We start from the raw sequence: 233,958 nt of genomic DNA, 5'->3' as shown, positions 1-233,958 counted from the left end.
GTAATCCTTCCCCAATATTGTAATTCATAATAACTCCTTACACTTTTATAGTGCATTTCTGGACACTCCACTCACTGCTCTTTACAGGTAATGGGGACTCCCCTTCACCACCACCAATATGCAGCCCCACATTGATGATGCAACTGCAGTCATAGTGCGCCAGAACGCTCACCACACACAAGATATCAGTGGGAGGGAGAGCAGAGTGTTTGTAGTGCACAGAAAAACATTTTTTTTAATGTGAAACATGATCTTCAGAAAGCAAAGGACTATGGCATTATCCTGGGATCACCTGCAGTAACGTGTTAAACCTTGGATTCACATTACAAAATAGATGGAATTTACAGGTACGCGCAGCTCCATATCTGCCATTATCTGCGATTCAGAATGAGGCAACAAAAGGTGACATGAAGCGGCCCTATTACACTGTAAGCAAGCAGACTTGTAAATACTGTACATCTCTTTTACTCCAACAGAAATATTGCTCTCCACTTCAAGACAATTTTGCCGACAAATACTAACATGTCAGATCACGTTAGGACGTTTCTGCAATGAAGTGTCTGCTGCACGATCTGTACGTATTCACTCGCACTTCGCATTACATTAGTCATTACAGTGACTATGACTAGTGAGCAGGAAGGGCCGCTCACGTCACAATTCTCGCAAAACCAGCAGTTTGCGACAACATGGCGACCATCTCGATTTTGTGCTTAATTTGGAATTTGTAAAATTTCGCAATACCATCGATTAATTTATTTTGTTACCAAGGTTTAATAACTGGTCTGAGAATTTGGGACTGCAGTTCTCTCGTTAAAGAGAGGCCCTGGCAAATTTTAGTTCAGAAGAGTAGGGGTGCTGCCCAGCGTCCTGTTTAAATTCCACTCTTATTATAATCAATACGATTATAATTCTTATCATCTTCAGATTGTGTTAACCCACTGCCAGATTTAGGCCTCTCCCACAGTCAGCCTTAAGCATCTGCCCTCTTCTGTCCACACCCAGATCATCTGCTCCTGCAAACACCTTGATTTCTTTTTGTCCTCTTCAAGGTCTTTTTCTCTGTTGTTTTTTGTCTCATGGGGCTGGACAGGACCATGTCTTTCAACACACAAGGGTCACATTTATAGCTCAATCCCTCCTGCAATGAATAGGTCTGTACAAAGTTAGTCTTTTACAAATTGTAGCATCAGAACTCTGTAAAATAAGAAAGATGGAGGTCAAGTCAAAATCTTTTCATCCCTGTTGTTTAAACCTTTACCACATAAAGGATAAACTGGGCTCCTGGGCAGGGTGAGAACAGCAAAGTCAGCTCCCAATATTGTCTTGCAGCCTAAATTTTCCAGGGTTGCTCTGCATTGCTGCCACCTTCACCAGGATCAAAGACATTCTAGAATGGATGGATGGTTAAAGTTGTCCCTAACCCAAACCCCAAAATATGATGTCTCTTCAGGGCACAAATTAAGAATTTGTAAGCCAGAATGTGAACACCTCTTGGCCATCATGAAATGAAAAATGGTATCTCGTAGGTTGTGAGGAATACTCAATCTTCATCACTTTCGGCTCCAATCAAATCCAGCATAAGAAAGTGAATATCGAAGAAAAGAGTACTATTAAAAGCATGCTGTGAAAGTAATAGATTTTAAAAACAATCAAATCCAGGATCATGTTAGTTCCATACTTTTGTGTATTAGTTGTACTTCTATAGCAAAAGCCACTTTTTTTTTCAGTGTGATGTTTTTTGATGAGAACAGAAAATTAAAAAATAGTTTTGCTTACATAACTAGAAGTGCCAGTAAAAGGGTTAATTTTTTCTTCCACATGCAAGAAAAGAAAAACCCTTGGTGCATTTTATTTTTTAGCCAGCAGTAAAACACCTGATTCATATAGGATAAAATCTGAGACAAATTGATCATACTATTACTCAGCTGATATTTTTGGTATCATTTTCTGTCTAGATCAAGATGTAACTTAAGGAATACATGAAATATTAGAAATATACCAGAAAATACAATAATACCTTGTAGACACTGTTTTTTTTTATTTTCACCATTAGTCTGAAACTGCAGCTTCAGATCAGCTTGATGTGTTTCTTTATTACCAATGACATTTTCATACAGACAACTCGGTATTTTATCACGTCTTGTTTTTTTAAACGTAACTGAGGTTGACATTACCGCATAAATCAACATCCATTGTGCAGGCAGAAGAGGATTCTTCAGTGAATACTTTTAAAATGCAAGTTACGTATTTGATGTCAACATTCATGACTTGAAACTTTATTATCATGAGGTATTTGGGAATTGTCTTTTTCCACACTATTTGTTCGACAGCCTGTTGTAGAACAATATATTGGATACAATTTCAAGCCTTTTACTAAGATAGCCAAAAACATTGACACATGTATATCATTACATGGCATTCAGGAAATCATTCCACTGAAGTTAATGCTCTCCCTGTGCTTCTTATTACATATCTTTATTAAAATCAAAACAATAAACTTCACTTCAGCACTATTGTGTTGAGACAGCATATAAGACTTATTTTCTTCCAGAGCACAAACATCCATCAATCTGCAGTCCTATCCTACGAGGGTTTTGCTTTCAGCAGAAAATGTTTCCCCTTTAATAATTGTTTTTACTGCTGTAAAGTCCACAGAGACCTTGGTGTAAACAACATTAGAAGCATGATTGTTTGGGGTATTGGATCTCGTTGTATCATTCCTCTCATAAATACAGTGTGTAGGAGAAACCACTGGAAATAACAAACCAATAAGGAGCTGTTAAGAGCTGAAAACACCTGCAGTACAGCTACCGTTAAGGACTGGACTGTCTTGATAAAGCCTAGTCCATACACACAAACTTTGAGCACCTGGTAAAAAAGCGTTGTTTGTAAAAGCTCCATGAAATAGGCGTCACAGTAGTGACCATCTGCAAGTACTGTAGGTGACTATGCCACCTAGCAATTTTAAAGATGCTAGGACCCTTCTCCGTACACAGCTGGTCAGAATCCCTCAGAGCTACCAGTGTACCCACAGGCCAGCACAGTGCGGCTTTATTCCTATAACTACTTACAATTACAAAACAGGCAGCATTGGGAACAGCTTAAAAAAAAGGAAACAAAAAAGGGTAGCCATAAAATACCCATTCAGATGAAACAACTTAATAACATAGTCCCCTTTAACCAGAGGAAAACAAAAGTCCCACACAGTCACACAGTTCCCATCTCTCTCTGTTTCTTGCCAGCTTCCAAAATATAAACCATTCCCAAATCACAAACACAAAAATTCACACCCTTCACCCTCTGTACTCTCCATGGCTTCTTAGTCAACTCATTCCTGCCACATACCCACTCTACCTTTGACCATACTGACAAAAATAACCTTGGGGCAAGCCTTACAGTGAAGCTTGTCTTGGTAATATTTTCCCTGTCCCGATAGTCCAGGAACAGGGTAAAGGAGAGGGGTACAAAGTAACCCCATAACCTCCACTGGCTGAGGTTTATATCTTTTCTTCTGTGGTGTTATGTCTAAATGAGCACATATGACAGACAGACATAAACAAGTGGGGCCTACCTGAGGAACCAGATGTAAGCAGATGACCAGATGTCAAGGGTGTCCCCCCTTCCTTTTTCCTTTGTCTTGGCAGCAAGACCTTAAAAAGACAAAGAGAGTGTGGACACAGAGGAAAAACACTCCATACCCACCAGAAATACTGGCCATTAGAAGCACAGCTCAAGTAATTACAGCCCTACTCCCACTTCGGTAACTCTGTGACATAGGTCAGAAAAAATTCTGTCTTTCCGAGAGGGCTGGCAATTAAATTCAGCTAAATGGATTATATTCCATGTTCAGTTAATTATTGCTGAAATGTCACCGATTCTACATTACTATTAGTTTATTTGGCTGACATTTTCATCCCCAGTGACTTAAATTTGTTAAAGAAGTGGGTATTTCAATGCAGCAGACTAGGTTACTGAAAGATATAACGGCATTACACTACTCAGGATATGGTTAGACCAAAGCCCCTGCCCACTATTCCGCATTTACAGAGGAGCTGGGGACTACATTGTTAATAGCAACGGTTTTATCTTTTCACGTTTAAGTTTTTCTTGTTTGTGAGTTAAATGAAATTTTAGAGGCAGGCAGGCCACTGTTAAAATTGAAGCCTAATATTCTGTGACAGCAAGGTTTTCCTGGGCCAAGGAACTGTGGTTGTATCTTCTTTGTCTTTTTTTTTAATTTAGTAAAAGCTACTCCATTGGAAACTCTTTGTTCTTTGGAAATCTTCAATCAACAGCAGAGCCCCTGTATTATTGTGACAACTCTCCTCAGCAGGGTTTTTTTGACAAAAACAAACTGGCACCCAGAAAATCATTTTTTTGTGCTTCCCTTTTGTATGCTCGTTTTTTTACGCATCTATTGAACTGACGTTGAATTGACTTAATCACTTTGAGTTCTACTGGGCAAGAACTTAAATATAATAATAATAATAATAATAAAGCAATCTTTCAGTTTTTGCAGTAACAAATCTAAAAAATCACATTTACACCAATAAAGCAGCTATAGTATCATAAATAATATTAATATTTTTAATAAAAATAAAATAATATATATATATTAGAGCATAGTGGTGAAGTGGTTAGCCTTGCTGCTTTGCAACACAGGGACCCTGGGTTCAATTCTGGACTTGGGATGCCATCTGTGTGGAGATTGCATGTTCTCTCTCTGTCCATGTTGGTCCTTCTGGGTGCTACACTTTCCTTCCACACTGCAAACGCATACTGATGGGAAAATGGGCTTTTCCCAGGTTTATGTTTATGTGTGTCCTGCGATGGACTGGCGTCCCATCCAGGGTGTATCCTGCCTTGTGCCTGTTGCTTGCCAGGTTAGGCTCCAGCTCCCCTACAACCTTTTGGTTGTGATGGATAAAGCTGTCAGAATAAGGATGCATGGATGAATATGTTTTAGAAGAGACAGGAAAAATATTTTTGTAAGTTCAATAAATTAAAAGAACATATAAAAAGAGATTAAGTAACAATGGCCTCCAAGATATTGTAAATATGTCACCTTTGTGTAACTTAAATCATCTTCATGCTGTTTTGTATTAATAAGGAACTGTGTTTAAATTGACTCTTGACTGAAGAGAAAACTGCATATTTGTTACACAGAAGCAAAACCCTTTGCATATTAAAAATCCCATCTGCACTATAACTCCCTTAATATTTCACGCGAAGTTTACAATATTAGTCTGTGAAAGAAGGGCAAAAAGACTTGAAAGATTCCTGCTAAAAATCACATAAGTCGCTGTCACCCCAATCAACATACAGTAGTGCGATCGCAAACAGCTGCAAACTTGTGCGAGTAAAATCTTGGCAAGGGATTTAAACACTTTTCTAGACGATGCAAAGTACTCAAAACTCAATTTGATACAAACTAGCTGTTAATCTGAGCAACGTCTAAACATTATATAAGAGCTCTGTCGCTTGGAAATATAAGCATTGTGTACTGGAAGAACAGAAACTGCCCATTCCTTATTTTATCTTTATGATAGCAAGTCGCAATGATTGATAGCTTTTACAGTACGTATATAATTATTCGAGGTACTTGGGCTAGAACTTGATTTTTAATTCTCCCATTGATTATTACCGTTGAAATCCGCCAAATAATCAGGAAATGTTTAACGGGTTAATTTTCATTTTCATGGATCTCAACCAGCTGAATTTTCCTATCCTGAAGTCAGGAAGTAACGGCTCCCTACAGATTTAATCGGGGACGAAAGTCATGTGACACATATTATCAGCGTGCTGATTGGCTGTTACACTGAACTCGTTTGTTGGAATAGGTTTGTGGTTTATTTTGTTCGTATTGTAGTTTTTGTTATTCTGTTATGCATAAATTAAAAAAGGATTCTGGTTTGCTGTGACTGGTTTTGAGTTGTTACGTTTCTGGAAGTTGGTTTGCAATAGGTGCTGCTACACTGGACCATGTGCGCAGGATATAGTCGAAAAGGATCAAGTTGTATCAAAGTCTATATGATAAACATGCACCAAGATTAAGGGTCGTTGGACACATTGCCTTTCTGTAGTATTTATTGTTGTGTAGGACAACGCTCAAAGAGTCCTTTCTCCTTTCTGTATGCTTCAGTTAATTTATTTAGGAATTTCATTTTACTGGACAAATTAAATTTAAAGTAACCAATTTTGTACTAGTATTAGGGAATTCTAAGTCCCAGAAATATATACAATTACATAAGCTTGGGATCACCATAACTGTTAATTAAGGTTATTGAGAGGAGATGTTTAGTGGCAGTTTTTCGTTGCCCCTCGTTTATTTAAACTAAAAAAGTAACAAAGTACAAAGGTCCGTCTCAAGGGGTGGGAGGATTCTTGTGTGTAGTGCTGGCGGCAGGGAGCAGCGCTGAGGTGATGAAATAGCTATCTAACTCGCCTGCACAAACAGACATACTAATCGCCGTTGTTGTTAATGCTATCGGTGCCTTCAGGTGTCTCAATGGTAGCATCCTTGTCGTCGAGATCACCGTTTCTTTTTCGCTCCTGGTTTTTACAACGAACCTTTCCACAGACCCTTTAAGTGCCAAATTTGCATCCTTCCTCTTCTGCGCCCAATTTCTTTCCTCGCACACACTGCAGTATTTTGTCCCTATCTCTGACATTTTTCCACCGGTTAACTTTTTTCCCAAGCTCGTTTAGTTATACCGCGATAACTTTTAGCTTGCAACAGATGGCCTATGACGTAGTGAGTGCGGGACACGCCTCCGGTTCTGAATCAAGTATCTGTTCTCCCACTAATTTTAGATTTCATCTCGAGTTAAAATAAAAGTTTTGTGTGTCTCTTTATTAAAATATTTAAACATGTATTTATATTTGTATGTATGTTTGAAGCGGGATTCGGGTTTGGGGATTGGGGCGGGCTGACCAGCACGGGGCCCTGGGCGACCGCCCCCTTCGCCCCCCCCTTGAGAGTACACAATACCAGAGACCTTAGCCGTCTTGGAAAAATGTATTGTATGTGAGGGAATAGTGCAAAAGCTTTTCTGTGTGGATTTGATCTGATACAAGGACAATAACAGAATTCTACATTGAGTCCCACAAACATTATGAATGGTTTATTACTGAAAAAAAATGTTTTTTTTATTATAATTAAATAATGTATTGCAGTACAAGAAAGGAATACAATTTAAATCTCTTCGACTTTTACATTGCTATTCTGCACCTCACTTGGCAGGCTGAGCATGTGTTGTCAATGGAGTTACTAGGTTATGTGTGGCGTAATCCAGGCATGGTGATCTCTCTGCTTCTCGCTTTGCTCCTCGTTCTGACACCTTTGGCTCGCAAAGCTCTGGACTCCCTCCATGACCTTGTTTCTCCATCTGGTTCAGTCAAGGGCCATAATCTCCCCGAAGCTACTATAGATGCTGCATTTCTTCAAGTTTACTTTTGTCATATCTTTCAAATGCGTGTGTCCTCCTCTGGTTGCCTTGGCTGAGCTGGGAGAAGAGAACCTTCTGTGGGAGTAGCTACTCTGGCAGCCAGATGACCACCAAAAGCTCCTTCACCAGGCCGAAGGAGCTGATGGTGGATAATCACAATTTCAATATTTGTGGTGCCTGTTTGAAAAACAACACTGACGCTGGGGTGTCTGTTCTCTCAGCTGATATTTCTGCCAACACAGTTGCTGGTGTGACTCCAGTCCTTTTACACGTTTCTCGGAAGCTGTCCATGTTTCGGTCCTGCGCAGTGAAGTCGGAACAATGACTGCACAGTAGACCATGAGCGCGGTTTCATTTTTAATGTTGCAATCCTCAAACAAGTGCTTCCATGGGTGGCCAAAAGGCAGCACTTGCAGATTTCAGGTGTTGCTGGATTTTGTAATCTATCTTCTTCATCGAAACAACTCACGCGATATGGGAAACGGTCTATGCTCTTTGGTCACTCATCATGAATCACAATCAATGTGCAGCGACATGTATATGTGGAGATCCCTGAAGGACATTTTTGGTCCTTTGAATGTTCATTTTAAGTCCCATCTTCTCACAGTATATACAGTATATGATAACAATTATCTGGATATACATTTCTGTCAAGCCACAGGCTGCAGCATCATCAGTGTACAGGAGTTTGAAGGCATGGTGGTTGTAGTTTTGGTCCTGAGTCACTGAAGGTTAACTAATTTATTATCCATTAAGTAAGTTAGCTACACTCCAGTGAAGAGCTCAACTGTTATCCAACGGAGCGTGGCCACCAGAAATACTGAAAATAGAGTTGAGGCAATGCCACAACATTGTTTGACTCCTTTTCTGGATTTCAAAGGGCTATTGGTCTTATCAATTATCTTTGGGTTCACAGGACCATCATCATCATCTGGAACCACGATCATCATAATCACACTCAACAGGGAGGTACAGTCAGTGAATGCGTGAAGATCGCAACTTCTAGCTTCCAGTCACCTTTCGCAATGACAGTCAGGTCATTGGTCCCTTTCTGCTACAGGAAATCGCAGAACATTTTAAATTACTGGAGAGAAAGTGAAACCCCTCTCCCTTCATCACTTGGCATTTAATCTCTAATTCAGTCGCTGTGCAAGAACACAGGTGTGAATGCAAATGGAGGCTTCCCACAACTTAAATCAAATGCAGAGCAGCACAAATGTGAAGCATTTTTGCAGCCTGTGTTGATCCTTGACTAGCATAACACAATATATTGCTCACAATCCTGTCTCCCTTTGGTAAATATTTACATTACCTGTTTGTTCAGATACGAAGTTCACAGAGCAGCTTTGTTCATAATGATTATTGAATGATCACAAATATTGTATCTCATGACTTCATGCAAAAACATCTGGTTCTCAGACATTTTTAAACAGATTGCACACAATTATTAACCTTTATGATTTATTACCAGTCAGTATTGATGAAAAAAGAAAAGCAGTGTTTTGCATGTTCCAATAAGAGATGTCTTTAGATTGGAAAGAGAAGCAATAAAAATATAGGAGAAGGAGGTAAGAAAAGGGAACTGAAATTCATGAATCATTTGGCATATATATCACTTTGACATTTAGTAGTTGACATTACTAAGCAAAGTTACTAAATCTTTCCTTGCGTTTATATTTGTGTGAGCCACCAAATACATAATTCAGTTTATATATTTCTGTACAAAGGGTGTGCAATTCTGTCTTTTGTCATAAATGACCAAAAACAACAAACAGTAATATTATTCATTACAATTGATACATAAATGCATTTAACACAAAGCAGGGAATATTACCTCTCCATTTATAATTCTAAATCTCATATAAAAGATATTTACAATACTGATAGCTAAGTCACTGCTTTTCTTAATTAACCTTGTGTACAGAAAACAAAATGCAGACAAAACTGCATTATCATCCCCAGGAAATGTCTAATGTATTTTGTGCTTGTCCTTCAAATCTTATGATTCTTTAAGTTTCAGATTAGTTTTGTACTAGCTGGAGTATCTTGGCATACAATGCAGAATCTACAGTTTTGTTGTGGAGTCTTCACATTTCCTTGCACAATTCAGATTCTCACTTTATGTTCTGAATTTTTTCACATCAGCCTATAATGGGAAAGCATGCATGGTTATGAAATGAGTAAGTATTGCAACATCCTAACAGTTTAATTAGTATTTGAACTCCAGTTTCAGTTATTTGATTGTACCTTACACACATTTGCTCCTCAGGTACTGGACCTTTTGTGGGCAGAGTTAAATGGTAAAAATAATATCAATCAGCAAAATTAGTTTTGTAATTGTTTGAGTATCAGTTTAATATTACAAGACTAAAGAAGGTTTTACATTCTAGTCCAGTTGTTATTGCACTGAGAAGATTTAAGTATAACTCCATGTGTAGTGAATGATAAGTTTGTCTCAACAGATGATTCAAATCTGCTTGGCTGAAGATGGTCTCATGAATACAAAGTAGTCCGGACGTCAAGAATGTTACTGTGTGAGGGAAAGCAGAAGTAATGTTTAAGAAATGGAACATAACAAATTGACAGAAGGCCATTTGGTCCACTTCAATGGTTTGTTTGTTAATAGGTACTTGATCCAAGAATCTTCTCCAGCTGCTTCTTGAAAGAAGCCCAAGTACTGGAGTCACAATGCGGCAGGGAATTTTCTTCCAGACTTCCACAACCGCCTGTGTGGAGAAGTGCTTCCCGTCCTCTGTTTTGACATTTGTGTCCTTTGAAGATGTCTATTGTCTATTGGGCTGACTTTATCAATGTCTCTGGCGATTTTGAATACCACAATCAGGTCATTTCTATTCATGCCTTTTCTATTCAAATCTAAAAAAAGATTTAGTGCTTTTAGCCTGTCAGAACAAGCCTGGGACTGTATTTAGTCGTTGTTCCCCAATCTGATTCCAGAGCAGTTGTATTTTTGACAGGAAGTTAATTGAGCAATATGACTTGGACACCGTTTTTCTCCTTAACTCTAGTTTCTAATCTTTATTGCCAAATAAGAGACACTGATTTATTAGTAATATCACTTCACTGCAACACAGGCATGGGATTTGTATTTAAAATAAGACTGCATGGTTATTTTTGCTAGGGATAGCAAATTCTCATCCTGTACTAGTTTACATAGTCTAGGCAAGAGATACTGAATGACAAAGTTCATTCGGCCTCAGCTGTCTGTGATTTAACATCATTTCCTCACTTAAACATTATAAATACTATACATACTCCCATTCTCTCTCTCACATCAAGCTTTTATATCCATCCTCCACTCCATCTCCACTTCTGCGGCTGCCCCTTGGTTACTCCTCACTCTGCATGGGGGTTCACACCTCTTTGATGGCTAGAAGGTTCACTCTCAGACAAGTGGATTAAACCAAATTATTGTAAATTAAAACACTCAGTACCTTGGTACCTAAGGTGAAAGTAAAAATGTTAATGAAACAGTGCTTGAAAGGATTGTGGGGTAGCAGCTTTACCATATGAATCAATTAACAATGAAAACCCAAAAATATATGAGCACACCAAGAGCATGTGCAGGCATACAGTTTCATTTGCTGGAGAGTAAACACACACACAGGCCTATACAGGTAGGTCTTCATTAATATTTTAAACCAGTATTGATTTTGTCTGTAAATTGTTTTCTGTAAACTAATTTATGTTTTTTTTAATAGTTTGACTTTATTGCAATTTATAAAGCTAATGTATTCTGTCAAATAAGTTATTTGAATGGGATATGACAAGAAATCAGAAAATGTACTAAATTTACTCTCACAAAGTCTTTAAAGCAATTAGCAAAGTGAGAGATTTTTCTACTATATCTCCTTGGATGGAAACTGGAGATTGGCTTAATAAATGTTAACTGTTGTTTCTACAAAAGCACTTCTACGTTTAAAATGTAGTGTCGTTACTTGACTTCTCTTGTGTCTGCTCTGGTCTGGTCGAATAATTTACAAACGCACGCCTAAATTAAAAGCATTATTTTCAAAACAAAGATGTTTACTTTTCGCTGTACAGTGAAGTTATTATTACTACCACCTCTACAATGACCGTGAAACGTACAATTAACATTCCAGTTTTTACCACCTGTGCAGGTGCAGCATTTGTAGCTGCCGTGGACAAATAATTCCGCATCCCCCGTTTAAACAACATTTCCCAGGCTTCACATCTGTTTTGCACACGGTTTTGACTTTACAGGGTGTGGCTGCCTTGAAACACAAAAGTTTACTTTGCTGGCCTCTGACTAGTTCTGTAGACCGCCGCCCTCCATCACGCTGCTGAATTCTTCGTGTTGGAGCAAAGCTGAATCGGCTCAACTCTCGGTAAGTTTACAAGGTGTACTATTTCTAATAAACGAGCCTTTTCCTTTTTCGCTTTATTTTCACCAAGAAAAGAAGCGTTTTCGAAACTGAAAATGAGTGAGTTACACATTTAGAAAACTTGAATTGGGTGAACTGCCCCTGCACTTGCACTTGAACGCAAAGTGCGTTCTGTTAAGGATGCCTGTAGAGAAACGATGGTACCCATATGATACCAGTGGAGTTTGACGTTATTGAATTAATATCCTGTAAATTCTCCAGTGATTAAACACAGCGGTGCAGTACCCTGTTCATACGTGACAAAATGAGACTGACATGATCACAGCGAGCTCGTTTGCAGTGATTCAAGTTCAAGTTAAAATCGAGCTACGGAAAGGAGATTTAATAGATAACTACTTTGTGCTGTTTTGGAATCGGTGCTTAATTAAAGCTAATGTACTAAAATATAGAATTATGTATTTTTTTGTTGCTTATCTTTATTTTTTTAACTAGGTAACTTGTGCCTGAACAACTGGACGATACATCAGCAAAATGGTGAGGCAACTTTTAAAAAAGTTTTATTGAGGTGCGAAGACAGTTGTTTATATGCAGGACGCTTAAACTGTAAAGCAGTCGACATTATTTGATGCTTTAATAATGTACCAACCCACTGGGGATGAACAGTATTTTTGGCTGATTGATTCCTTTGTCAAACCTTATCTTTTCATCTCTGAACAAATGTAGTTTCTTTAAAATTGCATGGTAGAGATTGCTTAATAAATTATCATGTGTGTGACTGTATAGGAAAACTGTACAGCTGGGATGGGTGTTGGAGAAATCAAATTGGGTTCTTTGCAATTTGACTATAGTATGTTGATTTCTTTAAAACATGGCATTTTTCTGATTAACTAACTGTATGTGTATCATAAAGCGATTTAACAAGCAAAACCCATTCTGTCCCCAGTTGTAGACTCTCTTCTTGTGAAGTTGGGATACGCTGGGTTGCCCTCAAATGAGTAAACGTATTCATCATTTCCTGTAGCCTGTTTTTTTGGTGGTGATGGATATCTTTTCAGCTTTGCAAATCAGCAGCCTTTTCCTAGAGGGAAGAAAGATAGCACTTCTCGCTGAGAAAGACCACTCACTCTTGACCTGTACTGTGCCTCGTTTTCTCTTCAAGACTAGACATTTCTATGTGTATAAAAAATGTTAAAATATGATGCTCTAAGAGGTGGAGGCACTAAGAAGGAGCTAAAAACAGTTTGATACCCTGAATTTAAAAAACTGATCAATACATGTGTGCACCTTTCTAACGGTTTATAGATTTATTTTTATCCTTTTGGTGGAGTCAGCTTCCTATTTGGCCATAATGATTTGAAGGCTGTGCTTGTAGTGTGTGTGACTCATTTGCGTGGGCTGTCTGCCACATAGGGTGGCGCCAATTTTATTCAGGTTTCCAGCACTTTCCACGTGAGCGGTTGGGATTACTTATCTCATTACTCTGTGCGGAAGAGTCTCTAATGTAAACACTCTCCCTGGAAACGCAGGGCTGGGTCTTCTGCCTCATTTTCATGACATGTTAATTTGGTGCACAAACAGCAAATGAGGAATGGAAAAATAACTCCCCAGCGTCTCGCAGTGCGGAGTAAGTTGAAGCATTCCATGAAATCTCATCTGAAACCTGGAAAATGCCACAAACAAAACATTGCTTCCCAAAATCAAAAACGTTTTTAAAAGTCTTTTAAGTTTATAATAAAACAAATTAGACAGGGTATTGCCTTAAAAGGCATGTCTCTTTGAAATTAATAACATAGATGTCATATTTTTGTTAGGGGTAACACTGCAGACAAATGTGAATACTAATTGTAGACAATCGCAGAGTATCACACGCAGGTAGTAAGTTAGGGAAAATGGAAAAGTAATCTACAAGAGGGTTTTTATGAAAAAGTTTTCAGTGTTTACACCTTGCGTCTTTTAGATTGGAAGCTGTGGGAATACAATAATAGTTAAAAGCTGTTAAGTTAATAGTTAAAAGAAATAATTAGAAGCAGAGTAATAACTTTTGAATTGAAATCAAAGGATGTTTAAAATTGTACAATTACTATTACTAACACTTCATTTAGAATTCTGTGTTGTACATCATTTTTGGTCACCATGTTATAAAAAAATGATATTTCTGCTCTGAAATCTGCCCATCGAAGAGCAACCTGATAAAGATAAATTCCTGAACTTGAAGGAGTGTCTTACACTGACAGGCAGAAAAAAAATGAAGACTTCAAGGGGACCTGATTGAAGTATTCAGAAATTTCTAAGGCATTGATAACATCAATGCAGTAAGTGTCTTTAGAGTCGAGAATGAAACATGATCCAGACAACACGAGTGGGAACTATGTGGAAGTGTATTGAAAATGAAGAGTTTGAGGCATTTCTGACAAAGTATGAAAATAAAGGAACCAGCCCTGATGCTGGAGCTGATAATCTGGGTTCTCTCATGAAATGGCTGAATGAGATCCTCAGATCCATTAGATACTAACTACAAAATGGTATTGGCTAGATGGGCCAAATATCTTCCTCTTGTTTGTTTCTTATATAAAGACGAGATCTGCTGGGTTCCAGCTTGAGCAGAGATTGGTTACATTAAACTTGCATTCTCTTTTCACTGCTCCAGAAATTCTCTTAAACATAGAGTACAGTTCAAAGGTTGGTAAAAGATTTAGAAAAAGAACTGCAGTTATAAAGTTGTAATTATCTATTTTCACATTTTCTCCTGGGCATCTATTCAGTTCACTTCTCTGTAACGTATTAAACATACTAAGGAGGAGCTTGTGATAAATGAAATTGCATCAAAACATAACTCTAGAGTTGTGGATGGTGTCTAATCATTCAGTTTTGGCGTCTTGCAAATAAACTACTGCCTTTTCTATTAGTGTGTATTAGTTTATCTACTGTAGAGAAGTTTATCTAATATGCTCACATGGAATATATACAGTAGATAAGATGTAGTCTTCTGTTTTTATATTCCTGTCGACAGAACAAATAAACTAATAAATATCAAGAACTCTTGTCTTTACACCAAGGATCAGTCACTGCTGCACACAAACCAGTGAAAGGTTGCTGTTTGGCTATTGTAGCTTCTTTGGTTGCTAGTAGGTGTGTTAAAAGCATGCTTGTGTCTTGATGGAAACTAGGGTATCAGCTTCTACAGCATAGCTGTGTGTTGATTTCAACAAATCATCGTTCTTTAAAAAGTTTCCCGATCCTAATTTTAAAAGCACTTCTACTTAATTTCACTTGTCCTCTGCTTCTGACCTCACTGTCCAACATCACTGTCCACCACTGCCCTGTCCTGATTTTTGATAGTGGGATCAAAACACCCCAGAATTACAGTATAACTACAAGATGGTATTGGCTAGATGGGCCAAATGTCTTCCTCTAGTTTGTTTGTAAAGAGCAAACAGTTGTCGGTTGAAAAATTGAAAGCTTCCACAAAAGGCCCCGCCCGCTTTAGTCATGTGAATGACCTAAAGGGAAATGAATACATGGGGAAACCAGAATGCCGTGTTTGGAGTTCAGTGGTCAAGTAGTTTTTGGAGAAGAGCAGTTAACTATACAGGCACATTTTTAACAACCTGGGGACCTGCTGTAAAAGTGCTATTGGTGCGGTGGCTCTGGGGCTAAGGATCTGCGCCTGTGGCTGGAAGGTTGCCGGTTCGTGTCCTGTGGCTGCCAGAGGAATTTAAAAGCTTCTACTTCGTGGGAGCCTATACGCTAATTTTCCTTGATGATCTTAAAACGTATGCCCTTCTCATTTTTAAAGTTTTTTTTAGATGAATTCTTAAAGATTACTTTAATCTGCCCTCAGTCAATGGAATTGACCAGGGAAGATAATACCATCAGGTATGATCTCTTAAGATGTGCTAAAACTGTATTTTCCAATTGTGCTGATAGTGTTTCTAACTTAGGTTAGTGGGTCGCAAGCCCCTTAAGTTTAATATGGCCTTTTAGAGTAATATTATTTTTAGTCTTATGAAAATTGGTGAAATGATGTAGGTTTAAGAGCATATTGTGTTTTTTATCAATTAAAGTAAAACGATGATTTCTGACAAGCTGATACAATAGCTAAAATTAAAATACTTAATTATTGCATTATCAGAAGTATTTTTACAAGGACCTTAGATTGCAGATTCATTTCATTCCACCAAGCACCTGCTGTTCCCTGATCCTTTGGTGTCATTATAATTCACTTTAAGGGGAGTTGCATTACAGTCATACAGTGTTACCACAAGTACTGTTACTGCAGCTTATGTTACAACAAACTTGCGTGGTCAAGTTGATTAAGAGGCGTTAATGACCTGTCGCATTCAGAGGAGAGACGTCTGTTTGTTTGTTTGTTTTTTTGACTGGCACAACCCAAAGCAAGTCATGCCTCATGAGCTTTGTGCATTAGATTCTGCATATTACAACTGCCTTTGAAGTAGCAAAAGTACTACCTGTCTGGCTGAATAAAATAAGAAGAGTGTGATAATGGTCAACACACATTAACAGTGCCTTAATCAGTCACGTCCTTTTAACTTAAAAAAAACTCACAGTTGCGTCTTTCTTAAATGGTTGATATCTACTTTGACTCCTGTTGCAGTGTGAAATTTTAGTTTAAGTCTTTTTAGTTAAAGTTTTTGGATGTTTTACAAGGGGAACGATACTTTACGATAAACAATGGAAGAAACGTTTCAAGTTGTGAAGTTCATCCCCTAAATTAGTGACCGCAGATCCACTTCCTCCACACCCTAAATAGTACAGCCTAAGGTATATGGCAAATGGCAAAAGAAAAGTACAGGTAATCAGCTTCAAAAAGAAAGCAAAAAGCAAAGATGGAACAGTAACAGAAAAATCGATACATTAACTTAAATGGAATAATGGTAAGTAGAGTAAAAAGTAAGAATGTACAAAGGCAGCAACATAGCACTCAGTTGCTTATTGTTGTGACACGTAGAATACATCTGCAGTGTGTGATAAAAAAAATCTGAATTTGGCTTAGTCTGCAGTATGCATTTATACACTGTTCTTATACTTCTTTGTGCTAGTTTTCAGTATCTTATTCCTCGTTCTTTGATGGAAGCAGCTTTGAGTGTATTCAAGATATTGGGTTTCCTGACAGCTGATAAGATTTCAATTGGATTCCAGGCAGGTGATTGGGGTGACGAGTCCTGCAGGGCAGATTGTATCTGCAAAGGGGTCTAACACGGCATCTCTTTTGCATGTGTTTTTTCTGTAAGCATTAAAAGATCATTTCTTGTTGATCTGAACAAATGCCCTGTAGCTGTCTAAGACTGCTGTTGGTCATTGTCAGTGTAATTAAATTACTTGACTGAATGCACTATGTTCTTGTCTAGCCGTCCGTTGACTTAATTAAAACCCATCTGCCTTGAATTCTACTCCTTCCTTTGCTTTTCCCTTGAATGTATTGGTGCAAATGATTACAAAAATACAAAGTGTGGGGTTAATCCATGAACAAATTGAACTGGCTTAAATTCACACATACTCATTTGCATACTAGTTGGTAATTATGTGTTCTAATCAATGTCATTTAGTTTCAAGCATCTTAATTCTGACAAAAACTCAAAATACTGAGTTTGTCATTTATGTCTGTCTTAAGGTTTGGTATAGTCTGAGTGCTCAAGCACTAAAGCACACTTTTTTCTACCGTGTTCGTCAGTGTTAACCTATTTCTGAAGGAGTATATGTTCATCTCAGTACTTATTGTTTTTATTAGTACTTATTCGGCAGCCAGAATCCTGACCATGTCCAGTACCATGTCACATTACTCCTATCTTGGAGTCCTTGCACTGGCTTCCTGTCAAATTCCATGTGGACTTTAAAATCCTCATGCTCGCCTATAAGGCTTTGCAAGGCTTGGCACCTCAGTACCTGTCTGAACTATTATCACCCTACTCCTCACCTCACAACCTTCTCTCTTCTAATTCTGGTCTCCTAACATCCCCAACCCCGTCTACATTCTATGGGTGACAGGGCCTTCTCCTGTTATGCCCCTTAGACTCTGGAACTCTCTCCCCAAGGATATCAGAGAGTCACCTTCTCTAAACTCCTTCAAATCCAGACAAAACCTTCTTCTTTAGAAGAGCCTTTACTCAACTGGTTCCAGTCTTTACCCCTCTGCTCCTACAATACTTAGTACCATCATCCACGGTCTCCTCTTTGTATTGTAATTTGTGTTTTATCTTGTGTATTCTTCTTCTTGTTGTTGTCATTCTGTAAAGCGCTTTGAGAAGCCACCTTTAAAGGTGCTATATACAGTAAAATAAAGTATATTATTATTATTTAATTTAATTCGATTTGGATTGATTCGCTTCTGAAACCAAATGGGCTGAGTGGGCCAGAGGGCCTCGCTGGGTTTTTATCCATTCTTGTGGAGAGCCTCTTGTGTAACACTCCTCTATACATATCTCTGTGAGGAATCCATTATTTTTTTTAGATGTTATGCATGCAGTGCTGGTGCTGGTGGCTTGAGAGGCACTACAGGAATAATCTACTATTTCTTTACTTTTAAAGTCTAAAATACTGTTATTGTGAGTATTCAATATTGTGTCTTAGTGCATTCTTCAGCAATGTACAGGTTTCCATCTTGACAGCAACACAATGGGAACACAACTGCCTGACATCACACACACAAAAAATTATTTTCCACGTCCATGTTAGTTTTGACCTCTGCTGTAGATTCTATTCAGACTGTAAGATTGGCCAATAGACTTTTCCAAGTCAGTGCTCGTGTGAGTTTTGCAATACTATGTTTAAGGATTGGCGTTTCTTCTGAAATGTATGTGCCCTACCCTGTATGTGTGTTCTTTTAAATTCCAGACTGATTCCTCAGTATCTGAAAATCTTTGGTTGTTAACATGGTTTTCGAACAATGTCATTTTCACACACAATAGTTTTTTTTTCCCAGATGTGGTATTCCAGTGGAACCTGTTTTGCTTGTGCAATATTTCTGATACCTTTGTGTAAATCAGTCCAGGTCAGAGAGAGGAAAGAGGCACCATAGTACTTATTTTTATGGATTTTATGGTATAAGGGTGCTTGGCTACTGTTTTCAGTGGTGCCAGGCAGAGACTGAATCCACAGGCACAAGTTTTATCACTGCCTCGGTCAAACGAAGCAAGCAATGCAATATTTGTATTTCCACAGTCACAATTTATATTTATACAAATGTATGTATTTTATATATTTTAAATGTATATAAAAGTTAAAAACTGTTTATGCTGATTTTAAGATTAGTATCGTACTCTTTTGTCAAGTTCAGTGTAAAAGTTAATATCTTGGTGTTTATAGAATTTTCTGAGCTTGGGAATATTCTTGACTGTTGATCAAGAAATGTGTAATTTTATTTGCCATATAATAAAACTGTAGAAATAAGCTGTATAATTAGTGAGTGCTTTTCCAAGTTTGTTGTTTTGTTTAAAACGTTGTTCACTAGAAGAAAGCTATCAGCCATTGACAACAGAATTCCAAATTCAGAAAATTATATTTCTAAATTTGGAAGATTTCCTTCCTTCCTACAGTAGCTGCTGTTGGACAGAGAAGTCCTCTTTTTTTACATTAAACTTAAATCTATTATAGAACAATATATGCTTGGGACTGTCTCATTTCTCTGAAGAATGAAGGATATATATTTTTCTTTATAAATTCAACACACTTTTACAATGTTCAACCATTTGCATTTTTTCTAGGACACTTATTTTGACGTTTTAGAAAAAAAAAGCCAAAGAAGTGGGTGTAATGCATCCTGTTTATGAATGTTGTGCCACTGGGGTTAATTATATACACCGTATATTTAGCTTGTCATGTTTAAATTTTCATCTCAAATTTTTGCATTTTTCATGCAAATTTGTGTAATAGCCTTGACCTTTACTACCTGCTTTTCCTTTTCTCCCCCTGTTATTGATATCTCTCTCAGAATCAACATTTTTAGTTCCTGGACACATAGTGGGGTGTTCTGTTAAAGAATACAAAAAATGTAACCTTTAGAATTAACCTCTTGTTACATAAACATGTTCCTTTACAAATCACGGAACGATAACTTAAATCCTTCTTGGTCTGTGACTGCTGAAATCAATGCCTGACTTTATTCTTTAAACGTGTGTGGATTAGCGTTTTTCCGTGTGGAGGTGCGTGTTCTCCCAATTCTCCATGCAAAAAGTTTGTAAATTACAGAAGGGGTTATTCTGCCAGCTAGGATTTCAGCAATAAAATATCCATAATGAGTTTGTCACTGAATCAAATATTCTTCAGAAAGCCTTGGAGGTAAAAGTGCATCATTAGTAGCAAGTATTTAGTATTTAATTTCTCTTCTATACTTCAGCTCTTGTTCATAACACACAGATTTTTATTCCTAAGACAGTTAAAATGTAGTTTTGATAGATCCAAAGTCTGATCCAGTTATAAATACCTCAGTTCGATTCAATATCTTTTATTAATCCCTAGAGGGGCAATTTAAGCAGCAAGTGGTGCAACTTAAAACCCATAACAATAAAAACATATTGCTAACAAAAAAGTTTATACATGAATAAAAACAGCAAATGAGCCATAAAAGTGATTGAAAGTAACAGTGTGTAATATTTAAGAAGGTATTAAAGCACATGCACGTTTGTAGAGGGTGGTCTGTTCAATATACATCATATTGATAAGATTTGTTTACAGTAATTGTATAGAAGCTTGATGACCTCTAGAACAAAGGTAAATTTCCTTTTATTTGTCTTATTCTGTGAACAGCAAAACTGTACTGAAGAAAGGAAAGGTCTGTAAAAGAGCCCTGTTTGAGCATGGCTGTGAATTTTCCAGAACTTAATTTTCCTGTACTCAGGAAATGCTTTTGGTTTTTGTGGAAAAAGTTGGAATCTGCCTCCTCATGATCAGAATTTAAAGCTCCTTGAGAGGAAATACAGACCAAATCCATTGAAGGTGCGCACAGCAAATGCTGTTTAGTATAAGAGCATTTCTTTGGAAGGCGCATGTCAAAGTGTATATATAGATCTCATACACTGGGCAACCATATTATTAAATGCAGTAAGCACAACACTGTACACTCTTAAATGCTCAAACATGATGGTTACGTGTCATCAAAACAATTAGAAGCTGTCTATTTGCGCCTTTTTGCATGTGCTATAAGTGTACATATTTGTTTTTACAGGCTACAAAAGGCACTGTGAAGCCCTATCCCAAATTTGATGCTAATGCAGATGCAACGACTCTGTACAAGGCGATGAAAGGACTGGGTAAGTTTCATCTTCTGTGTAGACTGTGTTCTAGTTTTTTCACAACATATCTGAAGACATTTTTTCTACAGTGTTTACTTTTAGTGTTAATGTCCTCTTAAAGCAGCTTAGTAAAAATCCCTGGGCATGTTCCTCTGTTCTAATATTTACTTTTGTAGTTCAAATAAAGTGGAAAAAAGACACCAGGTAGTTTTAAGCAGGAAAATATACTAATTGTATTTGTATGGTGCTCTTCATCGCAAACAATCCCACACTGCTTTGTGCTTTGCACATAGGAGTACATTTTATCCACAACTGAACTACAGTATTCAACTGAGTGGTACCATTGTATACAGCAGCCCCACTACACAGCAGATCAGTAGAGCACAGAAAAATGACGACCAATTGTTCAGGGGGTACTTTGGTTAGGCCAAGGAGTGAGGTCAAGTCCAAAGTGCAGTTAGTCTGGATACTGGTGAACACCCCTATTGCCTACAAATAATACCATGAGATGTTTAATGGCCATGTAGTCAGGATTTTGGCTGAATGTCGCATTGCATGACAACATGCTTGGGCATTAGTCCCAGTAATTCTACACCGGAGGGAAGATTGCTATCTACTGTACTTGTCCACCGGCACCACCTACTGATTTTCTTTAGAGGTTTCATCCCAGTACTAGCAAGGCCCACCCTTGCTTCATGAGAAGTTCAGACTGCTCTTCAAAGCAGTAGTACTGCTGTTATGTATGTCATATGAATGACCCAGATTTATTACATAATGTCTTCATTTTTAGATTGTAAGAAAACTAAAGGAATAGCAGATGTAATTTAATTGCTGACGGATTGTGAGGAAGCAGTGTGAACCCTAAACATAGCTAGTGTCCTTTTATGAGGTTATCCATCATTCAGGAGAATAGCTCTGCTATGAATGCCTAACAGGACTCATGTTCTCTCTTCTTACAGTGATGTGAGTAAAAATCTTTGTCAAAGCCTTTAAGTATTTTAAAGCCTGTGTGTGACATATAAAAAAAAAAACCTTGTTTGAACTGATTCCAGAGCAGTGATATACATTTTTTAACAGGCAACCGAAACTGCTCAATACTGTCAGTGATGACTTAGCAACACTGTTTAATTGAACAGTTGAATTGTAGGGTAAGGAGTGTAAGGCGTTGCTTTTTTTGTTTTCCTACAGATGAGGATGTTGGCAGATATAAATACCTCAAACCATTTCAACAGTAGCTTTCTCACAACTGGAACAGCCAATGCTGTAGCCTTGGTTGTCTGCTCTCAATATTTCAGTACCAGCCGCTGTCCTCATAATTACTGTATAGGTCAATTATTCTGACAACCTGGCTCTTCAAGATAAGAACTTCATGTTAAAGGGGAACTGCAAGGCTATTTTTATATTTCGGGGTTAGAAAGAATCAACATTGTGAGTGCGTCTCAAACCACAATGAAAGTAAAATGTGCACAGTAACTTGTAAAACCTCCAACTTACATCACAAAAGACAAAATTTCCAGGTATGAGCAGCGCAATGTTCTGCAATTCAGAACAAAACTTCCAGTGACCTGTTGCAGCCTTATTACATTGTAAAGAAGCAGGCTTGTGAACAACTCTTTTAATCCAATAGAAATAGTGCTTTCGACTTCAAGAGGGCTTTGCCGACATATACAACTTGTTAACTCTGACTGTAGATCATGTTGGAACATTTCTGCGGTGAAGTGTCTGCTGCACAACCTGTGCTTATTCACTTGTACATCACATTACAGTAGTCATTACAGTGACTAGTGAACAGGAAGGGCTGCATCACGTCACAATTCTCGCAAACTCTCAACATTATAGCAACCGTCAAGAATTTTCCCAAAGTTCACGATTTTGTGCTTAATTCAGAAGTTGTGAAAGTTTGTGATACCGGCAATGAATTTGTTTTGTTAGAGACTTAAAAGCCGCTCTGAGAAATTGGGACTGCAGTTCCCCTTTAACTGTCCTATCCCATTGGTAAGCCTTAAAGCTGCTCCAAAGCAGCTTTTGGCCACAATTGTATGTTTATTGACTTTACAGATATGACCTTGGAAATTCAGTGTTCATTTCCTCCAGAACAAACAAACGCTTGAGAATCAGTTTGGCAGACAGGTCACGCATGTTAACTTGCAGAAACTCGAGTTTAGCTTAGTTTACATGTAATGATCAATTGTTTTAATTTAAATATTTGTGAGATATGTGAAATACATCTGTCTTTAAATATTTTTAAACTTTTTTAATCATTGTAGCTATATAGTGTAGGTCCTTTTACAGAACTGTTATTTCTACTGTTGGTTTTCAGTACTGATCTTTGGTACAGAGGCACTACAGGAATTTTAATCCAAGTACACTTTGATGTAAACAACTTGCCTGTTGCTTTTCATTTTCTTAATACATGACTTCATTTTTTCTCTTTTGACCTGATAAGAGTTGAATTCTTGTTTGCCCATGTTTAAGTATATTGAATTATTGAACAGTATAATTCAGTATAATACACAATATACACATTTCCTTTATGTTTTAAGAGCTGAAAAGAGAAGTCTTCAAAAAGAAAAATTGAAATATATTCGCTGCGATTAGGTTGGAATAAAAACCAGGAGAGACAGAGTACCCCATAGGATCATTGTTACAATCCCAAATGTCTAGGGGTATAGGGGTGTAACATTTAGAATAATTCTTTTGGAAGCAGGTGGGTGTTGGTGAGGGACTAGGAAGCATGATAACAAGGGTAAGGAACTAGAGTGGTGCCAAAGAAAAGAAAATAACAAACAAAATGGAGCTGGCTAGGAAAGTGAGGGAAAGCTAACCTGACTGCAAAAGAAAACCCGAAACACCCTAGCTAACCTCCACTGACTACCCAAAACCATACAAGACAGATGGCACTCACCCGTACTAAACTAGTGAACTAATACAAAATCAACTAAATGTGTAAAGTGTACCCAACAACCTAAACTAACCTTATACACAAAAGTGAACCAGGAGGACAAATAAGGGAAAACGAGAGTAATCAACAGGAACAGGGTACAAAAGAACACAAAGGTTGAACATATAACACATTAGGGCAAGGTAATGGCAAAACAAGGATAAACACACAAACAAACGAAAGTACAAAGAAACTAACAGATAACCAACAAAACGACAAAGTTGAAGCTATACGAAAATACACACACACAAAGCAAAACAAAGCAAACCAACGAAGCCGAAGCAATAACCAAAAGCGAAGCAATAACCAAAACCAAACGGGACCGAAGTCAAACGAAAGGCCTCTCCTTGCTGAAAACCTCCATGTTATATGCTGAATAAGATGTGTTCTGATTGGCTGAGAGCTAATTGATGATGACGTCATACTGAAAGTGTGGTGTAAAGGTGGGCCAATGGGGAAGGGAGAACAATCAATGGTCAGCAGTGTGGACATAACAGAAAAAATACACACAGAACACACACTGGGACGTAACAATCATAGAATAGGATCAGTCACATTGATGAATCACTAAGATATCTTTCGGAACTTTTTAGGGTTAACTATTATTACTCGCCCTTGGCTTGTCTTAGTTATACGTTGTTAGTTTTTCTCAGCCAATCACCATACATGTGAAGCAGAATAACTGTAAGTGTGATCTAATCAGTGGAAACATTTGCTCATGTTTGGAGATGTAGTCCAGCTGCTAACAGCTGTAGCCAGAAGTACCACAAGCGTATACCGTTCATTATGGTGGAAACTCGAGGCAGCTGCACAGCTTTCACTGACTAACGTTTTCCTCTGGACAAAGTATCTGTGGGCTTGAGGATGGCTTTGAGCAGTTTTTGTCTACGGGAAGTACTGCGATTAAGTAAAAACTCTGATGGGCACTAATGCAATGGAAGTCAGTGCAACGTGCATACATACAATTTTGCAGGCAAATGTTCTTGTAGGCTTTAAAACAGCAAAAGCTTTTTACTGCAGGCAATTTCAGTAATTTCACAAACCATCACTATCGGTAAGTGAAAATTCTAAACTTAAAATATGTACTTGTATGATCCAATACAGATTAAAATTCTCTGATACCTACGTAAAATATTAAACGTGTACAGTTTTTAAAACGAATTGCTGTTATAAACGACAATGCTATTTTTGGTTTTTTATTTTAAAAAAAGCTTTTTTGAACACATCTCTGTTCCCATTCTGAGTCCAGAAGGTGCTTGTTATCTACGTGTTCTTACTGGTAATGTAAAATGGTGACCCATATCACCATTGGTTTCCCAATGTGACCCAATGTGCGTTTCCATATGTGATGACTGTACACTGTCTGCAGGTTTTCATCCCAGCTTAGATTTGAACTACATAGATCCTTATTGTGTTGCCTGGACCAATTTATACTTAAAGACCGCAGTTCCTAAGGTTTTAATTTTGAGAGCTGCTTGACTGTGGCCTTCCAGGATCAGGATAGGACAGCTGATGCATACTTTGTACTTAATAATTCCCCCCCGATCACCCTCTGAGACTATATCCTATGTACTTGCAGACTCATTCCATTCATTAGCACACATTTTCACCTGCCTTGCCCATTTTCAAATTCTCTTTCTCTTGGTCTGCTGACTCACTTCCCTTTGCTTCACATTTATGCTCCCTTTCTCTTTCTCCCTCATATCTGAAGAATGCCTCAGTGGGGTTTTTCTGCTTCTGAAACCTCTGCTTGTCCCTGTCTCAAGGACTGTTAAATTGTCTCAGAACTACAGAGGCTTTAATGTATCTAAAGTTAAATGTATCCATATATGACTGTATAAAGTGGCACTGTAGATATTTTACTGTCAGATGTCTTTTGCTTTGGAAGACAAAATGAGATGGTGCAATGAGCATGGAAAAACGTCCAGTCATTTGGAAACTGTGAATGGCACATCCGCTGCTCTTTATCTGAACCTGGCAGACATACTTGAAATGCAAATGGACTAATCTCTGTATTGAGCTGTTGAAGCCTCTCATTTCATTTGTGTCATTCAGCAGCCCTGTAGGGTGGTTAGGTTATGCTAAATGGGCAGTCTACCACAGCATTTTCCTAAAGTTTTAGACGTTCATTTCCAGATAAATCAAACAAATGACCTCAAAATATGAGCAGGTGTTTTGAATGGATCATAAAGCTCAAATCCAAGTAGGGACTATTGTAAATTTAGACTTGCTTGCAGTTATCAAGTTAATTAAATCCTAGAAGTGTCACAGGTACACACACAATTTCTCAATTTATACCTTCTAAATTAAATTTGCCTTGAATATCTGGCACAATACATTAACATAATAATACACTTTATTTTAAGTAGTGCCTTTAACAGTGGCTTCTCAAAGCGCTTTACAGAATAAATACAGCAATAAAAAAATACACAAGATATGCATGATGACAATACACAGAGGAGGCAGTAGATGTTGGTACTGAATACAATAGGAGCAGAGAGGTAAATAACAGAACCAGTTAAGTAACGAGTTACGTACGTAAAGTTAACTGGTTAGGTTAACTTAACTGTTAAGTTAAGTAAAGGCTCTTCTAAAGAAGAAGGTTTTGAGTCTGGATTTGAAGGAGTTTAGAGAAGGTGACTCTCTGGTACCCTTGGGGAGAGAGTTCCAGAGCTTTGGGGCAAAGAAGGCCCTGTCACCCATAGAGTGTAGACGGGCTTGAACATATAAAACAACTGTTGATTTTTTTGGAGTATTTTCTTACTTTTTTCATTTTACCACATTGGCACCACTGGGCCTCTATTCAGGTGAATGTATTTAAATCTCGTTATTCAGGTACGGATGAGGATACTATCCTGCAGCTCCTGACGGCTCGGAGCAATGCTCAGCGACAGCAGATTGCCGCAGCCTACAAGACCCTGTATGGAAAGGTACAGAGCTTCCTTTGGCTGCGAATATGTTCTGAACATTAGCTTGCTGTTGTGGCTCTGAGTATTAGTCCCTTCAGGACTGGATCTGTCAGAACTACAGAAATGAAACTAAAATCTGGCAACATACAGCTCTGCAAACATCTAATTTTCTTATCTACTGTTTCTAGAACCTGTGATACTTTAATAGCTGTAACATGGCTTAATTGATTTTATTTAACAATAAAGCAAAAAGATCCATCCTCAATTTTAATACAACATCAAAAAAGACCATGGAGGCCATTTAGTTCTGTTGCTCTGCAGTCCCATGGCCAGTAACTGGGAACAAGCCTTCTGAGGATAAATCCTTTTGATCCTCCTCTAAATTGAAAGGGACAATTAAGAGTGGCCTATCTAGCCTAACCTGTGTGTATTGAAAAGTCATATAAGTGTGGTGGGAGTGCAGGTAGACTCCACCCAGACAGATGATTTATCTAACTTTTTTTTCCATTGTATTTAGATTTCTACTCGGAATCTGTGAGGCAGTAGTGCTGATTACTGTCAGTCACACTCTATTATTGTTAATATCGCACATCAAACTAGCCCTTTTAAAAATTGTTGTCATGAATTTGTCTTGTGTAACGTGTGCTTTTCTGAAATAGAAAGTACATTGTTTACCCTTTCCTATTTTATTTTATTAGGACCTAATTGGAGATTTGAAATCGGAACTAGGTGGGAAGTTTGAAACGGTTGTCGTTGGTCTAATGACTCCACCGGCTCTCTACGATGTTCAAGAACTCAGAAGTGCCATAAAGGTAAGCGACACCTAATTTCCTTTTGGAAAATTCATCTTCAGAATATTTCTATTTTCTTCAAAGTTTATGCACTGTAGGAGAAAACGTGTAACTGTGGCTTTGAGACTGTAATAGGTGAAAATGATTGTTTCAGTTCTTTTAAAAAATACCAAAACTTCTATTTAACCCTGTTCTACACTTTGAAATAAACATCCATGTTTTCAGAGAAACTGCAAAAGATACTCCTCGTTTAGTGTGAAATTTGCTTCTCTGAATGCTTTTCACCAGCAGTGTTCTTGCAAGGGAAATTTAGAACAGCAATGGATAAGTAAGAAAGGTCTCAGCAGCATTTTAAAAATATGGCCAAGAGATTTTGACTTTTTTTTCAGGCAAAAATGTTTTGGTAATATAAAAAATCCAATTTTAAGCACAGCTACTAAAAAAACCCAACAGAGACTGGAAGAGCTCTTTATGAAGTCCAGTGAGATTTGTTAGGGGGGTTTTCACCCACACCTTTTGTATTCCTTCCAGAAAACATTACCTTCGCATGGTGCTATGTTTTGTGAATTTATCACTCAGTGCTGTATATCATATCTTATTTGGACATGAGGTGAATCTAGCACTTCACACTCTAACATTAATGATTTTTTGTTTCTCCCTTTGTAATTTCAAAAATGCTCAGGAATCATCCAAGCAGTTTGTTGTAGAATTTTGTAGAAAATTGTAGAATACCTACCAATTACAAATACTATTAACAACACTGCTTTTCTATTAAAGTTCAGTGTCACACTGTACAAGTAAATGAGAGTAAGTGTAGAAGCAAATAGCTGCATCATTAATTCAGGTGCACTGAATAGCAAGGACTACAGCTGGCAAATGTCAGCCATTATAAACTTGCAAGGGGAGTTGAAAGGCACTGTATTTTTCACTTGAATTTCTTTAGACTGAATTACAATAACAGCCATTAATGAAAAGACTGGTTGTTTCCTGCAGTGGATATGTGGCCAGATGCCCAGGTATTTGCCAACTGTTTTGGCTAATAGCTTCCTTGTCTGTAACTTTTCTTTGGTTCTATAAGATATTTTCCCTCCAAAACGTCTCTCATATCTTATGTTTCCACAAAAATAAGAGGTATTGGATCAACTTAATCAGCCATTTATGGTAAACAAATTGCTTGAAAACGGAACTTAATTTTTGAAAATATTATTACTTTTGGATAAGCAAATGCTTCGCGGTTGCTTTAGGTACTCACTTGACTTTGGATTTGCGTTTCCTGTACCATAGCCTTCTTTTTGAAGCCTGTTTACCAACTGAGAAATTTTATTCAGTTTGCTAGAAGCTACTTTCTTCTTATCACTAATTGAAAAAAAGAAACGACCCTGTGGATTGGAACAAGATTGAAAAAGCAGGAAAATCACATCTTGCAATTAGGTTTTTTTAGGTTCCTTTTGCGCTTGACTTAAATGCAAAGAATGAAAAATGAGATGCTCAGCAATGCAGATATTCACAAAATATTTTAAAGAGATCTTCAGTAATTTGCACTTGCTTGTTTCCAGTGCGCTGCTGCCTTAGTGGATTGAAAATAAAACAAAAAAGTTGCGCACAGTTTCTGGAGTATACAGTATCTCCAGGACTTTTCTGTGGTGGTTCTATTTGTAGTCACCAGGCAGTAAGTACATCCTTAAATAACGATTATAGGGATGAAAACTGAGGTTTTTCATTACTGGAAGCTCTGTGGAGCACTTTCTAACTGCAGTCATTTTCCTCAGGGTGCTGGGACTGATGAGAAGGTGCTAATAGAGATACTGGCCTCCAGGACTGCAAAGCAGGTCAAAGACATCATCGCAACATACAAACAAGGTAAAAGCTGCTCATAGTTAGACCAAAGAAAGGAACCATCTCAATATTTCCCAGTCAGCTGAGCCATAAGCCACAAATGGCACCTCCTCAATCTCAGGAAGTTTGCTCAAGTTTTAAAACTGAAAACCTTATCTGCAATAGTGTCCAGTGTCCTGAACAATGACTGTATGTTTCAGTCTGTTATTAACACTCCAATTTAACTAATTATCTTAATTGGAGCCATTTGTCAGTTCTTCTCAACTCCTTAGGTCATGCAGTTTTAGTACATGACTGGATTTGAACACGTCTCTCGCATAGCACAAGTCCAAATATTGGTGCTCTCATTTGCAAACTTCGTAACTAATAACAGATCATTTTACATTGTGAAGTAAATTGCTGTGGCAAAGTTTGGGTTTAATGACCATGATCTTCGGCACCGCTGCACTGTTCCAGAGTATGATGCTGACCTTGAGGAAGATGTGACTGGAGATACCTCTGGGCATTTCAGGAGGATGTTGGTGGTTCTTCTCCAGGTATGCTCTGAACCCAAGCTCATCCGAATTGTAATCTGTACCTCTTCTAACCCAGTGTTGCACATTCCTAGGCTTTTGTGAGCTGATTGTCTTTGTGTCTGTCCTCAGGCAAGCAGGCAGGAGGGAGTCAATGCTGGATGTATTGAAAGTGATGCCAAGGTAAGCAGAGAACCCTCTACTGCGGGTGTTTGTATCAGGGGGGTAATTACAGAGTGAAATGTTTTATACCTGTGTTCCACAGTGTTTTGGTTTAATTTGTCTGAAATTGTGCCACTATGCACCAGTGAGTTCCACAGTACTGTATCCACCCTGCGAATGTAATGCCAAATATCCATCCATTTTCTGAATTGCTTTCTCTAGTAAAAAGGCTGTGGGGGAAAGCTGGAGTCTAACCTGACAAGCAACAGGCACAAGGTGTAATACACCCCAGACAGAACACCAGTCCATCGCCTGGAGCACACCGTCACGAATGTACTCGCACTCACACCAGAGCTTTTATTTTATCTACTGAAGCCAGTTAAACACTGCTTCACCCTGCCGCCTGTACCATATATACTAGAAATGATTGAATTTCTTTAGTTCTCGTCTTGTCCAAATTAAATGTGTGAATTAAAAGCTTTGTTTGCTCAAAATCACCTTGTTAAACAAATTTGTTTGTGCACGCACAATACAGTATTAAAAACAAGGACAAAACTTCAGCTCCAATCAACAGTCCCTTTATTTATGTTATTTTTTTAAAGCGATGCATTTTTTAAAAAAAGATTAATGTCAGAATAACATAAAAGCATAAGCTGTTTTCTTGATGTAGCCATGTCCGGTCTGTCCTAGTCCTGCAGGGGGAGACGGCTCTATACAGTTCAGATTGGGACGTTCTGAATTAGCTTCTGGTCCGACAGGATCACCAATGCTATCTTAAAGTACAGAACTGGGAGTGAACTGCAAGTCCTCATGGCGTACTGTCATTGAAGACTGAAATTAATTCTGTTGGGCAGCTGCATTTTCCCAGTGAGAGCTCAGCTCCCGGGATACTGAGAAGCGTGCTAAAGCAGATCACGGGTTTTGAAGCAGCAGTGGTTTTCAGTCGTGTCAGCAGTGTTGTTGCTGGAGGCACTAGTGTGAGGGGAAAATCATTTTTCTTGTCACAAGGTCTACCAATTTGTTTTGTGAGCTGCAGGTAGTTGTTTGAGATCTTCCAAAGTGCTGTAGGTCTGTATATCATTTCTTTCATTGGTAAGGGATTAAGGCATCTAAATTGGACTTTTCCTACAAATTACACAAACACTGTGCACCTCAATGTGTTTAAGGTAACTGAGGGAACGTATTATAGATTTAAGGATTTAGTCCAGCTCTTAATCCAAGATCTGCTGACTTGTCGTCTTACTCTGCTAAAGCCCAGGATCCACTCAGTGAGCAACGGAGCCTTCCTGGGTTCAGCTCCACATCTTAGGAACTAGTCACCTAAATCCATTAGGACCAGTGCTTAGATGTTCAAAACCCATTTTAAAGACCTATCTTTTTACTCAAACTTTAAATACTTACACTATATTTATATTAATATCACATACACATACTTTGTGCAGCGGTACACTGCTTAGTTTTTGACAAGGGCTTATAAAATTCTATTACAATAATTGAGATAAATCCACAGTCCGCTGATTTGGGCTTTCTTACTGTAGTGAAAGAACAGGCTCCGCACAGTGGGCAATACAGCCTTCTTATGTGCAGCCCCAAATCCATTAGAGACACTGCTGACGTTGTCAAAATCCATTGAAAGACCTACCTTTTCACTCAAGCTTTAAATATTTATATTGCAATGAAGTACACATACTGTGTGATGTTGTACACTGCATAGTTTTTTAAAAGGGCTTATAAAATCATCTTAAATTGAAATAAGGATGTTGGAATTCAGAGTTTGTTATAGTCGTCCATCAAGTAATAATTTCACATGAAAGTTTCCATCTGATTTTCAGTTGCCTCATGCAGCTTCAGATCATTTTAAGAAGCCAGAGTAAGATTACACATGTGACCCTGCCTCTCATCATGGGGTTCTGAGTCATTTCTTATGGTATTTGCAGTATCAGGATGGTATTATGGTATGGTGTTTCCTATGGTATTAGGAAAATACTAGCCTTTGCTCACTGACTTTGGGGTTTACATGACTAAATGTAACGATTGTTTTGGCTCACTGAGCTTGTTCCAGTCATGGCTCGCCATGCTGCTTTTGTGTTAAGAGTTTTAGCATTTTCTAATTCGGGATGGTAGCAGTTTGTCTGGTCTAGTACAGAACACTGAACACTGCTCCACGCCCAGTCTTTATATAATTTGCTTAGTTTGTACTGCCATCTTGTGGTGAAATAATTCGTCATTTACTGTAAATCATTGTTGGAGGTAGGAACTGTATCAGCAGGAACAAGTAGAGTTTGTGGAAAAGTACAATAAAAATGCCCAAGGTTTTGACATTTGAGCACTTTTTTAGTTGTGTGTGGGGAGTGAGAGAGCAGGAATCTGAGGATAACTAGAAGAAATCAAACCCAGTGTGAAAATGGGGAGAAGATTATTTTGGCTTTATTATTGCTTATTGCAATACAATAAGCAAAAAAAAAAACCTGAGTCATTTTAAGAACATGCTGTTAGAAAATTACTAATGTCACATGTAAAACCCAAATTAATTTGAGTGTTCTTGTGGTTTTGGTTTGCTTTAAAAGCTGTTAAAATGTTTCAGGAATTGGCATAGGTTTCCTTAATTGTGAAGTTTTACTGCTTAGCATTGCCAAGTGGACTAAATTTAGAATGTAAGGTCTTCCTTTACATACTGGCAGCATCATTAGGAAACTGGTATAAAGATGTAGAGCCAATTTAAGATTTCCATGGAATTATCAATAAGTAATTTTGAACAGGAGAAGGCAAATAAGCAGCTATATTTTGTCCTGTGAAAAGAGGCGCGTATTGTCAGCTGTTTTTCTTCTGTTCTTATTACTGCTTTGATCACCAGTTTCACTGCTTAGTTAACTGCATATGATTTCACCAGATTAAGTCGATGAACATTAAGTTAAAGGGTGTGAGTGGGGAGCTGCATCTCTGTACGCTGACTGCAAAGGGACAATACAGGGCTAGTTCCACACTATAAGGTAGAACGAAGAAATGTTGTTGAGCTTTCCTGAGATGTGAGCTCAGATTTTAAGAGGCTCGACCAATATGGAACTTTGTCCTGACCGGGGACAAACCTGATGTTATTTTGCTCCAGACCTTGTTTGCTGCTGGGGAACAAAAATACGGCACTGATGAGGACCAGTTCATCACCATCCTGGGGAACAGGAGCGCTGAACACCTGAGGAAAGGTGAGGGATGGAAGCCCCTGGTCTTCTGGGGGGCGAGGCGGGGGGGTTATCGTCTCCCACCTGGGGTTTTAACATGAAAGATACCGACGTGCTTGTGTGCGTTACAATTTCTATTTTACTGTAAAACGGGTTTGTCATTTCTGTACCCTCACGGTTGTGCTGCACCTTCTGTTGAAACTCCCTTCTTTTCCTGTAATGATCTCAAAAAGCAGTAATGAATTGACATAACAGAACTGACTTCCATTGTCTATGGTACTGCTGTAACTTAAATCCCTTTCAGATGAACTTGTCATTCCCCGGGACGTAGTTGCTTAGTGTAAGATCTTATACAAACTTGTACTTACAACTTATGTGATTAGATTTCAATGTGTAGGAGCAAGTCTGAATACTTCATACTTCTGAGGACTTTTAAAGACACTTTCTTAGTGTATGATAGTGATTATGTTGGGAATCTTAATATCTTGAATTTGAGATTCAATCCATTGCATTTAATAAGCTTCTGAGCTTTCTTGGTAATTCACTAAGTCACTTAACGCAAGTCCTGTGACGTCATTTTGCTGATTCACACGGGTATTTGATGCTTGATAAAAACAGTTGAAGTGCCATTTCTGTGTTATATCCTTTTCAGTGTTTGACCAGTACATGAAACTGTCTGGGTATGAAATTGAAGAAAGCATCAAAAGAGAGACTTCTGGGAGTCTGCAGGAGTTGTTGCTGGCTGTTGGTAAGAACAAGTTTCTGCACAGCACTGTGCAAACTTTATTACACATTTCATACAATGAGTGCCTATCGCAGTTTTCATTCCCTTGAATGTTAAGACCTTTGAATATTGACAATACAGGACTGGCAGGCAACGTTGTTTTTAAGACTCGGTAACTTGTCATTTTTACTCTAGTTGTGGAAGATGTTTTTGTCTGTAGTTCAGATAGAATTACATTTATCCTATTCAAGGTTCAAAGATGGCAATAATTGCTGTTTGCTCCAAGTTGTCTCGTTGGGTAAAATGTAAGTGCAGGATGCTTTGCTTGGCAAAGCCTGGCTCATAGCTGACCTCTGTTTATAGTCATGTGTATCCAGAAGGCCTCTGAACAGCTGTCCGAGTAGTGTCAGGCTCGGATGGGTTCAAAATGACTCAGAATTCCTTGCTTCATTACAATTGAACCACTCCAGGCCACCAACTCAATAGCAGCTGGTCAATTCATAGGTATAAATAAGAAAAATTCTAACATGTTCTTAATATTCTTAATTTTGAAGTCTAAGCTTAAAATACTCAACAAGAGCATCGTGTAATAATGAAATTACTAACAGCTGAGGAAGGAATATTTGCAATTTACAAAGTCTACCTGTCTAAATTATCTTGATATAATGACACATTTGTCATATAATAAAGAGGGGTTCCTTCAAAACTGGAACAGTAACTAAATTCCAAAACTCCTCTTCTGTAGTGGAACCTGTTTTTGAACTAGATCAAATTGGACAAAATACATTTGTTTTCCAAGCCATTTGTTTCTCTTGAACTGCAATTATTATGAATAAGAAATTGAATAATATTTATTTTCTGTATCCATTAATATACATTTTCCCTTGTAGTCAAATGTGCCAGGAGTGTACCTGCCTATTTTGCGGAAAGTCTCTACTATGCATTGAAGGTAAATACTTTCTGATTACCTGTACTGATTGTAAGCTGAAATTGAATTAAAAACTTCACATTAATGAATCAGACATTTGTGACTTCATGATCCCAGTATTTTTTATATATTTGTGCTTTGACATTAGTTTAGGATACTTGTAGAAGTGGTATGTTTTTTATGGTTGTATGTGTGTGTGGTTTTAAAAATGACTTGTGCTTCTAATCTTAAAGGGGGATTCATTATAACTAAAACTGCAAGATGGAGACAATCAGCTTTGTCTTGAAGATAATGAATTAGATTCCAGCTTTAGTTTAAGGAAGACCAGGTAGCAGACAGCCTGATCCTGGAATTTTCTTAGAAATTTTCCCAACTAGTCTTTTACTAAAGTGGGCTTTAAAAAGACATTATTCAGCAGTTTTCTGACTGTGAGCTGCAGGAAAGAAATGCCAAGATGGGCCCAGTCAGTTATCCATCTGTACAATCTGTACAATCCATCTTCACCACAGGATTCCTCTCCAATGAGCCCTAGACTAAATTTAAGGACAGGAGTATTTTTATGTATTTGTAGAACTGCTTATGTTTTTTTTGTAAATCTACCAGGCAGTGTTTTTTACTCTTTCTGGTTTGGTTGCACTTTTTGTCATGTATTTTGTCTCCTTTCTAGCATGAGTTTGGAGAATCAGAATCACCTGTGAAGTGCTAAATTATGAAAGCATTCCTTCTTAAACTTATAAAGATTTGCCCCATTATGAGTCCATTAGAGTGGGGGATCTAGTGCTTATGGTTATGCTCTGTAGGCATTACCTATTTAATTCTCCAACACCACAGTGTTCATACAAAATTCAATTTGTCCTTGGTATTCACTGAGCGGAGAGGTTCTGTAAGCAGAACTTTAATAGATGGATCATATTCAAAATGGTGTTAGAATGGACTTAAGTATTTGACTAATCCTTAGATGTCTCTTTAACCTCCAGTGACTACTACACCTGCTCTAACAGAACACTTTATTTTTTTTCCATTATTCAGGGAGCTGGGACTGATGACAAAACTTTGATGCGGATCATGGTGTCCAGAAGTGAAATAGATATGCTGGATATAAGGGCTCAGTTCAGAAAGATGTTTGCAGCATCTCTTCATTCAATGATTCAGGTAAAACAGATTAGCCTAGTTAAAAACCTTGAAGTTCAGATAAAGGATCTAGCAGTTTTCCTTGGTATGAGACCTTTACTATATTAAGTTTTATTCATACCATTTATGAAATAAGAACAAAAAGCAAAATGAGTCATGGATTGGTTAATGAATGATGCCATTCTAAACTGCTCTGCTCTAAACAGCAGAGCAAAGTGTTTGACATAAGAGTTTCAACAAACACAAGTGTCACATTTGCTCATACCTCTTAGTGTTCCTTTACATATAATCCAACAAAGCACACATTCAATAATGTACTGTTCTTCAGGAGTACGCTAGTAGCCTCTGGGACTATAGAAGCCTATCAAGGTTTCTTGTTTCATAGGAGTATAAAAGGCAGAAACGCACAAAAAGTGTTCAGTAGTAGCATGTGTCATGTGGCTAAGGTCAAAGAGCTTTCTTAAGAGTAAAGGAAAATGGATGTTGAACTCTGAAAGTTAATAAATTTCCAGCATAATATCCAATACTAAGACATTTAGTATTGTTGGTACAGTGGCCACCCTACCAGAAGAATGACGTGAGAGTATTGTGCCACCACAGGCTGTGATCCAAATGGTTCTGGAGGCAATGACTGGGCAACGCAAAATGGCATCTTCGGAATCCAAACTACTATCCAGTGTTTCCTGTTTGAAGGTGGAATTCGTGACTAGGTTGCAAAGACGCAGCCTCTTTTCAGACTCAGATTATGCTATGTACATGTCTTACGGTCTGATTAAATGAAAATTGATTTTTTTTTGGACTTGCTCATCAGTTGGATATAAAAATGGTTGAGAAGACGCATCTGCTGTGAAATATAGAGGGATTGGGATTGTTTTGTATCTACCAGTCCTGAAACTATTGTTAACATGGGGTAATGCATGAGCTCCAAAACGTGCCTGGACATTCTGGCCCAAATCTTGGTTTTTTTCCCCCATCCGCAAGCTTGCGTGAAAGAAGCATCTCGGTATGGTAAGGTTACAAATCAAAACAAAAGTGGTTAACCACACACTGTACAAGTTAACTTCTCGACTGGCCACCTCAGACTCCAGCCCTCAAGGAAGATTTGTGGATTGAACTCGAAATGGAAGTTCGCAAACGGGAAAACCAAAGATTCTAAAGAATTTAGAACAATTATGCCAGTTCTACTGGTAAGAAGTCCCCTCTCAGAAGTGCCTGAGCCACATACTGTAGCACACTGCCACACTGCAGGAGGATGCTGATCCATGTCGGTATAATTCATGCCGGAGGAGGATTTAAAAAAATCTAGCTACATAAAACTTGTTTGTAGGTCTAGGTGCACATGAAATTTGTGGTAATTTATTGCGAGTACTACAGTATTGATTTCTTAAGCAAGATATTATTCAGTCGTGTGTTGATATTCATTATGTTTTTGGTTCTTATTTCATCAAGAGTATGAATAATTCCAATAGAGCACTGTATATATAATTTGCTATATTTTTCTTTAAAAATGAACTCATCTGTTTGCTTTAAACATGTCACTTTCCATCTCCAAATGTGAACAGTCTTGGTTACAACGCACCAAAGGTACTACTGTAAGTAGTGCTGTCAAAATGATAGTTTACCTTTTAGTGTTGTCAAGAGTCTTTAGTTTAGTCCTGTTAAACTGTTTTACTTTTGGCATTACTTTGCAAATCTCTCCATACAGTTGCACAGTGTGATTCATAGAAGCCAGTGCTCACCTTGCGTTTGTCTTTCAGAATGACACTTCTGGGGACTACAGGAAGACCCTCCTCCTCCTCTGTGGGGGTGATGATGCATGAGGAAGCTACTATAATAGTAAATGACACTTAGCAATATTGAAGGCATATCATTGCTTGCACATTGTATGGACCAAAGTGCATAGTACATTTTTGCTCTGTTTCTGTTTTTCATTTTAGTTTGTCTGCAGTGCTTGTTTAGCATTAGATTGTTAAAATATGAAGTCATGTTTTAAGTGTACAAAATGGTTTAAAGCTGCAGACACTCTGCAGTATAAACCATTTGGTTTAGAGGTCATAAACATAGTGAAATGCTTTCCTTTCTGGCACTCTTTTTCAATTCTTCTTTTAATATACACGTACATGAAATACATTCAGGTTCAGCACTCCTTCCTCTGTTTCCAACGTTAAATGAAGAAATTAAGTCACTTCTATTCTGAATTGTGGTGCTTCTTGCAGTCGTCATATTAAACTGTATCAGAAATGCAACAAATTAAAAATGTTTTCAATCAGTTGCTGGCATTGTGATCCTTGAAAGAAAAGTAGAAAACTGATGGCTATAAGATAGTAAACCTTTACTAATATTGAAAATGTGCATGCAAAAAAGAAAAGTACAAATAGTTGTTCTTAACTCTTATAAACATGTAATTAAAACATACAACTATTTAATGAACCACATTTGCCCTGTTAGTCGAATTTACTTAAAAATTTAAATCTTATTAGCTCATACTGGCATTGCACATGACGGCATGATTTTGTAACAAATGATTTTCCAGGTTATATCTGTGAATACCAGTTACAAAAATAGCCTCTAGTATTAAATGGAGAATTACTTCAGTTATCTAATTTTATGATCATATTGAATCACAAATGGAAGTGGTCTTCGAGGACAAAAGTTAGAGACTCGTTCTCTTTTGTGATTGAGATGTTGATTTGACAACCAAACATGACCGTTGTTTCAGTCCATCAGCTAAGACATCGCCACTAGGTGGAGCCATAGAGCCGTGGTCCTAAGAATATTGCTGCACATTAATTCGACTGGAGAGCCATTTTGCAGGCAGAGTAGAAAAGTTGGACCTCTAGTGAAAAGGAAAGCTAACTGCTGCAGTGTTTTACACTGAGGCTAGCATTCTCTTCTCATAACTTTGCTGTCATTGGAGCATGGTTTTAAATTTTCTGACAAACATCTGCACACAACATTTAGAAACAAATTCTAAATGTGTGTGCCACTTTACAGATCTTCAGGGCAGATTAAAGTTGGCCCAAATTAAACTGAAATGAATTAATACAATTAAAACAGGATTTCTAGCCTATATTATGGCACAGGAAGATTTTCAGAATACAGTTCAAGTGACTTGTTTTTTTGGTTAACTACAGTACTTGTCAGATTGATCAAGCTTCTTTTCAAACCTTTAATTTAATTTTTAAAGCCCTGCTTCTTCAGAATCAAAATTTAGCAGTGTGAATCAGTCAACAGTAGCAAATGGTAGGGATTATAATACGATTATGACGTGAGTTAGCTACAAATTAGAATGATGGCTCTGGATTCTCTGGAAGTTAGATGTGATGCTGTACTTACAAAATATATGTTTTAACTAATCCAGAACAAGGTAGAAAGCAGGCCAATAACAAGGTGATTCCTCAGATTAAGTACTGAATATAGGATGTTCAAACTCTTAGGCAGGTTTGGCATATGTGAAGGAAGTGGGTGTATTTCCCAGCTCTTCAAAATTAAAAGAGCGATGCAACTCTGTATATCCTAATACCAGTGTGGAGTCCCACCACAGGGCAAAAAAAATTTCATTGTCGAAAAAATAAGGGCTCGTGGGATACTCTTTATTACAAACAGAGATTGTGTATAGGAAATCCTGGCTCGATTTTATAGAGACATTCACCGGGCAGAAAAAAATTCAGGTGGCATTCTGAACTTTGTAACTTCCCTTGGCACCCACACACGGTAGTCTTCATTGTTGGGGTGTGCCTTGAAGTGTTTGTCATTGATTACGATCTAGCATGCCCAGCCAATAGAAGACACGATGTACCTGCAAGTTGGGTCAGACCATATCAGTCCACAGGAAACCGCCCTGACGGCTCCACCCACAAAAACAGTAACCTTCTACAAAGTAAGAATGCAGGTGAGGCTCTATGATGAATGGTCATGAGGAAGCAAGTATCATGTACTGTTCTGTACAGCACAGACCTCTTTTCAGGTACAAAAAGAACAGTGAGCAGACTTCTAGATGTTCTGAGCACACCCAGATGTCTGCTCCCTGTTCTTTTTCTATTTGATTGCCAAGAAGCCTTTCTCAACCTGAATTAACAGTAGTGCAGGAAAAAAGTTGTGTGCTAGAGTTCGTGAAAACGAGGCTCTTTTTGTTGTCAGAATGAAGCAGAAACGGTCATTGATATTTTATGATGTTTATAGCAAAGACATGCTCAAAGTACAGTAATAGATTAAAAGTAATTTTCCATTTGTTGTTGGAAACTAAATCTCATTATAAAAATAATACCTATGGTTTCATGTTTATTACAAATCTTGGACTATCTGGTGCTAATTTAAGTAACCAGGGCGTTTGTGAAACCACTCCATAAAATCAACGGCCTTGTCTTTGCAAGCAAAACTCTTGGAAGATTTTCATTTTATGGTAAAGTACCTGCACCTGGTGATAAGTGATGTTAGGGTGTTAGAGGCTGATTGGAAAAGAGGTTAAAATATAAACAGTTCTCTAAAAATCTGTGTTGATTTGCCAGGGGGCTGTTTGATAGGGTCCGTCACAGGACAGACAAACACACACTCGCACCAGGGCCAATATTCCCAGAAACCAATTAACCTACCAGTATGTCTTTGGACTGTCTTGAGAAACCCACTGAAACCTGGGGAGAACATACAAACTCCACACAGACAGCAGCCCAGGACTGATCCCACGGCCCCTGCACTGCAAGGCAGCCATGCTGACTGTTTTGGTACCGTGCTGCACCACTGCTATCACAATTTATTAGGAAATGAAAGTATTGACAAAGCACAGCCCTCACCATGAACGTGACCTAATTTACACATGTATAGTTAATAAGTGATACCACAACCACACACTGTGATACAACAGGTGTAAAAATGTGTTCCCCAAAGCTGGGCCAAATTAAAGGCTGTGCTACAGTATGTGACACTATTAATCTTCAATTCTAAACCACAATATTGGAAATTTGTGAATATAGCTATAATACAAATGTAGGAGGGTAGTTTCATTAGCAACACAATATCACAACCAGTTCAGAGCCTAGCTTTGGAATGCACAGCCATTTCCAAATGCTATAAATTAATCTCCAGCTTGCCTCCAGGACACATCACAGGGTGGTTCTCCATCCACCTCTTTATTTACTGTACATCAAGACGTAAAGCACTTTTATCATGTATTTAAACTTGGTTTCACAGGTTGCAACACCTCAGAATTAGCCTCTGGGTGCTGCTGTTCAAGTGTGAACTTGGTCAAATGAAAATGTCATTTTAGATAATGGGTGTTCTTTGCAATGCTATTAGTGGTTTTTTTTCGTATTGGTCTGTGGGTGTTCTGATTAGGAATTACAGTATTAGTGGCACAGTAGCACATCGGGTGAAGCACAGATGTAAATGCATTAATATTGGTAGTACAGCTGTACTTGGATCACACTGCTGCTACTTACAGTTTTTAACAGCTTTGCTCACTTTAGTATTAAATATCCCAGTGCTAACATTTTAATGGCAACTTTGATCAACAGTTTCCAAAAACAAAAACAGGGTGCATCATGTGCTGTTGGCCTAAATCATATATTTTGCAAAATGTAAAAATGTTTGTCATAAAATGAGGTTCGTGACAATGGTCGATGGGCACAATGGTCATGTCAAATGATGTAACATGTAAAAAATGGTTTTGTCTGACACAGTTATTTTTCTTTTGACAGGTAAGTCCTGTCACAAAATACCTTAAGTGTTAGACAGGGACAGATTGTTCTTGTTTCCAGCAGTCTCGCCTAGTTTCCGTTGAAAGACCTAGACTTTGCACATGTTTTCTTATTAGCAGTAATCAGGTGTAGGTGATTGCTATGTTTTGGCCAAACGTCTGCAGGTTAAGAACATAAAGAAGATTACAAATGAGAGGACGTATCTAGTCTATTTATGCTCGTTTTGCGGTAAGCTCATCCTGCTCTTTTCTTCAAAGAAGTCCGGATCTGTACTTCAAAGGCATTTAGGTTCATGCGATTTTCTAGTCTCCCACACCCCCTTGTGTTTTTTCTCTTTTTTTAGTTTTGAACACTTCTGTGTAGTTTTTACTTTTTTCCTTTGGTTCACGTTTCTCTCTCTGTGTTCATTAAAAATCCCAGGGTGTTTCTCAAAAAGAATAGGGATGTAATCCTAGCGTCCTGGCCTTATTTCTCTTTGGCCCTTACCAATCATGGATTCTTAATAACCCCCATCTATGAATTGGCTTCATTATTCTGCTCTCCTCCCCACTGATAGCTGGTGTGTGGTGAGTGTACTGGTGCACTATGGCTGCCGTCGCATCACCCAGGTGGGGCTGCACACTGGTGGTGGTGGAGCGGAGTCCCCATTACCTGTAAAGTGCTTTGAGTGGAGTGCCCAGAAAAGCACTATATAAGTGTAAACAATTAATTATAATTATTATTAATTAATTATAGTGGCCAATATTGTACACAATATTAGACATTTTTATCTTTTTAACTGTGATATGTTTTCTGTATGATTATGTTAAATATTTCTATCAACTAACAGCAGGAGGTGAACACACTTTGTTTTACAGCAAAGTATTTTACGCCCCTGAATAAGGCTGTCCCTAAATAAAGCTGAGCAAGACCTCCCAAGCATCAAAATGTTTCTTTCCTCTTCTTTTGCCTTTTTTTGTTCTGGAACCAAAAAATCACAACTCTGCTATGTTTTCTTGTGTATACAAAAATATAGGAGGTCTTGTTGTTTTGACTTTCTTTAAAATGCCAAGTAAGTCATGAAGGCACTGTAATATAGATAGTAAAGCACCAAATGATTGTTGGAAAGATCAGGCTGCATAAATATTTACTTGTTTTTTTACAGCAAGCATTTAAAGTTTCCAGTCCTTATGAGAAATATTTACCAAAAAGGGATGAGTAGAAATCCTTTCTGCCCGCTCCTGTTCTGCTAAACACGTTAAGTCATGTTCCTGTTAAAAAACTCCAAAGAAGAATTCCCTTCTTTTGTGATTTTTTCATGGGTGTTTCCTGTCAGAAAAAAAAAAACAATTTCTAGGAAGGTATCATGTTGTGTTTTTTTAGTTACACATATACAATAATTGTATACAGGGATTGCTTTAAATATTTTTAGTGTTCAGTAAAGGGGACATTTTTGCAGAACCTGATAATTCTGAGACTTCCATTCTGCCAGAAATGTCAGAAACATGATTTCTGGAAAGGATTGCTGCAAACCCAGAGATGGACAGAGTGTAGTTAACATACTGTGTCTTTAGAAGAAGGGAAGATACCAGAGCACCTGGAGAAAACCCATATCAACAAAATGCAAACTCCACAAATGCATACAGGACAAAGAGCTGGGGTAAACCAGTGCTTACTGCAATACTACTATGCTGTCCTACCTGTAACCATACTTAAAATTGGCTATCCTAAAAAGCTTTAGATAAAAAAAAAACACTGGGTACACTGGGTTATCAGTGTGCTACAGTGCTAAAACTGCTTTATAGCAAGCTGCAAATTAACAGATCTGAGTGCAATGTTTTAAGTAAAATGCAAAATTAGGTTCTTGAATATTTCATGTAAGCTGAACCATTTGTAACCAAAAGCACCAGGCTTAGTGTAATTTACCAGTCTTTATTATTTTTGCTGCTCCACTCATGGTTACTCCCTTTCTGTTTCATTGGTATTTGACACGGTTGCCTTCCATTTCTTGCTAATTGATTGAGTAGACTTTGCGCACAGAGATATTCATATTATTTAAACCCTTTTCCAGAGACAGGTGTTTTTATTCTGCAATCGTAAGAACCCCTATTAGTGCACACAGCCAGAGGCCACTCAATTAATAAGGTAATTTTGTGCACCTTTATTAGTTTGCCTCATAAAAGGGTTTGAATACATATGCCATTGCGACTTCAATCTTCTTTTCAATGAATTATTTACTTCTTGCTGTGTGTGGGGCAGGTTGTGTACAAAACACACATTCATCGCTACTTCAGAATACTTCAGAAATTATGGCAAGCTTTAAAGCAACAAAATGTGAAAACTGTGCAAGACACTGTAATTAAATGCTATTCAAACTAATTATTTAGGTCAGGTAAAAGGAATTAAAGAATAAGGCCAGATAAAGTAAATTAATTTGAGACGTGGAAAATAAAAGATCTGCCTGAAAAGGCAATTAAAAAAATGTGCCTTAGGAGGCCAAAACAATATCTGGCACTTTTGAGAATTTAGACATCCAGGAAAAGCAAATTGAGAGGGACTGTTAATGTCAGGGAAGGTGAAAACAAAATTATGCAATGCTGTAAATAATGCTGGATTTTTTAAATGAACATGAGCACATGCATCCATAAGCGAATAAAATATCCTTTAACAAAAGATGGTTGTTCCATTTCATTCCACATCACAGGTCTAAGTCAGACTGTGCCCTTCTCCAGCTGCAGTTGCTAGGAGCTCATAGAAAATTTGACAGAGGGATCTGCTCCTTTGGCCAGAAACCTCCACATCTCTGTGAGGTACTGTATCAGTCCATTTAGACTCAGGTATGGTGGCTTCCAGTAGCTTGAATGGTAGAAACAATTGACTCTTTTCAAAACTAGAAGAACTTCAAGAGATTGTTGAGATAATCTTTTATTTAGTGTGGTTGTAGAGAGAAATGCAATTTATTATTCCATGTTGGAGTACACATAGCGAAAAAAATAAAACAATAAACTTTGAATTTTATAAAGAAACCTAGAGTTGCAGGATATTAGTACTAGGGAAGACACACACCTTTCATCATTACTTGCACCCATCAGATTTTAGTTTTTAATAATCTGTCATTCTTTGTCCTGTAAAAAGGCTTTTGTATTGAAATGCTGTTAAATATATTTTGGCGCATTTAGCGGGTATCCATTCAGTCATGTTTTTGACATTTTTTAATACTCCAAATGCAGACCTTTTCATTAATTCTTTGTGAAGTCTGGCTTTGGTTGTGGAATTTAAAGTTTGTAAATCTAAGATGCTTTTGAGAGCAACCTTAGAATGACACAAATTGTATTCAAAAGACCACTTCTGGATTCAGGAGTGTCACTTCCTGTGCAAGACTTTATGAGTGTTCTAACACAATCTCAAAAACCCACTGTTACAAAGTTAACCAGCAGGATTTCAAAGATTCTGTTAACATCTTCCTCAACAAAGCCTTAAATAATCCAAACACTGTTAAAAAAGAAAGCTTAACAACTAAGAAGGTGTGAAAGTTGTGGGCATTCCTAGACATTAGTCATACATAACAGATTCTTGAGGTAAAATAAAATAATGAGTGCTTTCTCAACAGGTTTTACTAGCTTAATTAGCTTGCTAATTAGTTTGATTTCTAAATCAGACCCGTATGGATTGCTCATGTACTCAGAGGCAGGGAAATGCTATTTCACTGAAAGTTAGCCTTTGAAGACACCTTTGAAGCATTCTCTATAGGGAGCTCTTTTTAAAAATATGATATTAATAACTTCCGACTGTTCTAGTTAAACTGCTGTTGATTAATCTGAATATCCCTCCTCAGGAGAATATTTTACATCAGGATATACAATTACTGCTCAGCATGCAATATTTATGTGAGTCGTCCAAATGTATAATTAAAAAAAGCATTCAGATAGTAAGCAAGATCACTTACATATCTGGAACCTTAAAGGTGAAAAAAATGGCAGAATTTGCTTTCATTGGTTGTATAGTTTGGCCTTGATTCTTTAAAAGAATCATTCTAGGGCTTACAAAGTGTAAAGTCTGAGCAAGCTGTTACAGATTCCATGTAAATGTATACATTTGCTGTATTTTACAAGGAATAAAACAGGAACATCAACAGTATTTTAATAGAAAGAATTATAGGCAATAACATGCCATCCATCCATTTTTTAACTGTTGAATCCAGTACAGTCTTTCAGTGGAGCTGGAGACTATCGCTGCAACCAATGGGAACAAAGCAGGATACACCCTGGATGGGACACTAATCCATTACAGGGTGCACACGACACAAACCCAAATATGCACATACCAGGTCTAATTTTCCCAGACGCCAATTTACCTACCAGTATGTCTTTAGACTGTGGGAGGAAACTGGAGCACCTGGAGGAAACCCACATGAACACAGGGAGAACATGCAGACTCCACACAGATAGCACTCCAAATTTGGAACTAAACCTGGGACCCATCGCTGTGAGGCAGCAATGCTAACCAATGTGGCACTGTGCCCCAGAGAATATAATATTAATTTTAAAAAATGATATATTTTCGTACCAATTGTTAGAATTGCTTACTTGCTTATTTGGACAGCTGGTGAATCTCAGGGACTGAATTGATCAGCACTGCTGTACGTGGATGTCAAATTTAGACAAAGCAGATTTCAAGGAGTCTTCTGCTGAGATAATGTGAATTTTAAAAGTCCCTCAAGGCAATTTACAGTCCTTTAAAGGATGGCTTTTATGAGATATTGGTTCTTATGGACTAGGAATCAAATGAGAAAAATGAAATAATTTTCTTTCTATTTTGGGTTTTTTTCCAAATGCAAAAACGTGGTTCTTTACTGGAGTGGTACAGACGTAGTGCATACATGCAGTTTTTTATGCTGTCAATAACCTCAATCATTTAAAAATGTGTTGCGAAAAGTGGGGTTGAGCATACACCAGTTTCTGTGGCTTGAAGAAACTGAGCACGTGGGAAGTTGAAAAACAAAACAATAAATTACTCCATTTATTACATGAAGCTTTTATGACAAGCTTACATAAAATAAACTAAAACTGTATTTTAATTAAATTAAATGGAAATCCACCTAATTACACTCTAACAGTTTATAATCCAGCTCTGGAAGTGCTGAATTACTCACTGGCAAGGAGTTGCCAACAATCAGGAGGTTTAGGCTGTTTGTACTGTTATTGGTTTTTGAATGGCATGATCGCTCATTCACTCCAATCACGCTCCACTGTCAAAGGAAACCATTCCAGCCCCCTGCTGCGTGGGCTTTAAGAAAGAAACAGAAAAAACGTGTTTTGCCTGGCAGTGGCATGCCTAAGAAGTGTAAACTACTGGTCTCTGTGGCTACGTGATATAATCAGTTTACTTGGCACAGGTGACAGAACATTCCGGAGTACAGGAATTGTATTGAATGGAATGCACTGATTTCCAGTAATTAAAGGGTGTCGTTGCATTAGATTTTATTAAATACTGAAAAATTAGGAAAGAGTCTGTGAAAGAAGCTTAAAACCCTATGAGTAGTTCTTTGTTTTTTGTACTTCACCTGAGTGAGCAGACTAGTTTAGTATTTCGACAGCAAAAATGGGCAGCGATACATAATTTTTAAAAGACTTCATGGGGCAGTAATATGTTTTGCTGCAGCAGGCATGTCAGAAAGGAGAAATCATGTTTTACATTTTGAGAAATAGAGAGAAAGTCGGCCTTGTCCCCTGACTGACTAGATGATTTTTTGGGTGCTATTTGGACTGTACTCTGTTCTGTACTCTGATTTGACAGTTTTGAGTTCTTTTCTAACTGACCAAGTGGCATGACTTTGGACAATATATTACGTGCGAGTGTAATCTTTGCAGTACCAGTGTGAATGAAAAATGTGGGGGTGTATCTGTTTATTCACATACAGTATTTTCTTTTGCTTTTTAATACTTGCAGAGACTTTTGTTGAAGATCATAACTGAAAATGTGTTGAAATTACAAAATGCACAACAACAAAAAAGCTCTTTTTTTAGGCTGAAAGTTAAGGAACAAACAAGGTATGTTATGAAAGCAGGACACCGAGATTGTTTTAAAAAATTACAGTATGATGCATGATAGAATCACTAAATGCGTAGGTATATATCAGATTTAAAAATGTACAGATAAAATATTTTCTTTCATTTTAATCTCTGATCTAGGAGATAAAAGATATGTACTGTATTTGCTGAGGGGGTGTCTATTTTTTCAACCTGCCTCCAGGTACAATGGAAGATTGTAAGTACAATCTAAGATGGTGTGCTAAATGTGAATTTTTTCTACTATGTCTTGACTGAGAATACTTGCTTCAGTCAGCAGAAAGTATCGGAAAGATGCTTCTATGAGGCGTGGAAGAAGATATGAAGCAGCATAGTTTATACTTTATATTTTATGTCAGCAGCTGCACCTCACGACTGACAGCCCACTGAAGCTCAGCAGGTGTGAGCCTGGTCAGTACCTGGATGGGAGACCTCCTGTGAAAGCTAAGGTTGCTGCTGGAAGAGGTGTTAGTGGGACCAGTAGGGGGTTCTCACCCTGTGGTCTGTGTGGGTCCTAATGCCCCAGTGATTGTGATGGGGACACTATACTGTAAAAAGGTGCCATCCTTTAGATGAGAAATGAAACCAAGGTTCTTACTCTGTGTAGTCATTTAAAATCCCAGGGCGTTTCTGGAAAAGAGCAGGACTGTTTCTCTGATGTCCTGACCCAATTTCCCCCCCAGGCCTTTACCAATCATGGCTTCCTAATAATCCCTATCTGTGAATTGGTGGTGGTGGAGGGAGTCTTCATCACCTGTAAAGCACTTTGAGTGGAGTGTCCAGAAAAGCACTATATGCTGTAAGTGTAAGAAATCATTAATTATTATTATACATTACAAAAACAAAACAGTTATTCTTTGCCTTTTCCCATCAAATGAAAAGTGGTGCAGGTTTTGTTTGTTGAATGCATTAGTTACACCATTTTGGAAATCCAAGTGCTTAAGGCAATGAAAAGCTCAATGTGTAGGATGTACTCTTACAATGCTTCATGACTCATCAGCCCAGAATGCAGCTGGTGTAGGAACAGGTCTCAATTGAGGGAGTGGCTAGATTAGGTTGTAGCAAAGCAAAGCTACAGTATAGAGACTGAGTCAGTTTAAGAAAATCTCATGTGAAATTAATCAAATGAGATTTGTTAACAGTTCGTCTTAGTCAGACTATGTTTGTTTAAATATGAAGGGTGTGTGACATTCTAAATGTCATGCAAAATGGATGTTTCAATCAGTAGTGTGCAACTATAACTTCTATGACTACATTAGATAACTATAGGTGTCTTTCACAAACAGGTAATGGTCACTCACTTAGCAGAAAGTGTGGAAGTGATGTCAAGTATCGTGATATTTAATTTGAGGAAACTTGGGTAATAATGGTCCAGTGATTAACACTATCCTGTTTTTAGACACAAGACTGTTATAATCACAGAATACTGTATATTGCAGCTAAGAGCCAAGGAAAAATAACTCACTTAATAACTTAAATTAACCACAATCACCCTGAAAGGAATAAATGTAATAAACAAGTGAAAAGCATTACATTTTTTTTACAAAATCCCATTCTCTGGAGGATAAAGAGACCAATACCAATTTATTGTATCAGCAATATCAATCAATAACAACAAAACTATAGTCCCTAAGTAAGTAAGTAGTATGCTATTTATTTTGAGCCATAACAAAAATGTCAGGAAAAAAACACTTTGAGACAAGAGCGAATTCAAGACTGTACCCCGTTTAAAGGATAGCAGGAGTGGTTTGGTGGCAGTGAAATTCTGGAAATTTGGGGCATCCGAAATTCTCGGATCTAAAGATATAAAGCTGTCAACATTCCTGAACAGGAAGTAAAGGTTTATTCCACGCTGAAAAGAGAAGAAAAGAAACACGTTTCGGTAAAGAGAAACACAACGTTTCTTTAAAGAGAATATGTTTGACACCTAAAGAAGGCTTCACAGCTGAAACGTTGTCTCTTTTCTTCTCTTTTCAGCATGGAATGAATCTTTACTTGTTCCTTTGCAGCCTGCGCATGCTGATGTAGCTACCTACTTGAAACATTTCCGAACAGTCATTTACCTCACTCATATCATCTTCACTTAACAATACTTCGCTTATAATAACTATAATAGTTATACTGTAACATATACTATAATTTATTTTCTAAACATTAACTCAAATATCCTTGATTTTGAAGTTTTTTTTGCTGGCTTGAAGTATCGTTCATTTGAACTACGTTTATTTGCATGATCTGAAGACATTTCCAAAGGCTAAAGCAACTGGATTTTGTGTGCTCCGCCTTTACATATTCACGAGATCTGTTTGGACAAACCAAATTCAGGCCTGTTTTAATATTGTATGCCTTTGCCAAACGAAAACTGAATGGACTGATGCAAAAGTGCAGTTTTATAGCCATGTGACATCAAGAGGAGGTTGGTTGTAGAGCAAAGTTCATTTTGCTGGTAGTTGAGTTGTTAAGAAAATAATATAAAGTTAATTTTTACTCACAATCAGGGAAACCATTTGACTTGCAGTTTGCCTCATGGTACAGGTTTGCAAATGATCTCACTTTTTATGGTACCTGTTTGATGATGCAATAACACCATTTATAGTTATCGGTGCCTTGATTCAGTGAAGGCAGGTTTATTAACACATTGCAGTAATGTGGATGTACACTTTCTGCCTTTTAAAAGGTTAGTACTATAATTGAATAAATATCACATCACCTGAATCCCTTTTACCCTTTACACAAAGAAGTGCCTCCTGCTCTCAGTTTGAAATCCACTTCCATGTAGTTTTTCATTTGTGTTCTCTCGTTCGTATATCAGTGTTCATTCTGAAGAAGTCTGCAGATTGATTTATAATAGCTCATTGGTTGCTTTCTCATAATTAAAGGTTCTACAGAATTATTAATAATCACAGGTCTTGCACGTACAGTACAAAAAAATGCAACAACTATAAGAATCACCAGACCAACAGAAAGATATCTCAGATATTGCCTGTTTCACAAAACATTAAGGTCATGCCAGGCAATACACTCTCAACTTGAACCAAAACCCAGACAGTGGACTTTCAGCTTCGCCTTCTATAACTCGTCTCTAAGTGGAATGTGGGTGAATATGTGCCTAATGTCTAATAGATTGGAAAAACTTGTTTAGATAGCAATATCCAACAAGCATTTGGACTCAGAATTTTTTCCTGAAAAAACAGTCAAAACGGGGTTACTGTGAAAATCTCACCACTTCCTGCAGTGAGACAGGTATTTGGCAATGTACAGTATTTCTACCCTAGCAAGTTCTTCCAGAAATATCTGCATAGCTTCAATGATCCCAAACATCTGACATTTTTACAAATTAGTAAGAGATGCTTAAATGAAATTACTGCACACGTTCGATTTTAGGTCAATTGCTAATATCTTCACTAAATATTTTTTATTTCAACACAAGCATTCAGTTTTACACACATTATCTTTCTGACCTTTACAAGAAAATACAATTTTTCTGTTTCAATTTATTGAATTTGAGTGAAGGTCATCATTAGCAGGATTCACCTGTTGGTGAAAATCAGTGTTTTACAATTGTGGTTTCTAAGAGACATTTATGCACACTTTTGTATTGACAGAACCGTAGAGCCCTCTCTCACAGTGAACAAATTGTTGCACATTTCAGTCCTGGAGTGTTTTCTTGTTTCCTCTCATATATTTTATTACTAGTGTATTAATCTGTGTTTCGTAGTTACACTTCTGTAACAAACAATTCCAAATACTGTAAACTCTAATTTCTAAGAGGTTGTATAACTTGAATTCCAATATACATGTACATATGGCAATAATCTCCTCTACTCTCTACTCTACAGGAGTGGAAACAGTGGTTACTTTTCAGAAAAAGTTATACTTTTTTGACAGTTTGAGGACATATTTTATTTAAAGGAAAGGAAATTAAGGAAACAAATTAAACAGGACCTAGTGCTTATTTTATATGATTAAAACCCTGGCAATTTACATTTCTAAACTGGAATCCCGAACTGCAAAGTAGAGTTTAATAACACCTCCAAAATATAACATTCGGTTGTGAAAGGCTTTCTATGTTTTGGTGTAGTAAAACATACTGTCTTGATTTGACATTTTTACATTTCTTTTCCATTGCAAGTCTGAAAGAGATTATAAAACACAAAGGAACTGAGACATGTTGTTTCTTGCATTAAGGTTAGTTTTTTTGCGCCCTTATTTAATAAACAATTACTATACAAGTCAGTTTTTAGCCAGTAGCAAATTCCAGAAATACCTTCACTTCTGTAGGAGGTGGGTCTGACCAAAGCCTTTCAAATCCAATTAGAACAAACTTTATGGAACAAGGGATCTACTTCACTAGTTTCAGCAGCACTGAATATTTCACTTGCAAAGTGAAGGAGAATGTTTTAGGTTTTTTTTGCCTAAAGATCTTAGAATGGGTGAGAAACATTTTATTGACCTTATTGTTTCACCTTTATTAATTTTTTTTAACATCTTAGCTAGGGAGATTGAAAATGATAAACCAGAAAAATGGCAACTATTGTGTTAGGCAGTGTAGATTGAGTCATATCTTTCACCTCAGTCACTGTAACTTTCTTCTCCACTTCAATCTTCCTTGTTCTAGCAATTCCAATCCTAACCACTACGTGGTTTATTGGGCCTGATATAACGATTCTAATAATCCCCTCAAGGCTGGGGATTCAGTACCTCCAGTTCGCAAACCAGCTGTTGATAAAGAGGTACTTCCTATTTGTGGTTTTTAGCGTTTTAATACAGGTTCATATTTCTGTCCAGGAGGAGTCTCTGTTACACTGTGCTCCTCATACACCAATTTGTATATCATACACAAGATTTGTCGTGTAGATATAGGAAAGTCAGGGCTACAGAATCATTGCTTCCAGTTGGGAAACTAAACTACAGTACTTTCTTGTTTTATCTATAAAGCCTTGTTTCCTAGGACGTGTTCTGACTCTTCTTCAATGATTACATTCTTCACGAATAATATTAATAAACCAGTTTTTAAACTCTGTTTCATTATACTGCACTAGTACAGTGGAATACACCCAAATTAAAAAACAAAAAAACTGTTTTGACAGTGCATTTCTTTTAAGCCAAATTTCTAGATTTAAACAGAACACACCTTGTGAAATACTCACTTTTCATTTATTTACAAATCAGAAGCTCCATATTGCATTCAGAATTAAATTAGAGGTTTAGTGAGCTATTACTCTGCATATTATAAACTGAAACTGGGAAAAAAAGGATAATCATTATTCCCACATCAGTAACATATACATTTTTCCTTAATCAAAACACTGAATGCCAAGTCACCATGTCCAGAAAACTCTACTATGTTGTAATAATCCAGCCACGTCATTTTTGTTTATATTTGGTTCAGAAGTTTTACAAAAGTCTTCCTTAAAGAGAATATGTTTATGACAAATTATAACTGATTGTTATAACAGGTGAGGCTCCATTTAACCGAGAGGTCAGTCAGGGTTGGTAACTCGACACACAGTGGTGGAACAGTGTGGATCTGCAACAGGCAAGACACAAATACAAATAACCCCTAATCATTACAATACTCATTTACTGGACAAGTCACCGTTTTGAACTAAAAATGTCTTTTTGTTCCCAAATCTTAAAGAAGGAAAGAGATTGAACAGGTATGTAAACTGAGCGACCTTATCTAAAAAATGCAGTCATTTATCATCTTTCCATGTTCATGTGACCTGTCAAGTGTTGGTTAAGAACATACATTGACCAACATGAGTAGATCTAATTTGTAGTTCATCAATTTCATTGGAAGGGAGTGAATACTTTTGCAAGGCACTGTAAGACTAGGAATCAGAACTCTGGGGCTCTGGCATACATCTGTGGCACAGTGGAGCTTTCGTAACCTAGCTGGATAAATTCTTGAGGGGTTCAGATTTAGACTCTTCATGTTTGTGGAGACACTGAATTGGGGGGTCTCTACACGAAACTAGGGTAAGTGTGACTAGAATTTGTGGATATGGATTACTTAGCTGAAGAGGTCTTAAAAGGACTGACGCTCAAATGGATTTAGAGTATCAATTGTAAATGTGTCTTGAGCAGTAGACCACCCACCGATAAGTAACGATTTTCTTTCAAATGCATCACGTGAAACACAAACTGTCCAGTAATCCAGGATACCCTTATTTGTTGGTATCCATGGAAATTTAATGAGAAAAATGCACATAGGAAAGAAAAATGGTTAATTAGATGCTTGATTCAAAGAAATGTTCTTCTTGTGGTTGTAGTTATTCTAATCCTGCTGTGATGAAAGAGCTTTTGAGTTGAAACTATTATAAATCGTGTGCATGCTTGCCTAAGACAAGTAGACATTTGTAAAGTTACAGGCTTAAATGCAAATGAAAGCTTAGGTAAAGGAATGTGACAAGAGTAATTTACTACTGGGTAATTTGGGATGCTGTTTTGTATGGAAAGAGGTGTATGTATTATTCCAGTTAATGAAGTATCTATCTGCACACAGAAACAGATAAATTCCATATTCTTAACTGTTCAGTGGATTCACTTACAGTTTGAATGCATTGGTGTTTTATCAAGACCTATAAGATGTACAGTATGAGGAATGAGGAAAGTTTTTAGCTTGAATGAACAGTATTTACAACAAATCTAATGGTGTATTTAATTCTGGAATGTGCTTTCACATGTTCAGGAAATTTCAGGTTTAAAGCTTTTAGAAAAGATGGTTTTAATCAAATGTTTTCTGCAAAAAAAAAAGTTAGAACCAAGATAGAAAACACACTGGACTGATTCTAATATTTTGATAATTACAACATATACTTTCTAAAATGAAATCTCTGTTTTAGTGGTAGTCTTGTGTACATTTACAAGGCAATTTTAAGGGCTTCACACACAATTTTAAGGGCTTGAAACACACAAGGAGAAGAAGGTGAGATAAAGTTTTCTTAACACGCCACCTGGCAGCTGTTTTTATTAATCAAACTACAGTAAACTTCTGCTTCAAAAGAAACCTTTACAAGGCACAAATTGCTTACAGTCACGCCAAAAGCCAACACAGTGTGTTCCAATGTACAACGCCCTCCCTAACTTTCACAAATGGAAGCAAACTTAATTATTTGTAATTGCATTTAGTATTCTCAGCAAAAAATGGCTTACACTTAAGACGTTGAAGCCGAAAAAGCATATTAAATAATGACAAGAGGGTGAGGAAATGTTGCAAACCATTCACAAAATAAAATGAAATAAAGCTTTAGAACAATATAGTTTCTGAAAAACGGTATCTCATAAAATGTCCTATTTAACAAGTGGGGTAAAAAAAAATCTTTTTAACACAAGTCAGTTATATTGTGTTATTCAGAAATTGATACATTAAATTAATTAGATAAATTATGTAAATATATTTTAAGATCATTTTGCATATATTGAATGCTTCACTGATTTTGTGTATTTCCTAGCTTTAATATAATGATGATATCTATGATGATACTGTGCAGTGCCTTAAGATTCTACCACAGATTTGTTCAATAATCAGTCTCAGCTGATCAACAGAGACTTCATTTCGTAAGAGCAAGAAAGAGAAGTGGCACACTGGAGCAGTGGTTAGAATTGCTGCCCCACTGAGACCCAGGGTTTAATCCAGGACCTGGGGTGCTATCTGCGTGGAGTTTGCATGTTCTCTGTGGTCCACTGGGTTTGCTCCTAGTGTCCCAGTTCCCTCCCACAGTCCTAACACATTCAGGTAGGTTAACTGGCTTCTAGGAAAACTAGCCCTGGTGTGAGTGTGTGCATGTCTGTCTGTTTGTGCCCTGTGATGGACTGCTGTGCTGTCCAGGGTGTACCCTGCCTTGCGCCCATTGCTTGCTAAGATAGGATCCAACTCCTCTGCAACCCTGTATTAAAAGAAGAGTTAAAAATGGATAGACGAAGAACTAAAAACAAGAGCAGCAGAAAGTGTGTGAGAAGCTTGAAGGAAACACTCTCTCAATGAGAGTAAATAGGGGTCCATTAGAGATGTAGATCTGTGCCTAATGAATTAGAATGAGGTAAAAGGTTTTGTCTCAGTTGCATTTGTTTCTAGACTGAGGACACAAATGTAGAAACAGATCTCTACCAAAATTCAGCAGGACTCCAATAAGAAGGAATTCGAAGAGGAATGGACAAAAGAAACAATACCAAACCTCCTAAATGAGAGCACGCCCTTTTTAATGTGTTTTACAGGAGTGTGGGAGTATGGAAAAAGCTACCCAATAATGTTTTGATGCTATTAACTTGGCTTCTTTCAGCTGATTTGGTCAAGCAGCAACAAACTACTCATGTTCTTCAGCTAAAACCTTTAAAAGGAACATCATGTAGAAAGAGAAAACAATTCTTACAAAAATGTTTCAAGATAAATGCATTTCAAAAGGGAATTTATATCCGGTTCTTTCAGCGTTGAGATAATCAGACAATTCAATGATAACAGAGCAAGATTAAAGACTTCAAGATGTGCGTGTGTTTAGAAGTGGGTGACATAATTCAAAGTTAGAAGCAGGTGCACTTCCCTCCAGTTTAAATATTATGAAACTGATGTTCAAAATAAAAGCAGTTGCCACAAAACAGCAATAGGGGGTCAGTTCTAAAAACAGTCTGCAGTTTCCAGTCATTCTGGAAGATACCCACCCTACATTTTTCCTTACAATGTGCAGATTAGTGCTGCTGTCTGCTGGTGAATTCAGTAAAAATTAAAATCTCATTTTTTCTAATTTAACCTCTACAAGGAAATAGTGTTAAGAATGATGGAATGTAAAGTGCTATTATTTTTATATTATATATATTATTCTACATAAGACTTACAGTAAATATCTCCAAGAGATGAGGAGGTTTGTGTGTACATGGTCAAAAGTATGTTTCTCAAACTCAAGACACATGTTGTTCAGCATCTTCATCGATCTAAAAAATGTGGCCTACATTATATAAGTATGAGGCTCTAGGATTGATAAAGGCTCTCTCGATCTGATGTTGAAATATCCCCCACCCAATAATAAATTACATTAATCAATTTTTATCATAAAAAGGTGGAAAAATGACAAAGCCCTAGTCCAGTTTGTCTTATTGGCCACCTGCTTCTAAACGTCATTGGGAATACCTGCCCTTTATTGATGAATTAAGCAAGAAATATGTTCAATCAATACAATTCTGGTCCATGAGGAATAAAAGTACTGTACTTGGATTTTAAAATGAAATCTAATTGATCTGTAAGTAACATATGCATCAGCGGCTTTTTTGATCTCCAGCTTTCCAGAAGCCAATTAATCTACATACAAACTCCATGCAGAGAGCACCCCAAGAACAGAGCTCATGTGAGGCAACAGTGGTGTCCTAGGCTATACGTGTAAGCCGATCTTTTATCACTAAAACACACCACCAAAGTGTGAATAAATAAAAAAAACTTTTATTTTTTGAATTTTTTACAAATTTATAAATACACAAGTACAGTTTATGTAGTTAAAAACGAAAACCAAGTAGAAAAAAAAGACAATGTGCCAAAATTAATTTAAAAACAGTGCATTTTTCCATCATAAGCATAACATATGTACAGTTTATATTTGTCATATAACGCCACATATACATTTAAAAATGTACTGTATAGGTGAAAATCGGTAGAAAAAATAAACATTTCTTAAGAACGGCTGCAAGAAGCCGTTTACATCGCTAAGGATGTCACTGGCGCTGACATCCGTGACAGTGTCCTACACAGTCTCAGCAGTCCTCGCTCTGTACCATGGAGATGAAGAAATTACACAGGGAGCTCCAGGTTTCGCTGCAATACTCTTCGGCCACTTTCTTCTGGTCAGTGTTTTCTGGGCAGTTCTTTTTGCCTGTCGCAGACGGCCCCTCTGTGGTAGTTTTAGCGCGGTTCTCCTTGGTTTTCGAATGAGTTTCCTCCGCTTGCGACGAGGTGCTGGGACTCAGCTTGAAATGAGCGTCTTTGGGGGCTTTCTTGCACATCCCCGCTTTGATCAGGGCCGTGGCGTCTTTGCACAGGTTCTTCTGCTTCTTCAGCGCTCGGGAGATCTGTTTCCAGTAGGATTTGGGGTTGGAAGCGAACTGCGGACAGGCGGAGGGTTTCGCGGTGTATTCGCACGCCACACTGGCGTCACCCTTACCGCAGCTGACGCTCAGGGTGCTTACGTCTCCTCCCGCGGCCAGCCAGGTGCACAGCGCCTTGTCCTTGGTCGGGAACTTGCCCTTCATCACCTTGCCCGCCTGAGCTTTCTGACCCCGCTCGCTCTTGTCTGTGGGGGCTGAGGGCTGTTTTTCGGGCTGCGCTGGAGCGTTCCCGCCCGGCTTTTCTTTGCCCTCTTTCTTCCTCTTCCTGCCTTCATCTTTTTTCTCGCACTCGGCTACCAGGACCATCTGAGCGATGCAGGCAAGGACCAGGACCAGAGCAAAACTTTTGAAAAGCCTCATGTTTTCGTCCGACGTCTGGCGATAAACCTGTAATAATAAATAAGAATGTTACAAAAACTACACACAACCAAACCAGCAAGACTTTAAAAACGTTAATTGCGTGACGGAATGTCATGCTTTGGTCCCTAGGCAGTATCACTGTATATACACTATATATAACTATACTTTGACACCTGAAGAAGGCTCCACGGCCGAAACGTTGTGTTCTCTTTCTTCTTTTTTTCAGCATGGAATAAACCTATTACTTGTTCCTTTGCAGCCTACGCATGCTGACGCAGCTACCCACCTGAACTACTATATATAACTATGCTATTCTAATTATGCATACTATTTTTGCTGAGAGGAATTTTAAAATAAAAAAATTGTAGTTATTCAAGAATATACTGATTGCCATCAAAGTTCTTCACGCACTGAGCTTATTTTGCGTTCGTTTCGCAAGAAACTAAAAAAATATATTTTTTTCCAATTTTTCGTAGCGATAGAATCTGGGAGAGAAACTGAAACACGACACACAGAAAGAAACGCAGCTAAACATTGAAGTACTAGTTGAAAGCCGACCTACCTGTCAGTGGGAGAGCGAGGCAAGGAGTAAGATGGACTTGATCTAGTACACCTGATCTGCGCGCCGGTGTAATTTATACACCAATGTCACGCCTATCGGTACCTCCCGATCGCCAGATATTACAACACAGTGCGATTCCGGAATCCTCTTTCATACCTCAGCACATACCACGCAATGCTGGAGCCGAATCGCTTGTGGTGTTCAAACAAGCTGTTACACATCAGATGAAAGAAGGGTGAAGTGGCCGTCATTCGGGCATTACGGTAACATGATACAACATGAAAGAAAATGCCTTTTTTGGAAGCAGCTTTGATGTCACGTCGCTTCTCCGGTTATACATAACGTGGGTATTACGACTCAAAAGCGCTTGAGGCCGAGGATTTGTAAAGTAGGGCGCAAGGTACTGTATAGCCACGCTGGATACTCTCCAGCTACCCTGCGTATCACCTGCCACCTGACTGCTCGGGCAGCTTGAGGTTTTGCATGTGACTTGTAAGTGAATTAGAAACTTCCGGATCCTACTCCTTCTGAAAGAGGTTTAGCACTCCGGAGTGGAGTAGCGCTGGGATACTTTGAAATTTCTTTAAACGTCGCAAAGCGCTTTATAAAAGTAAAAGTGTACTCTGTAGAAAATCTCCCCAATAAGTAATCGTCACCCAAGAGGGACGAGAAATCTCGTCATTTAATATAGTGGACGAGATATAGTTATATATATATAATATATAAATTCCTTTAATATAGTGGTTCTCACCCCTGGTCCTGGGGGAACGTGTTATCGGTTTTCATTCTTCTTGATGCTTTCACTGATGAGTTAATTATTCTGCTTCTTTAGACTTTTATTTAACTTCTTTCTCGTGTTAGTCCTGGGTGTCAAAAACACCCGACTTCAAGGCTACCGTTTCGAACAACTTCAGCTCACAGAACCTGTACGTGAAATAAATACATAATCATCTCTGACGTTTGCACAATACATAAAAATGAGTAAACGCTTACCTTTGAAAGGTGCAAGCTGTGGACAGTCATAACTCCTCGCACCTTATCCAAAATCTTGACTTTTCCCGCGATTGTCCCGGACGAGTTTCGTTCTCCACACTACTCCTTACGTTTCAGGTGCCTTGCGTATAGATGTCAAACTGAGCGTTAAGAGAGATGAGACCAAAACTAAGTACAAAAACGGTCAAGAAAGGCAATGACGACGATTTCTCTGAATGTCGGCAGCGACAAAGTACCCAGAGAGTGAGAGGGGTCGCTCTGCAGGGCTGGAGACATTACTGTAAGATTCTTGAACGCCTTGTAAGTAGCAACATATAACCGAGCCAAGTCATGTTTTCCGTGTTCGACAGATATTTGTTAGCGCTGATTTTTTACCGTATATAATTAAATCATAAAGAAAGGATTATTGTACATTAAGTGCACTACAACAATGTAAGACATACTATACAGATGTGCTCTACATATTAAGTATACTGTATGCACTCATTTCAAAACTAATTTAGACTAATACTGTAATTATTTTATGTTTTCTATTTGCAGTTAGACTTAAGGTGTTAAGCCGCTTCTAATGCCGTTGTCATTAAGCAAATGTATTCTGATATGCAGTTGATAAGATAGTGGCGATTAATCAAATTGTGAAACTCTTAAAACATAAGCATATGCAGATAAAGGTGTATTACTGTACGTAGCTGGGCTAAAGTTTAGTTACAGTCACAACATTCCACTGTAATCACAATTAGTAATGAAATACATAATCACAGTCGTAACTTACTACATATCTGCTTGCAATACACTTCCACGCATCTTGGGCAAAGAGGAGTACAGAATATAGTGTACACGTGTGCAGGTCCTCACCTGACCCAGTATTATTTACACATACTGTACAGTACAATGGCCTAATCAGCAGATTGGAACAAAAATCATGAACCCAGAATAATGTTACTGCTATTAGATAATCTGCGTTGTACTCTACTGTTGCGGGGGTAAGGAAAGGTTCAATATCATGTGGAAGTCAGCTTCTGTTTAGTTTCTATCTGTTCTAAACCTGACTTTCAGTGCCTCGTTAAATGTGACAATAAGTCAATTGGATTTCAATCTGTAATAACCCGTATTCAGTTATATTTTGAGCTAAAATTGTTCTGCTTTCTGAAGTGAAGGGCAATATTATGGATACCGGTCAAGCTGTGTAATTTGTAGATGCTTTTTAAAAAGAACTCTAATTTGTTTAGGTAGAACCTAGCTTTTGAAAATCCATTTTGACAATTCCCTAGTATTTTGATGTGGGTAATCCTCTAGTTTAGATCTAACAATTGTTTCCATTACCTTACATGCAATAAACACTTCTTGGTCTGTAATTACTTGGTTCTGTTGTGCCATCCTTCTTGGACAAAACAGTAGCAGTTTTCTAGTCCTTGGGTACTACCGCTATCTTGATAACTGCTGAAATAGTTCTTTATCTCTTATTCCTTGAGTATAAGTGGTAAGATGCCATCAGGCCCTGTGGAATAATTCATTTCTGAATTATTAATTTGTACTATTTACAATAAAATAATATTAATTATATTTACAATATAATAATAAAATTGTCAGCAGAGAAGTACATGACAAGTATATGAAATACATCTCTTTCTTGTTAATATTTAAATCAGAACTTTGTTTATCCACTGCCTAAAGCATGATATTGACTTCTTTCTTAATTTCCTTTTATGGTCTAGAAGTTTCTCATTATTGTCAATTGTGCTTTCAATTTTGTGGTAATGAAATAAGTTTTTATTTATTTTAGCAGGAACATGTCTGTTGTACTCATTTTAGGAAATCCTTTCTTTTTCCTTACATTTTCCCCCAATTGATCTGTTGGGAGCTGTGTCCTTGTACTAGGATGCTCTCTAGTGTGTTCATGTTTTCATTTCCAACCATCGCTCTGATAATTATTTGAGAAGCCATCTGCATAAGTGGTCAAAATGAAAGGTTTGTTTACAAATTGAGGATTTAAAGATGACCCATACAGTCTCCTGGCTATTCAGGACCTGTGTTGGCCACTCGTGGCTTAGTTGATACAGGCCAGCATTGATAAAAATTCAAGAGTTTGAGAAAAAAAAGCATTGTAGTTCTTGACATTTAATTCACTGTGCACACATGATATCTAGAATCATTCTGTATATCACTCTAAAATGCCGTTGAAAGGCCTGCTTTCAAGTCCTTTAGTGTTGTTTCACACATTGTATTTTTCTGTTGCCAAATGTAGTAGCTCCACACAGCGGAGATATAGAGTGTTACAGTTTTCCAAAAGGCAGAAAATTATGTTATGCAAGTAATGGACAAATTATAAAACCAGACATAAAACTGAATGTCACATTTTATGTTATGACATTAGAAAAAGTAATGTTATTAAACTCGGTACAATTCTTTGCTATGTACAAATAATGTTTAGGGTTAAGGCATTTTGGCAGGTTTTCAGTGTAGGCAAGAGCCCAGTTTTGTGTAGAGTATATAAGAAAAGTCTTTCTAAATGAATAAAACAGCAGACACAGTATTATATTTTTATTTTTCATGAAGGCAAGAACTTCAGATGAAGGAAAATCATGAACTTGCAGAATATAATTAGAACACACAAGTCTTTGTTTTCCTTCTGGGCAAATTACCCACTAGTTTACTTGCTCTGTTTCTTCAACAGAGCACGGCTTTATAACTCTGTCCATTAATGCAAAATTTCTCCACTAAAGCCACAGTGTAAGAAAATCAGTCATGGCAGCTATGGAATAACCACAAGAGACAGACCCACAATGTCATTTTATTTGATTTACTTGTGTTTGTAATTCTTTCCCATTTTTTCACAACAGCACTTTATAAAGTAACATAGAACTTTGGGAGACAGCTTATGAGTCAAAGGTGCAAACATAATGCCACAGCAGAAGCAATATAAGCTCTTGTTAGTCATATTAACCCAAGAAGACATGGCCCTTTGAATGAATTCACACAGTGTGACACAGTAAGCACAGAAAGTGTGTTGAAACGGACTAAAGCTAAGAATATACTTGGTATTTGACGTTGAGGGCTTTAGGTATATAAGGTAAGGTGTTTAGAGTTAGCAACTCACCAGGACTGTAAACTTTTAGGTTGTGGATTTCAGGAGTTTGACTGACTGAACCATTAGCTCCTACTACATTGTGCTAACATACAGTATGATTTAAACAACTGATTATTAGGAGATAAAGACAGACAATAGAACAGACAACTTTGAAATGAGTGGAAATGCAGGGGTGAGCTTATGACGGATCATTAGCAACGCATAATGGAAAAAAACTCTATTGGCAAAACAGGCAAAATTCAATATTTGTAAACAGAATGAGATTATGCTAATGAAAGCAAAACGATCCGTTTCCTCTCAAGAAAAACGACCTAAGTTTACAAATAGTTCTGCACTTTGAAGTCTTCTTTGCAGGAAAATCTAACCTACGAAACAAAAAACAGTCTTTCAGAATTTACTCATTACATTGTGTTTCTAAAAACTCCTGTAGATGGTGTACCCGATTGAATGTTAAGAACAATACTAAATAGCAGATTTCAGGGTCATTTCACAAGCTGTTCGAAGGTATGGGAATATGAATACTTTCAGATGAAAACTAAAAATCAATTACAAAAGTAGCAATTTCAAATTAACTCCACTGAGACATAAGGTACCCTAATACCCTTCATTTTTGTTGTCATATTACAGCAATGAAAATCTCTTGAACAGTTTAAAAAAAGCGACAACATTTAAGACCAATCTGAAATCTGTCGATCGATATAAACTATATTAATTTAACAAGAGTATACCGACATTTTAATGAACTTCACACCAGTTTAACATGGTATTGTAAAAGTAAATTTTGTTGTTCTTATTGGAGGAAACAATAACATTGCTGTTTAAATCAATGAAATGTGCATTTCCCAGTACGCCTTACCTGGATATTTAGCCCTTGAACAGGTTGATAAAATAAGCACAGACCCCTTGAAGGGATTCCCAGCAATACTCTTGTGCCATCTTGTTGGCATCGGCTTCACTGCTGGGCACCAGAGTGGGTTGAGCCGTCGCGGTTTTGGGGGGCTTTGGGAGCTTTTTCGCTGGTTTTGACTGTGCGGGCTTTTCCTGAGCAGTCTTGGCCGGTTTCTGCGACGCCGGCTTGGGGCCGACTGCTACTTGCTTCATGTGGGCGTCAGCGGGGGCCTTCTGACACATGCTGGGCTTCAGCACGGCGGTCCCCTGGCAGGCGTGGGCCGTCTTCCTGAGCTCCGAGCTGATCTGGTTCCAGTACTGCTTTGGGTTGGTGTTGAAGGAGCGGCAGACGGAGGGCTGGCCCACATACTCGCACCAGTAGGACTTGCCTTGGTTCCTGCACACGACCCTGAGCTTCACCTCTCCCTGGCCACCCACCGTCATGGCACAGGCATCTTTGCTCTTGGTGCTGAAGCGGATTAGCTCTTCCCCGCCGCTTCTCTTGCTCTGTCCGGCAGCCAGCCACACGCAGCAGGCAACACACAACACTGCACGAGCCCAGGCCTTCATGCTGCACTAGATGGCAGTGGTCTAGGTTTTAGCCTCCCTGAGCACCTCGGACTGAACAGAACTGACTGCAGGTTCCCCGCACTATTTATAACCTCGCTACACAAAGAAGTCATTCAGGTAACCCGCCATGTTAGCCCCTGAAGAGGGCAGGCGTTAGTGCTTGCAATTTATGACTATAACAAAATCCAGTCAAATAAACTGCAAACTTTAATGAAACATCGCCTGAATTAGACAAATACATAAATACTAATTATATACCTAAAAGCACATTTGTAATGTACAAAGTGATGCAGACAGCTCAGGTAGGAGCATACGGTTGCTGTCAAGAGGCTGTAAAAGTTTAGTTGTAGCGGTATTATAAACTGATGAAATTTGTTTCTCTCCGTCTGGAGCACGTTAAACCTGTGCTAGCTGGAAAGTACAAGAAAGATACTTGACTTGATGTCAGTGATTTGGGGAAAAAAACCCAGTTGTACAAATGAATTCCTTCACTTTTGCCTGAAATGCGGTCATGTATAGCAATGAAGCTGTTGAATGTCGAAGGAAACGGGGTTTCTCAATGGTTTTAAAAAAAGATAATACTATCTAATACTAGATCTAACAGGGGTTGTGAGCTCAAATACAGGATGGTACATGAATTTTTTATGAAAAAAAGTTTCCCCTTTTAACACATTGTTAAAGGTATCCATTTTAAAGTTAACTTGGCACAAGCTTCTTGACATTTTATTTTCATAAAATTTACTTGTTCCAAAGAGAAAGGCTGCCTTGTCAGCGACACAATCTATAATATAAACATCCGAAGCAGGTTTACTGCACTGGGCAAAATCAAAGACTGGAGCAATGGAGCACAGCCAACCGAGAGGCCAGGAGTCCTTTCCATTCACTAACATGCTGCAGGTTTACAGGAGACGAGCTGATCACGCCACACCGCGAAGTGAAATTGAATTCCATGGGAGGTGTGATTTTTTTTTTTACCTTCTATTTAGCGTAGTGCCGTTTAAAGGAAACTGAAGTAGATGATTGATGAGAGCACACGCCTGAACTCTTCCTGTCCTTTCAAAGCATCTGGCTGAGAATTTTGATTTTTTTTTTCCAGTGGAAACAAACATTTCTTTTTTCCCCCCATGGCTTTGCACATTACAACGCACCACTGTGCGCAAAAGCAGAACACAAATTCAAGGTTCTTTATAAGGTATAATTTTTTTTATACATCTAAGAAGTAGCACCAAGCAGGAATTGACTGACTTAGTCGGTGCTGTAATTGCCCTTCAATTTGGTTCATTCCGAAAAAGGATAAACCTAAATGTAGATGTTCAATTCTTTGATATTTTGTTACAGATGCATTCCTGGACTTAATGTCCTGCTATGACTGGATGAAGGAAATTAACCTTTTTAGTCTTGGGGGGAAAAAACACTGCAAGGGGACCTTGTAGGACAAGTATTCATCATTCAGCACTGACAAAGCTGACCCAAGGAACTTCTTTGGAATCAACAGTGGAACACAAACCAGAAGAAATGTGGAAATGTAGCAGAAGTATCTTTAGAGAATAGAGGCAATTTTCTGCACAAAGGGTTGTGTGAGTCTGGGTTAAACTGCCCAGTCTTGGGTATTAAAGCTGACTCCCTGCCTTTCTTTTTTTTTCTGAACTGGATGAAATCGTCAAATCAATTACTAGCAAGCTAACAAGCTAGGCTAGCTGAATAGTCTCCTCTCATTTGTTACCTTTATTTTCTTATCCACAGTATGTTTAAAATATCTGATTAAATCAATTAGGCCTCAGTTTCATAATAAAAATGAAGGTTTTGTAGATCAGAATCCCTAAAACATCCAGTAACGTAACTGGAACTATTGTCCACCAAATATTAAGGCACATTATTAGTAACTGAGTAATTACTGTATCTGTTATCAGTGGAGGAAACAGTCAAATGAAACTGCTGGGTGTTGTCAGTATGTTTTTATTGAACAGGTACAATCTGGAGAGTTAAAAATAGAAACATCATCTACAATGGTGAAGATTATATACAATGTTATTTTTGTCCAACTAAAAAATATCTTACTGTACTTGCAATATATGAAAAAACACAGTTTACCGAATTTAAATCTTTATTCACATTTTTACACCTTTAGCTAGCCAGTGGTATACATTTCCAGTGGTAGCTATCATCCCACTGTTGTAAACAGCTATTTCACAAAAGTTATGCAACTCTAAACACATGTACATTTACAAGCACCTATAAAATTATATTTGTGAAAAACATTTTAATTTTACTCTTTAGCACTCATTTATGGCATATCTTACTGGTGTTAAGGTAACATACTGCCTTTTGTGTAACATTATGAATAAACGGGTAAATACACAACACAATGATTAAAAGCAAACAGTGACGGTCTTTAAATGTCCTATATTTTTGAGTGTCTTATTTTAATTTAAACGAAAAATCTATGCGAGACATTAGATGAATGACCATCAGGCTAGTCCATTAAGTTCTCTGACATCTTTCAAACTAGTTTTACTCCCAAAGTCCTGAGCTCTACTGTAAAATTTTGGCTTCAAACAGCAGATTTCTTTTTTTCACAGGTCAGAAGTGTGATTATTAGGTAATTAACCATTTCCTCTCTCTACATTTTTTTTTTATAGGTAAGACATTAAGCATGACCAGGAATTCATATGGATTATTAAAGCAAGACTTTTGCTTAAATGAATCCCACTTTCTTTCCCAACAGAATTCAATACATTTGTTTCTGAATGCTATTTGTTATTTATGACTAGGTGAAAATTGAAATTTGTGAAACAAAAATCAAACCTTTTACTGAAAGAGCATATCCGACATGCAACTTGTATCTAGCGTCTAGGGAACAATTCAGCAACTGCCAGCATGCTTAATCTCGCACATTCATGAGTAACTTTTTAGTGATTGAAAAAAATTACTAACTGATAGCCTGCCTTTCCAGTGACAAAAAATACCCACACAGAATCCTCCCAAAAATCTGCAAAAAATGCTTTTGATATTGCTCGGAAAATATAGTGGTTTAGATCATTGCATTATTTGTGTCAAAAGGGATACTGCTGTCTGTAGTAAACTTTGTACCAGATAGCCTGAGTATTTTTAATCAATATAGCACTGAAAGATATCAATGCAATGATAGCAAGGCTACTGTTGTAACAAACTGCAAGAAGCAAACAAAAAAGTATTTAAAAAACATAGAAACTCTTCTTTTTTTTAGAAGTTTTTGCCAGCATATAAAATGTACACTTATTTTTGATATGTATTGCACACATAAATAGAATTAGAGATTGTTTTTCTTTTGAAAAAAGATAATGAAATGTATGAATGTATGAATGGGGTGACAAGTGTAACGACAAGTTGTGTGTCCAATGGCACTACACAACTGAGATTCAAGTTTCACCAGTTTGAGTATGAAAATGAAAGAGTCTTTACTTTTACAACAAAAATAACCCACCAGAATTGTTGTTTACTTGGTCACTTGTCTTAAGGTGGTTGAATGTGCATACAATAAGTGCAATGCTCAGAGTGCTGATAAAATTTACAGATTGTGTAATAAGTGTCAAAAAAGGGAGAAAGTAGTCTAAAAATACTGGCCCCTCGTGTAGACATCCTTTGAGTGCTATCTCTTCTTGAATGACGAAATTCACAGGATCAGAAAACTGAAGATCCTAAAAAAACAACAATTTAAGTTAAAGTTTACGTATGACTGTAAAAACGGGAATGAAAGTTGCCCCTAGAAAAGTTCTTTAACCGTGGACGTCATTACTTACCACGAAGAATGCCTGCGTCTTCTACCAATTTTCAATAGAACTACAACAAAATGAAAATTAAACAATGAACAAAAACAGGTCAACGTTTTTTCTCAATGGACACATAGGTCAGTACACACAATGAATGTAGGAATATTCTCAAAATGTATTTCCTACATTATGGATTCAGATTCAACTGCTTCATAAAATTAAGGAACTAACTGTTGTAAATCAGAGCTTATCTTGTTGATTTCACTCAACAAGCATCTAAACGTGCCCCCCTCAATGTTTTTAATTTAATTTCTGTTCCTACTAAAGTTGTACTTTTAAACAAAATACTTTGAAAGAGTGACTTAGTGACTACGCAGATGGCTACATAGCTGAATTCAATTTGATAAACATCACTGGTTAGCATGACTGTCTGCTTCGCAATCTGTTTTAGGTTCTGTTATGGAAGTCATCTCCAAACTGAAACATGATTTTAATACTAGCTTCTGCACTTTTGTAAAATGCAAATTATTCTGGTATAAGCGACAATAAAATACAATCTAATAAGATATATGGGAACTGGATTTTTAGAAGTTTAGAAATAGCCATTCACGGTTTGTGCAATTTAAATATTGAAAAAGTCCACTAATCTACATGTGGTCGATGAGATTGCAGAACTCTGGAAAAGAATGGTTAACATGCTCTGCATGAACATGCAGTGTGACAGCAGAGAGAAATTAAAGCAGATTTATGAGACAATGGGAATGGGTGATGAGGGGAGTGATAACTCCATCATTCTGTCTCAGGCTGAACTGAGACCAGGTATAAGACTCAGATAAAAAGTATACTGGAGTAATCTACATTGCAGTTTAACATTGCTAACACACTTGTTTGTTTACGGTAACAGAAAAATTGCTTCACAACACAAATACAAACATCAGTATTGGAATATAGCAACATAGCAGCTGTAGGTGTGAAAGTCATTCTGTTGAGTTTTGTGAAATCTTGATGAATTCAACGACTACATTAGAAAACATGAAAAAACAGTTTACAGAAAAAAATACAGAACATCAGAAATTACAAGGCAAATGTTAATTGCAAAGTTATTTTTTTAATTTTCAACTAAAATAATAGTCTCTTTTTCCTATATTACATTTCTCTTCAAAGAAAATGCTTTTAATTATGGAATTTTGTTTAAGTACATACTAATTAAATTAACATTATCTCAGCTTTTATTCGGGTCATCGTATTTACACATACTGTAGTACATTCTCCAATAAATAGCTCTGCAGAACCAGAAGTTGCAAACACTTACTTTTACTGTATATCATACTTTATATTTATAAATAAAAATCAACCTATATTAAATCTTTCAACATTTCAAGTGCTCGTTGCAAACTCTCACACGACGATGCTTGTGTGTCAAAACACTGAAAATTTAATTCCGGTGTTTGACCACATGAAAAGGTGAGAAATGATTCCAGGGGGACGTTGCAAACTACAAGCCACTGATAGACCACGAAGAGTGACGAGAGATGAGCCAAGTTGCTCAGCCTGCACTTTTTGCAGTGTCATGGCAATGTTTTTTTCTTGAATGAGGGTGGAGGCAGAAAAAGAATCCACAATGAAAGATGACAATACTGACAAAAAAAAGATGAGAGACGCGGAAGAGGAGACGTTTTCTTATGTACCTTGCTCAACCCAGTAAAACCTGGGCTAGTCTCACCACTCTGCTTGCCTTGGAGGTGCAGAGGCCCGAGGGAATCTAGTCATAGTGTCATAGGAATGGACGCTATTAATGTGAAAACAAGTCCAGGCAACATTATTATTTTCATACAAGACTGAAACGCACAATATACTGTGACAATTCTCAATCATGCAGTGATTCAGGGTGAAGTGCTTCAGTTAAATGCTTGGCCTTCTAGTCTAAATCAACTCCTATCAAGCTTTCCCATAGTTAGTGAGCGAAGGACAGATGCATGCCAAAGTATGTGCAGGTGTCACAAAATGCAGGTTAAAATTTCTTCTTCTTTAGGTCAGGCATCCATAATGAAAATTAAAACTTACACAGCTGTAATGATTTGAGAAAGAAAGAAACCAGGTTTCATGCAAGAAAGGAAGGCGGAGAAGGATTGTACAAAGAGCTCTTGCCAGCTAAGGCTTCAATTAGATGCTTTTAAAAGACGCAGGTGTAGCAGTCATCTGCATCTCAATTTTCGGACTCAAAAGCTCATTTCAGAAGGGCTGGTTTCCAGCATTTGGATAAAATAATGAGCTTAGCTGATAATTTAGGGAAGGATACTTCTCAGTTAACAAAGGTGGGTAAATACCAGGTCTTTTTACTTTGCACAGAACCATGCATTGAGCTTTTGTGAAATCTTTAACCATGTATTATGGAAATTGAAGGTGGCTGAAGCCACCCAATGAAAGAAGTTGGAATCAAGCTGTTTAATGAAGGTATCGCACAGGAGAAAGATTTGACTGCAGATGGTTGGTAAAGCCACAGCTCAGAGCTGCACATGCAAGAAAAGCTACTGATTATCCGGGCAAAATGTGAGCTTTTCTTTTCTGGCTACAGTTCCAGAAAAGATGTTTCCAAACGTAAGTATTGAAAAAAATCTAACATGATATGGTATGTACAATCAGATGAGTTCGTTAGTAAGAGTTCACACACCATGCTGATCATGCCAGTGCACTGTAACATTACGGAATAACAACACTTCAAAAGACGTCAGTGTTATTAACACGACACCTGAGCTCCAGATGTTCAGATTTCAGCCGTTTTTCAGCATGCACTTACTTCCCACACCCTGTGATACTCTCCACCCTCTTTTAATAGCCCTCGGCTAGCTACTGTGTCCAAACGCATGCAATGAAATCTTTCCATGGCGGGGGTTACCTGGTCATTATAAGGTTATGAATACCTTGCAAATGTTCATTATGATAACCATTATTACCAATTTCCATACTGTAACAAAACATTAAATATAAAAATGGAAACAAAAGTTACAAATGGAGCACAGGACGAGCTGTCACCAGCCACAATAAAGGACAGGGTAATAAAAGGAAAGCGTTCACTCATTTAAAAATAATGGCGAGGGATACAAATGTAATAATTGTACGAAAATGTGTATAAAATAGCCAAGTATAAATATTAGCATGTTATTGTACAAATGAACTTTAATTTACATAAACTATAACCAACGCTTGCTTATTAAGTGTTTAAATGACTAGTCTTTTGCTTCCAACAACAGCCAATTTGTCATGACCCATAATTACAGTACACAAAAAGCCACATTCTCCACCAAAAAGCTATTCAAAAGCTTAACGTTGAACCCAGCACCAAAAATGTTAACATGAAGTGCAAATTAATTTTTTAGATCTATATTTACAAAACCTCTAGAGCCCTGTAGTTTTAGTAGTGAAAAGAGCAAAAATAAAAGAAAATGGAAAGGAATCTTACGTTTTCATGGGTATAGTCTCAACACTACAAAGATAAAGAAGCAAAATATTAACAATACGCTTCATTATAAGAGCCATTCCAGAGAAAGCACAGTACGGGACTGTTAATATAATCAAGACTCTTTGTGCTGGAGCTCTGAATGGCAGCTGTCGCATTATTTTTCTGATTAAAAGGGAGAGGAACAAAAATACGATGAAGAAAAGGTGCAAGGAATGGGAGCTTTGTTCTGACCAATTTGCCTTTTTTTTCTTAAAGTGCAAAGTGCGTAAGTGGATGCAAAGAGTGGCGAAAAAAAAGATAAAGAACGGGGAAGAGATGGAACCAGTAGAAATGGTTATCACAAAGTAAAATGCCAAGTCCCTGAGACAGAGGAACTGTAAGGAAGAGAAGAAAAGACTGGTTACTACAAGGGAAAGCTACACAATGAGGAAACCCAAAGGCACAAAGCAGGGAAAGGTGAAATAACTGCACTTCAGAGGTAACAACGCATGCACGAGATTATTAACAGGTCATGCAACAGGTGCACGAATGTAATTCTACACTATATGCCCTATTATTCATTTAGTTGAGAAGTTCTCTGTAGATTGTAAACTCACCATATCCTGAATTGTATTATACATTTAAGATGATCATGTGGCAAAAAATATGGATAAAATCTACTGAACTGTAGATTATGGATTTTAGAAGTCTTCAAATTTAAATTTATCCATGATACTATACATAATACAATAATATCTATCTGTCATAACAACCACAAAGAACAGAAACCAAACCTGCCTTAAAGTATGAAAGTTTCTGTTCTTTTTACATGCATAAGAGTATAAGGAAAGCAACAAAAATCCAATTGACCAATTGGCATATTGGTACTGAAATCACAAGTAAATTTGTGCTTGGAATATCAATGTATTCCAGTATAAATTAGAAAAAATTGGTATAAACAAAACAGAATACACAAGGTCCAACACAAAGAGTTATTTATAAAAAATAATTTCTCATAATCTGTTTAATTAACATTTAAAATCCATACACAATCCACACAATTAAAACATCTGTGTCACAATTATACCACTAACATGGTCGATAAGCACATTCCTGATATAATGTGAGAAAACAATAACAAAAACCCTAAAGCTAGTCTACAATACTTACTCATCATACACATCCTCCGTGTCCATTCTCCGATAGAATTTGGCTAGCTTCACAGCAATAATTATACTTGGAATTAAAAATATTGTACAGCAACCCAGGCCAAACCAGAATGCATTCTAAAAAATGAAAAAAAAAATGAAAATGACTTAGAGTAACATCAAAAATATTATTATTTGTATAACTGTCCCTAGAAGACAATTTCAAAGAATGTCAAGGTTAGTTAGATTAAAAAGAGGCGCATGAAGGATATTCCTGTCAGCGTCTAAGCTGGAAGAGAATCAGGAGTCACTGGCCTCAGGCTGGCTTTATATATCTGGACAAATAAAAAGACTTCCAAGCTGTAGCACCCATCATATGTAAAGAGCAATATTTTCCAAGTTAATTTCAAACTTCTATCCCATTGTGCTTTGCCACTGTGCTCTTGCTCTGACAAATATTATTTAAGAATTCAAACCTTTAAATCTGGTATATTTTGGGTGACTTGCTGCTTTTTAGATTTGTTTTACCAGAGAACTGTTTAACTTGGAGGAAAACATGGCCTGACTAAAAATCTAGTTGGAACTGAGAATACATTTTAAACAGGAATGTGTTTTCTCTTTAGCATTTCCTTGACCCACCAGTCTAAGACAGAAGCCACGCAAATCTTATGTAAGTTTATTCCAATCCCTCCTTCTTCCTACTCGTTTTTGATGCCCCATGGTTTAAACAGCGCAGAGCATTTTTAATAATTAGTTTAACTACCTGTGAAATTCCAGTGCTTCATGAATAAACAAAAAAACATCTGGCTGAAAACAGGAGGCTGTCAAAGGTCAGGGGCCCTTGCTCTGGGCTTGCTGGTAAAAGCTTTCACACACGTTAAACAATAAACTTTAGCTTCAGCAATAGAGAACGGTTTTTGGCTTTTAGATTTTACAGTATATCTCTGTCCAGAACTCCTTGTCACAGGTATAGCTGAGTGGGCAGTACGGGAACCAGTAAAGGTTTATTCCATGCTGAAACCAAAAGAAAAGAAACACAATGTTTTGGCTGTGGAGCCTTATTCAGGTGCGAGTAAGTGGGCAGTATGTTGTATTAGCCTGGCCACAGAAAATGGAAATCCTGCCCTGAGCATTTACTGGAGATTTAATATGAACCACTCTGATATTTATTAGTGCGTTTTTAAATACTTTGTTTCTTACCAAGGAATCAACTATAAAGCCGCAAAATACGATCTCCGCCGTGTCTATTACATTGCTAACAGGCTTGCATGCTGCAACTTCCATTTCCACCTGAAAAAACAACAAACAGAAGAAAGATGCATAACTATAACTTCACCATGCACAAAATGGACTGAAAGTCACTTGGAAGAAAACATATCAGAAGAGAATTACCAACATTTAGGATAGAGCAAATAGGACGCACTCCGAAAAAGTGCAATACTTACAGAAAACCTGACCCATTCTATGTATTGCTTGAAGTAGCCCACTATAGTCTCCATGTATTTCTCTGTTTCCTGCATTACGATGACAAAGTAGAAAACAAAGCTCAGCTAAAATGACAAAATATATTTTACAAAATTAAGAGCTATAGCTGATTCTACGGGCGTTACCTGGTTAACGACGAAGGAGGCGTTGTGTGTGATGAGGTACTGTGCTGCATCGATAGCACTAATCACATTGTTGACAGCATTCTAAAGAAAAAGAGGCAAGGGAGGAGTGTTGAGCCACACAAGCTCAAACATAAATGTGTTTTCAATAATTTAAGGTTCGGTGCTTTGTAGACAAGTTACTGTACATTTTTAAAACTGTGTATAATCAGTGTAATATATATCAGTTACTTCTTAAATCATTTTGGCAATGTGTTTCAAAATAAGATTGATCCATTACAGAGGAAAAGGCTTTAACTCAGAAACAGTCTATTTTGCGAACAGTAAATCATCATAAGGCCCAAAAATGTGACTATCATGGGGAGTATATACAGTGGCTATCAAAAGTAATTTGACCACAGAATCTTCTTCTGCTTGGTTTCAGTCTCCCACGTGCCTTCTGGCAAACTATAGTTGAGATTTGAGTTTTTTTTTCCCCAAGAATGGTGTTCATTTTGCCACTCTCCCGTGAAGCCCAGATTAAGTGAAGCACCCAGGTCATTGTTGTCGTATGCACAGCTTCACCCTTCTTAGCCGTGGAAGAACAATTCCTTCCGAGTTGTCACAGGCATCTTGGTGGTGTCCACCCTCTTCATCCGGATACTCAGTTTTCAAGGATATCTGAAGACTTGTGATATCTTCTCCATATCTTTCTGGTCCTTTGGGGGGGATATTCAATGCCTTGGAAATGTTCTTACATCCTTCCTTTGATGCATTTTTATAACCCTACCCTGGATATGCTTTGAATGCTCCTTTGTCTTCAAGATGTAGTTCCTTTTGGGAGCAATATTTATTAAATGCGGATTTGCAGAAATAGGTGTATTTATTATTTTGCAAATATGATGGGTGCAATGAAGGCGTTTCATGTGAAATACCTTAACTGCACATAGGTGGACAATTGGTTACCCTGGAGCCTATTTAGGCTGTTAAGTCATAGGCTCCTTCTTGAAAGAAACCAGTGTATGAGCTACAGTACATCAACATGACTGAGTAGCTTGTTCCAAACTCCTGCAACACTTTAGTTGTGTAAAAGCACGTCTGTTGTTCTCAGTTATAATTGTACTTGTGTCCTCTGGTTCATTTCTGAAGGGGAACTGCAACACTATTTTTATATTTCCTGGTTAGAAAGAATCGGAAATTGACAAACGCCATTTCAAACTATAATAAAAGTAAAATGTACACAGTAACTTGTAAAACCTCCAATTTTCATCACAAAACAGAAAACATTTCCAGGTATGCGCAGAGGCAACAAGACAACAAGACTCCCGGTGACGTACAGTATGCGACCCCATTACATTGTAAACGAGCAGACTTGTGAATGCATCTCTTTTAATCCAATAAAAATATTGGTCTCGATTTCAAGATGGTTTTGCTTACAAATGCTACTTGTTAACTCTGCATGCAGCTCATGGTGGAACATTTCTGCGGTGAAATGTCTACTGCACAATCTGTATTTATTCGCTTGTACATTGCATTACATTAGTGATTACAGTGACTGGTGAGCAGAAAGGGGCTGTTTCATGTCACAATTTGTGGGAACTCGAACGCAATTTTGTGACAACATGGAGTTTGCAATTTTGTGCTTAAGATTTTTCTATATCATCAATGAATTTATTTTGTTACTGAGATTTAATAAACGGTCTGAGAAATTGGGACTGCAGCTCCCCTTTAAACTGTTGGGTCTGAACAAGGGGCTGACTTTGTCAATGTCATTGAGGGTGCTCGATTAATTGCAGAAGGAAGTTGTTGCCTCTTTGTGAGGATGAGTTGATTCTGGATCAGTCACTTACTGGGAGAGCAGATGCAGTCCTCTGAAGCAGTCGGATGCTCTGATTCAAAGTGCTCTGTGAAAAAGTACAAATAAAAATGTGTTTCCAAAACCATAGCCTAAAACACACAAAAAATACCTTCCAGTTTCCTTAGGTGAGCGATGACTGTCAATAAATTGAAAGCAGGAGTACTCAAGTGGGATTAAAATATCAGATGTTTAATTTTCAGTAACACAAAATAAATCAGAGTGGTACTAAGGCCACGTCAGACATACACTGCTGATGCTGAGGCACTGATTGTCCTTGAATTATCACGATCAAACATTTGCAGCTTTGCACACAAACAGTGAGGGACTGTCTGTTAGCTAGAGGTTCAGGTGTCTGTTCCCTAATCTAATGATTCACTGAGCTGAAAGATTCTGCATATTCAGTTAAAAAGTGAACGTGTATTCCACTGCACAAATCAAGAAAACAGTTAGTCTACTTCGTCTCAATCTATACACCGTGGTGATTTGGTCGCTAGTTTTTCAGGGTTCATAACTTTTGAGATAAAGAGAAATATCAGTGATACATTCTTACCCGTGCTCTAACGTATTTCTTGGCAGCCATTTAAGACAACAGGAAAGATAAGGAAAGTTGAAAAGGAAAAATAAGACAGCTTCATATGTCCAGAAAACAAAAAAAGTACACATGAAAGAGCGAGGATGTTTCAGAAAAAGGTATTCCCACATTAACAGGGTGCCTACCTCCTACAGAGTTCAAAATAATTTAAAATTGTGTTATATACATACTGTATGTCTCACCTTATTATCTAAATTATTACAGGGAAAACACGTTATTTACAACAATTACAACTCCAAGCAGTTCTACTATGTACAATTCAGTCCATTATTTCTCCATTTAAAACAAATGGACTGGACTGTTCAGTCAGAGGTCATAATGTCTGAAACAGCAGTCACTTTAAAATATTAAAATCCCTAAAAGTGTATTTTGTCTGCAATATGAGTGTTGCCATCTCCTACTTTCCAATTACCTGGTTATTTTTGTAGTTGGCACTTTTTAAAAAAATGTTTGCATGTTACTGCCACTCTAGGGAATTAATTAGCACCTTGTCTGAAAAATAACAATTGGAAGCCCGATATGCTGCAATAAAAGAGTGAGGTTTAGGAAAGAGCATTGATTTTAAATGAATTATAAGTACGTGGAGTGCTTTCACTGCCAAGTGTATCTGAGGCTATGACCTTAATCCTTAAACAATCTGAACTGACCGATTACTGGGGCTGCTAGTATATTTTGAGCAATTCAACCAGTTTGTGACTGCAGACAGAAATAATCCTGTCCCGAAACTGCTGTGTTATCAGACATTGCTTCAGAGGCAGTGTGGTTTACCATTGCCTGTTCCATTGGAACCACCTGCTGACCATGGATCAACCGAATGCTGCTGGCATGACCTTTCAAGGCATTCTCCAGAGCTCCCCGAGGCTGAAAGACAAATTAAAAATGGGGAAAACTAATACCAGGAAATCATATTTACCCTCACAACACCACTGTGAACCAAAGAAAGAAGAAACCACAGCATCTTCATCCTTATGGTCTGCAATACATGGCCTAGGTACAGGGTTTACAGTCTTTTCTGCTACATATTTTAAAAGCCTCATTTATCCCTAGCGTGTTGAAGGTCTCCTGTTTCTGCATTAGGAATTCTGTGGAATGAATAGGGAGCTTGTTCACCCACTCCGACTTGAATGACAGGCACTACCACTGCCGAGACCGCTGTGAATTTTTGTCATCTGAAAAAAAAAGTTACCGACTGCCTTGAAGGGAAAAACTTGGTAATCAGGGTCGCCGAACACTGAACATGAGAGGAAATAACAAATTATAACGCTTATGTCACTAGGAATCAACTTACAAGCGTGTCCGCCTGTGCTTCCAAGTCATTCGCAAATGCCAATAAATCCACCTTTGTAACTCCTTTGTTGACCTGCGAAGAAGCAAACACATTCATAGGTGCCTGTGTGGGTTGCGTTAATGATTTTCAAGGCGATATATCTTTATGTCAGACTGCCCAAAATCATTTCTCTTTTCTAGGAGCATCTCTCTAAGGTGTTCCTCTAGTGCAGGCCTCAGGGTAGCAGCAGGGCACTAGTCAAGTAATTACAGTGGGTAACTTGTGTTCAGCATATCAAGAAAAGGAATTAGTTTTAGCACAAGATTAAGAACTGAACGATGCTGGGCTTGGAGGACATGGGACAGTAAGTGGATGTGATTTGTCAGACATGTCTACTTGATTCCTCAATGTCCCAGTTCGCTCACTTTGTTCAGCTGACTCATGGATCCTTACTGTGACTTCAGACAGACCTCTTCTTGTGACCAGAAAGCTGGTCCTGACCATATTAAAAACGCGGTGGAGGTTTTTAAATCTCGACTTAAATCTTGCACGTTTTGGATGCCTATTGATTCTTAATGCCTCTCTTTCATTTAATTGCTCTGTTATATCTGGACTTATTGTATATTCTCCATACTGTACCATTTTGTGCTATTTATGTGTGATGTCTCAAACATGCTCCGTACTGAAAGGAACACAAGTGATTGATGGACAAGTGAGATTAGTACTTACCTCAGCTAAATAAGCAGGATAGGTAATATTGGTGATGCCAGTCTTTGTAAAATTCAGGAGATTTTGCCTTCCTGTGGCATCCAGAAGCACTATATCACTGAGATCCACATGGACATCACCAAACATGTCCACCACATCCTTGGTGTACTGAAAAACACAAAGCTCAGATGCAGCATCCGTCTAATCCTAGTGCATTACTATTTATCTTTATAGGCACGTATTTCACATGCTTTACATATTATAGTGTGCAAATAATATTTTTTCATATATCGACTAAAATAGTTTGAAAGAATTCAAATGACCCACAATGGGATACTGTATAATTATTCATTCACTGCGTTCATTCATTGAATTAACATGACATGCCCCTTAGCATTAATTCTATATCAAGTTCCCATACTATGTATTGCTGTATGGAATGTGATTTCAAGTTGGGAAAGATTAATGGTTATTAATCTGTTAATACCTACCATACTAGTGTTTAAAAATGCACTGATGTTGAAGACATTGTCCAGCTGTAGAGCTGTGTAAATGCCTTTATTCTCTTTGCAGTTGCTAGTTTTGGGAGGGGGAAGAGAAAGGGTTAGGCATTAAAAAAACAATTACAAAATTTACAGTTAAATGCATTGTTCAAGCTTCACTCGGACAAACAATGAGTGCTGGAATCAGTGCCTGGACCTCAGCTTCTGATTCATCAGGTTAAGAGTAAATTCTTCTTATGTTCCCATCTAGTGGAACAAGGTGGAATTGCTCTCTGAATCTAAATACTTTCTTCACCTTTTGCACCACATAATTCAAAGCCATTTTACCTGTAGTGTATATCCTGTCACACAAGTCTTTCACAGCACTTTACAGCATCCTAATGTATATTACAACTACACTGCTACATCTGACCCCCAGGTCACACAAAAGAAAACCATTTGGAAACGAGCAACGGGCATTGCACCCTGAAAACATTTACAAAGACGGAAGTAACTGGAAGGTTTTGTAATGAGGAAAGTAGCTGCATGGAACATAAAAGAAAGTTCTAGAAAAAAATCTACTTTCACTCCTTTCACACTTGTGTCTGTGATTTCTATAAAGGTTTTCAGCATGATTATGACTTTCCCATGAACCAAGAAACACTGCTTCATTTTGTGACATTATCTGAGAAAGTTATTAGCACACAGATGGGTTACATCTGCTCATACTAAAACTGGATATAATTGTAATGTCTTATTATATTATGATCTGGTACTTCAGAAAAGGGTTCTCTCTGTGTGAAACACCTGGGAATATCAGGCACATTTTGGCAGTGTTCCTAAAATATTTAATTAAAGTGTAATGATATAAAAATCATTAACGGCAGAGAAAATGCCATTTTGTGTTGCAGGATGAATGGATGTATAGAGGATGTAATTCACGCCATCGACTATTTTTGGCTTTATCCAGGAATCTAAAAATTACTGGAGCAGCTGTCACTGTATCTCTGCAGTATATTTTACCTGTAAACCTTCTCCACTGTCAGATCTATTTCAGGGTTCTGATACAGAAAACCAGGGATGAAATGCTTCCAGGAAGGATTGACCAAATAAGGACTATCCACAACCTGCCAAAATGGGAAAAAAAAACAAACTTAGTCAGTAGTTATGGAGTGGACTAAATGCATCTTATAGTAGTTAACTCGTATGAAGAGTTCTGTCTTTCTATAATAAATATGAGATTTGTATATTACAATGTGCATTCTTTTCCCCTTCTTCCATGTTTTAATTCGATTTCCTACACACCTATAAAAAGTCAATGCAGTTTTTACTTTGCTTACCAGAAACCACTTAAAAAGTGTTATTTCAAGTAATATGATATCTCCATTCCTATTGGAAGTGCTACAGTACGTTGTTGTTAAATATCACCTTTTATTTTGATTTGCTATGATACTGGAGGGAGAAAACGCTGCCGACCGATTCCTCACACTGTGTTCATATGGCTTTGGAGCCGCAGATTTGTTCAAGTGTGAGGTCCTCGTCTCAATAAGTTTTTAAACGAGATTTCTGTAGTCATACAACATAATGCAGGTGTTTGGCTGTTTCCCCAAAAATGTTACAAGCACAGGGCACAGGAAGTGCAGAGCTCAGGGTCCATGCCAAGCAGCAGATAGCACTGGGTCAAAAAAACAAGCTACAGAGCTATGCTGTTTTTATAGTCAATGATTTCTTATTATTTCTTTAAAACTGAAATAACGAGGGGGCATGACAGCGTGGCAGTTAGCACTGCGGGACTCAGCTTTTGTGGTAAGGGGCGTTTCTGATAATGGAGGAAAAGAGACATTATATACTTCTGCGTCATGGTCATGTTGAATCAGCAATACTAATGAAGGGAGCACTACTTATTACTAATACTTAATGAGTGTAAAAATCTCCAAATATTGGACTTGGTGTAAAAATGAGAAGACACCTTTTTTTGTGTGTTTGCGCATAAGGAATGAATTCCAGGACAACATACGAAAGGTTACAAATGAGAAAATATTATATTACAAAAATATAAAATATTTTCTGGACTGTTTGGTAATTTATACTTAATTGATTGAATGATTTCACCCTACTCTCTTGTTTTCTGCATTTACTGCATATTCACCAGTCAGAGAAACCATATACATGCATCCTTCTGAAGAGCATGCAGGTTTCTGTGTCATGGTTGAGAAGTTTCATGTGCCACTATGCCTGTGTGTATGGTCAGGAATTTGTATGATTAGTGCTTACTGGTTAAGAGGAGCCCCAGAGACAGAGGTTCAAAGCTGTTGTAAAGCATCCTTAAAGTACATTTACAATATATCACTGAAATGGTGACTCTGACAGGAATCAGAAACCAGTACGCTGGTTCCTCATGCCTTTCCACAGCGTTGTAAAAAGAGTCAAACTGTGTGCAACATTAGCTACAGTAACTGCACTAAATATCTTTTTTTCTGAAATTGTCTTATAGAATTATGATGATGCAGAGGAATTGAACTTTAATCTTAATACACGCAGGCATAGGACTAATGGTAATGGTACCAAAATATTATACACACACTGTGATCACAGTGCCTGTTTTTATCTCCTAAAACTAAAGAATTTCATAAATTAAAAAAAATACATTATAAAAGTTTCCCATATTTTGAGCATGCATTTACAAAAAAATAAAACCAATAAAAAACTCTATTAAAAATGTGATTGCTCTAATAGGGTTCAAGGTGCCACAAATGCATTTAAAAATACCTGTTCAAATGAACACTTCTTTTGTGCATTTGTAAAGCACAGCAATTTTTCTAAGTGAATGAATGGTTTCTGCAAATTCACAGCAAATGACATTTGATCCTTTAAACTGTAAAACAAGCTTGGGAGTACTGTGCCAACTCTTTTGACTTGCCTTAAATAATTCTCTGTTCTCAAAAGGCTCACAGATCAGTTTCTCCAGATTTCCCCCAATAACAAAGGTGATCACCACCACGATCATCAGCACCCAGGAGAAGATGAAACTGAACCCTACACCACTGAAAGAAAAATAAGGTACAGGTTTCACAATCAATTACAAAAATGCACTTTCAGTACTGAAAGATCTCTTTCTTTTTCCCATTCATAAACCCTCATTAATGTCTAGTATTACTGCTAATATCATTTAATTAAAGCTATGTATTTAATCACTGCAGTCCTGGCAAACTAACAGAGCTTGCAACAGAGAATGTAAGGAACTGTTTGTTAGCAGCATGCACATATTAAGGATCTAAAGGTGGTCTATATAAACAGCAGGAATACATCTGAAAGCAATCTAAACGAAGGCACACATAATTAACATCAGATACAATATACAACAGGCCACTTATTCTGCTACTTCCAAATAAGCTGGTTGCTCGCAAGCAAGCAAAATATTCAAAGGCAAAATAAGTGAGAAATGAATGCTTTTTGTAGCCATAAGGTGGAACAGTGTAGAAATAACCCTTTTCCTTTAAACAATCAAAAAATCATTTTCCTTTTTGGAACAAATATTAATAAATCCATTCTTCCCGATACGCTTGATTTCTGAATAGAATTCCTGCTTTCAACATTTTCAACATTGGATCTGAAGAGTTTCCTCAAAGTTGTGAATGGAAGGCTCTGAAGCACATTTTTAAAAGCACTGCAAAATGCTTATTTTTATCTCCGAACATGTGGCTCAGGAAAGCCTTTAGTTGAACCTGCACACCCAGTGGGCACTGCATGAAGTAATTCTACCCAGAAATGAAATTTCCCATCACATACACGTAAAACTGCGCACTCAAGCACAGCAAACACAAGGATCACAGAAATTAAAAACAAACTGTTTTAAAGCAGCAAAGGGGTACTGCAGGACTTCTCGGCCAGCTGGGTTTTCTTGCCTTCGGAGAGAATTGCTAGCTGTTATCCAGAGCTGAACCGAGGGGTTACTCACGCCATGAGCAGGTTGCCCCCAGTGTTGGATACACAGCCCCTGGTAGTGGGGGATGCCTGCTTGTCATGCCCACAGGAGCCGCACAGCAGGCCCAGGAAGTTGAAGGCGAGGATCAGAGCCACCATGCAGCACGCCGCCACACAGCCCAGCCACCTGCAGCACGGAGCGAAGAAGGGAAACAGATCAACAGCGTGCAGACTCCTTCCGCGGTCTCGGAAATTAAGGAACGGCTGGATGACGAGAATGGCTGAGGGGCACTATGTTCAAAAAGAACATAAGAAAAATTACAGAATGGGTTTTGGCCCATCAGGCCCATTTAGCGCAAAAGGTTCATATCCCCAAGCTGAGAACCAAGCAAAGTCCTTAAAAGGCACGCTTCCCGTGGCAGATTTGAAAACCCTGGGAAAGCTGAAGTCTCTCGAGCCAACGCTGTTCATACCTGTAAAAGTCGTACTGGTCGATCTGGGAGTAGTAGTTCTCGATCATTGCCTGGCTCTGGCTGATGTACAGGGTGAAGTTGACTAGGGTGCTCTGGATAGGGAACTGCTTAGAGAAGCTGGAGATATTGGATCCTATGCTATCCAGCATGCCCTTGACACCTGCAAACGGAAAACACTGGTCTTGACCGGCTGCCAGAGGAAGAACTATCAATAATACATACCGCAGAGCGGAAGGCTTGTGGGATTCATGGGGTTAGCTGTCAGAAGGATGCAAATACCACACTAGCAGGGATGAAACTAGCTTCGCTGAACGACATTGCAGAATAGAGCAATACAACAGTACTGCTGTCAGAAGTACTGTAGTGAGAAATGTGGGACATGTAAATGACAGAATAATATAGAACAACTTCTATATTGTCCTAGCATGCAGTGAAAGAACTTTGATCTAAGGGAGAACAAGCTAAAAATGCTTAAATTATGGATCTACTACAATCAGGATATATGCGTGTGTAATGTAAACACACATACAACAGATATAGTTAAAAAAACATAAAACAATACATTTTTCTTGACTATGCCTAAGTATCATATTTTGCACACAAAGTACTCAAGACATTCTCCTAGTATTCTACAGAATATACCAGTCACTTTGTGTTTGATGTCAGTGGAAGGGTGCAATGAAAGATGACAAAACACCAGGACTGCATAATCACATGCTAACGCACAACACCATCACAGTGGGCCACCGACTGTTATTCTGTTAACATATGCGAAGAAACTTACGAGGCAGGGCTGTGATTTTTTACAAGGTCCCACAAATACAGAATACAAAAAACAAAAACACAAAATACAGTTAAATGAAACAGTTACTTAAAAGTTAACAAACCAGGTTTTTAAATGCAAACACAAGCCACCCTTTTATCCTCAAAAGTTTTGCACTTAATGACAGGGAAGACTTCACATTGTCTGTTACAAAACATGAAAACAGAACAAAGTCTCTTTGGTTTGAGTTGCACAAAGGACAGTATTATTGGAGGAAAAAAGTGTAGAATTTGGATTTTGCTTCCCTAAAATCACTAAATATATTACATTATGCATGTTTAATAATTACTGTCATGCAATTGTCATGTAAATTGTAAACGTTTGTAACCATTTATACAACTGGGCATTTTAAAAGATCATTTTTGTTCAAGGGTAAAAGAGCATTAAGGATTTGAATCCACAACCTACAAAAACACTTCTCCACACTGTTTAAAATATCTTAACCACCAAAATTTATTTCCAGGTTACATCTTTTTGTGTTATTTGTTTTCCAAAGATGATTGGGTGAAATATTAAATGACTATTTCAACAACAAAATAATTCGCTAAAACATTGTTAAGAGTGTCCTAGATCTCCAATTACTGGATTTGCACTAATCCTGTGAGGTTAATATTCAAAGTCAAGGTGAAGTTCTCTACTTTCTGAGGTTATTACATATAACATACTGTATGATCTCAATCACAGTCTTCCAACTTATGTTTGCAGAATATGCTTGTACCTGCATGTCTTTATATCAGAAATAAGAAATGTACTCTTAGAAGTCAGTGCTTGTGGTCACTGCCCATGACAAAGCAACAATGATACAACTAATAATAATGGTACAACTTTGAAGTCAAGGGACTGGGGCCTGAGGAATTTAGGCTAAGATACAGAAACACATGTTTTGTTTCTCAGTATCCACTAGAAAGCAGGGAGTAAGCAGCATATAAATCTAAGAAAAATTTGATGGAATGTCAAACTGAAGAGGAATTTGCTATTTGGAACAGGCGAGGTGTTTTGTGGCTGAATACAATTGAAACCAGATGTCTTGCTTTAGAAGGAGCTGAAAAAATCTTAAGGTGTTACATAATTACAACTTGCGTGCTGTGCTGAAAGCCCCCGATGAAAACAAGAACATACAAATTGACAACATTTCACTTACCTGAAACAACATTCTTTGTCTGGTTCTTCACCATGCCTGGAGTGTCATTAAATGTTGAATAGCCCTGTCAGGGGATACAAGAACAAATAAATATCAAACACATCAGTTCAAGTGGATGAGGAAAAGAACGAAAGGTATAATTACACTCGCATAATACAAAGATGTAAACCATCATTTCATCTTGTTTTTCAGACCTGAAAGGAAAAGCTGCAAGTCTTAATTTGGACATCTACTGGTGTGCTGTATCAAAGGGGCTGTAAACTGTTTTTTTTAGTGGTAAAAATCGTTTATGAAACAGTTTATAAAAAGTCCTACTGGAAATATTCTGGATTTTGCCACATCAACACATCATGGGGGTGGAACAGATGAAAAGGTAAAAGCAAAGCAAAGTTAATTTATAAGAATACACAGATCAGCTTTACAAAAAGTTATACGCATATATAAAAAATCATGCAAAATACAAAAATGTGTGGACAAAACAGTCCACAAATTAGAGTCAGAAGGTCCAATATGAAAAAGTGGCCAATGATATTAACATATATACAAGATAATACTTTATAGAAGAAAACTATTCAGCACAAAATGGTACAATTCAATGCAAGTTAACATTACAGGCAGGGAGCTCTCTACCATTTTGTGCAAAAAACAATCGGATCTGTACATATTCACTTGCAAGGAATTTTCCTTTTCCTGTGAAAAGATATCAAAGAGCGAACAGTGAAATTGTGAGTGTAAAGTGGGGTACAAACTCAACTGAGGATGCCAAATGGACAACTCAGAAGTGAAGGAGCTAGAATTGGATTTGCATAAAGAGAATGAAGAGCTGGAAGATTACAAAGCTCCTGTGCTGACAATATTATTTTCTTTTCAACTGCCTCCTTGCAGTTTTTAAACACCCCAAATCCTACTGTGAAAAGGAACGCTTTCTGGAATATAGAAAAGAAAAATGCTCAGACTTTCTATCCCATCATTGGAATTTATTTAAATGAACAAAACAGGAAATAAAACATGGGTGAAGGCTCAAGTAAGATATTAGTCAAGGTTGTGATTTATTTATTCTTTTACCAGTGAAAGAATGCTCACCTTTTGAACGATGTTGCTGAGGTCAGTCTTGAGAACGTTATTCACATTTACTAGCTGTGTATTCACACCAGGGAGCTGAAAAATATGCATAATTCTATTTAAAAGATTGCAAAATTAATGTTAAATATAGATATTAAATGAATCACAAAGGAAATTTACACGAGCCCAAGAAAACTAGGGGTTTTTTTTCGTTGATTTGTAATTAACAGTATTATTTCTGTCTTCGCAGAGGGCTTCTAAGCCTGTAAACAGGACCTGATCCCTGATTCAAGGACGGGACAGAAAGCAAAGGCAGTACAGTACTGTGTGATGACAGTCGCACACCGGGGGCTCCACAAGCTCGTACCCCGGAGAAGTTGGCGTTGATGCTGAGCTGCCCCAGGGTGCCCCTGATGGCTCGGCAGGTGTCGGAGACGCCGGGGGCGGAGCAGGCGGGGTCGTTGAGGGTGTTGCTCAGGCTGGATCTCTCGTGGCTCAGGTTCAGCTGCAGCTTTTGGGTGCCGTCCTGCAGGATCTCCAGCGAGACGCTGACGTTCTCCAGCGCCTCCTTGGTCTCCCTCATTGCTGCGCACAGCGGGACAGGCAAAGGGCGTTAGACTCCACACCTCAACCGCAAGCTTGCGACAGTCAGGGGCCGTGCTGTCAAAACCCACCACATCTCTGCCATCGTGAACAGCCGTCTCTAGACGAGAGACACTGGCGATTCCATATGCAAAGGGCCTTAATTACTAGCACTCATTTATGGGCATTACTATGGTTGTTTCATGCACTGGTCTTTTATTACACCACAGCAACACAAAAACATCTGTCAAAGGAAAAAATCCTGGAACAGATAATTTTGTGTCTATCGTTTTGGTTGAAAAACAATGTAACAATCAATTAGGGATCAATCGGTACCAGATGTGCATATTTGTGGATGTTGGCAAGCATCAGGATTCATCACCATCTGCCCCTCTCCGGACGAATACCAAACACATTGCATACTGTACACTGTGAATCAGTCCATTTTACAGCAGCACCCATTAAAGCAACAGCAAAAGGGGAATAAATGTGCATATTCTGTGCCCGTGTGTATGAACTAAAAACATTTAGGCTAATTCAAGACTTATTTTTGTCATTTCTATTTTAATTTCTTCAATTTCTCTTAGATTCAGAAGATTTAGTTGCTAGAGAATATCAGTAAGATGTTGTTTTGTCAACAGACTTATGAAAGGTAAGGGAAATGTGTGATAACACTTTCCTTATGTATTTTTTTTTCAAATCAAATAAGTAATACTGATGCTTTTGCTCTTTATAGCTGCAGTTTTCAACTCTGTTCAGAAGTATGAAAATACCTCAAACAAATAAATTCAGGAGTCAAAATTTAGAAGTTAGGATTCTAGCCTTTGAGGTTGCAATAGTGTACAACACAATTATGTACATCTAACAATCACAGACTTGACATGCTACATAGAGAAACTTGCTAGTAAGTTTCAGGATTGTCTAAATAAGAAACACATGTACATGTTGAATGGAACAGATCACCATTTAAAATCTTGAACTGCTGTGTACACTTTTCTTTCAAAACTTAAAATGACAATAAAGACTATAAAGCTTATATATATATATATTTTTCCCTCTTATCTGTAATTCATATGGTGGGTTTTGACCAGCCCAGTGGGAAATACGAATCAATAGAAACTGTCTACATTTTGTCATTTGGTACTGGTCACGCACTGAAGAACTGAAACAAGACAGGACACCACATTTAAAAATGACACAAAAGTAGGTTCACAGTTCACAGCACTTGTCGGGTTCCAGTAACTGTTACCTTTGATAGCCCTTTCCACTTTGACTTCGAGCCAAAAGGAAAAGAAAAAAATTGAAGAAATGATGGAAAAACTAAGAAAATGAAAAAGAAAAGAATATGAAGTGGGATAGTTCTTTACATTTTAACGAGTGTGCGTGAAGGCAACAGTAAAAATCCATAGTGACTCCAATTACACTTGCAAAATATGAAATCTGTGTGCTCAAGGAAACTAAGAAGTACAAATTATTTTAATAAGTTTTTAACAAGTTTAATGTTTACACTGATGATCTAGAGATCCATTTCTAGAGAAAGGCATTTACTAGATCAATGTGAGTGAAGTATCTTGCTCAAGAGTATGACCGTAATGTCCCACCTGGGTTTTGATCCCACAGTACTTTAGAGGTTGACCAGAGTCTTAACCAAAACTCTCTGTTACTGCCTAGTACTGTATACCTGCACACAACCTAGAGGGAGATGCCAGATATCTATAGATATCAGCGAGTCTGGGCAGAGCTCAAGATGCCCAAAGGATATGAGCGAAAGGGACAGATAGACGGAATAATTTCTCTTTGGCTCTGGGCGATTTGAGATATCTTTGTAAGACAAACCGACAGATTCTACCTTTAGAAAATGAATATTAAACAGATACAGGCTTCTTTAAGAAAACCTAATGCTGAAATAAAAATCAAACCATGTCTGACACATTTTCAGGCAAGTCAGAAAGAAGGATCTGATGTACAGCTGTGGTATTACAGTCCTTGCATTTGCACTGTCCTATAGTGAGACATGGGTGTATTAAAAGTGTATCAAAATGGAGAATTACGTTCAATTATAACAGCAGGAAAATGAGGAAAAGGAACGTGTTACACCTTTTGTTATGTGATCCATTATGACAGATAAGAATATGACAGGAGGATGGGAGAACTTGGCACCAGGAGGCACAGCAAGATGGTGGTACGAATAAGAAAGGTTGTTCCAGTAAAGGACCAAATAAGCCAAGACAAAGTTATTTTTGACTTCAGCATGGGAAAGGAAATGTTAGAAAAGCTCCAGACTGACAGATGGAAACCATACTGCCTTCTGTTTGCTGATCCTCTGAGGCAGTTTGGCAATTCTGCTTGTAAGTGGGAATTGAGAACTTTATTCAAGTTTGCATAACAGGTAACATAAAAAGATGTTTAAAGAAAATTACATGGATCTGCTTCTTGAATTCTTTCAACAGCACATTCTGATGTCAAAGATAAAAACCAATTTTTAGTACTCTTTTTAAAAGGAACTGCAAAATACAAATACAAACCATTAAGATGGACAGATACTATAAAGTATTTCTGAAATCTAATTACTCATTTACAGGAATTCAAGGGCCTACTAACTCCAAATATATAAAGGAGACCAACTGAGCTCACTTTAAAAACCAATCAATCAAGGAATTATCAAATCACTCTCAAATTCTTAAGTACGGTTTGTTTTAACTTAAAGGTATTTTAAGATTAGACCTGTAAGGTTGTTCCACATGCCAATTTCCTTTGCAACAAAAAACGACAACCAAATCCCTGAAAAAAGAAGGAACTAGATTTTTTAAAGAAGTCAGTTTGATTGCAAAGCAAAATAAAACAGCTATCAAATTTTAAGATAAAAGTCGTTTCAACATGTCATGTGAAATGAGAGCACCACACAATTCACAAATTCCACGAAGAATCAAGTTTCAGAATGAACTAGTGGACTAGTAATATGTAATATGAATATCTTACCTCCAGCCATACTTAACGCCCCGTCCAGCGCAGGACGTACTTCCTTTCCCAGCTGCTGGTGGATGCTGTTGCCGAGCAACAGGCCTATATCTGGAGAGGATGAGGAGAAAATCACATGAAAAGATGCAAATTAACAGAAAAATGTAAAGAGCAAGGTTTTAAAGTATTATTAAGGAGACTGTTAGCTGTTGCCGATTAGCGAAAGAAGTGAGAGCAGTGATTTTTCAAGATCTCTTTCTGCATTGGTAGCTCTCTTTATTAGCTCCAAAAAGTGAAGTAAAAAATGCAGAAACCCCTGTCTTTTTTTTTTATAACTCCATAGGCCTGTTTAAACGTTTACAGCATGTGAACTGGAGGAAGACAACTGCAGTCTCCTGTAAATTATTTAAATTCAAGTGTTTGTAGAACACGATTTTTGGCTAGTCTTTTAAGAATAACACTGCCTCCTTTAAAATAAAAAAAATCCGAAAATCATAACTAATGCAAAATGTACTGGAATAAAAAAGAAGATATATTTTATGTTTTTACTTCATATATTTTACTAAGTCAAGGTTAAATTAACATTTTCACCTTGTCCTTCATGGTAAAGTTCAAAAGGTCAATGAGCTTATAATGTAAAATTATTAAAAAAAAACGTTTATTCTAAACATGTTTGTGCATAAATGATCAGTTTTTTGTACAAAAGGAGAATTTCTATGATTCACCTGCCAAGCACAATTCAAAGTTTAGTACCAATCTGTATAAAAACACCAGCAGCCACTACCAAATGGAAAGAATTAGCTTAGAGGCCTCTGGAAAAAGCCACATACATGACATATATAAAACATTTAATGAACAGCCAAGAAAAAAATATGTTCTAAAGACAAATGAAAACACATCATACTCTACAATATCTTGGTTTAATTTTGGTTACTCCATGCAGGAGGACTCGGTAACAATCCAGTAGTCATTTACTGCCAAAAATGCCTGAAGACACAATTCAGAAACAGGAACATGAACATTTGTCAAGAAATTATGTCACGCAAGAGGTCTCTATTATTAGATACGCAAGAGGTCTACTTACTATCTAGGTCAAAAAGGACTTTGTTCTTGGCAGTATTATATTGTGCAGCAAGGTACTCAATTTGCTGAAATATAAACAAATTGATGTTAAAACAGAGGCAGAACACTACCTTTTAATACATTAAAATAAAGCAGAGGATAACTGGGTTTGTTTGTTAAGATCACTGGATTGAAATGTTAGGTTCCTTTATTGACTAAGTAGAAATAAAGTTGCTTACTAAGGGGCACTCCACTCTGAACAGAGAGTGGCTTCAGACCTTATCGTGGGAAATAAGAATCTAATGTTGTCAATAAATGAGATGAACTGTGTATGCTTCAGAGGGACATTTAGATGTGCTCAACATCCACTTTAAACATAAAAAACCAAGGGCTTTGGTAATTCTTTTGATCATTTCTGTGTTTGGGGGAGGAGAACACCCACTGGTAATGTCTATGCTAGGGTAATGTACTTAATGCACACTTTTCTACACAAAATGACAAAATAGAACAGACTGAAAAATAAGTCATATGTTAATAAAAGCACTGCAAGTCAATCTGGGACATCATCACAGCAAGGTCTACAAGTTGGCAACTTGAGAGAATGGTTAGGGATACATGGGGTTAAGTTCTATTAGGCTGAAGAGCTTAGGATCATCTGCCAATGAGGCTCCTCAGGTGAAAATAAGAGTACTTATCTATATATAGCTCTCTTGCTGACATGGAAATAATCCCTGCATTTTTTAAACCATATGTGAGGAAATAATGATAACAAAAAAAGTGAAACCCGGGGAAATAAAACGCTAAAATGTTTCAATTAAAAAATAAAATTGTTTTACTGAAACCACATTAATTGATAAACTGTTGCAGGCAGGCATCTACTAAATGATGCCATTAATAAACCATGAACAAATGAAACCAACACTGTATTAAATATGTTCTCTAAACAGTCATTTTAAAGTTTTATTACAAAAACTAAGCATACAACATTGCACAGCTGTAAGGGCTTACCGCTGGAGTCTCATTGACAAACATTTTCAGATCTTTGAAGTTACTGTTGACAAGTCTCCTAACACCCCTTAGCTGAGTGCTGAGGTTCTGATTGGCAGCGTACGCACACAAAACGCCCACTCTGGGGAAAAAAAGCAAACATTTTCATTTTCAGGAATTACAAGAATTGGACATCAGCATTGTTTGTTCTACGATTAAAAATGCGTGCGTTAAAATGTTTAAAAATGTTTTGAGAAAGGTCAGGGAATTTCTTTTTTGGATATCGGCAGAAAACAATCATTTGGTAAAAATGATAGTCTCTTAATACGTCTAACTGTAGCGTACAAATACAACCCAAAACCCTAAAATAATACAGAAACCTTGATAACCAATAGTTAGTTGTCTGCTCTGTGGTACATGTAAGACTTTTTTGGATTTGAACCGACCCTTATCAATAACCTGCAAGAAACACTGAAAACATTCATCATGTTGGTTTACACTTGGAAATCTTGTAAAAAAACACTGCAACGCCCTTCTGCATGGGCTGAAGTCTTCCTTTACAAAACAGATTTGTTTTCAATAAAACTGTGATTTTCTATAAGACCTTGTAAGTGACTGGGATAATGATCCTGAAGTCCTTTATCCAGTGTCTTCAAAAAAACATTAGGATGAGCTTCTTGGGATTAGTTAGCGATTTGCACCTAAATGGGCCAAATGGCCACCTCTCACTTACAATATTTTTGTTTTATACAGCAATGCATCAAAATACATTTTAAAACATGATGGTGATGTTATTCTTTCAAATATTATGTAGCTCTTTGAATACTGTTACATTAACCGGCCAGCAGATGTCACTGTACTTCTTATTTAAAATGCAAACCAGAAAAGAGGAATCAACAAATACCTAGTAAAAACACTGAAACAAAAGGTATATCAGAATGCCTGGCAAATACAGGGAAATACTTACAGTTTAGTTTCTTATGAGGACACTCAAAAGCTAAAAATATTTAATGTTTTCCAAAATACAGGGCATAATAGGTTGACCGAGAAATGAGATTGCCGAAATGCTGATATTCTACAATAAATGCCTTGAAAAAGCTCATTAGAGTCATTATCTCCTTAATCCTTGATCACCATAGGGCAGGAGAACATGGTCCCATGTTCAGTAAAAGGAGTCATCGTAATTCTGGATCCTTCTATTTGTGCTTAGGAGCTGAGGGCTTTTAACACGGTGGACTAGGAGAATCACCCAATTGTTTCGAGTGTAGAGGATGTTAGAAGTCACAGGGCAGTTAAGCGAAGATTTTAAAATAAGTTAAATTACGAAAAAGGCTATCTTCCGGAGAATGCTCATCCCCTCATCGGTGCTCTGAATCCAAGCAGTTTTTCAAGAAGGTTTAATAGTCTGATGACAGCCCTGGCCACTCTCTGCTGTTGCCATGAATGGGTGAGGTTAGATGTGATCACGGCATATGCATTACAACCTACAAAATATTTCCACACGTGGCACAATGGCTATTTTTGCCTTTCAGTTATTCCCGAAATGTCACGTGCAACATATGTCTGTCTCTCTGCAAAGAGTAATTTTAGAATGAACTTAAGGTTCTACACTACAGCAAGGGACAAGTTCTCTCAAAACTGTATGTACACAGACCACCAGGAGGCAAGTTATTTATAGTATAAGGAATCACAGTGTTGCAACCCGACCTGTCTCCTTTATACTGAAAGAACCTGCATATCAGATGAGCATCACAAATTCCTTTAAGCTAAAATGTATTAGTGATTCAGTACATTTGACTAAAGTGCTTTGACTGTTCAATGGTACTTTAAGAGAATGTGAGAAGAAAATACCCCTGTGCTACGGGCTAAATGTCTCTCACATAGTGCACTACCTGACAGTACTATGCCAATGATAGCCATGCTGTACAACAGTGTTCTGGGATACAGATGTAGCTTTTCTTTGCTCTTTTTGAAGTCGGAATTATTCATTCTCACACTCCAGCTTCTGAAGGTCCTGCTGTTGTGAGCATGTGGGCTGACTCAGTAACTGCAGTGGTGGTGAATATGTTACAGAAATTCCCCGTCTAGTGATGCCACAGGTCTACCGAACAACAAGAGACAAAGAATTCCACTAGACACTCAAATCCTTTGTTAGGCAAACATGCCAAAGCCAATGGACTGGGAAATCTCAAAGTAAAGAAGAGGAAAACAGAGGCCTGTCCTTTATCCAGCTGTAAAACTGCATACAAAAACACAAAATGATCGCTTAATGATGAAAATAATTCAACTTCATTTGTTATCACTGAGCTGGTTATCTAATTTCTACTGGTCCCACTTCCTGCTTTACCAAATTAGAAGTGGTAACCTTTCCTATGAATGGAAAATCCTAGGTCAGAATTACAAATGAAATCCGTCAGCTTGCGAGTGCTTCAAATTGCTTTCCTGTTGATTAAACCGTTAACATTTACTTTTCAAATTTGCCTGCCAGCCAGTGTTCAATATTGCTGCATACAAAGGCTTGTCAAGTCAGGTGCAAAGCTTCAAAATAGCAGGAGAAGTAGTGTTTTATATTTGCATATGAAACGAAAATTAACTAGTATTAACAATACCAAAGCGCCAACACAACAAGTAAATTCAACACAGAGATGGAAGTAAAAAACATTTCAGCTGTAAAGCCTTCCTCAGATGGGCGTACAAGGTGATGATAAATTTTATGTTGCACATTTCATGCACAGCTTCCTTCAAAAGGCATTTTACAACACTGAAATGGATTAAGCTATGGGACTGTACTTGTTGTACTACTGTGGCTACATGTAATGTGGCTTTGATTTATTAAACGTATCCGGCAAACTGTATACATTTTTACAGTGGCGGCACATAGATTTTCATAAATTAATGGGATCATTTGCTTGTAAAATGTGAAGCTAGAAAAAATTTACATTTACAGGTCTATAAAGTGATGGCTTAACAGCTTAAATTAGAAACTACTGATACAGAACTTACCTTGAGAAACAACACAGTGAATAACTTGCCTGTCTAGCGTGTGTGCTTGTTACAAAAACAATTAATGATATCTTCAGGGAAATTGCTTTTGTGCTGATTCCACTGCTAGCGCTTAGTGGAACTGAAGGCTGAAGTTTCTTCAGCTGTTGACTGACAAGTATGCTGATACGTAGCACGTCCTTGCTGAAGAGAAAAAAGGGAACTGTACCACAGAAGCCATCCACAACGCAGTGTCACAAAGGGCCTTTTGTAGTCTCTCTTTATTCAGATTTATATCTGGAAGCCTGCTGTCCGCACAGAGGAACAGGGTCAGCAACACCGTCTCAAGTGAACAAAGGTGCTTTGAAGACTAGAGCAGTCACAAAGAACAGTCCATTCACCCAGCTCTTTTCCCATCTCTTTCCAAGAACTTTCAATAGCGCCTAATAGAAGAACAAATAGCGGCACATACAAAAGTAGATAAAGGCCATATTGGGTGCCTTGTCTAAATGTTTGGTGAAACTGGACAGCTTGGAAAAGGATTTTTTTACCCTCTACAATAAAGCTGCCATAATGAGGCTAGGGTGAGGAGCCCTGTCAGCATGAGAGAGTAACAAAAGAACAAAGTTAATTTCACATTTAACACTAAAAAATAGAAAAGAAACTTTCACCCCTGGAGCTGGCTTCTCCAGATTCCTATTCTGGAAGAAACTAAAACTGTCGTTGAAAAAGGTTCACACCTACCGTCTAGCTGTCCTTGATGAACTCCATTTATTTACACATTTCCCTGGAATGAATTCTCCAGAGTTACATCTCTTTAGCCCCCCTCTCCCTCATTCTACGTTTTGTGCTCCTTATCCCTGCTCCCATAGTCATCCCCCCCGCACACCTGAACAGGACTCTACCGCCAACAGCTTGTGTTGGGTCTTCTGTATTTTTCATTTTCAGGTGTAAAACTTACCTCTGCTTGTTCCTAGAGTGAAAAGAAAGCAATGCAGCCGATATTTAACGCAACACCCTGTACTAGGGAAAGAACAACCAGTAATGGTAAGAAGGAGCAGATCTTTGCCCAGTGCAAACTGAGGCAATATCACTGAGCCAGCCTGCACATAAGCAGCTGGATTGGGACTGTTACATTCGATACAGATCATACTGATAAATTAACTGCAGAAACCAAAGTGTTCCTGAACAGCCTTGATGATTCCATGCCAGATGATCAAATGCCGTTTCATAATAATGCATCGTAATATCAAGAAAAGGAAAAATTAAAAACAAAGCACAACCTTTCAACTTAAGCAAAAATTTAAACATGCAAGTGGAATATATATTGGTTAATTGAACGCCTATATATTACATTTATACACAAAACAAACTGTGCTTTGATTTATAAAGCATATATATTTGTATAGATTTCATATCTCTGAACTCAAGGAACAGGTCAAAGTGAAGATCAACATGGAAAAGGGACTAAAAAAGGGGGGGGGCAGGAAAACATTTTTAAAAAGACACCAATTAAATACTAAAAAGTAAAGACATGCCTTTTCTGCATTTTAAAAATACTGAAGGAGAAAAAAAATGTGAAAATATTAGGATCTACCCAGTATTTTACAGGTAATTAGAGCAGCTATTGCAACAGAGGAGTAACAAACACCCGACTGATTTTGGGAGGACAGGAGCAAGCTAAGAAAAACATACTAGTTGTCATTCCTAGATAAATCAATAGCATGATGAGGTCTCTCAGCATCAGTTTAGCAGCAGGTCAGGCAGGATCAGAACCTGATAAGGGCAATTTCACTACAATGAAAAAAGATGCACAAACAGTACTTGTAATGTGGGGATCAAAGTTTAAAGCAAAATCAAGACCACACCAATATTTCTAAGCAGAGCGCTAAGAACAAATCCAATATTATGAAGTGACAGAGATTGACCTTCGAATCTGGTAATTTGATGCAGAGAACTACTATTGCAACCGCTTACCTGAACATTTAATTTAAATTTATCAGTATTTCACAAAGAAATCAATACATCTAGGATTTTCTGTTGTAAGCAAAGACGTTGCTGGCTAAGAATCCGATTTATTGGTGAAGAGTGTCAGAACAAAAGATGCATATTTTTGCCTGAAAATAGCTGGAAGCCACAGCAGAATTACTCCTTTTTGCAGGAATCGCTCTTCTGAATTTATTCAATTGCTATTTTAAGGCAACAAAAACAAATCAATTAAGGACATCTGACAACACATAAACTGCATACTTGCAATCATAAGACTTTGAATAGACACTTGTACTCTCCAAAGCAAACTTCTGCTAAAGAAGAATAATTCATAGCTAAATTCAGTTTCATCCTGAGTCTTCATTTCTCATTCATTGTTCATGAGGAGAAAAAAAAGTAAGATCAATATCTGATATCTTGTTATTCTTTAAAAAACTAGGTCAGTTTTTCCAGCTACTAATCCTTAAATAGAAACCAATGAGGTAACATTCAGAGCCCACTCAGATGGGTAAAATAAAATCTACTGCTCGTTTAATAAATTACTAGCTTTATTTGAATATCACTGTACTGACAGTGTACAAAGGAGTACTGAACACTTCAACTTGTACGGCATCAAGATAATAAATTGAATGCATAAATTTCATGTACGTTCCATGAAGCATGTTAACATTTGATTTATTTTCACAATTCCGTGCTGTTCAGGTTTTGACAAGTTGACATTACATTCTGTAACAGGCTCAGTCCTCTTGTATTATCCTTAACTAAAGTCCTCCCTCTTCCCAGCACTTTGATAGACATCCATTTCCAGCACCAATGGCTTCACAGCCATGTTGTAAAACTCCCCAGACAGAGTAGAAACTGAAAGACTGGGTCTCCTGTCATGGGAGGATTTGACACTATACAGATTCCACTTCCTGTAACAGACTGTGTTACACTGGCTGGACAAAAAGATTCAAACTGATCTTTATAAATTATGTATGTAAAGTACATTTGAATTTAACAACCAGAGAAATAGAAACATCTCAAAGAGATTAAGGGTCTCAGACACTCTTAAGCACCTGTGGAGTCTCATGAAAATCAGCTCAACGCAAGTAACACAAAGCTTATTTTCTAGAAGACACTTGTTTCAGTATGCTGCATATTGAGCAACAGTTCTCATCAGGGGACCAACAGCAAGTGGCTGGTAATACATGATCCACAAACTTCTCAGGAAATTAACTCAAAGTAAGTAAGTGATGCTATCGCCCTGCTAAAACGCTTTTCAACTGCTCTTCACAGCTCCACTGTCTGATGAAGTGTTGAAATTCTGACTAGATATTCAGGTTAAAGGAAAACATGAGTTATCAGTCTTCACATTCTCAAGTCTAGGCACTACTGAGTGCATTAAAGAAGAAATTTAGCATTACAAATCATAAAACAGAAGATAGACTGCAATCAGACTCAAGAGTAGATATTTTAATTAACAAAACATTTTGTTTTCAGCAATTACGAAAAGTGTACAAAAGCCTAGAATAAGGTTCGTTTCAAAATTGCTTACAAGTGTTTTTGAATAGAAGCAAGTTAATATATAAACAGGACTGAACAGTTAAGATCTCCATATTTAAGTTGTATAACTGTATCTGTATGATTTGTTATGGATGTACTGTACTACTGTCAAAATACCACAGGAGTTCTTGAGCACAAAATATATTTTTTATAAAAGCAAATTAACTTGTTTCCACAAGGCTACCTCTCTCAAAAAAAACCCAGACCAATATTAATCAATGCTAATTAAAGCCACACCATCACTAACCATAATCATGACAAAACTTAAATCAGTACTTTCCGTTGAAATCATCTTTCTATTGGATTGACTGTAAACCTGTACATAATACTCTCTTTTCATTGAGGGGAAAGAAAAATGTAAAATAATACCTGCAAAATGGCTGCAAAACTAACCAAGTCTTCGTGACTTTAAAGTGGAATCATTCCCGAAGTATTAATCATTCCCACACAAGTCATGCTCCAGTTGCTAGAAAGCCATGCATGCACTAATTTGAATGTGAAGTGTTTTTAAGAGCAACTAGTAATGTCTTAAGGTAAACCTAGAAAATTTTCAAATTTTCTCAAATTAAATGACGATGACATTAGCCACTCTTACAGTAAATAATAAAGAGTAGAAAAGTATAATTTACTGTATATGAGAGTATCAACTATGATAGATGTGCTGACTACCAAAATTTGTCTTTGGTCAAACATATCTTGCCACTGATGTACAGAGAAGTCAGTATTAAGGAGGTGAATAAGCTCACCGAGTTATAAAACCAAAATCACTTTAATTCAGCTGTCTTAAGGTATTACTGGCAAAACCAGGCCTCGAGAGCCATAATTCTCTCCACAAAGAGGTCGACAGCTGGCTGTAATTCTGCTCACACTGCATGGGTGAAAAAAAAACAGGCAAGCAAAATGGGCAGATTTTGAACAGAAAGAGGACGTGATTCTTAACATAAAATAATACAGGAACAAGTTTATAGGAACAAGGATTACTTACAACTAAACATGACTTTTATCAAAATTCCAATTAAGAACCTATTTCTGGTTCAGCATCTCTTTGCTGTAACAAATGTACCTTGCTTTTTTTTAACCCGGAGCACCTCAAAGAAGCAATCATTTTCACACAGAAGAAGAGCATTAGAATATCGTGTCCACCATGTTATTTACTGTTTTGGAAAACAGACACACAAAACTAAAATGTAAAAATTATTGTACAGTTCATCCTAGCATCCTACATATGAAGTATCTGTTGCGACCCTCAGAACTGCTGGGAAAATGGCGACAGACCCTTGCGTCCTCTTGACTGTGCTGCTCACCCTGAAGGTGAGTGTACTGGTGTCGGACATATTCTCCTCTTGGCAGGAGAGTGAGCGAGGGCAGTTTCTGTCAAACACCCATGTGTTTAATACCAGATGAGTAGGAACAAGATGTTTAAGTATCCATCTAGCCAAGTTTTAGAATCATCTCCACATTTAAGACCTTGGGTCTTATTTAGTCTAAAGTACAGTGGAATGTATTCCACTGTACTTTACCTGAAACTTTGCAATAATCTACAATCTATTCTGAAAAGACTAAACTTAATAGCTTATAAAAATGTAAATAGTCTTGCATAAGATAATACTAGCCTAAATACACCTATATGCTAGCTTTTCACAAATGCGATCTTCCCCTACCACCTGTTCTTAATGAATTAATATATGTATATATTGACATTTTTGCTTGGAATTAGTTCCAATAATTTAGATGAGACAATCTCTCATTTCAATTTCAGCGACAAATCTGTTTTGGTTAGAAAAAGGAAAGTGATGTAAAAGAATAGAGGGCTTTGTGGAGAATATCAATCGTATTTTGAGAATAAGTAGAGTTACAATTGTAAACTCAAGTAAAGTGGTACTTGAGAGCACAAAAACATTGTCATTAAAAGATTTTAAATGTTATCAGAGTAGTGATCAGAGCTCTGTTAAAACTTGTAAGAGGTGTACGTAGTTTCATCAGTATAAACCAGTTTATGGAAAATAAATTAACCTAAGGTTAGAGTTAGATTTTAATGCAGTAGTGCAAAACTATAATACATACATTAAAAACAACCCTGATTGTGAAATGAACTGTGCAATAATAAATATTTAGTATAGTTAACCTTCAGTACCAATGTGTAATTACAGAACCTTTTACATTTTAGAATACAAAAAAAAAAACTTTCTGGGAAACAATTTGAAATTGTCGGAAAGTAATGACCTATTTTTAGTTCTTATTGGCATCTTAAATTCAGTTTAATTTCAGTCAAAACAATTCCAGCATCAGCAATGAAGAAGCCAGGTATGTCATTGGAAATGTGCAAAGAGGACTAAATTTAGAGGTCAACATGATTTGATAAACTAATAAAAATGAAATGCGAAAGAAGAGCCAAACAGCCTCCTCTTAACTGAAACATTTCTCGTGCAATCACACTGGATTGTATGGGCCTTAAAATAATTTCACACTATTGTGAAAGATACAGCAACAGAAATTGTATGGCAGGATAATCTTTGAAAGTTCTTGGTACACAAACCTTTCCAAAGATGTCTCTTTTTTTCTGCTCCAAGTTTACCTGCTTCAGCATTTCTGCCTAGGCCTTAAAATTAAATATAGACTGACTGAATCCAAGAGGGCATTAATACATTCGGAGCTTTGATTCAGGATTAAGGGAAAATTTGGCTTTCATACAGTTTCAAAAAATCCTTCCTCTAGCTGTCCAGATTCCTAGAAAGACTTTAAGCCACGGCTAGAAGGATCAAGCCTTCTTTCATTAATATCTGCTAAAAAAAAACACATTGTGGTATCGATCATCTGTGCTGTAAGTCACAAAGGCACTGTACTCTATATAAGATATCTTCTGGAATAATTCCAAAACAAAATACTGTAAATAAGCAGGTGAGCAGCTTTTTATTAAAGGCTTAGTGGCAAAGTCAATGCATTTGGTAGCTTCAGAAGGATTTGTGAGTAAAAATAGCAGTGCTGATACACACAACCTTACCTGGCAGGTTACTATCTAAATTAAACTCATTGTTCAAACGACTAAGCAAATTTCAGCTTTTATCTCCGTAATGATTTTTTGTTGCTTACATTCTATACCAGTAAAGTGTGTGATTAAGGGGACCATAGACCTGTGCCTTTTGTTGATTAACCACAAATAAATGGCAGAAAAACATAATAACATAAGAAAGGAAACAAACGAGAGGAGGTCTTCTTGCTCCTCATATGGCCACTTAGTAGCCACCTGAACGTAAAAGTCTGTCAACCTATTTCTTCAAGGATCTCCGAGTTTCAGCCTCATTCACCAGATGGCAAAAACTGTTCTAGATACGTACAACTGTGCAACTAATAATTTGCTGTACTCTATCCTAACCGAACCCACTGAAGCTCAGCAGGTGTGAGCCCGGTCAGTACCTGGATGGGAGACCTTCTGGGAAAAACTAAGGTTGCTGATGGAAGAGGTGTTAGTGGGGCCAGCAGGGGACACTATACTGTAAAATAGGTGCCGTCTTTCAGATGAGATGCAAACTTTTGCAATCTGCATTCTTACTAAAAAGTCCCGACTCTCAATGGTCATTAAAAATCCCAGGGCGTTTCTCAAAAAGAGTAGGGGTGTTACCCCGGGGTCCTGGCCAAATTTCCCATTGGCCTTTACCAATCATGGCCTCCTAATAATCCCCATCAATTAACTGGCTCATCACTCTGTTCTCTTCCCCACTAATAGCTGGTGTGCGGTGAGCATTCTGGCATACTATGGCTGCCGTCGCATCATCCAGGTGGGGCTGCACATTGGTGGTGGTGGAGGGGAGTCCCCATTACCTGTAGAGCAGTGAGTGGAGTGTCCAGAAAAAGCACTATATAACTATAAATAATTATCAACTCGCTTTCAGTTTCAACTGTGGCAAGAGAGGGACATTCTGCCCTAGTTTGACCCCACTTCTATCCTTCAGGGTGTTGTGTACTGGGATAAAATCTTCCTTCAATCTCCTTTTTTCTAGATTGAAGAGATTTACTTGAACATATCTATATATAATAATTCCCTGAGACGATAAATCATTCTTGTAGCTCTTCTTTGAACTCTTTTAATTCCTTTGTTGTCTGGTGACCAGAACCCAACAATATTCAAAATTAAAGCATCTCTGTGCATTGTAAAGCTCGAGCCTAGCCTTGTTGGATTTAAATTCCTCAATACTTGCCACATAAGCATTCAATTTGCTTTTAAATTGCCTCCTCCCAAGGTTTTGCTGAAGACGTACTGGGGAACAATCTACACGAACACTCAGATCTTTTTCACAAATACATTCCTGCATCTCAGATTCCCCATGTGGTATTTATATTACTGTACCCCACATCACTTTGCACTAGTCAATGATCAGTTTAATTTGTCCAGCGTTTCCCCAGATCATGATTATCTGCTTAATGCTGTTTCTGTGCTGCCTCTCATCCCGTTCTTGCTTTATAGACTAGGAACAGCACTAGTTCAGCAGCACACTAATGCTTACAAAGACCCAATCAGAAGTTACCCCCCTTAAAATGTTTCCCATTCGACCAGATATCTAGCCATGCATGTTCATTAATGTGAAGATTATTTAAATTGACTGATGGATTTATCAAAAGGTCACTGGGAATCTCAATTTATTATGTTGTACGCTTTAGTGCTATCAACTGGCCTTTTTACATGCTCAAAGTGTTCTAGGTTAAACAAGATCTTACTTTTTAATAAATTAGTTTTACACACAATTAAATACAACACTTAAAAATAATCATATCCTCCACCTCCAAAAGAAAACCTCCTCACACAATACCCTCGGTGACACTCTCCTTCAAATGTCTGCCTATGAGCCAGTCTGCAACAAGCCTATCACCACACCAGAACTCAGCTGTGGAAAGTTCCATATCTTTCATATCAGTCCACGATACCTTGACAACAGAATAGAGAAATGAGCTGGCTCAAAACACAGCAGCAAATCTTAACTACAATGAGCCCAGCCAGCCAGATCTGTTTTCGCTGCCGAGAGTCACACACTGGAGTCACCATCTAGCACGAGAGCCTCACTTGCACCTATTTTAGAATAATTGACAAATAGGAAGAGACCTGATTCCAGAATTGACCAACTTCTGGACAAATTCTACACATATAGAAACGTGCCCCCTGGACAAAGAATACACAGGGAACTAGATATCTCCATAAGGTATCTACAAGGGCTCTGGTAGTCTCTCTGAAGGCAATTTAAGTGGACTGTTGGATGATTAGGAAAGTATTATCCCAGATATGGTTCCTGGAAATGACCCTATTATCTATAATTATATAAATCCTTTAATCAAAATGTATAAATGCAAGAAACCAATCCCTTTGTTTCACACGTGCCACCAAACAGACTAGAATGTGACTTTTCTAGTCATTTCTAGAATTGACAACCTTCAATAAATCTACTCTGATCTTTCTTAAAATGATATTCTTGTGCAATGTATCTTGTGCAAGTATCCTTCTTGTTCAGTTCTATTGTTTTCAGTCACAAAAGTGAAGTAAGACCCACTGGTGCATAGTTTCCTGGCTTAGATTTGTTTCCCCTTATTGCGAACTGGTGTCACATTTGTAGTTTTTTTAATTTGTAGCTACAGTACAGATCCCATCCTTATAGAGAGCTAAAATATCCTAGTTAGGAGTCTATGAATAACATCCTTTATTGCCTTAAGCAAAACTGGAAAAATACCATTAGGCCCTGAATTCAGTACTGCCCATGGGAACTCTAGTTCAAAGTTTTAGTATTATACCAGATGAAACACTGAATTAAAGATGCCATGTAGATTGCATATCTTAAGGTAATCAGCTACATTAAAAAAAAAAACACTGCTGTGGGGATTAGCACAAGAAAAGTCACTATGTTAATTTGCAAAAAGAAGAAGAACTGTAGGTTCAAAGGAAACACTGCCAAAAGCAAAATATTGAACACTCTTAAAAAATGTTTTGACTGAAAACACATAACTAAGCAAGGCATCAAATTCAAAATATACTGCACATCCTATTGAAGTACTCAAGTTGCAAGCTCTCAGAAGAACATATAAGCATACAAGGACAATGGCTGGCAGTAAACTTTTGTGATCAGGTCATTCTTCTGCTGCTACGACTGCCTGATAAGGAACAGCTTCTGCACAAAACAGGAATGGAACTACATATTTTCAACAGTAAATGACACAGAAGTAGGACGAAAAGGTTGACCTTTATATCCTATTCCGGGAGGCGACTGCAATGGACAGTCTCTGCAGACAGCCTTCAGAGATTACTGGACTGAAGATTCTCATCAACCTGCACTGTGACAGCCTGCATTAATCACGTGAAAGACAGTGACGACACTGTCTATGACCTCTTTACTATTTTAATCATTTTTTCCCCAAACGGAATTAATCTAATGAACTTTTACTGGGCCCTCTGGTCAGGATGATGTCAGATGAAAATGGATTAAACACACAGTCATGGATTCACAGTTTTTTAAAATGTTTTTACAGCAGCATGTTCTGTGGCTTTTATATGCTTGCACACTGGTAATGCTTCCTGTGAACCACTGCTCATATATATTTCAACGTGAAATAGTGAATTTGGCACAATCTTTAGCTAAACTTTATCATTCGAACCTGAAGCCAAGCAATGCTGGGCCTGGTCAGCACGTAGATGAGAGATTGCTAAAGAAAACCAAGTTGTTGGTGGACTAGTAAATGGAACCTGGATTTCCAAACCAATGCCCCAGTAAAGAGACTGGTTCTCATAACTGCTGTAAGTTTGTAAGGCTAGAGACTTCAACCCCGGTGTAATGGCTAAATTACATTCTTGGTTTATACAATCTGGCCTTATCAAGTCCCCTCTCAATTCAACTGGTGATGCACTGCCTCTCTTCTCCACCTGATCTGCAGTGCAGTGGGACAGCTAGCTCATAACCTCAGTGTGTCTGCACTCCAGGTGTGGGTGTGATTTCCCTTCGATATTTATAGCACCTTCAGATGTAATACACATGAAAGGAATTATTGATTTTTATAAAACATTTAATTCTATTCTGAAGAAATTTGGCTTTTTTACCACTGGAAAACAAGAACATGTCAAGCCACATAGTTATCAATAATGTATATTTAAATTCATTTTAATGGACACTAGAGGCATGCCAACTGCAAAGTCTTTCTTTTTCTCAGATCTGAAATGGCACGATCCTTAAAAAAACAAAACTCAGACATCATATGGCATGCCGAGTCAAAAATAACCATCCTTCTCCAGTGTGTGACAGTCATTAACACCAGGCAATATGGCACCAAGATAATCAACACAAGTTCTATATAACAGAGAGATGAAGGCGAGAAAATCATTTTGGCAGTTTTCCTGAGGATAATCATATTGCCACAAACTCTAAATAAACTAGCACAATTGTAGTTTATGTGATATCTGTATAATTGCAAATAACACAAAAGCATCATGTAACAGTCTTAACATTTGACATGAATAATTTTGTTTCTGGGAAATAATTTTGTTTCTGGGGAAAACTACTTTTAAAAAGTAGTCCATTACAGCTACAAGGTTACATTTGTAAATATGGTCTTTTACAGGATGATGTCTTACTTTACATCGTAAGAATACTCTCTACATGCAGCATACCACTTTACCTGACAACATTTTAAAATAATTTCCCAAAACTAAATTTAAAATGCAATCATTAACGTCAATAATGTTTAACTGTAAGGGACTGCTTTTCAACAGTAACTGTAAGTGGGGTGGGGAGACCATGGTTTAACATGAACGTGAATTTGAGTTTCAAAATAATGCACAGTGGGTTCCAGGAATATTTCTTCATTCTTACGGTGCACCACGAGTCTCCGGGCTTCCAGGCCTTCAACCTGACTAGTGAATTGAAAAATGAACCTAGCTGTAGACATACATGTGGGATTTTATAGAGCTTTTAGAGCTGATCACACACTACATTCACTTCATTAAAAGTACAGTTACCTATACATTACCTCAGAATCTAATTATTTCATAGACCAAGTATGTAACTGGGAATGTGGGTGGAACAAAAACCAGAAGACTCTAGGCTCTAGAAGGGTCTGAGACCCCTACACTAGATGAACAGATCAGATTAGTTCAAATAAGCAGCAAATTACTGAACTACAAGTTAATTATTAGTTAATATAAGCCATGTTACAAGGTTACGGAATAAAAATCAACATTTCAGTGTATTTGCAGTCTTGGTAATTAAGGGATTTAGCTTTAAACAACTTTTTTGCCAAGAACATGTAAACTAAACTGAGGTCCAAAACAAAATTCAATATAGCTATATTGTATTGCCATAATACATATACTACTGATAAACTCACATAATGCGCTTTTGCAGCAAAAAAGTATCATAACAGCACAGTTGAATCCAAAATGTGCTTTTAAAATAGTAACAGAAGGTGACTTCTCTTTTTTACAAATGAAGTGAAATGCTTTGTAAACTCCATAGGATACTTTTACATACTAAATAGAAAAAAATGTTTCATTTAGTTTCCTATAACACCGTTATTGTAACATTCCTTTCCAAGATTCACTGTCTTAAAACATTGCTGAAAATCAAATGGTCTTTGGTTCAATTTACTCTTCGCTCACTAACTCATGAATAAACTCCTTTCTGCAGTAACAAGACAAAAAGAAATGAGAACTGACCTCTTGCCTTTTAATACCATCTCCCTCTGCTATCATACTGGTGGAAGATATTTCACTGTGCAGTATAAGCCTGTCATTAAAATCAGTATCAGGCTCTCTAGCTTCTTAAGAGACTTAAACCTAGTAAGGTTTCTGTGGGAAAAGCAGTGTTTATACCTGCAGCTGTGATACCCTGAGGACTGTCTACAAGTACAGCCTTTCAATCAAGCAGTAAAGCAAAGGGTATTGGACACCACATTTGTGAGAAGATACTGTGGGGCATGAAAACAAATTTTACATAAAACACCAATTGAATTGACAACAGCTTTAAAGCACACAGCTAGTAATAATTCACTCTCAACATGGCAATCTCTGCATGGTCAGACATTCGAAGGGTCTGAAGGCTGTAGCCTTGTAAGAATCTATAATTGGGGAGTCTGTTAGATTCTATCCATTTCAGAGGTGATAAAACTGTCACTGTTTAACTACTGTAGTTGACGCTGTTCAGATACCTGTGTGCAAACCTCAGCCTGCGTCCCACTGTCTTTGCGATCTTTACTGCTGCAGCTAGAAACAGGAAGCCCTTTGCCTCTGCACGGGCCTGAAGTGCTCACTTACGAGATGAGGAGAGATGTGCTCAAGAGGAGGGTGGTGAGGCAGCCTCTCCGGCAGTCCGCGTTCTTCTTCTGTCTCTGGTGCATCTCCCCTCCGCAGTTGTCACAGCAACGACACAGGCAGAAGCAGAGCCCCACGAGAGGCATCAAAAGAACAAACAGCACTCCCAGAGAGGCACACACAATGAAACCAATTTCATAGTAGATGGCCTGTAATCAAAAGAGAGAGCTTGAGAACATTTTTATTTTTGGCAATTAACAGGCCAACAATATCTTGGATTAGCTTCTCAGCCTGGGATACTTGAGGAGATAGCAATGCACATAGCCTGCAAACATCTCTAAGATGCAGGGCTATATGTAGGATTGTTAGGTTCTGAAAGTTGCAATTTGTCAAAATACAGATTTGTAAAAGAAATGTCAGGACAGTAGTCCAACTAGGTGAGGGGACGTTTTCTAAGGTTCTGCAGTCCATAGTTCTATATGGATATGCTATGCACAAAATCAACAGTGCAAAGCACAAAAAAAATGTTCTTGCATGAATTAAGCAAAACCTACAAACAAAGTTGGCCTATTCTTATATTGTCTTGCACAGAATGTTTTATCCTACCCTGAAAGTCAAACTAATTCTAAACTAAAACTAAAATCTCTTTCAAATACTACATTACCATCAACAATGAAATAAAATAACACTGAAGTCCATTTAACTGGTGTTATTAGATCAATATCATAAAAGTCTTCAACCAGAATTAGGCTATCTATGATCTAGTGAAAGCAGCCTTTTTCTAGGGATGAGGTGGTTAGGGTGGTAAAGTACGAGCATAACAGATGAAATTAAAATGAAATGCTCATCTACATTAATCTCACAGCAAGACCTTTTATAAGCCCCTAATTATATGCTGAAACAGAACTCAGTTTTGAATAATTTTCTACCCACCCAATGTGGACCTGATGATGGTTTCTTTACCTCTGAGCAATGCAGCCATGCTGTACAGAGAGTCTGGAGAGACCGGCAGGTCCTCCAAACCTCGCTTTTTGAGCACACTGCAAGCGCCACAGTGCTGTACAGGAGAGCTGGCGCTGACTGGAAGCCAAACTGGTGGCCCAGGAATCTGTAGGGTCACCCCTTCACCGATGTGAGCGCTGTTTTGACATCTCTGGCAGCCCTCAGCCAAGTGTGTGCTGTTGCTCAGGGAATTGTTTCAGTCAGCGGGTGTTCAGGCTAAAACCCAGGATGTCTATCACATTGAGCTCAAGTGGTGTTCAGTGTAGGCTCCTTTACTGGTTCAGCTAAACAAGAGAGGCGCCCAGAACTCCTTGTTGAAAATCTCTGCAGTATGATGTCAACTAATGCAGATCTAGAAGCTACTAAAGCATGCTGAAGGTACGTTTTCCATGCCAATAGAAAGGCAGAAACCCACTGCCCTAGACCCAGAATACTGTACTGCACCATGCATGACTTCAGAGGCCGGGGTTTAAACCTGCTGAACCGGTTTTTGGTTGGTATAGTGTTTCTCTTCTTAAAAAGGTCACAGAAGCATTCTGTTTTTTATAGATTTCGTTGTAGTGCAAAGAATCCAAGACTCCTTGCAATAGTGCTTACCATAAGTCTTACTTCAAATATTGATTATAGCTGTTACTTTTTTTTCTGATAAAAAGCTTTGATAAGCACAAAAAGATTGGTCAATTTCACTCCATAAGCAAAAATTATCTGCAGATATACCCAGTGCGTGTAAGAGAGCTAAAAAGGCAAAAGGTTAGGGTATACTGTAGCTAGTGCTGCCATCCTTCTGCTGTTCAAAAAAATCTGGATAAAGATTGTTTCACAAACAACCCCTTTTAAGCTCTCAAGTAAGAGCAAGAAAGCTAGACCACCAAGAAATAAACTAAGTTTCACAAAGTAATGAAAATGATTTTATTTAACTGGATTGTCTGCAATTAACTTCTTAAGAAGATGCACTAGGTAATTCTGAATACAGGTCCCCTGCAGGTGGCTTGAGGAAAATACAAGTGCAGCTGTAAAACACCTGAACTGTACTCTCGAGATTGTCTCATTTAATGCTTATGGCAATTCTGTTACAAGGCAGGTGTTCCATAAGCATGCTTCTGCAAGTCATGTACAGTACTAATATTTCTGCTCATCGGTGGGGATTGTGTCTTAAAAGTTTTTTTTTTATGCCCAGTATTAATGTCTTCTCCCGCAAAACATTTGTATGATCTTATTGGCTGAGGCAAAATACTACCTAGGTGATTTGTGCTTGAGTATACCAAGCGCCTCTTTAGTTGCCTGTAGTCAGTGTCATTCGTCCATGGGAAAGTTAAGTAAAAAAATATATATTTTACTTCCCATTTCACACTTTTTATTATTAAGACAGTTCCCCAGTGTAGAGCTGAATGGCTACAAAGATGTGCTCAGAAAGATTAAGCAGTTTCCATGCGAGGGGCCAGGAGGGTAGGAGTAGGGGTGGCGTGGGAGTTTACCTGGAGTGTCAGAACAACGTTTTCTGGCTGATGCACCAGAGCAGATGGACAGAACATGTAATGACGGAGCAGCATGCAGAAAACAAAGTCGTGGGAATGAGTGAATGAGAGAGTTTCAAGGATAAATGAACACAAATCAGGAAACAAAATTGAGTGGATTGCCGAGAAACATACACCCACAATGGATAACCCTTACCGTGCAGAAACAGACATTCAAAATCATCATTTCTCTGTCAGTTGCATGATGCTACTGGTAGACACGGTCTCAATTTTGCAAGAACAGATGACTCAGATTTAAAGCATCTAAGACAATTGATTAATAATAAAATACTACTTCTAAGAATAAACCACCAATGCTCTTTTCAAAATTGAAGTGCTAAAGTCTGTCCAGTAAGTTACTTACATTTGTTAGCTAGAAAACAATTACAAAGAAAGACATTTTGCCTGTGGTAAAAATCTCTATTATTCATTTTTCACAGTACTGCAAATCTCACCATATAACAAATATCTATTAATTTATTGGTCTATAGAAGTGACAGCTGCTGCTTCAATTAGTTTAGATCATCTTCACATGTAATTGTCTACAATTCTTCACAATTAGTAACAATTAATTGCCCCTGTCATCATCCACACAAACAAGCACACACAATTACCTTCTGGTACTCTGACTGGATTGATTCAAAGTTGTCCTTGGCTACTTTAAGGACAAGATCTGAAATTAAACAGAAAAACATACCACACATTGGTAACGCTGAACTTTGCAATGGGGAAATAATTATTTTATCAACTGCACATTTACATTTCAACATAGCAAAGCATAAAATCTCACATGGACAAATCTAACCTTACAATTGTCATCACCCTCTTGAAATAACAGCCATGACTTCATTTTTTAATAAAAAAATTACAAAGATGCTTTTTTATGCTTGCAAATTTTTGGCAAAAATAAGCCTTAAAATTCTACAAAACTAATGTTGCACAATTTTATTTCATTGTTCTGCGTAAAGGTGAATTTTAAGTTTATAGCACACAAAACAGGTATTGCCCTAGCATTTGCCTATAATTTGTTTCATTTTTCCAGCCCCTGATGGGAAGAAACTTCCCTATGGCACAATGCTGAAACCACTATACTTGACTGTTGGGATGCACAGTGTGGCTTGGGGACCAGATAGGACACTTTGCAATTCCAATAGAGAAGTTACCCTTTTTCCCCCATCAGCCTTTTGTCACGTTTGCAGCACTTCATGTAGTATTCGAGATGGTTTTGCCACACGAGTCTGTTTTGTGGCCTGACTGAAAATATCGTTACGCTTCAGTAAGGTGAGGAATGTTTACTCATCAAAGGTTGATTGTCTTACTCAGAAGGTACAAGGGATATTGTTAGTATTTATGTAGCTGGGCTAGTAAGCAAGCAAACACAGAGGACACAGATGATCAAAGGGTATTCCTGATAATCTCCACAGGTTAGCTTCACTTTGAATCATCAACAGTGACATCTGTTCCTAGTAAGGTCACTAAACCAGGTCTCCATAGGCGCAAAGTCTATTATTCTCTTCTTCTTCTAAATACTGAAAAGAAAAAAGGAAGATCTCACTTATCAACATCAGTCATCATCTCCAAAGCTATGACTGGGAGAGATCATTTTTCTAACCAGACTGGGAATCAGATTCTGTATAAACTAATATGAGCATTATTACAAGAGACCTTGCAGTCTAATTTAGTTTAGGAAGTTGTGATTTCATTTATTGTGAAATCCTCAGGCTAAAAACATCTCTCCTATTTTAGCAATGTATTGATAGAATAGGGAAAACAGGGCATTTGTGTTCTAGAGGCAGACTTACTCCTGTGGAGTAAATACCGGGAAAGCCATTATTAAGACTTTTTTTTTTTGGTCACTTAAGGTTTTTTTTCTGGTGTGGTTAGATTATATTGTGCATACCTGTATATAGCATAAGTTGGATCGTTTTGTAAGCTAATAATTTGTCTAGTTTAAGTTTTGGCATGACCGTTACTGTACCATGAGAGTTCTGTCAGAGAACAAAAAAAGATGTTCTACGTAACTCGGCTATTTAGTGCCCAGGAATAGTTTAACACTACGATGTTTTACATAATTATTGTTAATAATGACAAAAAGCCTCCTAACTTTAGAGGGAAATATATTTTACTACACTGGGATCAAGGGAAGACACAATAAGTGCTACTTGTATTTTATAAAATAAACCCAGAAAACACGGAACACTCGAAGGTAATGTATAGACCCTGGGATTCCAGCTCTGGTTCAGGAGAGTGACACTCCACTTTGTCTTACGGGTCATTTTGAATCACTTGTTTTTAAAAGACTAGGAACACGTTAACTATTGATGCATTAGCGAGAAGCTAATTTACTTAAAGTTAAGGGAATTCTGGTTCTTGAAGGCTAATCGGTCTTTAGGGTTTTGCCCCAAATTACCCCAACAATCCACCCATTCATGTTCTAAACGCTTCTTCCAATACAGGATCACCGGGGAGCCTGAGTCTATCCCACAAGCAACAGGCCCCAGATAAGAGTACACCCTAGATGGGATGCCAATCCATTGTAGGGCAGACACAGACGCACTCTCAAATCAGGGTGAATTTTCCCCAGACGTTAATTACCAGTTCAACTCATCAGTTAAATTGTTGCAGGTCTTCAGAAATTGCCTGTTTAATGCCTACATATACAGTAAAACCTGTATACATGGCTCATAAATTCTCTTGTATAGGTATTCCTGAAATTTTCATTCTTCAAAATAAAAATCAGAAATATGTGCAGACACCCCTTTCGCTTGTAATTAAAGGCACGGGCATCATTCAACATGAGCTTAGTTTCCATTATTTGTAAGATACAAAGCAAATATACTGTACTTTTCTGTAGTCAGCATGATATCGGTTGCTTTTCATACGTCATGTCATTGTAGCAGTTTTTCTAGAACAGACATGAGGCCATAAAAAACAATCTTTCCCAGCAGAGCTAAGATAAATTCCCACACTATCTGGTTACAATTGACAGAAAATGAACAAAGCTATTGTTGGAGAGAAAATGAAAAGGCTACCCTTTTCAGTAAAAGGCCACTGAGTTCTTAATCATTGAGACTAACTGATCTGTTGCTAATTAAGATGTTTTTCAGTTTATGAGAGTTTGCGTGTGGTTATTAATCATTATCAACCCTGAAACAATTATGGGATATAAACTGTACCAGCTCTCGTCCAGGTGTGTGGAATGGAATACTTGGACCTCTGCAGAAAGCTGTTTTTTTATGGGTTTGATGCCTCTTTTCTAATCTGTGTTTTGACATCTTTAATTTGTCTCCTACTGAGAGCAGTTTACACAAACGACTTAATAAGCAAGCTCAGGAGTGAATGGGGAGAGCTCTGTGTGCGGATTTCTCTGCAGGAACAAACAAACACAATAGAGTATTTCTGAAACCAAGAAGGATACAGTTAGTGCAGAAATATACTGAAAAGATATAATCAAGCAGGAAGTTCAATCTAGGGGTAACACACAGATTGAGAGTTTAGTTGGAACATAAATCAGAAGACACAAGGACCCTTCAGAACCATGGATGACAATCACTGATGTCGACAGCATCCACACATTTTTGAAAAACGCCACTCACTAAAATGTGCCACTAGAGGGAGTGAATTTGACAGGCTAACCTGCCACATGTGCTAGGAAGTAAAGTCAAAAAAGCACCTGGGCTCCAGGTGTCTGGCACCTGAGCATCCTCCTGATGTTTTCTGCAATCAGAGTGGCATTGCCAAGCCCCGACAGGCTTGAACTGTAAACAGAATTGTTCCAAATAGTGCATTACTCCCTTTTATGCACTGTATACAATACATTTACTTATGGAATACTACGCTCTGCTTGTTGTTTTCCATATCTTTCCGCTCTGCATATTATCAAGCAGAAATGTATTGGGCCCTGATCAAAAATGTGATGTATGTTTCAGCCTTATGATACAGTAGACACGTCCCTCTTCCAACCTCAAATATATTGTAGCTCTTGATACCTCGTGAATTTCTTCCGACTTGACTGCAAAACCCACAAGACAACGAGGGAGGTGGGATATACTACTTGACCAAAAAATGGAGGCACTCAACTAATGAGTAGTGCAGAATCGAATCAATGATTTCAGGAATTCAGAATCAAAGCTGTGTCCTGAACACCAAAACTACAATGTCTAGTACAGATACCACACTTAATACCAATGTTAACAATCACCTTCTACATTGCAGAGTAGTACCAATTTTCAGAACTGTTCAGGTAATAACTAAGATTATGAATCTAATTTTCATTGCAAAAGTGAGGGAAAATTATAGCTCCCCCCCCCAGTGTTATTGTAAGGTACTTTGTTCTCCATATGTGCTCAATAATCAGGACCAAAACTGTGGTCCTCCCCGGTGTAATTTCATCTGGCTAGACCATGAGAGCTATACATTAGCTTGAGATGGGAAGTGAATTATACTCCCTCCTGGTCGGTTACACATAGCCCTTTAGTATTAAAAGATAAATGATGGAGACAAAGGGAAAAACTGGCATCTTTTACAGTATGTTACAGGGCTGACGTGAAGTACACAGTAAGTTATACCACTGACGTGTTCCACCATTCTCTCATAGATCACTTCAGCTCAAGTTTCTCTGCTCCAACACTCCTCTGATGTCCAGGCAAAAAAAAAAGACGTCACATTCGTCAGATCACAGATCTGTGAATCTTTTGGGAATTGATCAAACCAAAGTGCTTCTGATTTTGGGATGCGACATAAAAGGATGAGAAATTTGGTAGTTTGAAAAGATCTCATTCAGCCATAAACTTCTTCCTTCTTGAAAGAAGTTAGTAAAGGAACAAGCCTTCCAATGAAATCCACACTGCAAAACTGAATCAGAATGTACACTCTACACTTCTCTTTCAGTACAAAAAATACAAAGTCAATGTACTGACTTTGTATTAGTGGTCAGAGGAACCGGTTTTCAGCACTTTCTCATTGTTTAATGGTGTATTTTGGGATTTATAAAACATTATAGAAACTGTGTTAGCCGTAAACCAACACAATTATGAAAATCTACCACCTCTTGGAAATCTCGGAATTTGGCATTCTTATGAAAAATAATTTCAGCTTCCAGGAAACAAAACTTTAAAAAGTATGACAATTCCACAGAATGAGTAGGTCGGACCTTCACTTAATTGGAAATACGTGTGTAGAAATCAAGGTCAAGCAGTACAAACTATCTACCAGTCATTTGCTAAGGCCCTGGAAAAAAGTCTCTTCTGGGAAGAGTATTTATAGAGCTCTTCACTCTCCTGGGACCACGGTACAGAGAGCCCCAGAACAAGCACTACTGCCATGCTGAAACATGCAAGGAGGAGGCAGCACCATCATCTCATGTCAGGCTACAGTCACCTGCTCTATCATACTCTCCGCTACTGCATCTTAAAAAAAACTAAACCTCATTATTGACCCCAAACAGAATTGCACGGTTACTTGCAATGCTCGTAAGGGCAGTGTGGATCTTAAGATGGCTTTTTTATTCTGCAACTGCTGTGCAAACAAGGGTGACTTCAACATGCAGTAATCATATGTACATGTTTTTTTTCCAGGAAATAATTCTGTTTCAGTTGCAGTAGTTGCAGTGAGGGGTACATTAGAAACATTTGTTTTCCCTCACAATATATCTGCTACAATGAATCAAATAATAAATAAACCAATAATCAGAATAAACCAGAGTTTAAATAGGTGAGTACCATCCCTCTCACCAGTTCGTGCATTTCAAAACAAAAGCTAATTAGCAATAACCCATTTCAGCATATGTGAACAGCTGATCCTTATGCTTTCAAATAACTGGAAAGGAGATTAACAGTGCACAGACCTAAATTGGTATGACACCTTCAAGACTTTAAAAGACACTATATTCGTCTCTTTTTGTTTTTAAACCACATTCCTAATATTCTGCAAATTATGCTGAGCTCACAGAGTACAGTGAAACAAGAGCATGACAACAAACACATTGTATTTCCACCTATTTCAGTTTTAGTGGCAGATCTCCTGAATACACTCCAAAATGGCAAAAATAATGATAATTCATCAAACCATTTATCTTGTTTACTACAGTTTCCTTCTACAGTTCTATTAATAAAGGAGCAAATAGTTCCTGCAAATTAATCCACCAAATAGCCCAGTTAATCAGGATTATGACTCGATGTCATTCAATACACGCAATGTTTTTAATCAATCCTTGACCTTGATATGAAAGCTACATTGTTACAAATCAGATCTGGTTCCTAATTTAGCTCATCGTGATTCATTAAATGTAAAACGATATGCCGCTGAAACGAAAAAGACTGCAGATGAACAGAGATTCTCAGATCTGCTATTGTTCTCAAAGACTACCAGTAATTCTATTTTTTTCCTCATACTGCATTGCTGCTGACCTGGATTTTTTAAAAGGAAAATGTATTCCTTGTATAGCAGCTGGATCACGCACAAAACCCACATTGTCTCCTTTATTCCACAGGACCAGCACTATAGTGCTGCGTTCCAATCCCATTGGAGTGTTCACAAGATATCACATCATTATGACCATTAATTTCCTTGACACTTTTATCCACAGTGACTTACAAGGGACACAATTTACTGTGTTTTGGAAAAACTGTTGTAACCCTTTAGACACCTGGGGTTGCTGTAACAATCTGATAAAACAGAATACAGCACCAGTCTCTCCACCGGGGAGCTGAACCACTGGATGTTTAATGTTGTACTACATGTATTACACATTTTTTTTTGTCTCGGTGAGGCCAAAGGAAGATTTCCTACTGTATATGGACAGTGAAGTACATTCTGATCCTGAACAAATTACAAAATCAAATCAGGAGTCCGAGGCCTTAACACGTGCTCAACTCTGCAGCCCAATTTTTCCATCATCAAACATGTTGGTTCCACTGACAGTGTACATCTCTTGGATGCATACAACTCTAACAGAGACATTACATATGTAGCAAATGCCTGTGAGATAGATGTCTAGACATTGTACTGAATGAGAAGTATTATTGATTTGTGATAAGCAGCCGTCAATATGACTTAATACAGTACCTGTGCTATACACTCAAGAGACCTCAGGAGAATCATTAGCTTTTACCCGACATATAATAAGCATCAAAAGAAACAACACTAAACTACAAAAGAGTCCCAAAACATATTATTGGGGGAAATAACCATCTTTTGCATTATATGCATTACATTTTATTAAACGGACACAGTACATATGCTGACTTATATCTGTCATCAACATGATAGATCAGTGATGGTCTGCTGTATCTACTGTGAAAGTCAAAGGCTAAATAGTGCCTTTGGCCACCAGTGGAAGCAACACAGGCTGTCCATCCGTTACCCACGCCACGCACCAGGTTGCAGAAGCTGTCATGTAAAGCTCTGGCCCATTCCTCCCATAGGCCCTGTATAAGCATGTGCCTTTTCACTGGTATCTGAGCCCTAGAATCCATATGCCTAACCAGCTCGTCCACAAATATTCAATGTGACTCAAATCTGGCCAGTAGAATATCTATGACGTAACCAATGCATTCTCGGGTTGCAGAAAAAGTTATTACAGCCGTGGAATGAGGCTCAGTATTGCCCTACTGGTATTTTATCAAGCAATATGCAAGCAGGGGAATGTCAGCTGTAGCATTTGGGTAGCCATCAGTCACTACGACTGGAGTTCTACAGTAACAACTAACGTATTACGATACATGTCTGTGTCCTGGAAGCTGACACCCATTAGAGTGGCCTGCACCAAACCTTCATTTATCAATAAAGAGAACTTGGTTCCACTATGGGCGAGTCTACTTGAGATGACTTGGTCTATTGTCCAGAATAACAATGGCATGGAGGCATCGTCCTCTTAAGTAGGGATATTGGCTACTTTGAGTTACTGTTTCTTGATTTACACCAGGCTTGACAGTCGACCAGAGAGGCAATGCAATGCTCATGAACACCCAGTCGAGTTGTATGATAGTCATGAAGGACCAATTAATCAATTGGACATCAACAGCTCTTGATACATATCCAAAATCCATATATTTTTTAATCATACTCAACAAATGTGAGAAAAGACATCTCTGATAGTGTGGATACATCTTCAAACCCAAGAAAACCACAGAGGAGTATTTTAATTGTGGAATTTGAGTCTGGCACCTATTATATTAACTGACTTGTCTGCCTATATGAAAATGTATTCTAGGGCCATTAAACCTAATTCCTGCTCCAATTATTTATTTGTATTAAAGCACATATTAATAAAATGGTAACTTCAATTTTCATCATTACTTTTAATGCATCTGTATTAATACAACCTTTATATATTAAATGCAGTGGTGGACTGGGGTGTTTGTCAGGCATGTTTACATGGGCAGGTTTCACCAACAAGGCACAAGAGTGTCTACGAAATTTATGCTGGAAAAATGAATCCTTTTCCATCCTCCTGAGTACAGTCAGAGTGCAGTCACAATCTGCTCCCAACCAAATTGTCTTCCTAAGCCACTCCAAGTTCAAAACCATTTCAAGACCTTCCTCCTCCCCAATTCTAGCCATAATGATGTGGATCTTCAGAAACCCTGACACGAAACAGATAATGTTCCCGCACTCAAATCAAACCAGGTCACGGGCATCTCTGAAGAATAACATGACTTACACGAGAATACTACGTACATAAGATCACTGGACTATGATCATTCATTGATGCCGACTAAACTAGCCAAACTATGACTGCAACTGCATGATATTTATCATGATTTTGGGTTAAGAAGTGAACCCCTGTGGTTTGTTGCAACCATACTTCCACGCTAGCTGCATTCTAGTAACCATCTTGCAGTGCTCAGCAACCAGCAGTTCCAGTAAAATCAGGAACACACAGCTGCCGATACATCAGGCTGTAAAGACACGGGTCCATCAGCTACGGAGAAGTTCTCTGGCTCTACTTTTAATTTTCCTAGAAAAAAAAAATCGACCGCATGTCCTACAGCTGTTCTTTTACTTTCAGCCATACATTTTGATCCCAATATGACTTGCAGCCCATGTACATTTTCTTCCTGCAATAACACTGCTAGTCCTATTCATGTCATTTAGACAGTGTTTTGCTATCATATCACCTTTTCTCTACAAGCAACACAAACAGTTCTTACAAAAGCAATGGGGATAATGGGATTCAGGATTAAGTGTGCTTTGTTTTTAATAATACAGAATGGATTACAAGGATTTTGTTTCAATGTCCATGTAAACCAATAGTGTTTGGGGCTCTTCAGGGTAAAACAAGACATAAAAGAAAAATGAGAAATAATAAAAACAAAAACGTGGAAGGAGGAGAGAAAATACACTAATTAAAAGCCTGACTAAACAGATAAATCTTTAGTCTGGATTTAAAATTAGTACAAGAGTTTACATTTCTCAGACAGACAGGAAGTGGGTTCTAGAGCTGTGGAGTGAGGCTCCCAGATGCATATACCTGTAAGAAGGTTCTAGTAAAAGATGTCTCAGCAGAGCATAAAGCCCTGCTTAGCGCACAGGGAGAGGTGACTAGGTATTGTGGGGATTCAGTGTACAAAGCTTTAGAGCTTTAAAGAGATATTTTGAACTGAACACACTGGGTAATGAGGAATGGGAGCTATATACCAGAAAAAGCTGATTTGAATATAATATGAATGTGAAATAATTGCAATAATTAATGCAGTTGCTTGTTCTCCTACCTGGAAAACAGTTTAGGCATAAAGGCTCCAAGAACATACATTACTGAGTCAAAATTTCAGAAAGCATGCCATAAAACATGGATCATAAATTTTTAACTATCTATATACTGCTGTTAAAGGAAAAAAAACAATATTCTTTCATATATCCAAACTACAGCTATATGCCATGTTACAAAATTTAATTGCAAAATTGTGGTACTGTAACCATATACAAATATTGGATTAAGTATAGATATCTCTACTTTATGATAAGGCACTCTATTTTTAAAATCCTGCTGTGTCATAGTATTCCTATCAATAACACACATGGCCAGTCGATTGAAAGCTCATCCTAGGGACTGATACTTTGTCCTACAATAAATCTCTGCTTTCTTTATGGTCCTGAAAAATGCGTTAGATACATACTGCATTGTAAAAAAATAATCATGGCAAAATAATTGCCTTATTTTCAAATCTTTTATGGGACAGCGTGCTACGGTTCCTATGCCAACAAGCAATACTACAGGTCATCCTAACATTTCTAATCAAAATGTTCTAATATATCCAAGATACAAAATGTACTTAACTATTGTACAGCAGCTTCCACATTAGTTAATATCATTCTTAAATTTCAAGAAATGTGTAAAATTGATTCAAATAAAAATAAGGAAAAGTAAAGAGATGTAAATGAACTCTTACTGCAATACAACATCAACCTTGCCTACATTTTTGATAAGCAAAATTTTCTCAGACACTATTTGAATAATTAATCACTCAAATTGGTGACTTTGTCCTATTTGTCCAGAATCTGAAAAGTGCTACATCAGTCAGTGCACCTACACTATTACACAAAGAAAAATGTTTGGGTCAACTCAGAGATCTTCTGACAGTTTGCAGCCAAATTCAAGCCTGAAATCTGCAGGAATCCGCATGTAGCTGAAAACACTGAAGCCAATTTAATAATACAGACTGACAGGATTTTTTTTTTTAATTTGCCAGAACAGATGAGTTTTCCTATTGATGTTAAAATATGCATTAGCACCGTCTGTATCTCACACTTCAAGCAGAGATAAACAAAACAATTTATGTCAGTAAGTCACCTGAATTTACATTTTTAAGCAAACAAACATCATATACTAAAACAGAAAAACAAGTAGTAAATAGATTAAAATAATGAGACAGTACCTACTGTATAAACCAAAGAATATCACCAGTACAGTAGTGTATATCTTAAGATAGAATTCTGGTGGGAACTGAGTACACCCAGGCATCCTCACAGGTACAGTATAGAGCACATGACTGGGCATATGTAGATGTTCATGAAGACTTCTGATAAAATTAAACATGGTTCTTGGATTTGAACTTAAAAAAAACATACTCAACATACATACTGTAATTATTGAAAACGGCTTCAATTGTGTACTGCATCTACAAAAAAGTGCATAAAGGGTAGTTTTGTAGGTCTTTGTTATTTACAGCCTTTGTTATGCCTGACTTAATAAACATTAGGAAATAAACCATGTAGTACATAGAGCAAGGATTTGGAGGGAAAAAATCACAAGGTGAAAAACAAATAATAGTGTTTATAATGAATCAAAGGTCACAAAAGACAAGATTACTTCAGGAAACATACTGTGTATTTACCGGAAACAGAGAAAAAAATCCTAAATGAAAAAAGCAAATAAATAAGACAAGTATGAACAAGAGTTTATATTTGTTCTAAATAAATTTGTTCTAAATGAGAAGAAGCATAGCTTGAAATGGACTTGCAATGTTCAGTCTCTAGAACTCAGTGCACCTTTACGAGAGTTGTCTGGAGTTCATAAGCGGTTTGAGAGAGCAATGTTGTATTTTGCAATATGTGTGAGATTCTCTCCACGGTTACAGCCTATCAGTGTTGACACAGTGAAGACTGCTGCTAAATACAGAACATCATCTGCGGCACTGAATTTACACATGAAAGAGCAGTAGCTGCTACAAAACAGCAGAATTAATGAAGCAGATAAATTAGCACACAGAAAATTCAAATATTGTTCGGTTTTATAACTGAAATGCCTAGGGACATCTATTAACTAATAGAATTATTAAACCATGTATACTGTACATGTCATATATGGACAATGTCTTTAATACCCGTGTTCTTGTACTCTATAGGTTTCATGTGGTGTTCTGAATTATTGGCAACCACCTGAGCTTTGCTTGCTGAAAATAATCTCTGCAATTATACCTCCAAATTAATACATGTGAATAAAGCCACTTGTTTAACAGCAAGTACTTGCCATATGCAGAGATATTTGAAAGCACAACACACACTACTTGATATATAGCAGAAGAATAACTGAATTACTGTAACTTTTGAAATCTGGATACTTTTAATCTTTTCTTTAACTCCTGGTTAAAATATATAAATATTGAGTTAGGCACACTATAAAAATAACCATTTGATTACAAATTCACTCAAGGAGACTACCTTAGGGTTCACAATCAACATATAAGAACCAGTATTTTCTGAATAACTTTGAACAGATTGATTTTTACTATTTTTTTACACCTTCACCATATTTTAGCAAAGCACAATTCTAGCAATGCAACATCAATATATATGAATGGGAAATTATAGCCCTTGACTGAACCAGACAGAAGAAGATCAGAGAAAGAGCCCTGCACTTTTAACATCTGAAAGTGTCAGATAGGGGAAGCAAAGTGAAAGTTTTGGAGAGCTCATCTTGTCCAGACCAGGATATGACCCGATATATCCCAAGACAACCCCTGCTCAACCTGTCAGACTGTGGTCTTATCAGTCACCTTCATGTTCACAGAAGAGAAGCATCCCCTATCACAAATTATAGAATTGTACTTGAAAATTAAAAACAGAATTCTAATTTCAACTTTAAAAATGTCATGAGAGAAATGCTTCATTTTTGCTTCACAAATCATAAACAAGAAACTTAAACCAAACCTAAAGAACAATTGAACACAACTGAGTTGGCAAATAAAACCTGTTTAGTCTGGGACCATACGTAACACTGGCAAAACCAGAATTTATTCTGCGTCATATGCAAGGGCATCGCAGTTGCAGAAAAAAATTGCAAACGCCGGCAGAACAGTAGGAGCAGTGGAAGGTTTTCTCTTCCTGGCACAGGATCAGGCTGCGGATGTGTCCGGAAGCGAGTATACTGGATCCTGAAACCCAACGAGCCCTGTGAGGACCACGTCTAGTGAAGCTCAATTCTTCTGACCCAACGCTATTCATTTTTGTATGTAGTTCTTTCACAGACCTGCATACAACTCTAGTATGAAGTTTAGGCTTCCACCCCACAACAGACAATCTTATTTTTTTGAGTATTTTCCAGTTGGTCTAAGTGCTAACTCCTGTACAGGGCAGCACCACTCCTTAACACTTATTAAAACCCAGAGCATCAGAAAAGACGGGGTGAGGGCAGGGGTTTGGGGGTGGACATGGTAGCATCTGTGCTATATGTCCGGGATAGTGAAGGTCTGATATTGCTCAGTCTGAGGATGGGTATGAATCCTGCTGCTGTTTTATGTATCCTATGAAAAAGTCAGTTTATCAGACTCTTAAAAAAATGATACAGCTATTAACCTATTTTGCTTCACAGTTTAGATCGTAGACTGGAGTCCTGCAAGTACCTGCTTGAATTTGGCTTCAGAACTAGTCCCGAGGACTAACCCTGTATCATGGAAGCATGGAACCAAGCACTAGGGAAGGCTTAATCCTTCTGATAAGCATTAAGCTCAATGGACTGCAAGCTCGGTTCTCTACTATACCTAAGGAAGCAGTGCAGTCATAAAAAAACATTTAAATCCCATGAGTGTTATAGAGGGTTTTAACCTGCAGTAAGATATTTGACTCAAATTATTCCTACATTAAGGAGATGTTCCAGACTTAAGAAGCAGCTATTTGGAAGACTGTCCCCTTCAGAAGCTGGCATCAGCTGGGGCGCACAGCTGCCGAAGAAATAGAGCAGCAGAAGCGCTCGTGTGGAAAGGTTCTGCTGGCGCGCACCGGACATGTACTGTACGCTCGCAGGAGTACAGCTGAGGCGGGGTATCACATCTGGAAAAGTGATGTCGAGAGCGCCCCGACTCAAGCCTTCACCGCCAGTGTGGAACACAGGTCTGGACTAACCAACATCAAACTAGCATCCTCTAGGAGAGCCATTCAGGTGGCCTTTCTGGAAACCTGTACTTGTCAATATCATAAACCGCTGTTCACATGGAAATAAACCTCTCTGATGCAGGGGAAGCTGCTTTCAATCTATTTTAAATACCAGTTGCTTAAGTATTCTTCAAAGCCTGTGTCATCATTGCTCAGCAGCCTGGATCAGTGCAAACACATCCAGAGAGCTTAGAGATTAAACAAAAAAAACTTGGTGTGCAAGAGACAGGGATGAGGGTTTTGTGCAATTAAATAGCCTCTCTCCTTGGGAGGGAAATCCTCTTTCAAGCGATCTGTTTGATGTGAAGGGAGGTGTTGAGGATAGGACTGAAAGCTAAGGGGAGGTGACAGGGTTCGCCATTAATCACCGAGCAACACAAACTATTCCTAGGCTGTCAAAAAATGCATCAATCTGCCAAATGATATTCATGAGCAAGTAACTGGAGATAAACAGAGATGTTCCTTCAAATGGAGATCATGTTGAAATGCTGTTCAAAAGAGTAACAAGAACATTATTTGGGGATTTTCTATTTCAAGCAAGCAGAGAACCCTTCCTCATAAATACTGTGGCACAAAAATAGTAGTTAGTTAGTATTTAATAATTCCTTGTTCATATTCAATAAAAGTGGTTTTAGCAAATAAAATAGGAACTCACTTTTGAAAACAAAATGAATCTTTAATTCTTCAGCAGAAACAAAATCTCAGACTGTGATTTTTTAAAATTCAAGGTTTAGTTCTGTGATATACTCAAAAGCTAAATGAAATGACACCCAAATGATTTCTGAATACACTGTAAAAAAACTTTAGGAATATTCCTTTATAATTAGGTTAGGTGTGCTACTACTGCAGCTACCAACTGTTTTTAATATCTGTTCATTGCTAGACACCCATGCAATAACTAGAACAATAATTAAATAATAAACATTTGACATATTTAGACAGAAATATTAAATAACTGGTTAAAATTCAATATATTAAATTCACACTTTTTTTAGATGCAGCTCTCGCAGAAATAAAAATAGAAGTAGGAATTTCACAAGCTCCAAAATGTAGGTGAAAATTCACTAATTGGAAGATGAAAGAGCACATCTTTAACGCATACAACCAGGAGTTTTAACCTTAGTGGATGGCATAAACCCCGGGCCTCTCATAGTTAATCAAAACCATTTGGCTAACTTAGAAACCGCTAAAGATGGCTGCAAAAATAATTTAACCTGACTGCACATTTGCTTGGAAAATACTGTACAACACTATGACAATCAAGGATTTACTGTTTCATCCATCCATTATCTGAAGTTCCTGGTAAGGGACTCAGCCAAACACAACCTATCCTGAAAGCACAAATCACAAAGTGGGGATACATCCTAGATGCAGACAGCCAGTCCACTGCAGGGTGCACATACACAGGAACAACTTAGAGATGTTAAATAACGGACTGCTTGTTTACGTAAGGCATAAGGGAGCCAGACCACACTGCATAAACCCATGCAAAAAATATGCAAACCTCCACACAGATTTCCAGAATCGAACCCTGGATGAAAGAGCATTTTTGCGAGAACCTATATAAAAAATATTTTTTATATATAGAAACCGTATTTCACCAGTTGTTGTTTATTGTGTTTCAATTTCACAGTTTCACTATCATCCTTTCCTTTTAGTCCTCCCCTAGCTAAAAGAAAGAAAAATGCTATTTTTAGAGAGTTTAAAATGACAGCAAATTCAGGCACATTTACAACAATTTGCTGTTGAGATTCTAAAATCAGATATAAAATGACCTACACAGTATATCCTTTAAACACATTAACAGCAATCAATTCTTTCCCCTAGGAACCCCAGAGCTGCACAATTAAAGGATAATTACCACAACATCAGTTCTCTCCAACTCCTACAATGATCAATACAACATCTATTCAGATCGTTAATCAAGTAAATGGTAGAGATAAGCTATGTGTAAAATGTATCATTATCATGGATGTTTAATGGATTCTTTTTAGAAAAGTAAGAACATCAAGCCTGCAAACAAGAAGGGTCAAATTGACCAATCTATGTTTAGCTTTTAATGGCTAATGAATCCAAGGATCTTAATCACTCGTTTCTTGACAAAAGAGATGGTGCTGGCTTCAACAACCCGGGTGGTGTTGTTCTACACAGTTTCCAAAAGTGACCGACTGAAAGAACTGAACCTTTTTAGAGTTGAAAGAGAAAAACTCAGAGGGGACACGATACAAGTATTCAACACCCTCAAAGACACTGGCAAAATCAACGCAGTGGTCTTTTTCACAAACAGTGGAACGTGACCCAGAGGACACAAGTGACTGAGAAAAGGAGGCGCTTCTTTACACAAAAGGATTGCACAAAGGGGTAAGAAAGTACCAAAAAAGATGCCTATCTATTTAATTTAAGGTGATCCAGCTCTTTCTTCAAGGAAACTGAGGTATGAGATGAAACAGACTAGAAAGAAGAGCAAACAAACTGATCTCAACTGTAAGTTTTCTTATATCTCAATTCTTTGGGCTTCGCGTTCTCAGTTGAACATTGCATGATCTTGGCAACCCTGTTATCGCCTTCATTCTTGGAAGACATTTCTAATAACACTAGAAAATATAAAAAAAAATCTCCATTAAGGACAATCCACCAAGTATATACACTTAAAGTACATGTAAAAAACAAGTATGGCCATAAATTCTTAGGGAAAAAACACAAATCCCTTCAGACAGCATCTCCACAGAAGAGCCGTTGACGGATACCACAGAAATTGACGGACTAAGACATACACCCTTCAGGGAGAAAACATGCAGCAAGAGAGACTGGTGCTGTTTGGCACAGCTGGGGAGCTACAGTAAAAGCTAAAAATTACTGACAGCAACAAGGTAGGAGTCCAAGGGAAACGTCTGCACTGTGTGAAGTGTTAAGAGTCACCTCTGGCAAATATGCTAATTTATTAATGAAAGGAATAAAGTAACGCAAATTTTAAAAACAAAAAAATTAGAGGAAGCCTAAATGTTGTTAAGAAAGGCAGAACCACAAACTGGACTGAAAGGAGACAACTGGAATATTACCAACAAGAAACTTGTGGACATTACACTTCAAAGTACAGTACAGTATGTAGTAGTATTTAAAGCAGGAGGGCACCCTACAAAATATCACTTTCATTTTTAACTTCAATAAAATACATCCCTAAAATATTTGCATTACCTACTTTGCAAACAATCAGTCACGATGAAAAACATTAGGAGACGTAGTTTGGATTATAAACACATGATGTGAACTCCTCTTCCTCCTCTACATGCTAGTTAACAGAGCTGTCAGGTGGGTCTGTTTGCCTGAGGAATGTCAATGGACAATCGCGCTGTTCCAGCATTTTTCTACAATACTGAACGTAGTAATGTGTCCTAAGCAGACAAAACCACAAAAGAATTGTGAACAATGTATTCCCAGTCCTCACACACAAATAATTGTACTAATTTATATTATGCAGTTGTGGCAACATATGATTAAGCAGGCTTTAACTTTGCAGCTATCTTAAAATATATTTAATATTAATAATGTAGAAACATATCATGAAGTATGAATATATACACTATCTATAAAAGGTGTACACACCTTTCAAGATTCTGCTTTTCCTGCCTTATAGCTTGTTATTAAAATGTATTAAAACAGTTATTTATTCATTAATCCTAACAAATAACATTCTAGTGACAAAATACTCTAAAGATGTTCAATTAAAACTAAATTGAAATTGTTTGGTTATGTAAGTGGACCTGCCCCTTGCAATAGCAATCCAAAAATAGCTGAGGTGTAGCCAATGGCCTTCAAAACAACACACCAAATTAACTGGCCTGCACCGGTGTATACGTGCGGTGATTCACGTGATTTCAGGATGCTTTCAGCAGGTCCTGTAGGTTCCCTCTGTTCGGAAGTGCATTTCAAAGCAAAGATTCAACCACGAGTACCAAGGAGCTTTTACAAAAGCTCAGTCAAGACGATTAAGATGTGCAAGATCTATGGCACCACCAAAACTCTACTTAGCCTCTCTAAACTGGACGAGAGGGCATGGAGAATGGTCAGAAAATCATGGTCAAGACTGTGCCTGTGATAAAAATATCCCCAGCACTCTACAAATCTGGCCTTTATGGCAGAATGGCACGATGGAAGCCAGAGCAGAAAAAACAAAAACAAAAAAAGTATTTAAATCACACTCAAAACATGCCGCAAATAACTCAGATCTGATAAGGTGAAATAGAAATTTTGGATTAAATGCAAAGCATTACATTTGGCAAAAGCCAAAACAACACCTTCAAGAACACCTTCCCTACTGTGAAGAATGGTGGTGGTGGCCTCATGTTCCTAGGGCGTTTCTCACTGGCAGAGATTGGAGGACTTGTCAGGACAGAAGGTTAAATGAATGGAGAAAAATACAGAAACGTCCTTGAGAAAAACTTGCTGCCCTCTGCAAGGAAGCTGAAACTGGGACAGAAGTTCATCTTTCAGCATGACAGTGACCCGCAGAAAATGGCCAAAGCGTGTGGAGTGGTTAAGAGGCAAAAAGGTAAACATCCTTGACTCGCCCAGTGAGAGCCCTGTCCTCAACCACTTCAAAACTGCTGTCTGTCACCTCTCCCTAAGGAGCTTGAACAAGCTTGAACAGTTTTGTAAAGAACACTGGTCAAACACTGCCAAATCTATTCATAAACACCTATTCCAAAACACTCTTAATAAGTGTGCAGTGTAGGGTGTAGATAACACGAAAAAAAAATATTCATGAAGCTCTGTGGCACCTTACAACAAAATGTAAAAAAGTTCAAGGGGCACCGTACATTACTGCTACTAATAATAGTTCTTTACACTTATATAGCACTTTTTTTGGACAATCCACTCAAAGCGCTTTACAGCTAATGGGGACCCCCCCTCCACTACCCATGTGCTGCACCCACTTGATGAGACGGCAGTCCTGGTGCGCCTGTACGCTCACCACATATCAGCTATCGGAGGGGAGGAGAACATGAAGAGTGATGGAGCCAGTTCACAGAAGGGGATTACTAGGAGGCCATGATTGGTAAAGACCAACGGGAAATTTGGCAATGCAATGCGTTTTACTTCAAGTTCACCTACGGTGGGAAATGTCTAATCAGCCACAATACCCATTGCACAAAGAACCAGCTAATTACTGGCCAAGTCTTCAATATTTCCATTTTTAGTCTTAGCAAATACTGGAGTAATTTTAGCCCTTCTTAGTTTCTTCTAAACCTACATACCTAACGCAAAGGAAGACTTTGTATTCTTGTGTAACAATTTAAGTTGAAAGGGGAGCCCAAAATCCTTTCACAATGCAAAATTCAATGTTTGGAGGATGGGAAATGAAGTATTAGATAACTATATTAAACACAAATGTATCCCTCTTCGAAGATATGTATAGCTCTACCTCCGATTTTAATTGAGAGAACTATAACTTCAGGGGAATTTCCAAAATTAAATTTTATAGACATTTTCCAAGATTCGAACCTTCCTTTACAAAATTAAAAATAAATCCTGATACATCATTTTGCTTTCCAAGAAGCTATAATACTGACGAGGACATTAAAAGAGTTCAACACAAACTGTGTCTTGATACTGTTACACATGCACAAACGCTTCTACTTGCTTTGATATATTTATGAAGCAGGCTCTCCCAGATGCTGCTTTTCTGCATGTGTGCATTTCAATTACCTACTGTGAAAAGCAGAAATACAGAAATAGAAAATATAGGGCATATAAACTATAGAGGTATCAGAAGGACAGCTTCCTAAACAAAGATGAAAGAGCACATGCTTTGTTGGGAATGTGTAGAAATACCACTTTTTCTTTTTAAATGCCTCTTTTCCAAAGGCCTTAAGACCCCCCCCCCAAAAAAAAAAAGATCTTGAGAACTTCACACTTAATTTTGAGCTGTTAAGACATAATGCAAAATTCTTTCCTTCTGCCAGAGTGCTTCATTCCACAACAGTGCATGTGCTGATGCTGCACAATCTGTTTCTTACAGCCCTTGTCTCGTAAAGCTGGCGTTTTACACCACTGATGTAGAGTGTAATATGCTCTAACACATTTGGCAAAAGCCTTAGGAAGCAGGAATCGCACTGTACAGAGATTTCACGTTATCTGATACTGCCAGAAAAAAAATGAGAAATTAAACAATCATAAAAGAAAGACATCCTGAGCCAAATCATTTGATAAATAGGATAGAGAAAAGATAGGAGAAAGGAGAAAAAACATAAGTTTTGTTATAGTTACCCATCTATCTGCTTATTTATCCCTCATCCTGCGATACACACGGTACAACCCCACCGAGGTGCATGCAGTCATAGATGACACCGTAGAAGAGGAAGATTCAGTTTGGGAAAAATGAAAAAGGACTAGAACAGCAGGATTTTAAAGGATGTGACAAAAATCAAATAATTAGCTCAATTAACCAAAAACATCTTCACATGAATCAAGTTTGGAACCAAGACAAAAGGGTAAAAGACCAGGTTAACCACACAAAAGGTTACAACTATCCTTGTTAACCAAAATTATACTAGTAAACCAAAGGGTGAGCCTATTCTATGAAACAATTACATTTAGATCCTTCAGCAGTCTGGTGACAGATACTCCTTCCTGCTATGGAGCTGTAGGCGGCGTGTGACCGAACCGCAGGAGCTGCCATCGCTTGATCTATTATTGCCAGACAAGCTTCGTACAGCCTAATTCCAAACCGAAACGGAGAGAAAGTGCATAAAGTGGTGAAAAGGACAGCACAGCTTCACGTACTACTGGATAGCTCAAATATATTCGGTCCTTGCAATATACGAGGCCAATTAAAATAAGAATCCGTCCTCGTTCCTATTTTGTTTTCTTTTAACAAATCTCTAGAGAAGTGTGGAGGGAAAAGGCAAGCACTTCTTGATGCGAGTAAATGGCAAATCATGAATATTTGAAACCAGACAGTATCAGAACAGTGAAAATAAAGGCCATCCATGTCTTTCAAAGAACAGCTTGACATACAGTTCAGCAGAGACCTGAGAAAAAGAGAGAAGGAGAGATGCACCAGCAGAAAGCAAGATGGTTAGTCAAGATGTAGCGAATGGCAGGATATTAATGGATAGGATCGGCTGCTGATAAGACTTCTCAAAAATCTGTGAATCTACAAACTCCTAGCAATAGTGGGAATCACCAAAAGCTATTTTACACATTTGGAAATATGTAGTTGAAAGTACACCCAAGAACATAAAACACCATTTTCCATTTTTTAGGGAGTCTGTGAATGTCCTTTCTCCTGTGTTACTGAGGTTTAAACGCAGTACCTCCTTCACTAAGTGCTAACTAAGTGCTATGAAAACCTCTCCTGTGAAAATACAATAGCTGCTTTAAGGAACAAAAAAAAAATTAGGCAGGTTGCCTAAAAGGGAACCTGCAAAAAAAACCAACTTGTGATATATCAGCTCCAGACATCACAGCAGCTAGACCTGCAAAGCACCAGATTAAAAAAAGCAATAAAAATCAGCCACTGCATCACCTGTTTTAATTACAACTTGGGGAAAAAAAAACTTTGCACCTTTGAAATAAATTTAAAACCACGCTGCAAAAAGTAAGATAAGGGATTCAATGTATTATGGGCTTTGTTGAGACTGCATGACATGCACTGCAAGATGCCCACTTCCACTAGTCCTCTTCCACTAGGAAATCTTTTACACAAAATAACTCCAATTTGCAGCTAATAGTAGTGAATGGCCATCATCCATAGGGTTTCTTCACTGTAGGCTAAAAAAAGCAAGACGCTGTCTCTCATGTGGGTCCCTCAATTGAAAACTTTGTTTCTTAGCTGTTCAACAGCGAGACTGTAGGACCTCCTCTACGACACACTACTCATGGAGGAGTGCCCAGCTCCACAGGAACAGAGCATTGCCTGTGTTTGACTCGCACAAGACGTCACTGCTTTTGAGAAGTTTTATTTCAACACATCTTTCCAATTTCAAGGCAGGTTCTGATTACTCTTGGATATCCAGTGGTGGTTTTAATGGAATTTTAATCGTTTTGGTTTCTACCAAAGAGAACAGTTTCTGATGAACTTACATCCATTATGTCTTTCTCTTCTAGAGTAGTTTTGTGGATAAGATCAGATATGTGGGGAGGAGATGAATAGATTAAATCCTTCTCTCCTTCGATTTGACGTCCCTTAGGCCACACGTAGTGGTTGACTTCACTGGTTGTTTGCCACACACCTACAGTATATGTTGTTACCATTCACTGTGTGCGAGCTGAAGTGATGCGTCTTACAGTCCATGGTTTTTCAGCTCACACTGCCCCTCGTGCCATCAGATATGTGTTTGGGGTTATCAGTGGGGGCAGCACAGAGGCGACTAGTGTCCTACTTTTGTGCACCCACCTATGGGAGGAAATTGTTGATGACCCTGACCGTACTGGTGTCTTACTATATTTTCTCAGTGGTTTCTGTCGTTTGCTTCATCTCAGAATAAAAATACTGTACGTTAATTATCAGCATTTGGTCATGTTTTTTATATATCCCCATTTATATTGTTGTGTGTATTTTTCTCTGACACTCAAAGTTATATCATATACTAATTGACTGCTCTGCTGGAATAAACATTTCTTAAATGACCCTAACAAACATCCTAGCTTCCTAGATTGTTTTTTATAGAAAGAAAGTGGATGTTGCCATCACACAGAACTCCCATCTCAGTCCTCAAAATGTTCAAAGATTTGGAAGCTTATCATCATGTGGCTTCATCTGCCGCAAACTGTTAAACATATGGTACTGGGTTTTACTGGGCCATAACTCTCCTCTTTCTCTTTAGGGAGTGATGGAGAACAGAGGATTACATTTTTTAAGGCAAGTGCAGCACAAAAAAACAAATGTTTTTACTTCAGTTTGTGCCGAGACAACTACTGACACAGATTTTCTTATTTCACTGACCAAACTGTTCTCCAACCTTTCTGAATTTACTATATTGGCAGATATGAACGCTATATTTAACCCAGCAGAGCCCTTCACGGAATGTTATTTCTGTGGTGCTGTGCAGATCTACATCTGACTTTCAATTAGTTAATGCTAGGCAAGTGTTCAATGCACCTGCCAATGATCTTATGTTTTTATTCTGTAAAACCAACCATTTGCTAAGAATTGATTTTATTTTCATATTCAAAAGCCCCCTTTTCAATGTGGATATTCTGCTGAGATTTGTTTCTGATCACAATGCATGTACCCTAACCTAAGAGGGAGCCTCAACTACACTCTATTACAGAATGGATTGAAATGCAATTTAAAATCATTTACATTTCCAACATACAAATAAATTTCTTTTAACTGTGGCTCAATGAGTGGCCCTTGAATTTTATGGCAAACAATTCAATCAGGGTTTCATCAGAGGTACTGTTAGAATATTTGCTTCTAATCTCAAATCCTGTTTACACACAAAGAACTGGAATATAAATGAGTACTCCCTGAGAAATTCCAATTATTTCAGAATTCTGCTCCTTATAAGACATAAGGACATGCCACATTGCAGTGACAAATGTAGTCACTCAAAAGCCCTCAGTTGCATATTTCCAAGACCGAATCAGATATTCCAGTCTTAATTTCTCCAATTTGAGTTACAAAAGCACTGCATACCACCAACAAAGGCAAGTGCCCTGGAATTGAAGGCATACTCCAAAGCTTTTTCTTTGCTTTCAGGATCAAATGTTACCAGTGTTTCATCATTATTAATAAAAGACAGGGAGCCTTCTCTATGTGCAAGCCACTGCACCCTGTTCCTAATAAGTTTGTACCCTAATCTATATGCCAAAGTATTTTACGTAGAGTTGAGACTTACGTGACTAAACCGATTCATCACGATCAAATGGGATTTAGTTGAACCATTATGACAGATAAGACTCACTGCCCTTCATATCATTCATGCCACCATTGACACCAACATTTAGTCTGCAATCCTTGTGTCCTATACCTGTGTTCAGCTCATTTTTGTCCAAATTCTCTCTGCAAGGTCAACTAGGATATGACCTTTACATAATTTCTGTACAGTCAGTTTTGAAATTATTAATCAGACTGCCACGCAGTTTTCACCTCTTTAAAAATTAGCAACTGGAAATGTATTCACTCAGTATCCTCAAATGAATGTTTTAGTTCAATCAATATTTTTAAAAGTTGTTCTGCCTCATAGTGAAAAGTTTTGGAAGCACAAATCGAGTTTCCTACAGAGGAATTGGGGTGCTTCTAAAATTCTTAATTTTGTCTTGAGGCGTAAAAGTCCCAGTTGTGAAAAACAAGGAAAAACGGTTACTAAACCATTTTTCTTTAAAAGTGAATTGAATTAATAAAGTTGTAAGTGTTTTTCCGGTAGCAAGTTTCAATAAAATGGAAGGATGTGAGTTCCATTCAAACTGTGGCTTTACAAATATGGAATTTACAGATTATAGAGTTCCACTAGAGAGAGTGAGCATTTCAGAAAACATCTTTAACTGCAGTTATTTTTAAACAGGGGAAAACATTATCAAGGGAGAGAGTCTCTCATTCTGCTTGTTTACTTCTACCGGTGGGTCAAGCTGAACAGCAGGAGGCTGCGTTTGCAAAGCTGAAGATTTGCTGTGCACATCAAGCTGGCAAATGAATCCCAGATTAACATCAGCTTAGTGGGGCTAACACCTGGTTGCCACAGCGACAATGACACACAGAAACGGCTAGAAATACGATACTCCTACCCATCAGTAAAAAACTCCTATCCATCCTTCTCCCTACATCGGATACAATAGGGAAAACTACAAAATACTACATTTGGAAATGGTAGTGGACACACATCCTGCTGCAAAAGGAAACTTTTTTTTTTACCTGTACTCCACAAATGGCCTTTTCACCTTCTAACACCTTTGAGGTTAATACAATTCAATGACATGTCTGTGTCCAGGTTTAGGCTCTTGGAGTGCAAAGGCCCCTATGCTGAAGTGATACCTCCAGCATATCGAAGGAGATCTTAACTTCATCAGTAATTACACGTTCTAGTCCAAGAGAGCACAGCCACAGCTTGGAGCAAATTAGCAATAACGATGCCAAATGTGCTAGCAGGCAATTGCTTCCCAAAATCCCATCCATTGGCACCTTTATATGCGGGCAGATGCTTGTTCAGATTTGCAAGACTGACCTATATATCAAGCACATTACAGAGACAAATAAAACTCGGTCCTGTGGCCTCAAGAGTTGTAAGATATAGGATATGCATTACTGCACTATTTATTACCTCATAACATGCCATTTAGACGGCCTTAAAATAAAAAATTAAAGCTATTTCTTTAAAAAAAGGTTAATGCACAAGTGGCCTGTGCACAGTGGTTACACAAATGAATAATGCTTCAGTTATTAAAATTAATTAACTACTACAGAGCTTGAGCATCAAAATATTTTAGCCTATTTTGTATATCAACATGGTGTTTCAATTTAGTCGTACATCACAAAATTCACCAGTTACAACAGCCTAGCTTCATATATTTCATTCTAAACAAACGTTACATTTTATTAATAGACAGCTAAGACAGTGGTGCGGAATAGAGGTTAGGGCTCTTGGCTGGTATGAAGATTGTGGGTTTAAATCCCAGGCAGTGCTCTCTTGCTGTGACCTTGAGTGTGGCACTTCATTCAAATTGCTTCAGTTGAAATACCTAGCTATAATCAGTGCATGATAAAGTTGCTCAGGATAAAAGCGTAAGCCAAATAAATTAGTAATAAGCATATTTATTATTAACAAAAAGTATTGTGTCTTCTCTGAAGAAATGGCTGTTAAATTGCTTGTTTTCCTACAGCAGGATAAGACATTAGAGAGAATGGGAGGAGTGGTCACACATGATAAATCTCAAGGTGGCAGATGTGTAACTGTCAGCATTTCGCTCTGTGTTCCAGCTGCATGCATTTGCATTTGTATTTAAAATCCTGGAAATGCTTCAAAAGCCATTTAGAATGCACTTTAAGAAGTTGTTCATTAACAAAAGCTGTATCCACCCTATTCTTCATGAACAGTTGGAAAAATGGCAATTCCTGTTAATCAAGATTAACACCTATGAAATAACACGCATTCAGATCATTCAAATGTACTTGTTCAACGGCAGATGATTTCAGAAAACATCTTAGATGAGGTCGATAATTAAAAATGAGCAAGTAATGGCATGCAGGTTCTTTATATTCTCTGGCACAACTCTGGTGAAAGAATAATAAAACCAGAGACAAAGGTGGACAAGATCAATGTACACTAAAACTACAGAACACACACCCGTTACACTCTAACACGGACTGTATATACTGTACATATATCTAGGTCTATGTTCTACAGACCCAGAAAGCCAGAATGCTAGCCCTGTAATCCGTAACACCAATAAACACCTAAACAGGCCAAAAAAAGCACAAAACTCTGAATCCTAAATAAAAGAAGACGACTTGGTACTAGATCAATCTCTATTCTATAAATGGAGTGCCAAAATTAGGAGAAAATTTTAGTCATAGAACTCTACTCTAAAGGAAATAGGACAGTAAACTCCCTAGTATAAAGGTTCAAATGACTGAGCCAGAATCTTGTCTCAAAGGCTGATCAGAACAAGGGCCTCTCTCAGGGTAGAAGCTTTGAGGAAGAGGAGGGTGATGCTGTTTCTTCTTCTCTCTGCATTTCCTTATTTGCTTCCCTGTCCTCCTTCTCTTTCCGTCTTTTGAGGCTGTGTTCCAAGACTGATGAACACTCCAAAGATTCACCATGAAGTTAATTAACCTGAGTAATTCACCAGAATACCCCTTTGATCATCTGTTACCTGCCTCTAAGCAATGTTGGATCATTAAGTAATCGGTTTCCCTGCTCTGAAATACACTAAATATTAGCCCTAATTACTGAGTATGTACACAATCTCTCACACTCCCTTTATTTTAACTTGACATACGTCTTGATCCAAATTATTGATAAATTACAGTATATTAGAATTTGTGCAGACCAGTCAATCATCTAAAATCTTGTGGTTTTTGAGTCTTTAAGTTTTAGAAACGCATTTAGTATAGGAAATATATGTTCAATGTGTATTTAGTTCTGGTAGTGAATGTATCGCTGTTGAATTTGCCAATTCAAATACATTGGAGTCACCGGAATTTGTACATTTAAATGCATTAGATCTCAGTCCTTTATCTTAACCTTAGCCGTAAAAAACTAGTACTAAAATGTGTATAGAAAAAGTAATTATAACCTCTGCAAGTCACTTTGGTTAATAGGGTTAGCCCAGTTAATAACAGTAATTATTAACATGAGTTGTTTGTTCCTTGGCACAGCTTTGGTGAAAAGAACAATAATTTAGGCACACTTAGTCAAACAAAGCAGTTATGTACATCAAATGTAAACTTATACAAAACAAATAAAAAAATATTCTATATATTGATTAGTCTACCTCCCTGTTAGCAGTTTTGCACCCACACTACGCAGACTCCAATGTGAAAGCAGAAGCTGATTTTCTGAAATAGACCGGAGTGGTTTAGATCTTCCCTCAGGAGGCTGACAAATCCCCTAGTGGGACTATCACTTCAGCTTCAATTTCCTGGAGACTTCTGTTCTTAATGTGCCCAAATTTAAAACAGATCCCACATGGTATAGCAATCTACTTTGAAGATCTAACCTACACCACAACTCATCTGACATGGTAAATGTTTTATAAGATTCCTCAGTCCCCTAACATATGTGAATATAGAGAGGAAATCTTTCAGGTGTGTTAAGGGGGAATGGTAGTTAAAATAGGGGGTTACAAAAAAGGTGAATATGTGAAAACAACCTGGGTTAATCAATATTTCAATTTGTTAATCATACCCAACTTGTAAATCATTTTGCCAAGAATATACCTGAGTGTTTGGTATAATTAGAGGCACACATGTCATTTGTTCTCTGGTACAGCTTAGATGAAAAGAGTAATAATTCAGGCTCACTTGGTTAAACAACTTACAAGTTACACTATTTACAAATTGACCTGCAAGGCATCCAAGAGGCCTAAGTCCTGACCACCCAGAAAAACCCAGAATGCCACCAAGCATTCAACCTCTTAAAGAACGCCTACAACAGCCAAATTAAGAGATAAAGCTGTCTTCATCTAAACCAAACAGAATACGACCTATAGCTAGATCTCTCTGTAAACCCAGATGATAAAAAATGAACGGGAACCTATCTTCCTATTGGAAAAAATTACTCACTAATCAGAAGAGGCCAATTTTTTAACAGAGGCTATACAAGAAATCAGTTCCTAAAAAATAACATAATAGTAAGGTCTCTTAATGAGGTTCAAATACTTAGATCTGGTCTTTCTGGATGATCAGGAACAAGAAGCTCTCACTTGTCCCTTATCTTCTCTATCGCTTCTGCCTCTCTTTCCCTCCTTCTCTGCCTGTTTTATGCTATCTTCTTAGACTGTTGATGACAGCCTTAATGATTTATCCATAGTTAATTAACCAAGGTAAACTCCAGATTGCTTTGATCACTGAATCTCGCACCCCTGCTTCTCAGCAAACATCTCCTTGCTTTGAAACTCAGGAGAACAGGAAATGTTGACACGAGCCAGGTGTTACCTATTGTATCTAGATTCTTAAATGCACTTCCATAGTCACTTTCATTAGTTGTAACAATATGAAGCATGTTCTGAGGCTTCTCGAAAACCTGCCTAATTCACTCTGCATCATTAGGCTTTGCTGGATGCAACTGGAAAGAATTTTGAGAAGCTGATTTTCATACAGTCATCTGGAGGCACTACATAGTTTTTTTTAAAGTTTCAGTTGACATTTAACAACACATTTCTGACCCATCAATAAGCTCTTTTTGTCTAAGTATTTATAACCAAAACACTGCAGCATTATTTAAGAGGTATTTAATGCTAGGACTTAAGTTGCGTGACAATTAAAACTAAAAATCAGTAAAGGTTAAACTGAAGGAAGGAGTCTGGTTTTAAACTACCGATGGTAATACAATCATGTATTACTAGCAAATGAGATCCTAATGATTACCATTGTTTTTAGATCCGTGCTGACTGGGTAATAAAGGTCATGGTTACATAACATAAACTCCATCAGGATCCTAGCTTCTTTCCCAGGGTTTGGTCCAGAGGAATTTCTCCAGAGAAATAAAATCCACAACTTTAGGAAGGAATGAGTTCTTCTAAAAATAGATCTTTTATTTTAAGAGGAGCAGTTCTGCTTCCTTCTTCAAAACCCCCTCTAACCTCTCATGCATGTTTCCCCCCCAAACAGAAATCTGGCAAATAAAATGAAGATTTTATAGTGTCACAGCTGAATTTACTCTCTGGACTTTCAGGGCAGAAATTTGCCTTCCGAGGTCAGCAATTCCTCAATGAAAGCTGCATCATTCCTGACTCACTCTTCACTTTAATCATTTCTATATTTTATCAATGTTAAGGGCAAAATGAAAGAGATCCACACCTTGCAGGCAGACATTTTCTCTTCTGAAAATGTCTTTAGAAGACTTCAGGACACCTAAATGAGAAATATACCTAAATAATAATTCATCTTTGCATCCCACAGATAATAGCCTTCATAATAGAGAACGCCCCCGAGATTTATTCAGATTATTTTGTGAATAAATTATTTTGGAATGAACTCTCTAAAGCATGTATTGGACTGCCACTGCGATAAGCGATTTAAGGCAGTTTCTTAAAGTGGTCCTGATGTTCTCGGATGAACTGGCTCCTCTGCATGACCCAATCCAAACAATGTCTTGCTCAGACTTTAAACCTTGATGCATCACCGACGCAAGAAAACAGAGCTGAAGGATATGCCTTCAGAATGAGAATAGCTCACAGAAACACTTTTCCTCAAAAGTAAAATCTGAAACATTTCTTCATTTTTTTTTGCCAATGCCTTTCGCCAATCACTTTTCTCCAATAACACACAGTTTCAGATTCAGTTCAGTTTATTGTCATATGCACAAGTGCAATTAAATGCTTATTTGCATATATGCTCCAATACAAAGACGTTAAGGAAACACCAAAAACAAACATGGAACAGCAGCTGCAACCGCAAGTTAAATAACATACAACTTAAAAACAAATCAGTGTGAGCCTGTGGTAGGGGTAGAGTTCAGTAATCTCACAACTTGTGGGTTAGAGCACAAAGGATGACCAACAGAATTGTTCTGATAAGCATAAGCATGTGCATTTGCTTGCTTTGCATAATTTGGATGATTAAAATTGGTCAAATCCAGTTCTTGAACTGTTCCGGTTTTGTATTTGATCGTGCAATATTTTCAAATGTTGCTGACCCGATTCTGTTTCTCAAAGAAAGAAGAATACTACAAAACAAGGCTACTTTGTTCCACCTTCAAATCTGTACTACAGATTGATTTTTAAACTGTCAAAAAACAGTTGGCAAAATATATTAATACAGTAGCACACCCTAAAATTACTCCAACTAAAATTTACACCATCCCCAAGTTTGTTACTGAAAATAAAAATGTTACTGAACTCAGAAAAACCTAGCCTCCTTCACAGAGAGAACAACTTAACTATGGATGAGATTTTTCTTAAAAATGCAGTGGTAGAGGATTGAAAAATGTTTGTGCTTTATAAGCTGCACATCACAGCAAGCCAATCAACTCTTATTTGAATTCCTTCTGTAGAAGTACAGTCTCCTGTTTGATCTACTGCATTGTGCCTCATTAACAAACATAGAACTGTAAGCAGAGTTACTCTTGGTGTGACTGAAAGGGTTGCAGATTTTTACAAATATGGCATCGCCAATTTCTTTTATAGAAATGCCAAATTTGAAATCGGCAATATATTAATATTATGCATTCATTTAAAATCTGCTCTGTAAGAGACATCTAAGATCTTTCCACGCACATCCTGTTCGACAATGTCCAGAGCTAATCGAGCAGTAACTGGAAGATGCAGCTCTCGCTAACAATACTGTGAGATAACAGGCACCAGGGAACTCTCAGCTGCAAAAGTCAGTAACCGATACAGCCCAGGTATCAATCAATGACTCAGTCTGGGCTACCGGGCTGTCTGAACGCCTTCCAAGAGTCTTTGCTGGCTGAGTCACATGGATGCCTGAAACATTTACAAAATAATGCATATCAGGCACACAATATTGAACTCACTTTTAATTAAACCTTCAGCCTGTTCACTTATCTGTGGGTTGATAGAGTGCAGACTCTTGTCAGTGGCCTGTTGCTTGCTGAGGCTTTTAACTTCATCTCTGTGGAAAACTACAATAATTTGTCATCTTGAACTGGCAAACAGGTCACAGATTCAATGAATCCAAGACCTTAGTACATGAAAGAATAGCTATTTTTGGAAACACAGTCTTTCAATTAAGTAGGTGATTTACTTATTTATTCATAGAAGCACACAAAAGTGCTTTTGGCAAACTGGACAGTTTCTTTCTGTCTAGAGGACAATAATTTCAATATGCCAGAGCTCTGAATAGATGCATTAAAATTCATCTATTGAGCAAGCGAATGAATATTTGAAAAGCACAGCAGATATATAACTAAAGTATTTAGAACACTTGAGAATACAGAACATCAAAGACTCCTCACAATGGCAATATGTTCACGTTTTCAGAAAAATGCCGCTCTGTTTTGTAACAGGTGTACTGTCATTTTATTGAACAGATATGACATATGGAAGTTCATCATGCTGATCTGATGTTGGCTTTGGATCAAATAGGAGATTCAGTGTCTTAGTTCCCTCAGCCATTATTCATCCTTCTAATAATCAATAGAGCTCAGGTCTGGTTCTGTGCAACACAAATGCCTGATTCATCATTTAAAAGACCTTGGCTCCACTACTGTCTAGTCTGCCTGAGATCTTGCTCCAGCGTCTTGCTGATGGAAGGAAGATATTTTACTCATGACAAGCAGAACATACCTGTTCCTTTCTGGCTTTTCTTTTTATCAACACATTTCATTGAGAGGATGGTTAAACCACCTCTTTACCTGTATCTGATCCACTCATACTATAAAGCAATTTAGTACTTCTGCAACTTTCAAAAGCACTGGTGCATCAGGGTTAGTCTGTATTTTTCTAACAAAATGTGCATAAAGTGTGCAATTAGTTGGGGCTTTTTTAGGTTCAGCATAAGATGGCTTGACCTACAGCTTTTAAAAACAAAAAAAAGTCATCCTGTATTCTTGTGAAATTTAGCGATCACTTTTTACATCGGGCATAGAACAGTTTTTCTCCACAGTATTTCACCCACATTATTTGGATCCACAGTCTTCAGTAGTGATACAGTATGTCAAAATTAAGCATACTCCCCATATGTCAAGTCACAGTCATGAGTATTTTATAGTATTGTATGAGTATGCATAGTACGGTATACAATGAGTACTGTATAGTATGATTACATTGTGTTTTACATTTGTCTTTGATCAGGATACCCAGGATTTGTCAGGGGTCAAATAAACAAGTAAAATCTAACCATTGATAAAGAAGCTCATTCTAATTTCTACCATTAGCAATAATTAATCCTAAATGACATATGACTGGCAATGACACAATGTTTAAGAGGATTCATTTATTTGTCTGTCTAGTAAGCCATAATATGTGCACTAGCCTACATTATTGCATCTAATTCTGTAAGAATCACACATTGTCAAAGAAGAATTAACTCAACACTGGACTTTTTGTACAGCGTAGGGATTTTTAGGGAATATAATAACTAATTTTACCAGAAGATATTAAAGCCATGAGACGAAAAATATTGGTATGCATAGTATACTATTTCAACATAAATATATAAACACCGTATACGTATATACAGACATTTATATGCTGTAGGGTACCTCATCACTGTTGCATTGCTTCATAGAAAAATAAGAAGGAGAAAGATGAAGCAAGAATAAATTGATTAAGTACTGTTTCCAGAGAGATTAGGAAGCACTGTAGAAGTATTCTCATAATACTGGCTTTTATCATTTTTAGTGGGCTTTCTGAACACAGCAGGGAGAAAACCTTGATATGGAAATCCTGCCAATATTAATGATGGCACACTAAGATTTCTATGGTCATATCCAAACAGAAGAATAACAAAAAGATATTGAACTAGCAAGATTAAAAAGTCTAAGGGAGCTATGCTGTAAATCCATCAGTTATCAGCTGTTACCAACAGTAAAATCCCTAACATACTGTAACTGGCAGGCTGTGCTCATGAAACACGGGCACTTTACTGAAGTTTTGTGTAAAGTCGAGTCAAACACCATTTTCTGAAAATATAGCGTCATTTGCTTAAAATGAAATTGAGTGCCTCTGTAATGCTTATTATTTATTATTTAATTTTGGTGATGAAGTGCTGTACTCACCTGAGGAAGGATCTACTGTTTAAAAATTTTACTCTTTCCAGTTTCCCCACATGGGATTAACCCATTTTTGTGCCTTCGCGATAAGAATACGGAATAACATTTTCCCCGAAGAACACTGTAAGATTCTATAGAATGTTACAAGGTGCACTTTAAAATGGATATGAAGGCACTCAAAACACAAACTCAGCTCCCCAAACCCTGCCAGCAGTTTTCAATCATGAAAAAATATAAATACAGTAGCTTTTTATATAGTCTATGTACAGTAGCTTTAAAAATGAAAATAAATTACAAATGGCAATTTGGAAATACCATCACCCATCATAAAAATCACCAATATACTATATTTATTACAATTTCACACCTGGTTCCAACAGGATTTATAGTTGAATATGGATATTTCAACCGTTTCTCTTTCAGAAGGAAAGTCGCCGCCTGGTCACTAATGGAGATGACCAAGATTTCCTCTAATACGTTCACACACAGCGAAACATACCATTCTGTGGAAATAGTGAGAAATAGTCAGTGAAGGACTGGAAAACTGCTATATTCCAGAATCTCCTCCAGCTTGTGATGGTGCACAGTACACCAGATGTAAAACAATTTGAGGATTAAACACAAGTAAAGAGATCGCACTCCACAAATACTAGAAGGTGGAAATTGGAACAATAAAATTAATTCGTTTGACTGCAGGATTGTTAGGTCATATGTGACTCTACCAAAACCTCCAAGTTAAAATACAGTAGGTCCCAATTCACAAGAATTTATTGGACAGAGATCTTACATAGCCTAAGTGACTTAAATTATAGCACTGTATTTAACATCTGCATACTGAAGATATCCCTACTCCATAAAGATTAAATGGATAGAAAAATAAAACTGTATATGTACAACAGCTCTTAACTTATGCAATATTTTTCTTATATCTGATGTACATGAGGAGTAGATTTCTAAAACAAATCTCAAGATCTTTAAAACAAAACGCCAATTACATATACAGTACGTGATGCTTCGCTTTAATCTTCCACAGTTCTCTGAACATCTTTTGTGTGAATTAAGTTTTTTATAAGTCCTATTTTCACATCTTTAAAATAATGTCCAATCTAATTTCTTTGTGCACTGTTTCAAACTAATCCTTTGAGACAAAGTAAATCATTTTACAGACTAAACAAAAAGATTATAATTACTCATTCTATAAGGAGGCAGAGGTGATATGTATGTGCTAAATCAGTGATGAATATTGATGTGTTAGCCCCCTTGTTCCCTGTTGAGACCCATATCACTGAGGCTGCACAAAACTCAGTAATGCAGCCCTGTTTCTGGAGAACTCAAAACCATTCAAGTCTTATACTCTTTCATGCTGGATCACCTGTTTCTGAACATCCTACCAGAAACCAGAAAGTTTTCAATGAATTAAGCAGGCAAAGGGCTACATTAAAGGAACTAGTCCTTAATGGCTGATTTTCTGTTGAAAATGATGTCTAAATGACTTAAGATGCAAGTAGCTTGTTAAATGATCACAAAGCATTCAAAGACTTCAGAGTGAGATTGAACTGGTAACCTGCTGGACTAGGGCTCTCCAGGAGGAGGGTTAGAAAAGTCTTCTCTAATGCCTTGTGGGTTATCTGGCAGACGAGGAAGTCTTTCAAATTGATCATGTCTCTTCTAATAGAGGGATACCAGACGGATTATTTTAAGCTACGTTTTTTTCTTTCTGCATGCTGTTTGTTGTCCCATTTAATCAGAGCTACTGCAGAAGCAACTGAGGCCTCAGGAGTACAAAAATCCAGGGCTGCTCAACAATGTAGAGTATGAGGTGGGAGTGAATCAGTGTAAATTCTAAAACACTAAATCAGACTCTCAGTACAGAGAAACAGTGGATTTGCTTTAAACCATCAAACTCGCACTGGATCACAAAATATCTAATGCATGATCAATTATTAATAATTTTCCATTCCATCTTTGATTTAAGGCAACAGGCAAAGACAAAAAAAACATCTTACATAGAACAATGATCTATTTCTTGGTCTGTATTAATCAAAAGGAAAAGAAGCAGTTGACTTAAGCCTCATCCCTGCATGTTAATTCCTAAACATATTTTACAGGTGTTACTATATTCTATAGACAAACATTATTGTTTTCCACAGCAATGTGCAGCTCTGACTGGAAAACAAAAACACCGCAACATATGGCACTTGAGATTACAGGATTACCCAATTAAGCAGGTGACTCAGAAAGCCACACCTAATCTCAAGATTTTCTAATTGATTATGAGAACCAAAATGGCACAGACTTAAAGCCAATCTTATTGTACGTCTCTCACCTCCCACACAACCTTAAATTCCCCTCCCTTGTTTAAAAACAACAAACCCAAAACGTACACATGCAAAAAATAAAAACTTCGTTAGTAGTTTCCTGAATCCAACTTCTGCATTCCGTCACTGAATCCAACAACCACAGAATGAATAGCAGTCATAACAGAAAAAGTGTTTAGTTAGCATTTAAATGGGCTTTCTTAATTCCCGCCATCTGCCAGGCATAATAATGAAATGGTTTCAAAAATTTTTCCACAAGAGCCAAACACTATACACTTTACAAGCAGAATAATAGATTATGAGCTAATTGCCTTCGTTCTTCAATATTTTAGATTGATTCACACTGTACCATTTGCTTTTTAAAACTTGGATCCATTTGGCAATACGGATGCAGTTTTATAATAGGATTTTAAAATTAACATTGGTTCTTACCTAATAATGCGCAAGATGGGTAATGCTGAAATCAATAGAGAAATTAAATGCTTCTCTATTTGTGCCACAACCACAGTCTGAAATTTTGAATATTTACCATTTTCTGTGAATTCTAATTAAACACTCCCTTATTCTTTCTGGCCAGCACAAAGGCAGAAATGAGCTCTGCTTCTGTAACTCACGAGTCCACTTACCTGCAGATATTTAGCAAAAATGTACAGATCACAGCAGAAATAAGACTAATGAATGAAAATGAACAAATCTTACCTTGAGGGAATGGATTGGGCTGCACCACATAAAGAAAGGCATGGACCATATGATAAAGAATTCCTATAGCTCCAGGTTCATAATATGCATGGGTATCGTAAACTCCAGAGGGAACAAACCCAAAATCCAAAGTTCCCGGTTGCGATATTTGCTTGGAACCTTGGGATTCAGACACAGTACAGCCCCAGAACATGAGAAGCAGCAGACCCACTTTTCCAATCATGACTGTCTGTATGCAGGCAAAAAAGGAGAGAAAGGGGGGGGAAAAAGGAAAAGAAGAGTATTTTTTCAGGCTGAAAAAAAAACCTTGCTGATCTGTATGTTTTTTTTTCTCAGAAAACAGCTCTGAAAAACAGACAGGGCTGCATGTAAACTTTAAGTCCTTGACTCCTGGGATGAATTCATTGTAAACATCTCTCCCAGGTTAGGTGCTTGTAGGCTTGAGATACAGATGCTATTCCTCTTCAGCTCTTGGCTTGACGGTCCCAGAGTGCTTATCTGTGAGTGCTGAGAGGATGTGTGCTGGCGAGTGTGCGTGCGTGCGCGCGTATGTGTGTGTGTGTGCTCGTGCTCTCTTCAGCTCTAGATGACAAGCGAACTGCTGTAGAAGCTGGGAACAGAACAGAGCCAATGCACCATCTTCAGCAGCGACAGGAAGCAGCTGCTCCAGTGAGAAGCACTCCTCCTGCTGGAAAGATCGGAGATAGGAAGCAGGAAGCCTGAAACACACCAAGGCAAAGAACTTATTAGGTTTTAAATAGCACTTCAAGTGTCCGTGTGCGCTAGGAGAATGTTGGCGTATACAAAAGAAATGACAAATTATGTACTTCTTAAATGCAGTTTAAGAAGAGTGCACACACTTTCTGTGCTTTAAGAAATTAACTTTGAAAGTACACTGGATATTTAAGTAGCAAGTAGCTTCAGATTTATGTTTAATTTCAATAGGGCAAAACAATATAATAATATAATATAATGTGTAACAAAATTTCAATACCTGGACAGGATAGCTAGAATTTCTACAGCTCCCCTCAGTCTAGTTAAATCCATGGCATCACTACCATGCAGTAATTATTGCTCTAGTAATGTTATTTTACAGGGACATTAAACTTTTAAACTATTTCACTTCTATGTCAAACATAAGAATAAATAAAAATCAGTGTGGTGTGTCCCCTGACCGTCCAGGACCAGCCGGTGAGGAGCTGGGGGATGTTATAACAGTGACCAGTTGACTCAGGTGTCCCTGCAGGACTAGGAGTGGGGACCCCAGCTCTGTGCACAAGTACAGCCCCTAAACCATATACTGAAGATGTTAGAATCTTGGAAAACACACATTTATATTGGAACAATATTTTAGATTTCAAGCTGGTTTGATATTTTGATGTTTTTAAGTTTGACTCCATTATGATTTTATGACTGTAAAAAGCTTGATGGACTAATAGGGTAAAAGGGTGTCTGTTATTGCCAAATACTGCACAATGAAAATTGTGCCTGTGCTTTTAGAATAATTTATATTTATGGTAAAAATACATTGTATCATGTTCGTTAAACCACACCCATCATAATCAATTGACCTATAACTACAGGGCACCAATGATATTCCTGAATTTTAAACCTATGTAGTATTCATTTTTAGCTTTTCTGCATTTTACAGAGCTTTTACTCTGCTGTTTTGCATTTTACAGACAGAACTTTTAAAAGTTCTACTTTTTGCAAATTTTGTCTGTTAAATCCAAAGTCCACTTAAACTGTTGTTTACTGTACTTTAGATGCTACACCATATAAAATAAACAATTGTAAGTAAACAAAAAGGCAATTTTTAGACGTTAAGAACATTTAAGAGACTCAGAACTTCACAGTGCCACGGACCTGAATCTAGGTTATAAAACAGAAGCTTAACCCTTATGCAAACGTGAAAAGTTCTCTTGGTACAAAGAGATCCCTAACACTGGTACTTTGAAATGTAAAAAGTAAAAAGTTCAACCAAGATATTAAACAAGATTTCCGAACTAAAAGCAATAATCAAAAACCAGTGCTGTACATTAGACTGAGAGCTGCACAGTGTGACAACATATGGGTGAAATTGTGGAGGGGGGTCTGTTATGGGCTTTTGTTTTTGTCCTATATTCTGGGCTCGAGTTGCATTTTTTGACTCTTTTGCTGATGGATGAAGTTAATTTGGCTGGACCAGAGCACTAATTGACCCTGTTAAGCCCTGTAAGGCCTCAATTTAAACCATAAAAGGGTGGGGCGGGGAAGGTTGTCAGCGTTTGGACACCAAAGAGTCCTGGTGAGTTTTCCCTGGACCTAGTAGTTGTTGATTAATGGGAAAGTGACATAGAATTTGTTATAAGTCAGGAGTCTCAAGACCACAGCATTAGGTGAAGTATTCACCTTTGCTTAAATGGAACTAAGCTGAAACAACAATAATAATAATAATAATAATAATAATTGCCACTCAAAGCGCTTTACAGGTAATGGGGACTCTCCCCCACCACCACCAATGTGCAGCCCCACCTGGATAGGAACAATATGGATTTTTTTTTAAAAAGCTGGCACTTGACGACAACAGCTAACACCCTTCTATAGCTGTAAAACAAGCTTTAAAAAGCCCGGCTATGGTGACCAGCCTCCCAGAAGCGTCACAGAAGTGTCAACAATCCTCCCAGGTCAATCCTGCTGAGTCACAGGGATGGATGGTGCACTGCAGAAGAAGGATAGCAGTGCCAAGCTAAACCCTGGAATGGCCCTGATAAGCATAGTGCCCCCTAGCTGTCAGACGCCTGGGACGTGACAGGGGTTGAGCCATGTGGAAAGCACAAGACCATGACTGAACAACGCCCGCCGCTCTCCAGCAGCACTTGGATGGGTTGATGAAATTCTGGTCAACATTGATGGAGGGGCATCATCTGCTACAAACACACACCAGGGGCGAGTCAGCAATGCTTGGACAATGTGAACTGCTGACTGAAGGGAGTGTGGAGGTAGTTAAACACTTAAAACAGAGTATAAAATGAATTCATCATCATCCATGAAGTACAGTATTACCGACCATCAAGGTGCTATGATGTCATTTCTGCCCGACATAAAACTAACCAAAGTCTAATAGAAACAAGTAATATCACTTTATTAACCCTTTACAATTTCTTGCATTAGGAATTTGTCTTTTCGCATACCCCAGCTTGCTCTCCATGAGACACACAGACAGAGAGAGAGAAGCTTGGGGTCAGAGCGCAGGGTCAGCCATTGTATGGTACCCCTGGAGCAGCTGGGGTTAAGGGCCTTGCTCAGGGGCCCAACGGAGTAGGATTCCTCTGCCGGCTGCAGGATTTGAACCGGCAACCTTCCAGCCACAGGCGCAGATCCTTAGCCACAGAGCCACCACTTGTTCCATCGGGATTTATCATTACACTGTGCTGCATGGAAGAAAACTTTAAAATGTAATGCCAGAAATTATATTCATTTATGCAAGATGGATACAGTACAAAACCATTTCAGTGCTATGGCAGAAAATCAGATTGTGTCCCTGTTGATAACAAGGAAAGGGAAAAATCAGCAGCTTCTCAGATTTCTCTGCTTAACCTTTTAGCACATGAAAATGAAACTAAACACGGCAGGAAAATAAAAAGCTTCATAGATATTTTGCCAATTTCTAGTTCATCTGTCAAATGCATGTTTCCCCTACTGTACTAGATTGTATTTCAGCAGTCTCCAGGAACTTGCTCTTCACTGCAGGTTTCCTGTGATGAAATGAACTGAGCGTAGCCGACAATACTTATGCCTACTGCCACACAACTGCATTGTTAACTGAACTTAGCTTATGTGTGGGAACTTCAGGTGGGCAGGGAATTTATACTAACATGCAATATTAGAAAAACTGGGAATTGAACCAAGCCACACATGCAGGAATGCGATTTAATAAGTATGACGACTGATCAATGTGCAGCATGATGGCACAGTGGTCACCCATGAAACGGGTTTCCTCCCACAGCCTTAAGACATTCTGGTAGGTGAATCGGCTTCTAGGAAAACTGATCCTGGTGTGAGTGTGTCTGCCCTGCAATGGACTAGCGTCCCGTCCAGGACGTACCCCACCTCCCACGTATTGTAAGCTGGGATTGGCTCCGATTCCCCCTTCTCCCTGCGCTGGATAAAGTGGTTGGAAAATGGACAATTACCTCACCCCATAAAGGCTTATGGCCCTGTTGCTAAGGATCCGCACCTGTGGCTGGAAGGTTAGCGGTTCAAATCCCGTGGCCGGCAGAGGAATCCTGTCTGTGTGTCTCATGGAGAGCAAGTTGGGGTGTGTAAAAAGACAAATTCCTAATACAAGAAACTGTATATGGCCAATAAAGTGAACTTATCTCTTATCTTATGAAACCCTAACTTAATGGGGTAACACTATGAAATGCTTCATACCTATTAAAAATATTGAAAATGTCGTACTTATGCTTTCCTCTCCATTCCTGAACTCACTATATTCTCTGCAATATTCTTTGTTTAGTCTTACGTAATGGGTACAGTAAGAACTCTACAGTCTCATTGCAACTAGGGGTGGGCTGTATAACCAGTATAGACCAGTAGAAATATGTGCAACGATATGGATTTGGCTATACCGTTTATACCGGCAGAGAATAGATTTTGATGTTTACACAGATTGCACCGCCAGGATTGTCGCAAAACGAGGTCTGGAAATTTTTACTATTGACCCTATATAGTTTAAAATTCTGCTGTATTTTAGCTCCAATTATATAATTCTGAAAATGTTCATCTTGCCGATATTTGGAAATCTGATAGGTTCAGAATTATTGATCTTCAGTGGTTCAGACGTCCGGTTTATGACGCATCTGAGGTCATTGCGGCCAATAAAAACACAGGGGCATCTCTTCCCTTTTCCGTGAAAACAAATGCACGTGTTCGGTGTGCCCGTCTGCAAACACAAATACGCGGAGAAATGGAGAAAGGCATCATTAGTGAGACGGGAACAAGCAACGAAATTGGTGAAAAGAAGGGTGCTTCATCGGTTGTTTGGAAAAAGACAGACCACGAGCAGAAAACGGTTATCTGCAAACTATGTCGGGCGACGATTTTAGCCAGAGGCGGTAATACAAGCAACCTCTTCTATCACCTATAGACGAAACATGTACGTAAATATGAGGAAAGTACAAGAATGTGCTCCGAATCAAGCAGTTCTAGTGTCGGTGTGAAAAGAAAAGCCACACACAGACATTGCTGCCTGAGTCATTAACTAGTCGTTGCCCTTATGACAAGAAAAGCCAGCGGTGGAAGGACATTACACACTACTGCAGTTCAATGTGAAATTTCAAAAATACTAAAGGAACAACAGTAGCTAACAGTTAAACATAACCTAATAGTTAAATCCAGGCAATAAAAACTTACTATCCAAGTCTTGTACGCCTGTTAAAGCATGTTCTATTGAAATTATGAGAAAATTCTATATTGTGATAATGTTACCGTCCCAAATTAAAATTATACCGTGATACACATTTTAGGCCATATCGCCCAGCCCTAATTACAACTCTCATTTATGCCCAGTACAACAAGCTCTGCATCGTGGGCGCTGAAGAGACTGTGAGGAGGTGTTGAGGTGAGGCAAACCAGCCGATCTGACAAATCTCCCCTTCTCCCCCTTTCAGTCTCAAGGCATCTTTCAGACAGAGATGCCGGATATAAAACAGGAAAATATGAAAATCTGGGAAAATAAAATCAGATAAAACACCCATAGCTACACAAAATGGATTAAATAATGACAGAATACTTACACGAATGACCTCTTAAATGTAGGCGTTTTTTCTGTTTCACAAACCCTTCAATGCTTCCAGAAACCTAGGAATATGTCATTCACATGTGTATGCAATGTGTTATGACTAATCAGAAGTAAGCAGTTTAACATTTAGCTTTTGAGGAGTTTCAAACTCCTGAAAGTTTCAAACTCCTCAAAGGTTGCTTTGAACTTGACATGGAGTAGCATAGCCAAATGCACATGGCAGCAAAGCTCAACCAGCCCCAAGGATTTACATTATTAAAGTGGGAATTATTCAGGTACAAGACATTACCCTAGTTTAGTACATAGACTGCTGTTTTTTATGCACTTTGGATAGAATAAAAACAATTTTCAAACTAAATCAGTATTCTACTTCTACCTGTTGGATTCTTTCATCATGGCAATTTGCAACAGTCTTCATGTCCATGAATAAATTATGAAACTGTTCATGCAAAGCATCAGAGGATAAAAATAATCCCTCATAAATTTAATGCCAAGATTAATTAGTTTGGCACATTACTATACACAGATCTCTCCCCTATACATTTCTAGAGGCATATCCAAAAGTGTTTTGCACTTATCCAATAGAAGATTTAAAAAAAAAAACTGTGCTTAGGAATGGTTACAAACAAATGGAAGCCATGCAGTCTAGATGACCTCTTTGGTAGTTAGGGGCCTACTGATCATAAGGATCCCATCTTAAGAAAGCCAGAGGGGCACTTGTGTTTAAAGGCTTAAAAAAGCCTTATAGATGAGAAGCAGGTAACCCTACGGAACACGTCAAGTGCAAAAACCCAGTGTGACAAATGGAAATTAAAAGTGAGCTCTTTTATCCCTCTCTCTCTTTCCTAGCATTAATCCTGCATCAGCAGGGTCCCCTTGTCGGCACACCAGTCTCCATTTGGTGGTTTGAACCAAATCTTTGAGCTGATGTTGCCATTAACTGCGACCGAGAAATACTCCAACCGGTGTGTCGCTCCGCCTGCCGTCGGAGTGGGAGGTGGGGGGGAGGAGAACAAAGTAATGTAGCCAATTCATAGAGGGGGATTATTAGGAGGCATGGGAAATTTGGCCAGGACGCCAGGGTTACACCCCTACTCTTTTCGAGAAACACCCTGGGATTTTTAATGACCACAGAGAGTCAGGACCTCGGTTTTACGTCTCATCCAAAGGATGGCGCCTATTTACAGTATAGTGTCCACCTCACTATACTGGGCCATTAGGACCCACATGGACCGCAGGGTGAGCGCCCCCTGCTGGCCCCACTAACACCTCTTCCAGCAGCAACCTTAGTTTTTCCCAGGAGGTCTCCCATCCAGGTACTGACCAGGCTCACACCTGCTTAGCTTCAGTGGGCTGCCAGTTGTGAGTTGCAGGGCGATATGGATGCTGGCTATAAAAGTGAGCTCTTTTATATTTTATATTATTCAAAGAATCTTTAACCAAAGAGTTCTGGAAATCTGGAAACACTGCATGCACTTTCGCACTTGCAACATGTCAGAATAATGGGGCATTTATATTCCTTGTGGTGCCAGAAAGTCTGGAAGAACCGTGAACCTCTCTCTCAATGAGAGAAGACTTGCACAGACACAAACACCATGTTTTACCATTCTGCTGAGATAAAAACGAAAAAAATCACATGGCTATACTTAAAATATAACTTACCGCATTAAACCACAATCCAACAAGGGATAGCCAAGCAAATGCCCATGGATATCACTTGTTTGGTCTTAAATATGTAATTAGTAATAAAACCGATTAAACAGTCAGAATTCTGATTGCAACAAGCATTAGTGAAAGGATTTCGGATTTAGAAAACAGATTATTCTGATCCATCCACATCGATTGAGGGTCCAGGTTTGGAAAACCAAATGAATACAAGCCCCCCCCCATTGCTGGTATACTGTAGCAAATCAGAATTCTGAGCCAATAAAATGGCATCCTTCATTCCTTATTGATAAAAGACTGCATGAAGTACTGGATGTGATGCTACATCACATACTTCATTCCCTTACAAAAGGGTAAGCTGAAAATATTTGATTAGAATCCAATATAAGGCATCATAATTATTTCAGGAAGAAGTGGGCCATGCTTGTTTGGTATCAAATGAGTGGGAAAAACATGAATAGTTCAGAAATCCAATGATCAAACTTGTGTGTATTAACATCTTCTGAATGAGTTGTCAAACACTGGACATTTTATCCTGTCTCTCCTGATAGAAGCAATAAAAATTCCTGAGGGTGAGATATGCAAATCTCAGATTTGAATGGGGGTAACCAGAAGCATGGCAGACAAGCCAAGAGCCACAATTTGGAAGTCAGGCCTGTGAAGATTTGGAAGAAGTTAGGCCCAAGAGGACTGGACCTCAAGTACCAAGGAGAAGTAGCGAAGAGCTCAACTGGATCAGGGAAGCAAAGTTTGATAGCCCTCACTCTCCATCCAGCAGCCCATCTATAGTTCTTGTGCTCCAGGGCAATGCTGGATCAGCTCCTGAGCAGGGTCACAGCACTCTCACCTTAACAAATCCACACGGATCAGGCGATAACCATTTTCCCCTGTTATCCAAGACATAAGCAATAGGAACACTTCCTAAAGAAACGGTCTGCATTTACTTTGTGCTTGGGTTCAATGCTAGATAGGGATAGAGTCAAATGTTTATCTTCATAAGGATTTAATGTAATGTGATGCCTTTAGAATTTGAGTTTATTAACACTATTTAACACTATAACTAAAAGTTCCTAATCTCTTTCCATAAGCCTTTTGTTTGTATTATTTTATTTCTAATAAACTCATCTAGTTTAATAAAACAAAGCAGCCCTGGTTTAAATTCATGCAGGTCAACCTCACCGCTATCTTGAATTCAGGTTGGTAAGCACTGTGTTAATTATCACATTAACCTGGCCATGTTTTCAGAGGACATAGCGACTTAAGTGTTGGTGTGGTGACAACCACTAGATGAGAAGACCTGACTTATACCTTCCTTTGGTGTTTCAGTAACCTAGGACATGTGACTTTGGTCTTACTGTCGAAAGTGTTTACAACAGGGTCTAAGGTTCAGTTACACGTGCTATTCTCCCAGAATATGTACATGGGGCGGTGCAGTGGCTCTGTGGCTAACGATCTGCGCCTGTGGCTGGAAGGTTGCTGTTTCGTACCCTGCGGCCGGCAGAGGAACCCTACTCCATTGGGCCCCTGAGCAAGGCCCTTAACCCCAACTGCTCATGGGGTGCCGTATAAATGGTTGACCCTGCGCTCTGATCCCAAAGCTCCAGTTTTGGAAAGCACTTGAAACTTCGTCCACGTGGGCTGAGATCTTAAAATAATTTGTTTCAGTCCCTTATTTTAAGTTTCAATGGTCTTCAGAAGAATATCTTATTAATGCAAACCTTTTAAGAGTGAAAGCCTAGGTGCACATCTTCCTTTTTTCTTACTCTTAATCATACTTAAAGCTTGTTAGTATTTCTTTCCAACCTGGATCACTCCAGGTTCAATAGGAATTGATTAGCTGCCACAGTGAGTGAGTAATAATACTCCTGGGTATTCACTGGAACCCATCTGCTGCACTCTTGGATGCACACACACTTGGATACCAGGATTACAAACTATCATTTGTGTCGGGAAGCATCCTGGGAGAATTTGTTGATCATCGAGTCTCTGTATAATAAAAAGGCTTCGTTCAGCTGCACATCATATAATGAGTTAGGATGAGTGAAGGTATGAACAGAGGCTCTTATTCTGATATAGGAAACTAATTGCAAAACAATGGACATCAAACTAATGTAGAGGAACAAGTAAAGCTATATTCCATGCGGAAGAGAAGAAAAGAAAAGTTTTGACTGTAAAGCCTTGAAGAAGAATGGAATGGCATAGAATAAACCTCTACTTGTTCCTTAGCAGCCTTTGCATGCTGACACGGGTACCTACTTGAATTTTATCAAACTAATGTATCACTCATTTACACATGTATGCATTTAGAGAACTAGATTCCACAAGCTTTGCTTAATGATTATGATTTTGGGGTCATTTTGATTAACTGATCATCAATTACTTACCATGAGACACCTCATTAATGAGAGACGATTTACCCAGGTGAATATCAAGTACGGTAAAAACGAAATCAAGAAAAATACTCAAAGGGAACAACATGCCTTGCTTAGCAAGAGAAGAAAACCCACATCGTCGTGTTGGAGGTTGGAGTAAGACAATGCACTGTCACTCTGCCTAGAATGCTAACAGCCTGCAATTTCAAACCTGGAAAGAGGTTACACCCAAATCCACTCTCTCAATGATGGGCATTGATCTGGGAGACCCTGAGTCATAGCATCTTACTAAGATCAAAGTGTATTTGCTACCTAACTCCATTTGTAGCGATTGATAGCAACCTGACATCTGGATGCTCCACTGATTGAGTCATTTGACCCCACAGCCCTTCTTGAAGGTTCATGCTGATGTGGCAGCATTGCGGCAGGACAACAAATGCCCTAATGCTGCTCCCGAAACAAAGGTTTTGATGAGCATGTGACCATTATGCTGACCAGCACTGAACATTTGTGGAATGCGTTGAGATGACATGTGACATCTAAAGCTCACAGACCAATGAATAGGGAATTGCTTGTCTAGGCGCAGTGCTTGTGTCACAGTTGTACATTGTGACCCACAGCTGAACCCCTGCTGAAGGCAAATAATAAATCACACTTTACTTTTCAGATAGGTTGTCGCAAAGATGATGAAGCTTTATTTTAATACCTAATTTTCACCATTTCAAGTGATAGTACAATGTTTTCCTTGTAATTCATTTTTTTTATCATTCTTGTTTATTCAGTTTGGGACTTTTAGATCTACAAACTCAGCTTTGCCCAGCCAAGGGAAATTATTACATTAAACTTCACTTTAAAAATTGTCAGGATTAGTTATTGCACATCTGTTCTGCCTCACTGTGACTTTGGACAATGCTCAGACAGAGAATGGAAAAAGGGAATAATATTTGTTGCCACTATTTTCACTTTACAAATGTCACTTTCAAGCCTTAAGCATCTTTGACTTTATATTGGCTGTAAGTTTTTTAACCACAACAAAAAAGAAAAATCATCACTAATTGAACAGTCCAAGATACGGCAGTCTCATCCTTATTTCTTGCCGACGGGAGAGAAAAAGTTCACAGCTGCTGTGTCAGTGTGAATTTAGCACATTCCTCTCCCTGTTTGGTCCCAGGTACATTACCTACTGCTTAGTATGCAGTGGAAGACATACTCTGTAAGCAAGTGTAGAGGGAAAAGGGTCTTCATTCATTATTGGAAAGTTTAAAAAATCATTAAAAGCTGAAATCATTGATAAGGGAGATCTTAAACTTAATACAGAGTTTTTAAGTTAAAAAAAACAGCCTCCAATTGTAAGGAACATAGCAGAAAAGAATAAAGAAGAAATACAGTATATTACTTAATACTGAAGTCAGACTTCACAAGATTTCATCAAGATTTGATGTAAAATACTGAAAGAGAAGGTTGGATACACTGTCTCCTTCTAGGGTAAGCAGAAACTTAATTCAGTACTGAAACTGCTGCAGAAGACCAAAATTGTGGTCTTTTCACAAGACCTCAAAGCAGGTATGAGCAAGGAACATTCCTGTCTCCTATTCTAGGCATAAACAAAGAGAGTCTCCAAAACTCAGCCACACCTGGACACACCCAACCCATGTCACATGGTTCACGCAATAGCCCGTGCACAGCGTACACAAGGAACGGTACTACGGACAAGTTTCACATGCTAGCATCTACAGTACAAAGTATCAAGAGGAACAAGTAAAAGGTTTATTCCATGCTGAAAAGAGAAGAAAAGAAGCACAACGTTTCGGCTGTGGAGCCTTCTTCGGGTGTGGTTGACACCGAAGAAGGCTTCGGGAAGATGAATAAACCTTTACTTGTTCCTTTGCATCCTGCGCATGCTGACACAGCCACCTCCTTGAACTACAAAGGATCATGTATACAGAGCAGACAGACACAAACACACCCAGGGCCAGTTTTCCCAGAAGTCAATTAACCTGCCAGCATGTTTTTTGACTTCAGGAGGAAACTGAAGCAAACCCATACAAACACGGGGAGAACACAAACTCGACACAGCACACCAGGTAGGGAACTGAACCCAGGGCCCCAGAGCTGTGAGCAGCAATACCAACCACTGCGCCATCGTGCCTACCCGTTCCACTGACCCAGGAAATTTGAATTCCGACAATGAATAGTACTAGCTATTAAAGGTATGTACAAAGCTTTACAAATCCAATCCTTTTGTTTTGCCCTTAAATTCTAAGATATATAGTGCCTAAAGAAAGTCTACGCCCCCCTTGGACTTTTTCATATTTTATTGTGCTACAGCATGGAACCATAAAGTATTTAACTGACAATGTTTGCCACTCATTAACACAAAGTAGTCCATAACGTCAAAGTAAAAAAATCCAGACATTTTACTAAATTAATTAAAATTCCTTGGAAATGCGCTAAGTGGGGAAGCTCCCTGACACAGGTGTATTTATTCTGAAATCGTGTGAAACACCTCAACTGCACACAGGTGGACTCCTGTCAAGTGACTTGGTTACTTCAGAGGCAATTTAGGTGTGTCAAAGCAAGGGGGTGAATACTTATGCATTCAATTATTTTCTTTTTATTTTTAATTATTATTTTTTAAAATCCAGACATGTTACTACTTTGACATTATAGAGTACTTTGTGTTGATGAGTGGCGAAAAGTCTCAGTTAACTACATCATGGTTCCATGCTGTAACACAATAAAATGTGAAAAAGTCCAAGGAGGGTATAGACTTTCTAAAGGCAATGGACATTAACTGCATTGACACCCATGGAATGGCTGAGTATCGTAAAGCAGAATGGAATTATAAATCAAAAGAGAGTCTAGCTCACATTGAAATCGCAAGTATTGGGGAAAAAAAACAAACAAGGACCATTCTCTCAGATTAAACAAAAATGATTGTAAAATAAAGAAAAGGAAGACAAATACGAAATCTGGCAGAGCTAAACCCTCACACAGAACTTTCATTTGTAGAATGAAGAAAAATACCAGTCCCTTCCTTTCTTCCATATATTTAAAGATTTCAGTATGCAGTCCGATTCAGTATCCTACCGGAGAAACTTCTGGTCCTGGAGGGCTCCTGATCTTCAGATTTCCATCCCAGGACTCCTAAAGACTTCATTTGACTCAACTGTTCACTTTGATGGTCTATATTACCACTGGTTGTAGGTCTTGACTCATTGAGGATTACAAGTATCCTATAAAACCATGTGGACTGCAGCCCTTGGGGATCAGAAGTGAACAGCACTGGATATAACAAAGCATTCAAGCAAAGAAGTGTGCTCATTTCTTAATAAACAAGCTTAAAGATACAGTAAGTGGGAAAAGTGTGATCAATGCTGAAGTTGGTGCACTGCATCCAGCTGTTTAAAGTTCACTGCAATAGCCTTTAAAAAAAATCTTCACAGCATGGTTATTGCAACATTTAAGCTGTTGCCACATTTTAACCGTAGTCTTTACATTTTCGACAGCAACAAACAGGAAGTAAGCATGGAGGAGTTCTCCATTGCGTAAACCTCAGGGTTGAGGCGAAACAGAAAAAACAAAGTCAAAACACCCCAGTTAATCATGCCAGTGATGCTAATGCTAAGGCACTTGATATATCCATTTGAAATGGGTGCTGACTTCAGCAGGATACTGTAAAGATCCTGCAGGATCTTACAGGGGCTTGTGTGATCCTGTACAAGATTTCTACCAGAGTAAAGATCTCATCAGCCTCTTTCATTTATACTGGATGAGAACAATGCACCAGAAGAAATGTTCATCTTACACCCAATTCAATGTTATGATCGCAAAAGGAAGAACATTAAGCTAGTAATTCAAATAGGTTTTAACGGGACAGATGTGGATCCAAATCCTGAGTGGGCCACTGACTACAGTACAGCATAGAAGGGTTTGAGCAGCATTCAGATCACACTAACAAAACACCCAGCTTCTTAACAGTGGAAATCCAACATCTACACACCCTCACTGAAATTTCAGCTTTGGTTGATTTAAGGGCTGAAATCAAGACAAACCATGTCAGACCTTTTTTCACCTTTACCAATTGATCTGAGGATCTCATCCAGCCACTTGTTGAAGATGATACCCTGGCCTTGTTTCCCATAACATGGCTGGGTAGCTTGTTCCAGATTCCCGCAAATATAAGCCATTTCTGGTGCGTTTTGGGCAGATGCCGTGATCTTTCTGTAAGCTTAAACAGCATGAATTAACAGCAGCAGCTCTGACTCTAACAGGCAAATAACACTTGATGGCAGAGAGCTGCTCTGCACTTCAAGGGATTGAATCAGAATACAAAAAAAATGAGTAAAACACAGACAGGCCAGGCGAAGACGGAGTAAATGCTTAGCGGCCATACATCCCTTCTTCCACAACGAGAAGCTACGTGCTTGTAGATCCAAATCAGCCACCACTAGTGAAATTATCAGTGATATTTCAAAGTGAGAGAGCAGATGTAATGGGATAAAGCTTCAAACCCATGCATTTACATCATCGAAAAAGAAAACCTAAACTCAAATCCTAAATACATCTAACCAAGATTTTGAGATGATCAATCGCCTTTTTGGATTTTTTTTATCCCTGTCTTTGCGTGCCCGTTAGTGATAGCACAGCTACAGAATGAAGCTCTTCTGTGGAGCGAATAGTTGGCACAGTAATTAATTAGGCAGAAGCAACAAACAGGATCAAACAGAAACACACAGGAAATGAACCAGAAAATGCAAATAATAAGACTAACACATTTAAATCGCAGGATTTATGCATTACTTCATTGTAAAAAGGCTGACATTCCCAAAATTATTTTACAACTTGAACAAGAAGTGTAACTGCAGGATGTAAATTTTAAATAAACTAATTTCCCACATAATGAAACAAAAATATGGAATGGTTAATACAGTAAGGGTCTGCCTAATACCTGATCTTATCTGATGAATGATATGCTCCTCAGTGTGAAGCAATGGTTAGGATTCCATTCCACTGTGTATTCAAATCTTACGCAGGAACTGAGAGAAAAGAAGTTCATTGTAAAAGTTATAACACGTCTGACTAGACAGGATCACACTGGGAGCCTGGTAAGATATAAAGTGCCACATCAAAAGACATTCACAATTAACCACACTACAATTAATAATCACAGCCAGGCAAAAGAGAGGCTGTTAATTTGCCATTAGTCCCCTGAAAACTGGAGAAAAGTCGAAAGTGACAAGAAAAGTACAGCAAAGTCCCACTGCTGTAGATTTATAGCTCCTTCTGTGTGACAACACTACAAACATGGCAGTGCCTCTTCTTAAAAGGCAACAAACTGAGCATAAAACAAACCTATATGCTATATACAGAGAGGGCACCACTCAAGCTTGTGCAAGCCTTTTAAACAAGATGGAACACAGTCTGTTACATGTCTGACCACCCCCTTAAAATAAGACAGCTGACGTTGTGATGTTTCACCCAGGCATAACAAAGAAGTCGTCTGATGCAGTATATCTGATCTCAGTAGTGGTTAGATTGGAAATGGCCGACGCGCTTCAGCTACTGCAGCTGTTTGAACGAGCTACTGAACACAGAGGGAAACGAGTGTAAGAGCACTGGTATGTAGTTGCAGAGGCGATAACACACTGAGAAACAGCTGATGAGAGGGGCGCACAATCTTCAAATCTTTGTTCCCCCACATTCCACGGTGCAAGCTTAATGACAAAAACTGTTGCCTGTAACAAATCGAGTGAATGACCATCAGGTTTGGTCAAAGTTCACTCTTTCCTATCTTGAGCCCTTATTTCAGAAAGTAGACTCTGTCAGAACTGACCAAAGCCTGTGTCCATGAAGGAGGCAGTGTTTTCAGCTCTCAGCAAAGGGGGTGGACAAAGAAGCAAGTGCACACAGAGGTACCACAACCAAAGAAAGCACAGAGGCAAGAAGAAAACAAAAACAAGTAGGTCTTGAGATGGTTATTCTCAGAGGTCAGTGCACACAGACACCCAGGGAAGACCTAATTAGAGAAGAGTATACTCCTCAGAAATCAGGCAGCAGAAATATTAACTACAAAACGAAATGGGAAACGCCAAGCTAGATGAGACTTGAGAAAAAGACTTAGGTGTTCATGTTAACACTTCACTTACGTCATCAATGTGGGGAAGCAACTACAAAGGCAAACAAAATTCTAGAACATACAGTTAAAAGCACAGAATTTCAATCAAGGAATGTTACATTAAAAAATCCCTGCATAGGCCTTATCTTGAATGCTGTCTATAAGTCTGGTCACCACGTGATGGAAAAGATATTGCAGCACTGGAAACATGTCAAAGAAGAGAAACAAGATACATTCACGGGCGTAAGCAATGTCTGACATTGACATGGACAGGCTACAAAAAGGAAACCGTTTTAATCTTGACCTGAGAAGACTATGGGAGAACCGATACATGTACAAGTCCTCAAAACCATTGACAAAGTCAACGTAGTTAATTTCTTCAGGATAAACAGTGCAACCTGAAAGAGAGCAAACACATGGAACATACATGGAAGTGCATTCAAAAACAGAAGGCACTTCCATAGCCTGAGGAAGCTCCCACACATACACATATGCAGGTTTTCAATCTTGTCCATCTGAAGCATCTAATCAAAGCCCTAACTGAACTAATGAGTGGCCTGGTTGGAATATTGGCATTTCGTAAGTAAAATGAAATCACAATTGTAATCATTAAAAAGTAATGTCAAACCAATTTAACAAACAGTTCCCATTAATTCTATTATTATGTCAATTAATACTTCGGTTGTGTAACCGAGAGCTTGTCTGGTACCAAAAGCAACAGATGTCTGAGGCTCCAGGACCAGATTGCGAGCCCCTGCCCTAAGGGTTGTGGGAGTGTGGAACAAGCTGCCCAGCCGTGTTGCTGAATCCGATACCCTGGCGTCTTACAGGAAACAACCGGATGAAATGCTTGGATTAATTAACTACTACCTTCCAAACAGGCTAGATGGCCTCCTCTCATTTGTAATCTCTCATGTTCTTAGCAAACGGGAAATATCATTAGCTCCCAAATGCCACCTGCTGGAAAAATAAGCATTTTTCAAAGAACCGGCAAGCACCCAGGGAGGAATCACTGCTGTCAGCATTCAGAGATGGTATTCAGAAATGGGTATTTGTATAAGAATGCAGCATAAAGTTCAGAGAGCTAAATAATTACAGCTTTAGACAATGCCTCAGTTAAGCCCGAACTGGCCACTCTCTCACAAAAAGATGCAGATTTGAATAAGATCATGGAAATGAAACTACACTTCTGGGAGGTATTTTAGGACTGTAAAGGGAAGGTGACAAACTGAAAGAAACACCTGCTTTCCTTCAGCAGACAACACGGTATGAAATTAACATGAGAATGGCTCTAAATATTACCTCACTGTTAGATTAGTCAGAAGAGTGCAGTTACACATCTAAAATTTAAGCACATGCAAACGAACACATGAAAATATAAGATATTGAAATAATGAGCTAATTGGATCAATTTAGCAAATTATGATTTATTTGGTAATCCTTGATAGCAAGATTTCCAAAGACAGCAATTACAAAAATGTAGGGAAACTTGCACTTCTGCAGCAGCGTGGAATGTCCCTACACTAATACAGGAGGGATATCATTTCATTATCACACGTTTACACCAAATCATCAAACAATCACAGCAAAAATCAACACAATCCCTCAAAAATCAACCCGATACAGTGTTACTGCAGAACAGAGACAGCAATAATTGGTTAGAGGAAGGTATGAATTTACAGTTAAATCCCCTGCAGGATCTGCGCCTGTGGCTGGAAGGTTGCTGGTTCCTATCCCACGGCCGACAGAGGAATCCTACAGCGTTGGGCCCCTGAGCAAGGCCCTTAACCCCAACTGCTCCAGGAGTGCTGTATAAATGGCTGACCCTGCGCTCTGACCCCAAGCTTCTCTCCCTGTCTGTGTGTCTCATGGAGAGCAAGTTGGGGTATGTGGAAAAGAAATTCCTAATACAAGAAATTGTATATGGTCAATAAAGTGATCTTATCTTAACTAGACTTTAAGTTGCATTTTAATATCCATCAGCTACTTTTATCTTATTTTAAATGTTGAGACCTTGACCTTAATAATCGCCCAATTTACTTAAGGGGAGATTTTTAGATTGGCTGCCTCAGGGTAAAAAGCACAAAAACAGTCTCTTAAGTTTTGCAATAACTTCAAACTTTTATTCTTAACAACAGTCAATACCCTAGCCTGCCTGTTAACGTTAACTCGAGACCAAACTTTACTCTTAACCTACTCCTAACTCTTAACTAAACCAACATAATTCTGACTGTAACACCACCTAAACCTAAATTTAACCCCAATACTACCCCAAATCTTAACCTAACCCTTAATCTAACCTCCATACCCCAACCTTAATTTATCAAAATAGAAATGGGACGTAAATATGCTCTTGATGTGAAAGACTGGCTGGTTTTATCATATTTATAAAAAGAGATGTTGATCGGGAGGAAGGGATTCAATTAACTCTTCACTGTAACAGTTCCATGGATATACAATCTACCATGTTTATTGAACAAAAAAAATGCATAAAAAAATCTGTGTTTTACAGAAAAAAGGAGAGCTGTTCTAGACTATTGGGAATAGTATTTTCTCAAATGACATAACTAGCTCTACCCCTCACCCTCTGATTTTACACTCGGAAATCAAGTCATGCAAAACAGCTTGTCTTGTCTTTAGACTGAATATCTACAGGAATACAGAAAAAAAGATGATCAGCTGGATTTCCTTTAGCAAGAGATTACAACATACTTTGTTATGCCCACCAGGCACAAGTATCTTCCAGTATGAAAATGGAAAAGATCAATGTCACTCAATCCTAATGGCTTGGCAGGGAAAACAGTGGAATTGCGGAGTTTTTCCACCTTGCAACCACAGCGATTTTCAATCAATTACAGCCTTGCAACATTTTAAAAACACACCGAATCAAGCTTGTCCTTAACGCCAAGGAAAATAAAAAGATATCGATACCATTCAGCAGCCTAAAGCTATTGTTCGGAGTAAATTAAAACAGAATTCATTGATGTAATACTGACATGGTGACGCATAGAATAAAAAGTTTAACAAAGAAAAGAAACAACAAAGGAATGAGTGATTAAACCAATACAGATTAACTAGGGGCTTCTCCAGCACTGTCCTGTTTCTTAAAAGCACCTTCTCTTTTAAAGGGGAACTGCAATGCTATTATCATGATTTATTTCAGGAGTAGGAAGAATCGGCACTGATGAGTGCATTTCAAGCCACACTGAAAGTAAAATGTACACAGTAACGTTTAAAACCTCCAATTTACATCACAAAATAGACTAAATTCTCAGGTATGTGCAGCACTATATTCTGCAATTCAGCATGAGGCAACAGAACACCCAGTGACGTGATGTGGCCCCATCACATTGTGAACAAGTCTCTTTTAATCAAACAGAAATATTGCTTTCGACCTTGAGAGGGGTTTGCCGACAGATACAACTTACTTGTTAACTCGGCATGCAGATCACTTTGGAACGAACATTTCAGCAGTGAAATGTCTGCTGCACAACCTGTACTAAACTCGTTCGTACATCGTATTACATTCATGTAATGTCATTAGAGTGACTAGTGAGCCGCATCACGTCACAATTCACCCAAACTCTCGCTGTAGCCTGTAGTGAGGCCAGCAGTTTGTGACAACATAACTGGTCCCAGAAATTGGAACTGCAGTTCCACTTTAAGACCAGTATGTATCCAATGTTTCCAAAGAGGGTCTGCAATACCTCTAAACAAAATCTAACCAGTACTCTTCACCAATTCAAATCCAAAAATAAACCACCATATATATTAATATTTATTTTTACGATTTCTTACTTTTCTAACGGGCATTAAAAACACAGAAGATATTGTATCCCATGTTAACTCATTGCATTTTTGCTGCCTCTCTGCATATAAAGCACATCATTCGATTTCATACAATATAATGTAAAACTTAATACAGATTCAACCACTTGCTTTTTGTAACAGAATAATTTTAACTGATTTATGAAAAACAAAATACTATATCCACGTAAACAGGCAGGTTCACAAAATATACCCGTTAACTCTGGAAAAAACACATATAGTATTAGCAGAACAGACAGCTTTTAGATTTTGTGGGGTATATTATCCCTTCTGAAAGGTTGCAAGGAAAAGGAAAATGACAGCTCATTCATAATACACCTTTTCCTCTTTGGATAAACAGGATTAAACAGAAAAATGCAGTCTGAGAAACTGTCACAGGGATTGCACCACTGTAGTCCAGATAAGCAGCTGGGAATGAACCAGTGCTCATCTTGCCCTGCACAGTGTGAGATAGGGCACCACCTTCAGAATCGACACTGTCCTCTTGAAACAAATGATCACTTTGCTTTGATAATGATTTAATAGGGAAACTCAGGATTGATATTTCAGTGGTTCAAAAGACTGTGACTGGGTGGATCTGAATCCTGTTTCTGGTAGACTGCTGGGTCTTCAAGTTTGTGTTCCAGCTGAGCTCTGAATCATCCATGCCAAAGGGTGTCTTTCATCTGCTTGCTTGGTTTAGACTCTTGGTTAGTGCATTCAGTTTCAGAAATATCAAAAGTCAAACTTCTGTTTTCCCACCAACTTCAGCACAGACAATACCCCTCCCTCAACTTATTTCTGACTCGATACTCTAAAAATGTGATGAATTTATCCGGAACAGACCGGTGGAAATGACATACAATGATATGTATCAAATACTCCCGCAATAAAAAGTGTATTTTTTCCACAGGTTCAATTGGTTACAATGCAGGCAGCATAACCCAATGTGGGTACTTCTTGAAATCGGAATTTGGTACAGGGATGATAGGAATTACAAATTCCATTCGTAAAAAAACTTGTAAAAACTTCAAATGGTTAAGACGGTAATGAGACTCATTTTGGGGAAAACATTTGAAAACAATTAGATTAATCAAAGAGATCTGAGGATTCATAACTACTCAAAGCCGCGAAGCCACCAAAAAGTAAACAGGCACAGCGCTCCAGTAAACCCAAATACTGTACTGACAAGATGCACACTGACTGCATACACAAGTACACGACTGGTGCATTCACACGTAGCGTGCCAACGTGTTTTTTTTATCAAACAAGGCAAAACAACTCCACCTTTCCGCTAACTACAGCTAAATGTACCGCAGGAGGGAAAAAACAACTTGTGCCTGTTCGCATGTTTATATCGAACAAACGTGTTCAATGTTCTAAACTTTACTAAATCAAACTACCAGGATATAATCTCGTGAAGCCACGCTATTTTAGCATACAAATAGCGCTACCGACCTCAGTGCCAGAAAACAATATGCACATGGGGGGAAAAAAGCACTCTCTCCGAGACAAATACTGAGTATATACCATCTGTTAGAATTAGCCCGAAGTCAACACCTGTTTAATGCATTAAAGGCGAATTCATTTTACAAAGAGTAATCCCAAAGCGAATTGAATTTGTTATATCGTTGTTTTCCTGATTTGTGAACTGCATAAGCATCATTTACTGAACAAGTATTAGGGCATCGCTGTGGACCAACGATTTTAAGGAGAAATCTCAAGACCCTTATTTCCCTCGCCTCTAAACTAAAAAAAAAGAATTGCTTTCACCAGAATTGTTGTTGCATTTCCTAGGTAAAAGCCTCGAACTCAGAGAAATCACAGCGTTTAAACCACTTTATCAATAATGTTTTGCCACAGTGAAGAGGGCTCGCCTACCTTTATTTCTATACCACTGGGATCTTCTGCGTGGTTCTTTCTATAGAAAAACTACTGACCCAAGAGCTCCACTTCCACGAACAGAGAGCACGAGTGTTGACATCGTCTGATTTGTTAATTTCGCAAACTGCACGGAATACTCAACCATTTCTCCGTCTCGCAACCAATAAACATCGTCTGCGTCAGAGACCTCCTGTATTATTCAGAAACCGAGCTCCGTATTGCCACCTGCAGCAGTTTTAAATCCCCTCGGGAAGCGCTGGGAAACGTACAAAGCAGATTGCCGCTGTGATAGCTGTGTAGGGTTTTTGTGGCCAGGAGTACTCATGCAACTGAATCATACATTTTTAAACCACTCCATCCCATTATTATCTTTAATTATCTGTGACAATGTTTTTCTTTGATATTGAGAGTGTAGGACGTTAATTAAGCTATTAAACTCTAAAATGCTCTGTATATATGTAGCACAGTAGCACTAGCCCCAGAAAAACACCTACTTCATTCGTTTTTAACTGCAGAAGCTCCACAAAATATTCAAGTTTGTTTGTTTTGTTCACTTCATGCAGCTCCAAGAAGGTAACCCAGATCTTAACGGTAATACATCTGGCACAAGTTCGTAGAGCGCTTAATACAAAGTTAGCGAAACTGCAGTCTCATCGACACACGGAGCACCATATCTCATAACAGGAAGACTAAAGAAGAAAAAACCGCATGCTGAAGGATTTTTTCAAGATAAACGATATATCGGCACAGCAATACAGGCAGTATAACCTCAGAAACTAAAATGACATCCTAGTATATTGATGAATGATATATAAATATAATTAATTTTATCTGTCTGATCGAAAAGGTGTTCCTGGAATGGTCTTCATCGTTTTTACGTTTGCAACGGAATCAAGCGAGTAGGGTAATTTAAAAAAAGGGTGATTTTAATTTCGGTGGCACACCTCTGCCACAACACTTAATCTTATTGCAGATCACTGCCTCACTATAGTCTTAGTTCATGGGTTCTTCCTTAAAACTGCTGGATTGGTTACTATCTCATCAGTCTGTGACAATTTTAAATTTCTATTAAGGCTGACCGGGGATTTTCATTATTCTGCTTTTCTGTTGCATTCCAAACATCAGAGGAATCTACACCTTCGGGTACCTTTGCAAGGGTTATGCCAAATGTCTAGTTTACCTGGGATTTCCACATTATTTTTAATAAAAAAAACTGCAAAACAAGAACAAATTAAGAAAATGGGTCTTTTTGATAACTGACTCAATACTATATAACTTTAGATTCTTGCTCTTTCAGGGATGCTAAATCAATCTACAGAACATCGGCTTGCCGTTGTTCCACCCATTTGCTGAAAAATATTACCGCCTTTGAAGTAGAAAATTATTATTATTATTTGCATAGGAGTGAGTCTTACTGGATATTAATTTAACTTTAAAACAAACGAAACACTTACAATCCAGGGGCTGCGTGTTCGCTTAAGAAAAGTGACATTTATAGTCCTCAGAAAAGGAGTGAACCGGTGACAATACTCAGAATAATAATGATCAAGTGAACTGGATGGTTTCTGGTTTTTTAGAGGATTGTAGTATGTAATTTCCCTGTGCTTCCCAATGCCTCATCAATCAAGATTTGAACACATTACAAAGCCAGAAGGCAAAGCACTGCTTCCAAAGTACACTAAATCCAGTTTCATTTGTGAGACTATTTAAGCTACTTTAAAAGCTTTCTAATAAAAAGCAACCTTACAGCCAGAGCCCAGGCTGAAAGTGAGTGCATGATTCTGGGGATTTTAGAGCACAAGGTTGAATGGATTATTCATTTGTTGATCCTTCAAGCACTTTGTCTTTGTGAGTCTTGTCCTGTTTCAGTCTTAGATCATCAATGAATGGAATTTGGCTATATTTGTGCCTTCATTAGTTATAACCCTGGAGGTTTGATCATTTCTAACTAATGGTCAGAAACCATTACTGATACCTCTGAGGTCACTCGTAATGTGACTCTGAACAACCTTACATAAACTGAGGGAAGACCACAGTATATTCACAGACGAACCCTCCCTGTTTTGTCTTTTTGAACATCTTTTGTTTTAGTCTGACAAAGTAATATGAAGTTAATCCATAAGCATAAGGCATTCCAGCGGAAACTGATCTAAAATAGGGTTAGAGTCTTTTAAATTGCAGTATTCATCTAATTTGCATTTCCAAGTGGTTAGATCATCTTTATTTTTTTTTTTACCAGTATCTCTCCTATTGCTCAACAAGCTAATATATTTGTCATTTACTACTTCCTGAGATTTATGGAAAAGGCAGTCTTTTGTCCAAATGCTCTCCATCCTGCCACCTCTTAATAGCAAGCTATGAAAACAGCTCAGGCAGCACCATGGCAACGATTGTGTAGTCAGTCCAAGGAGGGTATTGGAGACAAAGTTCCCCTACACAAACTTGGCTCTGTTTACACAAAATGGAGAAACACTTCTTTTTCCAAGGGCAGTTAAACAATTGAAATACACCGCTGTCTACATTGCAAATCACAAAGTAATGAACCTTCTGATATATTTGTGTTCAGCCCACGGGATGCCTGACCTGGCATTCAAACCTTGGGAAAGGTAATTTGAATAAATCTGTTTTTCCTCGTTTAACTCAAATATATTGTGCCATTCCAACAGAATTCAAACCAAGCCGTTTTCACTTTTATCTTGAAAAAAGTCTTCCGTAATTAAAATACTGTCTTGTTTAACCTTTTTATATAACAATGGCCAACATGGTAGATAGGACAGTAGCACTGGAAGCAGAAGACTGCTGTGAAGTCCCGGAGCAAAGTGTGTGAGAGGTCTCCCTGGTGCCCTGTGAGGGGGGGGGGGGGGGGGGGGTCAGTCTGCCAAGGAGAAATAATCTTGGTTTGGAGTTCCAAGGATACGTCTATCACCATGACAACCAGACCTCTTTTTGATTAAGTGGTAACTTTACATTTCAATTTTTTTTTAGTAACTTTACCCTCCTCTGTTCCCAGCAACCAGCTTGGAGGCATGTAAGGAAGTGTTTTGCAGTTAAACTCAGAATTGCTCACAATCCCGAAGAAAACTTGGGAAGCCCAAAGTTGACCATGAAGTTATACTGTAGATTGCACAAGAAGAAGAACAGTATTTGAGCAGCACTGTGAAGATTCACAGCTGTTCGCGTCCTGTAGTAATTACCAACATCCACCCCTCCGTTCATGGTTTTCTAAACTCTTTATCCACAGGGTCAAGGAGGAGCCGGACGCTATCCCAGCAAGCAATGGGGGCAAGGCAGGGTATACCCTGAATGGGATGCCAGTCCATCACAGGGCACACACAGGCACAAAAACACCCACACTCACACCAGGGCCAATTTAACAGAAGCTATTTAACCTACCACTATGTCTTTGGATACCCCAGGAATTAAACCCACCACTATGCTGCCCAGTTACCATTATACTGTATCTAACCTAATTACTAACATTCTGTATTCTGGTTTCATACCATGCTCTGACTTCTGTGTTAAAATAAAAAATAAACACATTTTTCTAATAACCTACATCCTTAAAATGAAAAAAAAACAATAAAGAAACTCACATCCAAAACCATACTCTTTTTAAAAAAATACCTTCTCCATCTACAAAAGCCAGATGGTTAACTTAAAACAGTCCAGAAGGAAATAAAGGCTATACCACCATACTACACAGCTAAAATAAATGTCTGCATGGAAATGTAATACAGTATAAACACACACATATGTTTCTAACCAATAATTCAATCCTGAAAGCCTGTGGTTTGAATGTTATATTATTTTTTCCTCTTTCTTTCAAGTGTGTTGTCACCGGAGGATTTTTAATAAAATGGTTGACAGCAAAAAGATGGACTGTGGAACTTTTAAATGTACCGTGTTTCTCTTTAGCTCATTAAATCAAAATTTCTTTTGGCATTTTGTTTGATGACTCAGGATCTTCTACCTCACTGAACATTCAGTACACAAATGGTTATATTTATTATTTTAGCTTGGAACATGTCACAGTTGTTGTGAACCTATGATAAAACTACACCGTCAACCCCAAAGACCAGACTCTAGTCTGCTGTGAAACTATGGTCTATAATGAATCACAACAAAATCTAATTCAGTTTTGTTTAATGACAGAAATTAGTGGATCTAGTTTTAGAAGTAATAACATGCATACCTAACTATTCATTTCAAATCCAAACTATAATTGCAATTTCAGCTTTGCTCAGACTTAGTGGATATTAAAATATATATTGTTTTTGGCTGATCTTTGTGATTGTCCTTTCACTGTGGTATGGCAACATTATTCATTCTTTCTAGTAGGTCTTTATATCCTTTTTTCATTTAAGAGTACAAAAATAATTCATTAAAATGGAAATGCTTTCTAACAGAAAATATCATAAAACCCACATAAGTGACATAGTTTCCCAAAACCAGATACTTTTAGGTTGACTCACAAGCAGATGTTCTTGATTAAGGAAAAATCTCTCTTGCAAACATCCTAGATTTATAAGAGGGGAAAGGAAGTAAAGACAACGTTTGTTATCACCCTTGTAAACCATCTCTAATCCTGCTCTAGCAGGGCTGAAGTACAGTGTCTGCAAGATCTCTAGGTCTCATTAAAGCATCAGCACCTTAGGAACTGGCAAAAGCCAATTACAATATGAGCTAATTTAAGTCATTAAGAACCAAGTTAGAATAAACGCCTGCTGACACAGAGTACAGAAACGAACTGCCAGGACCAGGAGGGGACACCTCTTCTCTTGTAGGTACTGTCAGTAACACAACCAACAATACCTGCAAGGGCATGGCTTTGGGTAATGTAATATGCCATGGGTTCAATTTAGGACCTGATGTGATACTGTATCTATGTGGAGTTTGTGCAGTATGTTCTCCCTGGGTTCAGGTGGATTTCATTTAGGTGCTCCGGTTTTCTCCTACAGTGCAAAGACATACTGGTACAGTAGGTTAATTAGCTTCCAGGAAAAACTGGCCCGGGTGTGGCTGTGGGTGTGAGTGTGAGTGTGTCCTGTGATGGATTTGCATCCCATCCAGAGTATATCCTGCCTTGCACCTGTTTATTTAATTCCAGAGATAAATAGAGGAGTACCATTTATATTTCACTCCGCTTGGTACATCTTTTTGCTCTGAAAACAGACGAGAGTAAAATTGACTGCCGACGGAGGGACACTGACCTGTCTGCCCATTTGTTTGCATATAGTTATTATCGCATATGCACTGTCACAAAGTCAGCGTTGTTTGAGGAGCCCACTGAAAAAGAGAAGAATCAACCCAGGACCCCCCTTTCCACAATTCATCATCTCTTAAATCCAGTTAAGAAAAATACTTTGAGTTTATGGCCCAATGATAGTCTTTTTCCTGATTTTTCTAACCTAAAATTGATACCATCTGGAGTCAGCCTGTATTGTGGTTCCACAGAGGGTAATTGATGTAATTTATAAGTGTAGATGCTTTGTGCATCGAGAACCTTGCAGGGTTCCGTGCAGCGTCTCCTCAGCAACTATCTGAAATGATCACTACAAAGAAACCACCACATGTTCCTTGAATCCTATTCCTACTACCCAGCTGTGTTATAATTTTGCAATTCACTGTTCTAAATGTAACATGTATTACAACGAGTCATTAAGGTCTGGAATTGTCCACTCAGCTTTTAATTCTGCAGTTATTACCTGCTATACAAGTGGTATTTAGGTACAAGCCTACTTTGTAATTAGTGGCAGTACCTTAACAGTTTTGGCAACATGTTGTTGCTGTTCACTTATCTGCCAGTCAGATAAGATATTGTACTTTAGATAAGATCACTTTATTGGCCATATACAATTTCTTGCATTAGCAATTTGTCTTTTCGCATACCCCAGCTTGCACTCCATGAGACACACAGGCACAAAGATGGGGAGAGAGAAGTTTGGGGTCAGAGCACAGGGTCAGCTATTTATACGGCACCCCTGGAGTAGCCTTGCTCAGGGGCCCAACGGAGTAGGATTCCTCTGCCGGCTGCGGGATTTGAACTGGCAACCTTCAGGCCACAGCGCAGATCCTTAGCCACAGTACCACCGCTCCGCCCCTTTATGAGCCTGATGCGGCATCTTTTGTTTCTGGAGTGCACACATTATTCAATAGTCAATGTAAAAAATAACAGCATCTCTAACATGTACAGTAGCAACATTTAGAAAGGTTACTGGCCAATAACCACATTGAGCACTGCAAACACCAACAGTCAGACAACAAATCTATATAAAAACAATTGTAATTTATATAAACAGGTTTCAAAGCCTAAGAAGAGAAAAAAAAGTTGTTATATGTTTTTAAAACAAGAAACATGGTACACTAGAAGTCCAGTTAATAAAAGTCCTCATACTGTATTTGAAAGTCACAAATCCTTCATACCACCCATAGAAAGACTGAAAGAAATAGCTGAAAGCAGATGGAAAGCGGACAAAAACACCTACTCTTGAAAAGAGTAATTGTATAATGTTTGAAAAATCTCCAAAAGAAAACTATTTTCTTACCCTGGTAATGCTGCATTAATCACTTTGCAGTTAAAAACAGCCAATTCATACATTGTGTTGATGTCTTTAGATCAAAATCATGTTTCATGTTTCTTGTTCCCTCATTTTCTCAGAATTCTACTTTATGAACAAATGTACATTTTGTCTATAGACAAGAAATCAGTTGTCACCTTTGTAAAGCGGGTTTACATCATCATATGACAGGTCAAATACACAATTTGTAACTTTTGAAAGCACATCCTAAAATATGAATGTGAACCTCGTGAAGCAGTTGATCTCAACTGCAGTGAGTACGCTGGAGGTGGATGGAATGGAAGAAATAGTGTCCAGATAGACCTCACAGTGATAAAAAGCAAACTTACAAACATAATGGACTTTTGAATGATCAATTGCTGCATTTTGCATGGGCTATACATTGACCACACAACCCTTGCATACTTATAAAGACAAAAGCATGTCTACTGCATAAATCTTTTAAATCTAAAATTTCACCACAAAGTTACAAAAAGCTTTTATTTATCACCCCCAATGAGATGCATTTATTACAAAGGTACATAGTCTTGTATTTTAATACATGAAAAATTAAATTAATTATACCATTACTGTTTCTGTGTACATCACATTACAAAGAGACTTGTTTAAGTGTACAAAATGTTGGTATTTACTACTTAATTCCATGCACAAAATGCTATTCAATGTACCAGCCAACTTGCTAAAATGCCATTGTCCAGCTTTCTCAAAATAGGGGGTATTTATGTAATTCCATGGTTAAAGTCCAGTAAAGGAAAACTCATCTGAAAGTGAATTCAATGAACGCTGGTATGGAAATGTTTATATTGCATTTCAATATTTGCTTTAGTATTAGAAAAAAGCCATATAGTTTGTCCAAACTGTATGTCCACACAGTTCCACTCTGTGGATTAAAACTTAATTTGCAGATCAGAATTTTCTAATTTAAATATTTAATCTTTACTGTAAGATGAGCTACTTTGTCCAAAGTTATTTAAATTTCTGTAGTCACACTAAACTATTGAAAGATTTATTTGTTTATTTCAAATGGCATACATCTAACCTGTAGAAAAGGCTAAACAGTAATTAAACATTACACTTGAGGACAATTCTGTATTCTAAAAGCTTTTTTCCCCCCAGTAAACTGCAAATAGCACTGGGTAAACAGCTCTAAATTCTTACTAAATAACTTCACAAAATGGGATGCTTTTACTCTGCTGATCTGTAACATCTATTGAAATACATTAAATGGATTCTAGATGCATTTCTGTGGCACTTCAGAATGTAATGATTTCCTTATTTCACTGTCATGATTTATGTTGGTTACAATTTATAACTTTAAATATTGTCAGTTCTGTTACCAAGTACTTGTGGAAAATGGATATTACTGTTGCAAAAAAATAAGACTTAAGACATTATGGTGTATCAGTGCGTAAAACATAAAAAACAATCCAAACAAGACTGATGTCAAACCTAAAACACACTTGGTAATGTCCCTCCGTAAAGGCAGTTACAATAAAAAGACTATATGCAAAATTATGATTTGCAACAGCATAATTATAGTTTGCAACAGCATTTCATCATTTCACAACAATCTTGCTGTACTCAGAAGTACAAAAGCATACACTAATTGCAGTATAAAGTTCCATCTTCAATGCATTGATATTCATTGCAAAACACTGTGGTACTTAAAAAATTCCACTTTGCATTCTTTGATCTATGTTAAAAAATTCAACGTCATCTAAGTGCATTTCAGTCTTATATTTCTGATTGAATCTGTATCCTTACTACATTCAAACTGAATTAACTGAATCAGTAGAACGTAATATTCTACATACAGTACACCTTGTACTCTGAAAATGTCAAAAAGCAATTGAAGAAGCCTTCTAACACTCAAAGTCAATTATGCAATCAGGGCTCTTCTCATTGGCAGAAACAGAAAATGATTGATGAACAAAACTGTGTTGTTAACAGGCAATGATTTCAGTGACCTACTGTACTGTGATGAAAAGGGGGAATAAGTATATATGATTAAAGTCTTCATAACTGTGCAGTCCTTAGTCTCCACTATAATTCAATGGATATTTTAAAGTGTCCTAGGCACACCCTTCTACATTAAAGGCCTTTGAATAACAGTCCGTTTTGTTGTTGGAAATATCGCTGAATAGCCATCTTTAACGGTCCGCCTCACAAAGCAGTGAGTTCCTCCACTTCGGTCAACTGGACGGTTAAGCAAGACTGAACAAATGTTTTCTGTTAATCACTGGAAGCCTCATCGACTCAGAAGTCACCTCACTGCAGGGTTACCGGCAGAATGGGGGAAAACCAAGAGGAATTAAGAATAATTCTTCCAGTCAACAATAAATTACTTGTATTTCAATAAATACTTTAGTGCCACTCTTTGGCGAAGGATGTTCTTGGCAGTATATCATTTGCCATGCTGGGTCTCCTGAGCAGTTCTGATGAGGAAAACTGAAAACATTAGTCAATCCGGTTTCCGCATATTGTGAACCTGTCTATTTCCAGAAGATCTTTCTTTGCTGTTCTGTGCTTGAGCTCAGATCTGTCTGAGGTTATGTCCTTCTCTTCTGCATCTGGAGTGGTGAGAAACTGGTCAGAGTTACTGTTTGGAAGTGCAGATGAAGGGTTTTCAGACCGATGAACTGGCTGGCTGGTGATAGATGCAGAAAGGCCGTCATTGGCTAAATCGTCTGCTGGAAAAACAAGAAAAAATAGCCAAGGCTTCAGCAAGTGACCGCATCTGTCTGACATCAACAGCACAGGAGCTGCTCACTACATTACAGGCAAGACACAGAACAAGAGATTGCATCACGGCTGTGCTACACTACTTATGTTTTAGTGTTAAACTTCACTAGGACTTTAAATGTGCTTTTGAATGTTTAATTATTTTACAGAAATCTTATCACAACACTTCCAACAGTGAAGATGTTTACCTGTATACAAATTGCAGCACTAATCATACAGTATATGAACCTACAATATTGCAAGCTTAAAAGTTTTAGCAATATCCTATGCATTAGTATTGGAAACTTAATTAGTATTGGAAAATTACTGTTATTGTAATAGAAAAGCTGTCCCTTAACATTCTGCCTGTGATTATTAACACAGCTGTTAATGTTCTGCTAATTTAACACTATTGTATGTATACCTATTTATGTGATGAGTGTGAATTCCATTTCTATATGATGTAAACTTCTACCCAAGTAAAATAGTTTCAAGGAAATTGTAATGTGTGAGGTAAATGATTCTCGGTCAATGGAAATGGCAGATATCACTGGTGTCTTGATTTTGTGTGTGTACATAATATGATATGGAAAATAGTTTGTAATAGCTTGCTTGAGTTTATTCTCACATTCTTTGTGCAATCTGAATTTATGTGTTATTTTACAGATTTTAATATGATAAACAGTGTTTGGGACCATGAAAACATCAGTTTTCAATAAACTTTACACTAGGGACACAGTACCCCTGCTCCCCTATCAGAGTATTACATAAATCTCATCATATGTGCACTGACTTCAGATCAGAATCTACTACCACACCTAAAGGAGTAGTGACTTTCAAAGATAATGATTGTTGGCTGCGGTCGATGGAAACAATGGTGTGCCAAAACAAAAGCAATTAAACAAGGGTGCATTGCACTAAAGCTGAAACCATTTCATCCAGGTGTACCAACACAACCGGCCAATAATAACAGTTTTAAGTAATAACAGCTTAAACCTACATCACAAAAACTTTAATAAGCAGACAGAAATCTGATCATCAACCGATCTTCAAAGCCCTTGTTTAATGTTCTTCTAACACTTCAAATACCTTATAAGGTTAATTAAAATCAAGATGCTCAAATGGTCCATAAAAAGCCATTTTTACCTGGTGGGTTTGTAAATTTGTTCTTTGACTTGCTGGCTTGTTTTCCCGGTGTTGCAGCTGGTGGATTTTGAAACAGCTTTTCCTCCATCTTGGCCTCTTTCACATATAAGCAAGACTTTCCCAGCAAAACTATACTGTTCAACACTTTAAGTGTTATTATCCTGTTGACAAAGAGAAAGATTCATAAGAAGACCACATGAGGATTTGTTGAAAGACTAAGCTCAGCTGACTCAGTTCAATTTCAAACTATGATTTATGAAAAAAAGTTCAGGCACATTTATTCTGTAATGGTGCATCCCATTTGCTAACACTGTAAAGCAAATAAAGTTAACGTTCTTGCAACAATTCAGTGAGATTATCAAAGCAAGGAAAGCTGAAGATTAAGCACTAATAGAAGCATACATTCTCAACTTAATCCCTTTCAATTTAAAGATTCTGTCAATAAGAAAACATGAATTCGTAGCAGATGTGCAATACTATCATGTTATACAGAGAAAAAGATATAATTACAAGTGTTTTCAGTGAAGGGGAAGACATTTTGTATTTGAATAGTATGTTATGGGAATAGTAGACTACATGATAATAAGGACAACAGGAACAAAATGGTTGACCTTTCATGAGGAAGAACACATTTAGTACAATTTCTACATTTAAAGCTAAAGTGGGTCTCAAGGCTTAAAACATTTATTGCAATGTTAGTTGTTTGATTTTGAAAATGTACAGTAATTATTTTGTGATGTAAGAAACGTCACAACCACAGTGCAACATTTAGTGGGAGCAACTTTGACACCTTCTCTATCAACTTTGCACACCAGCTTGGTGAAATTGCTGCCCATTCGTCTTAAGTAGCTTGAGGACCAATTATGGACAGCAGTTTTCACTTTAACAATGCCACTCCAGGACATTCTGATATTTCCAACTCCATAGTGGCTTTTTCCTTGTGATTTGGGTCATTGTCCAGCTAAATGGTGATTTTTTGTCCCAGTTTTATGTCTGAAGAATCTGAAGAACATCTTGGTTTTCTCCAAGATGTGCTAGTACTGGTGTTTTGTGAATTAGACATACAGTTTTGCATTAGACCATTCTTTGAATTTAGGTAATTCTGTAATTACAGTAATTAATAGCATCCTCATGAAAAATCAACAAGCATCAAAAATTTCAACACCAAGGGCCAAATGTGACAAAGTAAACAAAAGAAAGAGAAATATAAACAAAATAAAAAATACTATTGAAACAGAATAGTTTAATACAGAGCTCTAAACCTACAGTATTAAACAGTAACATTAAAAACAGCCCCTGATGACTAATGACTATGGATGTGTGTCACTTCATTACATTTTGGCAGATAATTTCCATGGATCATGAATCAAGAAAAATTGTTTTTAAAGAAATAATTTAGAAAATGTAAATTCACATTCATACATAATTTCTGGAATTTGTAACAGAATGTGCAATAACAATAAATAGAGAACTTTTGTTTCTGCCCCTGTTTCCCCCCTACTGGCTACCATGAGTTCTGTTAGGGGAGAAAAATATTTTCTAGCCAGCAATTTAAAATGAAAACGAAGCACTTCTGTTTCTGAATTCTTGCTTTGTAAAAGCCATGTCTGTCTTTTAAAGCTTGTAATTATTAGCTTAATCAGGTTAATTAATGAAAAAACTGTCTAGATGCATCAGCTCCAGTTCCTTGAACATTCACTGCTTCAGCTTCTGCTTATGATGAGCAATTTATATTGTACAACCCAGGTTTAACTCGCTAAGCTATAATTATATGAATCTAGGACAGGAAAAATGATCCTCTCTCAGTATGAAGGCTGATCTCTAATCAAATGCACCTGTTTCACATAAAATATCTCCTTTGTGAGCTACTTTACACACATTCTGAGTGTTGACTTATTGAAATCAGCAGGAGAGGGGAAAGGTGTAATATTTATCTGAACTGTTGTGTAAATAAATTCAACAGCTTTCAGAAGCATATTAATTCCCCCTATCATTGAGCTAAATTATACATGCGCTTAGAGAAACCAGCATGAAAACTAAGTAGAATAATTCTCTTGGCAAGTGCATCAACTGCACTTCGCATATCTTTAGATTGACTCATTGAAAAAATACAGTATATTTTTGCTCAGATATCACAGATCTTGAGTATAATTTACATTCTGAAGCATGTTAAAAATATCGTGCCTTTTTCACAGCTTTCTCCCTTCACCTCGTTTCCAGTTGCGTCAGTCTCACTGGCTGATGAAGACAGCATTTTTAACTTCAACACTAAAATAAGACCATTACTAACAGAAATGACAGATCCCCCACTTTCTAAACCTGGTCTTTTAGACTACCTGATATTCATCAAACGGTTGTAAACAGAATAATGGGGGAGAATGCCTAATTTTTTTAGATTTAAATATCCAACTATTTGCCACTTTAATTAAATAAAAACCCCAGTTATGGACCTCGTCATTTTAAGACAACCCACACAGTCACTGCCGCCATGCGAGATGAGCAAGACAGTGTTGAGCATGTACAGTATGGCAACTTGACCTCCAGTGACCCTGTCTGCCAAGTACAAGCGCTTCGTTACGGGTACAAGGATAACAATTCTGCAGTTTTGTTTCTCTCTTTGCCCGGGTGGGGGTGGCGGTTGATGTTGTGCTTAATATCAGTATCTTCTGTGCATTTGTGTGAAAACTTTAATTTGTCACCAATATCATACCCTAATCAGAAGAGTTGTGGATTGTAACCTTAAAAGACCCTGGTTAAGTAGTCTACTATAAGTTTCTTCCTTAGGGATGGCAATACCTATATTGTAGAAAAGCGATTTGTTGATCAGCTTGATGAAAAAAAAATTGCTTCAGTACAATAACAACAATGATAAAGTAAGAAACAGGAATTTAAAAAAAAACCTTAGGTTTTCTTGCAGGGCTACAGTCTAATTAAGCCTGATCTCTATGGCAATCCATTAATTAAGGATTATGAACATTGATCCTTTTTTATGCTTTTTGAGATTGTAGACATAACAATGACAACCTCCATAGACATAATTGTGCACGTAAATAAAGAAATAGAGATTGGATATTACTGTATATATGCTGCTAACCAAAAAGGTTACTCTACATAATATGCTTAGATTGTGTTATTTCTTTAATTTCTTAATATAATTAGAACAGCAGATGTAAACAATTCAATTGTACTCTTATCACAGGATTTCTATTATATCTATAGTTTAATGTACATCTAATGAATATAACATGATTATATTTTCAATGTTACATTGTATGACATAGGCACTACATATTAACTTATTAAAATTCTCTATAATACTGTATTTTCTGTTACTACAAAACAAGAAAATGAGCAAATGGGAGGGACATTGTCTGAGACATTTTGTTTATCTTGATAATATCTTAATAATCCAAGAATTCTTAAAGGATCCCAGGAGTCAGCTTCAACCATGATCAGGGAAATGATTCCAGACTCCCAGAGTCCGATCTGTAAAAGCATCTTCCATTTTCTGTCCTGAATGCTCCTAAACTTTATATCCTTTTAGGTCCTTCAATTGTGATCATGAGCACATCCTTAAATATGACCTGATCAACACCAGTGAGAATCAAGTCCCCAGAAAATCATAAGACCAGTTCCAAACGAGAGGAGTCTATTTGACCCATCTAGACAGTCTGGTAGTTTAATTTGATAAACAACCAAATAATCAATCAAGTTGTTCTCTTTAAACAACACCTTTATTTAATCAGGGAAATAAGCGAAACTGTAGTTTTCTGACCTCTTGAGCAAAATATACAAACACCCAGTCTTACGGTACAAAGAATTACAACTTTAAGCTTTTATGTACAATAGTCATAACATCAAGAACACTCATTGAAAAATGTGTTGTTTTTATTGCTTTGACTGCATTACAATTCTAATAAAAAATCCTCCCTCTGGAGCATTCAGTATTCTGTAGCAGTTTTTATTACATTTGGTTTACTGAAAGCAAGCTAAAAACATACACTTCAGACCTTGTTAAACAAAGTGCCTTCACAGCATCCAAATGTGCCTGCTTGACAGCAACTATTTTTAAATTAAAGCACAAAAACTGTGGCGTTTCCACTGTACTGGAAATGACAGAACTGGATAACACCCTCAGCAAATACTTTCATCCAGCTAAGTGCTACATGTCCCAGGGGTAACAAAAATAAAGCAAGGATTAAAAATACAAGCTTGGATTCGTGTCACAGGCACAACAGAAAAACACTGAACATACCCCAGGTTACAAATACTACCAATACAACAAAGACATAGCTGTCTGTGCACTTCACAGAAATAAAACTCAGTTGTATGCAACAAATTAATTGTTGTTATCTAAGGTACATTAGTTTAAAATAGTACTTTCATTCCAAAAAGAAGGTTTATATTTTTCTAATTAATTTTGATTATGACTATTATACAGTGAATTTAACTATTTATTATCTATTACGACCTCTGCCACACTGAACGATCACATTTTAACCTTTATTGGTAGTGGCACTGGAACACTGGCTCGACAAAGTGATGATGTTAAACGTTTGTCAAATTAATACTTTCCATTTCAGTTAAATATTGTTGGATAATTTAAACCCCAAGGGAATCCTGCCTTGTGGTCAATGCTTCTCTGCACAGCCTCTGGGCCATCATGACCCTGAAGAGGATAAGCTGTTAAAATGAAAGTGATGTGATGATGATGATGATAAACTCTAAGGTGAGCCTAGACTATGAAAACAATATTGGAATACCAATTTGGAATTAAAATCGAGAAATGTTATGTTAAAATTATATGGTGCACTAGTTAGGGCTTATTTTACACTATTGTGTCCAATTTTGTTCACCATGTAACAAAAATGATATCGCTAGTCTAGAATCAGTCCCAAGAAGAGCAAACAGGTGCATCCCAGGACTTAAAGGAATGTCTTACACTGATATGCTGAAGGAACTGAACCTTTTTGGTCTTGAATAGGGAAGATTGTGAGGGGACTTGACACAAGTATTCAAAATCCTCGAGGGTATTTGCTGAATGGACTTCTTCAGAATGAACACTGAAACACAAACTAGAAGGCACAAGTGGGAACTACGTGGAAGTGCACTTAAAGCCGAGAGCCTGAGGCACTTCTTTATCCAAAGAGCTCTGGGGGGTATGGAACAAGCTACATGAAGCCATGTTATTGAAGCCAATACCCTGGCGCCAGTCAAGAAACAGCTGGATGACAACCTGGGATCACTTCACTGCTAACAACCACACGAGCTGGATGGACTCAATGTCCTCTTGTTTGTAACTGTTTTTATGTTCTATAAATGGAAGCTTTACTCCCCATTTTGCAAAACCTGTGAGCATGAGGACTATCATGGTTATCTTATGTTTTGGAGACCTTCACAGTCTTGCATTACAATCCAAGAAGGTTGTTGTACAATTGGCTGATTTAATATTACCTCCTCTCCATTTACCCTAATTTGCATGATAGGAAAAGCAGATATTTCTAGGAAAAAAGGCTTTACATGTAAACACAAAAAAACACCAGATACTGTTATACGTCTTGGATACTGGAAAACATGAAAACCTATATGTCAACAACACAATAAGGGTGCTAGAATAGTACTTACTTCACTGATTGAGTGTGTATCTCCAGTTGCTTCTGTTTCCTGTACTTCTAAAGAGTTTTAAGAACAGTTTGTTGAAGATCTTAGTACTAAAATATATTTCTATGATACTTATTGAGTCTGAACACCCCAATCAAAATGGAACGAATTCCAAAATCACAACTTCAGAAAGAGCATGGTGTTTCAGTGTGTGTCTTACCCCAAGTAGAACAGCACCGCACACACAAAAGCAAGGGATCCCTGGACTTTCACCGAACTTGTCACCACTCTCGTCAGCTAAAACCAGCAAAACAAAACATTATGTTCAAGTTTCCTGTATGCAATGGAGCAGAGGATCAAAAGGATTTAATGTAGCTGAGAAAACATACAAAAAATTTAAAAGGTTTAATACAAGTAATGTACGGTACACACCTTAAAAAAAATAGACCTCTCCATAGATTTATGTACAAGGTTATTTTTTAATAAGCCTAAGCCTCACCAGAGGCTCACCAGTTTCTTGCGTCAAACCTCTTTTACATAATTGTTCCTGTGTTGTACGTACAATATAAAACCAGGAAAAGACGATCACTGGAACTAGGTTCATACTGATAAGAGCTAATTAGTTAAAACGCATTAAAAAAAATAAAGCAAGAACTTGCTTGAAGTAAGGGAACTTACAAGCACAGCAAGAGGTAGAGGAATAAACCCCATTCTCCTGGACACGGTGTCACTGTAGTCAGTGTATGCCTACAATAAAACAAACTGGCATAAAATCTATGAAGTTATAAAAGCAGATGAGCAGCTATAACTGAATGAAAAGATGCATATTTTAAAAAATTATAATGGAAAAAAAGGTTATTTCTGTTGTCATAATACTGTACAACAACTGCAATTATTGATTAAGAGATTCTAAGAAACACTGGAAACAATGGCATGAATCACAATTTAAATATTTCATTAGAACCAATGGAGGCTGCAGAAGTTATTTTTACATTCAAGCAGACAAACACTGAACATGTTTTGTTAAAAATTACTGATAGGATAATCTGACTTACATTTTTTTGCCGACTGCTTACAAGGTCAAAGGCAAGACTGGCTCTATATTCACTATATACCTGAAAGACAAAACAATTATAGAATGAAAAGTATTGTTCTAAACTTGCTGAGCACATCTGTTCAGTAACAGTAAGCTGCCTTTTATAATTAAGGTTATGTTTTCATCATTGCGAGGAAAAAACATTCTTTCAGTTCCACCACGAATTTGTACAGTATGTAATTTGTATTTGTGTGGGGTGTCAGTCACCAGCTATTTTGTAAATGAACCTTCGAAATACCAAATTATTGTGTTTGACACTGACTCATTCTATCAGAATTTTAAATCTTGCCGTGAAGAATCCAAAGTAAAAAGCGATCAGTGACAACAATAACAAGACAAAGGGCCTTGCAGAACTATTAACCCTCTGCCTAGAGAGGTCCCATTTTCTCTTATTACAAGTGATGTACAGTATACAGCAAACCCTTAATTTAATGGATTTGCTTTAGCAAACAAAATCTGCTTAAGGGGCATTTTGTCTGCAAAATCAGTAATATCGAACTTTCCTGGCAATAACTAAATCCTTGCAAGAGGTGTTGTTTACAGTATGTTTCATGTGCTTTTAATGAATCAATCTTAAAAAACAATCATTTAAAAAATACACTAAAATGCTAATAATATGTAAAAAGCTCTGTAAAATGCACAAATAATACGACAAGGTAAAATAAATACAACATAGATTTAAAATATCGTGAATATCAGTGGTGCCCTATAGAGGTACTGTAGGTCAATTGCTTACGATAGATGGCATTTGTGTTTTGTGTGCTCTAGCAAATTTTATATAGTATATTTACAACACATGAAATAAAGAACTTGTATATTTAAGATAAAAAAATGAACAGGAACAATTTTAATCGACAGTGCTGATTATAAAAGATTCATATATTTTATTTTTTTCTCCTACAGTAATGTGTTTCTGGGGCTCAAAAACATTATTTGTGATTTCATCGTACCTGTCAGCAATAACAGACATTCCTTCTCCCCTACTAGTCTGTTAAAACAAGGGTGTACTGTACTCATTTTTTAAAGTGCTTATTCATAATAACAATGTGAATGCTCATACTGAACACCCTTATGCAGAAGATAAATGTCTGCAGAACAACCGTTAAGAAAAATAAAATGGAAATGTGTTGATTGCATAAGTGTTCACCCTCTTTATTTTGGTAAGCCTAAATTAGCTCAGGGAAACCAAATTACTTTGACAAGTCACACAATTAGTTGAATAGCCTCTGTGCGGTTAACATGATTTCAGAATGAAAGCTTGTCCCTGTAAGGCACCTCACAGGTAGTGAATTTCAAGCACAGATTCAACTATTAAGATCAAGGAACTTTCAAAACATTGTGTGGATAAAGCTATAAAATGGCACAGATCAGGAAAAGGCTATACTTTTTTTAAAGACAGTGGATATCCCTGTTTAGCATTGTGACATCAATCATTAAGAAGTGGAAGAACTATCTTACTACCCAGTTACTTGAACTGCAGAGAAAATATTTGTGAACCAACTAGATTAAGATATATTTGGATTATTTAAGCAACAAAAATAAAAAATCTAATTTCAAAAATATCCTTGTGTAAATAGGTGGACCCTTAAGATTAAGTAACTGGTGGCACCTCCTTGATCAGCAGTGACTTCAACTAGATGTTTTCTGAAATTTTATTAATCTCTCAAATTGGCATTAGTGAATTTTGACTCATTCTTCCCTATAGAACTGCTTCAGGTTGTTGATAAACTGTATGAGGGTTTTACTTGAATGAACATCTTGCTCCAAGACCTGCTATAGCATTATAATCAGGTTTAGGTCCAGACTTTGACTTGCCCAATCCAATGTAAAATTACTTCTTTTTCAGTCATTCCGTTACAGATCTGCTTGTATGTTTAAGATCCCCATCATGCTTCATGACCCACTTTTGGCTCAGCTTCAGCTGTTGAACAGATGGCCTATCACTCTCCTCCAGAATTTGCTGATTTAACACCAAAGTTCATGATTCTGTCAATGATAACAAGCTGTCTTGATCCTGTAACAGTAAAGCAGCCAAATAATAATATACTGTACTCTCATCACCATTCTTGACAGTGAGGATGAGGTTTTTCTGTTGGAAGACATAGTTTGGTTTTCACCATACAGAACATTTGTCATTGAGGCCAAGTTCTCTGTACAAAGAACGTTCTTCCAGTAATCTCGTGGATCGTAGAGGTCCACGCTCTTTGGCAAACTTGTGACAGGTGGTAATGTTCTTTTCAGAGAGTAATGGTTTCTTCCTGGTTATGAAAATAAAAACCATTCACGTTCATGCTTTTCCTGAAGGTTGAGGCATGAACACTGACATTATCTACAGCGGGAGAGGCCTGTAGATGTTTAAGTTACATATTACTCTGGGGTTCTCTGTGACTTCCAGGATGTTCCAGGTTGCTCTTGGGAAGATCTTGGTGGGTCGACTTGTTGTGGGCAATAAAGGAGTTCACTTAGTTTTTCAACATATACTGTTTCTTAATACTTTTAAGGCAGGCAAGGAGGAAATTGGTTAGGGAACCCATCCTGAGGCCAGTGGCGACTTTCAAAGAGATACAGAGTTTAATGTTCAATCTGATCTCAGTCTTTTCTTGAAAAATGCCAGTATCTTCCCACATACTCCCATAATCCCCTGCATAAGGAGGTGACCCCTGTTCTTGTTTTAAATGTACATCCCTTTAGTTTCCAATTATGCCCTGTGGTTCACGTCTCATTATTGATTCTGAAGAAGCACACAATTCATTAAAGAGTTGTGTCACACATCGTGGTGCCTCATGTGACAGACATACATCTTACGATGTAAAATGTGGAATATTCCCAAAAAGTATCATCCAGAACTGAAATGTCTCTTTTCAGTTCCCTTTCCGTTTACAGTCTATAGTCTGTCTTAAAGCCTAGGAAGAAAATGGTGCTTCTTGATAAATGACTGTTATTAACAAGAAGGGATATGAAGTGGGTGACCCACTTATAGTACACAGAGCTGCTTTTATAATTCATTTAAGAAAATATATACAGTATGAAGTTAAGAATTCTCCACTGATTACTTTGAATAATACAAATAAAGGAAAGAGAATGCAGTCCTTTTATGTACTGTATGTCTGCAAAATGCTCTCTTCAGTGAAGTATAATTATTTTTTTTGACATCATTATGTTCTTGGATTCACATCGGTAAGTTATACAGTATATGATCCTTCCAAATTGCTGCTGAGAGATACTTCTTATTTACTTTTTAGAGGCATTGCTTTAACATTATTGTTGATGACATCGGATTGTGAACCACACAGCTTTATGTCATTTAATCGTTCAAAATGCTTCAGTGAACTGTTCAACCAAATAAAATGCTTTCTTACTTAAACAGCAAGGGTTTCAATTTCTATCAAAAAAGACTGCTCTGCTCTCTCTAGGCATGACATAGGCAATGATACATTTAGACTTGGATTAAAAATGTATGCATGTTCAGTTTACTTATAATGATATTATAGCAATCAAACCTAAAAATATTATTATGTAACATATCCATGCTAAATGGAGCCTGTTTTTTCTGTTAACATACAGTATATTTATAGGTAGACAAACTTTGAATGGCTATGTAATGTACCAAAGTACAACTGATTTGTTTTCTAGGTTGCAGGTACAAAAAGTTAGTGAATCAGTTTGTTTCAGGAAACTTTTATTGTCTTTCATAGCAGACTGTGTCTGAGATTTTTTCCTACACAATTAAGCTAATTAAATTAACACAGAAAACTGGATTCTCTAGAAGGACACGTAATATGTTTTACTCAAACAAAATTACCTCAAGTGACAAAACTTATGAAACATTCACCATTGTTCATGAACAGAATAAAACAGTTGTTTGAAAGTGCTTCTTACATTTACAAATTTGCTTTGAAGGAAAGGAAATAATTTGGGAAATAAAGACACCTAATTGGATGTAAGAACATCAACCTACTCTTTCTTGCAGCTAAAACTGCAGGTTTAATTTAGCTCATAGGATGAAAAGTAAATGAAAAGTAAATCTGGGTTAAAATATAAAAAATAATTACAGACGGACAATGAAATAAAATGCCAGGGTTAAATTTACTGTAATTGAATTCAATCTGCTGATCAACACACATCTTGTCCTCTAACCATTTTTTAACTAAAAAAAATCTAACTTAACCTGGACGTTTAATATAGATATTTAACAAAAGCAAATTAATTTCAGCCTTAAAAATTAATGATCACAGACAGTAACTTTCTATAAGAATAACTCTTGTCTGTTTAATTTGTTCCACTCCAGCAACCTACAGTACCTCCTCCTTTGAGCTCGAGGCATGTTCAATAAATTAAAAAGAAAGAAAACTAAGACATATCTTGTTTTTTTTGTAGCTTTTCAGATTCCTTCGTGCAAACACTCTTAAAACAAAAGCACAAGCTACCAATTTATAAAGATTTTCTATGATCAGCACCCAAAACAGAACATCAGGTCACTGTGCATAGTTTTGAAAAATGTTTGTGTGCATGTTAAGAAAAGAAAAGCATGGCTTTGTTTTTTCCATATAAAGAAAATGCTGCACACTGTATTTTTTTATGGCTGGGCTTGAAATGTTTTCTTTTACGATTGTCTGATTAATTACATTCCAACAGTGGTAAGATTTATGATAACACAAAACACCGTGACAGAAAACAGGTAAGTAAAAACTATTTCGACAACAGTGCAAGAAAGGGAAATATATATTTAAATAAAGCTGTTTTTTATGGTTTTGAAACAGGATTAACCTGTCATTGTTAGACTGCATCCTAATGCTGCTCTGACCCAGTTTCCAGACACATACATGCAGACATAATTCTTAGACTCCAATAATTCAGTAAGTACAGTACAACAAATATTGTTTGTAAATTATTCTTTTATGTCAACGATATCTTTTCTAACTGCACTGAACTCATTTGTTCTAGAAATCTTTGGAGTCACATAAATAAGAATTGAATTTACACTTTCATATACACTAGTAGGGTTACTTTCTCAAAATATCATTTACTTGTTTTAATTGTGATGGAGATTTAAAAAACTGTGATAGGAAATGAGGAATTTAATACAGATTAACCAGACTTCATGCAATGCACAGTTTAGAAAAAGGTATATTAGAAATATTCCTTATAATCATAATTTAAAATAATGTATAACATCCAATACATTTTTTACTTCAGTAAATGACCATAACCGAGTAACTAAAATGACCAACAAAGTAATAACTCAGACCAACTTTGTTCTGCCCGTCTTTACTGGGATCCAGCAAGCCATGATAAATGGAATCATTATGGACAGTTCTACTTTACCACACACCTCCTGGCAATATTCATCTATTGACTGGGCAATAATTATCATGCAGATCTTCAGTAACCTGTTCCACTGACAGACATTCTACATGTACTGTGATGCATTAAGGATGCAAGAAGTACTATTGGTTCCAATGCAGCTCAGTTGCATTTCTAAAGGCTCTCTGCACAGTTACACACATGCTGCCAGTGGTGTTTGTGGTGACAATGTTTCTCTGGGCCAAAGTATCCAGACCAGGTGTCGTCCTTTGCATAATACATTAAACTGAAATCCTGACTACTTGGTCATTAAAAGATGCCATAGTAGTCTTGATAAGAGTATGGGTGCTAACCACATTGTCTTGGCTAAATTCCAATCTGTGCTTGCAACTCTGGACTTCCTAAAGTAAACTCTATATTCCAACAAATGAGGAAGAAAAGAGAACAATAGAAATATACTGACTAATATACAATGTTTCAAATTATTTTTGATTACACAGAGAGAAATATGCTCATGTTCATGTATCACTAAAAAGGCTGAAATCCAGCGCAGATGACAAATAACAAAATAGACAGATTAGACTGCCATCACTGTCAATACTTCACTAAATAAAACTTTATTCACATTACATTGTTTGCTTGCTATGATTGCCTTCTGGAAACTCCCATTTGGAAGTGTTGTCTTGAAAGAGTACACTAACTTTTACATAATGACCGCAGACAGACACATTTACATAATGTGACAAACAGTTGGGTGTACTTACATCTGCTGTTATGTCGTTAAACTTCGTAATAAAAGCGTGCTTTACAACATCAACAGCAATCTCGGAGGCAATTACCATACAGACATCAGGAAACAAAACCCACAGGTGATCTAGGGATAAAAACAGATCAATTAAGCACAGACGCGCCAAAATTATTTGCAAATTTTCTCTTCTCTGTGGGAAAATATTGAGGCAATAAAGCATTTATTCATCTTAATGATTCGCAGACAGGCAATTCTTATATGATGCTTAAACTTTTTGTTTTTGTAAACAAATTTTTGAAGGCACCCTGAAAATGATGCAACTAACTAAAATGCCAGCAGCTAGCTAGAAATTTTGAACTATATTATCTTAATTATTATTTAAGAGTTTAAGTCAACTTCAAAATTCATATTCAGATCCTAAAGAGTCTTTAAACGTTTTGACTATTTTCCTTCTAAAAGGAAAGCCTACTGTACTTCTATTTAATTAGACTGTTCAAATTTAAATCCCAGAGGGATCTGAATACAGGTCTCCTACACTGTCTGGATCCATTTTCTTTAAAATGGAAAAATAATGTAGTGCAGCGTTTATTGTATTTGATTTATTGTGGCTTTGAAGTATTTTTCTCTCTGTTATTTCAAACATTTATAATTAAATGAAAGAAAAGCATTCTGGATATCCCCATTGACTAAAATGACTTTTTACACCATTACCAGTTAATTGTAACATCAGTCCATCAATGTTGATGGGAAGCAAACTTTGTCCTCCCTAATTATGATCCTGTTGGTAATAATGCCTACTATTAAATTTTATTAGACGATTAAATAATGTATTATGGATTAATCCTTTAGTTCATTGTTTTTGACAATAACAATAATATGGAGCAATTTGTTATTGGTATAGTTTTCAGACAAGATGGAGTTTGTCTCCATCATTGACCAGCTGATTAAAGATGATTGATCAGATGACATTTAAACCAGGAAGCTGACAGTGGGGAAAGAGATCAAATGTAGACCAAACATTAGATCCTCTATATTGCGCTGCATCAGAAAAGAAAGGTAAGCTTCTGATGGGGGATCTAGAGATTTGTGAGTTTTTTCTGAAAAGCTTCAGGTAAAAAAGCTTGGAAAAGGCTTTGGAAGAGCAGAACAACTTTTGGAAGAGAGATGTTTTTGAGGAAAAAGACAGTGCTAAGCCAGTAAGCAGCTTGGCAGCCTAGTGGGAATTAGAGAACTGAAAAGGTTAGTGAGGAGCTTAGATTTTTGTTTTGTTCTGGCTTTTGGTTTGTTTCTTTTCACACTCTTAATAAAAAGCTCTCTTACTGTACCTTATGGCTACTTTTGTGTGTCGTTTTTCTTGAGACCCAACTATTTACGTATGCCATTATGGCTCTCTGAACCAGGTATTCCACGTACAGTATGGTGGAGGATGAGGCCATAAGTTGCAGTCTTGGGGAACTTCACACTCTTATGGACATTATGAACGCCAGTGTGAAAAAAAAAACAAACCAAAATGTTTGAAGACGGTAGTTCATCCTCTACTGCCTTCTGGTAAAATTTGGTTTTAGACAAAAAAAAAACCTCTTGTCCGAACCAAGAAAAATTAACACGCATGTTCTAGATCTCTACACCAATCTAAATATCTCTCTGTTGCTAGTTTTTAATAAAAGGAATGTTTTAATAGTTACCTGGATTCCATGAGAACTGTTCCATGTTCCTGAGACACACTATGAGCAGCAGTACATAGTTTGTAAATCTCTCTTTAATGTCTAGAAATAGATGTATTAAATAAATAAGATATACAGAAACATGATTCACTCCTACATTTATTTCTGATATTTAGCAAATAATATTCGCGGACCACTAACTTACATGATCATTAATAATACCACAAACCATTTTACAAAAGGTTCAAAACATACACTATGCAACATATTAATGTTTCCATGCCAAGTTCTGATCTAATTAAATCTGAATGGTTTCTCCCTGTTTTGCGGTCTCTTAGGATTACAAATGTCAAATTAAGTTTTTCTTCTTTACATAAACTTTTCTTTAAATAAAAATAGATTTTGCACAGGCAAACGTATTTAAAAAAAGGCTTTGTACTGGCTGTGCCAGATGAAACATGATGGTGAAGATTCCTATGCATGGTGCACAATGACAACCTGATACATTATTAAATATACTGATACGAATAAAACCTCCTATAAAAATTCAATTTCAGCAACAAAGGTCTTAAGAACATATCATTATTTCATAGACATTTTTTAAATATTTGTTTTTCTGTAATGTCTTTAAAAATATATAATAATAATATAAAACAAAAATATTTTTTTGTATAAGTATTTACCCCCCTTTAGTGGGGTGATAATAATAATTAGTGGAGGCACTTTTGGCAGAAATTACAACCATAAGTCTTCTTGGATAAGTCTCTCCTGCAATTTTTCCCCAGGAGCTCTAAGTCCAAGGAGGGTGAATACTTTTGATATCCACCTTAACACAGATTGATTAAATAATTTTTAAAAATTAATTAGTGGAAGGCTTAAGAGCCAGAGTATAGAAATGCTGAGGCAAATCCTGGGATTAATTTTATTTGTATATACTGTACACCAAACAGTAACTACCATATATAATGCAGTCAAGTCAAAAGATTGAAAAAAAGGAAATAAATAGTTAACCTGTCTTAATTTTGTCATTTAAAGTTCAACAATAATGATGAATGAAGTCAAAGTTAGTTTAATGGTTCTTCCAACCATAACATTACTATGGCTTGAAAAATCTACTTTTTTTAAACCCCATTTGAATGGCATTTTTAAAATCTTTTAAAACTTCCCTAAAAAAAGGAATAATACTGTAAAAGATTAATTTACAAAATGTTATGTTATCAGTTTGGTTATTCTAAAATTTCCTGATCTGATTAGAGAACATTTGTGACGCAGGTGAAGCTTAAGATCCAGAGTGATCTTTAAGCTGAAGCAAAAACTAGCTAAGGTTAGGGTTAACTTTCCCAGAGTACTTAGAGATGAAATTATGGCTGTTTTAGAACCTATTTGAAATGTAGGATGGATAACACTTTATTTCTATCTTCATTTTTTCAGGACACAAGTGCATAACACATTGGATTGCTCCTAACGGTAACTGCAGTATACAGTCAAATCAAGTGATTTTCATCAAATCAAGTAAGTTTCAAAAAAGAGAAAAGAAGACTTAATATAAATATTGATGAGTTGGACACACACTCTTTCCACTCATTTTGGAACACAAAGTACAGTAATACTTAAAACAACATACCTTAATGTAATAAATCTATACAGTATTACATTTCATATTTTAAAAAGAACCATAAAATGCCAAACATGTGTGCCTTAAAATATCTGCCTATTTATTTTTTCATGTTTTCTGTACTAATGAGAGCAGATTCCTCATGGGCATAACATAGCAAACATACACTAAAAATATAATACCAAGGAGAAAAAAAATACCAAGGAGTTGATCAGAGTACATTTTCAGCCATTCTCCAAAAAGTCTGTTTGGTACAAGAAAATGAAATATAGCTCAACTTTCATTTGAAATCCAGATATGTATTTTTTACATATCATTGAGATTTCAAAGGAGACTTAACTGCAATGATTAACATTTCAAAAAGACTACCTTTATAGATTATATTTAGTTCAGCACACTTCAAAAAGCAATCTACACATCACTACTGTTGCTAATTGGAATGAATTAGCCATAGGAAATTTTGCCATGTTGCAATCTAACATGCATGTAAGCAGTGGAATAATAAAGTAAATACTTTTTTCTTATCAAAGGGACAAAGCGTGTTAATATTTAAGAGAGATTAACTTACCACTATTTGACATCTGAAACAGATTGTTTTTCTCAAATTTCTTGAAAACACTCCCTTTAATTTCCACGAACTGTGCAAAAGGTAGTAAATGATGATTAGGTTAATTAGGATAACTAGTCATAAATCAATGATCTTTCTAAAATGTACACCAGATTTTACTAATGCTGCATAGTAACACATATGCACCTGCTTTATCAATTAACCTACAGGTACGCATGTCTTTGGAAAACATTTAAACTAAAATGGCCAACATTTTAAGACGGATTTTTCCAAATCCATGTAGTACTGGAGGACAGGATTTCCTTCATTTTTAACCATGGTTGACTAATGTTTCCTACACCAGCTTAAATCTCTATGAACATTTATTTGCAAAAATACAGATGAGAGATTTTTTTTCTTCAGTGTAATGGATGCCCCAAGTGCTCTATAACAAAAACAGAACAACTAAAGAGGGCATGTATGTTGCTTGATATATGAAAATAGTGTACTTGCACATCACACAAAGAGAGACTCAGATGCTTAGGAAGGGAACAGCACAAAAAATAATGCACTGTATCACTTGATGAATCTAATGTTTTCTGAACACATTTAACATTTTCCTTGCAGAAGAGACCCTGAGCCATGACTAAGTCTATCAACAATTAGACCTATCAACAACAGACCAACAATTTGTTGAGTCTATCAGCAAACCCCACTGAGATCATCAGACAGTGCAGCAGGAAAGCAACAAGAATTGATACCTTTACGCTACATCTGCATCACTCTCACCACATAAGCTACAGCGGGGCCCATATCACTATACTCAACGTATCCTTCCAAACAAATTATAAACATTTTATCCTTTAAATTAGTTATTTTACAGTTTTTAAGACCTAAGCAATTTTTATAGAAGCTAACTGAAATGTCTGAATGGGAAAGGAAGGATTTTTATCTTGAATACTTACATTGTTTGACATCATGATGGTTAGCAACGATTTGTTATGTGAATTAAAGGCTACATTCAACGTTGTTGCTTGGACCATGATAAGAATAGCATGTAGAACTGTAAAGACATAACTAAGGAAAGCAACAATGTACACATGGAATTTAAAAGCATGACAGCAGAAGCAAAGCAGAATGAAATAAATCTAGCTCAGGCTGACTGTATATTTAAGTTTTAGTAATAGTAATAAAAATATATATACAGATATTCCAACAATGCCATATTTTACATCCAGACTAAGATACTGTAACTGTGTAAGTAAAGGCAAAAAAATGTTTAAGGTATAGTTTTTAAGGCATAATACAAAAAAATACAAACAGATATACTAGTGCACATTTAATTACAAGAAATACATTTTCAAATTTTAGAAGGATACACACATAAAGTACTGCCATGAAAAAATGTGGAATCACTCCTATATGTGCACGCTTTTTTTCCTTGGGTTCTGTTGCAGTCCAGTACAGGGCATCCAAAATATCCTGCCCGAAAGATGAGAACAATCGATCTGCCACCTGACATGGAGAAAACAGACATGTTACTACTGAAAGAGCCCTAAACCACATTAAACTGAAATCTGTAGTATTTGAATATAGTAAATTTGATGCCCAAGCTGATGATTATCGTGGTGTGGCTGCTAGCCTCTTCCTGTAAGTATTGGAGAGTGCACTACAGTTCTCAGTTACTTAGTTCTAACTCGAACACCAGGACAAAAGGATGCAAACCAAACATATAGCAGAAAAGACCCATTTATGTCCTTTACAGAAGGGATGACATTATTTTTCAAGATAGGCGTGACCTTTCTGTGCTAACCATACTCCTGGTGAAACTGTCCAGTAATTCGATTAGTGTTTTATCCAACCATGTCATGTGGTCCCTTTTGACTTAGGATTCAATTTGTTGCTGTTTGGATAATTAATGTTTTTGGTATTATTTGCCATTGAACTCTGCCACAGATACCAGATTCAAATTATATGGTCGTCTAGGAGATATTATATCCAAATGACATTTTAAAGATTACCAGTTGCTACCTTTTGGTGACTTATCCTCTCAAATAATTTCTCTCACCCACTGCCTCTTTAGGTATGATTTTCTTATGTCATCTTCCCCATGGTTTAGCAACCTTTGCATCAGCCTTTAGCTTCTTGATGATGGACACCAGACTAAACTGGAATGTCACATGAGTTTTTTGGTGTCATCATAATTGCTGAGGTTGATAACCCGTTTTTCTTATATCTTGTAACAAAATGCTGAGCTTCCCAAGACTACATGTAAAATCTGAAAATATACACCTAAATTTAAACATAAATCAAGAAGTTCTAGTGACTGTTTTTTAAGAGAAGGAATACTTCTACTATAGTTAAATTTTGTCATTATCTTTTTGATATTGAAAAATGTGTTTACCTGCAAGCTCAACCATCAGTGACAATGCTAAAGGCTTAATGCATGACTGCAGCACATTAAAGCACCGATCATTAACATTGCTCATCACTTAAAGAAGGCTGAAAGGAGGCATGTGTCATACCTCCAGCATGTTGTAGATGATGTAGAGCTTGATGACAGACTGCCCTCTGATTAAGTGGTACATCATAGAGTAGTCAACGTAGTGCATCATGAAGTAACAGATAACCATTATAAAGCCCTTCAGGACATCACAAACCTGGGCAGGCTGCAACAGGCGATTGCCACTGAAAATAAACATAAAAAAATTATCGTGCTACTAAGGGTGGAACAGAAGCCCTTCTTCACAAAGTTACTCAGATGTCTGTAGAATATTTTCATGACATGTACTCTATTGCAAAACACTGGGAACCTCCTTTTCTAGATTAATTATTTAAGAGATGTCCCTCAAGTCAATTTAATTAAATTACATTTTAAATCCTCATTGCTAAGGAGAATAGCGTTGTTTGATCTTAGTATAGTATAATGTGTCAAAGGATTTTGAGGGGTGATGGCACTTTCACTGGGGATTAGCTGTTCTTGTGGAGAATCTGTGCTGTACTTGCATGGAAAGATTCTGCTTGCAGATATCAGCGAGAGACCCCTGGATGCATCATTATGCACACTAACACAAAATGGCTGACAACCTAACGATCTGCACAAGAAAAACCATAGCAATTAAAAAATGAATAGGAAATGTCTGGGAATTTGGAAAAATTGTTTTTTATTAATGTCACCACCATCACCAAAGGTAGAACTGTACATTAGTTCAGGGTGGTTTACAGGAAGTCCATTTGGAAAGCCACTTTTAAATGAGGCAATACAAGCACTAATAAGCTTAACACTGCATGCTTCATGCAAATAACTTAAGCAGTATACAGCAAGTATATTTTGAAATAGGTTGTACATTTTGCGCTTTTAAGCATCAGCAGGAGAATATACATGAAAATCTGCAAAGTACACCGAAGAAAAAAAAGTTTAAATTCAGAAGAACTGGGATTTCCATATTTAAGGTCATGATGAAATGTCTAAAAGATATGAGTGTGCTTTTCATGGCCTTTAAATGTTAACTTCACGAATTTCAGTTTCATAAATAAACCAGCTGCATATACAGTAGAATTATCTCTTGATGAACTGACCAATTCTTCAGCTCAGCCTATTAGTTTTCTTCAAAAGTTAGTGACTTCAGAATATATCAGACAGAAAAGCAGTTTAAAGTACTGCTTACATAAATACAATGGAAAGAAGCCACTGACCTAAATTTAGGTACCTCGTTCTTTACCAAAACATTATATTTGATGCAAAAATGGCACAGTAATACAAAGGTGAGTAAGGGAGACTTCTGGAAGTAGACTGCGAGTTTTAAAAAAACAAACGTTTTGACACTTGTATCATCATACTTCTATCCATGCTTATTTATTACTATCAAAAGAAATCACTTTTACAAAGAAAACTCAATCTCACCCAGATTTACAAACTTGGTATATACTTGTTTCAGCCCTGCAACAATAAATAATACTCTTACTGAAAAAGAGCAGAAGGAGAGCCATAGCGATAAACACTTATATTACTTATGGAACAACATCATTTGTAGATCATACAGAACAAAACTCTAATACATTGTAAAGAAATGAAGCTGGGCTGCATTATCACTTTTAACCTTATAAGGAATTCTATAATTTTACACTTTTTTTAAGTACAGTGATCATATTCAGCAATTTAAAGCCGCTTCATTGTTCTTCTTAAAAACAGCTGTTTGAATAAACCTGTGTAAAACTCAGCTGCTCTTTCAATCCCTTCACATAAAGCTGTTAATTCAGAATATTAAAAGCAGTTGTAGAAGCCCTGCAGAAGCAATAGCAAAAATCAGAAGAGCTATAAATAAGTTTAAGTCTTATACAGGCCTCATGCTAATAATGTATGATCAAGACAGCTGCAGGCTCACAGAAGTAGGAGCAACCAATAGGAGTAAGAGCTGACTCCTGAAATCATGGCAGATCTAGGGCTGCTGTAAGAAAAGGTCTTATATGCACTATAATTCACCAGCATCTTGTGAGTCTCTTCGTCTCATTATCATCCACATTATTATCCTTTAATACAAATGTTAAAAATGCAGAAAAGCCACAACCTTGATTGAAAAATGCGGGATCGTCTACAAACACAATGCGTCTTAAGAAATCATGTTTCTGAGACCAATTTTTTTTTGGTTACAGGAGGCACACAGATCTTTCGTTGGAAACAATCCAGGTAACTATCCTGAAGAATTAGCTTCCTTCATTTTACAACAATCAATTCAATAAATCAATGCACAAAGTCATGTTATAACAATCAGCAGCTAAATATCATTGGCTACAATGCTTGGTAACAGGAGCAGAAAGCCAGAGACGCACTGAGAGGCTGGAGTTTTGCTAAATTCGTTTTACAGTTACAGCTGTTAAAACAGGATGTTAGAAGCTTGCTTACGCTGGAGTATGTGCCAATTAAAATGTTTAATTCAGTGTCTAAAACCTAATTGTGAATTCCCCTAACAGTACAGATTCCACTGTTACGGCTCTATAAATATGCCAGACCCTCTGAGAAAATCTAGGAACATGTTCAGTACAGGAAGTGTGCCATCTTGTGGCAACCATTATTGTTTACACTACATTTCCCCCCTGAATCCCTACTGTATCTTCATTCTCACCCTTTCAGCTGCAGTACAGTACCCGTTGAATGTGACAGCTTCAGGCAGTGTGTGCTAATGTTAACAAGGGGGAGATCATCACAGAACCAAGGTCACATATATTTCAGAACCTTCAGACAGCTAGAAGCATTTGTCATTCAGAAATGGACATGTAACACAGCACAGTAATATCCACCATGGGTTGCTTGCAATAATAATGCATATAGGTTAGCCTATTTTTTTAATTTTGTTTGGGAGCATGTATATTAAAGAACACAGATTATTTTTACACAAATGCTCTTAATTATAGCACTTATTTTATTGCACTACGAAGTAAGCAGTACATGAATTGCTTGCGTTTATGATGCTGAATGCTTTTTCCTTCTACTCAACAAATATCAGTTTGGATTCAGAGGATTCATTATTCAGTTTTCATTTGAAAATAATGTCACTTCACAATCTGCCAAGAAAGAATACAAACCTGAATTACATCACATACTGTATGCAATCAACCACAATGTTATCCTTTTAAAACATCAGAATTACTTCTCCTCTGATTTCAGTTTGCATTTTAAAGGAATTTCATTAAATTAGCCTCCAGCTATAGGAGATCAAAAGCACATGGATTAAAAAAAGCTATTTTCTTCCATTTTTCCAATTACAGCAATCTTTGGCTGAATTCAAGCTTTTTACACCTAAGGCAAAAAAGAAGGAATTTGGTAATACTTAGTAACATAAAAGAGACCTGCCAACTATAATTGTATCAGTTGGGCTGTGCATAATCTCATGGGAAAATATTTAAGAATGCAGAGTACGTACGTAAAGTAGTATAAAGAGTAATTCATATCCTGTGTGCTTACTTTAGATTAATGCAAGTCAGTAATACCTTTACATTGGAAAACACATTGGGAAACAAAGTTAAAAGCTGAACAAAGAGAACCCTAAATTAAGACCTGAAACTGACGATAGTGCATTGAATATACTCTAAGAAAGGGAAAGAGATCAGTTTCAGAAATTAAAAAGAAATATATATACACAATTATGTACAATGCTCAAAAGCAGCTTAATCAAAACATTTTTAGTCTGAAAAAGATCTCAAAACAAATGTTTTGAACAGCTAAGAGTAGTATAGGAAAGCCATAAGTATGACTATTACAATTATTGTCATCAATGTTTAATTTCAAACACGACATTAACAAATGTACTCCAAAAAAAAACTAACGTCTTTGTTCCATAGCCTGAAAATATCTGACTAAACTTGCTGTGTTTAGAACTGCATCTTATTATAGATTTTAAGAATCACTGAGCAAAACCACTATGAGTCACCCTTTTCAGGAGATGTAAATATCTCGTGATGTTGGAATGAAACACATCAATGAAAATGTGTTGGTGAAACAACCTTCTAGGTCAGCAGAACTTATTGTCCATACACAGTACATCTATCTGGGTACAATACCTTTATTATTTATTTGTCAGGATTTACAGATAATATTAGATTTTTTTCCAAAAGAATCTGGTGGTCACTTTCAAATAAACTATTAACCATGGGCCTGTGATTTCACAGACTATAGTCTCTTGCTCTTTGTCCAATAGAAGAGACAAAATGAGATATTGTGGAAAAGGGGTTTGTGTTAGTACTTTGGGAACTTCTGGACAGATGTTCATTCAGAGATTTTTGGTAAGTTTACTAAGCAAGATGTGGATAAAGTTTGGACCTCTGATTTACATCTGTAATGAAGTAGAGATTTCATCTTTCACTAAACACTTTAAATGCTTTATATGAACTCTGTAACAACTGGATATAAGTGTAAAATACAATGAAGGCATATTTTTCTTTGTTCTCAATGGTTTTGCCTGCTTCTCAAATCCTTTTGATTTAGATAGTTCCTCAAATGCATAGATTGTTTTTTTGATGCATACTTATTTGCAGGTATGCATACTATATTACAGAAATTATTTTTTCTGGCTGAAATAACTGACTAAGATTCTGACATCTAGAGATGCCCTCCAGATTTATTCAAATCCCTGTTGATACTGGAACAAAATACAGCATAAAACAGAATTACAGACTGAATGCGTCTTGCTTGATAATAATCTAATGTTAAACTGTAATTATAAGAGCATTAAGTGTCTTCTGTTTGTCCAAAATATGCAACTGAATTTCACACAGAAAAGAGTCACATTTATTCACACCACTGTAGTTAGCATTTTATAAATGTATAAAGTACATCGACAAGACACTTTCCTTTACAACGATTCTAAAAGACCCTGTAGGTGCTGTATATATGTGTATGGATTTCAGTAGCTTTGCTTTTAAAAAAAATTTAGCTGTTTTGTAATCAGGCATAAACTGTACAGAAATATCTTAGTCTGTCGATGCAATGCCATCTGTTACAGCAGGATCCTTCGTCACATCAGCAGCATCAATGCATAGTTATCTCAAAATAATTCACAAAATTGAGTCAGTCTCAGTTTTAAAACCAAAAAGAAAGACTTCTAATGATCAATTCACTTCTATTCTTTACAGTAATAGAGTGGGAACAAAAAAAGGAAATTAGAACATTCCACACTTTGTCCGATTCATCTTCATCAAATTTCCGAGGATGAAAAAGACTTGTATCTAAAATACTAAATCATACAAATATGTAATTAAAGCTAAATAATAGCTAGCAAACACTGTGATCTTCCCCTCCTAACTGTTCATGAATGTTATATCCTTCACAAAAATATTTATGTTGCAACAAGTACATTTTGAGTAATATAACGGTTTAGTTTAGGATGGCCTTCCAAGTATTACAGAACAAGTAGACTGATCTTTTTTCACCACTTCTCTTTATAGTATTTACGCCTATAAATATTTAGAATTAAAAGCCTGTATGAACTCTGATAGTTATGCTTTTCAACAATATTGATGAGTATAGCATGGTTTGATATCAAGAGTTTAGTAAAAAACTGTAATGCAGACAAGGAAGAGTGGGATTGTACATTACAGAACGTTTCCATGTCCAATTATTTCTTGTTAATGTGTCAAAATCTAGTGAGGACATGTGGGTTATACTGATGGATAACATGATAAGTGTATGACTGTAGGAAGAACAGACATTTATAGCCATCACTATGAAAACATCAGGAATGCTTGTAATGAATGGGATGCTTTGATAATAGGAGACAGCAATTTTTCCTTTATCAACTGTACAAGCTAAACAAACACTATAAATAGTTATTAAAAGGTGTAAATGGTGGCTTCTAACAATTTATTAATACAGCAGCATGAGAGAGAGAGAGAGAGAGATCACTTTATTGGCCATATACAATTTCTTATATTAGGAATTTGTCTTTTCGCATACCCCAACTTGCTCTCCATGAGACACACAGACAGGGAGAGAAGCTTGGGGTCAGAGAGCAGGGTCAGCCATTTATACGGCACCCCTGGAGCACTTGGGGTTAAGGGCCTTGCTCAGGGGCCCAACAGAGTAGGATTTCTCTGCCGGCCTCAGGATACGAACCAGCAACCTTCCAGCCACAGGCGCAGATCCTTAGCCACAGAGCCACCGCACCTAGTTTTGACCTAGTTTTTTTCCCATGTAATAAAGCAAGCTAAAACCCACAAAAATGAGGTAAAGACGACGCTGAAAACAAATGGTCAAATTTAAATTATTCTACCAACAGCAAAGTATTTCAAATCAGAAAGGCAAAGTTCGGCCAAATGAGGCTAAGTCTTTAGAGCACAGGCAGTGCACAGCTGTTTTCAAATAATGCAATGGAAAGCAAGTGGGACACACATTTAAATTAATTTTTGGTGTACTTGAAAAATTAACAGAACCAGAAATACTTGGAAACACCTTCCATGGTTCCATAGATGTGGCTACAACTTTTACTTGACAAAATGATGCTAATCAAATCCATTATGATATTATTACGACCAATTAATGATCAAAATTACCTGTCTATGCAAGCTAATGTTTATTTTTTTGTGTCTGAACATTTAAATGAAATGACTGTGCTAGTCAGGACATATAATTGACAGAAATGCAAAGTATTTATTATACCTATGCAGGTTTTAGGACTTTGTAGATACTGAATGATCAAAAGAAATGTGCTCTGGCTAAGTGAGAGAGTGCTTTCCTAAGTAGAAAAAAGGCAGCAGTACGACCCTCCCCACCTTCCTCACAACATGCAGCATACAAATCGGGCGAGGCGTGGCACAGCCACAATTATTACTTTTTGTGCTTAAAAGCGAATATCTATATCATCATAATGTTACTAAAAAACTAAAAACTAGGCTTGCTGTGGCACTAATGGCAGTGCAAAAAAGAAACATCTTCAAATATGCTGTTCACATTCTATTTTTCTTAACAAATTTTGGCTTCATGTAAAAAAAGAAAATGTGGTGACCAGATTCTATAGTAGTTCTACAAATATTCCTGATGGATGGATTTCATGTTTAACCCTGACAAATGAACAGATTTAAAACACAGCAGAACACATATCCACCCACGCCACTTGCACCAACAACCTGGTTTATCTTGTTGATGTCCCATCCCAGGGCCAGGCAAGGTTAGGACTGGTCAGTAAGGGGATACGAGACCTTTCAAGGCAAACCAGTTGCTGCTGAATGTGGTGTGGGTGGACGAGTATGTAGATGGCACAGACCTTCCAAGATCAATGCCCGAGTGTGATGACTGGGGTCACTGTGCTATAGGAGGTGCCATCTTTGTGCTGAGACTTTGAAACAAGGTCCCAACTACTCAGTCATTAAATATCCCTTGGTACTGTTCAGAAGAGGGTGGGTGTTATTCCAGTGTCCTGGCTAAATCATATTTATACAGTACCTCACACAATCTGGCCAAACTAAATCTTACCCTGAGTTCAACTGGTGGAGACATTCTCACTTTTCCATTTAATCTGGTGTGTAGCGGGCATGCTGACACACAGGGCCAACAGTGAATAAATGTACTGGGACCTATGTGGAATCCTTTGGGGTGACAAGCATTACATAAATGTAATTATACTTTCTACTATCCAACCCAGTCTTTTACCTGCGTGTTACCAGTCATCTAAGAGGAAGGTGACACACAGGGTTAATGTCTCCTTCAAAGGAGTTTCTACATTTTTTTATTCTCCATATGATATGTCTTACCTGCATAACCATCCTGCATAAAGAATTGGAAAAATATCTTTTTTGCACAATATTTGCATGGTAAATGCTTTGCATTAATACACAGATGCTGAAGGGCAGCACTCATCCAGATAAGCATCTGAAACATGTTGTGGTGCAACTCACTGGCTTCAGCCTAAAGCATGAACGTAAGGCAAAGCCACACTGCATGAACAAAAACAATGGTACAAAGAAGAGCAACTCTTAATGTTAACATGAAGCAGTGGCAGGCATCAGGGCAGAAAACCCATCTGTGCATACCTGCTGCTTTGACTCTTTTTGCAGAATGGGCATGTATTTGCCCTAAAGACAGAGAAAGCAAGAGGGAAAAGTCAAAATCTATTTCTATACTTTACTATGCATGAATCTTAACATCTGTTTTGGGCATCTCTCTGACAAAATCCCTAAATCCTATTTCTCCCGCACTTAAGCAGGAACAGTTTTAGAAATGTAAAGACATATTTGCCATAGGGACATGAAATAAAGAGACACTGCTGTGTTCTGCTCAAAAAAGGCCAGCCTCTCACTCAAACAGAATTCCTAGTGGGTTCAGGTACGGCAGACCATTCTTGTTCAGCATCTCTTTGCACGAGGTAAGAAAAAAACCCATCTGCAAACTCAAAAACAACATGCTTTTCATTAATGGTGTAACCTGGGAGCTGCAGTCCAACATGTGTAGGGAAACTCCCACGTATCCCAATAAACAATGAACAGAAGGGTATGGAGTTTGTTTTATACTTCCAGTCGACTAGGAGTTAAACAGAAGAAAGAGGAACAGGCTTTACCTGAAAAAAGTTGCTAGAGTGAGCATTTGTTTGAAATGATATGTTTTACAATATTGTTTATAGGAATCTATAATCCTAAATTTAATCAATTAAAAAAAAAACCCTTTCAAGCTTTTGATTTGACAGATGACTTAAAACTACTATATTTACACAATGTCACTTAACACACAAAGATTATTTTATGCTAAGCTGAATCAGTTTTAAGAACACTGCCTCTGCAGAGTTCCTGTTTACTTACTTGAGTCCACAGCAGGGCAGGGTGGTGAGCCTGATGAGGGCCAGGATGACTCGCATGGGAAGGAGAGTAAAGATGTATAAAAAGGCATCCAGGCACAGAAAGAACCCGAAAAACATCAACTGGAACATAAAGGAAAGAAAACAACGTGTAACGTGACCCTTCGGATGATATATGGGGCAAGATATTTGTATCATTTCAACCGCAGCACGAGACTTCAGTCAAGGGAAGAAAAGCTGTTTTCAAGCAAGCAATCCTGTCTGACTAGTACTGCAGGAAGCAAACAACCACACAGAAATGTGCCGTCTAGTTAAGGCATATATATATATAGTTAAGGTTAGACCTATTGTAGGATGTAGTGGTCTAAAGACCTGGAATAATACCTTAGAGCCAGAGACAGGTAGGAACTGGGAGTTGATCACCTTCTCATGTTTCGTTATGTACACCATAAATGGAGAGTGAAAAGAAATCAAACAAAATTATTGCACTAAATGTGATTTCTTCTTATTTAAAAACGCTATGGTGTGAGGCCACTCTTTCTTTTACCAACACAAAAGCTGTTGAAAACAAGTTGGTACAGAAAGTCCCAGTGCAACAATTCTAGTTACTTAATTTTGGGAAGACCTTTTAAATGTCTTTTAATGTTTTTTACTGACCTTTGCAGCAAATGTTATAAAACACATTTGTTTTTCTGTAGTAGAACACTCAGAGCTTTTACATTTAAGATACTTTTAGCTAGTCAAGACCCAGTTAGTAAACAGTAAAACTTCTTCTTAAGTAGAAATTTACAAACTAACTTTCATGTCAAAACATTTGAAATAAGTAATTACTGTAGGCATTTAAGTAAAATCATACCGTTCACTTGTAGCAACAAATTGCATTAGGATCAACAACTAAAACTGCCGTTGACATGACACATTGTAAAATTGCAAAATCCAGCTGCCATCACTTTTGAAGAGGAAAGAATTCATTTAGAAGAATAACTGCAGCCTGACAGAGGTACTGGTGTCCCAACATCAATGGCTCATCTGGTGCAGAACAATGTTTTTTAATCATCCAGACAAAATCTAAATCTTATCGTTAATGCTGCAGAAAAAAAACAAACACCCATAAACTCACTCAGACATTGTCCTTAGCTTTATAATAATACTTTTCAAATCAAATTCAATTAAATTCAAAATACTTTAAGTTGTGAGCAGTGCAACATACAACACACTACCAGTATTTGAAAACTCGTACAAAAAAACATCAAAAGTACTTGTCAAAAACACAACTGTCATACTGTTGACAAACAGCACAAACAAAATTACAAAAATAAACATTGAGTCTATAGTAACTGAGCCTTTGTATTTTCACTGTTTTGTGAGAGTTGCTTCTGTAAGTTACTATGCAATATATAACTCAATTTATTTCACATAGCAAACTATGAAATGAATCTCTAACAGTATATCTCAAAGTGTCTTTCAAAACTATTAATGAAGACAAATGACATTGCAGTTATTATTGATATAGTAATACATACTGTATTACAGTAATACATACTGCATTGTAGTACTACTGTTAAATTAAATATAGAAACTGAAAATGCTGAAATCGTGTGATAAAATAAATAAGCTAACCACAGGAAGCATCCGACACATAATAATAGCTGAATCAGTGCACACTTTGAAAAATAAAGAACAGAATTCAGAACAGAAGTCCATCCATCCATTTTTTAAATCACCAGTACAAGGTTATGGGAGAGCTGAAGCCCATCCCAGCAAGCAATGGGCACAAGGCAGGATGTACCCTTGATGTCACACCGGTCCATCACAAACACACATGCTCACACCAGGATCAATTTTCCCACAAGCCAATTAACCTACCAGCGTGTCTTTGGACTGGGAGAGGAAACTGGAGCTCCTGGAGGAAACCCACACAAACCCAGGGAGAACTTACAAAATCCATGCAGACAGCACCCAGGAACTGAACCCAAGGCCCCTTTGCGAGGCAGCAATGCTAACCACTGCACCACAACGTTATTCACCCCACATCCACAAATGTGTTGCTTAGTGACAAACTTAAAAACGTACAGCACAGATTGATGGATTGATTGATTGATAATTATCGTATTTTTAAAATCTAAAGACAAAGTGCCTTCTGCATTAATTATGTTTACGAACTTGCTGTTCTTAATTGCTGTACTGCAGTAGTTTAAAGTACATCCAAAAATATAAAACACAGTGAGCAGTAGCACTACATACTGTATATGAAACTATGGAACTATATATTTTGTTACTATATGTATATATTTTATTTAACTCTGCAAGATTTAACTGCCATGTCCTTATCATGGTGAACTGGTAGTAAAATTAAAAATCCATTCCTTTAATGGAAATATCCAAAAAACAAGATTAATATAACAAATATTGCAACAAATTAATATAAGAAATCAGTTTTTTACATAATTTCTGTTTGACTCCTCTTTTAAATATCATCATCAGCCTTTTTCAGTTTACTCCCCTGTCTGTTGAGCTTGTTCTCATACAGGGGCAAAATGAATATCTTCTAACCTCACACTGCCTTCAGGTTCAAATCAAGTGTTAAGCTGAAGAGGCCATTTGGCTTCCCTCTGTTCACAGACTATTGTTACTCATTCACGAAGGATGCAGGCAAAATAACATGCATCAAAGAAGAATACCACTAACATATGCCTTTGGGCTTAGGTTACATTATCAGTTCTTTTGTAGTAAAGCAGATTATAGGATTAACTGCCATTTTTCTCAGATTTCAGAAAATAAATTGATCATTTCTCAGGCTAAAAGATTTCTAGTGAATCCTGTCTTTAGCACGCTATATACTGTACATACTGTAGGACTGTTATAAAGGGCTCATACATTTCATGGGTTATAACATAATAATGATGGTTGGATCATAATTATAGTTTATGTCTCCTACTAATACAACATTATGCCTTCAAAAAGACTAAACACACCAGGGCCCTTCATGTCAGTACATGCTACAGTCCTTATGACCTTCTGTACTTTTGCCCCAGAAATCACCTCTATGTACCAATGCAGCAAATCTGGTCCCAATAAGACACTTTGTGCAGCAATCCATCATATCATCATTTTTGTTCCTTTAATTAGCCCAGGAGCCACAGAATTAACATGTCAATTTAATGTACAATTGTAGAGTTTTGAGTAACAAAACACTTCAGTCAAGATCCTATAAAGAGATCCATTATTTATTTTGTCAGCTCACTAACACAATATTATTCTCCCAATATCAATCAAAACCAAGTATTAAAAAAACTGTACCCCTGAAGGGAGACAGATTATGCTTAAAAAAGATTAGAGGAAAGTTGAGCATTAGCTAAAATGTATTGTACTTAAATATTTAATACCTTTACTTTAAATAAACTGAAATTCTAAATGTACAAAATTAATCATGAAAGAAAACACAACGTTTCGGCTGTGGAGCCTTCTTCGGGTGTAAGCACCTTACACCTGAAGAAGGCTCCACAGCTGAAACGTTGTGTTTTCTTTCTTCTCTTTTCACCATGGAATAAACCTGTTACTTGTTCCTTTGCAGCCTACGCATGTTGAACCACCACGAACCTACCCACCTGAACCAAATTACTCATGCCTAGACTTGCAAGACATTACAACACTGTTCAGAATTTACTGTTTTTCATTTTCATTTAATACATTCATTCTACTCTACCTGCACCATAGATTAAAATTGATTCAATGACTAATACTTGAATAAATAAAGACGGCTTTTCATGCACATACTGTAGTTTAACAGGTAATAGGTTTATTCCATGCTGAAAAAAAGAAGAAAGAGAACACAACGTTTCGGCCGTGGAGCCTTCTTCAGGTGTCACCTGAAGAAGGCTCCACGGCCGAAACGTTGTGTTCTCTTTCTTCTTTTTTTCAGCATGGAATAAACCTATTACTTGTTCCTTTGCAGCCTACGCATGCTGACGCAGCTACCCACCTGTAGTTTAACATACTGTAGTGAAAGAGAATATTATGCTGACACTGGCTCCCTCTCATGGTGTTTACAGTTTATTGCATGAAGTGTCTAAGAATCTTCTGCAAATACATGATATTTGATTAAAACTGATCTTCTTCAACAGTACATACCCAAATCTGATTAAGTGATTTTTGTTCTCCTAATCTTTTCATAAAGAGTAGAAATAAAAAAAGACAGCGATATCCTTACATGGCAAAAATGTTGCTTACAGCCCATGTAAAGACACAGCAAAGAATGTCAGAGTCTCTGTGGTACATCTTCCTTTAAGCTCAATGGAACAGCATTCATTTTCAGTTTCCAATCTAATTTCTTCTGCACCTTGTGAGAATTTCTTACTCAGTCTGCTACAGTCTATCATCCAGGCCTTCAAATATCTTGTGTTTTCTTTCTCCTCAGGGTTTTACTACGGTCTGTTTCTCTCATGTTGTACATTTTGCCTAGAACTAGTTCTCTTTTTATTTAAAAAAACATAAGGAAAAAAAGTTTTCTGAATATTTCTCAAAAACTAAACAGAATTTACTAGAAGCAAAATACACAAGGCTGTCTCACAGCTCTTGGGTCCTGGGTTTGATGCAGGATTAGGGTGGACTGTGTTAAATTTCAATGTCCTCCTCATGTCCAATCAGGTGCTCCTGATTCTTCCAACAATCTGAAGACAGGCTGGTTACATTCTTCTGAACAGAGCCTTCCTGTTTTCATGTTATTGCCCTGTGCTTCCAGGAACCTTACCATGAACCTCACCAGGCAAGCAGCAAACTGATTACAGTATGTGTGGATGGATAGAAGCAAATTTATTCCACTAAGCATTTGATGTATTTAGATGATCAGCAGAACCAAAGTATAATTTTAATGGCACCGTAACACCAAAATAATAATCCCAATAACCAAAACACTATCTTGTCATTTACTAGAAAGCACTTCGAGAAGTTGCTTTTAAAGGTGCTAATAAGAGCAATAATAATAAAAAAGATCATCAGTACTACCAAAAACATCTGCAAAATTGTTGTACTTATGAAAAATTAAAACCGTCTAACACATATATTTCCAATGTAGTTGTATTCTATGTTTTATCTGTACTTGTATCCAATAACTTACTAAAATGCTGTATCTATAAAAAATAGGAAATACTTAAAAGAAAAATCTGAAACACAATTGAGTTTCTCATTAATTGAAGTTATCGACATGAAAGTTAAACATCCTGTAAGGAAACAGGTACCGTCTTCATCCAGGTGTTCCCATCAATGGGATGAAACCATGAATGAAAAAAGGGATGACGTTTTAGCCATACCACATCCATGAATTAACCAAGAAGAATGCACAAAATAGCAACATTAATAGAAGTGTCTTTCATAAAACACAAATCCCCCAAAATTTAAATTAAATTAAAATTAAATTTAAAAACATGAAAAAATGCTATAATGTTGTGTAAGATAAGGAAAATCAAGGATGCCATGCTTTTATCAATCTACTGGTACACAACAGCTAGCACACTGAGGAACTCGGGCTGAAAAGAGCGCTGGCAAGAAAGACACAACATTTGCTAGGGCTTCAATCATAGACATTCGACAAGACATTTAATGAAAGCATGTGACACCATGAATTGTCTCATAAAACAGACTTAAATGCATTTGACATAATTGCAACATACAGTATGCACTTAATATAGCAGTAATCTCTCTATGTAGCTGAAGAAAAGTACTTCCTTCATCTGTATGCCATGATGAAGCACACTAAGAGAGCCTGCCCTACTACAGCCTGGCTTGACGCCTGTGGCAGGATTGTTCTGGGGCTTTTGTCTACCAGCAAAATAAATGTTACTGTACATTTCTTTGATGAATCCTGCTTTATTAAGAAGCATATCTTTCAAACAAATTATGATAAATACAACAAGCCCTTCATGGCACCATAAAGCCGCAATGGGGTTATTGAATTCCAGGCTTCTCATCATTAACGCAAACTGGGGGCTACCGCATTTGTATGATGTAATAGAGGTTTTTTCAGTTGTGCTCAGTTCCACTCCTCATTTCCACACAGTACCCAAAACATATGAGTAACCAGACATGTACAGTTGTCAAGTCTTCCCTCAGAGCTTCAAGACATTTTCATTTTCCAGAATGATGCTGACTTGTATTCAGATGTAATGGATTTCACAGCATGCATACGCGACTGCAGCATGGTGTTCAGATGCAACATCTAAGACGTCCTGGATTTAAATACATTAGCTGCTTCGATTGCATCTTAAATTGATACGTCTTCTAAAATGCAGCCCCCTGCTACCCACCTGATGCAACTGATGCAACTCGCATGCGAATTCTGCTAGGTCTTACTAGAATGTTTCAGATTGAGAGACTTTGTTGTTGCTTTTATGTAACCTTTTAACCTTTAAACATTAAAATATTTTCTTTTAATGACAGCAATACTTAAAATTACATAGAAATGATGCAATCTGTTCCTATTGAATACCTACAGTATATCATTAGGTAAAATCGCTTATGCTCCAGACATTCAATATGGACTTTACATAGTGACACCCTTTGAAAGTGTTTTTTTTTTGGGGCTCATGAAAGCAACCTAATAAACCAAGAACCGGTAATGACATACCTTTTCTAGTTCCCTGGGTATCCGCATACATGTGTAAACTCTTTCTCTCCGCTCTGTGTACTTTGCCTCATTGTGTTCCAGAAAGTATCCACGGGTCAGCTCAGCACTAATAAACCGCACCAATGAAAGATCTGCATTTAAAAAAAAGACAATATGTTACCACAATGCAAACATGAAGCTATTCATGAAGCATGCTTATAACAGCCAACATCATTGTGGAACCAGCTCTATTAATGGCATTTGGTTTAGGAGACAATTACTGCATTAAGCTGGGTTCCACTAGCAGTCTGCACAAAGCGTTAACAATGTACAGTATACTCCCAGAACAGGTCAATAAGGTTTTTGTTGCAAAATTTCCCCTGTGTGTAAAATGACTTACACCTCTGACTTGCTGATTGTATCATGAGAATCAATGCTATAGCTAAGGTCCCAAATAAATATTTTGGGAACTTCATACAGTATATACCGTCATGATCGCTCTACACAAAGTTTTGTTCTTCAAAATAAATAATCCACTGCCTGTCATAACAAAGGAGTCAGTCTCCAGAGTGTCAGAAAGCTGGCTGACAGAGAAAAAAATGATATGCAACTCGAGAACAGAATGTTGCTTTCTTAAGAAATGAAAAACAACTGAAATGTAAATTTATATGGAAAAAAATCAAATGTATACTGAAACTCACGTGGCAAATTAAAAATACTAACACATTAAGCGCACAGATATTCTCCACGTTTTCAAATGGTTTTTCCAACACTTATTTCATTCCACTTCTAACCATAACTTATATCTTCACTACAGTAATGTCATTTAAAAGCATCATGCTGGCTGCTTCATATAAACATTTCCACTTATTTCTGTCGAAGAGAGTTTGCAAACTACAAAAAAAGTCTCCTCACATCACCTCTTGCCAGTATACCATATACGCCCAACATGCAACAAAAGAAAAATCGGACCGCTATTACAAGCGTTGTATTACCCACTGAGTACTTACAGTAAAAAACCTTCTTGGCACCTGGTAAATGGCAAGGTGTCGCAACGATGAACCACGGTCAAGTTACAACAGGGATTATTTTAACAAAGCTCCCAAGAAAAGAATAACTGCTTACAATGAAACTTGTATGGCACAGCTAAACCACTTCAGAAAAGAAACACGCCACTCATTCTTGAACTTACGCCAATATTTAAGCAGGTCTTCTGAAATATTTTTCTGAACAAAGTTTAATAAAACTTCATTAGCCATTAACCCAACAGTGATTTAAACATCACTGCAATTTAATCAATACTCTAAAAAGATTAAAGCAATTAAAATGCCAATCTGAAAAACTGCCTTTCATTATCTTCATTAGAAACTGTCAATATCTGGAGAGCCCCACCTATCCTTGCTTGAAAGCAAGCCAGTATGTATCTTTCCAAAGCGATTCTGCAATCTGTCTAAATTATTTCTAATATTTCCTACAAATCATCGACAGAAAGTTAAGCTTTAAGTCTTTAAGATACCGATAAAGTTGCACTGTGTTTTTTTTTAAATAAAACTGAAAAACAGCCACGCTCATCATAAATTGTCAAATGTCATATGGTAATGCAAAAAACAAAAGTTTTTTTGTATTTTTGGCTTCATACAATACAGAATCCAGAGCACCACACAGAGAGTGTCTCTACATAATGCTGACTCCTGTCTGTCCATCTATCTGACCAGTCCAGTTAAAGTTAAACGTTTTGTGAAAAAGAATCTCTCTCTAAACTGCTGGTTGTTACTCAACAGCTGATGCTAAAATATTTAAGAACTAAACTTATATTTTATGTTGTTTTTTGACAGGTGGTAGGTAAGTACATACAGTAGGTAAGCAATACTGCAAATGCCTTTATCTCAAGCACTGTCATTTTACATATGTATTGTTTCAGGTACAGTATATGTTATTTTGGACAGTATATGTTATTAAGGCAAAACTCCACAGCGAGTCTATAGTAGGGTGGTCAAGGAAAAAAATATACAAATCTGTGTGTCACAGACTTCTAAAAATGTTCCACTGCATGTGAACCACATAGGCCACTGGCCTTTTTACTGTTGTCTATACTAGACAAGGTAGACTTTTTCTGAAAACTCCAGGCTGTAGAATGCAGGATCCTTTCATTATAAGCATGAGCATTACATATAGGCCTTAGAGTTAAAATGCTATGCGATCAATTCTCATAATAAAAAACAGGTGCAAATAGCCAGCACCACAACAGTTCAGGGAAACAGCAGAGCCATGGCATCAAAAAGGTTATGAAACATCAGTGTTGTGGATTTTAAGATATTTTTAAAGAAGCAAATAGATATAATTTTCCAGTTTTTATAGTATTTAAGTTTTTTTTAGTTACAAGGAAACAAATACTGTGGGAATGCTGGATAATTACCAACTGGCAAAACAAAAAAAAAAAACATAGTACACAACATTGAGTTTTAAATGTGTTTGTTCCTGCTCTTAAAAAACTACTATACAAAAACCGGTCGAACAAAGCTTAGTCATGTATTTTTCCACTCTTTCACTTCATCTGAAATTTATAATGTTAATGTTTGAGTACTTCGGGAATTTAAAGACCGAAGAGAAAACACAGGTTTTTCCCTATAGATCTCTTTCCTATAGCAACGCCTGCCTTTAAACAGTTGTTTTAATCTAAACAACAGGTATGAGTGCAGCTTGATACTGCATTACTCTTTTGTGGCCATAGTTGTCTAATATTACTTCTAGTTTTGCGACAGAGGACCCATGAAGTCCATTCCTCTCTCTCATACACAAGGTTACACATTGAGTAGCATGAGATCTCCTGGAGGGTTTTTCACTAGGCCTGGTGTATTACTGCAAACATGTTCTGTGCACAAAAGAAGAGGAAGAAAGAGGTTTAATTGCATAATAAAACAAAGGATTATTAAGGCACATAGAAAAACACTTCAAATCTTCTAAACTCTTTTCTTAGTTATGCTAACATGCACTGTATATGAAAAGAAAACTCTTAAGTTCATAGCAGTATCCATCATAAAACATAAAAGAGTGCAACACGGAGACTGTATTTTATTTTCCCACAACTGAGAACACCACTAGAGCCACATAAAGCCCATAGCTGAGTCAGCATCAACTGCAACACTGACTGGGCTTTCATTGACAGCAAGGGAAGTCCCCAGGAGTACTGTATGTAAGGCATCCTAGGCATTGCTGAGCCCACTGAGCACCACTGCTTGGACAACCATATCAACTAATGACATAACCCAAACCTGAACTATATCATATGGTTTGTGTGTGTACATTACTGCTCTTGCTTTGTCAAAGAACTCTAACAGCAGTTAGAGCAAGAACTACCTAAAGGCCCTCTGTATACCACCAGGATTCTAGTGGATCAACAGTATGGATTTCTGTCTGAACTATAGGGTTCAACCTACATGCCAAAGGACGAAGTCCACTGCTTGGGCCACGGAGAAGCCCCCTTTTAATTTTTATGTAGATTATAGTACTTGATTAATGAACAATTCATAGTTATTCATGGAAAGAAAAACAGTTTATCGGTGATTGCCTGCTCATAACTCATCTGAGCACATAAATATTACTAAAGCATTTTAAAGTGATTTACTCAAGAATGATTGTGACACTTCTATTTTACATTCATGTCCATAGCAGAAATTATTCATGTCTGCTGCGACAGATGATCTTGAATGATGATGAACAAAGTTAATGAATTTCTCCTTTAAATGTGAAATCCCAAATGATTCTTAACCTTCTTAAAATAATAGTTCAGAATGGATTTTTACACTTTGCAGCAATGAAAGAGTTGGTACTGCAGTCATGAAAAGTGATGTTGGATCCAGAAATCTTTTCAGCCCGCTCAAAATACTTCAGCAAAAGAGCAGTCAATCATGATGTTAAGTGTCTCAGAGATAAAAACAGGAAACATTTAGATAATGAAAGAGAAATGGATGATGTGTCAAATAAATATTTCACTCAGGTAGACATAAAGGAAGACATGAGCAACACATCTCTCACATAAGAAAAGATAAGGTTCTGTGTTAAATAATAATAATAACAGTATTGCACAGAAAAGAAGAGAAAGAAGTATCACAGGTTCTGGAAACATACAGTAGGCTAAATAATTACACAACTATGCAGGCACAAATGGTATTTTACCAATTGTACTTAAATAAACAGGAGACGCTATTCATAGGCTATTATAGCAGCAATCACTCAAGACGGGGATGATAATCACTGATCAGAAACAGCTATTGTACTGTAGCTCTCTCCCATAGAAAGAATGAAAAATCTGAACCACGTCATAATTGAACAGTAAGTCTTTCTTCCTTTAGTTGTGAGATTATAGAATTCTAATCAGGACTAAATCAGGGGATAACCTCTATGGCCATATGATTCAGGAGGACAGTCCATATACTGTAGTTTTAGAAACGTTAAGTCTTGCTTAACTAACCTCTGAACAGGAAACAGCACTAATTCATTCACATAATCCCTGTGTTAAGTGTTATATTGGAAGGCACAGTGGCTAGATATCTCCATGTACTGTAGTTTGCATGTTCTCCCTGTGTTAATGTGGGTTTCCACCGGGTGTTCCAGTTTCTTCCCACAGTCCAAAGACATACTGGTAGGGTATTGGCTTCAATGAGAGTGTGAGTGTGCAAATGCTTGTGTCTATGTCTATGCAAGCCCTGCGATGGACTGGTGTCTCATCCAGGGTGTATCCTGCCTTGCGCCCAGTGCTTGCCGGGATAGACTCCAACTCTCTTACAACCCTCTCCAGATAAAGAGGTTAGAATGTGTTAGAATTTGATGTGTTAGAACTACTGCTCTTAATAATCTATATCAATATATATTTTAGATGCAAGACTGTAACAAATGTAACAATATAAACACTATTTTCATGTCTGCAGTACACTAGCATGGCCTAATTTAGAATACTGGATTCAACTTATTTCCTAACAATACAAAAATGATGCTTTACAATCAATGGGGGGGCGGAGTGGTGGCTCTGTGGCTACGGATCTGCGCCTGTGGCTGGAAGGTTGCTGGTTCCCGTGGCCGACAGAGGAATCCTACTCTGTTAAGCCCCTGAGCAAGGCCCTTGACCCCAGCTGCTCCAGGGGTGCTGCATGAATGGCTGACCCTGCGCTCTGGCCCCAAGCTTCTCTCTCCCCGCCTGTGTGCCTCATGGAGAGCAAGCTGGGGTATGCAAAAAGACAAGTTCCTAATGCAAGAAATTGTATATGGCTAATAAAGTGATCTTATCTTATCTTAATCTAGAGAGGGGCAACAAGGTACATCCCTGGTCCCAACTGAAAGTCCTTCATGGACAGATTGAGAGAGCTGAACCCTTTTAGTTTTGACCTGCTCAACCTGCTCACCTTCTTCAGAATTAACTATAAAACAAAAACCAGCAAAACAAATTGAATCTACAGGGAATGTGCATGTAAAAGTAAAAACAAGAGGAACTTTTTTAAGGACAAAAACTGTGGTGAATCTGGTACACCTGGAAATGGCTATCCAGCCATGATGTCGAAGTAGAAACCAATGCTCCTTGCACAAAACAGCTGAATGAGATCTTAGGCTCAACTAGCTACAAACAACCAAATGAACAGGTTGAGCTGAACGGCCTTCTCTTGTAAAGGTAATCACTGTGTGCCAGCTAGAGAATCCACAGATAAGTGTTGGCATATGATGCCTCTGTTGTCCCATGAACTCCCAAGTCACCCTGTTGATACAGATTTGGGATGGAACAGGCATGTACAGTATAACACACGCCTAATGGTTCCCATGCCGCATGGTAATCTTGGTTAATGGCCAAGATTTAACAGGCAAAGTATTTCACATCCATCCAATATCAGAAAACTGCTTATTCTCAGAGATGGTCCCAGCAACCCACGGATCGCCCCAGAGCACAGGACCTAAGATGGAACCACACCCTAGATGCGAGTTCACACACAGTAATTGTACAGACATCAATTAACATATACAGGAGATCTTTGGAAGCTGGGGTAAATTGCAGCCCCCTACAAAAACCCATGTGGACCCATGCAAAACCCCTGAAGGTAGCCCAGTCGAGAAGTGAACCCAAGAGCTGTGAGGCAGCAGTGTAAAATGCCACAGTACTGTACCACCCCAAGAGCTTAACATACAAAGAAAGGGATTTTAACTGCAGAGTAACCTTTCCTACTTCACAGCAGCTACAACATGCAGATTGGAACTGGATCTCCAGACTCCAAATTGGAAAAGAGAATTGAGCATAACTGTATTTGTACAAATTCTTGTTTGCCTGCTAAAAACCCTCTATAGCCTAGTATGTTCTACTGGAAAACCTTATAATATAGGGGTGTCCTTCAAATTAACAAGAGGTACCTGGGGAGTGGATTCAAGACATTTACAAAATAGACTCTTGCTCTTGTCCCATACAAAAAAGTTTTTTTATTTTAGTATCTTTTTATGTTTTAATAACATTAAATTGAATAATATTTGTAATTATTTAATGAACGAGGTGAAGGTGAATGGTGATCATTTTAAGCGAGCCTAATGATTTCACATTTTGCCACGGGCTGTATTTTCAAGGAGGCCTAAGCCCAGACAGTCCTGTACCTCCAGGTGGGTGGTGTGTAGTTACTAGCCCAGTTGTACAAGGAATACGCCGTCTGCTTCTGAACATACTCAGAATCGCGTCGACCTGCCATCTCCACCAACGTCCCGAGTGAAACTGAAGTTTTTTTTTAAACTAGGCGTACCTGCAACACACACACTTCACATCTCTACTTTCACCCTTCCCCATGAACAGCAGAATCAAAGAAAACACGTCCCCCTTTCACTTTCGATCCCATTTTTTTGTTTTATTGTCAACCGCATTATTATTTTGAAAGCTGATAAAGATTTAACGCGAATAACGATGATGTTTGCACAGACTTAACCAGAATTAAAACAGTGGCGACGGCGCCTCTAATACCGAAACTGCATTATTATTTGCAATGAACGCAAGAAAGAACCGCGAACGCATACAAAAGCGTCTGAGCTCAGTAAAGCAGTGAGTACCGAAAGGAAACCGGTATCACCGCGAAGCTTTTGAGCTTTAAACAGGTGCATTTAAGTAGTTACAGTACATACTGGACTGTTCATCACAGGGCATTGTGTGAGCGAAGACAGTCCGTCGCTGGAAATTACACAGCATGCTAACATCGCAGCAAAGAGTTTACCCACCTAGCAGCCATTCTGGTCATTACCCATACACAGGTAATTTGAGTTAAACATATTTCCTCCTAAATGAACAAACAGGCCCTTTTTCAGCAGGAGTAGCTGTCAAGTGTGTAACAGTGGAGTGACAGTACGGGCTCACTCACCTGACAGGCTTCTCCGCCTCTCCTGGTTGACAGCATTCCTTCCATAAAACCCCAGAGTTTCTGTAGTCTCCGAGGCGTTGCTGCTTTTCTCCGAATTAGTTCTGACGCTCCCTGCCGGCTTCTCCTTTTCTTTGTCCCCGTTCTCCGTCTCCTTTTCCTCTCCCAACCCAGCTGCCACCGTATCCGCCATCTTCGCTCAGTCGCAGCGAGAGCAACAAACACAACACTGACGTCATCATTCGACATGCAGGGAAATCCGCCTAGGAACTACAAGTTCCGCCATGCATTGCGGTGTTTGGCTTTCGTATAATTTACACGTACTGTACTGTTATTAGTGGTAATATATGACCGTATTTTCAGAGAAAAAAGGTAGTAACAGAGGAACTTCGTTTGCATTTAACTTAAAACTAGGAAATATTTTCTCTTAAAATATGTTTTTGAAACTTAAGTGAAAACAAAAACTGTCTGGTGATCTCACAGAATGGTTGCAAACGACAGGACATAGAGCACATTTAGTAGTATATACTGGAATTGATATGAGGATCACCGAGCCGTTTCTCGAAAGACGTGGCTGGGTAGCTTGTTCCATACTCCCACAAACCTTTGTGGAAAGAGATGCTGGCTCTTCTGTCTTAAACACATTTCATGTAGATTACACTCCTTAGGTCTTGTTTGTGTTTTGCTGCTTCAGAGCTGAGGATTCTGAATATTTGAGTCAAATCAGGTCCCCTTTTAGTTTTCTCTGTTCGGACTAAAAAGGTTCAGTTCTTTTAGCCAGTCTATGTATGACATTTCTTTCAGTCTGCGAATCTATTTTGTTGCTCTTATCTAGACCTATGTAAGAACAGTAATATTTTGATAAGACACAATTGCCCTTGCCCCATCTGCTGTGCTTTACCTCTTTGCTGTCAGCTTAATTAAGTTAAACACGAAGCCCCCTACAAAAATAAGGTTAAGTTTTGTATAGAAATGTACTTTTAATTGGGGCTTTTCTCTATAAATACATAGGAAATATTTGACTGGATTAAACAGAAGAACTCAGTTCCTTAGGTATAAGGTATGTATTATATCATAGTAGAAAGATACAATGAAAGAAGAAAAAGGTTCTTCTTCAGTATCCTTAATCTGAGAATGCACTGTAATTAGAGCTGCCAAGTGGCCTCGTAAATACAGAGCCTGGTGTGATATAGGTTTTAAAATCCAATTCGCAGAGTGCTAGTAGCTGAAATACAGCTGACATGAAAATTCTGAAATGTTCTTCTATCACAGATCTGTACAAATAATCACAAGATCACCCTCTGTCCTCAGAAGCTTTTGAGACATTTTCACTGGTCATACTGTGGGTTGCTTACCTGTTTGTGGGGAATGCATGTAAATTAGGGTGAAGAATTGATTTACAGATGAATTTAAAATATGAACAAATCAAAATTGAAAAAAGCAAGAATATGTTAGTTTTCAAACAGCACCTGAACTAGAACTCTGCCATGCAGTCATTATTAACACATATCTGTTCCACAAAGATCTAAATGTATCTCAAACTTCTTGTTGCACTTTACTGGACCCCTCTAAATCCCTGTTCTGTTTCAGTTACCTTACATAATTAAGTGTAAAAATACAGTATATGTAAAGGTTATTATGAAGTGCTCCTAAAGAGAGACATTTGTTAAAATGCCAAATATTTGGTAAATAACTCACTTAAGTCTTCTAAAATGCTTTCAAACAATCCAATCTCACAGCACATAAGACACAAAAGCCAGGCACGTACAGTAGCAAACACTTTTATTTAAGTAACAGCATCTAAAATAAATAGCAAGTACAAACTATAAGAGGCTTAACCATTAAGTGAGTCCATAATTTGATAATCTCGTGGTCACAAATAATACAGCTAAATAGGTCTTATATAAGATCTACTTTGAGAGAAATGGATGTGTTTCTTATTCTCCTAATGTGGACAGGGAGTCAGTCCAGGCTTTGCATTCTTGGCAGTGCTGTTCATTTTATATTTAGCGTCTCTTCGTTTGCCAGGGTCGGACAGAGAAACTCCAAGTCTGTATGCAGTCTGATAGTAATTCCATCACTAAACTAGAATTTGGCTGGTTTGTCTCCTTTGAAAATGCATGTGAATACAAATGTCAAGAAGAACCTTCAGGGAAATATGGAGTTACTCACAATCATGCACATGTTATTCTTATAGCCCTAAGTTTGTATGTATCTGTTAACAATAATAAAAGATACGTAAAATATATCCCCCATGAGCTATTTGTGAACACTTAATTGCCATCAGAAAGGCTCATATTGATCATGTAGAGTGCATGTGATATAGCCCATTGCTGGAAGGGCCACTTTACCCAGGGCGACTGGTATGTTCACTTTGAGATATTTTACCACAGCTGGCAACACTTTCCCACCCTCCAGTTCCTGCATCCAAACCAGAAGAGGAGATGTCAAGTTGTCAGACAGGAGGGTCTTATTTGCAGTTTCTGTACCAGTCCCAGAGGATAGCGCGGTGCCTCATGTCTCTATGGCCATCCCACTCAGAGTCAGAGAGAGGGGAGGAGCTGCTGTCCTGTTCAAGATTAGAGCAGGGAGGAGCTGTCATCCCACCCAGAGTCAGAGAGGGGAGGAGCTGTCATCCTGCCAAGAGCCAGAGAGAGGGAAGGAGCTGCTGTCCTGTCCAAGGTTAAAGAGGGGAGGAGCTACTGTCCTGTCCAAGGTTTGAGAGGGGAGGAGCTGTCATCCCACCCAGTCAGAGTGGGAGGAGGAGCCAACGCTGCTGTCCCGTTGGATGTCGGAGAACATGGATGACCTGCCTTCAGCTCCAGATCAAATCAAGACAGCAAGGAAAGGAGAAAAAGCCAAATCTGTCTGAAGCACCTGTCTACCTCTCACTATGCACTGTAGCCACATCACATTAATTTAGTGAAGGCTATCCTTGATGTGGTGGTAGAAAACACAATGTGTAGAATTCTTCAGAAACAGCACGTCATATCACAAGTAAACACAAGGGTGAATTATATATGTACTGTATGTATATAAACAGTCTATACCAGGGGTCTGCAACCCTGGTCCTGGATAGCCACAATATCTCCTGGTAGTTTGTTCCAGCTAAGCTCTGGATGACATAATTGGATCAATTAGTTCTTTAATGCAGAGGGTTTTACATGCTTTTCAAGATCCCTGCACATTGACCTTTCAAAGGTGTATAAAACCTACAGAACTGCAGGAGAACTGCACTCTGTCGTGAGGACAGCAAAAGGAAAAGATACCGCACAAAGGGGATCCTCAGCAGCTGGATCAGAAAAGACTACAGCCTGGACTACTTTATTAGCAGATTGCAGCTGGGGCTCCTTTACTGAAAATATTTAAAATGGCAGAACAAGGAATCATAACTCTGATTACAGTAGTGTTGTGATTAGACAAAGACCTAAGATTCATACCAGCTGCTTTTGTCATGTATCCTACCATTTGAGGATTCTTAAAGCCTACCTTGTACTGTATAGGCATGTACTTTGCAAGAGATAAAATAACATGATTACAGTGTGGTGGGAAGCCAGTTTGAAAATGCATGTTGTATGGCAGTCAAGCTAGATTTAGTTAATTAGAATTCTCAGAACATGCTTATTTTGTTTTCTAGTCATAAAGTACAGTACTGGAAATGCATGGATTAATTCTAGCTGTAATCAATATCTCCAGATTTTTTACGACCTGTTGACATTCAAAGTTGCTCCAAACTAGGAAAGTTTCTTCAGCTAAGAAATCTGCTACTTCATTTTTTATGTTTTCAGACATTCCTGTCCTTTCTTCCTATGGGAAGAATTTTGTTCACCTCTGACTCAGCCTCATTTGTCATTTCTAATCTTCTGAAAGACCTCAGTTCCCCGTTAAAAATTAAAGGGACGGTAGATCTGTGCAGAAGCAGAACAATAAACCAGAAACCTTCTTTTGATTATGATTCTTATTCATTTTACATTTAATATGCCTTTGGACTGTGAGAAGAAACCAGAGCACCTCCTGGAAACCCAAGCAAACACAGACAGCATCCCAGGAAGTTAATCTGAAAACATTCATGTTTCCAAATATGACCTCACAGATTCAAGCCTTTTTCACGATTCAAGCTATGCCTCATACAGGTGGCACTGTATGATCAGTATGCAGTATATTATTAAAAGATATTTTTAAAAATGTGTTTTTTCACACAGTAGCATTAGAGCTTGGATTGGCAACTCCAGTAATTTAGGGCTGCAGAATCCTATACTCATTATTCCACGTCGGTTGTTAATTGCTTAAATGAACTGTGATACAGTGTTTCTTTCCAGAACAAGCTCGGGAGCAAGTTATTTGTTGTCAAATCGAATTACCAGGCTCTGCTCACTGTCAACTGCAATGATGGCTGACATGAATTGGGAAATTGTTCAAATCACACGGGTCTGCCACTTGCCCTGTGCAGGATTAAATCTACATTTTAATCTTTGTTGTTACATGTGGCCATTCAAGTACTGTAGTGGGGTAGAGCTTCACTCTAGTGAGTGAGCAAAACTGCTTCAAAATTTACCCTAAACTAAGAACTGGAAGAGTTATACACTCTAGCTTGTGGTTCATTCTGAATATTTAATAAGAAAATCTGTATCAAATTAATGTCAATTAACAGTTGTTTGCAAAGTCCTGCATTTATGAAACACCTAGCGACAGCTTAGATTCAAATATATTATTAATTGTCAAATATTCCGAATAACCAATCAGTCCTGCACCAGTTTCAGGTGCTTGAGACTGCCTTATTTGGCGCTATAATGCAAGTAGAATGAAATCTGGTCTCCTTCACATGAGCCTTGTCTAGAGACATGTTATCAGGCTGCAGTACATTTTAATTAATTTTTAAATTAATGATGGAAATCATCAGCAGGTGTAAGATTAATTAACTCAATTAAATTTAATCTGACACACTTCAAGCAATTATTCTTGTGACTAAATAGCAGGATTCTGAGAGGTATTAACAACTTAAGTGGGCAACAATTAATTTAGAATTACTGAAGAGTTTAATTACTTCCCTTTTGTGTAAAATAATATTGTGATGCTTTACTTTACGTTAATAAACATATACCATTTTTAATGACTGATTAAATTAATATCATGGTTTCATAACAGGAATGTTTCCTTTTGTTGTTTATACTGCAGGTATAGGTATCGGTATTTCACATGCATGTAACTTAGTCTCAGTGGCTTTAAGATTGTAGCACTTTTTCCCCCCGGAATTCACTGCTTCAGTACTTATTCCCCTTTCCCCTCAGTTTCACCTTTGCCACTTTTTCACCTTCTAAAAGAGTGGACAGAGCTCTTATTCTGCAGTAGTTCAAGTGGGTAGCTGTGTCAGCATGCGTAGGCTTCAAAGGAACAAGTAATAGGTTTATTCCATGCTGAAAAGAGAAGAAAGAAAACACAATGTTTAAGCCCAGAGCTCTTACTTTTTCTCCCACTTGTTCTTCCAAGGTAATTAGAGCAGGACATTTGTGACAATATGTGCTTATTACCAAGCTAGCTCCTATACTGTCACATACTGTACTACAATATATAGTATGTATGATTAAAAGAGATAATTAACTCTCCCTTATATGATAACGAAAATACTATTGCACTGGTTTCAAGTTAATTAAAATAACACTTATCACAAACTTACATATAGTAATCATCTAAAATAAACAACATGAATCCCTCCTCTGACTCCAGCGGATGCCTGCACTTTCTCTTTCTGCCTCTGTGATTAGCAGATCTCACTGTAATGAAAGGAACAGTAAAACTGTCAGTGAGCCTATAAAGTCGTCTCTAGCCGGTCTTTCCGCAATCTGTCAATGTAGAACTGGAAGTGTTTGTTACAATACACCACTTGCTGAAAGACACAACCATGCGCTAAGTGCTAAAAGCTAAGTGTTGGAGCATGAAGGCCACCAGAGATGGCTGAAGCAGGACGAAGAAGCAGGATAGGCGGAGAAAATGGAAATGAGATGGCAGTCGGGATCTTCACAGGAGTGGAAGCAAGCGCAGCCTTCAGGACAGAAGCAGATTTGGTGCTGCACTGCTGTGTAGGATTCTGACAGAGAACTGAGCCACTGGTTCAGTGCTGGGGAGGAGACTGTTTGCAGACAGATCCAGGACAGACTAGGAATCTTTCGGGAAGATTCAGGCAGAGAACACTTCAGTGACACAGGTTAGTAGTGCTGAGCGCACCACCTTAGTCTGAAGGCTTGGTCTGAAGGCAGCTCAATGACAGAGCACCGGATCAGTGGCAAAGCAGGGATTATGTATTGTGGTCTTGATGATTGAAGCACTTGCTAATTGGACGAGGAAGGCTGGAATAAGTGGCCTGAATGAGTCTGAATATCCCCGGGTGGAATGCAGCTCCTCACAGGAATGTGCTCAGTTCCAAGGGAAGCTGACCATGCTCAGTTCAGTTTATTGGTCATATGCAAGTGCAATGAAATGCTTATTGCGTGAAATAATTAAGTGCAATGAAATGTTACATTGAGTAGTAGTGGGTACTTGAGCAGGGGGTAAAGTTCACTTGCTAAATTCATCTCACAATCTTATTCTGTGGCCCAGTTTATTTGAAAGCTGCGCTTAACAAACCTTCGGCTTGGTTTCATCCTAGTCTGCTCTTCTTTGCTCCATGACCCCATTCGTCCAGAATGAATGGCAAATACACAAATGTTAAATTTGCAGCTGTTGAGACACTGCTGTATCTGTTCTCTCTTCCTCTCTCCCTGGCTGTAGCTACCTCCAATGATTAGCAAGCCCCATTGTAAATAAAAAGATTCCGTATGAGCCTCCAAGCAGTCTCCTTGACTTTTTGCTCCCCACACTGCCTTGTCCAACCCTTGTCACTACACTGTTGTTGATGACACTGTGCTGTGGTTTGATCAGTCAGCACTTTCCCAGTTAGCCGCATGATATTGGTTTATAAAAGCAACGGTGTGAATGATAATGTTGCACTAACACTGGCACACACTTGGAATGGATGTCTGGTTGAATTAACCACTATATTAAACAGAACAGATGCCTCATAAACTTTCAGTGCTGTTGTAAATATGTTCATACTTCGATTACTGGAAATTTGAGGAGTCTTTTACCATTTAACATACCTCTTCAAAAGCTTAGAAGGACTTTGTTTGTCAACAGCCTGTTGACAGTCTTACAAAAATATACAGCTAATTGTATCAACATTTAAACCCTAAAAATCAAGAGATAAGGATGGTTGCTCTGTGCCAAAACCTTTTTATATCCAGTATTAAAGATAACAACATGACCTAAGTGGTAGATTTTGTAAGATGTGTGGAACTATAGTCTACTGTACATACTGTAAGTCAAACACAACAACATGAGATCTCTGTGTGAAACACCAGTACTGCTGTTGAGTGCTCAAAACAGATTAAGGGGCTTGTTGTTTGCAGGGCCACAGAACTATTCTACAGTAACTGTGCAGGAGTATCAGAAACCTCTATTTCATATAAGCCCATCTGGGGTATAAGCCCGTTTTTAAAAGCCTCTACTTAGATACTGAAAAATAAATGACCCCATGGCAAATGTTGAAAAAAATAACTAAAAATGAAATAATAAAAATTAGTATAATCAATACACATATTCCTAGATGGTTCCTAATAATCAAAACCAAACAGAAAAATCTATTTTTTTTTCTGCCATGAGATGGCGATAAAGTACAGATTTGGCTTTTTTTGTTATTTTCCAGGTGAAGCAGTTACTGTAAATTAATTAGTGCATACAGTACAAAGGAAACTTTGTGTACTACAGAACTGGTAAGTTAATATCTATTCAGCCATTAATAATAATAATGATGGTATGTGAAAGACTGAATCCTAATCAGGGTTACACAGTGGCGCAGTGGTTAGCATAACTGCCTCAAAACGCTGTAGGTTCATTTCCAGACCTGGGGTGCTATATGTGTTCTCCCTGGGTTCATGTGGGTTTCATTCAGCTACTCCGGTTTGCACCCACAGTCCAAAAATATACTGGTAGGTTAATTGGCTTTTGGGAAAATGTGTCTGTGTTTGCATCTCTCTGCCCATCACTTGCAGAGATAGGGTGTGGCTCCCCAGCGACCTTGCATAGCGTAAAGCAGTTAGAAATTTGAATGACCTGATTCAAAGGTTGTGCCAGAGTTTTTCTTATGTCCTTGGTGTGCTAAGGTTCAGCTCCTTTCTCTCAGCTTGAAGATGACCTTGTAGTTCTTATTAATCACAGCACTTTTATGACCTTAAACAGCTTAAAGTGTTTGACCCTTATTTACCGTATACATTAGAAAATGGTGGTTGTATCTTTCCTTTGAACTCCTCCTAGTACTTATTTTGTGTTCAAATAAAGCCTGGCACTAACAACATTGCCAGTGACAGGGCAGGCCAGGGGAATTGTGAAACAGGGAAAGTGTCACTGCTGGTCAAGAGCATCAGAAATGAATGTTACACTTTCTTCACTGACCACTGCGCCCTTTGAGGGCTGAATTTCCCTGAGGCTCATTGGGCTTTTACTTGAACTTTGTTCTTAACAGTTCCTTTCTTAACTGTATTCTACTGTTAGTCATTGCTTTCAGAAATATCATGTTGCTGATTAATTGTTGCAGAAACAGTGATCTAGCATAACACTGGCCAGTTTGTCCTCAACAAACATCTGTATCTGATTGAAAATAAATAACTTCAATGGGCACTGAGGTTGTTGCAGAAGGGGAAAACATCCCTTTGGTACCTGGATTCTCTTACTCTGGGAGACCTGTTTTTGTGGCATAGCCTCTGTGTCACGATCGCAAACCCCTCCTCTTAAGGGCGCTCCAGTCCTTCCTTGTTTGTTATTAATCACCCGCACCTGCTCCCTGTTCCAGCCCCCTTTTCAGTTCCCCCTTAAAAGCCAGACGCTGATGCTATTCCAGGCTCTGCATTGGTTCCCGCACCAAGCGAGTCCGGGACCTGGATGCGCCTGGCCCCGTTAAGGTTTTAGTTTCTGTTCCTGTTCCTGTTCCCCCCGCCGGTCCCGACCCAGTTCTGGTTTTAATCGTCTGTCTTGGATGGATCGCCTGGCTTTGGACTTTCACGCCATTTTGGATTTCCCTTTTGACTCATCTCTGGATTGTTTGCCTCGGCCACACCTCCCCCGACCAGCAGCACTCCATGGACACGCCCCCCTGTTTTCATTCCTGTCTCCTGCATGCCTTTTTTCCCCGTGTTTCCTCACTTTACCCCGGATTGTGCCGTCTGCATAGGGTCCGGAAAGAACGCCTTCCTGACACTCTGGGGAAGGACACTTGTGGTCTGGAACTGGAGATGACTGTGAGCACCTTTAACATAAACAAACCTATAATGAGTTTTGCCTGGTTCAGACAGAGCTGGAAATTCTATTATAAAATGATCCCAGAAGAACTTTAATTCTGCTCAAGTTCCATTGCTTGAATTCCAAATACCTGGATTTTGAAGGAATGATGCAAAGAATTGCATGCAGAATTAATGTTAATTCTGAGTCCACAGTGCTGCATTAACAGCTTTAATTGCTTGGAAATGTATATTTTACAGCAAATTCAACCATGAGGTTTGATTGGACTGTAATTTAGAGCTCAGCTGGAAATAAAACCTGAGGGACCATATTGCCCAGGCATTTAAACCCTGTTCAAAGAGAAAAATTGTCACGATCCCTCTCTTAAGGGCGCTCCTGCACCTGTTTTAGTTCTCGCCCCACCTTAAAAGCCAGACACAGGCGTCACCCCGATGCTTCTCATTGAATCCCGTTTCGTGAGAGCCCGGGGTCCTGCTGCGTCTGGCTCCGTTATGGTTTTAGTTTCCTGTTCCTGATTCCCTGCCCCGCCGGTCCCGACCCAGTTCTGGTTTTTAATTACTTTGGATGGATCCCCTGGTCTTGGACTCTGCTGGACTCTGCCTCCCGTTTTGGATTTCCCCTCTGGATATACGCTTGGATTGTTCGCCTTGGATTCACTCCCCCTGGACACCTGCACTCCTCGGACACGCCCCCTGTCTCCTGACCCTTCTCCTGCATGACTATTTTTCCCTATTGTGTCGTCACTATTCCTGATCGTGTCGTCCGCATAGGGCCCAGAAAGAACTGTTCCTGACAATCATGTTTTTCAATAATAAAGCTCTCTGTGAATAATATGTGAGTGTCTTTCCGACATCCTCTTGTTTGCTCAAACTGCAGTCAGAAATGTTTTCATTTTGATGTGCTTTTTGTTTTTGAGGACATGCACAATGACATCTAGGAAGATCAATCACTGCATTTCAAGGTGAAGCAAAAAGTCTGATTAAACTGTTAGTCTTTCCTTCAACAACCAATACAAACATAAATCTGGCGACAGATTCAAATGCTTTCCAGTTTCGCAAGTAAAAGACGAATGAGTCTGGAGGGGAAGTCAATTAATTAACGATTTCAGATCCAAGCACTCAGGCAAGCAAGCGAGGAACCGCTGGTTAGAAGGAAAGAACTGATAGGCGCCTCTTCAGCGCTGTGTGAGATGTGTGAATGAGATGTTTAAAGCATTAGCAGTGGCCTGCATCTGTGCATTTACAAGGTCCAATTAATTTAGTTAATTAATTAAGTGGTAGGAAAGATCTCTTTGAGCAGATGTTGCTGTACAGTTTTTTGCAGAGAGAAAGATGTAACATCAGGAAGTGGGTCATTACAGAAATACACGAAACAAGATTAATAGTATTGATGTTTGGAAGGGAACAAATGAGCATTAAATGTCAATTCTATAGGTAGTGCTATAGGCTGAAGGCAACATACATTTCTTTATTCTTTTGACTTCTGTTAGGAACAGGGTAATATTTAATTTCTGAATCATTTGTACATTTGTCAGGACTGCATGTGTTACAAATGATGTTGTTATATAAGAATTCCATCATATTAATCAAATCATATTTTTAATCTATTATTTGTTTAAAATACATATGTGGTGTGTTAAATGTTTCTCACAATTCCTGCTGTTTTCAGTCCTTAGCACTATGTACCACTCTTAGAGTTCATATTGATTTCAGCCATTTGTGAAGTGGCCAAGGACAGGTGAATGCAGGAAGAAGGGTATGTTGCACTGACGTAAGAAATAGCCTCTCTTCTTCAACATCACTCAACACAAAACAAGCCTGTACATTTTTTGCCACAGTCTAATACTAGGCAAAGTAGGTACCAATTTTAAACAATTATTGTTTAATTGGTTTATATTATTATGCAAATACATTTGCACTTCTTGATATATCCATATGCTTTGGAAGCCGCCCACGTAAAGTACTGTGCTCAAAGTACAGCAGGATTACTCCACTTAGGATGAGCCCACAACCTTCCAGTTCCAAGTCCCGAGTCCTAATTATTATTCCACACTGCTGCATATGTCCTGTGTGTTCAGCTTACTGCCATCATTTCTGTGCATATTTGTCCTCTGGGCCATTCACTGAGTGCTAATGCACACTATGCCATGGGGATAACATTGTTGACACTCTGCAGTTGTTTAGAAGATGCTCAAAATTATTCTGCTAGACCCTGCATCATATTCAGGCAATGCTTTAGTTAAGAGACTGCAATGATGTGTCTTAAATGCATGACATAGTTATTACCTTTTATACATGATAAGCATTTATGTACGCATATTAAATATATGCATCATTTATATATTTAATCATGCTGTTGCAGCTCTCCTGCTCATCTGACTAATGACAGAGTTACTTAAATATTCACATATACTGTAACTAGGTAATAAAATACTGTGCTGCACCAGTATATTGAAATGATTAGTAACAATCAAAACAGATAAAAAATAAATCAGGTGATAAATTAAAAATAGCAACATTCCTCATTTGGTGTTTCACTTTGTTAGGATCTTAGGTTTCATTCATAAGGACGTAATTAATTGAAGTCAGCAGATTTATTTCCAAAGTACCGAAAACGCCTTGCAAATTCCTGTCCTATAATTTTGTATGATGTCATAGAGATGAAACTAAGCTTTTAGATGGTAAACCCATTAGTTGTGCATATTTTCACTTAGAGATGTTTTATATGCATTCTTTTTTTTTGTCTTGGATCTTTAATGATCACAGATGACAGCTCTTTTAGACAGCGTTACAAGCAGTTTGCTCTGTCATCACTGTGGGGCACTAGAGTTGCACTTTCTGTGCAACAGCTGGATAAGATCTTTTAACTTTCAAACTAATGGTGTACCCAATGGCCTCCTCTCATTTGAAACCTGTCTTATGTTCTTAACTGGCTAGTCTGCTCTCAACTTTCTATCTGACTCCATTTACTGAAACATACAGCAGGAAAAATGGTATATTATATAGGTATGATTTCAGATCTTTCCAGTGCAGTGGTTATAGAAAGATTTCAACTATATTGAAACAGAAACAATATCTGTGAGCAGCATTATATATGATTGGCAGTACAGATTAATGTAGTTCAGGTGGGTATCTGCGTCAGCATGCGTAGGCTGCAAAGCAACAAGTAATTGGTTTATTCCATGCTGAAAAGAGAAGAAAGAAAACACAACGTTTCGGCCGTGGAGCCTTCTTCAGGTGTGAGAAAGACAGGGCAGTAGCAAAGGTAATGTAGCGGGAGAACAAAGGCTGGGAGAGAGGAGAAGCGAGGGGCGGGAGCAGGGGACAGAAAGAGAGGCCAAATGAGGAGGTGTGAAGTCAGGATAGGTGTAGAGAGGCGTGAAATGAAACCTACATTGAATAGAGAGAATTTAGAAGAAAAGTAGTCTGTCGTTAAGAGAAGGGGGAAGGTGTGATCCTAGCTGCAGGTTAATTTTAGTTTCAGTAGTCTTTCTGATGTGGGAGTTAGGAAAACCATCTTTGAGAACACAGATGGAGAGATTAGAGTGATCATGGCCGTCAGAGGTGAAATGGGAAACAATGGGCTTGGAGAGATCTTGAATCTTCACAGCCCTAACATTTTCTCTGAAGTGGTCTCCGAGTCTCCTTCCTGTTTCTCCAATGTAGATGGCTGGGCATTTACTGCAAGAGATACTGTAAATAAGGTTGCTGGAGATACAAGATGCCATCTGCGTGATCCATTTTTCCCATCCAGGTTCCCACCCTGACCTCTGTCAATTGGGACCCCCAACTTCACTCTGTATGAGAAGTAGATTTTCTTCCCGCTGGCTAGTGAGAGCAGTCCTTTTAACAATAACAAAACTACAATATCCTATTTAATAAAAGAGTT

At 37.7% G+C, this 233,958-nt stretch overlaps 5 protein-coding genes across 12 annotated transcripts; 1 reads left to right on the top strand and 4 right to left on the bottom strand.

Annotated features, from left to right (window-relative positions):
• Nucleotides 1–11,680: 11,680 nt before the first annotated feature.
• anxa5a (annexin A5a) lies at nt 11,681–38,439 on the top strand. Its single transcript, XM_088917986.1, has 13 exons — nt 11,681–11,815; nt 12,305–12,346; nt 20,994–21,078; nt 26,837–26,931; nt 27,609–27,722; nt 29,471–29,561; nt 29,994–30,073; nt 30,182–30,232; nt 33,318–33,411; nt 34,040–34,135; nt 35,002–35,060; nt 36,069–36,191; nt 37,928–38,439. The coding sequence occupies exons 2-13, from the start codon at nt 12,344–12,346 to the stop codon at nt 37,988–37,990; spliced, it is 954 nt and encodes a 317-aa protein (XP_088774112.1). The 5' UTR covers nt 11,681–11,815; nt 12,305–12,343; the 3' UTR covers nt 37,991–38,439.
• Nucleotides 38,440–57,323: 18,884 nt separating this feature from the next.
• Nucleotides 57,324–59,278, bottom strand: fgfbp1a (fibroblast growth factor binding protein 1a). Its single transcript, XM_088921746.1, has 2 exons — nt 58,925–59,278; nt 57,324–58,389 (listed from the first exon to the last, which is right to left on the bottom strand). The coding sequence occupies exon 2, from the start codon at nt 58,360–58,362 to the stop codon at nt 57,652–57,654; it is 711 nt and encodes a 236-aa protein (XP_088777872.1). The 5' UTR covers nt 58,363–58,389; nt 58,925–59,278; the 3' UTR covers nt 57,324–57,651.
• Nucleotides 59,279–62,686: 3,408 nt separating this feature from the next.
• fgfbp2a (fibroblast growth factor binding protein 2a) lies at nt 62,687–64,501 on the bottom strand. The gene is made up of 2 exons (XM_088921075.1): nt 63,862–64,501; nt 62,687–63,370 (listed from the first exon to the last, which is right to left on the bottom strand). Exon 1 carries the CDS (start codon nt 64,461–64,463, stop codon nt 63,870–63,872), a length of 594 nt encoding a protein of 197 aa, XP_088777201.1. The 5' UTR covers nt 64,464–64,501; the 3' UTR covers nt 62,687–63,370; nt 63,862–63,869.
• A 1,899-nt stretch (nt 64,502–66,400) lies between these two features.
• Nucleotides 66,401–168,578, bottom strand: prom1a (prominin 1a). 5 transcript variants are annotated; one of them, XM_088917984.1, is made up of 29 exons: nt 168,471–168,578; nt 146,843–147,561; nt 111,228–111,286; nt 108,101–108,306; nt 92,326–92,446; nt 91,340–91,403; nt 90,277–90,366; nt 87,083–87,300; nt 86,737–86,811; nt 85,654–85,717; nt 83,690–83,849; nt 83,251–83,403; nt 82,213–82,336; nt 80,316–80,419; nt 79,302–79,386; nt 78,832–78,978; nt 78,124–78,195; nt 77,604–77,696; nt 76,794–76,811; nt 76,236–76,289; nt 74,410–74,490; nt 74,245–74,313; nt 74,000–74,089; nt 72,822–72,937; nt 71,673–71,696; nt 71,109–71,177; nt 69,901–70,001; nt 68,243–68,282; nt 66,550–68,140 (listed from the first exon to the last, which is right to left on the bottom strand). In XM_088917984.1, the coding sequence occupies exons 2-27, from the start codon at nt 147,063–147,065 to the stop codon at nt 69,932–69,934; spliced, it is 2,649 nt and encodes an 882-aa protein (XP_088774110.1). In that variant the 5' UTR covers nt 147,066–147,561; nt 168,471–168,578; the 3' UTR covers nt 66,550–68,140; nt 68,243–68,282; nt 69,901–69,931. The 5 variants fall into 5 exon arrangements, with proteins under 5 accessions (XP_088774105.1, XP_088774107.1, XP_088774108.1 ...); XM_088917979.1 differs by lacking the exons at nt 71,109–71,177; nt 71,673–71,696 and having other exon boundaries at nt 66,401–68,140; XM_088917981.1 differs by lacking the exons at nt 69,901–70,001; nt 71,109–71,177; nt 71,673–71,696 and having other exon boundaries at nt 66,401–68,140.
• Nucleotides 168,579–175,514: 6,936 nt separating this feature from the next.
• Nucleotides 175,515–220,963, bottom strand: tapt1a (transmembrane anterior posterior transformation 1a). Of its 4 annotated transcripts, none has more exons than XM_088917951.1 (15): nt 220,747–220,946; nt 213,395–213,525; nt 206,777–206,895; nt 206,015–206,056; nt 198,019–198,181; nt 196,873–197,008; nt 196,459–196,556; nt 195,515–195,584; nt 193,353–193,433; nt 191,684–191,793; nt 185,575–185,634; nt 185,198–185,266; nt 184,740–184,816; nt 178,919–179,079; nt 175,515–177,741 (listed from the first exon to the last, which is right to left on the bottom strand). In XM_088917951.1, the coding sequence occupies exons 1-15, from the start codon at nt 220,934–220,936 to the stop codon at nt 177,509–177,511; spliced, it is 1,740 nt and encodes a 579-aa protein (XP_088774077.1). In that variant the 5' UTR covers nt 220,937–220,946; the 3' UTR covers nt 175,515–177,508. The 4 variants fall into 4 exon arrangements, with proteins under 4 accessions (XP_088774077.1, XP_088774085.1, XP_088774102.1 ...); XM_088917959.1 differs by having other exon boundaries at nt 175,515–177,738; XM_088917976.1 differs by lacking the exon at nt 206,015–206,056 and having other exon boundaries at nt 175,515–177,738; nt 220,747–220,963.
• Nucleotides 220,964–233,958: the final 12,995 nt, after the last annotated feature.

Source organism: Atractosteus spatula, chromosome 1 (genome assembly GCF_055471065.1).
Source record: "Atractosteus spatula isolate fAtrSpa1 chromosome 1, fAtrSpa1.hap1, whole genome shotgun sequence".
NCBI lineage: Eukaryota > Metazoa > Chordata > Actinopteri > Semionotiformes > Lepisosteidae > Atractosteus > Atractosteus spatula.
Note: the sequence above shows the minus strand (reverse complement) of the source record. Positions and strands in the feature narration are given on the sequence as shown.

Coding starts and splice junctions, on each gene's coding strand:
- tapt1a (XM_088917951.1), bottom strand. CDS start 220,936: ATGGCGGATACGGTGGCAGCTGGGTTGGGAGAGGAAAAGGAGACGGAG. Junction 206,896..213,394: donor TACCCAGGGAACTAGAAAAG/GTATGTCATTAC, acceptor TTTATGTTCCAG/TTGATGTTTTTCGGGTTCTT. Junction 195,585..196,458: donor CCATCATGATGTCAAACAAT/GTAAGTATTCAA, acceptor CCTTTTGCACAG/TTCGTGGAAATTAAAGGGAG.
- anxa5a (XM_088917986.1), top strand. Junction 26,932..27,608: donor ACAAGACCCTGTATGGAAAG/GTACAGAGCTTC, acceptor TTATTTTATTAG/GACCTAATTGGAGATTTGAA. Junction 27,723..29,470: donor AACTCAGAAGTGCCATAAAG/GTAAGCGACACC, acceptor CATTTTCCTCAG/GGTGCTGGGACTGATGAGAA.
- fgfbp2a (XM_088921075.1), bottom strand. CDS start 64,463: ATGAAGGCCTGGGCTCGTGCAGTGTTGTGTGTTGCCTGCTGCGTGTGG.
- fgfbp1a (XM_088921746.1), bottom strand. CDS start 58,362: ATGAGGCTTTTCAAAAGTTTTGCTCTGGTCCTGGTCCTTGCCTGCATC.
- prom1a (XM_088917984.1), bottom strand. CDS start 147,065: ATGATTGGAAAAGTGGGTCTGCTGCTTCTCATGTTCTGGGGCTGTACT. Junction 92,447..108,100: donor AGCACATCTCTCCTCATCTC/GTAAGTGAGCAC, acceptor TTTTTTCCCCAG/AGTGGGCGTTTTGTGTGCGT. Junction 78,979..79,301: donor CATTTTTAAACACTAGTATG/GTAGGTATTAAC, acceptor TGTGTTTTTCAG/TACACCAAGGATGTGGTGGA.